This window comes from Oryctolagus cuniculus, chromosome 1 (assembly GCF_051225735.1).
Source record: "Oryctolagus cuniculus isolate XC-2025 breed Fujian yellow rabbit chromosome 1, ASM5122573v1, whole genome shotgun sequence".
NCBI classification, from domain to species: Eukaryota; Metazoa; Chordata; class Mammalia; order Lagomorpha; family Leporidae; genus Oryctolagus; species Oryctolagus cuniculus.
This window is the reverse complement of record NC_142867.1, coordinates 58,734,410-58,984,034: the sequence shown is the minus strand read 5'-3', so window position 1 is coordinate 58,984,034 and position 249,625 is coordinate 58,734,410. Positions and strand designations below refer to the sequence as shown.

The 249,625-nt window shown below is 45.9% G+C and overlaps 3 protein-coding genes across 57 annotated transcripts; 2 read left to right on the top strand and 1 right to left on the bottom strand.

Moving 5' to 3' along the window:
• The first annotated feature begins 6,058 nt into the window (after positions 1-6,058).
• On the top strand, positions 6,059-36,775 carry OLFML1 (olfactomedin like 1). Of its 3 annotated transcripts, XM_089329618.1 has the most exons (4): positions 6,111-6,249; positions 7,920-7,996; positions 11,045-11,333; positions 35,021-36,775. In XM_089329618.1, the coding sequence occupies exons 2-4, from the start codon at positions 7,958-7,960 to the stop codon at positions 35,809-35,811; spliced, it is 1,119 nt and encodes a 372-aa protein (XP_089185744.1). In that variant the 5' UTR covers positions 6,111-6,249; positions 7,920-7,957; the 3' UTR covers positions 35,812-36,775. The 3 variants fall into 3 exon arrangements, with proteins under 3 accessions (XP_089185735.1, XP_089185744.1, XP_051679884.2); XM_089329609.1 differs by lacking the exon at positions 7,920-7,996 and having other exon boundaries at positions 6,059-6,249; XM_051823924.3 differs by lacking the exon at positions 6,111-6,249 and having other exon boundaries at positions 7,357-7,996.
• Positions 36,776-36,915: 140 nt separating this feature from the next.
• On the top strand, positions 36,916-209,744 carry PPFIBP2 (PPFIB scaffold protein 2). 50 transcript variants are annotated; one of them, XM_089329459.1, is made up of 30 exons: positions 39,565-39,808; positions 62,820-62,913; positions 63,627-63,728; positions 80,327-80,426; positions 106,798-107,012; positions 137,529-137,615; positions 142,369-142,482; positions 154,644-154,775; positions 163,385-163,567; positions 166,526-166,618; positions 171,701-171,812; positions 174,272-174,333; positions 175,433-175,508; positions 176,988-177,091; positions 178,899-178,966; positions 180,468-180,525; positions 181,455-181,496; positions 187,472-187,610; positions 188,794-188,826; positions 189,235-189,376; positions 190,005-190,133; positions 200,368-200,518; positions 200,782-200,893; positions 201,157-201,245; positions 201,615-201,737; positions 202,778-202,903; positions 203,577-203,765; positions 204,731-204,907; positions 207,083-207,148; positions 208,280-208,738. In XM_089329459.1, exons 4-30 carry the CDS (start codon positions 80,363-80,365, stop codon positions 208,349-208,351), a joined length of 2,958 nt encoding a protein of 985 aa, XP_089185585.1. In that variant the 5' UTR covers positions 39,565-39,808; positions 62,820-62,913; positions 63,627-63,728; positions 80,327-80,362; the 3' UTR covers positions 208,352-208,738. The 50 variants fall into 50 exon arrangements, 48 of the variants coding, with proteins under 48 accessions (XP_089185539.1, XP_089185550.1, XP_089185546.1 ...); XM_089329458.1 differs by lacking the exon at positions 63,627-63,728 and adding an exon at positions 49,927-50,007; XM_089329510.1 differs by lacking the exon at positions 106,798-107,012 and having other exon boundaries at positions 39,562-39,808; positions 208,280-209,744.
• A 1,515-nt stretch (positions 209,745-211,259) lies between these two features.
• Positions 211,260-221,123, bottom strand: CYB5R2 (cytochrome b5 reductase 2). Of its 4 annotated transcripts, none has more exons than XM_008265625.5 (9): positions 220,952-221,123; positions 219,876-220,019; positions 219,574-219,646; positions 215,546-215,652; positions 215,120-215,249; positions 214,506-214,589; positions 213,793-213,878; positions 212,573-212,672; positions 211,260-211,694 (listed from the first exon to the last, which is right to left on the bottom strand). In XM_008265625.5, the coding sequence occupies exons 1-9, from the start codon at positions 220,970-220,972 to the stop codon at positions 211,522-211,524; spliced, it is 918 nt and encodes a 305-aa protein (XP_008263847.4). In that variant the 5' UTR covers positions 220,973-221,123; the 3' UTR covers positions 211,260-211,521. The 4 variants fall into 4 exon arrangements, with proteins under 4 accessions (XP_008263847.4, XP_002708827.3, XP_089185751.1 ...); XM_002708781.6 differs by lacking the exon at positions 220,952-221,123 and adding an exon at positions 220,587-220,902; XM_089329625.1 differs by having other exon boundaries at positions 211,260-212,672.
• Positions 221,124-249,625: the final 28,502 nt, after the last annotated feature.

Sequence of the window (249,625 nt, the reverse complement as noted above, 5' to 3'; positions counted from 1 at the left end):
ATCTGCTAGTTCACTCCTCAAGAGGCCACAGTGGCTAGAGCTGGGCCAGTCCGAAGCCAGGAGCCAGGAGCTTCTTCTGGGTCTCCCATGTGGGTGGCAGGGGTCCAAGCGCTTTGGCCATCTTCCACTGCTCTTCCTAGGCCATTACCAGGGAGCTGGATCACAGGTGGAGCAGCTGGGACACAAACCAGTACCCAGTGGAATGCTGGCGTTGCAGGTGGTGGCTTTACCAACTTTGCCACATGCCAGCCTCAAAAATAAATTTAAAATTTAGAAAGTGCTGCGTGGGAATGGCAGAGCTAAGACAAGGCTTCATGAATGCACTTTGTCTGCCTGGCACAGGTAGCCTTGTCTCAGAGGCCTCCTGTCTCCTTAGATACCTGCAGCCTTCAGTTACAGCGCCTCTCCCTCCTCGTTTTATACAAGAGTCGTATGGCACCAGCCTCCACAACCCATTCCACAGCGAGAAAAGTGTTCCAAAAGCTTACTTAGCTCCTCCAGAGCCCCAGTATATGAACGCAAGAAAGGATCCATGTTGGAGACTCCCTGTGAAGCATTTCTCAGGCACATCCGTTCTGTTGAGAGGTTCACATGTCATTCACATGCAATGTTTGCAGCTGGAGTTCCTCGCCTGAGCGGTGCTGAGCAAGCACCAATGCATAGCAGAGGGTGGTGCATAGGGCCAGGACCTGGGAGCTCTGCTCCTGCCTCTGATGCTGCGGCTGCCCCTCTGGGTCCCAGTTTCTTCTCACATGAATACGGTTGACCTAATGTGCTCTGTTATTCTTCCTCCTCTGGTGTCTGTGTGTCTTGGGTTCTAGGGAACTGCTTTTGCCTGTCCCTAGGAAAGCAGGGTGTCTGGAATGGGACCAGTCTAGTCTTAGACACAGGCTGCACAGAAACCCAAGTGCAGGCCAGCCCTGGAGGAGGGTTCATGATTTCTGCAGGATATCAGCCATCACCCCATCCCCCCCCATAGTTTCTATGTTCCTTCTTCAGTGGGTTTTCATTTTCATCAAGTGATCTAAAAGGAGTTTGAGAATGTCCTGAAAGTCCTTTTAATAACTAGTGATACTGAGTGTGGATCACAGAACTGGGACTGGCACTTTCCCGGCAGAGGAAATTTCGTTTTGAATTAAATGCCCTAACAGGGCCTCTCAAAACACGCGCAGAGCTCCTTCGAGGCTTTCAAGTAAGCTGGAGGGAGGAAGAGGGCGGCAGCAGAGCACTTCTTGGAAAGCGAGCTTCTTGACAAGCAGTAGGTATTGGGGGAAGGAGAGAGGGAAAGACAGTGTGCGCGGATGGTTCAGAGTCAGGGGCAGGAAACAGGGAGGATGCCGAAAAGCCTCTCTCCCTGACCCACTTCTGGAAGCAGCAGCCCTGGAATCCCCTGCCTTGGGCTGCAGGGGAAGCCTTTATCCCAGGAAGCTCGTGGATTTGTCCACAGCCCACCCCCTCGTCTCTGTGCTCCTCATGACATTAACACAGAAGTGTCACAAGGATCCGAAACGAGTACCTTCCTTTTACAAATTGCACAGCTCACACAAGTCAGCACTGCCCACCTGCCAGGCCCCTGTGTGCACTGGATTGAGATAAGGATTTCTGGGGCCTAGTACAAAGAACAAATCCTTGTACCCTGTACAGGCTGCATTTTTGAAACCACCCAGTCGGTTTGGTCAGGAATATCAACTAAATTGGGAGGTGAGGAGAGGAAATGGAGATTTGTAGGTACTTTTCTAGAGGGAGCTCATTCCCTTTCAAACCTTCAAAGGAAAAGGACTTCTTGGTCATGGTCAGATGACTGCCTGAAAAGCCTCTGCCCTCTAGTGGCTAAAGGTGCCAAAGAATTTTTTTTGTACAAAAATTGACCCAATCTTTAGGCCTGAGTCACTGAACTGAGACCACCCAAGGAGGCATTCTCTGGAAATGGTGGGTAAACCCTCAGTTTTAAGTCCTGGGGCTCTGTTACCAGTGGACTAAATGTTTGTGAAACCCTGGAGAGTTCCCCCAGGAATCTGCCCAGCAGAGACCAGAACCACTCCATGCCAGGAAGACACAGGGACTATGTAAAACCCAGCTTCCCCACCAGTGCCTATGAGCACTGGCCCTGTGGTTTGTAAAGGAAGGAGCCGGTGAAGGCAACCATCAAGCAACAGGAAACCATCTGTGACTACCAAGTCTTGCCCAGCTGCAGCCACACTGCCCACACCTCCAGAAGTCACTAACCCATGTCCCAGCCCCATTAGTGACTCTCACTAATCTGTTCCTTCCTCTGCAGTCTGGTTACCCTCTACCCCCAAGCCCTGGCTTGGAGAGCTGTGAAGTCTTGGTGGAGATTTGATTACCAGACACTAAGGGAACAGGGACACAGAGCAGGCTGCCTGACCTCAACCAGTCATTCCTGCTGGGCCTAGCCTGTGAGTTGTGCCTCCAGGGAGAATCAGTTCATGGGAAACTTCCAAGGAGGATTTCCGAAGTTGAACCAGGAGGATCACAATGAGAGATTTGCAAGTTCTAGGGACTCTGGTGTACACAGTTTTTATTTCAAAGAGCAGAACAAGGATTTTCTACCAAACGCTGGGCAGGCAGAGGTTCCATCCTGGGACTGTGAGAAGGCAGGGCCAGGCTCTCCAAGTCGGCAGAGAACAACAGCACTGCCAACCACTTGAGCAGATGCTGGCCCGACAGGACTTCCCGGTAAGAACTGAGAATACTGTACTCTGGGTAGGTTCAGGCCAAGGGATGGGAGAGGGTAAGAAGAGGCAAAGGGGATGCAGGTAGCATCTTAGGAAATTCTCCTGTCAAATCATGACAGTACTGAAAAATGAGAAGGCTGGTGATACTGACTGAAGCTCTATGTGTCCCCCCGATATGCATATGTTGAAGCCCTAACCTCTGCTGTGATGGTATTTGGAGATGAGACCTTGGGGAGCTAATTAAGTTTAGAAGATGTCGTGAGGATGGAGCCCCAGATGGGATCAATGTTCTTATAAGAAGGAGACCAGAACCCTCTCTCTCCACCATATGAAAACACAGTAAGAAGACAACCATCTGCAAAGTGGAGCAAGGGTCTTTGGAAGACACCTCATCTGCTGGCACCTTGATCTTGGACTTCTCTGCCTTCAGAACTAGGAGAAATACTATTTGTGCTTTAGGTCACCCAGTCCATGGTATTTTGTTACAGTAGGCCAAACAGATGCAGAGAATTGGTGATCCACAGCAAAGGTTATGTGAGGTTGTAAAGTAGGTAACTAAAGGTGTATCTGGCAATAATTGGAGATATCACAAGTATTGACTAATGACTGTCTATTTATCAGTTGTATAGCACCTTCTAGGGGGTTCTTTTCTGACTTCCTATGCTCTCACACAAATATGTAAAGATTTTTAAATGGTTTCCCAAATATTTCATTATCCAGTAGAAAAATATCAACTATCTCAACAAACTCTTATCTTCAAAATATCAATCAGAAAATTCTTAATATCTAACTTAAATCCTTACACAACCTGTCAATTTTTTTATTCCATCCTGAAACAACCTTTAGTTCATAGGAAATTCCACAGGCCACTCCCTCTTCCTTAGCTCCTATCTCCATCTCATCCTAACATAGGAAAAGACAAGAGTAACAGATGAGTAAATAGTCAATACATCTAGGGCAACATCACAGTACTTAAGAAAGGCATCTGTTTCAAGCCCCTGACCCCCTCTCACCCCTGTGCAAACAACCCCAACCCTCACAATGGGATGCTCTCCTACCATTGCCTCTGCTTGTAGATATGTTTGTTCTAGCAAATTGCAAGCTCCTGTGGTCAGAGATATGTCCTATTTTCATAGCACATTGCCTTAAGGTGTCAGTGAAGAAACATAGCCCTAACCTGGCACACTTAAAAACCATCCTTACTAGGCCGGCACCGCAGCTCACTAGGCTAATCCTCCGCCTTGCGGCGCCGGCACACCGGGTTCTAGTCCCGGTCGGGGCACAAGATTCTGTCCCGGTTGCCCCTCTTCCAGGCCAGCCCTCTGCTGTGGCCAGGGAGTGCAGTGGAGGATGGCCCAAGTCCTTGCACCCCATGGGAGACCAGGAGAAGTACCTGGCTCCTGCCATCGGATCAGCGTGGTGCACCAGCCGCAGCGCGCCGGCCGTGGCGGCCATTGGAGGGTGAACCAATGGCAAAAGGAAGACCTTTCTCTCTGTCTCTCTCTCTCACTGTCCACTCTGCCTGTCAAAAAAAATGTTTTGGGCATTTTCCAGGGGACAACAAAACTATGTTTTCTGGAAACTTATTTCTGAAGGTGTTCTCAGAGGCTGCCAGCCCACATCTCTGTAGCAGAGCTTCAGTGTGCAGATTAGCCCTCCCCTCAACTTCCAAGATTGAGACTTCCACATGTTACCAAAACAGATGCGAGAAGAGGTTATTCTGCCTGGGATGAAGGTGAGGAGGTGGTAGGAAGGCTTGAAGCTTGGGTAAGAGTTCGTTAGTCACCAAAGGGAGAAACAGTCTAGGCTACCAGGCCCCCTCAAAGAAAGATAGCAAATTGAATGGGGAGCTGGGGGCTCTTGTGGAGAATGAAGGTGGCAATGGTAAAGCTGAGCAAGAAAGGCTGGCTGAGGTCACGTTGTAAAAGCTTTCATTTTGGCAAAAGATCAGCCGATGCTTTATCTAAAGAGATGAAGATGGGGAATAAAAGGCTGCTACAGTCACTCATGCAGGAAACAAGGCAATTACTGGAGATACACAAGACTGCCAGATGTGAGAATGACATTAAGACAAACAGCTATTAGGTGAGGGGGGAGGCAGGCTTGGCTAATAAAAGATAAAGGAGGAAAGAGAGCTGAAGAGAAAAGAGGTGCCCTGTTCATTTCTAAACGAATTCTGGTATCCAGATGGGTTGCTCTTGAGTTGGGCTCTGCCCTCTCACAGAATCCCAGAGCTGTTAGCACCGCTCAGTAAAGGGGAGCCCCCACCCCCGGGAGTCCAGAAGGCTCTAGAAAATCCAAGGGTCATTTACTACGGAGACACATTAGCAAAGAGAGCCAGCAGTGGTGGAAGTGACCAAGAACTCCAGGAGGAGTGGGAGATCTGGTTAGGTCTGCCTCTGTAGGCTAACCAGGCTGGCCATTTGGGGAAATCGTTCAGCTCAGGACTGGGCTTACAGAACCAGAGCTGGTGACCTGAATCTATCCACAGCAAAGAAGAAACAGTGAATATCAAAGGGCTTACGTTTCCCCTCTGGGGATATTGAGGCAGCCAAGCAGAAGGATCAGACACTTGCAGAGGAGAAAAGAGGGATCTCTGTGCTTAATCACTGTCCCCACTGATGCGAATGTCACAGTGGTGAAGGCCAGAGGTTAAAGGCCAGACATCAGAGCAAAGTAAATGACTTCATCCCAACTGCAGCCTACTGTGCACCAAGCCATCTCTTTCATCCTTACCAGCACAGCGCCCTCCCAGTAGATAAAGACCATAACTCATGGCGGCTGTGCATCCGTGGAAGCTGTGACTATCTCCAAAATGAGTCTGGTTTTTGTCTTTTTTTTTAAGATTTATTTATTTACTTGAAAATCAGAGTTACACAGAGAGGGAGGAGAGGCAGAGAGAGAGAGAGAGGTCTTCCATCCGCTGGTTCACTCCCCAGATGGCCGCAACAGCCAGACCTGTGCAGATCTGAAGCCAGGAGCCAGGAACTTCTTCCAAGTCTCCCATGTGGGTTCAGGGGCCCAAAGACTTGGGCCGTCTTCTACTGCTTTCCCAGGCCATAGCAGAGAGCTGGATCGGAAATGGAGCAGCCAGGACTTGAACTGGCGCCCATATGGAATGTTGGCACTGCAGGCGGCGGCTTTACCCACTACAACACAGCGCCAGCCCCTGGTTTTTGTATTTTTGAAAACTGGTTATAAGAACATGAGGATTTCCACTCTGGCTCTACCCCATAGCTCATTGATTCTAATGGGTTAGGAGTATCAGCTGTGGGATTTGCCGCCTTTACTTGGGATGGCAAAGAATAAAACTCACCAACGAAGACCAGGTGTGGTCAATCAAAGAAAACCTGCCAGACTTTACCTATAAACCTGATGAATGCAGAGCAGGTGCTGTGGGGGTTGGCGATCACTGGTGACCAGAGACAAGGTACCTGTCAGGGCTGGAGAAACTTCCAAGCCCATCCCACAGATGCAGCCGTTGTCCCGGAAGCAGCCCTGCACTGTGACTGAAGCTTCTCGCTGTGTTCTTTCCCTCCCCACCCACACACAGGTAATTCTTTAACTTCATTAATGTAGAATGCATGTGTTATTTAAAAGCCAGAGTTGTGGGAGGTGGGGGGAGAAAGAGAGGTCTTCCATCCACTGGTTCACTCCCCAAATGGCTGCAATGGCCAGATCTGGGCCAATTTGAGCCAGGAGCCTGGAGCTTCTTCTGAGTCTCTCACAGGGGTACAGGGGCCCAAACACTTGGGCCATCTTCCGCTGCTTTCCCAGGCCACAGCAAAGAGCCAGATTGGAAGTAGAACAGGCAAGACTGGAACCTGCACCCATATGGGATGCTGGCACTGCAGGAGGCAGGTTTACCTGCTGTGCCACAGCGCCAGCCCCCAAATGCTTAGACCATATGAAAGAGAGGTGGAGAGAAACATCCACATTCAGAGGGGACAAGTGGGAAATTCTCAGTCTTTAGCACCTCTTTCAGAGACTGAATGCAAACCTGGCTCTTCTGAGTTCTGGTCAGAGCCTTCTCCATAGTCCATAGATGTCCCACAGTTCCCCATTTTGGTAGGTAATTGAGAAAGAACCATGGGGAAACCATTTCTCTGCTGTGCCTTTAAGAGCTGGGAACACTCAGGAAGGGAGAGGTCCGGAGAAGCAGAGAACTGGACAGCAAAGGCAAAAATGGAAGATTCTACCTCTTTGTCCTAGAGATATGATTTATCTCAATTGGCTTAGGGCCTTCCGTAGGGGTTGGACACATTTCTGGCCTGCAATTCTAAGAAAGGAATTCTGACCTTAGTGATTGAGAAAACTCTAGCACTTCCTTACAAAGGACTTTCATTTCCTGATAGCTTTGCTCTGGAAGCATTACTGTCTGAATAATTGTTGTTATTTCTTTTAAGAAAATTCTGAGCTCAACCCTGAGATTTTCAGCTGTCCACCTGGACAGTCAGGCTTGTAGCCCATTGTACCTTTCTGCCCAAGGAGCCATGCTGCCCCATGCAATAGCTTTTCAGAGATAGGGAAAGATCGGTATTCAATTCTTTGCTGTGCCTTTAAGAGCTGCAGGAATGCAAAGGAAATCAGGAAGAGAGGTGGGGTCTCCCTCCCAGTGGAACTTCTGGGAAAAGTATCCTGGGAATTTTTGCCAAAAGTTACAAGAGATTCCAACTCCAAGAAGGAGGGGGTGGTTTGTCTTGGATCAGGCCTGTGATTGGACTGCAGAATCTACTAGGGAGGCTGGAAGCAGAAGTAAAAAGGCAGTAGCTGGGGGAGGGGAATAGGGGCTGGACGACCTCCCCACCTCCACCCCAATGTACACATCCACAGCCTCAGGGCTGAAAGCAGCCCACAGTCACTAGCCTGGGGAGGGTCCCTGCGTGTGTCAAGGGTGAGGGAAATAGATACTGGACCCAGGGAGCTCTCTGCACCAAGTTGGCCTGCAAGGCCTCCAGGGACCAATTTACCAACAGCTGGACTTGATCACCAGCTTGCAAACTGAGATCATGCATGGGGTGGAACAACAAGTGACCGTTGCTCTGCGGCTGTGCAAGAAGTTGTTTTCTGAGGATTTGCCACAGCAGCGGCTACAAAGCTGGAACCACCACCTGGACCCCGAGTCGTCTTCTAGAACCACAACGTAAGGGGTTTCACGCCCGGAAGTCTGTAGGATGATGGTCCTTCAGCGAGTTTCTGCCCTTCTGCTTCTGTTCCTTGCAGCATTTCTGCCTCCACCACAGTGTGCGCAGGACCCTGCCATGGTACATTACATCTACCAGCGCTTTCGAGTCTTGGAGGTAGGTGGCATCTGTGCACGCCTCCCAGAAGCCACTTTGTTTTACCCACACTTCCCTAGCTACTGGGATGCATGTTTCCCGGATAGGAAATGACAACCACGTTGCTAAGATTACGGCTTACAAATGTTCCTGGTCGAGCAGTTGAAGGCACCGGCTCCACAGTCCTGCCTCTTCCACTCCCAGACCTTGAGCTTAGCTTCACTCTAGACTCTCATCTGGCAGTTTTCTTCATCTGTAAAATAGGGATAAAAATGGAATTTGCCTTCTAAGGCTATCCTGAAGATTTAATAAATTAATGCATACTTAGAATTTTTGGGATGGTGGTAAATATCCAAAATGTTGGACATCCGAAATTCAATAGTTCGTTGAGTTAAATGTAAAAACTAAAAATTTGGGTCATTTTTTCTTCATGTTTACTGTATCAAGATAAGAATGAATTTTATCGTTATCTGTTTATGAAAAATCATAAGGTCACTGTAAACAGTCCCAATATCCATGTAACAGGAAGCAAAGTCTTTGCTGCTCTTGCCAATCTGGAGTTGGACTTAGAAATAAGCAGATTCCAGCAATGCTAATAGAGAGAAAGCATGTGGGCTGCCACCTCATTAAAACGTGCAAATTCTAAGATTGCAGCGTGGACAGGCTCCCAAGGAAAAATGTCATGCTCCATGCTAGACTTTGCCACACCCCAGCACTGGCATTAACTATTTCATACTTAATGCCTTGCTTTTGTACAAGTTAACTGATAAATTATGTATCTTCTTTTAAAGAAATTCTTATCTCCAATACTTATTTTCTATATTTTTTTAAAAAATCTTTAAGTCCAAATTATCTGGTTATCTAGTTTTAGAGCCAGGGTAAAATAAATCCATAAAATAGGCTGAAAACATTTCCCACCATTCTCCAGCCATACATACTGAGGATGAGATATATGTTCCCAGGCCAGTGGCCTCTTGCTGATGCTTTCCTTTTTTTAAGATTTATTTTTTTATTTATTTGAAAGGCAGAGTTACAGAGAGAGAGAGAGACAGAGACAGAGAGAGGGAGAGATCTGTGCCAGGCCACAGCCAGGAACCTGAAGCTTCTTCTGGGTCTCCCACATGGTGCAGGGACACAGGCACTTGGGCCATCTGCTGCTGCTTTCCCAGGCATATTAGCAGGGAGCTGGATAGGAAGTAGAGCAGCTGGGACTCAAACTGGCATCCATATGGGATACTGGCATCACAGGTGGCACTTTATCTGCTACACAGCGTCTTCCCTTGCTTACTCTCAGATACCTCCTCCCCAGTCTCACCTGCTTAAACCTGCCAGAATTACATACAACACTTAGCACTGACTTGCCCTGAATACAGCCAGCCAAATCCCTAACAATTGTCCTTCAATGCTAGTCTGCAGAACAGGGTGTAAGGTACAGACTAGGGGCAGGCACTGTGTCACAGCAGTTAAGCCACAGTCTGGGATGCCCACATCCCATATTGGAGTGCCTAGGATCAAAACCCAACCCTTCCTGGTTATAACTTCTTGCTCATGTGCACTCTGGGAGGCAGCACATGATGGCTCAAGTACTTGCATCCCTGCAATCCACTGGAGACTCAGGTTGAGTTTGGGGCTCTTGGCTTTGGCCTGGCCCAGCCCTGATTGCCTGATTGTGGCAGGCGTTTAGGGAGTGAATCAGCAAATGGAAAATCTCTCTCTCTCTCTCTCTCTCTCTCTCTCCTTTTGAAATAGCTTTGACTCTGTTACTCTGCATTTCAAATAAATACACATAAAGAAACAGAATAAATAATGGGATATCGGTTCAATAAAATGCTACATCTCATTAAAGTTATAAGCAGGGCTGGCGCCATGGCTCAATAGGCTAATCCTCCGCCTTGCGGCCCTGGCACACCGGGTTCTAGTCCCGGTCGGGGCACCGGATTCTGTCCCGGTTGCCCCTCTTCCACAGCTCTCTGCGGTGGCCCGGGAGTGCAGTGGAGGATGGCTCAAATCCTTGGGCCCTGCAACCGCATGGGAGACCAGGAGGAAGCACCTGGCTCCTGGCTTCGGATCAGCGCGGTGTGCCGGCTGCAGCAGCCATTGGAGGGTGAACCAACAGAAAAGGAAGACCTTTCTCTGTCTCTCTCTCACTGTTCACTTTGCCTGTAAAAAAAAAAAAAAGTTATAAGCAGATAATGAAAATGTAGTGTATATATATATACACACACACATATGAACAGAATACTGTTGGCCTTATAAAAGAAAACATTGTGTCATTTGTAATACCATAGATGAATCTGAAAGACATTATGCTAATTGAGATAAGCCAGGCAAGAAATATAAATACTGCATAATCTCAGTTATATGAGGAATCTAACAAATTAAACTTATAGAAACAGAATACAATGGTGGTCATGGAAGAGGTGCTAAGAAGTGAGGACGTCAGTGAGATTGGCCTAAGGATACAACATTTCACTTAGAATGAATAAGTTCAAGAGATCGGTTGTACATCATGGTGACTAGAGTTCATTACAATGTATTGTATACCTGAAAATTAAGAGGTTTTAAATGTTCTCACCATAATAAGTATGTGGAATAATGCATATGTTAATTAGCTTGATTTAATCATTCTGCAGTCTACATATATATCATTTTGTATAAACTAAGTAGATAAAATTGTTATCCATCAATTAAAAAAGACACTATCATCACAAGAAAAAAGTGGCTTACATATCTATTAATTGGTAATATAGTCACAATAAATCAGCAAGTTAAAATATGTTATAAAACAGTAAAATAATACTTGAAAAATATGTATCACTTACTATATAGAAAAAACTTTTAAAAATTGATAAATTATCAATAGTACCTTTGAATTTAGAATTTTGAGTTTTTACTTTTCCCCTTTTAATTATTATAAAATACTTTTTATAATTATTCATAAAATACTTTTCTATGACTGATAGCTATTTTAATTATTCATAAAATACTTTCTATGGCTGATAGCTATTTTTATTACTTGAGTAATTTAAATAACCAACAGTAACTGGGAAATGTATATTTTGACTGAAGCAAGGGCTGGAAAAATGCACACAAGCTACAAGGGCATATATTCAAGACTTCCGAGAATTCTCAAAGAACATGACCGTTATGCTGGGCAGATGTCAGACCCACACAAGTGAGTATAAGAGTGCAGTAAATAACCTGGCACTAAGGGTTGAACGTGCCCAACGGGAGATCGACTACCTAGAATACCTCCGAGAAGCTGACGTGTGCGTGGAATCAGAGGACAAGACACTGGCAGAAAAGATACTTCAAGAAGCGGAAGAAGAGAAGAAGATCCGGACTCTGTTGAATGCAAGTAAGAGAACCACATCTTTTATTACCCCTCCTAGGGACCATCTCTCTCAGTAAGACATGGACTTAGTGCAGTGAGGGAGTCTGATGGAGTGAGGGAAGAGCAGGTGTGCCTATGTGCCTTTGGTGCATGTGCTGCGAGAGAAATTTGTGCAGGGAACAGGTGACTCCGAAGGCAGCTTTTCCTTTTCTGGGAGGTTTCTAAAGACCTGGTAGAAGGTCAGAGCTACAATGTCAGAGATCAGCCTGTAGAGGTCACCTTCTCATAGGCTCTGGTTTTGTGGAAGCATGTGGTCCTACATCCTTCCAGAGTGTGGCAGGTTGGCAGATTCTATACCCTGTGCTCTAGGAGTAGGAAACAGCTGCAAGTTTGCCAACTAACAGTCTGAAGTTGGAAATGGGAATTGAAAATTGTCTAACCTTCATGGCTGGGGACTGCAATGAGTTATTACCATGTGTGCTGTGATGGTGGTATCCAGAGGATTTGTCTCCAATCTTGTAATCCATCAGAATCACTTCTAGGCCATTACAAACAATGTTAAGAAGTTCAAATTATAATAAAAAGCATCAAGCAACAGACACATCAATGAGAAGAAAATTTTCCTGTTCATGAGTCCATTTTATTAAGACAGTAAGAGAGACAAATCTTCCACCTCCTTGGAGTCTGTGTTCTGAGACAGTTTCATTGCAAATAGGAAAACTCTATTCATATGCTAATTATGTCTGCCCCAAATTTGAGAAACTCCATCAGGGAAGCAAGACATAAGCTGAGTGTCATCATTGTGCCAAGGGCTTCATACATCTTCTCAATGTAATCCTTATAAGAACTTCAAAGATGGCCGGCGCCGCGGCTCAACAGGCTAATCCTCCACCTAGCGGCGCCGGCACACCGGGTTCTAGTCCCGGTCGGGGCGCCGGATTCTTTCCTTGTTGCCCCTCTTCCAGGCCAGCCCTCTGCTGTGGCCCGGGCGTGCAGTGGAGGATGGCCCAAGTGCTTGGGCCCTGCACCCCATGGGAGACCAGGAGAAGCACCTGGCTCCTGCCTTCGGATCAGCGCGGTGCGCCGGCCGCAGAGCGCCAGCCGTGGTGGCCATTGGAGGGTGAACCAACGGCAAAGGAAGAGCTTTCTCTCTGTCTCTCTCTCTCACTGTCCACTCTGCCTGTCAAAAAAAAAAAAAAACTCCATGGGCCTTTACTAGAAGGCTCTTCCTAAATAAGATGACACTTGATGGGGGATGTGAACAATGAAGTCAGAGAAGAAAGGCAGAGGGTATTTCAAGTGAGGGCACAATGTACAGGGGCATGATATCAAAGGCACAGTGTATCAAGGCCATACACCTTGACATGAGATTTGTAAATATGGCTGAGTGAATGCTATATAGGGCAGATCAGTGTAGGGAAAAGATAGAAGTGTTCAGAAGACCCCCACATAATGAAAGGTCTTACATGCTAAACTATGGGAGTTGAACTTAACTGGAGAAACTATTAAGAACCATGGTGATTTGCTTAGGCAGGGGCATGATATGAAAGAAGAGGACAAGACTAGAGGGAGGAAACTAGTTGAGGACATCCTGCAATAATTTGGGCAACAGGTGACAGTGTCGATATCAAGAGTCATGGAAGACAGAGAGAGCTACTGAGAGTTGGAATCCACATGTTATGGATAATTAAAAGCGAAAGATGGGTCCAGGATACTTCCTGGGTTTTGGAGTTAGGTCACTGAACGGTTGTTGAATGATTGGTAGGAAATACATTGAGACAGAAACCCAAGAGGAGTTGGAGAATACATACTACTCTTATTTTTTTCAGAGCAGCACATATGTGTTAATCTGTTTTCTGTTACTATAACTGAATACCAAGCACTGGATAATTTATCAAGAATAGAGGTTTACTTAGCTCACAGTTCTGGGGATTGTGATGTCCAAGAGCATAGCATTGGCATCTGTTTGACAGGTCGTCTTGCCGCTTCATAACATGGTAGAGGCTTATCACACTATGAGAGAGCAAGTGCACTAGATCAGGTCTCTCTTCCTGTAAAGCAGCTAATGAAGCTCCACCCTCATGACTTCATCTAATCCTGATTCCCTCCCAAAGGCCCTACCTCCATCGACCATTGACATAGGAATTTGGGGACTTAGTTTCCAGCACATGAGATTTTGGGGAACACATTCAAACCATAACAGCTTATAGCTGAAATATCCTATTTAATTTACTTTATAATTTTCTTTAAAGATTTATTTATTTATTTATTTGAAAGGTAGAGTTACAGAGAGGCAGAGGCAGAGAGAGAGAGAGGGAGAGAGAGATCTTCCATCTGCTGGTTCATTCCCCAGATGGTCACAATGGCCAGAGCTGTGCCGATCCAAAGCCAAGAGCCAGGAGTTTCCTCGGGGTCTCCCACATGAGTGCAGGGGCCCAAGGACTTGGGCCATCTTCTGCTGCTCGAACTCTCGAACTGCAGGCAGTAGCTTTACCCACTACACCACAGCTCCAGCCCCTCTATTTCATTTATTTGTTCCCTGCTTATATTCTACCTCCTCATCTATAATGTCAGCTCTGTGCAAGCTTGGATCCTCCATTTCATGTTCAATGCTGTGATTCCAGTGCCTAGAATAGGGTCTGTTTTCAGTAAATAATCTTCAGTGAAAAATAAATAAATAGATGGAAGGATTGTTGGCACAGGCAGAAGGGCTGGTTAGAATGTGGTGAAAAAGAGAGGATCTTCCTCCTGGGTCAGAAGAGAGAAAGGAGGGTGTCTCATGTATAATATGAAGCCATTGATCAAGTGGATGATCTTTTGTCACTCTAACAGCTCTAACATCACAGAGATGAACCCCCTAATAGGCAGGAACTGGAAGTTAGCGTGAGATGAAGAAAAGAAGGGGGAAAGAGCAAGAATGGGTGAGCAGAGGACGAACAAGGGCTGCCCACAAAGCCAGTGGGGAGGACTGGGTGTTAATGGGGCCTGATCTAGAATGCACCTGTCCTTTTATGCAAAGGGGTACAAAGGACCTCAGTCTTGATGAGCAGTACTAGATTGGGTCCCTGAATTGCTCCTGGTCCTGGGACACTCTCAGGCTCTCCAGCCATGAAGTTACCCCTTTCCACTCCAGGGTTCAGCAGAGGCTCTGAGATTGGAGCTGCCATCCTCTTTCACATCCCTCAGACCCTAGAGGCCTACACTATTCCCTCCCCACCCCAGCTCCCTGGTACAGGAAAACCTCTCTCAACCTCTCCGAGCTTGCTGCCTTCGTGCCTGCTGCCTCTGCAGCTGCTGCCTGATCATTTGTCAGCTTATGACTCAGCAGACCCTCCCTAGATGGCCCTGCGCTGCACAGTGGAGACAGGGGGGTCAGTAAGACATGCCTGGATCCTGCAGTCACTTTCTTACTGCTGCTTTGGACTCCTGGAATCTGTCTGCTGTCATGGAGACCTTCCCACAACACAACATGGATCCTATTACTCCTCCATGTAGAATGATTTTGTTTTTGTTCACTACCAATTATCAGTAACAAAAATCCATGTAAATTTCCTTGCCTCTTACATAGGGAAGGCCATTCACAAGGTGGCTTGAGCTAAGCTCCAGTTTCTGCTCTCCCAACTTACTTCCACGCAGCTGCAATTTTAATATGTTCATATGTATCTGAATGGGCACTTAATGTACTCAACCACACATACCTGTGTGTATTGGACTCCTCATCCATGAGGAATTGACATCATCTTTTCTGTATTCACAGAGTCTAGGTCAGGGCCTCCCACATAGAAAGCCATAGGAATTTTTTCTAGAAGAAATACTGAGGGCAGAGTTCCCACAGAGCTTGGTTTGGGAAACACGAACCCTCGAGAACCTGTGAACAATTAAATGACTAGTGTTGTTTTTTTGTTTTTTTGTTTTTTGTTTTTTTTTTTTTTGACCTATTTGTTTACAGAGGTTCTCTATTCAAGGATAGACTTTTGCTTGCCAACTTATTCCCCTACTCTGTGCTGTGTTGTATTTTACCTATTATAGCCCCTGCATATTTTTTTCTTTTGCCATATCTGTAACGAGGCCTGTGCCAGTTTTTCTAATGCTCTACACCAAATTACCACAGACTTTGCAGCTTAAAACCATGTATATTTATGATCTCAGAGCTTCAGTGGGTCAGGAGTCTATGCATGGCTTAGCTGGGTCCTCTGCTGATAGTTGTAGGACCAAGGCTTCTCCTGTTTGTGGGTAGCTCACAGCATGGCTATTGCACCTTCAAGGCAATGGGGAAAGTACATCTTTTTTGGAAGTACTTAGTTCCTCTTTTAAGAGGCCTACCTCTAACACACAACTCTTTGGGGCCCTTATTTATATCTGTGAAATCCATTCACTTTTGCCTTACAATGCAATGCAGGATGCTGGCCTCTCAAATGCACAGATCCTGCCCATGCTCCAGGGGAGTGAATTATATAGGGCTTATACACCATGGTGATCACATCTTGGGGGTCATTTTAGAATTCTGCCTATCACAGTGCCTTAGTCTAACGCTAGCTAGTAATCACTTGTACCAACTTCTCCCTGGAAGGCCCTGGTCTTCCTCTTTTCTAGTCTCGCCATATGGAGACTGTGCAGGTCACAGAACTTTCACAGAATTCCTACAAACTCAAGTCAGAACCCTTGTGTAGGCAAACATCTCAGGACGACTGGCTAGGGAGGGGTTACCAGAGGTCAGATCACAAGGTCTCTTTCATACACACGTACTGTCTTGGAGAGTTGCTTTGGAAAACCTCTAGAGTAGATGATGCAACTTTCTTGGAAAATTGAACTTTGTGTCTCAAGAGACTTCCAGGAAATTCTAATATGGTCATGGGGTACCTAGCAAAGAGAACACTTTCTAAGAAAGGCATTCTCAGGCAGTTTTATCACTGTGCAAACATCATAGAGTTGCACGAACTAAGACCTAAAACAGCTATATCACTAAAAAAATACCATTTTATGCAACCATCATATCATATATGCAGTCTGTCATTGACTAAAACACCATTATGTGTGACAGTAGTAGTCTAACTGATTTTCATTTATTCTTTTTTTTTTATAAAGATTTATTTATTTATTTGAAAGGCAGAGTTACAGAGAGGCAGAGGTAGAGAGAGGTCTTTATCCGCTATTTCACTCCCCAGATGGTCACAAAAGCTGAAGCTGTGCCGATCCGAAGCCAGGATGCCAGGAGATTCTTCCAGGTCTCCCATGCAGGTACAGGGGCCGAAGCACTTGAGCCATCTTTTACTGCTTTCCCAGAACAAAGCAGAGAGCTGGATCGGAAGTGGAGCAGCCAGGACTTGAACCAGCGCCCATATGGGATGCTAGCACTTCAGGCGGCAGCTTTACCCACTACACCACAGTGACAGTCCCTGTTTTCAATTATTTTAAGAATACATCTTGGGCAACTACTAAGGACCAGGTCCTGGGGATAATAAATACTGTAGGGTTGCTCTATAATTAAGTCATTCCTATAAACCCGTTCTCAAATCTTCAGCCTTAATTTAAAAAGGATGCCCAAATAATGTCCACATGAGCATCTCTATTTTAGCAATGTTTGGGGGTTAGATAAAATTTTTAAATGAGACCAACATAATTGCCTCTGGGAGAAAGTAAGTGGGGCCTCAAGTGATGAGACCCATGGCACCCTCCTGGGAGACCCAGATTTGAGTTTCTGGCTCCTGGCTTCAGACTGGCCCATCTCCAGCTATGGCAGGTGTTTGGGAGTGAACCAATGAGTGGGAGAACTCACTGGCTCTCTCTCTCTCCTTCTCCCCCTCCTCTAATCTACCCCCACTTTCCAAAAATTTAAAAAAAAAAAACCTCTTAGAAGAATCTTAATTCTAACTTGTCCTCTTTCTCTTTTCTCTTTCACACACATACACAATTTAGAATGCAAGTGAGTGAAAGTTACTAGAATGAAGTCTAACTCATATTTAAAAATCATTTCAAGTCTGGTGCTAGTACTGTAACTGTTATTATTAAAATAAAATTTTGCATTGCACTTGGAAATTTACAGGAAAGCAAAATTGCCTCAGACACCCAGATAGAAAATAGATTCAGCTAAGTCTTTGGAAGATTCCACAGGCCACATTCTTGGGCAGATAAGAGTATTAACCTCTTTTTAACTTGCAAATCGGTTGTGAAAGAAAATTCTCAAGGCAGTCAAAACAAGCCACGATAGCAGATTTTATTTTGTTTCCTGTTTCAGCACAGCTCCTTTTATTGCAAGTGTGCACACATAACCTCAAGTAACCCTCACCCCGCTGAATTAAATAACTCCTATCTTTTGTTAGATCATGTTTCCAAGAAGAAAGTCTGTTGCTGCATATTTAAATGCCTCTGGGATCCTTTCAGGTAGTGTAAATGTGCATTGAATGCACATTCAAACCAAAACAACTTAAACAAACAAAATCCCACAGGAAACCAAATAAAACATATCTGTGAGGCAACTCCTAAGGTCCGGTAGTTTTTGATGAGTGAAACAAAACAATAAAAGAAAGTCTTACTAATTTGCAACAGATGTATTTACTGCCAAGAGGGGATTGAAGATGTACCTGCAGGTGTATGTACAGGAGAGCATGAGGGGTACTTGTGTGAGTGGGTATATGGGTCCATACACACAGAAGTTGCTGAATGCGTGGAGCCAGTACACTTATCCCGTGATTTCCCTTGGGAAGTCTGTGTCCTTGGGTCCAGAAAGGCCTTTGGACATGGCACTTCTAGTTTATCTTCCTGAAAAGCCTGTGGTCTAGGAAGACACCCTCAGTCACAGCACCATAGATACTAACAGAAGGTCCGGGAGTTGCATTACCTGGTAGCTTTTGGCTCCAAGGGATATGAATATTCATTAAGTTCTCTCTGCAACTCATCTGTTCAACAAACATCTAATTGACTTCTAGATATATGCTGGCATTGGGCCTGGTGTTAGAGATGCAATGTTAGTTAGGATAACATTTGTGCCCCCAAAAAAGCTTACAACCCAATGGAGAAAGAAGCCCAAGGTAAGAGCCCAGAGTGCTGACTGCTCTGGTGCAGAGATACATGGTCTGTCACAGAAGCACAAGGAGCAGGCGTTAAGTGGATAGAGTCAGGGTTACCATGGAGATGGGGAGGGGGGCTGTGGAATCTGGAGAGTAACCCTCAAGCTGAGTTTTCATCTTGGAAAAAGAGCTAATTAAATGGAGAACAGAGTAAAGGGCATTTCAAGCAAATGGAACAGCATGTGTTGGCATAAAGGCATAAATAATCGGGCTCTGAAAGGTAAAAGGGGAAGGAGAATAGATGAAAGAACCAGGCAAGAGCTAGGCTGCTCTGCGCTAAGCTAGTTGACTCTCCCAAGTTACAGGGAGTGAGACTACTGGGAATCAGCAGCTAATACTAAGTACTGACTGTGGACCAGGTAATCTTTAAGCATTTTGTATATCTTATTGGACTATATCCTGTAATGCTCATAACAGCAGTATGAAATAGGCATTATAACTATCCTTTGTCTTTGTTGTTGTTTTCTTTTTTTAAAGACTTATTTATTTGAAAGAGTTATAGGGAGAGAGAGGGAGAGACAGAGAAAGATCTTCCATCCACTGGCTCACTCCCCAGATGGCTGCAACAGCCAGCACTGAGCCAGGTGGAAGCCAGGAGCCAGAAGTTCCACCAGGGTCTCCCATGTGAGGAGCAGGGGCCCAAATATCTGGGCCATTTTCCATTGCTTTCCCAGGTCATTAGCAGGGAGCCAGATTGGAAGTGGAGCAGCAGGGACTCAAACCAGTGCCCATATGGGATGCCAGCCTTGCAGGCAAGGCCTTACTCTCCTGTGCCACGACACAGACCCCTATCCCTTGTTTTATAGATGAGGAGACCAGGATGCTGACAGAATAATAATTTGGCCAAGCCATTATTTGCACACAGCTAATGGATGGCAGGGCTGATGTTCAGGGCTGGTTCTGCACATACTAACCCCTGCCATGGCACTGTTCTGCTGAGGGGGGAAGAGGGAGCAGATGGAGCCATTAGAAAGGCCATTATGGCCCTGGGTACAGAACAGACTAGCAATAGGGAAATGGAGGGGCTACGGGAGGGAGAAACTGCATCTAGGGAGCCCATATCCAGAGCTGTCACAGAGGCACACAGGTAGGAGCCCTTTGTTTGGAGAGTTGGTGCCTGGACCTGAAGTCCACTGCTTCTGATCTCGCTGTGGGTTACAGTATGAAAACCACACCTTCTCATGGTTTGATGAGTCCTGCTCAGATTGGGTGAAGTCATTCTTTAATGCCCTGGCCAAGAAGCCTAAGTTTTCCTTCCCTAGTTCCCACCATAACTCCCCCCACTGCCAGCACAACCTGTTTTCTTTTAAATTCTTTGCCTCTTCCTTATTGACTTTTAAGTAATAAAAGTTTCTACTTTCCCCTCATTGGCTCTGTTAGCATAATCATTTCACACAAACTTTCCTGTGCTGGAAATCTCAGGATCATCCCGTTGGCCCTCATCTGACCAATCACCGTATCTAGTAGCCTTTCTTCTGACTGTCTCTCAGTGTATTCTTTCAATCTGCACCGCTCTCTCATTGTCAATGGTACTGCTTACTAAAAGCCTCTTGACTGACTTCCCTGCCTCCTGTCTTTCCTTGTCTGGGTCCGTCATCCTATATTGCTTCCAGAGTCAATCTTGCTTGAATTCTCGTATCATCGCTTTATTCTCTTCAATGACAACTGCAACCTACAGGGTAAAGCAAATTCTAGAAAATATCAGATAAAGAAAGTCCATAAAGGTTGACCTCACCCAAGCTTTATTTTAAAAATTTATTTTTCTTGATGAAAGTAATACCTGCTAATTAAATAAAACTATGAATGTAAAAATAGTTGGTGGAAAAATGAAATTACTTTGGTGCAAAAAAATTTAAATCTATGCATAATATCTACTTTTTTTCAGAATGCAAGATTTCCAGATTTTGAAGACTCCTTGCATTGTTGCACTATATATATTTTATTTATTTTTATTGTAATAGTAGATAAGCAACCAACAATCGGACACAGCCACTCTTTTTTTTTTAAGCTTTTTATTCAGTGAGAGAAATGCATAGATGAGGGCCCTATCTAAAAGAGAGAAGGAAATCTAGATTCATACCAAGTACCAGGAGCCAACCATGTTGAGGAGCATGTAGGCCAGGAAGCATGGGCAGGTGGCCCGAAGGCCATGCACCCTGGAGGCACAGGGCAGTATGGGCCCGCATTGACAAAAGGCCAAAAAAAGGGCCGGGCCCATGGAACACAGCCACTCTTAACACTTCTCAGCTTCCTCTTGTGCCACTGCTGCTTCTCCCCGTGCAACTGATGCTCTGTGATATCTTTTTGACCTGCTACGCTGAATACATAAAATACATTTATGCATGGTTGCACACTTCATGCTTTGTTCCCCAAGTCTAAAAAGTGCCTGCATTTTCAGACCCTAGATTGTAGTTTAGCAGGAAGAGGAGGCAACTCTTTCCAGGGATTGCTTTAATCTCCTCTATCTGTTAACTTATCCAGTGCCTACAACAAGTCGCTAGGTAGATCATATTACAACTCCTTCTCAGGGGAAGGAAGCCTGGCTCAGAGAGTTTCGCAGAGCCTCATCTTGCCTCCACATTCCTGCTTCGTCCAGGAGTGTGGACCACCACAGACATGCTAGATCCATCTCTGCGTCTATGCCTGCTTACCATCCTCCCACGCCATATCAGTTAGCTGCTGCTACAATAATGCTGCAAAACAAACTATTCCAAAACTTGGTGGGTTAAAACAACAGTCATTTATTATGTCTCAGGGGTCTTCAGAGTGGCTGGGCAGTTCTGTTGATCTGGGCCGGGCTTGGTGCACTGGAGCATCTGCAATCATTGCACATTGCTGAGGGTTGGCTTGTTGAGGAAGGCCAGCTTCTCCACATGGTCTCTGACCCTTCAGGAGGAGATATCTGAGAGAGGGAACAGAAGCACACAAGGGGCTTGGCCTGGTAACTTACCACATTCTTTTGGCTAAAGCAAGTTCCAAGTCTGGCTCTGGAGCCCACTCTTCCACCATAACCCTAAATTGTATCCATGAAGACATTGGCCTTGATGTTTGTAGAAACACTATCAAGATTGGTTTTTAAGTACAGAAATGTCTTATGAAAGCACTCAGTCAGGGGCTGGCATGATGGCATAGCAGGTTAAGCCACCACCTGCGATGATGGCATCCCTTATGGGTGTTGGTTCAAATCTCCCAGCTGCTCCACTTCCAATCCAGCTCCCTGCTAATGTGCCAGGGAAAACAGCAGGGGATGGCCCAAGTGTTTGGGCCTCTGCACCCATGCGGGAGACCTGGAAGAAGTTCCTGGCTCCTGGCTTCAGTTCAGCCCAGTACTGACCATTGTGGCCATTTGGGGAATGAACCAGTACATGGAAGTCATTCTCTCTCTCTCTCTCTCTCTCTCTCTCTCTCTCTCTCTTACTCTCTGCCTCTACTTTTTGGTAGCTCTGACTATCAAATAAATAAATTTTTCAAAAAAAAAGCAAAAAAATAAAGCAGTCAATGTGATTGATAGTCTTGAGATGGTTAAGGCAATGCCGGGTCCTAAGACCATCACACTTTGAGAAAAGATAGAACAGGATGAAGTAAGGTTTATTTCACAGGAAGAATCCATGAGGAAATGTCAAAATTACTCTGTTTTCTAATAAGTCTCATTGGATAAGAGTTCTAACACAGCTAGAAACTAAGAATTTTCTATCTTTTTTAGTTTGTTAAGAATATCACAGAAAAAAAGAAAAAACAACACTATACCAAAAAATGCAAACAACAAAAACCTAGCTAAGTCTTTAAATAAGAAATAAAAACAAGAAATTTATTATATAACCATGAAACACTTATGATGTTGCAATAATATGATAACTGATAAAAAATGGACATTGTGAGCAGAAATTCCCCATTTCCCTGCTTTACTTCTCACAAATGTTGGCTAGTCTGGATGCTAGAAGTTCTGAAACTTTCAGTCTCAGAAACCCTTTATAGTCCTAAAAATTATTCAGGACCCCAAAGAGATTTCACTGGGGTCAGTTATATCTATTGATGTTGACTATATTCATAATAAAAAGAGATAAATTATAACATGTAGCAGTTGCTCTTCTAGGACAGGGCATGTAGCAAGGAATATGACAAAACCCCTGATCTCATGAAGCTAACATTTTATGAAGGGGAGTCAAACAAGAAGCCTATCAACAAGTTTATAAGATATCAGACAGGGAGCCAGCCTTGCGGCATTGCGGCACGATGGGTAGAGCCTGTACGGTTGGTGTCCCAGCTGCTTCATTTCAGATCCAGATCCCTATTAATGGCCTGGGAAAAGCACTGGAGGAATGACCCATGTGGGAGACCCAAATGAAGTTCCTGGCTCCTGGCTTCAGTCTGGCCCAGACCTGGCCATTGCGGCCATCTGGGGAGTAAGCCAGCGGATGGAAGCTCTCTCTCTGTCTCTCTGTAACTCTGACTTTCAAATAAATCAATCAACCTTAAAAATATCAAAATATAAATAAGCTACAAAGAAAAATGAACTAAGATAAGGTAGGGGATTATGGACAGCTGGCCTCTTCCAGAATGAGGCATTGGAGGAAGTTGTGGGGACCCCATCGTGGAAGTAGGTTGAACTTACCTTTGTACCTTACACATTTTCCCAGCCTCCAGACATTCTCCTGAAGATCTCAACTCATTGTTGAGCAACAGACAGCCATGCAAGTAAAGAGCCAGGCATCTAGTTTGTTTTCTTTCTCATAAGCCAGACCTAATGACCCATTAAAGCTGTCAGGGTTTAATACTGGGTGCCATGGAATACTCTGAATTAGTGCTGGGAACTTGGAAAAATCTATGATATGGATTTATTAAAAGTTTCCCTATGACTCGCCAAACCCAACCTATTGACACTTAAACTTTACACCAGACCCTGAGCTTCAATCCTGGATTCACAGTCCTTCTGCAATGCCAAATTGTTCCATGGCTCCATTTCATACGAACCAGCTGTGCAAGCTGTTAAAGAAAAAGCAAACAAATTCAGACTGAATCTCTTCTGCTCTGCTTTCACAACACAGATCATTTTTGACACCAGATGTGCAAGGCGCGGGGTGGGGGGTGGGGGTCCCCACATACTAAACCAATCAGTTCTACCATGGACACCAGCTGGTGTCAGCGGATTCAATTTGCTTCGATTCAATTTGATTCGATTCGATTCAATTCGATTCAATTCTAATGCTACCTACCTGGAGACAGCTTCAGATACCACAGGTGGAGGGCTCAGTCCTCAAGACTGCGGCCCCTTCTCTTCACGTCGATTGCAAGCCCCGGGCTCTGTCACCTGTGCTTCTGGCTGACTGGCTATTAGTGAGGGTTCTTACACCCTCCTCCTTAGGTTGGATTACTTTGCTTGATCACCTCACAGAATTGAAGGAAATGTGTTGCTCATGTTTACTGCGTTATCATAAAGGATATCACAAAGGTGATGAAGGGATGCACGAGGTGAGCTAAGGGAGAAGGCATGCAGAGCATCCATGCCCTTCCCAGGGTGCTGCCCTCCACACCTCCATGTATTTGGCTATCCAGAAGCTCTCTAAGCCCAGTCCTATTGGGTTTTTCTGGGAACCTAATTGGATCAGCATGGTTGACACAGAGCCATCCATGCCAAAATGTAATTGGACAGAAAGGGTAAGATCTAATGCTAATAGGCAACGCGGGAGAACCCAGCAAGGCCCGCCTGCTTCTGGGCCTCTGCAGATTCCTGCCTCCAGGATATAGGGCAGGGGCCCTCTGAAATGAGGGGCATTAAGTGAGCTACTGTCAGTCTAGGGTAGTACAGAGGATTTCTTTCCAAGACAGGCAAGGGAAGATGTGAGTTTCTATGACCTGCCCAGAAAGGAGAAATTCCAGTTTCTAATGTTCTGCTTTATGAAGAGAGTGATGAACCAGAAACTGTGGATGAAAGCAAAAAATATAGGTATCATTCTGGCCTCCCTGTTTTCCTGCTGGCCTGCCACTGAAACACTCAGATTGCAAAATAGCACTTGCTAATCTATCTGACTTGCAAGCACAGTGTGAGTTGGGATAGCACGTACGGACACTGAGAGACTGTGGCATCTGAGTCCAGTTGGTTCTCAAGTTTGGAGCGTAAGCTACTAGTAAGGGTTTGAATGTTGAAAGGCATATGTTTTGTGTCCCAGGCATTGAGAATAAAAAGGCAAATAAGACACAGTCCCTGTCGAACGTGCTTGCGACCTATGAAATAAAGTGAATCAGCAATTCCAATTCATTGTGGTCACTGCCCTGGAAGAGGGCTGCACAGAATGCTCTGGGCACATTGGAAGAACAAGTCACACTCTGCAGGAGTCAGAGAATTTTGTTTTGAAGGCTGAGTTGATGTATCTCAAGTTAGCCAAAGCGGGCTAGGGAAAAGTGTGGGCCAAGTCTAAAACTTGTGAGAGGCCTTGCTTAGTTTAGTGACTTAGTCGCATACCTATTATTTGCTGGGACAGTAATAAGAGAGGAAATCAAGGGCTGGCACTGTGGTGTGGTGGGTAAAGCCACTGCATGCAATGCTGGCATCCCATATGGGTACCAGTTCAAGTCCTGGCTGCTCCACTTTTGATCCAGCTCTCTGCTATGGCCTGGGAAAGCGATAGATGGTATAAGTCCTTGGGCCCCTGCATCTGTGTGGGAGACTTGGAAGAAGCTCCTGGCTCCTGGCTTCAGATCAATCCAGCTCCAGCTGTTGCAGCCATTTGGAGAGTTAACCAGTGGATGGAAGACCTCTCTCTCTCTCTCTGCCTCCCTGTAACTCTGCCTTTCATATAAGTAAATAATTTTTTTGAAGATTTATTTTATTTATTTGAAAGACAGTTACAGAGAGAGGTAGAGTCAGAGAGATAGGTCTTCCATCTGCTGGTTCACTCCCCAGATGGCTGCAACGGTCGGAGCTGCACCAATCCAAAGCCAGGAGCCAGAAGCTGCCTCTGGGTCTCCCACATGGGTTCAGGGGCCCAAAGACCTGGGCCATCTTCCACTGCTCTCCCAGGCCACAGCAGAGAGCTGGATCAGAGGAGAAGCAGCTGGGACCAGAACTGGCGCACATATGGGATGCCAGCGCTTCAGGCCAGGGCCTTAACCCGCTGCACCACAGCACCAGCCCCTAAATAAATAAATCTTTAAAAATAAAAAAAACTTAAAAAGAGAGGAAGTTGGATAGCATTGCATGCTATATGAGATAACTGAAATTTATTCTACAGCAAAAAGCATGAAACAGCCCTCATTTCTAGAATAATTACATCCATACTGACACATTTTATTGTAATAATGTGAAATTTTATAATTGACTAGTAGTCTGCAAGCTGTCATTCTTGTCATCCAGTGCCTAACATCCTACCTAGGACTTGATAGGTGTTGACAAATGCTTAACATGAATACAATTCAGGTGATTGAAAGTTTTATAACAGAATTTCAAGAAGCAGTCAAAATGCTCATGGTTTAGCGGAATTCTTTTCTTTTAAATACATTCATCACTCTTACCAAGAAAACGTATGTTCTCTTCTCTGTTACTGTCAAATACATCCTTTCACCCCATCCTTTTTTTTTTTTTTTTTTTAAGATTCATTTTATTTATTTGAAAGACAGAGTTACAGAGAGAGGAAGCGACAGAGAGAGAGAGGTCTTCCATCCGCTGGTTCACTCCCCAGATGGCCGCAATGGCCGGAGCTGCGCCTATCCGAAGCCAGTAGTCAGGAGCTTCTTCCGGGTCTCCCATGTGGGTGCAGGGCCCCAAGGACTTGGGCCTTACTAAGACCTGACTTCTCTGTAACTGCTCCTAAATACATATTATTGTTTTCATGCCCATTGCTATTTGGATAAGCATAGTATAGTTGGGATAGCAAATGTGGGTAACAGTTCCAAACTCATTACCTGGGTTCCCATGCTCCCACTCCTCTCTGCTCCACAATAAGCCACTCTTTATCAACAGCCAGACCAGTGTTTCTGTATACATAATTCAGATGAAGTTACACCCATAGAGGGACAAGTTTCACCAGGTCTGGAGAGTGTTGCTTTTAAATAAGGGGAAGAGCATTAAAAAGATTCAAATAAGTGAATTGTGTTTATAAATTCATTGTGAAGCCTGAGGCCAAGTTCTATCCTAATTGCTTATCTGCAGTTCTGCCAGAGGGAGAAACACAGACTTTCATGCTCTGGTGTGCAGGTGGAGCCTGGATGCCATTGTCTCAGTTGGATCATTTGCATCTTAGCTGGGCTGAAAGGTTGCAAATTTATTATTTCTGATCCTTCCTCAATCTTCTCTTCTTACTAATCACCTCTTCTCAAGAGAAGCACAGCAGGGAGTTTTAACCTACCTTTTTACTCCAAGTGCGTTCTCCCCAAATTCCAACAGAGAAATTTATAAAATTTATAGACAATCAGCCTTAAAGAACTTATACAGAGCATCCGGACTAAACCTCCTGTTTTACATTGGAAAAAATAAGGCCTGATTGACCAAAGAACTCTTAGGGGAGCACAGAGAGAACCAGGGGTGAAGTTTATAGCCCTTAGATCTCTTGATATCACCATATGCTTATTAATAAGCCCGAGAGGGTTCTTGCCTGATATTTAGAGAAGAATTCTAAATACCGGCATAAATAAATGAGGCAGCATGGTACATTTTAAGCTTTTATTTAGTGAGAAAAATGCATAGGAGAGTGAGAGCTTTATCTAAGAGAAAGAGGGGTAAATCTGGGTTCATACCGAGCACTAGGAACCAGCCACGTGGAGGAGCATCTAGGCCAGGAAGCCTAGGGCAGGTGGCCCGAGGGCCACGAGCCCTGGAGGCGCAGGGCTACAGCCAGTCCCCTCCTGGCTAGAGGCCAGGGTAAAGAAGAAGAGAGAGATAAGTCTGGGTTCATACCCAGCACCAGGAACCAGCCACACGGAAGAGCATCTAGGCCAGGAAGCCTAGGATGGGTGGCCCAAAGGCCCAAAGGCTACCTCCTGGCAAGAAGCCAAGGAAAAGAAGAAGAAGGGGTGGGACACACTGTGTCCCAGGCTTTTAATCCACTTCCAAAGGGGAGTGGTTAATTAACCTGATTGGCTGGTGGGCACCCAGGTGCGGCCAGGTAGGGGCATGAGGTCACATGGGGCGTGGCGAAGGTGTCAGGTGGGGGTGTGAGGTCACACAGGGGCATGGTGAAGGTGTGGTCTTCCAGCTCACAAACCTAATCAATCTTAACCTGTATGCCTGCCTACTTCATTCTGACTCCCAGTGCCAGATTTCATCTGCAAAGGAAGGGAGAGGAGAAGTAGAAGAGGACATGAGGAAAATTTGGTGCCTTTTCCCAGAACTGTGTTTCCTTGATCAAAGCAATATGTCAATAATCTCTTGTTATTTCTCCAAGTGTTCCACATTAAATAGGAGGAATGGGAGGAGAAGGAAGAACATGTACGTTTGTTTCTGCTGTTTCTTAAGCAAATGTTTTCTTGAGTCAGGTTTTGTGTGTGTGTGTGTTTTTTTTTTTTTTTTGACAGAAAGAGTTAAACAGTGAGAGAGAGAGAGAGAGAGAGAAAGAGCTTCCTTCTGTTGGTTCACCCCTCAAATGGCCACTATGGCCTGCTGATCCAAAGCCAGGAGCCAGGTGCTTCTTCCTGGTCTCCCATGGGGTGCAGGGCCAAGCACTTGGGCCATCCTCCACTGCACTCCCGGGCCACAGCAGAGAGCTGGACTGGAAGAGGGGCAACCGGAACAGAATCCAGCGCCCCAACCGGGACTAGAACTGGGGGTGCCGGCACCACAGGTGGAGGATTAGCCTAGTGAGCCGCAGTGCCAGCCAAGGTTCAGATATTAATGTGCCTCCATAGTTGCACTGTGAGTCTGCTGGCTTTCTTCTGATGCAGCAGGGACCGGCAGGCTGGGGCTTTCCTAGGCAAGGCAGATGTCCCCTCACCCTGTGCTATGTCAAGGGAGGCCATTGCCCTCACCCATCTTTCTCTAAGCACATGGGAATCTCCCTCCCATCACACACACACTCCCATCACTATGACTCTGGGGGCTGGCTTAAAAGTGTCCTGGCTGAAACTGCCCCCCAGTTTACACTGAGCTCAGAAAACCCCATCCCTACCACTTTTTGTCTTCCAAGTCACTTATACAAGCCTTAATTTTTTTTTTCACTTGGAAAATAAGAATTAAAATATCTACCAATTAAACTTATCACAGGAATGACATGAGTCAGTATAAATAAAGTGCCTATCACAATATGAATTATATGTATTTGTCACGCGTTTCCTATCTTCTCTAGACCTTGTACTTGTGCCTTCTGGCCTTGTCTAATGGCCAAGGACCCCTCTTCCCCCAAGAGTCCTCTGTGGTCACTTACAGTTGTAATCTCTTGGTGATCCTCTGTGATCAGCATGGAACGTGGGAATGACGCAGAGGCTTCACATGGGACAGATTCAGCTTGAGAAACTGAAATAGGATCTCCTGGGCTCAGGCAGAGATGGGGCCCTTGAAAAGGAAGAAGTTCATTCCTAGGCTTCCTCACCACAGCCACAGTCCCCAGGAGCTCAGTGTGTCTACGGGTCCTTGTGTTAGCTGGGGCTGCAATGCAGAGGATAGCACCTGACTGGCCAAGGCTTCTCCACTTTCCCAGGGCCTTGGCTTCTTAGGGGTCTGGCCAACCAGGATAATGTTGGTCCAGAGGCTACCAGAAAGCAAACCCTCAGGCTGATGCAGCGTGTCAGCAGGGGGACATTGTGGCAACCAATGGCTAAGAGTCACTGCAGCTCCCTCAGTGTGGCCAGGCCATGTGACATGACCACTAAAAGGACTGACCGGGACTCTACTCATCCAAGCTAAGTTTGCTCACCACTCCCACTTTTGCCACAAAAAGTGTGTTTGTGTTCTTTTCATGAGAACCTTAGGTCAGATTTTTTAATGAAATAATGGATTTGAAAGTATCTTAAAAGCTTTACTTCTTCACAAATTATTAGTAAGATGAGCCTGCAATCAGAACTCCGGATGTGCAGCACTATTTAGACCCTTAAAAAATACCTACTTAAATGAAGCCATTTTCTTTGTTCATTCAAAAAACATTTATGGAACTCTCAAGGCACTGGGTTAGGCTTTAGTGTACAATACTGAGCAAGAAGACAAAGACCCCGTTCTTGGGTTTTTATTACAAGTGTGGTAGAGAAAGGATTAGCATGTCAGCCACATAATTTGTGCCTTTAAACAGACCACTTTGATTTGAGGAATACTAACTATAGGTAAGCAAGAATAAATGCAGTGAGACAAATTAGAGACTACTGTAGGCAAAAATGATGATTCATGGAGTGTAAAGGAAGGGGAGGGAGCAGAAAATGAGGTGAATATTTGAATTTAAGTATAACATCATAATTTCAATGTACCTTTTACTATTAGAACTTGCTGATTTAGGAGAATGGAAGGAAAGAAATCAAGAATGACTTCTAGAAAGGAAACTCCACTGAAGTCCTGACCTCAAAAGGGAAAAGTAGGAATAAAGGGATAAGAGTGCTAGTTTGGACAGGTTAAGATTAAAGACATCCAAGTAGGGACGTTGAATAGGCAGTTGGATAAATGAGTCTGGGACTAAATATACATCCAGACAGGGCCTGAAGAAACACATTTGGAAGCCATCATTATTTAGAATTTACCTGGTATTCAGAACCATGAGTTATAATGAGGTGTCTTAGAAAGTGATTGTAGTTAGAGAAACCTAAGGGCAGAATCTTTAAAGGGAGAAAATGAAAAGAAACCAGCAGTGGATTCTAAAGCAAAAAATCCATAACAATAGAAGGAAAACACTAGAGGGATGTCCTAGAAGCAAAAGAAGAAAGAGTGGCAAGGGGAAGTAGTGACCAAATCATCAAATTCTGCTGAAATTGAGAATTGATCCTTGGATCTGGCAACAGGGAGGTTGTTGGTGACCTTGTCAGGACCTGACTCAGTGAAGTGTACAGGGTAATTTAGACCAGTGGAGAGCAGAAGCCTGATCAGAATGGTTCAGGGATAAATGGAGGTGAGGAAACTTCTTTCAAGGAGTTTTATGGTAAAGTGAAACAAAGAAATGCAACCACGATAGCCATTTTTCCAGGACGAATGATCTTAGAGCCTGCGTGTTTACTGATGGATACGACCCAGGTAGAAAAGGAAACGTGTTGAGGTAGGAGAGGGGAGATAATTTCAGACAATTAGTCTTTGAGTAGGTGAGAGGGGATGAGGTACACTGCAAAAGTAAAGGAAGCAGGAAGAAGGCATAGAATATGGGTACAGATGCAGTTGGTTGCTGGATTTGGTGGTTAGAAAATTCATTCATTCATTCAGCAAATACTGAGCTACTCTGCACCAGATTGGAGTTTAAGAAGTAAGACAGACAGCAGTGAATGAGAGATATGACAAAGCTCAAGCTCTCGTGGAGTTTACATTCTGCTGAGGAGGATTTGACTCTTCAAATAAGAAATATGTTAACAGGCAAATAGCTTCCAGTTGGCTTTTAAATGGCCTTTAGAGCCTAAACATTTATTAAGAAGAAAATGACAACCTGCTGGCATAGCCACCTTCTCCTAAGCGTGATATAGACCTCAGAGGGATCTGAAGGAGACCCACAGGGTTCTTCTTGCTCATAGCAAGGTCAGTGCTCCCTCCCCCCGTGACATTTCTCACTCCATAACCGATGGTCTAACAGAGCAGTCTCAACAAGAAGTCCCCAAACACACCCTCTCTGAAATGATAAGGAGAGATGATGTCATCTTGACCCATATCCCTCTTGAATTTGGTGACCATGAGAATTCCAATGTTCTAAGGATGAGGAGAAATGGCTCTCATGCTTGTCCACATCCTGTTGGACAGATCACAGGTCAATGAGTGCAACTTCACTACAAATGAGACTTGTGAAATGTAGTTTTATGTGTAAATAGGAAGAGGAATAGGAAAAGTGGCTTTTGATTATCAGAGCTTTGTGTATACCTTAGAGGAGGAAAAAAAAGAGACCCAGACAGACAGTGGCAACACACAGGTCAGGGAGAAGACTTTTTTTTTAAAGATTTATTTATTTGAAAGAGTTACACAGAGAGAAGAGGCAGAGAGAGGTCTTCCATCCAATGGTTCACTCCCCAGATGGCTGCAACAGGCAGAGCTGTGCCTATCCGAAGCCAGGAGCCAGGAGCTTCTTCCGAGTCTCCCACACGGGTGCAGGGGCCCAAGGATTTGGGCTATCTTCTTACTGCTTTCCCAGGCCATAGCAGAGAGCTGGGTTGGAAGAGGAGCAGCCTGGACTAGAACCGGTTCCCATATAGGATGTCAGCACTTCAGGCCAGGGCGTTAACCCGATGCGCCACAGTGCTGGCCCCAAGGGAGAAGAAATTTTCAAGATGGAACTGATCAGTACTGTCATGGTGCAGAAAGGCCAGATAAGATATGTATCAGGCTTATCTAAGTTTTCAGTTAGTGTCCCTGGTAACATAATGAAGAGTAGTTCCCATGGAATGATAGTAAAGTAAAAGAATGAGAAGTGAGGAAGTTGATACAGAGAGTATAGACTTGTATGTAGGAGAAGCTGACTATAACATTATGAAAATAGTGAAGTAACTGCATAAGAGTGCCAATTGAAGGAGAATTTTTCCCTTAATATAGACAAGACACTTGCAGGCTAAGGTTAAGGAGCTACTACTGAAGGAGAAATAAAGAGGAAGAGGATAAGCTATTGAGGAACTCTAGAAGAAGCCAGGAGGGACCAGCGTTGTGGTACAGCTGGTTAAGCCACAACCTGCGGTGCCAGCATCCTATATAGGCGCTGGTTTGAGTCCCAGCTGCTCCACTTCTGATCCTGCTCTCTGCTAACGCACTTGGGAAAGCAATGGAAAAATGGCCCAAATACCTGGACCCCTGCACCCAAGTGGGAGACCCTGATGAAAGTCCTGGCTCCTGGCTTCAGATTAACCTATCTCCAGTAGCTGTGGCCATTTGAGGAGTGAACCAACAGATGGAAGACTACTCTCTATCTGCCTCTGCCTCTGCCTCTGCCTCTCCCTCTCTGTAACTCTGCCTTTTAAATTAATTAATTAATTAATCCTTTAAAAAAAAAAAAAGAAGCCAGGAAAGAATAATATCAGAGCAAAGGTAAATCTATTAGTCTTGGCCAAGAGCCAAGAGAAGTGGCGTAGCTTTTTCTAAGATGTGTAGGAGGACAGCAGTGGTGAGAAGAACTGAAGAAAAGTTTGTAACAAAAGTGGAGGGAGTTTATATCCAATGGTATTTACTTGTTCAAAGAGTTAGTCTGTTGTTAACGAAAGGACTGGCCAGGGTTTGGGGTAAGCTACTATATGAAAGATGGGGGATTCACTATGGATAGAAGTGTGGTATTGAGGATTCAACAGAGGTTGAAGGCTACTTATGTGTAGTGGCGCCAGTATGCACCATTGTTGGATTTCTTCAACCCTCAACTCTCCAGGACAGAGGCAGATGGATATTTGAACTGACTGAGAACCAAGGGATTTTTTGTGGTGGATATTGTGATTTAACTAGGTGTTGAGGGGATGATGGTGCTGGTGCAAGAGCTGTTGTAGTGGCCTAGGCTAAATAGGAAAGGGAGTAAAGTCAAAAGAGGACTGATGGCCTAGAAGAAAGTCGAGGCCAAGGACTGGAGGCCATGAGGAAGTAGAAGTGCAGAGGAGATGAGAACAAAGGCATGAAATATGGAAGGAAAATATACTGTCGCAGAGGGTAGAATATTGGAATTGTAGATGGAACAGTGCTGGGGCATGGGGGCTTGAGAGCATGGCTTTGGAGGGGGTTGCTGAAGTCCTTTGAATGTAAGTCTCCAAGGAGTTGAAAAGGTGGTATCTTGGAGAAAACCAGTAACTGAGTCTAGGAGGAGGTGGTAGAATGAGTCACAAAGCATAAGCACAACGAAGAAGGAGTTTTTGCTTGAAGGTGGAAGAAAATTGTCTCAAGTCAGCATCTGAAGTCAATGAGGGGCTAGAAAAATGTGAGAATGTAAGCCTCTTCTTTTCACTTCCTCTATCTAGTTTAGAAACCCCCTCCCCTTTTTTTAAGATCTATTTATTTGAAAGTCAGAGTTCAGAGTGAGAGAAGGAAAGACAGTGGGGGGGTGGGGTGGACTTCCATCCTCTGGTTCACTCCCCAGATGGCTGGAGCAGCCAGCACTGGCTAGGCTAAAGTCAGGGGCCAGGAGCCTCATCTAGGTCTCTCATGTGGATGGCATGGGCCCAAACATTTGGGCCATCTTCTGCTGGGATGGAAGTGGAGCAGCTGGGATGCCAATATTGCAGGTGGTGACTTTAAATGCTTTACCACTATGCTGACCCTGTTTAAACCCTTATGAGCCTGTTTGGATTGCAGAAATACATAACTTCCTAATTGGTTTGCCTGTTTTTGGTCTTTATCCCCTTATATACACAGGACTACCAGATTAAACTTGTAGAACAGCTTTGATGGCCTTCATTCCTGCTCAAAAATTTCAGTAGTTCCTTAACTACCTTTAGAATAAAATCCAAATTCTTTAGCCCCACCTTTAAGATTCCAGGCATAGAGATGGCTTCCATCTACTGCTTTGTGGTTTTTGTTTGTTTCTGCTTTGCATCTATTTCAGGCAACATCAAGTATTTAGCTTGTATATGTTTACATTTTAGACTACTTTACCTAAGTCTGCAGAGGTCTCCTGAAAATGGATTTGTTAACTATCTGTGATGCTCTTGCCAGTCCTCTGGAATATTCAACTCCATTTGTTCTTTCAGGGCTAATGCCAATGTTGATTCTTCCCTGCCTCACTTACAAAGTTCCATTTGAAGCACTATATACTAGTTGGTCATGTACCTAATAAGAAAGAGCCATGCCTAATTTAGCATTGCACCCCTGCCCATGACACCCCCTTTTCTTATCCCATGTCTGCTGACTAAATGCATTCAATCTTGAAAGGATGAGTAGAGCTCTTCAATGTTATAGTGTAGTGCTAAGCGCAAGAATCCTGTGCTAGAAGACTGTCTCCTGAAGGTTCAGGGTCAATACTGTATTTTTTATCCTCAATACTCAGCACTGTTCCAGGAACACTGTAAGCTAAGCACACAGAAGAGAATCATATTGAATCTTGGTGAATGGAATTGAATGAGGTGTCTTCACACCTAAGTCATTCTTATTGCGTCAATCCCAAATTCTCTCTAGAATGAATGGGGTCTGTGTCACAGCAAACAGCTGTTTATAACCTGAAGTGAATAAAGTGTTAACTTGTAGAACTGCATTACAACTCTCTTAACAGAGACCCATTCATTCTTTGATTCATTGAATTATATCCCAAACTATGATTTATCCTTGTATAATAAATTTATTCTAGACACTAGGGAAGAAAAGCAATCTGTAAGAATAAGGAAGTGCAAGAATAATTTGGCTTATTGCTGGGATTTAACTGCCCTTTATTTCAAAAAGATGAAATGCATACTTAAGTTCTATTTTCACTCCAGAATTTTCTGAGATAAACTCTTCCTTAAGGACCATCAATTCACAGTAGAATTGAGAATGTTCCCTATCAGTATTAGAGCTGAAAGGAAACAGAATGTACCAGGCATAGTGAGCCTTCCAAAAAGCAGACATTTTTGTTGCTAAAGTAATCTCTCCCTTCCCTCCTGTCTGGCCAGGCTGTGACAACATGCTGATGGGCATCAAGTCTCTGAAAATAGTAAAGAAGACTATGAACACAGATGGCTCTTGGATGAAAGATACTGTCAGTGACTCTCCAAAGGTGTATTTCTTAATTGGATCCAGAAACAACACGGTTTGGGAATTTGCAAACATGCGAGCATTCATGGAGGACAGCACCAAGCCAGCCCCCCGAAAGCTAATCCTAACTCTTCCCTGGCAGGGATCAGGCCAAGTGATCTACAAAGGTTTTCTTTTTTTTCATAACCAAGGGACTGCTAATGAGATCATCAAATATAATCTGCAGAAGAGGACTGTGGAAGATCGAATGCTGCTCCCAGGAGGGGCAGGCAGAGCACCAGCCTACCAGCACTCTCCCTCCATCTACATTGACCTGGCTGTGGATGAGCATGGGCTCTGGGCCATCCACACAGGGCCAGGCACCCAGGGCCATTTGGTTCTCACAAAAATTGATCCTGGGACACTGGGAGTAGAGCACTCCTGGGATACCCCATGCAGAAGCCAGGATGCCGAAGCCTCGTTCCTCTTGTGTGGGGTTCTCTATGTGGTCTACAATTTGGGGGGCCAGGGCCCTCATCGCATCACTTGTGTCTATGATCCACTAGGCACTATTAACGAAGAAGACCTGCCCAAATTGTTCTTCCCTAGGCGGCCAAGAAGTCACTCCATGATCCATTACAACCCCAGAGATAAGCAGCTCTATGCCTGGAATGAAGGAAACCAGATCATTTACAAACTCCAGACAAAGAGAAAGCTGTCTCTGGAGTAATGCATCACAGCCAGTGGGACAGCATGGTTGGTTTGGCAGCTGCTGTCCAGGACATTGAGAACACAGCCTCTTCATTATATAGTATCCCCCTAACCACCACAGGAATATGGTCTGGAAGTGGGAATACATATGTATCCTTGCCCAGATGCCACTGCCGTTGGTGTCTTCTAAGAGTTTAGATAAGATTCTATCAGTTGGAATTTTTCAACAGCTTCCATTACTCATCCAAACCTTTTGCCTTTTAAGGCTTTCCACATTCTGATCCAGTTTCCTTCCAGCCTTTCCTTGCTCTCCTCCACGCCACATTTGGGATTGTTTGCCACTAGCATCTCTCTCCTCTGGCCTTTGCTCAAGCTCTTCTCTAGGTCTCAAATGTCTATTGATATGCTCCCACTTTTACTGCCCAACTAAAGTACTATTTCTTATTGATGATTAATCTCTATTTTCCCTAGCCCTGCCCTTCCTCCAAGCTAGGTGGATGTGATAATGCGATGAAAACATAAACATTTGAATACCACTTTGCAGTTACAAAGTGTTTGCACATCATTTAATTTTCATCTCACACTTGTGAGATATGCACAAAAATCTTTATAATTGTCATTTAAAGATGAGGAGCATTTAGGTGAGTTATTCAAAGTAATACAATTGTAAGATGAAGGAACGAGCCAGAAAATACTACACACTGCATAGTCCTTCGATTGCCCAAGGAAGCATCAAATATGTATGTTTGCTCATCCAGCCTTCTATAATCAATGTGTTCATCAGTTCAGCCTAAAAACAACAGTATGTCCCTTTAGTCAGCTTTCGTGTCTGCGCTTGTCCTGCCTATAGGCCTTTGAAAAGCCACTTCCCCCAGAAAACTTGCCCGAGGCTGAGGACTTCACCTCTAGCCTCATCGTGTCTACTGTCCTCTGCTTCTCTTCTCTTGCTTTAAATAAATACAATAAAAGTGACATTAAGCAAATAACCTCATCAGGTTATATTTGCCTACATACCCTCACTATAAAAGCATTCAGGGAGTGCTGGCTGCCGTTGGGTTTCCTGTGAACAATCCCCAACGCACTGAGGCCCTTGGTAAATATCCTGGAGTCTGCATGGGGGCCGGACCGCAGGCAAGCGACTGTCACGGCGGGCGTGAAGTGTGCCTCCCCAGAGGGCTGCTGCAAAGTGTTTCCCACGTGTGTGTCCGCTTCAGCTGAGCGCAGGTCCCAAGCACAGGCTGTGGTGCCAGCCTGTGTCATGTGCTGAGGCCTCGGTCTTTCCAGGTTGATCACGTGAGAGGATTTGCTTTGTGCGCTTGCAGCTGTTTTCCCTTCTTTGCCAAGCCCAGGCGGAGACATAAGCAGGGAAGAAAGATTTTTTTCTTTTCTTTTTTTTTTTTTTGGTCTCGTCAGATCGGTGGGAGAATGGAATTACTCAGCCTATGGATACAGGTAATTACCCACAGTTCTAATAGAATGGCACAGAAAGCCCAAACCCTTTATGGAACGAGGCACAGTTGAATAAATAACTGTGATGTTACCCACTCCACGGGTTCAGTGACATTACCTACCCATGGATAAAACAACATTACCAACTATACAGCTCTAGGGGATGTGGCCTGTCTCACTGAGGGAGGTAGAGTGGAGTTATCAACAGGAGTGAGTCCTTTCTTTGGAGGCACAGAGGAGAGAATGCCTGAAATGTACTGCCTGGCTTCCGTCTGCAAGGCAGTGTCAGAGAGAGAGAGAGAGAGAGAGAATCTTCCATTCCCTGGTTCACTCTCCAAATGACCTCAATGGCCTGGGCTGGGCCAGGCTGAAGTCAAGAGCCAGGAGCTTCATCTGGCTCTCCCACGTGGGTGCAGGGGCTCAAGCACTTGGGCCATCTTCCGCTGCTTTCCCAGGGGCATTAGCAGGGAGCTCAGAAGTGGAGTCCATACGGGGTTGCCAGCATTGTTGACGGTGGCTTAACCTGCTGTGTCACAATGCTGGTTCCAGTGACAGGCTTTGATTTGACAGTTCTGCAGAGCACACCTGCCCCTAACAACTCACCCTGGTCCCTTACATCCCTGCAGCTAGAATCACTCTTTTAGGTTAAGACATTTCTTCCAGGAAGCCCCTGCAAATGTGCACTTGCTTCTGGAGAGCCAGGGTAGGGCAGCCACCTAGGCCTGGGGACACTTTCTGGGGTCCCTTTCAGGTGAACTTTTCAGCTCTGAGGTCTCTTGTTGCATTTCAGTGAGGATTAACACATTTGCAGCCTACACCAGTGGTTCTTAAAATTGGCTGCAAAATAAGAATCACTTAGGAGCTTTTGCCAGTCTTAATGCTCAGGCAGGCAGTACCCCTAGGTCATTAAATCAGGACTTCCTGCAATGGGACCCAGTGTTACTGTTTTTTTAAGCCTCCCCCCTAAGGTGGTTCTAAAGCACAAATAAGCTTGAGAGCCTGTGACTTACAATAACTCAGAAAGTAACTGTATAGTTTTAAGAAAGGTTAGTGCTCTGAGGGCTGGGGCAATACATGTAGGATTTGGAAACAGCCATGAACTTGTGTGAACTGTGGCAGGCTGGTGGACAAGAGCCTCTGGGCTGCTATTTTAAGGAAGTAAAAGAGGGCTGAAGGGTGTCCTGTTGTAACACGACTCTTGTGGGCCCCAGCCTTCCTCTGCTGGCTCTGCCCTTCGTCCACTGCTGGCCGGGTTCCTGCAGTGGCCACGTGTCTGCCATTTGCCAGGGTGGCTTATGTTGTGTTCACACAGAAAAGTCTTCCGGGCACCGGCAATTTCAGACCACGAAGCTAAGTTTGGTTTGTCAACACTCCAGCCCGTAGAGAACTGGAGGCTAGCGCTGTGGTGACTCTGCCAGAGCTGGGGACTGTGCCAGAGTCCCTGGTGTCGCTGCCACCTGAGGCCCACAGGGATTTTAATCAGCCCTACTCAGCAGCTGGTCCGGGGAGGCCCGGGCAGGGCACCCACCTAGCAGGGCAACCAAAGCGGATTCAGGTCAGGCACTGGGGGTAGGTGCTGGACTAGGGCTCCAGGGCGCAGTCTTCCCAGATTCCAGAATCCATTCCGGTGGTGACACCTACAGCTCCGTTCTCAGGCCTGCCCATACCTTATTTGGCGCAGAGCACAGAGAGGTGATGGTAGTGGTCTCCTGTGTTCACCCGACGGCGCCAACCGCTAGAGGGACCTCCAGCTCCAGGTCGCGGGGTTCTGGCGCGGCAGGACCTAGGGTAACTTCTGACCTCGGGCGGGGGAGGGCCTCAGAGACTAGGAATGGGGCTGCCCTCAGGCCAACTTCGATTTCGAAGGGATTGCACCGGGGCCCGGGAAGTCCCGCAGCCCGGAAGGATTCCTGCTCCGGGGGTGCCTCTAACACGAGTTTCGGATGCTTCTTTCTCCACAATCCTCGACACAAGTTCCCTTCTGCTTCCTCGCTTTCCTGCCCTTAGTCCGCGCCGGGGGCAGTGCCGAAGGGCTGGAGGAGCCCAGCAGATTAGGAGCTCCAGCGCTGAGAACCGCCCCGGGCCTCCCTGCAGCGAAAAGGGAGCGGGCGGAGAAGCGGCCGGAGAAGCGGCCGTGAGGGGGCGGGGCTACGAGGCGGGCGTGGTTTCCGAGGGAGGCGGGGCTTGGGTCCAGACTCGCAGCGCGGCCAGGTTGGAAGGGGCGGGGCTGATGGGACGGGGCCGGAGGAACGGGAACGGTGGCGCACCGGCTCCGGCGGGACCCTGGGAAGCCCGAGAGGCAGGGGGCGTGACCCGGGGCGGTCCCAAGGGAGGGTCCTAGGGCGGGGGAGCGGCGCTCCGGGACGAGCCTCCCGCGGGCGCCCGCCTCCGTCACGTGGGCGCCGGCCCGGCCGCTGCCGGTCGGTCCGCTGGTTGGTCCGGCAGTTGGTCAAGGGGCCAGTGGCCTGCGGCTCGGTTCTCCGCGCTCATGTTCCAAGGTGGGGGGGAACACGCGAGCGGCCCACACACCTGAGGCACCCGGAGAAGAGCCGCAGCCCCGCGCTCAGGTCAGTGGGCTCCCCTCACGGCCCCGGCTCGCCGCACGGTAGGGACAGGGGCGTTACTTGGGGGAACCGGGAGCCCCCAAACCCAAGAGCCATACGGGACGCGAGGAGCAGGGCCTCTTGGGGCCCCGAAGTGTGTCCCAGGCGCGAGGTCGGGGACCTTCCTCCCCTTCTCTGGCGAGAAGAATGGGAGGAGGGTGTAACTCCCGTGTATCTGCGGGGACTCCTACCCCACGCTGCGCGGGATCCGCAGGTGGACCGTGCTCCCACAGGTGCCAGGATGGCCAGGGAGATGCATACGGTGGTTGGTGCCTCAGAGTTCGGTGCGGCTTGTCCCAACCCTGCACGGCCTGGGAGCGGTGGTGAAAACTGGGGAGCCCATGGTGTCGTAGGACTGTTAGCCCAGGCAAATCTCTTTCACAGCGCGTGGGTCAGTTGCAGTGCGTCGTCTGAAGCCAATTCTATACTGTAATCGCAAAACTGTAGCAAGCTTTTCAAAAGCTCCAGCCACGGGGTCCAAGGGACTACAAAATGCCATGGCCCTGTTTAAAAAATTCTTTCAGGACATCCCGACTGCACACCCACGGTGTTTCCTGAGATGATTATATACTCAAATACCAGAACTTCCAAAGTTTGGGTAGGAATGAAGCAGGCATTCTAGCCAGTGTTTAATCCTCTTAAAAAAAAAATCCCATTTTATTTTTAATTTTAGAGCAACTATTTGGTGTAGATTCATCTCCCTTTCTGTGTTTTGGCTTGCTTTCTGTCTTCATCTCTCTCCTTCCTCCACCCTTCTGTAATTGATTATAATACAAATCCAAAGCGTCTCCAAATTTTATAGTGTATTTTGTAAAGTTAGAAGCTCAACTATGGAAAAGTAGTTGCCATATTCATAATTCATCTCCAGCAGGTTCCACTGGCATATGGGAAACACTGAATGCTATCCCATTTAGAAATTATTTCTCTCAGGTTTAAGAGAGAGCCCGCTGCTTAAATTCATATTTAATGATTCTGCTTAAATTCATATTTAAATGAATTTGAAGTGGATGATGAGGGAGACTGGCAAATTTTTCACTTACTGCATTCACCCATGATTTTCTTTACTATATTTTAGTTATTAGTAGTACTACTTTGAGATATAATGATATGCCAGTTATTTATTGTTATTTGGGAGACAAGTTGAGTATCATGGTCTTTTCTCAAATGGAGTAGTTAAGGCAGATGTGCTATGATTTTAAGACTAAATGACATGAGATAAATGACATGAAAGAGGTAGAAACAGCTGTGGGGAACTCCTGGGTTTCGTCTGAACAGGGGAAATCTGGGACGGTTTCAAGAAGGCGGATGTGTTTGCTAGAACTCAAAGGATTGCTCCTGGGTTTCTCCAGGCAGAGGCGGGCAGAGCATGGCCTGACTGAAAGTTGTATAGGCAGGCAAGCTTGGACTGGCCTTGGGAAGTGGCCAGGGGTCTAGTTTGGTTCCTGTGGTGAATGGTGGACATGGAAGCTGGTAACAAGAAGGGACTGTTGTCCTGGCAGGCCCTGGAGGCCAAGTGCAGGAGTCTGGACTTAGAAGGCATAGGAGTCAGTAACTAGTTTTAAGTAGGGAAATTGACTGATGGTCCCGTGATCATCTCAAAGTCAGAGACCTTGGCCCTTGACCCTTCCAGCCTCCAACCTGATACAGAGAAAATCTGGTCAATATTTGTGAAAGGAATGGTAAGACAACACTTTAGATCAGTGCTTCTTAAACTTGATAAACACCTGTGGAAATCTCCTTCAAAGGACCTGCCATTCTGCATTTCTAACAGGTTCCCAGGAGGGTGCTGATCACTTCGCTGTAGCAAGGATTTAGAGCAGTATCTTGCAAATCTGGCTATGCTTCAGAATTGCCTGGGGAGCTTTGTAAACCATTCAGATTAGTTCCATCTGGGATGTTGTTTCACAGTTCCCCCAGGTGACTCTGATGATAGCCAGCTGGGATTTGCTGTGGTGAGCAGTGTCAGTGCTATGGGAAGTAATGACCAAAGAGACACTGGAGAGAGGGGCCAGTTGGAGCCTCGAGGGCCAATTCAGAGTCAAAGTGATGGGCCTGTGAGAAAGGTGAATATGGTACAGGTAGGAGAATCTGGAGGACTGGAGAGAGGGAGATGTCAGGTGTCAGGGTTGATTGGACAGGATGAGAAGGGAGGGGGAGGAACAGTGAGGAATGGTGTGCCCTTTAGGTCATGATGTTTGGGGTAAAACTTGGAAGTTGTTTTTCACGTGGCCCTAGGATTGTTTGTTTTGTTTATTTCAAAAATACAAATATTTCATGATGGTCTCCTGCTTAAAAATCCATTGATGGATCTTCTAATACAAAATATGAGAAGGAAGAGCTAATATAAACACAACTGGGGAGGTATTTAAACACTGACTAAGTGCCACAGACTATGTTCCCCGCTTCAAGCTTGAGAGTCACCACTTCGTATGGGCACAACTAGGTGAAAACTCTTGGCAGTTTTGTTTTGTCCTGAGTCACTGTTTTCCTTCTTCCTCCTTCCTTAGGGGAGTTCTTCCCTTCATCTATGTGTTTCCTAGCATCATTCTTGGTTTCAGTACTTGAAGGCAACTATGTGTCTTTTCACAAAAATCTACACTGTCTAAGAAAAATGGATGGCATCCCTTATAGACTCTTAAAGCCAGGTCTTGTTTGACCTTGTGGATCTTCACATGGTCCACTCTCACCTCACACATCTGGTAAATAATCTTAGAGGAAATGCTGCCCTGGACCAATCTGTTTAGCTTTATGCCCAAATCTCCTCAAGGCCTCTGAAGTTCCAGCTCAGAGCTGCTGACTGTGAGCTCTGTCTTCAGTCTAGTTCTAGTTTCTCTTAGCCTTATGGTCATTGGTTTGGTGCTCCTTGGTAATTCTTACTTTCATTTCCTCTCTCTGTCACATTCATGCAGACACATTTACGTACACCAAGAGCTGCTTTTAATCATCTTATTCAATGGTATATAGTAATCTTGGCCTCTGTAACATGTCTGTAGATGAGAGGCCTAGACAGAGAGGGGGTAGGGTTGCCTCTCTGGTAGGATGAAGTATAATGTCCTTGTGTGGCGTTCAAGGTTCTGTAGGAGCCAGTCCTAATTTACCTATCAGCTGCATTTCCACTGTTTCTCCGAGAGAGGAGCTCAACAATTTCCATTCTTTGGTGCCTCCCCACCTTTGCATACACTTATTTCCTCTTCTGAGAAGGCCCTTTATGTCTCTGCTCTGCAAGATGGATCAATTCGTGTTAGTCTTTCAGATGCAGATCAAACTTTTGAAGTCATTTTTACTCTTCTAATATTGTAGACATATTGCATCAAGTACAGATCTCTGCTACATACTTCATCACTTTATTTGCATGTCTCTGAACTATTTTAGGGCTGCATCCATTTGCCTGTGTGGCCTCACACTTAGCAGATGTCCAGGCAAAGTTTGTGGTAGACAAGGGAATTGAGCTGGTTGACACTGCAATGTTTGTCTCAGTATAAAGGGAAAGAGGAGGGTTATTTAGTGTGGAAGATGAGGGGAGGAATAGAAGCAGAAGCTGAAAGACTGGGGATGGATCGGTCCAACAGGAGTGGGCCCATGAGACGAGAGTCTTGGCTTTGGCAGGAGACACTGGAGAGGACAGATTGGAGCCTCAGGCTAGAGAGAGGTCATGGAAGGTCTTGAAATTTGGAACTAAAAAATTTAAATTTTATTCTGATGACATCTGAAGGTTCTGTTGTCAGGCTTTTGCAGTGAGGTGGGCAGGTTGGAGGGACAGGAAGGAACTGCTGTGAGAACAGGCTGCTGGAGTGATTTATTTAGGTAGTTGAGGACCTAAATCAAGGCAACAGCCATAAGATGGAGAGGAGGAAACAGAGGCCCGTGAGCTTGCCAAGAAATCCAGCAGGATTTGGTGACTGATTGGATTTGAGGGAGAGAGAAAAGAATCAAATTGGACATTGACATTTTGTGCTAGTTTTCTGGGAGAAGAATGAGGCAATTGTTAGTGGCATGAGAGCACGGAGGAGCTTCTTGGAGGGGGGAAAGGACGTGGGGGTGCGTGATTCCTTTTGGAATCAGAAGGGAACTTTGGGTGGTTTTTGCTTGTCCTTTGTATTTTTACTTACGCGAATGATGAAGCCCAGAGAAATCTACCCAGGGTCGCCAAGGTCAGTTCTTGGTGGCAGAATTCAGGCCTCTGAATAGTGGCAGTGAATTTGGCCAGAAGAAAGCTGCCAGAAGGTCCAGATGGAGATTCCATTAGGCAATGAAAAATGGGAATGAAACCATGTTTGGGGTGAATTCGGTCGGCACAACATTCAAGGCGGGAATCTTATAGGTCAAGGACTCAGAGGGGAAGTGTCTGCTGGTAGCCAGTTCCAATGTGGACCTGAAGGCTTAAAGATCTGTTGTTAGGTTCTGTGGCCTAGCTCTGTGTGGGGCTGTGTAGGTGGGGAGGGCTTGTATGGTATCAGCACTTATATTCCTGATGATTATGGTGGGTACATGTGTATTACTTGGATTTTTCTGGGAATGCAACCCGCAATCAATTTATCATCCCTGTGGAAAGTTGTATTCCAAGACTTAAATCCCATTTCCCCCCAAACTTTAGGGATACAGCTAGAACATGTGAAGTTGCCTGTATGGTAATAGATTGGGGGAGGGAAATGGGGTAGGGGAACAGTTAGCTGGGGAAGGCAACCAATTAGCCAGAATGTCCTTTAAGCAGAGACCTGTATGGATCCAAGGTCAGGGGTCCAGATGGTTGGGTGAAGGCCACATATGTCACATGAGCAGAGAGGGCCTCATCTAGAATCTGCATTGCTGCCAAGAGACCCAATGGCTCTGAGACTGGAGTTCCCCTCACCTCCTCACCCCTCCCTTCACACTTCTGCTCAACCAAGCTGTCAGCTTCCAGCTTCCCCAGATGGAGTCTTGCCTTTGTCTTGTACTCTGGCACAGAGGTCCCTTCGATTGGCTAAGGCAGAGCTGGGTGAATACGTGTGAAACATATAGATTACTGTCTGGAGTACTGCCATTCAACTTCAAGGGAAAACTGGTCAAGCCTATGTGGCTCTTTTTGATCTATATAGCTGGGTCTTGCCAATTTCTACTTCCTGTTGTTCTGAAAATTTTTTGTTTTTGTTTTATTTTTTCCTACTGAGACAAAAATGTATGCACCAGCCTGCTTGCTCATGGTGAAGTCTCAGGGACAGCCATGGAGTGCAGACTTGAGATTTGGGTTGTCCATGTCTTAGAAAAGACTTACACAGAGTCAGTCAGGTGGAGAGCCCATGAGTTAATTCCCAGGAAGAGATTAGGTAGCCCAGGTGAGGCTACCTACAGGGAAGCCATCCTGCATGACCTCTTCCCTGGCCTACAGCTGCTGTAGCAGTCACAGGTGGCACTGTGTTAGATCTGTTTCCTCCCGACATGAGAACAGGTGTAGAGAAAGAGGTGATCCTTTCTACCTGTCTGCTTCCTGATCACTGGGAGGGCATGGTCACAGCTTGTGTCCTGATTCTGCAAAGTAGAGATTTAACCCATAGCGATTATGTGCATGGTTGGAATATACCAGTCATGTGTGGCTGAGCCTCTCAGGCTAGACAGGGACTTCTCTGGCCTAGGAGGCCACTCCTGTGATTGCATTGAGTATTCCAAGAGATCTTCTTAGCAAATTTGTCCAGCCTACTTCTGGCAGCAGGGCCTTGAGAACCCTGCCAAAAGGAACTCCTTGGTTGACATCTCTCTCTCTCTCTCTCTCTCTCTCTCTCAGTGTGTGTGTGTGTATGTTTGTTTGAGAGAGGGAGAGAGACAGCATTGGGTAGAAGCCAAAAAGTTTGTTGTAGGGACTAAAGGAAAAGGGCTGAGCCACAGCTTAAAAGCTAGAAGAACCAAAAACGTGTGTCCTGTGTTCCTTGCCTGTGTACATGGCAACTCCTTTCTCTACAGTAGGAATGGTTTCCTTCCTCCAACACAAGGCCCTGTTTCCCCTGAATCCAAGAGATTTTGCATGAATAGCTAGCTCAGTGCTGCTTTATGGAGGCAACAGAGGTATAGACTGGCCCCACGGAAAGCTGCTGCCAGAGGGGAGGATAGAGCAGAACTTCCAGCTTTGGTGGGTTTGACAAAGGACTTGCCTCTTGTGGTAGGAGGTGTGTTATTCCCATTTTGTGGGAGGGAAACAAGTGCCAGAGAAGAGAATTTTTCGAAGTTTGCAGAGCATTATATTTAATTGTCCAAACTGGATGCTTTTGAGAGTGAAAGAAGGTAGATGAAAACTAAACTGCATGGACCGTGGGATAGGACTCTCAGGCACACTTGGGTGTGTGTTATCAAACCAGTGTTCAGACTCCAAATACTGTGAGCAACAGGGCAGTAGAGGGAGGTGGACAGGGGAGAGTGGACTGGCACAGGGAGAGGGGAGTGGTTAGAATGATTTGGGATGGGAATGGAAGATTCATCTAATTCAACATTTTAGCAAACAAAGGAATCGTTCTTGGCATTGACACCTGACTTTGACTGGATGTCATGAAAAAGTGATTACATAAGCCCTTCCTGTGACCAGCCAAGACATCTGGTTCTTTGACGCAGTGCTGCTTACCTGGTAACAGCAACAACAGCCCTGGGTCTGTCTAGGTTTTCACTGCCCTGGCTCACTGGAGCTGCACAATGCCGCAGGCAGGGATTATTGTGTTGCTGGCAATGAGGAAACTGACTCCTGCCCACCCCACCTTCTCAGTCTTTCATGGCAGACAGCAGGTTTTCTCCATCTTGAGGATTTGGCCTCCTTGCCCCTCGAGGACCCTGGTAGCTATGAAGTGTGGCTTTAAATCAGACAGTTCTCTATTTCAATGCCAGTTCTAAACGGATTTGCTGCTGCTAATTGGGGCAAGTCTCTTGACTTCCTTGAGCTTTAAATTCCTCATCTGTGTTTTTCTTTGTTTGGCAGGGAGAGGTGGCAGAGCAATAACAGGCCTGCTTCACTTGGCTGTTGTGAAGACTAAATGAGATGGTAAAATGGTGACTATGGTGCTTGGCACAACTTAGGCGGTCAATAAATAATTTATTATTATTCTCTCCTCAGGAAGCCTGAGAAAAATACTTTGTTAAGAGCAGTGATTGACATCATGCACAGGGCTTGCCCTGAAGTTCATGGGAGAGATAGTATTTTCTGGGTTTCTAGGTGGGATGCAGAAAGGCAGCCCTGATGAAAGTGAGTGGAAAGTCCAGGAGGCAAAAGTGCACAACAGGGGAGGGAACAGCCTGGTTTCAGATGACTGAACCTCAGCATGCAGCATGAGGGTGGTGCACACAAAGCTCAGAGCCCAAACCAGCTCGATGAGACGTGACAGGTAAGTGCAAAGTCCTGCCTTACGCTTCCAAAATCAATTTGTGTGTGTCCTACCTGCCCATGTGGAAAGGCCCACATAAATTGTCATTAATAGAAGTATCATTTTTAGACAGCAGGGGATCTTTTCCTTGCGTTGGCCAAGAATGGCCACACCTGGAGGTGGTGCCCTGTCCCATGCTCCCAACCTCCCACAAACACATTTTGGAGACAGGTAGATGAGGGACTCCAAATACTGCAAGGTTGGGGTCCTTATCCTGCAGAATTTGGAGGATCCTGACTGCTCTTTTTGGGAGGGTTGGGGCAAGGGAACCACTATGTTTTATGTTGCTCAGGATGATTGAGGGTTCAACATAATGATAGTAGAGGGGATTAAAGAAGAGACAGATTTAGTTTTCCATGATATAAGGCATTCCAAATAACTCAAGCTTTTCTCTTGGGCCAAGCAGCTGTCTTAGAGCATGGAGTTATGACTACTTGAAAAGGGTATTGTCAGCTATATTGACTAGAAAGGAAGTTATGAAATAACAGAAGCAGGGTTTGCTCAAAGGCCAAAGGTCTGACTAAAAGAACTGTAGAACTTTGGCACGCAGAAGGCTTTGTGGATCAACCAATTTCTACTGGATCCTGAGGCGTTGGAACCACAGCTGCACCTACTAGGGCAGGTGGGGTTTGTGTATGTGCGTGTGGAATGAGAATGTGAGGGTCCCTAGTTGATAAAACATCATGAGTTAAGGGCATAGAAAGCTGGGTGTAAAAGTGGACTTAAGAACTAATAAGGAAACCAGCTTAAGTAGCTCCTACCATTGTTAAAATTTGAACAAAGAAGCTGGGACAATAAGGGGTAAAAGACTTGAATGCCAACCTAAGAAGTTGGACTTTTTCCTGTTGCTCATAAGGAATAATTAGTGGCTTTTGAGCAAAGATGACTTGTAACATGAGGGTGGGAGGCTGCTGAGGAAGGGCAACCTGAAAGCTGTGTAGAAGCTCCTCTGTCCCAAGTCACAGGCTGGATGTCCCGCTTAGTGATGGAAAGGCTCTTAGCAAATACCTCTGAGGTTACCTCCCCCAAGCAGAGACAGTCATACACTATTCTCTGCTTGGCCTACTCACCTGACTGGGGCACGAGGGCTCTTTCAGATTCCTGGGCCACCCCTTGAAGATTTTGAGAACATGGCATTCTGAGACTGGGAGAACAAGGGTATGTGGTCTGAGGCACACGGCTCACAGCATTCAAGAGGTAGTGGTGGCCAGCGCCGCGGCTCAATGGGCTAATCCTCCACCTAGCGGCACTGGCACACCGGGTTCTAGTCCCTGTCGGGGCGCTGGATTCTGTCCCGGTTGCCCCTCTTCCAGGCCAGCTCTCTGCGGTGGCCCGGGAGTGCAGTGGAGGATGGCCCAAGTCCTTGGGCCCTGCACCCCATGGGAGACCAGGATAAGTACCTGGCTCCTGCCTTCGGATCAGCGCGGTACGCCGTCCGCAGCGGCCATTGGAGGGTGAACCAAAGGCAAAGGAAGACCTTTCTTTCTGTCTCTCTCTCTCACTGTCCACTCTGCCTGTCAAAAAAAAAAAAAAAAAGAGGTAGTGGTGGGTATAGAGGGTACGATCCAGGAGAGCATTGGCCACAGCTCTGGGAAGTCTGACTGTGTGCAACCTGGATCACTGACCACAGTTCCAGCACTAAGAGGAGGTGTGGAATGGCTGTGAGTACCCAGGGCCTCATTTAGTAAGTAGGCTGAGGTTTTGGGTGGGGAGCAGCAGATGGGAGAATGGAGAGTGCTGTGGTTAAGCATTGTGGATGCCCGAAGGGCATGATTTCCTGGTCTGGGTGACAGACAACCTTGCAAGATTGTAGGGAGGCCATGGCAACCCGAAAGTCAGAACCAGTCCGCCAAGTCTGGGGAAACTCCCACCCTTTTTGGAGCAGAGGTAGAATATCATTTTTTAAAATGTTATTTAATTTTTTTTTTTTTTTTTGACAGGCAGAGTTAGTGAGAAAGAGAGAGAAAGGTTTTCCTTCCATTGGTTCACTCCCCTAATGGCCGCCATGGCTGCCGCTGCGCTAATCCAAAGCCAGAAGCCGGGTGCTTCCTCCCAGTCTTCCATGCGGGTGCAGGGCCCAAGCACTTAGGCCATCCTCCACTGCCCTCCCAGGTCACAGCAGAGAGCTGGACTGGAAGAGGAACAACCGGGACTAGAACCCGGGGTGCTGGCGCTGCAGGCGGAGGATTTGCCAAGTGAGCCACGACGCCGGCCAAATATCATTCTTAAGTACTTAGGAATCAGGAGACTCAAGACCTCACTTATTATTTTGGTCACTAAAGAATTTTTGAACCATCTTGTATTGAGAACTGGGTTGGTGGGAACACAAGATTAATAGGACATGTCCCCTGCCTGAATGATACTTAAGGGATGCACCCCTTGCTCAAAACATGCAGCAGTAACCATTGAGAAAATGCAGTGAGTATTCAGAGAAACGAGGTTGGGGTACCTGGCTTGCTGTGAAGGACACATTTGAAGTGTGTCGTGAAGTAATGAAGGGACCGGAGACACCCCTTCCTACTCCTGGCAGAGGGAAGAGCTGTGCACAAAGAAAGGCCCAGGGATTGTAAATTAAAGGGCAACTGTGTGGGAAACAGGTGGTGAGGAATAAATGAGGTTGAACAGGGCATTGGAGGTCGAGGGTTATCCTTTATTAAATTCCCACTATGCATCAGGCATTGAGCATTGATTCTGCATTCCTTTCAGCCTCCCAGCAGCCCTTGGGGCTTTACCTGAGGAGGAAACAGCTCTGAGAGGATGCACAACTTTCCTGAGGCTCCCTGGGTGGTGAGTGACTGAAACAAGGTTCAATCCCGTCTCCCCCCCCGACCCAGACTCATACCCTTCCTTTTTTTTTTTTTTTTTTTTTTTTGACAGGCAGAGTGGACAGTGAGAGAGAGAGACAGAGAGAAAGGTCTTCCTTTGCCGTTGGTTCACCCTCCAATGGCCGCCGTGACTGGCGCGTGGTGGCCAGCGCACCATGCTGATCTGATAGCAGGAGCCAGGTACTTATCCTGGTCTCCCATGGGGTGCAGGGCCCAGGCACTTGGGCCATCCTCCACTGCACTCCCGGGCCACAGCAGAGAGCTGGCCTGGAAGAGGGGCAACCGGGACAGAATCCGGCGCCCCGACCGGGACTAGAACCTGGTGTGCCGGCGCCCCAAGGCGGAGGATTAGCCTATTGAGCCGCGGCGCCGGCCCCACTCTGTTTTGCTACCACATTTAGGGTCCAGATTTTTGTCATGATGAGGTAGGAAGACCTCCATCAGCGTGTGTCAGGCCACTTACACCTTTGACAGGCATGTGTGGGCCTGGCCAGGTAGTCATGGCATACACGCTGGCTTCAGGAAATACATACGCATAGCCACGTGTATTTAGGACAGAAAGCTCTAATACAGCAGGACGTTGCATGACTATTCACAGTATCATAGAAACTGTTAATTCCTGACTGCTATTGGCAATTTCTGAATTCCTGATGGAATTCCTCTATTTTCTCTCCCACTCAAAGTGTATTAGAATGGGGCAAGACAACCCTGATCTCTAATTTATGTGGAAAACCTCTGCTTTTGCGACATTATCGTTAGTAACACATTACTTACCAGCAGCCTCACGTGTTTAGGGCCCCAGGTGAGAACCCTTGAAGGACATCTAGCTAGAGTTGTGCTCCAAGTGGGTTGGAAGGGTGTGGTGAGATGTGGGAGTCAGAGAAAGCCGGGCAGTAGCCCAGCGCTGTGGGGTGGAGAGGAGGGACTGATACAGTTCAGTCAGTGTTTGCTGAGTCCTGTCTGTGCAGGGCTGTGGAGTGGGCTGGGACACCTGCATGAGAAGAGAGCATTGTTTCCATATAGGGCATGTTCAGGTTCTGAGCAGGTGGGTGTTTGTGGGGGCTGCCTGCTCAAATCAGGGTTATTTCTTATCCTGTATTCTATAGAGCTGACCAGGCCTTATAGCTGAGCAGGTCTGCCCTGGACCCAGTCCTCTGTCCAGCTTGGCCATCTTCCTGGAGCCCAGAACCCCAATTGCTTCTGTCTTCAGGTGTACCCAAGTCCTTCAGGCTTTCTAAAGGGAAGTTTTGCCTAATGCCAGAGAGAAGGCCTGAGAAGACCACCCAGGGAGGCAGTCATAACCACTGAGAAAATATGGTACAGATTCAAAGAAAATCTGAACATTTAGGCCCTGATAAAGGTCTTGACAAACCCATCTTCTGAAATAGTGCAGTTTGGGTCATTATATTCTCCAGGTGGGGAGATGCAAGGTGTTGCATATTTACTGGGCACTGAGCTGGGTAGTTTATTCTCTACTCTTTCTTAACCCTTTGACCAGCACTGTGCAGGCAGGTTTTATGTCCATTATACAGTAACCTGAGAGGTTAATGTATATTACCCAAAATAAAAAACTAACCCAGCCCGTAAGTGCTAGTAGAGAGATTTAAACTCAAGCCCACATGACTATGCTATGGCCTCAATGTTTATGTCTTCCACAAATTCATATGCAGGCTCTTCAAAAATTCCATGGAAATGGTGGTTATCTTTTAATTCCGGTTTCCATGAATTTTTAGAAGTGCCTTTATGTGTTGAAGTCCCAACCCCAAGAGTATAGAGTGAGGTGGGCCTTTAGGGAGGTGATTAGGTCATGAAAGTGAAGCTGAGCCGGCGCCGCGGCTCACTAGGCTAATCCTCCACCTTGCGGCGCCAGCACACCGGGTTCTAGTCCCTGTCGGGGTACCGGATTCTGTCCCGGTTGCCCCTCTTCCAGGCCAGCTCTCTGCTGTGGCCAGGAGTGCAGTGGAGGATGGCCCAAGTGCCTGGGCCCTGCACCCCATGGGAGACCAGGAGAAGCACCTGGCTCCTGCCATCGGATCAGCGCGGTATGCCGGCCGCAGCGCGCCGGCCGCGGCGGCCATTGGAGGGTGAACCAACGGCAAAGGAAGACCTTTCTCTCTGTCTCTCTCTCTCACTGTCCACTCTGCCTGTCAAAAAAAAAAAAAAAAGTGAAGCTGTCATCATTAGGATTAGCATTTGCATACAAGAGGCCTGAGAAAGCCAGCTGATCTGCTCCACTGTGTGAAGACACAGGTAGAAGTCATCTATGAAACAGGAATGGAGGCCTTCAGACACTGAAGATACTGAAGCCTTGATGTTGGACATAAGCTTCTGTGGTCTATAAACTATCCAGTTTATGGTAATTTTGTTATAGCAGCCCGAATGGACTAAGTTGAGACTCTTTCTGCGGCACCTGCTCCTCTCCTTCTTCGAAAGAAGAAGCCCTAATTCATTTGGCAAAAAGTGAACCTCAGAAGACTGGGGGGCAGGGACCTGATATCTGTACTCTGAGCCCTTCTGTGGCCCTTTTTGAGTCACAAGGACCACTGCACCTTTCACTTCTTCCTTTGAGTCTGAGAAACTGGGGTATCTTCTATGGGAGAATAAAGGCCTTGTTTTATGTAAAAGAAGAAGTGAGAAAGAACAGAGAGAGACCTCCGGGAGAATTTTAGACACTCCTACTCCCCTGGGGTCCAGCTGACAAACTTCTAGGAACAAGACTGCTTGGGCCCCCAGGGAGAAGACATGAGTGCTGTGTAGTTCCTCTGCAGACCTGTCCTTCTTGGGAAAGTCCCTAAACCACCCTCTGGCCTCAAGGCCAGAGAACGGAAGTGATCTGAGTGGCAAGTGTCTCATGACTGAGGCTAGGGGACCAGTCTGCCTTTTCCTGCCTGCTCACTTCACAGGCTCAAGCTGTTGAATTGTGCTGGAGGAAAGAGGGCTGGGTCCAGGGCTCTTGCCTCCTCCTTGCAGTTGAACCCCTGGCCAGGCGGCTGGGTCTTAGGGTTTCCTCCCAATAGCACCCTAAAATCTGGCCTCACTAAGTGGTCTTGGTCATCAGGCATGATTCACTCTCAGCTGACTGATAATGAATATTAGGAACTGCCCTTACCTGGATGCCATTTAAGGTCTAAGGCTGCCTCTTGGACTGAGAGGGAAGGGGAACACAGGAGTGTCTGGGCAGACACCAGTAGTGCAAGGGCTTGCCCAGTTATGTCCATGATAAGATGAGGGTGTGCACATCCAGGCATCATAGACTGGGTTAAACAACAAAGTGTGTTTTCTCTCTATTATGGAAGCCAGAAGTCCAAGGTCAAGATGTCTGCAAGGTTGGTTTTCTCTGAGGCCTGTCTGCATGGCTTGCAGAAGGTGCTCTTCTCCCTGTTTCTCTCTTCACATGGCCTTCCCTTGCTACCATCTGTATCCTAATCTCAGTCATTTGGGATTAAGGCCCACCCTGATGATTTTGTGTTAACATAATTACCTCTTTTAGAAACCATATTTCAAAATATGAGGCCATTTTGAAGTCCTTGGGCTTAGGACTTCAAGATACGAATTTGGGAGGTAGGGACACCATTCAGCCCATAATGAGATGTTTCCAAAATCCTCAGTGAACAAGGCTCAGGAGTATAGTGAATTTGGAGAGGTACTCACTGCTAGTCCTGCCAAGGTTGGGATCAGGTCAGTAGGGCAGGCCCAGCCCAGCCAGTGGAGGTTTGACCAGCCTGGTCCAAGGGCTCAGCCCAGAAAAGCTCTGGCCAAGCTGTTTATGTGTAGTTTGGCTTTCTGTGCAGTATCTTCATGTGGCTCCCATGTGGCCCTCTGGTGAAGACAGCTGCTAATACCCTCTAGGCCAGGGCCTGCAGGGGAAGCCCCGATTTCCTTGACCCAAGCAGGAATCAAGCAGTTGTTGAAAATGTACACAAGCCAGTATTTAAGGGAATTCTTTGACCTCCTACTAGTTTATTTTTTTAAATGCAAAACGAAATCTATTGTATTGAAACAAAATTGAACTGTGCAACAAGTGCCAAAATGAAGGTTCAAAATACAGAATAAATTTTGATGAATTCAATTTGTATTTACTTAGAGCCTACCAAATTCTTAAAAAAAAAAATTTATTTATTTATTTGAAAATCAGAGTTACACAGAAACAGAAGGAGAGGCAGAGAGAGAGAGAGAGGTCTTCCATCTGCTGGTTCACTCCTCAAGTGGCCTCAGTGGCCAGAGCTGCGCCCATCCGAACCCAGGAGCCAGGAGTTTCTTCTGGGTCTTCTCAAGTGTGTGCATGGGCCCAAGGAGTTGGACCATTTTCTACTGCTTTCCCAGGCCATAGCAGAGAGCTTGAAGGGAAGTGGAGCAGCTGGGACTTGAACCAGCACTCATATAGGATGCCGGTACTGCAGGCGGCAGCTTTACCTGCTATGCCACAGCGCTGGCCCCAAGGCTAGCAAATTCTGGGGCCTGTCCTGATGTAGGAAGCTAGGGAGACTTGTAGGATGTAGCTGACTGTAGGCTAAAGTTATGCATGAAGCCCTGAATACTCTAGATAATAAATGAAAACTTGCCACTTCAGATCTGTTTTTCTTTTTCCTTGTTGCTTAGCAATTTTAAATAAAAGAATGAGGAGAAATGCCTGGTTTTATAATCTGTCAAAGGAAGGATACATCCTCTTCTCTTGTTGTCCTTTGGGAATATAATTGCATCCATCATTTATGCTGATGCCAGGCCCAGGCATGGCTGAGTTTCCATTATGATGGAATTGCCTTTGCCTCTGAATATCAGACTGTAAGAGAAAGGAACTTCAGGTTAGGAGAGAGTTGTCAGGAGAGGCTGTCACAACCCACAACCCTTATTTCAGAAAATCACCAAGGTCACATATCCCTTCTCCCTTTCACTCTCCACTCAGATACCCAAACATTAAACAATCTTTTTTTGTCTGCAAGCATTTACTGAGTGTCCACCTATTTGAGGTTTGTTTTGCTGGGCTCTGAGGCTAGGGAGGTGAATAAAACATATTCCTCTCAGTCAGCTAAATTTAGAACAGGGAGCAGATCAATTGAGAAATACTATAAATTATTATCCTTGTGAATAATGTAGACAGCCCAGGTGATAAGGGTGGTATGACAGGTGCAGAGTGGAGGCATCTTCAGGGACTGGGCCTAGTGCTGTCGGGAAAAACTTCCTGGGCAGAGCGTTTGGATAATGCCTCAGAATGGGTGGGTTTGAAAGTAAGGATGGAGAAAAGCTTTCCAAGTAGAGGAAATAGAGAAAACAGAGACAGGAAAACCTCTATATTTTGGGGCTAGGGAGTGGTCCAGTGTGGTTGGAACTCGGAGCCTTGTGAGGAGTACAGCTGGAAAGGAGACTGTGTCAGAGCATTCTGACCCAGCTACGAATGCAGCGTCTATCCTGCAAACAGTGGGGAGGCATGGAACATTTGGGATCAGAGGAGTAACATCAGGAGCCCTGTGGAGCGCATCCTGCAGGTACTGGGAAAGGTGGCTTGAGGGGGAATTGGCTAGAGTTGGGAAGCTCAGAGGAGGCAGCTTTTGTGATGAAGGTCTAAGCCATGGTGAGATGAGAGGTGGGGAGGGTTTAGTTGGATATTAAAACCTGTTCAGGAGCCGGCGCCATGGCTCAATAGGCTAATCCTCCACCTTGTGGCGCCGGCACACCGGGTTCTAGTCCCGGTTGGGGCGCCGGATTCTGTCCCGGTTGCCCCTCTTCCAGGCCAGCTCTCTGCTATGGCCAGGGAGTGCAGTGGAGGATGGCCCAGGTGCTTGGGCCCTGCACCCCATGGGAGACCAGGAAAAGCACCTGGATCCTGGCTCCTGCCATCGGATCAGTGCGGTGCGCCAGCTGTAGCGGCGGCCATTGGAGGGTGAACCAACGGCAAAGGAAGACCTTTCTCTCTCTCTCTCTCACTGTCCACTCTGCCTGTCAAAAAAAAAAAAAAAAAAAAAACCCTGTTCAGGGAATCTGAATAGCACTGTGGAAAGAACACCATGAGTCATCAAGAATTTAGGTTCGAATCTCAGTCTGTTGGAAATTTCAGTTTCTGCTGAATGGGAAGATAGAATATGTCCTCTCCCAAAAAGTATATGATTATTAAGGATATTATTAAATATCTACATTATTCAAAAGGGGGGTGGTGGTATTTTAAGCTTTTTTTTTTTTTTAAAGATGTATTTATTTATTTGAAAGGCAGAATTAGATAAGGAGAGACAGAGATCTTCCATCTGCTGGTTCACTTTTCAAATGGCCACAATGACCAAAGCTGGGCCCTGCTTAAGCCAGAAGCCAGGAGCTTCTTTTGGGTCTCCCATGTTGGCGCAGGGGCCCAAGCACTTGGGCCAACCTCCACTGCTTACCCAGGTGCATTGAACAGGGAGCTGGATTGGAAATGGAGCAGCTGGGACTTGAACTGGTGCCCATATGGTATGCAGGCACTGCAGGCCATGACTTTAACCCACTGTGCCACACTACCATTCCCTCTTTTAACCTTTTACTAATAAAAAATACACTGAAGTTACAAAAATAATATAATGAATCCTCTAATCCATCACCCAATTTCAACAATAACTTCTTGCTTGTATTTTGAGATGAAGCTTTAGGGAAGCATTCAGTTTTAGGTTGAGTTTGAAATGTTTATCTGAATCTATTGGCGTTAGGTTGAGACAGTAAAATGACTTTATATCCGCTGGTTCTGCCCTGCAGGTAAATGGTGTTTGTGTGTGTGTGTATTCTCTGTTGTGAGAAGGAGAATGGGGTTCGCTTTCTTTGAAGATTGTATTCTATGGCAGGCAGGTGCTGTGGAGCAGGTGAGGTGTGGACAGGGGAGAGGATGGAGGTAATGGCTGCTGGTAGGGCAGTTTGTGGGGTTGGATGCTCCCGTCATCCATTCACTGGAGGGTGCTTTTTTCCCAGGACCTGACTCACACTGGCCAACCTGACAATGCTGATCTATAAACCAGACACCAGTGGACTAATTTACTTTGGCAGGCATTGTCCAGTGGCCATAATGCAAATGTTTGCCCTCCCACACCACCCTCTTGACATTGCCCTATATGGAAAAGTGAATTATGGCATCATCTGCAGGTTGCCCGGGAGCCAAGCTCCTGACAGAGGGCACCATGTAGACTGTGGGTGCGTCACCCAGGTTGTGAGTGGGCCTCCTAGCTAATGAGAGTGCTTGAACCAGTGTGCCACACAGACCAACACTGACCAGTCTTGCTTTAGACCCTCTTGCTTTGTCCTTCACTAGTAGTAGCCTGGCTTGGCGTATAGCAATTGTTCATACCACTCAACTAAATGCCATTTGAGTTTAGCATCAATTGCAAAACAAAACCAAGATTCCTCTGAGACCAAGATATCAGCTTTTTGGTTAATAAAGGTAATTACAGAATGTGGTCCATAGGGTTCCCAGTGTATCCCTTTGCTGAATTCACCTACCTACCTCTACTGCACATGCTCAGTTCTGTTTCTCCTTCCTACCAGTCAGGTACTTAGCTGTCTCCCAGGGGAGGAAGTCATGAAAAGAGAGGATGTCAGTGTCTTCCCCTTAGATATCTCCATGACAACAAGAAACAAACTAAATGAAGGCTTGAGCCTGTGTGGTAGGAAGGCAGAAGTTCATTTGGACAGATCCGGTTGGGCATGGTGTCGTAGAGAATGTAGAACTGGCTGTTGAACTTTTAGTTTTATTGGATTAAGAGTGGGGGAAAGGCTGTTAGGCTGAGGTGACAGCATGAAAAGGGTGCAGTAACATAAACTGCTGTCCTGTGGCTAAAAGTATCCGGGACTCAGAGGAATGTGGAAGTTGGTAACCGTGAGCTGCACAGTGGTTAGGAACACAACCTTAGGGTCAGGCTGCCTGGGTTCAATTCCGTCTTTGCTGCTTTCTGGATATGTGATTTAGCCAACTTATGTAACCTCTCCAGTTTCCTTGTCTGTAAAATCTGGATGAAAAGTTATGGATATTGAGATATGAAATACATATAAGTACTTAGCTCAGTGTGAAGTGAGTGCTTAATAAGTAACTGTCGTTGTTATTGCCAGCACTAGTCCAGGACAGTTTGGGTTAGTTAAGAAATGTGTTGGTGCCAACTCTTGAGTTTGGACCACTGAGGGAGAGGCTAGGTATTGCTCAAGTGAAAGGAGACCCTCAGGTCCCCCAGTTATGAGTACCTGAACCCAGGCTGTGCAGTGGAAGTGGGAAGGATGGGGTAGAGGAGTGTCCTTGCAGAGAGAGATCCAGGGAGGCCTGGACATTGTTTGAAGGTGACAGAGGGGCCAAGGGAAGGGTCACAGGTGAAGGTAGTGTACATGGTTCCATGAGGAACCCAGAGTGCTTTGTGCCAGATGCCAAAGGAGGACGGTATTTCACTGAGTTGCCAAGGAAGATAATCCCAGGTGGTGCTGCCTGATTACTGACCTAAAAGCTTTACCTCATTAACTCATTTAACCTTCACAACTACCCTTTAGCTAGGTGCTTCTATTATTTCAATCTTGTATATGAGGAAACTGAGGTACAGAGGTTGAATGTCTCACCCTAGGGCATATAGTTACGGATTGTCAGAATCAGGCTTCTCACCCAGGTGGGCAACTCCAACTTGCACTTTTAACCCAACCCTAGACTGCCTCTCAAGGAAGTAAGAACTGGGTCTAGCATGAGGTACAGTGGGTTAAGCCACCACCAGCATCCCACATCAGAGCGCTGGTTGTAGTTCCATCTGCTCCACCTCTGATGCTCCACCTCTGATCTAGCTCCCTGCTACTGTGCCTGGGAAAGCAATGGAGGATGGCCCAAGTGCTCCTGGTAGGAGCTCCTGGCTCCTGGTTTCTACCCAGCCCAACCCCAGCTGTTGTAGGCATTTAGGGAGTGAACTAGCAGTTGGAAGATCTCTTTCTCTCTGTCTCTCCCTCTCTGTCACTCTCCCTTTTGAATCAACTTTTTTTTTTTTTAATGGAGTAAGAATGCCAGCAGCTAGATAGAGCACTAGAGCAGCAGCGTGCACGTGTGCATACAGGAGTGCTCACAGCTCTAATATCAGAGCAAATGGGAGGTAAGCCATTGGGCTTTGACGCCAAGGAGAAACATGAAACAGCAACCAGGGAGTGGGACTGTGGGGTCATAGGAAGTGTTTGAGGATAGCAGAGGCTTTAATATGAGAGTACTTCAAAAAGTTCTTGGAAAAATGGAATTGGAAGATAAGTTTATTTTGGTGCAAAATAATTTAAGATCCATGCATATGAGGGACCTTTACAAAGTTCTAAGTGCATCTTACCAAAAACAAGTGCATGGATTTCAAAATTCTTTTGCATCAAAACAGCTCACCTCATAATTTCATGTTCCGCAAACTTTTTGAGGTACCCTAGTACCTGTGTGGGTTGAGAGACAGGAGCAGGAGAGGTGCAGATTCAGCCTAGAGGTGGGTAATCGAGAGGTTGGATCTCTGTGACAATAAATTAGGCATCAAAGGGAGGAGAGGCAGCTCCTCCACGGGTTGGAGGGAAGGTTGTAGTGCAGAGAAAGAGAATCGAGGAGTTCTGTTTATCAAAGAAAGTTGCATGTTGGTTTGCAGAGAAGGAAACATGAAATTAACCATGAATTGGGTGGGGCAGAGGCTGAGGCATTTAGTCTAGGGATTAAGATGGGTTCCACACTAGAGTACGTGGGTTCTATTCCTGGCTCTGACTCCTGACTCCAGTTTCCTACCGGTATGGACCCAGTCGTGGCTCAAGTAACTGGATTCCTGCCACCTACATGGGAGACCCAGATTGAGTTCCGGCTCCTGGCTTCAGCCCAGGCTTAGCTCTGCTACTGAAGACATCTAGGGTCCGGGGAGTGAGCCAGAAGATTAGGAGCTCCCTCTCATCTGTCTCTCTGCCTTGTAAATAAATGAAAGAATATCCTGGGCACACTGGTGTCTAAAATGCAGCATTCTGAGGGCAGAAGGAAGGGGCAACTGACTCTTGGTTCCTAAATAGAGGGAGAGTAAGGGTAGGTTGAGTCCAGGGAGGCAGAGTGCACTAAGGAACAGGTCAGGGTGAGCTGGGAGGTGGCTGGAGAGAGCAGAGGACCCTACACACTGACTGCTGACATGAGGCAGGACAGATGGAGCCAGGGGTATAGAGGTCCCACATTGTCCAAAATAATGGAGTGGTAAAAGGGAAGATGGGGTCAAAGAGAGGTGTGGGGAGGGGACAGGCAGGGAGCTGAGGCAGGCAATTAGAGGGGACGGGCTACCATGCCTGGACATACTTGGAGAGGGATAATCCAGAGAGTTGAGATTGCCTGAGAAGGCTGCTTCCTTAGCTCCTTGCATCCTCCTACAGTTTTTTAAAAAAGATTTAGTTATTTATTTAAAGACAGAGTTACAGAGGCAGGCAGAGAGAGGGGGAAAGAGAGACAGATCTTCCATCCGCTGGTTCACTCCCGAGATGGTCGCAATGGCTGGGGCTGGGCCGATCCGAGGCCAGGAATCAGGAACTTCTTCTGGGTCTTTCACCTGGATGCAGGGGCCCAAAGACCTGGGCCATCTTCCACTGCTTTCCCAAGCCATAGCAGAAAGCTGGATCGGAAGAGGAGCTGCCTAGACTCGAACCAACACCCACATGGGATGCCAGCACTGCAGGAGGCAGCTTTACCTGCTATGCCACAGTGTCTGCCCCCCTCCTACATTTTTGCTGGGGAAAGTGGGTGGCTTTCAGGTAGTTCCCTTGGTGCCTGTTCCCCGAAGGATGCAGGCCAAGTTCCGAGGGTGAGGGTGAGAGGAGGTGAGCCTTCCCAACCTGTTCCAGCTTTTTTTTTTTTTTTTTTTTTTTTGCTATCACTCTCTCCCTGTTCTCTGGCCACAGAGCTACATCTTTGTAAAGTAAAACTGAAGACTATTACACAGTCATCCCCCAGTATCCTTAAGGGATTGGTGCTGTGGCCTCTGCAGATGTGAAAATTCATGGTTGCTCAAGTCCCATATAGGAACTAGTGTAGTATTGGCATATAACTATGCATGGCCTTGCATGAACTTTAAGCCACCTAGATTACTTATACTACTATATAAATGCTATGTGAATAGTTACTGTAGAGTATTATTAAGGGAATACTGACCAGAAAAAAGTTACATATGCTCAGTACACCCGTTTTTTTCTGAATTTTTAAAATATTTATTTGAGAGGTAGAGTTACAGATAGAGGGAGAGACAGAGAGGAAGGTCTCCCTTCCATTGGTTCACTCCCCAAATGGCCACAACGGCTGGAGCTGCGCCGATCCGAAGCCCAGAGACAGGTGCTTCTTCCTGGTCTTCCATGTGGGTGTAGGGGCCCAAACACTTGGGCCATCCTCCACTGCTTTCCCAGGCCACAGCAGAGAGCTGGATTGGAAGTGGAGCAGCTGGGACTAGAACCGGTGGCCATTATGGAATGCTGGTGCTGCAGATGGAGGATTAACCTACTGTGTCACGGCGCTGGCCCCCTGAATATTTTCAAGCCATAGTTGTTGAATGTGCAGCTGTAGAGGGCAGACTATACCCCTCACAGAACTATCACAAATATTATGAGATAATGAGGATGAAGTCTTTGACAGAGGCTGCTCTTCTCTTAGGAGTCAGGAAGCCTGCTGTGAACTTCCAGACCAGACCATTTTTACTGGCATGGAAATTTCCAGGCGCCAAGTAATTTGCCACTGTTTTACAAGATTTATCTACGTATTTATTTGAAAGTCAGAGTGTCAGAGAGAGGGAGAGATAGATCTTCTATCCACTGTTTCAGTTCCCAAATGCCTGCAACAACCAGGGCTGAGCCAGGACTAAGCCCAGAGCCAGGAACTCCATCTGGGACTCCCACGTGGGTGACAGGATCCCAAATACTTGGGCCATGATCTATTGCTTCTCAGGCACATCACCAGGAAATGAATCAGAAGCAGAGGTGGGACTTGATCCCAGGTACTCTCATGAGATGCAGGTGGGGACCTCAAGCAGTGGCTTAGCTGCTGCGCCTCAACATCTGGCTCCTGCCACTGTTTTGATGCATAGTGTCGCTCCCCCTCTTCGTGGAGGAGCAACACAGGACCCTGCCAAGGCTTCATATCCGAGTCACGGCACCATTATGTCGCTCCCCCTCTTCGTGGAGGAACGACACAGGACCCTGCGCTGTTCTTTCGTCTGCTTGGCCCTCCCCGGGTTTCCTGCTGGTTCTTCCCGGGTTGGCTACTATCCCTTCCACCTCCGTGGAAGGGCAGTTCCCCCTGGCCACATTCCCCACTTCCACAGGGGAGCGGCACACCACCGGCCGGCTTTCTCGGGGGCTGCACAGGTGTTCCTTCAGCCAGATGTTCCCCATAGATGTTCCTGGTGCATGCCGTCTCTCTCCTCCTTTATAGTCCTGCTCCGCCAATCCTAACTCGGCTGCCCACACGCCGAGTACGCTGCTCTCCAATCAGGAGCAAGTCCTACAGTTTATTGGTTGAACTGGAGGCAGCTGTGCGGAAGCTGTTTACTTCTCTCCCAGCGCCATATTGTGGGAGAGCAGATGCATAGAATAAGTCTTAATTCCAGTAACTCAGTCTAGTCCGGGTTGCTCCCCACAGGAGAGCAGATGCATAGAATAAGTCTTAATTCCAGTAACTCAGTCCAGTCCGGGCTGCTCCCCACACATAGTAAATAGCCATATGGCTAGGGGCAGACAGCTAGATCTCAGAGTTTGTGAGTTGTTCATTCTGTCCTGGTCCTTCACATCTCAGCCTCAAAGGGTAAACTCTGATTTGCATTTACTTCTCAGATCCACTCTTCCCAAGACTCAGAAGGAAAAGAAAGAACCTTCCATTTTAAATTCTCCAAGGGGCCTTCTGTGAACCCCAGCCCCATGAGAACACGTATGTACTTGTCTTAACAGTATGTAAGGTCAAGCTGATGGGGAACTTGGTGCTCTGCTCCCTGGACAGCATCTGGATCCCTGTCTCACCCTTTCCAAAGGCACAGATTCCTGCATTGCTTTCCTACCCCTCTCCTAGTCCCCCAGAGCATTGCCTTTGTTGGAGCACCTGCATTGCCACTCCTCTGAGGTCTGTCCAAAGCTTTCCTAGGCAGGCCTGGGGGTAAGACCCATGGCCTTGATCACTGGCATTATTATGGCCCCTTTACCACAGCTAGCACTTAAATTGGGGAGAATGACCAACTTGGGGAGGAAAGCAGAATGTCAAGAGCAGAAATGCAAGGTGAGAATGGTCAGAGGGATGTGAAGCAAGTGTTTGCAAATACTTAGCAAGGACACTAAAGGAAACAGCTCCTCAGTGTCCCTGTAGCCAGGTTGACGTGCTGTTTGGGTGTTAGCCATCCAAACATCAAGCTGACACCCATTTCCTGGCCAGACCCTGTGCTCCTCCTTGTGGGCTGGGCTCCACTCACAGTGTCTCTTGCTCATATCTTTGGGGTGGTGTTTCTCTTAAGAAGCTAGCTGTTTCCAGTAGGATGGAGGATGTCACTCCTGTTCCTGAGGCTGTGGGACTCTGAGACTGGTAGGACATCTGGCCTTGTGGCACCTGGAGGTGAGGTCTCAGAGTGTGGTACTGTCCTTTGCATTCTTCAGGGAGGGTGTTGAGCTTTGTGCCCTGCTGTTCCAGAAGCTGTTGGGGATCGTGGAGCTTTGTTTGAAGGTTGTGATTTGGTGCAAAGGGCTTGAGCTTGTTGGGTAAGTGCTTAAGTGGAAGCATCCGGGCTTGGCTGTGCCAAAGGTGGCTGGTGGTGGAGCAGGGACATGTGATGGGAGTTGGGCTGGGTTTTAATTGGAAGAGCCAGAAAGTGAAAGGAATCCTAGAAGGTTCGGTAGAGCTGGGCTCCTGCATAAATGTTCTTTGGGATCTCTTGGAACTCACCCAGCAGGGAGTGGCTGGAAATGCCCAGTGCATTCAGCTCAGTAACCTGGTCCAGCGAGAAAAAGACGCTAAGCAAGAAATATTGCATTAGTCCCCTGCCGCCACCCAGCACTGCCAGCCTGCACCCAGGTTTAGGGCCCTTTCAGCAATGCTGGTGGATCTCAGGTCCCACTGCCTGCTGCTTAGCTGCCTAACTAATCAGAGCAGTCTGACCTGGGATGTTCAGGTGGGAATGAGACGCCTTGTGTGTGAAAAACAGTTTTGACAATGTAAAGCTTTTAAACAAATATTTGCTATTGGGAGTTGCTGACACCATGATTAAATGGGGACAAGTTGAGCGTGCTTGCTCACCTTCGGTGGCATTCTTATTTCTCCTGTTCAGCTTTTCTTAGGCTGCTTAAGTGCTATTCATTGACAGAAGAAACTAAAGCTCCGACCCTTGAATTTTGTTAGGCTCAGATACTTACTAAAGGCATTCAGTGACTCTGATAGCAACACTCAGCATGCTGATCCCTCTGTCCTGCTGTGTAGCCTTGTTTTTTTTTTTTTTTTTTTTAGGATATATTTATATTTGAAAGTCAGATTTACAGAGAGAGAGAGAGATTTTCCATCTGCTGGTTCACTCCCCAGATGGTCACAACTGCCCCACCAGACTAGGCTGAAACGGAGAGCCAGGAGCTTCTTTCAGGTCTCTCACAAGGGTAGCAGGGGCCCAAATACCTGGGCCACATTCCTCTGCTTTTTCCAGGCTGTTAGGAGGGAGCTGGACCAGAAGTGGAGCAGCTGGGACATGAACTGGCACCCATATGGGATGCCAGTGTCACAGAGGCTTTACCTGCTGTGCCACAGCGCTGGCCCCAACTCTTTGTCACAACAGAGTGTCTAGTTGTGTCTGGCTCCTCTGTCCTGATGGAAAGGCAAGGCTGTGGCATTGTCCTTGGATCACGACACAAAGTTACTATCCCTGCCTCTGCTCTGGCTCTGAGGGTGTCTTCTTGGGCCAGCTGTATTGTTGCTCCTCTTCAGCCTCTGGCCTTAGCCTGTGGGGATATGACTTCAAGACCACGTAGGACCTCAGACAGGCCTCAGGGTCCCAGGGACAGCCTGTGGCTCCTGGCAGAAGGTGAAGAGGACACAGGCTACCATTCCAGAGCCTTTCAAGTGTGCCACAGTGATCTCTTGATTCCCATAGTCTCCCTTTTAGAATGTGGATGTCGACCCTACACCTGTTCCATCTTTGTATATTGGAGGCAGATAACTTGTCTCTCAGGTCTACAAGTAGAGAAAAATTTTGCCCCTGCTCAGCCTCCAGCTGCCTCCTAATTTAGGCAGCTGTTTGGTATGTCCTTTCCAACAGCATAGATGAGCTGAGACATGAAAGAGACATAGCCCTGCCCGTGAGGGGCATACCACTGAGATAAAGGAGTGGCCAGTGTCCTAGAGAGGTCTGTGTGCTCCAAGAAAGCTGTGAGAGTGGAGAAGGGACTGAGTGCATATTGGGGACAGAAGAGGACCCCTAAAGAAGATAATGCTGGGATGGAATGTCAGAAGAGGACTGGGAGTTGAGCAGGTGGAATGAGGATCTCGTGCTAACTCATACTGAGGGAGCCCCAAGAGCAAGAGCTGGCAACAGCTTGTAGACAGTATCTTGACTTGCTCAGGGCAAGAGCCAGGTGAGGCTAGGAGAACTCTAACTGCTGCCATTGTGAACTCCCACGCAGTTTTGAATCCCTGCTATCCCACAATGTGTATATTTTCACACAGATTTTCTAAGCAGGGCAAATGACTTTCTGTAATGTTAAGGAACTTGTCAGGGCACAGCTCTTGAAGGAAGAACTTGGATTTGAAAGTGCGTCTGACTACAGAGCCCCACCTTCTTCCCTAGGAAGGCAGTGCATTCATTCTAATTGGAGATGACAGCAGGGCAGGTGCAGATCTGAGAAGGGGTAAAGGAGGAGATTTTACCAGATACTGGATGTGGGTGAGGGAAGCAGAGACCCAGGGATGCCTCCAGGTTTCTGGCTTGGTGACTGTGGTGGCATGACCTTGGTGCCCACCAAGTGTGAGGGTGGGAAGAGGGAGGTGAGTATCAGGTGTGGGAGGAAGTGGAGGCAGGAGTGGGAGTTCACCTGCTGCTACTTCCCTCCAGTACCCACTATCTCAGGCTCTAGCATCCCACAGCCAGTGACCAATTTATATCATCAATAAGTCTGCAAACATTTCTCCAGGGCTTTCTGAATGGGGTATCTGCAAGCACCCCAGACACACAGCAGGGCTGCAGGGGAGGTATCTGTGTGCAACTCTTGTCATCCCTTTCTTACAGGATGCAGGAGATGACACGTAGGTGGGCAGGATGGAGCATGATTTTCTGCAAGAATTGGCTTGATGGGAAGATGAGAGTGTAACTGGGAAAGATGCTGTAAAGAACATAAAAGCTGGAGGCAGCTGAGAGCAGCCAAGTAAAGCAGTTAGGATCAGCCCTTTTATGATAAGGCATTTGGTTGGGATGGGGCAGAGGTCTGCCAAGGGATCTGAGGGATCACTGCAGTCAAGTCTGTTGAGTCTGCATGATAAAAGGCCATGAAGTCTACCCTGTGGCTGGTGCAAGCCCCTGAGACTTTCCAAAGGTAGTAATGCCTGCTGCAGGGCTATGTTTGCATCCATTGCCCAAGCTGTGTGGTATCAGGGTCACACGAGTAGCTCAGTCAACTAAAAAGGCCAGACCTTTTTTTTTTTTTTTTTTTTTACTTACACAAGGCTGGGTCTCAATTCTTGGTGAGCTCTCCAGGTGAGTCTGATAACCAATGGTATTGGAAGGCCTCGGAGGCAGGTGACTCCTGAGTGCCGGTGAGTGGAAAGGACAGTTTGCCAGTGATTGCAGTCCTCTGAGGTGAGGTAATGCCAGGACAAGTGAGGCAACAGGAGTAGATGAGATCACCACCAGAGTCTGCAGAGGTGTTCTCAGGTCTGACTCAGCAGCATTGGGCACACCTGGTTGCATCCTCTATCCTGAAGCCCTTGCTTTGGCTCTGGGCACCACACTCCTCCTGGCTGCTCCTCCTCAGTCTCTTTTGTTTGTTCCTCTTCTCTGGTGGTTGTGTTGGAATGTTCTAGAGAGCCCTGGGAACAGTCTCTCTCTATCTCTCTGTCTCTCTCTCTTCTCTCTCCCTCACCTCTTCTCCCTTTCCCCCTCCTCCCAACCTCCTTCCCTCTATATATTTAAAAAAAAAAAGATTATTATTTATTTATTTGAAAGTCAGAGTTACAGAAAGAAGGAGAGACAGAGAGATCTTCCATCCATTGGTTCATTCCCCAGATGGCCGCAATGGCCAGGGTTGGGCCAGGTTGAAATCAGGAGCCAGGAGCTTCATCCAGGTCTCCCACGTGGGAGGCAAGGGCTCAAACACTTGGGCATTCTTCCACTGCTTTTCCTAGGCTGTTAGCAGGGAGCTGGATCAGAAGTGGAGCAGCTGGGACTCAAACCAGTGCACTTATGAGATACCAGCATCCCAGGCAGCGACTTTACCCACCATACCACAATACTGGCCTCCTTTCCTCTGTGTCTTAAGTCACCTCATGCATTTGTTTTAAATTCATACTTCTATCTGAACATCAAGTTTATATTTCAAAATGACTACTCAGTGTATCTTCCAGGTACACTTAGTCATTGTTAATGGAACATTTCCAAAAGTAGTCCCCTGATGTCACTCCCTCCCCCGCTGTTGCTGGCCTCTCCTTGCTTCCAGGCCTCAGGGAAAAGCTTTGTAGTTGTTCTTGACTCCTTTCTCATGCTCATATCCAATTTACCAGTGAATCTTACTGGCTTTGCCCTCAACATACACCAGGAATTAGAATATTTACTGCTATGGTTTGACTAAGATTTGAGCCCCAAATTAATGGAACTTTAAACTCCAATATCATAAATTAGTGGTACTAAGAAGGTGGGAACTCTAAACTGCAAGGTCATAAATTAGTGATACTGGGGCTGGCACTGTGGCGTAGCGGGTAAAACTGCCTCCTGTGTACTGGTATCCCATATTGGCACCGGTTTGTACACCAGCTGCTCCACTTCTGATCCAGCTCTCTGCTGTAGTGTGGGAAAGCAGTGGGAGGTGGCCCAAGTCCCTGGACCCCTGCACCCATGTGGGAGACCCAGAAGAAGCTCCTGGCTCTTGGCTTCAGATCAGTGCAGCTCCGACCATTGTGGTCATCTGGGGAGTGAACCAGCAAATTGAAGACCTCTCTCTCTTTCAATCTCTTTCTGCCTCTCCCTTTCTGTAGCTCTACCTTTCAAATAAATAAATAGATTTTTAAAAAATAGTCATACTAAGAAGGTGGGAAACTTAGTCCAGTTATGGTGTTTAGGAGATGGGTTTAGTGGGAGGTTCTTAGGTCATTGGTGGTATGCCATGGGAAGGCAGTTCATGCAATAGGATTGGTTACAAAAGCTTGAGAGTTGAACCCATCTACTGTCTCTACTTCCTGGCTCACTATGTGGGCCTTCCTCTACAAGTGCTCCTCCATTGCCTTCTGACCTTATCAGAGGTCAAACCAGGGCCACATGATCTTGGACTACAAATCTCCAGAACCACGAACTAAAATAGACTTCTTTTCTTTATAAGCAGCTTCTCAGATAGTTCATTGTTGTAACAAAAAGCTAATACATCTACCATGTTCATTCTGGGCCAAGCTGCCATCATCTCTTTTTTTCTTGTATTCACGGCTGTGTCCCCTGAAGTCTATTTTCCAATCATCCCAGCATGACCCTTTTAAAGGGTAAGTCAGATCATGTTACTCCTTGCTCCATTTCTCAGGGAAATGGAAGAACAAGAGGAAGAAAGGCATGCTTCCTCAGGCAAGTTTCCTAATCTGTTTGCTAAATAAGAAGTGTAAGTCCTAAATAATGTGTGAGGATTAAGTGAGATAATGTTGGCTAAATCCTTGTAAATAGTTAATGTATACATGCCCAATTTATGAATATGGTAGCTAGAGAGGAAAAATGAGCACACGGTAATAGAATCTTGGCTTTGTGCCAGGCACATAACATTTATAATTTAAAATCATTTTTATTGCATTAATTCTTTAAAATGTATTTTTTTTTTTCATTTTTATTTGAAAGCAAGAGAGACAGACCTTCCATCCATTGGTTCACTCCCCAAATGCCCACAATAGTCAGGGTGGGGGTCAGGCCAAAGCCAGGAGCAAGGAGTTCCATCTGAGTCTCTCATGTGGGTGGCAGGGACACAGGTATTTGAGCCATCATCTCCTGCCTCCTAGGGTGTACATTAGCAGGAAGCTAGATTAGAAGTGGAACTGGGGGCCAGCACTGTGGTATAGCTGGTAAAACCGCAGCTTGCAGTGCCAGCATCCCATATGGGCGCTGGTTCGAGTCTCGGCTGCTCCACTTCCAATTCAGCTCTCTGCTCTACTGGGAAAGCAGTAGAAGATGGCCCAAGTCCTTGGGCCTCTGCATCCGCATGGGAGACCTGGAAGAAGCTCCTGGCTCCTGGCTTCGGATCTGCGCAGCCCCGGCCATTGTGGTCAACTGGGGAGTGGACCAGTGGATGGAAGACCTCTCTCTCTCTGCCTCTCCTTCTCTCTCTGTGTAACTTTGAGTTTCAAATAAATAAAATAAATTAAAAACAAAAAAAGAAGTGGAGGTGAGACTTGATACCAGGCACTCCAGTATGGGTTGAGGGCATCCCAAGCACCAGCTTAACCTGTTGCATGAAACATGTTTGTTTTAATATTTATAATTACTATATATTGATAAATTTAAAGGGCCAAATAATTGCACATGGTTTGCTAAAACGTCCATCTCTGCACCTGTCACCCCATTGTTCTTCCTCAGATGTAGCCACTTAAAATTCTGGTAGTATTATCATCTGTCACCTATATCTTTAAAACAAACAAAAATAATGTTGTGTCATTTGTTTTAATTGCACTATCTAGTGACTTATGAGTGTTTTAGAACCCTATAAGATGAAGATCCAACACTCTTTCCAGTCCTACCCCCCTCACCCACAGCACTTTGCTAACCACTGCATTCTGCCAGTGCAATTTTGGTGAGATCAGTATGTGGCATTTCATTGTAAGGATCATGATTCTACCTACTACTTAGTTTCCGTGGAGTTCTTTTGTCATTTTTTTGTTTGTTTTCTTGTTTCCTTATCATTGAATTAAATAGTTCTACACTGTGTTAAGTTTCTTAAGAGGTTCAGATGTATCAAGTGTTTCTGCTGTTTTATATTAGTAAAAAAGTCTCCCCCAGAGCTTTTGAACAGGCTGCTCTTTCAGGCTTGCTACATAGCTGTCACCCAGGCGCCCTATAGCATTCTCCATTTACTTGTGGGTTTTTGTTTTTCAAAGTAAATTCCTCTATTGTTATTTTAGTGGGTAGCTAAATTAAATGTTTGGATTCAGGCTGCTATATTTACCTGAAGTCTCTCTTGTTTACTTTTGCCCATAGTGAGATTGGTTTTGTATTGATTTTATACTTGACACAATTAAGGCTCAGAGATGTTAAATCAATTGTCTGAAGACTCAGAACCGTTAGGCAGCAGAGCCCAAGTTTTGATTCCCAACTGTCTGGCTACCAAACCTGTGTTCTTTTCCCTTTGTTCTTTAAAAAAGAAAGTTGGAGCAGAGATTAAGACACAGCTTTGTATGCCTGCATCTCATAGTGGAGTTAATGGATTTGAATCCCAGTTCTGCTTTTGTTAATGTGCTCCCAGGGAGGAAGCAGGTGATGGCTCAAGTGATTGGGTCCCTGCCACCCACGTTAGGGACCTGGATTGAGTTCCTGGCTCCTAACTTCATTCTGCCTCATTTCAGCCTGTGGTGGGCATTTGTCTGTCTGCCCATCTCTCCCTTTCACATATAAATCAAATAAATGAAATGAATAATTTTGTAAAAAAAATTGCTTAAATTGGTCACAACATCTTGAACAAAAATAAGAAAGTAGTTATTGGTTGCTATGGGATGTGGTTGAGAATTTAGGCACTGCCATCACTTTCCTTCCCTTCTTTATTCTTCCCATTCTTCTTCCTCCTCCTCCACTTCTTCTTCCTTTTGATATCACGAAACAGCTTCTTGCTATTACTGTCCCAAAGAGATAAGTTTCTTATATCCTTAAAAGGAAGCTGTTTCCCAAGCTTAGGCATAGCAAAAGGTGTTTCTTAAAATAAGCTTTTAAGAGCATCTGTGGTTTATAGGGGTCTTGTACATAATGGGGGAGGACTTCAGTTTCTTGTGATATGGTGACATTTAATTTTTTTTAAGATTTATTTATTTACTTGAAACAGTTACACTGAGAGGAGGAGAGGCAGAGAGAGAGGGAGGTCTTCCATCTGCTGATTCACTCCCCAATTGGCCGCAACAGCTGGAACTGCACCCATCCGAAGCCAGGATCCAGGAGTTTCTTCTGGGTCTCCCACATGGGTGCAGGGGCCCAAGGACTTGAGCCATCTTCTACTGATTTCCCAGGCTATAGCAGAGAACTGGATCAGAAGTGGAGCAGCAGGGACACTAAGCGGCACCCATATGGGATGCTGGCACTGCAGGCAGGGGCTTTATCTACTATGCTGTAGCACCGGCCCCGACATTTCATTATTACATGTTGCCCAGTTGGGGAAGGGAGAAGAGTGAGAAGAATCCACATTCTGTGGTACAAGTGAGGTTCTGGGCTATGACTGCCTTGTCTTCTGCACAGGGATGTTGGCTGCTGTCTGGGTGCAGCTGTTGAGGAGTCAGGACTAGCAGATGCAGGACATAGAGGAAAATGGGCGCAGGAGATAGAGGAGCAGGAGGCAGTGGGGACTCCTAGATCAGTTCCCCATGCATTTGTTCTTCTGGGGCTGTATGAGCCTATCCCAGACAGTATGACAATCCTAACCATTTTTGCTGATAGAAAAGTAGCTTAAAAAATGGGGCTGGTGGGGCCGGCGCTGTGGCATAGCTGGTAAAGCTGCCACTTGCAGTGCTGGCATCCCATATGGGTGCCGGTTCAAGTCCCAGTCAGCTCTCTGCTATGGCCTGGGAAAGCAGTAGAGGGTGGCCCAAGTCCTTGGGCCCCTGCACCCACATGAGAAAACTCTGAGGAAACTCCTGGCTCCTGGCTTTGGATCTGCGCAACCATGGCCATTGTTGCGGCCAACTGGGGAGAGAACCAGCAGATGGAAGACATCTCCCTCTGCCTCCCCATTCTCTCTCTGTGTAACTCTGATTTTCAAGTAAATAAATAAATCAAAAAAAGAAAAATGGAGCTGGCATTGTGGCACAGCGGTTAAGCTGCCTGTGATGCCAGTATCCCGTATGAGTGCAGGTTCGAGTTCCAGCTATTCCACTTCTGATGCAGCTCCCTGATAATGGGCCTGAGGAGGCAGTGGAAGATGGCCCACATGCTTGGATCCCTGCCACTCATGTGGGAGACCACAGATAGAGTTCCAGGCTCCTGGCTTCAGCCTGGCCCCGCCTCAGTCATTGTGACCATTTGGGGAATGAACCAGTGGATGGAAGATCTCTCTCTGTCTCTCCTGCTCTATGTAACTCTGCTTTTTAAAGTAAATTAAATAAATCTTAAAGAGAAAATGAAAACTTACAATGCAGTGGGTAAGGTAAGTCAGGTTTACTTGCCCCAGGCTTATACTGTTTGGTGATTCCTGCCTACTTTTGATTCTCTTTTGCCGAACATGAAAGCAGTTCAAAGAGTATCTAAATCACTGTTTGTTTCAGAGCATGACAGATGATGGGTGGGCAATGGTGGTTCACTTGCTACAGTTCAGAGCACATGCAGATCCCTTACCTAACCATGCTGAGATGCTGGCTGACCAGCCTGCGTGTGGCGCAGCTCAGATGCTGTGACTGACATCTTACCTCACACTGCCATGGTTTCCTCATTTTTTTCTCTGATTGGTAGCAAAGAGTAGAGTAAAGGCCTGTGATAGCTGGGGCCCCAGACACCGTCACATAGGGGAAAAAGACAGCATTCAGAGGCCTGTGAGTGAGGGATGAATGAATGGGCTGCACCTTTTCTTATTTTTTGAAATTTATTTTATTATATATACATTTAAGGATTTATTTATTTGAAAGGTAGAGCCAAGAGAGGCAGAAGCAGAGAGAGAGAGAGAGACCGATCGATCGATCGATTGATCCATCCATCCATCCATCCATCCATCCATCCTCCATCTGCTGGTTCATTCCAAAAATGTCTGCAACAGCCAGGGCTGAGCCAGGCCAATGCCAGAAACCAGGAGCTTCTTCCAGTTCTCCCATAGGGGTGCAGGCGCCCCAGTACTTGGGCTATCATCTGTCTGCTTTCCCAGATGCATTACAGGGAACTGGATTGGAAATGGAGCAGCTGGGATTCAAACTGATGTAGGCAGGTGGTGCCGCGGCTCACTAGGCTAATTCTCCGCCTGCGGCGCCGGCACACCGGGTTCTAGTCCCGGTTGGAGCCCCGAATTCTGTCCCGGTTGCCCCTCTTCCAGGCCAGCTCTCTGCTGTGGCCAGGGAGTGCAGTGGAGGATGGCCCAAGTGCTTGGGCCCTGCACCCCATGGGAGACCAGGAGAAGCACCTGGCTCCTGCCTTCGGATCAGCGCGGTGCGCCGGCCGCGGTGGCCATTGGAGGGTAAACCAACGGCAAAGGAAGACCTTTCTCTCTGTCTCTGTCTCTCTCTCTCACTGTCTACTCTGCCTGTCAAAAAAAAAAAAACAAAAACAAAAACAAAAACAAACAAACAAAAACCCACAAACTGATGTAGGCAGGCAGATAGAATAAAATTGATTAGATTTGTAAGCTGGAAGACCACGCCTTCACCATGGCCCCTGTGTGATCTCATCCCCCTACCTGATCCCACCTGTATGCCCACCTACAAATTAGGCTGTGTGACTTTGGAAGTGGATAAAAGACCTGGAACATAGTGGGCCTGGCCCTTATTTTCCCTCGCTGCCCTGGGTCCCCTTGTTGCCCGGCGCCTTCGGGGTGTGTGGCCTTCGGGCCACCCAGCTCTCTGCCCTTGCTTCGCTGCCCGTGATAAGCTGCTAGTAGCTGCTCATAACCAAACACTTGCTGCACGTGGCTCTTGGCCTGCTTTCTGCTCAGTATGGATTCCAGCCTCATTTCCAGATTCCCCTTTCTCCTTTAGATAGAGCCCTCACTCTCCTATACATTTCTCTCACTGAATAAAAAGCTTAAAAAACGTACCATGTCATCTGATCTATTTGAGCCAGTATTCAAAATTCTTCTCTGAATTCGTGGCAAGAACCCACACAGCTTATTAATTTCAAAAATATTAATAAGCAGATCGGTTTCAGAACTGGCACCCATATGGGATGCCAGCCCTGCAGGCGGTGGCTTTACCTGCTATGCCACAGCACTGGCCCCTGCACCTTTTCTTAAACAATAAACCCTTCCTTATCTCTGTGGCCAGAGAGCCAAGGAGCTCATCAGGGCTCAATCAGGGTCAAATGCAGAGCTGTGTTAAGTGTATAGAGAGGATGAACACTGCTTTTGTGCAACATAACAACTGTCACTGTGTTTAGCATGTTAAGAGCAAAGTCCTTCTCTGCTCCTCAGCTTCCTGGGCTGTCTGGTGCCCCTCCACAGAGTCCCCACAGTTCATTCCTTTGTTTTGTTTACTGTGTTAGGCCCCCTACTGGATGCCTTAGCTCCTCTCTCATTGTTAGTATCTGCTTAGAGGTCACTCTTAACTCTTCCCTTTGGATTTTGACCTGGATCTGGCTCTCTTTGCTGGCTTCTCTGTTGTTGTCTTCTAGATGCTCTCTCTGACTTCTTCACCTTACTTCTCTTCAGAAGGGCTCCAGGTATATTGCTTCCAGGGCTTCCTGCACTTGAGCTCCACCTCCCTGATAAACTCATGCTCCCAAGGAAGGAAGATGTTGGGTCCCTGTGGGGAGGAACAGACATGGAAGACAAAAAAACACACTACATGTGTCAGATAACAGGTCTGCTTTTGGGATTGTGTGTGTGTGTGTGTGTGTAGTCTTTCTCCTAAAACTCTCGGACAGTGGCAGACCATTTTTTTTGATTCATGATATGATAAACCCCCCTTTTTAATTTTTAAAAAAATATTTATTTATTTATTTGAAAGAGTTACAGAGAGAGAGGTCTTCCATCTGATGGTTCACTCTCCAATTGGCTACAATGGCTGGAGCTGTGCCGATCCAAGGCCAGGAGCTTCTTCGGGTCTCCCATGCGGGTGCAGGTGCCCAAGCACTTGGGCCATCTTCTACTGCTTTCCCAGGCCGTAGCAGAGACCTGGATCAGAAGTGGAGCAGCCAGGTCTCGAACCGGCGCCCATATGGGATGCCAGCGCTTCAGGTCAGTTTGATAACGTGCTGAGCCACATGATAAACCCCTTTCAAATCCTATCTGTGTTTATGCTAATGAAGTGACAGCTAGAGGATGGGAGCTGGCTGCCGCAGGAACCAATCCTGGTACTAGAAGGCTAGAATTTTCAGCGCCCTCTGCAATCCTCTACCTCATACCTCTAGGGAGAGTAGAGGGGCTGGAGATAGAGTTTAGTCACCAGTGTTTGAATGACCAATGGTTTCATCAACCATGGCAACATAATGGAACCTTCATTAAAAAAACAAAACAAAAAAACCTAAACCAAGGACCTTGGAAACCTTCTAGGCTGTTGAGCCATGGGAGTGCTGGGAGGATGGTGCCCCCAGAGAGGGCATGGACGCTCCATGCCTCCCCACCTCCATAGCTTACCACTTACCGTGTGTCTCTCTCCCACTTGACTGTTCCTGAGATGTACCCTTTATAATAAACTCGTAAAGAGAAGTGATATGCTCCCTTGGGTTCTGTGAGCCATTCTGGCAAATTACCAAACCTGAGGAAGTGGGTGTGGGAACCTTCAGTAAGAGCCCTCCGCCAGTTAGAAGGGCGGCCTGGACTTGCCATTGGATTCTGAAGCGTGTGGGGAGGGGTGTTGGAGGGGTCTGGGAGACTGAGCCCTCAGCCTGTGAGATCTAACACTCACCCAGGTAAATAGTGTGGGAATTGTAGCACATTCAGCTGGAGTCTGCCAAGAAGCAGAGAATTGCTTCCTATGGGGGGAAAAACCCCACTCATATTTGCTATCAGAAATGTGAGTAGAAGAAACAGTATTATTTTGTTCTGTTTTTTAACAGTAAGATTGTCAAGTCCACTGATGGGGACAGGAGGCCTAATGTATCAAGCTGTCCACACCTGGCACCACCGATGCCTCACAGCCGCCCTGCAGCTGAGCTGGCAGTGATGTGTTCTTACCCAGGTGTCCTGCTGTCACCCTAGATCCAGCAGCTCTAGAACTCTGCCCAGAGCAGCTCCCAGGCTTGAACTCCCAATCTCATTGCTCAGCTCCTGGGTTGTGACTAGGGTACACCTTTGACTCATGTTCTACTTGAGGCCAGGTCCCACGGTTCCACCCAGCTTGCTGTGTGCCAAGTATGAGCTCATCACTGGGCAGCAGGACCATGGTTTTTTAAGGTTCTTCCATTATAGGGGGATGTACGTAGCCTAGGCTGTCCAGGCTTAGCACCATCTAGCTAACTTCCCTCCCACGTTTTGCACTGGGACTAAGACCCCAAAATAAGGGCAAGCACAGCTTGCTGAGATAGGAGATCTTTCTTTTCAAAATCTCTGTAAGGTTTTTCATCTGGGGCCTCGTGTTTTGTTCTGCGCTGATAGCCAGAACCCTGGAGTAGTAGGCGTGATTCCCGAGCTGCTCTCATTAATTGCCCTTTTCCCGCTTATGCGAGTTCCATGGAAGGTTTTGACTCATCTTGAGCAGTCGGATACTCCTGTATAACCTTGCCAGCTAGCTTGACCTTTGCCAACTGCATCCTGCCTTTACATGCTCCCCTGCCTTTCACGTATCTCCGCTTGTGTGTAGAATAGCATTCTCCTCCTTAGTGTCTGAGAAAGCTCCTACTCGCCCTTCAAGACCCAGGGAAATTGCATTCCTGCCCCTATTGGCACACCTCATGCTGTGTCATAATTATTTCTTCATATATCTGTCTTCCCACTAGACCACATGGCCCGTGGGAGTGGAGATTGGGTGTCATTTACCAGGCTCTCCCCTCCCCCCAGTACCCAGCATATCAGGGTTTCAGAAGATGTTGGCTGCATGCATCTATCCATTTATTTGTGGGACTTTAGTCATAAACTTCCTTGTGTCAGGCCCTCCATTAGAAAATGGGAACACAAGAGTGAACAAAGCAGTCAGAGTCCCCACGCCCCATGGAGAAGGTGGTCAGTTGTCAAGGAAACAAATATGCGGATCAGGTACTTTGGAATCGCTGTGCTTTGAAGGAGCTGCTTTAGATGGGGAGTGTGCCCGGAAGGCCTTTCTGAGAAGGTGCTCTGGAGCTGAGGCCTGAAGGATGAGAAGAAACCAGCCATGCAGAGATCTGACATTGAACGCAGGGCACAGGGGTTCGCAGGTGCAAACTTGCAGGAGAAAAAATGGTCTGGGAGTATTTAGGAGCGGACAGGACCAGCACTGCTGAGCTAAGGAGCCGTGGAGAGAGCCATGGGAGAGTGGCCAGCCAGAGCCTGCAGCACCTCTTTTATGCCTCCAGTTTTAAGAGTTTGATTTATTTTTTTTATTTACTCAAGAGCAATGGGAATTTTTTAAGGGGAAGCATTTTAACTTTTAATCTACCTTATGGATGAGCAGGTCAGAATCTGCAGGATTTTGCCTTAGTTCTGCTGCCTCCCTTTTTCTTGCTGCCTCTTTTATCCTGACCCATGCTCACTTCTTTCAGACCCCAAGATTTCCACACCATGGATGTTCTGGAGCAGTCTGGCTGCTCTTCTCACCCTGGAGCTGCTCTGGTCCTGTCGCAGCTTTGCTTTGCTCCTGTTAGGGGCCTCTGATGCCCATGAGGCCTCCAGCACCCCATCCCACTCCCCGTGCTCCCTGTAAGCTGTGCAGTGGCTTTCAGGCTGAATGCCTGTTTCTGAACCTCTCTTGGCCTTCGCAGTGGTGAACTGCACTCTCCACACTTAGTCGCCTGTCGTCCTCTGCCACGCTCACCTCCAGATGGACAAGCCCTCTGCGACTACTGTATTTTGGTTTAAACTCTCATCTGGTGAACTGTCTAGCAAAAACATGTCCTGAGGTTATCTCCTCTTAAAAGCAGAAGAAAAAGAAAAGCTAATATATGTTGCATACTTACTGTAAGGAGATGTACTTAGTCTTCTCTATGAGATATACCCCTCAGTCATAACATCAGTCCTTTGAGTTACTTGCTGTTAGTCCCATTTTACAGATGGCTAAACTGAGGCTCATAGGTCATATAATAAATTGGTCTGAACTCAGGCTATCTTATTTTTTTAAAAGATTTATTTATTTATTTGAAAGAGTTATACAGAGAAAAGAGAGGCAAGGGGGGAGAGAGAGATCTTCCATCCTATGGTTCACTCCCCAGTTGGCCGCAACGGCTGGAGCTGTGCCCATCAGGAGCCAGGAGCTTCTTCCAGGTCTCCAACATGGGTGCAAGGGCCCAAGGACTTGGGCCATCTTCTGCTTTCCCAGGCCACAGCAGAAAGCTGATTGGAAGTGGAGCAGCTGGGACTCGAACTGGCACCCATATGGGATGCCAGCGCTTCAGACCAGGGATAACCCACTGCACCACAGTGCCAGCCCCAGGCTATCTGATTTTAGATCCAGGGAACGTAACCAGTGCTACCTGGTACAGTCCAATATGGTGATTGTGATCCTGAGATCCTTTTTCACACAATCCCCAAAGTCACTCTAAATTGGTGCCCAATTTCTTCTCTTCACTGCAAAGGTCCAGCTTCACAGGGAAAACAAGGAAGAATCCTACAATCATTCATTTCCTGGCTAGGATCATGCTTGGGTATGGGAGCCATGTCTGTGTTTCCCCACAGCACTAGTGCCCATTTGGCTGAGAGCAAGCAAACAAGCCCTGTCCCCAGTTTAGAGACATAAGCTAAGTCTCAGGGTTACGAATACTGGTAAGCTCCTCTCTGCTACCCAGCTGGAGGCTGCAGGAAGACAGTTTAACTTAAAGATTTTTCTGGGGGCTGGCGCTGTGGCGCAGTGGGTTAACGCCCTCACCTGAAGCACTGGCATCCCATGTGGGTGCCGGTTTGGATCCTGGCTGCTCCACTTCCCATCCAGCTCTCTGCTGTGGCCTGGGAAAGCAGTGGAAGATGGCCCAAGTCCTTGGGCCCCTGCACCCATGTGGGAGACCTGGAAGAAGCTCCTGGCTCCTGGCTTCAGACCAGCACAGCTCCAGCCATTGCGGCCAACTAGGGAGTGAACCAGCGGGTGGAAGTCTTTCTCTCTCTCTCTCTCTGCCTCTCCTCTCTCTCTGTAACTCTGACTTTCAAGTAAATAAATAAATCTTTGAAAAAAAAAAAAAAGACTAATAGTCTGAGTTGTCAGAGATGGAAATAGCTGCCCCAGGGCAGAGTGAGCAGTTCCCCATCCCTCATGTGAGACTTAGCATTTGGGGAGTGGATGGACTATGTATGCTTGGAGATATTCTTCATCCCAGAGAGGATGGGACTCTGATCCTTGAATAGTGTTGGGTACAAAGGATATAAGATGGTCAGATATTTGGGGTGGGTATTTGGTGTAACAGTTAAGAGCCTACTTGGGACATTCCTGTCTCACCTCAGAGATCCTGAGTTTGAATCCCTGCTCTGCTTCTGATTCCAGCTTCCTGCTAATGTGTGCCCTGGGAGGCAGCAGATGACTTATATCCCTGCCGCCCATATGCAAGACTGATTGAGTTCTGTGCTCCTACCTTTGGCCTGGCCCAGTCTTGGCTGTTGTTGAGCATTTGAAGGAGTGAACCAGCAGATGGGAGAGCTCTGTTCATCTGTCTGCCTCTGTCTCTCTGATCTTCAAATAAATTTTTACAAATGAGATGGTCAGATACAGTGCTCCTGGGACAGTGTCTTCTCATATCATTGTGCCCGAGACCATCCTAGGTGGAGCACACGGGCCCACTTGGAGCAGCAAAAGTGGCAGTTGAAGCCTCTCAGCTTGGATCTTACCTGTGCAAGGAAAGCATTGCAGATGTGGAGCAATGCAGAGATTAGAACCTTGCCTAGTGGGTGGTTGGAGCTCCTGGAGCCTGGGCCTGCACCTCCCAACAATCACTGTCTGGCTGCTGCAGCGACTCTGGAGGGCTCTGGTGGCTTTTCACTGCAGAAGTGAATGGGCTCATGTGCTGAAGATTCATGAAGAAGAGCACCCATGCCACAAGGGAGAGACCATAGACATATAGGAAACTAAACTCCTGCTCCTAGTAGGATTTTTGTGAAAGCGCATTGTGTGATGGTGGAATTAAAGTGTTTTCTGTCTCGTGTGAATAATGAGAAACTCTCTGTAATTTTCCTTTGTTCTGTTTTTACATTTTCAGTAAGAGAAGGAGCAGACTAAGCAGACAAAAGGAGTCATGGCTTCTGATGCCAGTCATGCGCTGGAAGCTGCCCTGGAGCAGATGGACGGGATCATTGCAGGTGTGCCTAGGGAATCCCATTGGCTAATGTCTCATCTCTCACATTTCAGAAACTTTCTTTCATTTTACCTTCTTATTTTGGAATAGAGAGAAGCTCCTGGTTAGATTTATTTTCAAATAGTTTAGTTGTACATGCTCACACACTCTCCCTGTTTCTGTTTCGTGTTTTTCTTTTTTTATTTAGATGACTTATTAATATAAGGAAAACAGATTTCATGTGGTTCAAGGATACAGTGTAGTTTTTTTAAGAAAGCTTTTATTTAATGAATACAAATTTCATAGGAACAACTTTAGGAATATAGTGATTCTTCCCCCCATACTTGCCCTCCCACCCCCACCCCCGTCCCACCTCCTACTCTCTCCCCCATCCCATTCTTAATTAAGATTCATTTTTAATTAACTTTATATACAGAATACCAACTCTATACTAAAGTAAAGATTTCAACAATTTGTACCCACAGTGACACACAAAGTATAAAGTATTGTTTGAGAATAAGTTTTACAGTTAATTCTCATAGTACAATTCACTAAAGACAGAGGTACTACATGGGAGTAAGTACACAGTGACTCCTGTTGTTAATTTAACAATTAACACTCTTATTTATGATGTCAGTGATCACTCTAGGCTCTTTTTTAAACTTTTATTTAATATAAATTTTGAAAGTACAACTTTTAGATTATAGTGGCCTTTCCCCCCATAACCTCCCTCCCACCTGCAACCATCCCATCATCCACTCCCTCTCCCATCCCATTCTTCATCAAGATTCATTTTCAATTGTCTTTATATACAGAAGATCAACTTAGTATATACTAAGTAAAGATTTCAACAGCTTGCACCCACACAGATACACAAAGTATAAAGTACTGTTTGAGTACTAGCTTTACCATTAATTCACATAGTACAACACATTAAGGATGGAGATCCTACATGGGGAGTAAATGTACAGTGACTTCCGTTGTTGATTTAACAATTGACACTCTTATTTATGACGTCAGTAATCACCCAAGGCTCTTGTCACAAGCTGCCAAGGCTATGGAGGCCTCTTGAGTTCACAAACTTTGACCTTCTTTAGACAAGGTCACAGTCAAAGTAGAAGTTCTCTCCTCCCTTCAGAGAAAGGTACCTCCTTTGATGGCCCATTCTTTCCACTGGTATCTCACTCACCGAGATCTTTCATTTACATCATTTTTTTTTTTTTTTTTTTTTTTTGCCACAGTGTCTTGGCTTTCCATGCCTGAGAAACTCTCCTGGGCTTTTTAGCTGTATCCAAATGCCTTAAGGGCTGATTCTAAGGCCAGAGTGCTGTTTAGGACATCTGCCATTCTATGAGTCTACTGTGTATCCCGCTTCCCATGTTGGATCATTCTCTCCTTTTTAATTCTATCAGTTATTAGCAGACACTAGTCTTGTTTATGTGATCCCTTTGACACTTAATCCTATCATTATGATCAGTTATGAACTTAAACCTATCACTTTGACTAGTAAGATGCCATTGGTACATGCCACCTTGATAGGATTAAATTGGAATCCCCTGGCACGTTTTTAGCTCTACCATTAGGGGTAAATCCAAGTGAGCATGTGCCAAACATCACCTCCCTCTTATTCCCACTCTTATATTTAACAGGGATCACTTTTCAGTTAAATTTAAACACCTAAGAATAATTGTGTGTTAATTAAATAGTTCAACCAATGGTATTAAGTAGAACAAAAAAAATACTCAAAGGAATAAAATAGTAAGTTGTTCCTTGACAGTCAGGACAAGGACTGATCAAGACACTGTTTCTCATAGTGTTCATTTGACTTATATAGGTTTCCTTTTATGTGCTCAGTTAGTTGTCACCAATTAGGGAGAACATATGATATTTGTCCCTTTAGGACTGGCTTATTTCACTCATCATGATGTTTTCCAGATTCCTCCATTTTGTTGCAAATGACCTGATTGCATTTTTTACTGCTGTATAGTATTCTATAGAGTACATATCCCATAATTTCTTTATCCAGTCTTCTCTTGATAGGCATTTAGGTTGATTCCAGGTCTTAGCTATTGTGAATTGAGCTGAAATAAACATTGAGGTGCAGACAGCTCTTTTATTTGCCAATTTAATTTCCTTTGGGTAAATTCCAAGGAGTGGGATGGCTTGGTCATGTGGTAGGGCTATAATCAGGTTTCTGAGGAATTTCTAAACTGTCTTCCATAGTGGCTTTACCAGTTTGCATTCCCACCATCAGTGGACTAGTGTGCCTTTTTCCCCACATCCTTGCCAGCATCTGTTGTTAGCTGATTTCTGTATGTGAGCCATTCTAACTGGGGTGAGGTGAAACCTCATTGTGGTTTTGATTTACATTTCCCTGATGGCTAGTGATTCTGAACATTTATTCATGTATCTATTGGCCATTTGGATTTCCTCTTTTGACAAATGTCTGTTTAAGTGTTTTGCCAATTTCTTGACTGGGTTGTTTGTTTTGTTGTTGTCGAGTTTTTTTGATCACTTTATATATTCTGGTTATTAATCCTTTATCAGTTGCTTGGTTTTCAAATAATTTCTCTGAATCTATCAGTTGCCTCTTCACTTTCCTGACTATTTCTTTTGCAGTACAGAAACTTCTCAATTTAATGTAATTCTAATTGTTAATTTTGGCATTTGTTGCCTGTGCCTCTGGAGTCTTTTCCAGGAACTCTTTGCCTGTGCCAATGTCTTGCAGGGTTTCACCAATGCTCTCCAGTAATTTGATGGTATTGGGTCGTAGGTCTAGGTCTTTTTTTTTTTTTTTTTTTTTGACAGGCGAAGTTAGAGAGAGAGAGAGACAGAGAGAAAGGTCTTGCTTCCGTTGGTTCACCCCCCAAATGGCTGCCACGGCTGGTGCATTGCAATGATCCGAAGCCAGGAGCCATGTACTTCCTCCTCGTCTCCCATGCGGGTGCAGGGCCCAAGCACTTGGGCCATCTTCCACTGCCTTCCCGGGCCACAGCAGAGAGCTGGACTGGAAGAGGAGTAATCAGGACAGAACCGGTGCCCCAACCAGGACTAGAACCTGGGGTGCTGGTGCTGCAGGTGGAGGATTAACCTAGTGAGCCGCAGCGTCAGCAGATCTAGGTCTTTAATACATTTTGAATGGATTTTTTTTTTGTGTAAGGTGTAAGGTAGGGGTCCTGCTTCATACTTCTGCAATGTGGAAATCCAGTTTTCCCAGCACCATTTGTTTTAAGAGACTGTCCTTGCCCCAGGGAATGGTTTTAGCTCCTTGGTCGAATATAAATTGAATGTAGATGCTTGGATTGATTTCTAGTGTTTCTTTTCTGTTCCATTGGTCTATCCATCTATTTTTGTACCAGGTCATTTTGATTTTAACTACCTTGTAGTATGTCTTGGAATCTGGTAATGTGATGCTTCTGGCTTTGTTTTTTGTTGTATAAGATTGATTTAGCTATTGAAGGTCTCCTGTGTTTCCAAATGAATTTCAGCATCATTTTTTCTAGATCTGAGAAGATTGTCTTTGGTATTTTGATTGGTATTGCATTGAATCTATAAATTACTTTTGGAAGAATGGTTTTCTATTTTTGCGTCTTCTATTTCTTTCTTTTATGTTTTATAATTCTTATCATAGAGATCTTTGACATACTTGGTTAAATTTATTCCAAGTATTTGATTTTTTGTAGCTATTGTGAATGGTATTGATCTTAGAAGTTCTTTCTCAGCTGTGGCATTATCTGTGTATACAAAGTCTGTTGATTTTTGAGCGTTGATTTTATGTGCTGCTAATTTACCAAACTCTTCTATAAGTTCCAATAGTCTCTTGATGGAGTCTTTTGTGTCCCCAAAGTATAGAATCATGTCATCTGCAAATAGGGATAGTTTGACTTCATTTTACTGATTTGAATCCCTTTGATTTCTTTTTCTTGCCTAATGGCTCTGGCTAAAACTTCCAGGACTGTATTGAAAAGCAGTAGTGAGAGTGGGCATCCATGTCTGGTTCCAAATCTCAGTGGGAATGCTTCCAGCTTTTCCCCATTCAATAGGACACTGACCATGGGTTTGTCATAAATTTCCTTGATTGTATTGAGGAATGTTCCTTCTAAACCCAATTTGCTTAGAGTTTTCATCATGAAAGGGTGTTGTGGCAGGCGCTGCAGCTTACTAGGCTAATCCTCCACCTGTGGCGCTGGCACCCCAGGTTCTAGTTCCGGTTGGGGCGCTGGATTCTGTCCCAGTTGCTGCTCTTCCATTCCAGCTCTCTGCTGTGGCCCGGGAGTGCAGTGGAGGATGGCCCAGGTTTGGGCCCTGCACCTTCATGGGAGACCAGGAGGAAGCACCTGGCTCCTGGCTTGAGATCGGCGCACTGCGTCAGCTGCCACGCGCCAGCCGTGGCGGCCACTTGGGGTGTGAACCAACGGGAAAAAGAAGACCTGTCTCTCTGTCTCTCTCTCTCACTGTCTAACTCTGCCTGTCAAAAAAAAATTTAAAAAAAGACAGGGTGTTGTATTTTATCAAATGCATTCTCTGCATCCATTGAGATAATCATATAGTTTTTGTTCTTCAGTTTGTTAATATGATGTATCACATTGATTGTTTTGCAAATATTGAACCATCCCTGCATACAAGGGATAAATCCCATTTGGTCTGTATGAATGAGTGTTGTTGGATTCGATTGGTCAGAATTTTGTTGAGGATTTTTGTGTCTATGTTCATCAGGGAAATTGGTCTGTAGTTCTCTTTCGCTGTTTTTCCAGGTGTAGGAATTAAGGTGCTGCTGGCTTCATAGAATTTGGGAGGATTCCTTCCCTTTCAATTGTTTTGAATTACTTGAGAAGAAGTGGAGTTAGTTCTTCTTTAAATGACTGGTGGAATTCAGCAATGAAGCCATCTGGACCTGGGCTTTTCTTTGTTGGGAGGGTATTTATTACTGATTCGATTTCCGTCTTGGTTATGGGTCTGTTTAGGTTTTCTATATCTTCATGGCTCTGTTACATAGGTTGTATATGTGTAGCAATCTATCCATTTCTTCTAGGTTTCCTGATTTGTTGGCATACAGCTCTTTGAGGTAATTTCTGAAGATTCTTTTTTTTTCTGCAGTGTCTGTTGTTACATTTCCTTTTTCATCTCTAATTTTATTGATTTGGGTCTTCTCTCTCCTTTTTTTGGTTAGTTGGTCAATGTTGTATCAGTTTTGTTCATTTTTTCAAAAACCAGCTCTACATTTTGCTGATCTTTTATATTTTTTTTTTGTTTGAATTTTGTTGATTGTTCCTCTAATTTTAATTATTTCTTTTACTAGTTTTGGGTTTGGTTTGCTGTTTTTTTTTTTTTTTTTTTTTTTTTTTTTCTAGATCTTTGAGGTGCATAGATAGTTCTTTTCTTTGGTGCCTTTCCAGTTTCTTGATGTAAGCATGAGTTGCTATAAACTTTTAACACTGCTTTTGCTGTATCCCACAAATTTTGGTATGTTGTATTGTTGTCTTCATTTGTTTCCAGAAATTTTTTAATTTCTCTTTTGATTTTTATCTATGATGCACTGTTCATTCAGGAACATGTTGATCATTCTCCATATGTTTGCATATGATTTAGAGACTCCTGAGTTGTTGATTTCTAGCTTCATTGCATTGTGGTCCGAGAAGATACATGGTATGATTTCAGTTTTTTTGAATTTGCTGAGACTTGCTTTATGGCCTAGCATATGGTCAGTCCTAGAGAAAATTTCATGTACTGGTGAGGAAAATGTGTACTCTGTGGGTGTATGGTGGAAGGCTCTGTAGATAACTGCTAGGTGTATTTGGTCTATAGTGTCAGTTAACTCTGCCTTTTTTTTTTTTTTCTGATTTTCTGTCTTGTTGATCTGTCCATTGTTGAAAGTGGGGTATTGAGGGGCTGGTGTTATGGTGCAATAGGTTAATCTTCCACCTGCAGCGCTGGCATCTGTTATGGGCACTGGTTCTAGTCCTGGCAGCTCCTCTTCCAATCCAGCTCTCTGCTATGGCCTGGGGAAGCAGTAGATGATGGCCCAAGTGCTTGGACCCCTAACCTGCATGGGAGACCTGGAAGAAGCTCCTGGATCCTGGCTTCAGATCGGCGCAGCTCCAGCCATTGCAGCCATTTGGGGAGTGAACCAACGGAAGGAAGACCTTTCTCTCTGTCTCTTCCTCTCACTGTCTGTAACTCTACCTCTCAAATAAATAAATAAAATCTTTAAAAAAAAAAAGTAGGGCATTGAAGTCCCCCATTACTATTGTATTTGAGTCTATATCACCTATCACCCTTTAAATCCCTTAAGATTTTTTTTCCGTAGCCAGGTTCCTTGTAATTAGGGGCATATACATTTATAATAGTCAAAATTTCCTGTTGAATTGATCCTTTAATAGTGTCTTTAATACAAAAACTATTAAAAGAGACAATGAAAGTATATTTTGTCTGATATTAGGATGGCCACACCAGCTCTTTTTTGGTTTCTGTTGGCATAGATTATCTTTTTCCAGCCTTTCCCTTTCAGTCTGCATGCATCTTTATTGGTAAGATGTGTTTCTTGTAGGCAGCAAATAATTTTTTAAAAAATTTTTTTGACAGGCAGAGTTAGACAGTGTGAGAGAGAGACAGAGAGAAAGGTCTTCCTTTTTCCGTTGGTTCACACCCCAAGTGGCCGCCACAGCCGGCGCACTGCGCTGATCCGAAGCCAGGAGCCAGGTGTCTCCTCCTGGTCTCCCATGCGGGTGCAGGGCCCAAGGACCTGGGCCATCCTCCACTGCACTCCCAGGCCACAGCAGAGAGCTGGACCGGAAGAGGAGCAACCGAGAGAGAATCCGGTGCCCCAACCGGGACTAGAACCTGGAGTGCTGGTGCCGCAGGCAGAGGATTAGCCCACTAAGCGACGGTGCCAGCTGTCTGTGTCAGCCAATCTGTGTGTTTTAACTGGGGAGTTGAAACCATTTACATTCAATGCAACTATTGTTAAGTACTGACTTTACCCTGCCATGTTTCTGTAAATAGTCCTGTTTATATATTTTGGATTTCATTTGTACTTTGGGTCATTTTCTGCGTTCATCTACTTTTGTAGTAATGTTCCTATTTCTGTGTTTCTGTGCTTAGGACATCCTTGAGCATCTTTTGTAGGGCTGGGTAAGTAGTTACAAATTCTTTCAGTTTGTTTGTTATAAAAATTCCTTATTTCTCCTTCATTCATAAGTGATAATTTTTCAGGATACAGTGCTTTGGGTTGACAGTTTTTTCACTTAGGACTTGGAGTATGTCTCGCCTTTCTCTCCTTGCCTGTAGGGTTTGTGATGGGAAGTCTGAGTGAGTCTAATTGGGTTTCCTCTGAATGTGATTTGTCTTTTCTCTTGTGTACATTTTAAAATCTTTTCTTTATGTTTTACTTAGGAGAGTTTTGCTACAGTGTGTTGTGGTGAAGATCTTTTCTGGTCATGTCTATTGGGAATTCTGTGTGCTTCCTGTATTTGGATGTCTCTTTCTCCAGATGGGGGAAGTTCTCTGTTATTATTTCATTAAGAAGGCCTTCTAATCCTTTGTCTTTTTCCATGCTTTCCGGAATTCCTAGGATCCATATATTGGGTCATTTGATAGAGTCTGGTAACTCTCCAACCATGTTTTTCAATTTCCTAATTTCTTCTTCTTTTATTTGGTCTGACTGTATTATTTCCATACATTTGTCTTCTAGTTCTGATACTCTTTCTTCTGTCTCATCTATTTTATTGTTAAGGCTTTCCACTGCATTCTTTATTTGATCTATTGAATTCTTCAATTCTAGTATTTCATTCTGACTTCTCTTTAATATCTCAGTTTATTGGGAGCTCTTTTCATCTAGATTGTGAATTTGTTTCTGATTGCTTCTAAGTAATCTGATGATTGATTTTCTGAATTCTATTTCTGGCATTTCCTCGATCTCTTCTTCTTCAGCTTCTATTACTGAAGAGTTGTAGTGTTCCTTTGAGAGGCTCATAGTGTCTTCCTTATCCTTATTCAGGGTTTTTCTTTGTTTTTCGGCATCTCTGGTTGCTTTTCTCTTTAACTTGTATCTTTGTGCTTGTGGTGAGATTTCCCTCTGTTACGAGCAGCTATGTCTGTGCACTGCAAGTGGTAGCATGCCGCCACACCTCCGGGGGTCCTGCTGGCTTCTAGATCGTGATGGGGGTGGGTACGAGAGCTCTTGTGCACTAAGCCCTGCCTACTGGTTCAGGTTCGCTTCTCACTGGTGCATGGAACAAGCTCGAGTTTTCAAAATTTAGGACTTCTCCTTGTTGTAAAGCTTGTGTGGTGAGGAGGAAAGGACTTTGAAATGTTGTGATCCTTGTTCCCGGGTCAGGGGTATTGTGAGGTGGCCCCCCTCAGTTGATGGGCGTGTGTACAGGAGGCAAATGTGATAGTCTCCTGCTTACATTCGAAGATATAAACAGTCAATATGGCTTCTCGCAGCTGGCTGCAGGTCCCGTTGAGGGGAGGGGAGGAAACATAGATGGACAGGGGCATGGCCAACCTTTCCATTTGTTCCCCTACACCTTCTCCCTTCTCTCTCTCTCTCTCTCTCTTTTTTTTTTTTTTTTTTTTTTTTTTTGACAGGCAGAGTGGACAGTGAGAGAGACAGAGAGAAAGGTCTTCCTTTGCTGTTGGTTCACCCTACAATGGCCGCCGCGGCCGGCGCGCTGAGGCCGGCGCACCGCGCTGATCCAAAGGCAGGAGCCACGTGCTTCTCCTGGTCTCCCATGGGGTGCAGGGCCCAAGGACTTGGGCCATCCTCCACTGCACTCCCTGGCCACAGCAGAGAGCTGTCCTGGAAGAGGGGCAACCGGGACAGAATCCGGTGCCCCGACCAGGACTAGAACCTGGTGTGCCTGCGCCACAAGGCAGAGGATTAGCCTAGTGAGCCGCGGCGCTGGCCCTACACCTTCTCTTTCTTCCCGCTTGGAACTTCAAACACAGTTCAGCAGGCTTCCCCGCCTGCTGCTATCTGCAGCTCTGTGGATTCATGATTTCCCGTCTCACCTGGTCCACTGGTGGGGTGGTGCCAGTCTTCCGGTTCAGCTGCTCTGCCACACCACTGCTGTGCCTCCGCCACTTCCCTTTCTTTTTTGCTCCCTCAGCATGGCTGCCCAGTCTCTCTTGCACTCCTGGGCTTCTCTGCATGAATGTCTCATGGCTCTGCCACTGGCTTATATCCCTTCTCCTTAATAACTATCTATTTTACTCTGCATGACTCGGAACATCCTGTTTCTATACCGCCATCTTGGCCCCTCCCCAAAGCAATCTTCGTCTGTTTCACTTTAAAGAATTATAGAGTTGTGCTGTTTGGTGTGATAGTTTGGATAAGTCTCTGTGGAGACAGTGTGGATGTACCACATGCATGGTTGTAACTGTCACAGTTTGGATCCTGGCTGCGAGGCAATTTGTGTGCAGTGAGATTGATTCTGTTGTAAAATTTTCAGAGCACATCTTGGCTAATTACAGCTGAGCTGAAACTAAAAATCTGCCAGACTTTGCCAACTAAGGCAGGTGTCAGCTCACTTCCCCAGCTGATCTCCAGTGTGTTCTAGAGGTGGGAGGTAATTTTGTATTGATTCATCTAATGATTATAATGTTCATTATGCCATTAAAAAAATGCAACTCAAGTATTTGCTTTTAATGTTTGCCTTAGCTAGTAGGGGACTTTGTCTAGCAAAGATCCAGCAACACTGTGGTTATTGGAATGGGCTGCTCAGGCTGATTAATTCCTTGATGGAGGCAGCCAAAGCCCACATTGGTGATAACAATCCTGTTGAAAATCTTCCCAAAAAGTACCAGGCCATCTTCCTGTGCTAACCTGGCACAGTTCAGCAGTCTTATTTAGAGAGGATGTGCTTCTTTGAGACTTTGCTCCTTGTGGTGTGAGCCATGGCTGGAGATGGGGGAGGAAGGTATGGGGCGCGTGTGGAGAACACAGGGAACCTGACACTGTCCCTTTATAGGGGTACATCTGACTCCCAGAGGGTTCTGGGTTTTTGAGCTTGGATGGGGGGTGAGTGAGGTTGTCGCTCTCAAACTTCATCATGCTGTTCCTGCCACTGTAACATGTTCTAGCTTTCATCTATCAAACTTTTAATTTTTCAGGAAGCTTAAGAGCCCCTGAGAGGCCATGATTTTTTTCTGCTTTCTAGAGGCATCATAGATTGGGAAATCCTGTTTAGATTACAGACTCTGATGCATTATGGAGAAGAAAGTCAGGAGGGTGGGTTCCTAGCACTCCTTTAGAGAGGCTGCCATGGAAGCTCCCAGGAGCTCATGTCCAGCACTTCTGAGCCCCCAGCCAGTGAGCTGGGAGGAGACTGAGTGAGCCTCTGGCAGAGCTCTTGGATGGTGTGAAGGCTGAATGGGAAGTTACCTTTCCTGTTACGTTGCCTTTGCTCCTTTGTCAAAAATCACCTGACTGTGTTTATGTGGGTCTATTTCTGGGCTCTCTATTCTCTTCCACTGATTTTTCATCACTTCTTTTACCATATCACACACTATGGATTATTGTAGCTTTATAATTCTTAAAATCAGAACGTGTCATTCGGCTTCCTCCTAATACTACCTTGGAAGCAGCTGGTGATGGCTCAAGTACTTGAGTCCCTGCTACCCAAGTAGGAGACCCAGATGGAGTTCCTGCCTCACAGCTTCAGCCTGTCCCTGCCTTGAAATTGTGGGCAATTGGGGAGTAAACCAGTGAATGGGAGATCTTTGTGTCCCTTATCTCTTTTCCTTTCAGATAAATAAAATAAGTTCTTTATTTTTTTTTTTAAAGAAAATAATCAAACCATGTTAGTTCTCCAACTTTTCTTTCTCCTTCAATATTGTGTTGGCTAGCTTGGGTCTTTTTCTTCTCCAAATAAACTTGAGAGTCAGTTTGTTGATATTCATAAAATAATTTTCAGTGGGATTGCATTGAATCTATAGATCATGTTGAGAAGAACTGACATACTGACAGTATTGAACCTCTGATGATACACTTCTGAAAGAAGACAGCCTTATGTGTAGTCACTGCCTCTTCTTGCCTCCTAATTCTCCACATGGGCATTCCTAAAATGACAGAGCCTCTGCCATGCTCCTTTGTGTCTCTGAAAGATTATGTAGCTGGATCCTCAAGGCCTTGCCTTCACCCAGGATTGGCCATTTAGGATCTGGGATAGGTGTGAAGGAAGAGACCTTAAATATAGGTTAATTGATATATAAAAGACCTATCCTCCTGACCCCTCAACACAAAGTGCTTCTTACTACTTTTGTTTCCTCTTTTAAAAAAGATTTTATTTATTTATTCAAAAAGCAGAGTGACAGAGAGAGAGAAAGAGAGAGAGAGAGATCCATCTTCCATCTGCTGGTTCAGTCTGCAAGTGGCTTCAACGGCCAGATTTGAGCCAGGCTGAAGCCAGAAGTCAGGAACTCCATCCTGATCTCCCATGTGGATGGCAATCTGGATCAGAAATGGAGTTACCGGTACTCAAGCCAGCACTCCGATATGGGATGCCAGCATCGCAAGCCGCAGCTTAGCCAGCTGAACCACAACGAGCGTTTCCTTCCATGTCCTTAGTCCTCCAGCTAGAGGGTTCCATTGGGAAGGGCTTCTTGGGCTTCTCTGTCTAGAATGAATGTGAGAAGAATTCTTTGCAGGTATGTCCTTTGCTGACTGATAGGGAGGAATGCTGTAGCCAGACTTAGTTCAGATCCCCGCTCTATAGCAAGTTACTGGCATGATGTGTGCCTCGGTTTCCTCCTACTTAAATGGGAATAGTAATAGTACCCAGCTCAGAGAGTCACTTGTATTAACTCATGTAAAATACTTAGAGTACTGCTAGGCATTTAGTAAGTGCCAAGAAACATTAGTTTTTAGTAAATCAAAGAGGAGAAAAAAAATCATGTTGAGTCTTCTCTGGGGACACAACAGAGTTCTCATTCATTCAAGTCTTTGTCTCTGAATCCGAGTTTTGTGGTCTTCATTGTATAAGACTTGCATATTCATTAGACTTGCCAGGGTTCTACTAGACTGACACATAGTCTGCTGACTGCCCTCTGTTTCTGTTCTTGCCCCTTACAGACTGCCTTCCACAGAGCGGCAGAGTAAGCCCGGAAATGCTCATTAAATTGTATCACTCTTCTCTTCAAAGCTCTTCAGTGGCTTCCCATCCCAGGATAAAATCCAGAGTCTTCATGTTGGGCAGCCGTGTCATTATGTCATTTGGCCTTTGCTGCCTTTGTGGCTGCAGCTCCTTCCCTCATCTTTCTCACTTTGGCCTTGCGCCCTATCTCAGGTCCTCTCCTGGACTGCTCCCCTCCAGATGCACCCAGGTTTCTGCTCAGCTCTCTGCATATCTGAAGGCTTTCCCTGAGCCTGTCTGACATAGCATCCCTACCTTACTGTGTCCTGTTTTCCAGTTTATATTTCTTTATAGCATTTATCGCCCCCTGGCCTATTACATTCATGCTTATCTGTTTGTCTGCCTCCTACCCCAGAATATAAGTTCCAAGAGGACAGAGGCTCTGCTGCTCTAACTCTAGTGCCTCCACTGGTCTGTGGCACATACAAGGTGTTTAAAAGCTATTTACCACATGTACAAGGGCACTTCAAAAAATTCATAGAAAATGGGATTTAAAGATAGGTTTATTTTGGTACAAAATAACATAGTTATTGGAAAGTTTTTTCATAACATGCATTTTCCATGAGCTTTTTGAAGACTCCTCACGTACTTTATTTACTTTCAGAATAGGATCTCTTTGACATTGGTTAGGAGGCAATTGCTCGTTTCTGTATATATCCTCTATCTGGCTGCACACTGAATTTCATTTATTTTATCTGTAAATTTGTTTGGATGATTCTTTTGGAATGACAGATAAATAACTTAATTTTTATGCTATTCTTGATGAAAAGAATTCTAATCTCTGACTGCCATTGTTCAGGATACTTTTCCTCAAGATTATTAATATCATTCTCATTTTCTTCTTTTTTTTAAAGATTTATTTGTTTAAAAGAGTTACACAGAGAGAGGAGAGGCACAGAGAGAGAGAGAGAGAGAGGTCTTCCATCTGCTGGTTCACTCCCCAGTTGACTGCAACGGCTGAAGCCAGGAGCCAGGAGCTTCTTCTGGGTTTCCTACACAGATGCAGGGGCCCAAGGACTTGGGCCGTCTTCTACTGCTTTCCCAGGCCATAGCCAGGAGCTGGATTGGAAGTGGAGCAGCCAGGTCTCGAACTGGCACCCATATGGGATGCCGGCGCTTCAGGTGAGGGCGTTAACCCACTGCGCCACAGTGCCGGCGCCATCATTCTCATTTTCAAGATGGCTGGGCTACTCTGAGAAAAGGAGGCTGGGAATTTTTTTTTTTTTTTTTTTTAAGATTTATTTATTTATCTGAAAGGCAGTGTTACAGAGAGGCAGAGGCAGAGAGAGAAAGAAGTCTTCCATCCTCTGGTTCACTCCCCAAATGGCCACAATGGCCAGAGCTGGGTCAATCCAAAGCCAGGAGCCAGGACCTTCTTCCGGCTCTCCCTTTTGCAAGGGTCCAGGGACCTAAGGACTTGGGACATCCTCTGCTGCTTTCCCAGGCGATAGCAGAGAGCTGGGTCAGAAGTGGTGCAGCCAGTACTCCAACCAGCGCCCATATGGGATTGCCGACACTAGCTATGCCACAGTGCTGTTGGCCCCACATGCATATATTTTCAAATAACAACATTAAAACTGTTGTGACAAAGTTATTTCCAATCCAGCAATAAAACAACTTTCATGGCTAGCTAACCAAGAAATATCTCATTCCTGAGAACCTTTACCCTGAAATTAGAGAAAAGTAGACACAACAGCCACATGACTCCTGAGGTTTCAGTCCATGTACTACTACACAAAGGTAGATTAGAATGGAGCTGAGGGGGCAGGTGCTGTGGCATAGTAGGTTAAGCCTCCACCTGCTATGCTGGAACTTTTGTAGCTATTAATATGGACTGTGGAGTTAGACTCCTGGGATTTACTACTGGTTCTCAAATTTTGAGACAAATTGCTTAATTATTCTGAGCCTCAATTTTGTTATAGATGAAATAGTTACTTTTTTAAAGATTTATTTGTGTATTTATTTGAAAGGCAGAGTTACAGAAAGAAAGAGGCAGAGAGAGAGAGAGAGATCGAGATCGAGATCTACCACCTGCTGGTTCCCTCCTGCAAATGACTGCAATGGCCAGGGCTGGGCCAGGCCAAAGCCAGGAGCTTCATCTGAATCTTCCATGTGGCTGGCAAGGGCCCAAGCACTTGGACCATCTTCTGCTGCTTTCCCAGGCACATTAGCAGGAAGCTGGATCAGAAGTGGAATAGCTGGGACTCGAAGCAGTGCCCATGTTGGATGCCAGTGCTGTAGGCAGCAGCTTAACCCACGGTTCCAGCTCCAAAATAGTGGTCTTAAAATTACCTATCTGATACTACTGTCACAATTAAGTTAATGCAAATAAGGCACTTAGAATAGTCTGAATAAGTGGTCAGTTGGTACAAGTTATTGTTTGTTCTGTTGATTCTAGTATTAATAATATTATTTTTACCACCCAAAGTCATGTTGCTAATAGATGGCAGAGCTAAGATTTGAATGTAAGACCATAAGAGTCTCTTGCAGGCATTCCTGGGTATGTATGTATATATGTAGTTATCTTAGTAATTTTTATTAATTTGAAAGACAGAGGGGCTGGCGTTGTAGCACAGCAGGTTAAACCACCACCTATGACACCAGCATCCCATATGTGTGCCCATCTGAATTCCGCTGCTCCACTTCTAATCCAGTGCTCGTTAATGAAGAAAATGACTAAAATAACTGGGCCCCTGCCACTTATATGGGAGAACCAGATGGAGTTCCTGGCTCCTGGCTTTGGCTTGGCCCAGTCCCAGCTGTTGAGGCCATTTGGGAAGTGAACCAGCAGACAGATAGATGATAGTTTCTCTCTCTCCTCCCTCCCTCTTTCTCCCTCTCCCTCCTTCTCTCTCTCTCTATCTCTGTAACTGCCTTTCAAATGAGTAAATAAATCTTTTTTTTTAATTTTTTTTTATTTTTTTAAAGAGAGACAGAAACGGATCTTTCTGTCACTGGTTCATTCACTGGTTCATTTCCCAAATGCCCACAGCAACAATGGCTTGGTTAGGCCAAAGCCCAGAGACTGGAACTCAATCTGGGTTTCCCACACAGGCGTCAGGAAGTACTTGAGCCATCATTTGTTGCCTCCTAGGGTGTGTATTAGCAGAAAGCTAGATTGAAAGCAGAGCTGGGACTTGAACTGAGGCACTCCTGTGTTGATTTGATGTTAGGGTGTGGGGCTATCATATAGGAGAAAAGAGCTTACTGGGAGGAGGTAAGAGAATACGGTCCTCTTTTTCACACTCCCTTAGCCCTAAAGGTTTTGGTCCCATTTCTCTTATGCAATGTTCCTTCTAAGCAAGGGTTTCTTTGCTTTTAGGGTAGCACAGTTGAAAGAAAGCTTGAAAACTGTGACTCTACACCATGATGCCACAGATCCTGCAGAAATAACACTTTTTGTGGACATCTGACTCTCCCTCTATTTCCTCTTATTTGAGATTCAACAATGTCAAGGAGTGCCCAATACCAAAACACAGCTGTTTTTGCATCTCTTATAGTATTCAAACATGAACCAAAGGATTGTATTCTCTCATTTTTTGAAAAAATATATTTCAATGAAGGAAATTTTTGTGGACTACCTTCACCAAATAGTAACCAGTTACATAAAAACAACACAGAACCCTACTAAAATGGACACAGTTTCTTCAGTGATTGTTGATAATCAAAACACGACACAACAAGGAATTTTCCTCTTTTATTTCACTCTGTAATATGAATTACTATTCACTTTCCAAAGCTCTTTCCAAAAAAAGGTGCACATCGGGCACATGATATCAATGCTTTTATAGTTAGCTTTTAATGCAAAAAAAGTATGTCTTCCCCAGTCAGTGCAAACAGTGCAGGGGATTGTCACTGCTATAAACAGACCAGAAGTGCGCTGAGAAGACATCCTAATGAATATCCCTCCAGAGACAGCGTGATGGCCTTCATCTCAAGGTAGTCAGCAGCTTGGGAGGTGCGATAGACATTGGTTCTTCTAAATGCAAAAGGAAATGCCTTAGAAGCAGAAGCGGAGCTAGAAACAGAACTCTTCATCAAGTTAGACCCTTGAAATCGGAATGGGTATATTCCAGGTGTATCTGGGTTTGACTAGAACCCCAGAAATGTTGGGTTCCAGAAAAGAGGTGACTGTTAAAGCCTCCACCCAGGACCTGTGTCAATAATGATTTGTTTCTAATACAAAAGACCATTGTTACAGCATCCAATAGGATGTTAACCTTTGATCTAATCTTCCTGCTGATTAGTCCCTGTGATTCTGCCTGCAAATAGCACTCTAATTGAGTTACACTGTCTGCAGTTGAAATTGAACTATATATTGCTTAATTATGTCTATCTGGATGGCCCAGAGCAACTGCCACAAATACTAGTTTTGCATAGGGCTTAATTTGTAGACTAACAGGTTCAGCAGCTCATCTATCAGACCACTTCTGGCAGAGGTCCAGAGAACCACGTAGAACACAGAGAGCCACTTAGGCCTCTGCTGTGACAGGATGTTACTCATGCAATTACCTACAAGCTGTGCTCATTGAGGAGAATAGTTAAGAGGAGTCTATTTTATGACAGTCAATAACAAGGTTGCCCTGTCTGCTGGGTCTTTCTGCCAACTCTGATTACTGTCTGGGTTGGTTAAAAGTGGGGGAAAAAATGGGAGCACAGAAAGTTCTAATCAAGAAGAAGTGATTCACCTTGGCTCACGCATGATGTCAGCTGTGGGGTGGAAGGCTGGGGATGAGTCCATACTCTCAACAGTCCTTAGTTGATCTTGTGCTCTGCTCACTGAGGTGGATAGCACAGAGCAGTCCATCAGTAACAGTAGTAGAGCTGAAACCTGCCTGTTATTCATTCAGGACTTAGGTTGAGAGATTTCCACTAACCATTTTGTTCGGAAGAAAGTTGTAGTAGAGGTCAAAAGTGTCCAGGGACCAGGAATTTCAAAGACCACCCTCTGTATAGCAGTCAGACTGGCCACTGGTATGCTTTCAGTAGCCTTCTTCCTGTTTTTCCCCTTGTTTCAGAGCCCACAGCCCATTTCATTTGGGGAGTGTACTCTCATGTATATTCACTGAGACTTTGGATAAAACTGGAATCATGTTGTTCTTAAATACTTGCTATGGTTGTAGGTATAGGAGCCGAGCTGCAAAGCTGTGTAGACCTAGTGTTTTCTTGTGGAGGAGTTTCTTTCTTTCTTTTTGTTTAGGTTTTAATTTCTTTTTGAGACTTGGCAAGTTATATTTTTCTAGAAATTTGCTTACATGTGCCTTCTCCTTCTTGCCAGAGATTATCTTCTTTATTGTTATTTACAAAGAACTGACTTTAGCTTTGTTGATTAATCTTTATTTTTTGTGTGTATTTGTATTATTATTTTGTAAAGAGATTTATTGAAAGAGTTACAGAGAGAGAGGGAAAGACAGAAAGAGGGAGAGAGAGATATTCCATCCACTGGTTCACTCCCCAGATGGCTACAACAGCCCGGGCTGGGCCAGGCCAGGCCAGAGCCAGGAGCTTCTTCCAGGTCTCCCACATAGGAGGCAGGGTCCCAAACACTTGGACCATTCTCTGCTGCTTTTCCCAGGCCGTTAGCAGGGAGCTGGATCAGAAGCAGAACTGCCAGGACATGAACTGGTGCCCATATGGGATGCCAGCATTGCAAGCAACTGCTTTACCTGCTATGCCACAGTGCCAGCCACATATTCATGATATGTACACACACACACACAGAGACACACGAGAGACAGTTATCCCTCCATATCCATGAGTTCTACATCTGTGGCTTCAACCAACTATAGACTGAAAATATTAAAGAAATAATTGCACCAGTATTGAACGTGTATAAACTTTCTTATCATTATTCCCTATTGTTTAGGGAATAACAGCCACTTGTATAATAGTTACATTGTATTAGGTATTATAATTATTCTGCAGGTGACTTACATGGGAGAGAGTGGACATGGGCCCAGTGGTTCAGATGACCTTATGTCCCATATCGGAGTACCTGGGATTGATGCTCAATTCCAGCTCTTGACTCCAGCCTCCTTTTAATGCAAATCCTGGGGGATAGTGGAAATGGCTCTAGTAATTGGGTTCCCACCACCCACGTGAGAGACCTGGATTGAGTTCTCAGCCCCCAGCTTTGGCTGACGCCCAGTCCTGGCCTTTGCAGGCAGTTGGGCAATAAATCTGGGCATGGAAGCACTCTCTACATCTCAAATAAATTTAAAAATTAAGCACATGGGATATGTATAGATTATATGCAAATATTATAATATTTTATGTAAGGGGCTGAGCATCTGTGGATTTCAGTATCTGTGGTAGATCCTGGAACCAATACCCTGTGGATCCTAAGGGATAACTATATATAAATATGTACATATTATATAGCTATACTTTATATACATATTTCATTTCTATATCCATCATTTTATGTCTATTCTCTTGGATGAATCTATCCTCTATCAAAACCCCAGTTTAAAAACAAACAATAATATATATTTTAAATTGACTTCTAAGTTAAATTATGTTGTGGTTTAAATGGGCTCTGATATTTTTTGAGATTTATTGATACTTGCTTTATAACCTAGACTGAAACACTGCCGTTTTTCAGTAAGATTTCATGTGTGCTTACAAGGCGAGTCCATTTTTCCAGATGTTATGTGAAGTTTTCTCTATTTGCCCATTACATTCAATTAATTAATTAACTTGTTCAAATCTTCTCTGTTCTTTTTTGTTTTCTTGATCTTATTAGTTTCTGAAAAATGGCTATTATGCTACTAAATGGTAAAAGTTTTCTCTAATAATTATGGATATTTTGCCTTATGTATTTTGAAGCTGTACTTTTATCATATGAATGCATCTTTAGAATGATATCTTCTTAGTGAATGGCATCTTTTATCATCATCATTCTTCCAGTCTAGTAATGCTTTTTGCCTTAAGGAATATTATGCCTAATGTTAATCTGACTGTTTCAGCTTTCTTTTGGTTAGTTATTTCCTTGATGTTATAATCATCCTCCCTTTTCCTTTCAATGTACTTTTGTTTTAGGTATATCTTTTGTCAATGGAATGTGGATTAATTTTTAGTTAGTTTTTTTTTTTTTTTTTTTTTTTTTAAGGTTTGCTTACTTGAAAGCCAGAGTTAGAGAGAGATCTTCCATCTGTTGGTTGACTCCCCAGATGGCTGCAAATGGCCAGTGCTGGGCCAGGCCAAAGCCAAGAACCAGAAGCTTCTTCCAGGTCCCCCAAGTGGGTGGCAGGGACCCAGATACGTGGACCATCTTCCACTGCTTTTCCCAGGTCATTATCAGGGAGCTGGGTTGGAAGTGAGCAGCCAGGACTTGAACTGGTGACCATATGGGTATCCCACAATGCTGGCCCAAATTTTAGTTTTTAATCAATTTGCTGTTTTTCTTTTAACTGATCTGTTTAACCTGTCACCTGTATTTTGATTGCTAATTTATCTGAACATTTTCCAACCACTTTATTTTGTTTCTTCTTGAGTCACTCTGTACTTTCCTCTACCTTTCTTGTCTTATTTTAAAGCATTGAATTGTCTGTGGTACATTTTTATTCCAGATCTAAACCCAGATTTCTTTGTTGGGGGTGGCTTTTTTCTTGTTGGTTTGCTGAGACTCTGGTCCTTTTGCATCCTGATTTTGTGCAGAGGTCTCCCCTCCAATCTCTCTCTTTGCTCAATCTTAATCTTCACTTCTTGCCTTAGATTAAGGCATGCCCAGTGTTAATTTTTCTCTTTTACATTGTTCTGTTAATCCCAGGTATTAGGGCACACATTTTCTTATTTGTTGTCTGTTGTTATTTTTGAGAATTTTATGAAGATTATTTATTTGTTTATTTGAAATGCAGAGAGAGAAAGGAGAGTTGAGGAGAGAGATCTTCCATCTGCTGGTTGGCAGCAGCTGGGCCTGGCCAGACAGAAGCCAGAGAGCCAGGAACTCCGTCCGTGTCTTCCATGTGGGTGACAGGAACAAAGGTACATGGGTCGTGATCTGCCTCCCAGACACATTAGCAGGAAGTTGGATTGGAAGCGGAGGAGCTGGGATTCAGCTGGCACGCCAATAGGGGTCTCCCATATGTGGCAGCTTAACCCTCTGCACCACAGCCCGTGGTTTTGTTTGTTGTTTTGATTTGCTTCCCTATGTGGTTGTAGTTTTTTTCATAGGAGCCAATCCTTTGTACAGGGAGTCCATGCAGAGCGTGGAGTTGAGCCTTCAGGAAGATTTTACATTTGTGAGTGCTGGGCCTTGGGTGTTGCAGCATTCTGGACCTGTGTGCGCGTGCATGCATTCATTTTAGCTTTGGGATTTAGTAGTAAGTGCGTGGTGAAAATTTGATACTGCACCTGTGGTATGCAGAGGCCTGTAGTTTTGATTTCTCACAAGGTATATGTACATGCGTGTGTGGTTTTATAAACATACAGGGGGCTTCCTTGTACACTGCACACTTCCCTGCTATAGAGGGAATTTTTTTTCAGACTCTTCTTTATAAAACAGGTGATACTTGTGTCTACTTTGACTACTGTCTTTCCATAGGGGTCTCACTTTGACTTTACTGCTTTGACTGGACTGTTAAAACCCCAAGCTCCAGCCCCAACTCCACATCTTTCTGTACCTCCATTTTTGCCCTAGGCTCCTCCAGAGTCAGCTTGAACTTACTTCACCTTGAGTTTGCTTTTTGTTTCTGGCATACAAGGTTTAAAAAAAAAGGTGGCAGGGGGCAGGGAGGTGGCTGTTCCCCTTTTCAGCTTTTCTATTTGTTTATTGTGGTGAAGGCAAAGCTTGGCAGTTGGATCTGTCCTGTTGCCAGAAGTCTTCCCCTTAATCACTGAACTCTTTTTCTAGCGTATCATGTGGCCTGGTCTGAGGTTTTCTGAAATAATTGCTCTATGAAAATACTATCAGGGTTATTTTCCCCCGTTTACCTGCATAACTGCTGGGTGAAGGAGTTTCTTGAGGGCACAAGGAGAACACAGTGTTGGCTCCCTTAATTCTTGCCCAAGGAAGGACCTGAATCCTCCCAGATGGCTTAGGACCCCTCAGGAGCTTTCAGAGCACAGTAGCACCTCAAGTAGCTGTGCGAATTAAACGCCAAACTTGAATTGCTTACTTTGTTTTCTTGTTCTACAGATTTAGAAGAAAAAAGTTATAAAAGTAATGAAAATTCATCTGTACCAACATTTTGCATTTCTTTATATATGTATATTTCTTTATGTACGTGTTTATATATGTGTTTCTTTATACAAAGACTCCTAGAGGTCTTCATTATACTGTTATTTTTACTGGATAGTGTAAGGCAGGTATTTCCCCATGATACTGAATCTTGGGCATTTGTTTTCTATATCGTGTATTCTATTCTTTGGATGTCCCAGAAGTTATTTTAACATTCACCTTTTGGGGGGCATTTCCCCCTCCTCTACTTTTTCACAATTAAGACACAGCTGATACCATTTTTTTTTAAAAATTTAAAATAGATTTATTTATTTTAAAGTCAGAATCAGAGACAGAGAGGGAGAAAGAGAAAAAGAGAGATCTTCCATCCACTGATTCACTACCCAAATGGCTCCAACAGCCAGGGCTGGGACAGGCTGAAGCCAGGAGCTAGGAGCTTCATCCCAATCTCTGAGGTGGGTATAGGACCCAAGCACTTGAGCCATCTTCCACTACTTTCCCAGGCACATTAGCAGGGAGTTGGATTGGAAGTGGAGCAGCCAGGACTCAAACAGGCACCCATATGGATTGCCAGTGCCGCAGACAGAAGCTTAACCCACTATGCCACAGCACTGGTCCCATGTGATCATTCTTATATATTAATCTTTGACTCCATGTCTGATTTCGTTTCCTTAGATTAGATTTCTAGAAGTGGAATTGCTAGGGCAAAAGGTATGAATATTTTTACTGTGTTTTGCCTAATTGCTTTTCAAAAAGATTGAGTTGGTTTCTATGTCTGTTAACAGCGTAGGAGGTGTCTATCTCCCTGCGCGTTTGCCAACGTTGAATATCATTGCATTTTCAACTTGAAAAACTTCACAGGTGAAAAACTGAGTATCATTTTAAGTGTTCTATTTATTAGTGAGAAAAGATTCTTCCTATATTTTCTACTTTTTTTTCCCCCCGAATGCCCATAAAAAATCTGATTTCTACTTTGTGTGTGGGAAGTGGATTGGAACATTTTTCTTATTGATATATTAAGTCTTTTTTTTTACATGAAGGGTATACTGATCTTTTGTTTTCATTGTTACAAGTAGGTTTTTCTGGCTGTACTTTGTCTTTTTTTGTTTTTAATGTCCAGAAGTTACTTTTATGTCATCATAGTTAATGTTCTTTTATGTGATGCTCAGTTACTTACATCTTTTTAAAAGAGTGTCTCTAGCCCTATTTTTAAAAAAAGATTTATTTATTTATTTGAAAGGCAGTTACAGAGAGGCAGAGGCAGAGAAAGAGAGAGAGAGGTCTTCCGTCTGCTGATTCACTCCCCAGATGGCAGCAAAAGGCTGGAGCTGCATCAATCCCAAGCCAAGAGCCAGGAGTTTCCTCTTGGTCTCCCAAAAAAGTTTCCTCTGGGTCTTTCCTGGCTCCTGGCTTTGGATCGGCTCAGCTCCAACTGTTGCAGCCATCTGGGGAGTGAACCAGCAGATGGAAGATCTCTCTCTCTCTCTCTCTGTAACTCTGACTTTCAAATGAATAAATAAATTTTTTAAAAAAAGAGAGTAAACCAGCAGATGGCAGATCTCTCTGTGTCTGCCTGTGTATCTTTTTTTCTCTCTCTTTTCTCTCTTACTGACTTTTAGCTAAATAAATTTAAAATATATAATGATATTGACTGGAGCTACAGTCACCTGAACGCTCAGCTGGGGCTGGCGGATCTGCTTCCCAGCCAGTTCATTCACATGACTGCTGGTGGAGGGGCTCAGCTCTACGACTGTTGTCAGATATTCATAGTTCTTCACCAAAACAATGATGAGGTATCCCTAAAGCAGGACAGCTGGTTTCCTCTAGAACAAGTGATCTGAGAGAGAACAAGGCAGAAATCACTGTGTCTTTTGTGACCTAGCTTTGGATGTGACATTCCATCACTTCTGCCATACTTACTGGCCACACAAAGCAACCTTGATATTAATAAGGGAGGGGAACTCTCTAAGAAGTATGGACACTAAGAAGCATGTTGGCAGCTAGTTACCACATTCTTATTGTAGGAGAGGAAATTGACAGTCGTTCTATTTCCCCTGGCATAATGCCTCCCTGCACCATATCATTTTATCATTTACAGCCCCAAACCCAAGGATAGTTCTGGAAGCTGCCTCTTTCAGTTTTTTATACTGTGACCATATTTGACTCTTAAATTTAAAGTCAAGTGGACTTTATCATCTGAGGCCTTGTTGTCACTCCATTACAGATAGCTGGGGGAAAGATTATATAATGTTATCTTTTACCTCCCTCATCTAGCATTTATTGGCTATTTTGATAGAGTAATAAAAGGAATATAAGTTGCAAAAATAGAAATGAAAGTATGTTATGCATATACACATATACCTGTAAAGATAAATACAGTTACATGTGCACCCATATACAGGTATACACACCCTTGAAGTAGCAGGGAAGAATCCCAGCACTTTAGAGCAGGGAGGATCACAGGGAAAGGAAAACAGTTTTTCAAGGATACACAGTGATAAAAAGTTAATGAGAGGTGGATGTTTGGCACTGTGGTTAAGATACCTCTAGGGACCTCATATCCCCTATCAGAGTTTCTGGCTGTAGGTTCTGGCTTCACTTCCAATTCCAGCTTCTCACTAATACACCTGTGAGGCAGCAGGTTAAGTACTTGGGTCCCTGCTACCCGAGAGACAGATTGAGTTCCAACCTTGAGTTCCTGGTTTCTGGCTTAAGTAGGCCCAAGCCCCAGCTGTTGTGGGCATTTGAGGAATAAACCAACAGATAAGAGATCTCCTCTGTTTCTCTTTTTCTTTCGTATGATTTATTTATTTATTTGAAAGAGTTACACAGAGGAGAGGCAGAGAGAGAGAGAGAGAGAAGTCTTGCATCCGCTGGTTCACTCCCTAGTTGGCCGCAACGTCTGGAGCTGTGCCAATCCGAAGCCAGGAGCCAGAAGCTTCTTCTGGGTCTCTCATGCAGGTGCAGGGGCCCAAGCACTTGGGCCATCTTCTTCTACTTTCCCAGGCCATGGCAGAGAGCTGGATCGGAAGTGGAGCAGCCAGGACTCAAACTGGCACCCATATAGGATGCTGGCACTGCAGGTGGCGGCTTTACCCACTACACCAGAGAGCTGGCCGCTGTTTCTCTTTTTCTTTTGCTTTCTCTCACTGCCTGTCAAATCTATGTTGTTAAAAAAATTTTTTTTAAAAAATGTAAGAAAACATCAGCGTTTCCCCACACCTTCTAGCCTGACATATTCTACATGTACGAAGTGTATATGTGTTAATTTATTATATATCTGTATGGCTGTTTGAAATTAATGTGTGTCCAGAATGGAGAGAGATTCCTCAGCAAACGTTTGGAGAGTGAAGGTCTTGCTTAGATTTTGTCCATTTTCTTCCCTGAGGTTTGGCTGTGCTTTTCCCAGTCAACTCTAAATTGTGTCTGTAGGAGCCAGAAAGTACTGAGCATACTTCAGAATGTGGGTAAATTGGACAGGTCCCTAGATCCCAGAGCCGCTGCCTTGTTTGTGGATTGTGATCTCTGATTCCCTCCATCATGCATTTTCAGAAAGCTAACTAGTAATCAAATACTGTAGTAATTGTTTCCTTCTGTGTGGATTTCTCTTTCCCAAATTGCCTGGTAAGTGGGAAGTTGGCTTCTAGAAAAATACAGTGACCTGGAATTAGATGTCAGGATCATAGGCTACCACCAGTGTGGTGGCCCTACAGCTCACATTTTCCAGCAGGGTCCTGGTTTCAAATAGTTTATCCTGTTTGCGTTATGAACAATCCAAATGCCCTAGAAATGCCTCCATCAATTTTCTAAAATGTTTCTTACTGATGAAAAAAAAAAAAACACAGAAATCCTTTGTTAGTCCATGTTGCCCCAGTTTGGGTTTGAAAAATATATTACTGTACTTAATGGAAAGAAGACTTGTTGTTGTTAAGTGATGGGGTTTAGAAGGGAACAGTTCTATTTGGGGCATATCAAGTGAGAATGAGTTGACCCAGCATCCCAAATCTCTGAGGAAATCCAAGTGTTCTCTCTCTTTAGCTATCACTCATGTGCAAGCATTCAGTCAGATTCCATATCAACATCTGAGTGGAGGGCATGGTGATGGGAACTCAGCCAAGTAGGACATGAACTTTGTTCTCAGAGACTTCACACCCTCTAAGAGTGAGATGAGGCGTGGATGTAAGTAATAATGAATGCAAGTTTAAAAGCATGAGTATGTCAGGGGATATACAGATCTCCCAACTGGAAATATCCAGAAAGATTCCAATATAGTATAGTGAATATAGTAATTGTTGTCTATGAATTAACCCAAACACAGTGGCTTAGAACAACCATCCCCATTTATTGCTTTAGGATTCTGTGGTTTGGATAGTGCTCATCAGGGATGGCTCCTCCCTGTTCCACATGGCTCCAGCTGAGGCTAGAGGGGCCAGGATGGCTTTATTCACATCTGCCACTGCAACTGGGGTGGCTGGAACAGTTGAGGCTGTCTTTGTAGCAGGATAGCCGCGCTTTGTTACATGGTACTCTAGGTCAAAGAGGAGGGGAAGAATGGGAACTGTCAGGCCTTTGAAGAGCCAGGCCCAGCATGGACACACTCACATTCACTGCTTTCTAGTGATCACAGCAAGTCATTAGACCAGTCTGGGATCAAGATCCATTTCAGCATGCAAGGAGTGTTAAATACACAGGTGGGAGGAATATTTTGGAGGCCATCTGTGCAATCTACCACATTAACTTAAAATAAAACATATGTATTAATCTAAAACCTGAAGAATAGAATCTTATTGTCTTAACCAGCACATTTGTGGTCATTGGCAAGGGCTGGCTCTGTTGCCTAAGTGTTTGTGCTTCATAGGTGAGTCTCAATAGGCATAACCACCTACCTCTGACCAGGCTCAGCCTAGATTAGAAAAAGATGATTTCAGCACGGTTTACATTGTGAGTGATTTTTTGCCAAGGCAGAAGTGGTCTTCCTGGCTTCTTATCTGGTCCTTTCCCTTCTCCTTTTACTACCTTTGTTCTTCATCAGTGGAATCCTCTCTTCTTACTGAGGTTCCCACCTTTCTCTCTTATTTCAGGCACTAAAACAGGTGCAGATATTAGTGATGGTACCTGTGATCCTGGACTGTCTTCCCCAGCCTCCTACATGAACCCCATCCCAGTGCTTCATCTCGTCGAGGACTTGAGGCTGGCCCTGGAGATGTTGGAACTTCCTCAGGAGAGATCAGCCCTCTTGAGCCAGATCCCCGGCCCAACAGTTGCCTACATAAAGGAGTGGTTTGAGGGGAACTTGGTGAGTAGGCCCATGGCCTGACTGGGGGAACCACTGGGGAACACAATCATGAATTACCAGGAATGCCATCCTGGCCAGGCCTGTTGACTCATTTGTCTGGGAATGGATAAGGTGAGGGGTTGGCCCACTGAGGCGGTGATCTGGAATGCAACCAGTTGAAGGCTCAGGGGAAGAAGCTGGGAAGTCAGAGGAAGAAAGTGTGTGATTACCTGAACTGAGTTGTGGATGAAGACTGGGATTCAGTCTGCTAAAGCTAGTGTCCTGCACATCTGATTCAAAACTGGAAAGTTTGAATAGAGGCAGGAGAGCAGGAACAGGAGCATTAAATTGGGAGGGAAAGGCTGATGCTGAAGATCACGTCATAAGGAGGTTTAGACACTCTTGTTCACAGGCCTTGTCACTTGTGATTAGATAGGCTATGTTCCAGATGTTGCAGCCTACATTTCCGTCCTGGGCACTTCTATCAAGACAGTCTCATCTCCATGCCTCCTCTGAACTCTGAACAATTCTCCATCATATCCATTATATGTGTTATTCAATATTTCCATTAGATGGGCTGTCTGCCTGGTGTTCTGTGTAATCTACCTGTACCAGTGTGATATGTCTCCAAAGATGTCTGTTTACTGATCGCCAGAATCTGTGAATATGTTTACATCCTCAGCTGGAAGGTTGCAGATGGGATCAAGTTTGCAAACTAACTGAGCTAATTAGGGAAGCAGCTTGGATTTTGCAGGTGTGCCCAACCTAATCACAAGAGTCCCTGTAAGACCCGTCAGTACTGTTCCCTGGACCCTTTTGTGAAGTTGCAGAACCTGATCTTTTTCTCTGAGGACCTTGTCTGCTCAGGACCGTGGTCAAAAAACCAAGAGATTCATTGAACTGTGTCCTCAAACAAAAGCCCCAACTACTGTAGTGCAGAGAATACATAGTGGCTTTCCCTCACTGAACAGTTTATCATGCCTGTGACTATCCTTACTTGTCTTATGTGGATGTACTTTATGTGTCCATTCCTCTAAATGAACAGTTTTTTTTTTTTTTTTTTTTTTTTTTTGACAGGCAGAATGGACAGAGAGAGAGACAGAGAGAAAGGTCTTCCTTTTTGCTGTTGGTTCACCCTCCAATGGCCGCCATGGCTGGCGCACTGCGGCCGGTGCACCACGCTGATCCGAAGGCAGGAGCCAGGTGCTTCTCCTGGTCTCCCATGGGGTACAGGGCCCAAGCACTTGGGCCATCCTCCACTGCCTTCCCGGGCCACAGCAGAGAGCTGGCCTGGAAGAGGGGCAACCGGGACAGAATTCGGGGCTCCAACCGGGACTAGAACCCGGTGTGCCAGCGCCGCTAGGTAGAGGATTAGCCTATTGAGCTGCGGCGCTGGCCCAGATTTTTTTTTAAAAGAGGTGTTTACTTATTTGAGAAATAGAGTTACAGAGAGAGGGAGAGACAGAGACAAAGGTCTTCCATCTGCTGGTTCACTCCCAAAATGGCTACAATGGCCAGAGCTGAGCTGATCCAAAGCCAGAAGCCAGGAGCTTCTTTCACGTCTTCCAGGCGGGTGCAGGAGCCCAAGCCCTTGGGCCATCTTTTACTGCTTTCCCAGGCCATCAGCAGGGAGCTGGATTGGAAGTGGAGCAGCCAGGACTAGAACCAGCACCCATATGGGATGCTGGCACCACAGACAGAGGCTGAGCCTATTAGGTCACAGCACCAGCCCCCAGATGATTTTTTTTTTTAAGATTTATTTATTTATTTGAGAGGCAGAGAGCGAGAGAGAGAGTGCGAGTGCGCTTTTCCATCTGCTGGTTCACTCCAAGTAGCCACAGCGGCCGGAGCTAGGCCTGTCCAAAGCCGGGAGCCTGGAGATTATTCCAGGTCTCCCACATGAGTGCAGGGGCCCAAGGACTTGGGCCATCTTCTATTGCCTTCCCAGGACATAGCAGAGAGCTGGATGGGTAGTAGAGCATCTGAGACTCGAATCGGTGCCCATATGGGGTGCCAGTACTGTAAGCGGCAGCTTTACCTGCTACGCTACAGCGCCAGCCCCCTGTCCCAGATTGTTTTTAATCTTTCACTAGTATCTGGCATTGCTGCAGTCAAAATCTTTGTCCAGAAATATTTTTCTTTAGATATTTCCTAAAAGTACAGAATTTAGGTTGAATTATCAGATAATAAGATACAAGGTGCCCAGTTGAAGTTGATTATAGATTAATTTTGAATACTTTTTTTAAGGAATTTTTTATTTGGAAATTAGAGCGAGAGAGAGACTCTTCTGTCCACTGGTTCATTCCCCAGATAGCTGCAATGGCCAGCACTGGGCCAGGCCAAAGCCAAGAGCCAGGAGTTTCATCTGGGTCTCCCACTTGGGTGACAGGGGCTCAAATACTTGAGCCATCTTCCACTGCTTATCCAGGCCATTAGCAGGGGGCTGGATTGGAAATGGAGCAGCCAGTACGTGAACCAGCATCCATATGGGATGCTGGCATCATAGGCGGCAGCTGTACCCACTATACCACAATGCCTCCCCAAGTAAATTTTAAAAGCATGCCACATATGCTGTGCTAAGTCTGACAACTCTAATTCAAAAGTATTAATAACTTTAAGGCTTTTGACACATTTTCCACTTTTCAGAAGATTTTATCTGTTTATTTTTGTTGGCAGGGTGTGAGGTAAGTCTATCACGTGCATCCTGATCAACAACAGTCACTGAAATTTAAAAAGCATTGCTAATTTCACAGGGAAACTATTTTCCTCTTGTGTTTTCATTTCTTTGTTTAGTAGGTAAGCTAAATTATTTGTATGTTCTCTAAACTTTTAATCTCATATTTTATATGGAAAGCAGTAATTCCCTGTATTTACATGTTCACATATGCAGTATTTTCCTAATGTAAATTATAAAAAAAATTCCAAGGTGGAAGTCTTTTAAAGGATGGGTTAAAAAATAGTTATAATATCTTCTTCCCACACACCCCAGAGATCACGTTGTCCCCTTGGGTGGGCCTACCTCACTCTAGTCTATTCATATCCTGTGCTCTTTTCTCTGTTAGTGCTTTTCTTATGCATTTGAATGACTTCCATGTCGTATTTTTCTTTTTTGGGGCATAGACTTTTCTCATTTTGCTTTAAAAATGCTGTTTATGGTGCTTTTTGAGGTGTAGAGTTTTAGGAGATTGTTATTAACTCTAAGGGGCTTTCCTGTTTTGGTTTCCTCTTTTCCTGTTAACACTAGACAGGCCAAGCTCGGATCAAGTTACTATTCATCTGTATCTTCCTCCAGTAGGTTTATCATTTAATTTTTTTCTCATAGTTAATGCAGATTCGTCAACAATATTTTTAGTATGTGGTATGAAAAATGGATCAAACTTTTGAAATATTTTTGAAAAATTTTAGCAATAGTTTTTTCAGCCAAAGGAAGCCAATACGCCTTCCAGAAAACATCTTGCATTTAGATTTGCAGAACTGTTTAGATTTGCAGATCTGTTATGGGGGTTATTTGCAATGGTTTAGGGATGCCTTCCTTTTGATAGAAGACTTCCTTGACAATTATCACATTCATAAATCTTTTAGAGTAATCATGGCCATCAGAAACCTGTGAATGGTATACTTTTAGGGGGTCAGAAGTTCATATAAACATTCCAAGATAGGAAGGCTAATGTTAAGGTTTTGACTCTCAACAGAAATGGGCTGTGTTACAGGCCTTGACCTAAAGTCATGTTACTCTCTGGCTGTGTACACATTCCACACGAGGTCTTATCCGTATGGAAACATTGCAGAGCTATGTTTTAAATTGGTACTTTCAATCTGAAACCCTTGCTACTCAAACTTTGGTCTATGTCCCAGTAACTTTGGTATCCACTAGTAGCTTGTGAAACAATGTGGATCCCCACCATATACTTCTGAACCCCTTTAAACCTCAGAGACTCACTTGTATTTTATTTTTTAAAAAGCCACATGTGGGTTAAGATTGGAGTTGGAAGTAGTGAGGCAGCTGGAGGGATTGGGCGGGACTGGCCAGTGCCATCTCATGTGTAATGTCTGTGCATGTCTCGCATGTTTGCTGCATTCTCCTCAGCAGACACACGGGCTTTGTCGTACATCTCAGAGTGAATCCCTTGTTATAACATTGCCTGCGCAGTCCACCTCTTCCCCTCATGTCTCTATCAGTGAGGTACTTTCTCTAGAAAAGTAGTATACATAGTCAGGAGGTTTGTACATCACTACAAGATGTCCAGAGGCTGGGGTGGTCCCAGGATTAAATCAGTGGCTCTGGATGACCTTAAGGGCTCTGGTTCTTCCTATCTTTCGGTCTCATTCTCCTTAGAGGATGTCAGCTTTTCTTTAGAAAGATTCCCGCAGTTGCAAGATGGTTACTGGAGCTCCAGGCAACCCCACACAGATATAACTATACCGCTGTGTCTAGAGGTAGGGAAATTTTCCTCAGAAATTCCCCAGCAAACTTCCACTGGGTCTCAGTGGCCAGGGTTTGTTTGCATGTGCATAGGAGTCTGGGGAAAGAAATGTTGGCACATCCATTTGCCATAGCAGAAGGTGAGCTGTGTCAGAAAAGAGTGGTGATGAAGGTCAGGGAAATGAGGGGCCCGTAGGAAGACAGCTGGAGTAGCTGTCACCGCAGTCTTTCAGTTTTTCATTCTTGTTGGCCATGTTTCCTCCATATGTATTTAAATAAAAACAAAAACAAAATCTCAAATTCCTAAAGGAAAGAACTTACTGGCTTAACTCACAGTTTTTAAACTAAGTCCTGGTCCATGCAAAATAAATCAGAATTAAAGGTTTTTATTTTAACTTTGCACAGCTATGGATTAGCTGTCCGGGGAAGGATCAGGTGACTCTCAAAGGCCCATCAAGGATGGCCAGAGGGGCAGGAGCATGCGGTAGGAAATGTGGTCTTCCACTGTTACTGCTCCTCAGATGTGGGTGAGCCACAAGACAAATGGGCTGCGAGGAGACAGTGGTAGGTATGGTTGGTAGGACAGATAGAACACTAGTCCCAGGCCCTCTCTGTCTTTAGGGGATGGGGCACCCTTGGTCTTAGTGCATCATTGTAGGCAGCTCTGTCTCCCTGGAATGAGGCTAATTCCTTCTCAGCTGGGTCTTGGCAGAGCTGAAACAGGAACCCTGTTGGCCAGGGTTCACTATCTGGAGATGGGTGTAAACAGGCCAGACTCATCCTAAAGACCAAGTAGACGGGCTAGCATTGTGGTCCAGTGGTTTAAGCCACTGCTTGCAATGCCTGCATCCCATATCAGAGTACCAGTTCAAGTCCCGCCTGCTCTGCTTCTGATTCAGCTCCCTGCTAATGAACCTCAGTAGTCAGCAAAGATGGCCCAAATTTTGGGCCTCTGACCCACATGGGAAGCCAGGATGGAGTTCCTGGTTCCTGACTTTGACTTGGCCCTCCCTGGCTATTGTGGCCATTTTGGGAGTGAACCAACTGATGGAAGATTTCTTTGTGTCTCTCCCCACCTCTCTCTGTAACTCTGCCTTTAAAATAAGCAAGTAGATTATTCTTTAATGGCTAAGTAGATTAGATTTACCCAAGATTCAGTGGTACTGGGTTTTCAATGAGTATTCAAAGCTCTGGAGCCTAAGGTGGTGCTCTGCCCCTTGAAAATAAGTACAATCATCCCTTGGTATCTATTTTGAATCACCTCTAAATTACTTACCGTTCCTAATACAGTGGAAATGCTACATAAATAGGTATACTGTAATGTGTAGGGAATGATGACAAAAGTCTGTATCTACTCAGTTCAGGTGCATTTTTTTCCTTAAAAATTTTTAATAAAGATTTATTTACTTATTTGAAGGGCAGAGTTACACAGAGAAAGAAGGAGAGGCAGAGAGAGAAAGGTCTTCCATCTGCTGGTTCACTCCCCAATTGGCCACAATGGCTGGAGCTGCGCTGATCCGAAGCCAGGAGCCAGGAGCTTTTTCCAGGTCTCCCATGCAGGTGCAGAGGCCCAAGCACTTGGGCCATCTTCTACTGCTTTCCCAGGCCATAGCAGAGAGCTGGATCAGAAGTGGAGCAGCTGGGACTTGAACTGGTGCCCATATGGGATGCCGGCACTGCAAGCAGCGACTTTACCCGCTACGCCACAGCGTCGGCCCCCCTGAATATTTTTGATCCATGGGTTGTTGAAGCCACAGATACAGAGGCTAGCTGAATAGTAGGGAGAAGTGGACTCCAGGCCTGGAAAGGCATGTGGGGGCTCTCCAAGCTGAGGGCACCCTCTGAGGTTTTAGGGAGGCAAGGAACAAAGGGTCTGTATTCTCTCGGTCTAGGAGCAGTATCTGTGTCTGGATTGTCCACCTGGAAAGTTGGAGGATAAAGCTCTTTAAAGGGACATTCCTGGAGTCTAAGGGGAGCTGGGGCCTGGCCTGCAGGCAGGTATCAGTGAGGTTGCCCTGCCCTTTGGTGCAGCAGAACAGCATTATTCTCAGGAGGAAGGAAGGTGGTCTTTCATGTTTGGGAGATGGGGCCAAGCTCAGGGTCAGTGCTCACAGAGGATGAAGCTGAGGTCCTGGGTAGATGCCTGAGGAATCTTTGTTGTGATTGGAATGGAACCAAGTTCCAGAAAGGGGCAGCTTCCTTCTCCCTGCACCCCTCATCCACTCCACCCCCAGCATTTGCTGCAGTGAAGTACAGCATGTGATACCCTCAAGAGAGTGTGGTTGTTTCAGGCAAGAAACTCTGAACCTCACCAGATGTTCCTGAAGGCCAGGAAGGAGAGAGGTGCCGTCAACGGCCCTGACATGTCCCATGGGCAAGAAGGAGCTGGTGTCACTACAACCACCGACTGGATTTTGGCTGGGCTGTGAGCGGGGCTTTTCCATGGTCTGGAAGAGGTGTCTCTACCCCTCTACATCTACTTGGCTTGACTGGGTGGAAGTTTTTAGGGGATCCAGGGCTAGCCTGGAGCCCATAAGAGATTAGTGAGCCAGATTCACATGAGCTGTACAGGCTGGAGACAACCACCAATCTGGAGGGAGTAGACCCAGCCTAGTGCAAAGTGTCGATAGTGGCTCAGGTCTTTGGGTGATGCTCAAAAGATACCAGAGCCTAATGAGTGCCCAGAAGGAGTGGCTATGAATGCTTTTCCAACAGTCTGGTACATACTCCCCAGCCGCCCATCTGTCTGGCTGCTTTAATATGTTGGATATGGGCCAATAGGATCCTTGGTGAAGGTCCAAGGTGAAGTCCAAGAAAGGACAGGCAAATCTAGCAACAGCAGCTGAGTAAGAGCAAGTCAATGCAGCACTCAGATACTGGGGTGGGGGCAGCGCTTGGCAGGAGAACCTATAGAGATGCTGTGCTTGGGGTTCCTCTTTGGAGCTAGGGAACCTGGAGGAGGCTGGGCCACCCAGCAGGAACCCAGGCTTTGCCTTGCAAGGTTGCAGGTGTCCTGATCAGAGTGCTAGGATAGGTGTGAGCAAACTGAACCACGGCAAGGCAGCATAGAAGGCAAGGGTGTGTTAAAAGGCCAGGGCTGTACCCTGCCTTGTCCACTAACTTGTATGTGGCTTTGGGTGGACTTCTGCCCTCTGGGACTCAGTGTCTATTGGAACTGGCAGCTGAGTTTGACAAAGTCTGCAAGATCTGACATTCCAAATCTGCAGTTTCTTCTAGGGGCTGTGCACAGAGGCCTCTTTGTAACTACCAGTCTTTGCTTCTCTCAGTCCAGGCCTCTTGGTTTCCAAAGTGGAGGCAGGTTAGGAAGCCTCTGTAAGTGCCGCTGCCCCACATCAGGGCTCAGCTGAGGCTCCTACCTCAAGAGCAGTGAAAAGGCCTGTCCTGAATGGGTAGCTTCCCTCGGGCCCTGCCAGGCTGGAGAAGAGGCCCCACCGAGGGTGTGTACTCACCTCTCACATCCCACCACTCAGCTCAGGTCCCTTCTGTTACCTTTTTAGCTAGTGTTTTAAGGGACAAAGAATGAGAGGAGGGACTGTGGCCACCCCACTCCTCAGCTGCAAACCACCCTGTCACAGATGGTGGCTTCTTCAGCTCCAAGCTTCTCAAACAAAGCACATGCGTTCCTGCCAGTCAGTCGCACTCTTTCATTCTTGCCAAAGAGACAAATCTGTTTACCATATTGAAAAGCCAGAGGAGCTGGGAAAAAACAGGTGGGGAGCTAAAGCTGTTTTATGAATTATAAAATGTGAGCTTGAATTTTCCTTGTCTTGTGATTAATTTCTGTATCTCCATTCTTCACCTAGGGTGGGGAACAAAAAGAAAGAAATATATATATATAACATTTTAATCCCCGAAAACTACAGACAGGAGTTGTGTAAGAAGACCTTTCCTCTGGATCTTAAACAAGATAAGAGGAAATTGGTGCCTATTTTTTGAGAAAAGAACAAAAGTAGAGCTCGAGTTTGCAAATGTCTAGCATGTTTCCTACCTGTCCCTATGACAGGTGTTAAAACTGAGGGCTTTCTTTCCCAGGCAAGGCAGAAGCCGGGGCACTTTGTCCCTGTGCAGTACTGAGAGAAGCCACTAGATGGGAGTCACGGACAAATGCTGGGAAGTTAAATCCCAAGCAATAAGGTAGAGGCTTTATATAAGAAAGTAGCTTTTTCCCTCTTGCCTCTCTTTTTTAGATTAGAAAGATGACATAAGCACCTCTCATTGGTGCAGCTGGGTCATCTGGGAAAGAGCTCTTTCCATTCTTGGAAAGCAGTGGACAAAGCACAGGCAGGGGGAGGCCTCCACTGTTTGGAGTTGGGAGAAGAGACAGGGAGGGCTGAGTGCTGGTCCTGGGAGCACAGACCTGACTTTCCATTGTCCACGGCAAGAAAACCTCTCCAAACTCCTGAGTGCAGTGCCTTTGGGTGCCAGTGGGCAGTCTGTCCCCCTTCCAGGAGGTTATTTCCTGGCCCAAGTATCTGCCAGGCTCTGCCCTACAGAAGCTTCCTGTGCCTTGGAGGATTTTCCATTCATTTTCTTTTTTTTTCTTTTTTTCTTTTTCATATATAGCAGCCCAGATTTGGGGCCTTTGGCCACTACAAGTTTAGTAATTTTAATTTTCCTGGATTTTTATTTTTTTTCCTCCCAAATTGTGACCTATTAAATTCTAGTGACCTGGGTTCTTTCAGACCTGACCTAAGGAGACTACTTCAGTCTGTTAAGAACCAGTGTTTATAAATGACCGCGAATGTGCAAACATTTGTGAAAGAGCAAATAAATCCTTCCCCACTAAATTTCCTGCTTCAGGCCCAGGAGACATGGTGGGCAGTGTTGCCAGGTTAGCATAACTTGAGGTCTGAGCATGTAGACATCCACTCACCACACCACCGAAAGCCTCTGCCCTTTCAAGCACTCCTGTTAAGTGGCAGGCAGGTGGGCTCTGGGGAAGTCATGCTTTTTGGCACTTATTCAGTTCTGACCCAACAATCCAAGGCCCACCTGAGAGCAGTTGCCTACCCTCTTACTACTCCAGCAATGGGAGCGATACCTGGGAGCTTGGTAGCAGTGCACAATGCCAAGTCCCATCCCCAACCTACCGGGTCAGAATCTGCTTCTATACTAGAAACCCCTCCAGCCCAGACAGTTCATTATAGGTGGGAAAGCTTTGTCCTGACCCAGGAGTTAGCAGACTATAGCCTGCATTTGCTTAGCTGCCTGTGTCTTGCATCCCAGCTGTTAATAATGATTTTTACATTTTGAAGAAAAGTCACAAGATGATCTTGTGATGTGAAAATGCTGTAATACTCAAATTCCAATGTTGATAAATAAAGGTTTGCCGGAACACTGTCACACCTGTCCATGTAGATGTTGGCTGTGGCAGCTTTTGCACTGTAAATAGCAGACTTGGCTATGACAGAGATTGCATGAACCCCTGAGCCTGAAATATTTAACATCTGGCCCTCTATGGGAAAAGTCCGCCGACCCTTGTCCTAACACATTTTGGAGGTTGGGTCTCCAAGTTTGGGCACTGTGGTGACCAGGATATGACTTCTTGGTCAGGGCTTCATGCACTGGGCTCTTGCCTCCCCCCTCCCTCTTCTCACTAGTGCAAGGCCCATGGGGCAGCACATCTGCCCAAGGACACAGGCCTGTGTTGAACCTGCAGGGAGGTGTCCCGGGAGCTATCGCTGTGGCCCAAAGGCCAAGGCTCAGGGCTGAGTGGAGACTAGGGTGTGGGTGATAGGTCAGCAGAATGGCACGTGACCCACAAGACTTCTCTCAGTCCACAGTCCTGCCTGCTGACACGCAGCAGGAATAAACCTCAGGGACTCTTCCTCAACCAGTGCCAGCAGCACCTGGAGTTCCACTCAGGTAGGTGACACGCCTGGGGCTCTGTTCCAGACCCAGGATGGGGGAGGGGCAGGTCACCATGAGTCCCTCTGTCCAAACCTGACCGTGGCCTCTTGGTTGTGCTGTTTCTCCCAGGACACGGTCTCAGCTTCTGCCCTTTGCCCTCAGCCGGCTGCCTCATGCTCTAGACGGTGCTCAGTGGAGTCTGGGTGCAGATGAGTGGATCTCAGGGTCACTGTGACTGTACCCTGTTTAGGTTTCTGAGGATTCCTCTTCAGAGATGGCTTTCCGAGATGCCCCCTCACAGGAGCAGGGTGACGGAAGCCTGAAGCCCTCCGTCCCTCCTCCCCCACAGGAGGGGCAGCGCTAATCTTTCAGAGAAGCTGCTTAGGCAAGATAAAACCCAGGCTTTTCAGTTCCTGGGAATCAGGGGTCATCTTGAGAATCTGATGAAAACTCTGTTTTCACAGAAATAGAGATTTGTACAGACAAATAGTACTTTGTGTCTGTTTTGTCAACATCTTCAGCAACCTACCCCTAAAGCCCATCTGTGGACCACCAGGAGGAGCCCCTGGCCAGGACGGCCTTGCAGGAGAGCGTGGCACAGCTGTGAGGTGGCCTCTCAGCGTGACGGGCGAGTAGAACCGGGTCCGGGTGCTGAGGTGCCTTTAGCTCCTGAGTTCATTGCATCTCCTTCTCCCCACCCTTCTCCCTCCTGCCAGCTGCACAGATGGATGGTGCTGCTTTGCTCCTAGAGCTTTAGAGTGTTATGTTGTGGATTGCTGAGTTAAATTATAATATAAATGTACTTTGGTGTTTAAAAAAAAAAAAGGCTGAAGTAAGAATTTCTACTTGAGGATACCCTCAAAATATGTGAAGAATTCAGCTCGCCCTGATTGCCTCCCTCGCTGCTCCTTTCCCTTTCCCTCCCTCCATGCCTCCGCCCTTTGCTCCTCACACAGGAGTTGAGCTAGGAGATGCAGCTGGCCCCCTCTTTCCTCTTGGAGTGAAGCATCTTTTCCCTGGGGAAGCAGACCTGCAAGTCTCTGTTTTCTCCAAGTAAAATCTGTTTCCACTTGGCCAGTCATACCATTTGAACCTCATTCTTTCATTCAGAGAATATTTAAGCTCCTACTGTGTACCAAGAAACTGTGCTAGGCATGGAAATTAGAGAAGTGAGTCAGAAATTAGACGCACTTGGCAGCAGTCAGATGTGACAGCCGTCGGCCATGCTTCAGTGTCAGGGCAAGAGGTGGAGCGAAGAGGAGAGTGGATGCCTAGGAGAGGGTAGGGGGGGATCACTTGGGAAAGCTTCCTGCAGGAGCTGTACCTGAGTCACTTCTGCAGGGCTGGGGCAGGCAGCAGGCTTGTGGTGGGCAGTCATGTGGCCACCTCCACACCCCTTCCTCCTCTCTTGTGCCAGAACCTAAAGAAGGGCCCTGAGCTCCTCCAAGGCTTTCTCCTACCCTCCAGGGACAGAGACTCCGCCCTCCTCGCCCAGCCCAGCCCCCACATCAGCTCCGAGCCTCCTTCCCTGGAGCCCAGGTATACCTTCATCACATCCTGTGTGGTCATTCTTTATTTACCCAGGGCAGGAAGTCGCTTTCATTTGCCTTGAATGCTAGGCACATGTGTGTTGACTGAATGCGTTACTTCATTTGACTTTCCCAGGCTTCTAGACAGAGAAGAGAAATAATAACAAAACATACCTCCCCCTGCACCCTGAAAGATGTTCTCACTGGCACATGATGTCGTGGCCTGGGGGCAGGGAGCCCCACTGGGTGAGTCCTGGTGGTGCCCTGGAAGTGGGCCAAAGGGAAGGAAGAGGTTCTGGAGCTCAGAGCCAGGGCAGCCCAGCCTGCTCTTCCCTCCCCTTCTGGCCTCTGAGCTGGGTGTGCCTGCAGGAATTTACTCCTCCCCTCATGCCAGCTGCTGGCCAGAGCTCCCCTCCCTGTGCCTCTGTGATCTCAGGGGCAGGGCCAGCCTGCCTGGACTGTGCTGCTGGGCATTGGGCCCTGCTTCTGAGCCATGCCGAGGGGCACAGTGGCACCTAGTAGCCTCCTCTTCAGGCTGGGTCTTCCAGGAAATGCCCTGGTCAGCCACGAGGCCCATGGCAGTCACAAGATGTGTGTCTGCAAGCCATTTAGGAGAGCAGAGCACAGGGCCCTTGCATGTAACCACAGCTGCCGCTGCACCCACATCAAAGCTCACTTTCGTAATCAGCCATTGCCAAGGGCCGCACACTAAGGGCCAGGCAAAGGAAAAAAGCAGTTTTTAGGGGAGCTCTCAAAGGAGAAGGGAGGGTGGAGGAGTGGGTGGTATCTGGGGATTGCTGGCAGTGGGGCACCCTGGAAAGCCAGCCTGTGACCTGCCCCCGCCAGCCGTTCTACAGCTCCTTCCTCCCCCAGAGCTGCTCCCCAAGTCTCGTGGAAACACACGTGCTGTCCACCTCCTTCCCGTGTAGAGCAGGTTTTCCAGGCTGAGAACAGCCAGAAGCAGTACCCCCTCTGGGTGCAGGGAGCCCTGCGGTGGCAGCTGCTGGCAGCCCTGCCGGTGGCGAAGGTCTCCGAGCTGCAGCAGTTGGCCTCTGGAGGACAGCGCCAGCAGTGCCAGGGAGAGCAAACCCCTGCCTGGGACCTGGCATACCACAGGGCCAGGAACCCGGACTTGGAGTTCCTTCTGAGTCTTCCTTTTTGGAAAGGACAGCTTTCCTCGGGGCACAGCCTGTTGCTGCCTGGAAGAGGGGTAGGCGCCGCTTCGGGCGGGGGGTCAGGCTGTGTGTGGGAACCAGCAAGCTCCTGCAAGAGCAGCACTTATTTTTAGTCTTCTCCCCAGTCCCAAATAAACTGAGAGCAGCTGGGAGCCCGTGGGTAAACGCAGAGTGAAGCAGAGACAGGAAATCGGGGGCTCTCGGTAATGAGTTCCAGCCACTCCAGCAGGGGGAAGCCAGACGAGGAATTTTCTTCAGGACTCTTTCCCTCTGGCAGGCTCTGGTATTATGGAGGGGAACGTTGTGTTTGTGTGTGTGTGTGTGTGTGTGTGTGTGTGTGCAACTTCTACCCAAGTCGTTCCCCCTACCTTCTTGTTCTGATTGCTCCTCGGGGCGCTGAACCCCAGTCCTAGGGTGTGTGTGTGTGTGCGCGCGCGCACGTGCCTGTGGGGGCGGTGGGGGAGGACAGGCGAGCGGCTCTGTCTGCCTGAGTCGTTGTGTATCTGAAACTGTTTAGGGAAAGGCTGAAGGACACAGGCCAGGGAAGTGGGGAAACTTGAACACAGCCTGGCGTTCCTGCGGGGGGAGGGGGCAGCGACAAGGAAGAGGAGAGAACTTGGTCTCCAGCCAGAACAAGGGCCTTTTCCACCGGCATCTAACTGCTGACATGGGTGCCCAGCATGGATGGGGACATTGATGTTTACAAGCATTTCTCCTGGCTGAAGAGGGTAAGTGACTGGCGGCTTTGTGTGGGTCTCCGTGGAGATGAGCGAGGGGAGAGACACTCTGGGCTGTGGGGTGTGTGTGTGTGTGTGTGTGTGTGGTAGGGGGAGCTATTTGTCCGGACTCATGAGAATCTAATTATAGGCACTAGGGCGAGAAAACAGGCAGCTGTCTTTGTTTCTCCACTGACAGTCTGGTGAATGAGCCTCTGTGCAGAAAGGCAAGAATGAAGTGAGGAAAGTTTAGTTATTTTCATGCTGCCGGTTAAGTAGTCGGAGACTCCAGACGACACTGTGACCGGGGGAAAAAGGTGTCCACTGCTTTTTGGTGTAGGGACCCAGAGAGGAAGCTGCAGCCTTTTACTACATGCAGAATTCGGAAGTTGTTGAACTCATTCTCAGCTCCGGTGTTACCCGGTGTGGTGGGGACGTCTGTGTTACCAGAGGAAGGCTCTAGGCCAGTTCTCTTCAGTGTTTTGAAGCCTAGGGTTTGGGCTGCAAGCTGCTGGTGTTTCTTTCGGGGGTGAATGTGAGTGTGTGGTCGGAGCGAGGAATGACCGACTGAATGAATGAATGAGTGCTGGGAGCTTGCTCACAGGACTCAGACTCTCCTTTTTTTTCTGGCTGCTGTTAAATTGGCTAAGACAGATTTGCATTTATTTTCACGCTGAGGAATTTTAGGCTGTTTTTCAGAGGCAGGAAAGGGCAAAGCAGCAGACAGCATTAGAGATTTGACCTTGTAACTGCGGCAGGACAGGAGGAAGGCCAGGGAGGATCGGGCTCAGGCAGGGGGTGCAGGTCCCCAGACCCCAGCTCCCAAACACTGGGCAGGATGGTATTTGTGTGTGCCCTCTGCAGAGCTTCCTCAGGAAATACTGAGTTCTGGGCACTGGGTATACAGTGGCGGGCAAAGTAGAAGCATTCAGGAGATGGAGGTTAAACAGTCCCAGGAAGTAAACCTCAGGTTACAAACCGGTAAGTGCAAAGAGCAACAGAAGGCTCCGGACCGCTATTGATTGAGAAGGCAGGTCAGAGAGGGAGTCTCACAGAAATAGCAGTTCACGGAAACCCGAGAGAACAGGAGGAATGCATCAGGTGAAAAGCAGGGTGAAGAACCTTCCATGCAGAGGAGATGTTATGTACAGAGGTCCTAAGGCAAGAGGGAATCTAGCAGGTTTCAGGACGGGAAGAAAGCCGGTGTGGCTCAGCTCAGCAACAGTGGGGAGAGGTGGGCGGTGCCAGGCCATGCAGGACAGTGATGGCTGCAGCAAGGCTTGTGGGTGATGTGGCATGTATGATGGGGGACTTGTAGCAGGAAAGTGACTTGGGACACACTGGAGGGTCCGATTTTTGTGTTAAGAAAATTATCTTAGCTGTGATGTGGTATATGGTTAGCTATGTTAGGAAAAGTAAGGCAGCTAAACACAATTAGAGAGCTGGAGGACTTGAAGGGACCAACTAGTGCAAACCCCTCATTTAACAAAGCCCAAGAGAGGCTACGAACCTTGTTGTTATTAGTGTCATAGCTGTTAGTGGTGCAGCCTGGTCTTGAACTCTTTTGCCTGTCTCTCAGTCCAGTTTTCTTTCTTCACGTCCTCTGCCAAATATGTAGCAAATTATTGGTTCAGAACCCAGCAGCAACCCTGTGCATGCACTCCGCCCCCGCTTAGTTAGGGATGGGGACATCAAACCAGCAGGGAGCACGCTGAGATCACCAACATTTTGGCCAAGGTTTGCAAAATCTTAAGCTTTTAAAAGAGCCCAATGAGAGAGATACTAGGGAGAAGTATGTGAGAAATGTGCCTCCCACTATTTAGTCTTCCTCTCTCTCATCTAAAAATAAATAAATAAAAAAGAAGAAAAGAAGCAGCTATTAACTAACAGGTCCATTCAGCCACGGTATGCTTGCCAGATTTGGAGCCCTGGTTTCTATGGACAGTAAGAAGCTTGGGAGAGAAATTCTAAGCAAGGAGACTTTAGAATCCTCCAGGATGACTAATAGTAAACAGATATTTGTCTTCTACTTTTATAAATTTAAAAAGAAATTATTTGAGAGGCACAGAGAGAGGGGGAGAGAGAGCACACCCCAATTTGGTTTACTCCTCAAATGTCCACAACAGCCCCAGCCAGACTGGGGGGCTGAAGCCAGGAGTCTGGAATGCAGTCTGGGTGCCACGTGGGGCAGAAACCCAACTGTTTGAGTGATTACTGCCATACCCCAGGGCATAGTAGGAAACTGGAGTCAGGAGTGGAGCCCGGTCTTGAACACAGGTGATCAAAAATGGGAGGAGAGCCTCTTAACTGGCATCTTAACAAGCCAAACCTTTGGGAATTTTAAAGAGAATTAGTAGAAAGCAGAATAAAATATTGGACCTTGTTGTAAGCAGTGTGCTCTGGGTGTTTTTTTTTTTTCTTTTATTTAACCTCACTCTTTACACTACTGCCAGACTTAAATCTTCCTTAAAAAATAAAAAATTTCCCCTTTCATCCTGTAACCCTGATCATGAACCCCTAGGACTCACCCTTAGTCTGAAAGAGAAAACACAGGCTGCTCAGCTTGCTTAGCCTTTGAGAGCCTTTGTAACCCAGGCTCCACTGAACTTTTTCATTTTATCTTTCATACTTACTTGCTCGAGGTCCCGAGCATGCTCCCTCCCATTTGGGGGCTTGTAACCCAGAAGCCCTCCATCCTCCTAATTCCCATCTTAATCTGACCCCTTCAGTCTCGTCTCCTACTTTGCCATGAATCTCTTATTGGCTTCATCCCTCAGGGGGCTCCTCCAGCCCAGGTCTGCAGCATTTCCCATCTGTCTGACTCCCCCACCCCTTCTCACATGATTCCTTAGGGAGAGCAGGTTTCTCTGGACCCACATTTTTCAAGTGAAAACACTGTCTTCTTCATTCACCCTTACAGAGGGAAGTGAGTTCTAGGAGAAGAGATGCCTAGATGAGGTGTGACCTGGTGCACAGGGCCCCTTTGGTCCACAAAGACCCCCAGGCTGTGCCACCAGGATCCTTACTGGACTAGTTGAAGGGCAAGGGCAGGACCAAGGGGGAGGCACCTATATTTCCTATGTTTAGGGAGGCACAGAGCTTGAGGAGAAATATTTGCTCAGGAGAAAACCCAAGCACCAAAAAACACCTTCTGAGGCTTATGAGGGACAGGATAGTGTGTACTGTTACGGGTAAGAACACGCACTGTGGAGTGAGGCCAAATGAGAATCCTGGCTTTTCCACGTTTTCCAGCTACGTGATCTCAGGTAGATTACTTCAAAAGCCTGCATTCCTCTGTCTGTGAAATAGGGAGGATAATAGTGTCTGCCACGTACAGATTTTGTGAGAATTAAGGTAAAGCATGTAAAATGCTGAGTGTAGTATCATGCGGGTAGGAAACATCTGCTATTCAATGCTGTCGGTTGTTTCCAGGAAGAGGGGGAAGGATTGAAAGACCAAGAGGCAGGACAGGTTGGTTCTCTCCTAGCAGTGCATGTTAGCCTTTTCAGTCCCTTCCCATGTTCCAACTCGATGTCCCAAACCCAGCATATAGAAGAGGCAGCTGTAACCTGACCCCCGATGGGTGGGTAGAGGCCCCATTGGCTCTGGACAGCTTGGCTGTGGTTGCTGGATGAAGCCTGGCTCCAGCCCATCCTTCATTTTATTCTCCTAGCAGATAAAGCCTTGGAACCAGGTAATTCCTGCCACATGTACCCCAAGGTCTTGGCTCTCTTGCCTGTTTGGTTCCTGAGTCAAACAGCTCCCACCTGTCCTGCATTGAATTCAGTGGATCCAACCCACACAACCTTGAGAGAGTTTCTAAAAATAGCTCCCAGCAGGGTCTCTGGGGCCCACGCACTGCCCTCTGAGCAGGAGCTCATTTTCCCAGGAAAAGAAACCACAGCACTGTCTGCATCTTCACATTGCTCCCTGGCTTCCACCTCTGTGTATGTGTGTGTGTGTGTGTTTAAGCCAAATTCAAAACCTGATTCATGAAGAAAATGGATTTTCCATGGGTCCACCTTGTAATTGGCTCAGGTTCTGCAGTAGAATGTGGAATGAACTCAGGCTAATAATGTGGGATTTTTTTTCTTTGTCATCTGGTGCTGGTCGCTCAGGTGGGAAGACAAATAGCAGCACAAGCATCCTCACTCCAGATGTCACCTTGCGTTCATATTGAACTGCAGTGGATGCTGGAGAAGTAGGCAGTAGCTTCTGTGAAAGCTCATGGTTAAGAATACAGATCATAGATCCAGACTCCTTGAGTCCATTTCTTAGCTTTGTGTGACCTTGAACAACTTATTTAACCATCCTGAGATTCCGTTTCCTTGACTATCAGCTATGGATAAGTAATCCAATAAATGCAAAATGATTAAAAAGCACTTTGTAATTATGTTATGGGGCTGAGGACATCAGTCATGACTGACAACCCCTGTTACACCAGAGCCGTGCACACAACCTTGATTCTGAGTAGAAAGGTTTTTCAAGACTATACAGAGAGCAACAATGGGAATGGTTACTCAAGAGCTTTCTCTAGCTGTCCAGTTTCCTATGGGCATCTCCTATTTCTAGCCAATACACATCATGTGCCTACCCATCAGATTCCCCAATATAATCTAGAAGCTGTGAGTCTACCATTTCTGAGCCCTAGCACCTGTGAATCCTATCTGCAAGCTCCTTGAAGAGAGGTCCTTGGGCCTCTTTTACTTAGTGGCATTTAATTACATGACATCATGTAAAGGTCATTTGCTGAATAGCTGGTTGAGTACCCAGGGCAACACAGCCTTGGCAGTTGTGTGAGCTGGCAACAGGATCCTTTGCCTCAACCCCACATTCCTCTCTCTCATACTCTAGCACTTTTTCATGGTTTACCATTTGTTTCCAACCTTGTATTCCCTTCTCCATCTATGTGACTACCTATTTCACTGGAGAAAAAAAAATAACCAAATTAAGATGACTCTCCTATCTTCCCTCCCTTCACCCCAAAGTGTAGCTTTATTTACAGTATCATTTTTAAACTTCCTCTGTTCCACCAGCAAAGAGTCCCTTCTGTTAGTGAATATCCCAACATCCTGTTCTCTTGACCTAATTTTGTTCAGTTCCTCCTATCCACTGATTGTTTCTTCTCATGTTTTCTCTTTTTTTTTTTTTTTTTTTTTATCTTTTATTTAATGAATATAAATTTCCAAAGTACGACTCATGGGTTACAATGGCTTTCCCCCCCATACCGTCCCTCCCACCCACAACCCTCCCCTTTCCCACTCCCTCTCCCCTTCCATTCACATCAAGATTCATTTTCGATTATCTTAATATACAGAAGATCAGCTTAGTATACCTTAAGTAAGGATTTCAAGTTTGTTCCCACACAGAAACATAAAGTGAAAAATAATAGATAATTTTTTTTAAATGATGATGAAATCAGATCAGACCTATTGTCATGTTTAATCCCAGTGAGAGTCAAGTTGGGAATTGATAATTTCTTTCTTTTTTTTTTTTTTTTTACAGAAGATCAGTTTAGTGTACATTAAGTAAAGATAACTTTTTTGTGCCTAGTTGCCTCTTGACCTTGGAAATAAAGGCTTCTCCTTGATTTCTTAGGAGAGAAAGAAAAGCAACAACAAATCAAAACTGTCTATGACTTTGTGCTTTCCTCTTTTTTTTTCTTTTTTTCTTTCTTTTTTTTTATTTATTTATTTTTTTGATAGGCAGAGTGGACAGTGAGAGAGAGAGACAGAGAGAGAAAGGTCTTCCCTTGCCGTTGGTTCACCCTCCAATGGCCGCCGCTGCAGCCGGCGCACCGCGCTGATCCGATGGCAGGAGCCAGGATCCAGGTGCTTTTTCCTGGTCTCCCATGGGGTGCAGGGCCCAAGCACCTGGGCCATCCTCCACTGCACTCCCTGGCCATAGCAGAGAGCTGGCCTGGAAGAGGGGCAACCGGGACAGAATCTGGCGCCCCGACCGGGACTAGAACCCGGTGTGCCGGCGCCGCAAGGTGGAGGATTAGCCTAGTGAGCCACGGCGCCGGCTCGTGCTTTCCTCTTCAAGCTGCATCATAACATCTCCCTTTCACCATTAGTGTTCCTGGAAAAGCAGTCTAAAATTCACCATGTGTACTCCTTTCTGCTCACTTCTAAACCCACGGCACTCTGTGCTTGTCCCCACAGTCAGCTTTAAAATTCCTTCTACACTGTTTTTACTGTGTCTACTTCCCAGGCAATCCTTCCCATCAATTTTCCCTTGAATTCATCCCCATTTGGGAATCTTGTCAGGTTGCTGGCATTCTTGTGTCCAAAGGAGTAGCTCCTCACTTTGACCCTGGCCTAGTTCTGTGTTCTCCAGTATTGGGTCTTTCTTGCCTGTTTGATTGTTGACTCCTCACATGGGAGATATAGGCAGTCTAAGAGGCACCAGACAATTAGCTCAAATGCCTCCAGGTGAGCTGCAATAGTCACCGTGCCCACGCCACCCCCAGTTCTAGCACTAGATGCTGCCACTCTGTCTCTGCAAATATCTTCAGTAATAATGAGTCAGTGTGTCTCTTGGAGTTGGCAAGGTGAGAAAACTCTTTAAAGAGTCTCCTCTTTATGCTCCCCTCCTAGCTTTAATATTTCCCATCATAGGATAGCAGCACACATAGCGTCCCTACAGCCTGGTGCTCTAAGCTCCTTATATATTCAACTGCCTGATAAAGAGAGTTTAGCTGTGATGAAACTTAGCCAACGATATAAGTTTGAGAAAAAAAATCTTGGTAAATCAAATGTATTTCTTCAGGTCTAGCTCTTGGAGAAGATAGCTACAAGCCTCACGGCAGCCATTGGTTGCAGAGCTTCTGTCTTCAAGGTATTCTGTTGGTTCTGGCAGACCCGCCTATCTGAAGGGTAGTGATGGTCATGGCTTTTCAGATAGCCTGTCTTTATTGGGCAGAGGATTTCCAAAGGTGCTCTTCTCCCATTCTCCTGGGAGAATTTCTCTGTAGCTTTTAGACTCAAGTCATTCAAGTGGTACTTCCTCTATAAAGTCTCTCCTTTCTTTTAAAGGTAAAATTTAGTTGTCCCTCCCCTGTGCCCCTGCTGGTGGTGTACATACAAATATGTATGATAGACTCATTACATCCTACTTTAAAGGTTGATTTATTTTGCATTTTTGTTCTTCTTCCCTCAAGACTACAGAGCTTTTTGAGAGTCAGGACCAAACCATTGCTTAGTACAGAGAATGGAACTTGGTAGGCAATTGGGAATGTTCAAGTCATTGAATAAATACATGAATAAAGTATGGCAGCATGCATCAAAAAGCTGTTTAATTCACTGCTTATGAACTCCTCTTTGTTCTTCTCTAAAAGTGGACAGATAGATTTTGGGTAATGATAACCCCATCAGCAACACTTACTCCATCTTTATACATAATTGAAACCAAGAATAGGAGGGCAGCATGGGATCTCTCTTATTGGATTCCTACTACTGGTTGCATTTTATTCACGCTGGGTTTAGAAGAAACTTCTTTAACTCTGGACCAAAGAGAGTAGATTGACTTGACCATCTCTCACCTAGAAAAAGTAGAACTTCTGTTGGGAATGATTAGGTTTATAATAACTGCCAGAAAGCCCTAAAACTCCTTAACTAAAGAATCTAGACAGAGTTTGCCTATTTACAAGCACCTGCTTATGCTCACACTGCTTATTTCTTTGGTGATGAGTAACCTGAGCCATATAATATGAATTGACTAGCCTCTGTGATCCACTTATTTTTACTTTTTTATTTTGGCCATCTTATTTTAAGATACATATTTTCAGAGTATCTAAAAAGCTAGTATGTGAGTGGTGCTTCTGAACTTGAGCTACAGCCTTAGTGACTTGGACATCTGCCCTGAAGCCCTATGGCTAGAAGCCATGGTTCACTTGAAGTTGGTTTTCTGGATTTGGTAAGATTGCCTTCACAACGCAGCCTAGAAATACTATACATTTTGTTATTCAGCTAAAAGCACATGTCATCTAAGTGGCTAACAGAGGAAGAACCATTCCAAGGTGTATCCAGGATTACAATGCTCACCCAGTACGTATGTCCAAAATCTCAGCCTATTTACAGGCAAAGAGCTGCCATAGTATTTTAGCATGCTCTGACCAGATGAGACAGAGTGTGTACTGTGGCAAAGATAGTGAAGGACCTGGAATCCATAGCTTATTGAAAATACTAAAGGGAGGGCCGGTGCTGTGGCTCACTTGGTTCATTTCTGCCTGCGGCACCGGCATCCCATTTGGGCACTATGTTCTAGTCCCTGTTGCTCCTCTACCAGTCTAGCTCTCTGCTGTGGCCTGGGAGGGCAGTGGAGGATGGCCCAAGTGCTTGGGCCCCTGCACCTGCATGGGAGACCAGCAGGAGGCTCCTGGCTTCGGATCGATGCAGCGCTGGCTGTAGCAGCCATTGGGGAGTGAACCAATGGAAGGAAGACCTTTTTCTCTTTCTCTCTTACTGTCTGTAACTCTACTTGTCAAATAAAAAAAATACTGAAGGACAGTCTACTTTTTTACCTGGCCATAATGAACTTGGTATCAAAAAAGGAGGGCAGATATATTTTGAGAACCCCAAGGCAGGAACTCTGAGAAGCAAGTCTTGGCTCAGAAAACCAACATGATCACTAGAGCTCTCATACCAGTGATCTGGCTATTTTGGGATTTTCTCACACTCCTTGCTTGCATGCCAGATGATACTCCCATTGTGACCTCTCCCTTGCTCTGTTTGATTGCTCTGGAACCCATCCTTTCCCCAAGTTCAGGGAAGAACAGAACTTACAGGAGGTCTCCTGGGACATACTAGTCAGAAAATGCAGCAGAACTGCCCTCATCCAGCATCCCTGCGAGTGTACCAGAACATATGGGAGGATGTGTTCTCCTCGCAGGTGCCAGCCAGGCTGTAAGAGATTCTGCGTGGCCCTCCATGATAGCATCAAGCATTCTGGAGAGCCTAACTTGCCTATCCCATGGCCAAGCTTTATAATGGAGAGATGAGGCCAGGAGTGACCAGGCAACATGAAACTTGACCAACCACTACAGTCAGGGGCAATGATTTTGCAGAAGCTGTCAGCAGATTTGTCTCAGAAGTTCATGTTTAACCTAAATTTGACCTAACCACTAGATTGGAAGAAATAAAAGTCCAAGATTTTGTGATTTGTCATTACCAGCTATTAAAATTCTCAATGCACTCATTATGAACATGCATGCACAGTACTTGCAGCATGTAGTAAAACACTTATGAGGAAGAAAAAAAATGTGGCTATGAAGATATGACTCAAAATGTGGGCATCTTTTCAGGGACAATGGAAAAGTGAACACATCTTTAGCTGTGTGTGCCCAGGGCATGATTATAGGGCTGTTGGCTAATACTGGGTTGTGTGTTGCCACACAGGCTTTCTCTTCTTCTTCTTCTTTTTTTTTTTTCTTTACAGTCTGAAAATAGTTCGGCTATTGTTCCCTTAGGTAGTCTGTACAGACTTTTATAGATAATTCTTAGGTGTCCTGACCAGAAATATTGCCTCTTTTGTTCTCTTGACAAAAAGAATGAGTAAATTAAAACTTTCAGGAGCTGACATTATAATGCAGCAGGTTAAGCTGCCAACCGCAATGCCAGCATCCCATATCGGAGTGCCAGTTCAAGTCCCGGCTGCTCTGTTTTTGATCTGGCTACCTGCTAATGTGTCTGGGAAGCAGCAAAAGATGTTCTAAGTACTTGGGGGTCTGCCTCACCCAGGGGGAGACCAGGATGGAATTTCTGGTTCATAGCTATTGTGGCCATTTGGGGAGTGACCCAACAGATGGAAGATCTCTCCCTCTCTCTCTCATCATCTCTCTCCCTGTCTCTCTCATTCTGCCCTTTCAAATCAATTAAATAAATCTTTAAAAGAAAAGAGATAGAATTTGAAAAAACTTTTAGTAGAAAGATTGAACTGGTTTTAGTCAAACTTTGGTCTTTTAGCTTAAACGAAGCCATTTCTATGATTTCTGCATTCCTGTGATCCTTCAAAAACTGTTTATATTACCAGAGGAATTATTAGAGCACCCTGATAGAGCATTCTGTACTTTGTCATGTTTGTTGACCTAACCGGTCCTCTCTGAGGCACTGTGAGATCTAACTTTTCTCTACTGGGAGGATGGAAAATCTGAAGTGAGGTAAGCTACTGGAAATCTCATACGGGGTTGAGTTCAGCCCCAGACTCCTAATCATTCTCTCTCTGCTGTAGGGAGGAGATTCTGCAGGAATTCTGTAAATGATAACAAAAGCTCCCCGACACAGTCTCCATGGATCCTCTCTACATTGAAGCCCAGCTAGGCAAAGAGTAGGGAGCAGGAAACCTGGGGCACTAAGCCTCCCAGCACTCAGAGCTGCCATGTAAACCGTCGTGTATGATACGTAACTCTTAAAACAGCTGTTAAGATGTTTGTGCTGTAATTTACCCCTCACTTATTTGTCTCCCTTTCCCCCTTATGTCTTTTAGACTTACTTGTTTTGAAAGATCTTTTATTAATTTAGTTGAGAGTCACAGTTACAGAGGGATCTTCCATCCGCTGGTTCACTCCCCAAATGGCTACAAAAGCTGGAGCTGGGCAGATCCGAAGCCAGAAGGCAGGAGCTTCTCTGAGTCTCTCACATGTGTGCAGGGATCCAAGCATTTGGGCCACCTTCCAGTGTTTTCCCAGGCCGTAGCAGAGAGCTGGACCAGAAGAGCTGTAGGTACAAGAACCAGTGCCCATGTGGGATGCTGGCACTGCAGGTGGGAGGCTTAGCCCACTACACCACAGCACCAGCCCCTGTCTTTTAGACTTTGACTACTATTTATTTCTTGTTTTAACTTAATTTTCCTTATCCTACATCCTCCCCTCTCTGTCCCATCACCTTGGTTGCACCCATGGGCCTGTCACATGTTGTATTCATTCCCTTAGATTTCTTGCTTTCTGTGGGAAATAAGAATAGAGAAACAGCTGATGGGTAGAAAGCCATCTGTTCCACACACACAGGAGCCTGGGTGTCCTGTTTGTCCCAGTACTTCCCGCATAGACACATCCTGTGCCACAAAGTAGATCCTCATTAGCCCTTGATGATAATCCTGATTTCAGCTATAGTTGCCTTAGAATTAATGGTTCAAGCAGTCAAACAATGGTAGGTAGAATTCCTTTGTAATTTGATACTGTATCCAAATAGGAATGCTTTGCTTTACATTTATTTCCAAAGTAGTAAGTTTTAGACAATTGATCCCCTTTTGAAACAAATGAATTAGCCAATGAACAAACAACTTTTGGTGGCAAATAACAGTAACTGAATTTAACCTAGTACAAGTTTATAGGGGACCAATAGGGAGGACCAGGATATTTCTCTGCCTTTAGACAGCATGAACCAGGTTTGAAAATGTCATTGATCTTCATCCTTGAATTCTTTGTTTTTTTGTTTGCATTTCCATGCATGTTGTCTTCATAACTGACATCTGCTGCAAACCAGCTTCTTCCACATAGAGTACTTGGCCACAACAACATCAGAATCTTCTAGCACCACAGTTCCCAAACTTGGGTTCCCAAGTTCGAAAATTCAGATGAAAGATTCCAACCAGCTAAGCTTGGGCCATATGGCTAGGAGATGAGTCTGTCTATAAGAGGATGGAGCCCTCATTTGTACCATATGGTTACAGTTAAGGTGATGACCCTAACCTACTCTGGACAAACAATGGATTCCATTAAAGTACAGGTCAGATCTTGATGTGAATGGAATGGGAGAGGGAGCGGGAGATGGCAGGGTTGCGGTTGGGAGGGAAGTTATGGGGGGGGGTGGGGACCAATGTAATCCAAAAGCTGTACTTTGGAAATTTATATTTGTTAAATAAAAATTAAAAAAAAATAAAGTACAGGTCAGAAGGGTGTCCCACCAGGACTGGTACTATTCTCCATTCCTTTGCCTTAGCAAGAGAATAAGGGGAAATTGACTAGTCTGGGGTTCTCCACAGTTGATAAAGTTTCTTCTTTGGGGCTTAAATAATCTCATCCCTCAGTAAAATATGGTGTTACCCAAGATCTGAAAATCTGCTGTGTTACTTGAATCTGCCAATATCCAGCTCTCTGTGTCTGAGGAATTTATCAAGAGTGAACTCATTGACCCAGGAGAGAAGTGGGATAGGACTCTGTTTAAATTAGGTTCATGTCTGTGTATAGCCTAAACGGTCTTGTATATAGAGGCTGCCCCTGCTGAAATCTTGCTAGTCAGTCCTGTCCCTCCCAGCTGCACAGTCCTGTCTCCTCTCTTTGCTCTCCTGATTGCTGAAGATGATTAACTGGTGTGATCATCTTCAAGATCCCCAACAACAGGCATAGAACACCCTACACAGCTGCTTCATTTTCTTAAAGCTTCTCTCACTTAGGGGTGGCTTAGAAAATAGCCCCACTTTAGGCTGTTCGTTGCCCAATTTTTGCAGTAGGTCTGCCCAGCTGTGGTAGTCATAGCAATTTATCTCTCTCTCTCTCTCTCTCTGTGTGTGTGTGTGTACACACAATTCTGAAATGATCTGTAAGAGTCAGGGAGCTATGTTGTTACCGCTCCTGAGGGCACTTGAACATCACTTTCAAGACCTAGGAATGACCTTGATTGTACAATTCTGGTCTGTCTGTATTTTATATTTGCCTTCAAGAATCTGGATTTTAGAGTATGGGTTCCTGGTATCCCAGACTTTTCCTAGTCTCTGTAGAGCCAAGCTTGATAGAGACAAAAGTGGTGTAGCTTCAATAATAATTGCTAAATTTTCTGAGTTCTTGGTAGTATACATTCAAGAAGAACTCCTTGTCCTGGTTCAGTTCTTCAAACAAGAGAGGTATTTTACTCTGTTATTCTTCAACCAAAATGCCAGAGGATATGGAAATGTTAGTTTGTAATCAACATTTTACTTCCGTAGGTACACAAGTCACATGGCTTCCATAATATTTTTAAGTAAATAGACTGAATTTTAGTATGAAGAACAATTCTAATCCTGGAATGTTTAAAAGAGAACATTGATTCTTCCCCTCTGTCACCTTTGTAGCAATAACTGCCAAACAGAAGAGGAAAGTATTTGATTTAATCAGTAATAAAGTTTACAAAATCAGTCCACTGGATGGTTCTAGCTGAGGACTTACATCCTTCAGTGAGAAAAAAAAAAAAAAAACAACTCTCATTTATATTTGTTTGTGCAACAAGCATCCTTAACAAGGTCAAATTCACCTTTACATTCACTGTCCATTCCATTGCGGGCAGAAATAGAAAGTTAGCATTAGCAACCTTCAGAGTTGGATTTGACTTTCTTCTGCTCAATGGAATTCTGGCATGATTTTGTAAATCTGAAGGCATGCTGGACAACTGCTCTTTCAAGTGATTTACCTCATAGAGAATGTAGACAAGACTTGCCAGAGACTCACCAAACCTGATTACTCAGGAACCCAGATGTATAAACTCAGTAGTGATCCAAGATTTCTATTGTAATTCCACAATTTGAATTAAGAAAGCATGCATACCCTCTGGCAAAACAACCTCTTTGTATTGTTTTTAATTTTTTTAAATTTTATTTGAGAGGTAGAGAAATCTTCCATCTGGTGGTTCACTCTCCAGATGCCTGCAACAGCTCCAGACCAAAGACAGGAGTCCAGACTCATTCTGGGTCTCCCATGTAGGTAGCAGAGACCCAAGTACATGAGCCATCATCTGCTGCCTCCCAGGGTGCACATTAAGCAGAAAGCTTGAATCTGGAGCAGAACCAGGACTCACATTCAGGCACTCTGTTATGGACTGTGGGCATCCCAAATAGCTTCTTAACCACTGTTCCAAATGTCCACCCAGCATTTAAATTAGATCAAAACATTGGTGTCCTAACTCTTTGTAAAATATTTACTTATTACTTATTTACTTATTAGAGAAGAGTAGAGAAAAGAGAAGAGAAACAGATGAACAGAGAGAGAAATCCCATCCACTGGTTTACTCCCGAAATATCCACAATTACTGGGGCTGGACCAGAACAAAGCTGGGAGCTGGGAGTTCCATTCAGGTCATTTGCCTGGCTGTCAAAAATCCAATTACTTGAACCAATACAGCTGCCACCCAAGGTTTGCATTCGCAGGAAACTGGAAGATTCAACTGGGAATTGAACCCAGATACTCCAGTGGGACACACAGGCATCCTAACCAATGTCTTAAATGTGTGGTCTTTGTGCTGCAAAGGTGTCCTCATGGATATTGTTGTCCCATTACACAAAGTGGTTGAAAACAGAAGTTTCTTCCTTGCTGAGGAATAGTTATGCTTCTTCTAAGCAGTCAGTTTGATTTTCTGTATTGATCTTTCCATCTTTTAACTGATCATGCTTCTCTTTTCCCATTGGCTGCTAGAGTAGATCCAGATTTTTTTTATGGGCTCTATGGCATACATTTTGTGTACTAACTGAACTTAGGATTCCTGCTTACTTTCTTATCCTTATTTTTTGTCAACTAGTAAAAACAGTTGCCACTTTAGGTATGGGTAGACCTTTGATTACAGTGAGAAGCTTTTTGCACCTCATGAATAAGGTACGGTGGATGGAGTAGCTCTCTCGAGTCTTGAGGAAGGATCTTCTCTTTGGTCTTTGCTCCTTCACTTCCTGCTGGAGAAATGGCACTGCCAGTGGTGGGCAGTCTCATGCACACGTTGACTCTGGCCCTGGGATCTGACATGTAGAGCTTAGCTTCGATGCCTGGGTTATTTTCTATTCTCGCTACCAACTAAAAATCACCATCTTTAGCAGAGAAGAATCTGCTATTAAGAATTATTTTCGGCCGGCGCCATGGCTCACTTGGCTAATCCTCCACCTGCGGTGCCAGCACCCTGAAAGTCCCAGTTGCCCCTCTTCCAGTCCTGCTCTCTGCTGTGGCCCGGGAGGGCAGTGGAGGATGGCCCAAGTGTTTGGGTCCCTGCACCCGCATGGGAGACCAGGAGGAAGTAACCCGCTCCTGGCTTCGGATCAGCACAGCGCCGGCTGTAGCGGCCATTAGGGGAGTGAACCAACGGAAGGAAGACCTTTTTCTCTGTCTCTCTCTCACTGTCTATAACTCTTTCTCTGTCTCTCTCTCTCACTGTCTATAACTCTTTCTCTGTCTCTCTCTCTCACTGTCTAACTCTGCCTGGCAAAAAAAAAAAAAAAAAAAATTATTATTTTCTTTCTCGCATGCTAGTCAGAGAATTTGACTATGTGAGCACTAGAATATTCATTGCTGTAACAACAATAAACTATCATCAGCAAAGAAGTGGCTTGTGATCTTTAAGTAGGCCCTTTGTCTGTGGTATGAAATAGTGCCCACAATAATGAACAGGACAATGCCTTGTGAGAGGCTGGAGTACCAGACAGTGGCATAGCTGTGGGACCCGGTGCTGTCCAGACTACCTGGCATAGCTGCTTTGGGACTTGGTCTCTGGACTTGCCCTCTCACCGTGTCTTCAAAAGATAACGAGTTCTTCTCTCACAGTGAAATCCCAAAGCTTGGAAGCAGGAAGTTTAGTTCCCATTTCTATTCTAGAGCTGGGTACAGCTCTGTCACCTGCCCTCATCTAGGGTGGCATATTAGGAAGGGATAGAACATAGGAAGAGTCATCCTTTCTATCATGGCAGGAGGTTGAAGCGCCCATGATCAAAGCTGAAACAAGAAAAATGGGCTCAAGACAAGGGTGGGTCATCTCTGGGCTTCTCTGACTTGTTCTTTTGTACATTCATGACTTTATTCTGGGCTGGTAGACACCTGCCTCATGAATATTGTAGCATTGGTTTCGCTGGACCAGCCCACATTATCATGATAATTGATTTCACATTTAGCAATAAGATCTACTTACTTTTTCAGTCTGCCCATTCTCTGGATGGCCTACGGTGGGCCTCTGGTCTCAACCTTCCACGCAGCCTGGAGGAATGGAGCACTGATATTGCTGGGGCCAGCTATCAGCTTCTTCCTTCATCATGGCCTGCAGTGAGGTCAGCCATGCCTAGAAAGTGATGGCTCCCATCTCTAGTTCAGGGCATTCTCTCCTCTGTCATCTCACACCCTCTCCCTTTCCTGTTTTCTATACTTTCTGGCTACTTCCCATTTCCTGTGTTTGCCATCTGCTTACATTTTGAGATTCCTCTGGCTGTTATTTTGGTTCTTCTCAAGGTGTTTATCTTAGCTTGCTTCTCTCAGGTCTCATTCCATAACAATATAGTCTTCCAGCCTGGCTGCCCAAGCCCTGTCTGGGATAGGATTGGGGTAGGAAGGGATCTGTGAGCAGATGAAGGGGCTTGTACTTAGTATCATGCCTTCTCCATGTTCACGGTGATGCTCATAATGGGCATTCATGTTACAAAATGTGCCTGACTCTGGAGAACAGAGAGCTCTGGTATGAGAGTTTGGAGTTGCTCCCTTGGGGTTCCTTGGTGAATGGTACCAGCTCTTTGGTCTTCTCAAAAAGGAGATTCCGCCCCCCCCCCCCCCCCCCATTGTTACTGCATCTCTAGCTAAACCAGACCTGGCAAGTCCAGTCAAGTCAAACACTGCTGGGTCTGAAGCTCCATCAAGACCCTCCCGGCCAAGGATGAGGTCATCTGAAAGGTGGCTGTGCCAATTTCCAGGACACACCTTTCAATGGCATGTGGTCTGGTCTTCCTTATAGTAGTTTTGAAATCTTGTGGTTTCCTGTTATGGTGGATGGTTTTGCACATATAATCAGTGAAACTGTCCTCACAAATTGCATACATTGCATACTCCATTTGGAAGTTGGTAAGAGAGAGCCAACTTCTTAAGTATCATCTTTCCTCCCTCCCTTTATTCCCAGGTAAATCACCACAGTGCTGCTAGTAATGAAACCTACCAGGAACGCTTGGCACGTCTAGAAGGAGATAAAGAGTCCCTCATATTACAGGTAAGTCATTTTTGGTGAGAATCATTTTATTCTCTTTTTAATATCTATTCAAAGATTTATTTATTTATTTATTTATTTGAAGTCAGAGTTAAGGGGGAGTGGAGGTCTTCCATATGCTGGTTCACTCTCCAGATGATCACAATGGTCAGAACTGGTCCAGGCTGAAGCCAGGAGCTAGGAGCTTTTTCCTGGTCTCTCATGGGTGGCTGGCATCCAAAGACTTGGGCTGTTTTCAGTTGCTTTTCCCAGGTCATTAGCAGGGAGCTGGATTGGAAGTGCAACAGCCAGGACATGAACCAGCATCTGTATAGGATGCCAGTATCACAGGCAGTGCCTTTAGCCACTATACCACAACACTAGCCCCCATTTTATTCTCTTATTTCCAACTCTATTGCTTTCCCTAAGAGGGAGCGAAGTACAGGATTTTTGTTTGTTTGTTTTTCCTCAATTTTCCTGTTCCCAAAGTATGTGTTTTCAAAGCAGACTTTTCCTAAAACAAAGAAGAAAGTAACTGGGGGCACTTTTTAACACTGGATTGGCTTTGGGAATCACGACTTTATTTATTTGTCATGCATTACCATGCACCTGCCTCTACACACTGGAAGTCCTGTGGCCAGGCTGATTGCTGTCTGCTAGGAATGAACAATGTCCTCCTCCAGGAGCCCAGGAGCCTTGTAAGGGAGATTAGATACATCCTCATGTCACCAATAGAAAAGGGCTGTGATATGGGCCTAAGGGTTCCCTTGGGGACTTGCCAATGAAGTCAAGTCCAAATCCTCTGAAGCCTATCTAGACTGATCACTGGAATGCCAGATCCCCTGGAGCTAACTAAGCCCTGATGGCTTTCTTGCTTGAAGGAGAGAAACTCCACAGCTTCCACGGAGAAGGACCGGCAAAGGAACCTTTCTACCTCTGAAAGCGGTGTTCCTCCATAGAACAGAAAGTTAGGCATCCTCACAGGAAGTACTGAGGCAGGAGCTCTTTGCTGTGTTAGCTCTCAAATGCGTAAGTCAGTTGAGGAAGCATTTACTCAGGTCTCGTGCACCATCAGATGTTAATGAGCTATATGGGTAATATAAATATTAATATCCTAATTCCAACTCCTTAAAGAGCTTAAAGGGCAGTGAATAAGACTGGCGAAATGGAGGTGAGGCTGACACCTTCCCCAGGCTGTAGACTTGGAACACCAGAATTGTGAGGTAGCTAGCAATGTGTTTGTTTCATTTTATTTATTTATTTTTCATTTTATGTTAAAAACATGAGAGTGATAAATTATTTTAGAAACTTTGGAAATACTAAGAGAATTTAAAGAAACAAGTTATCATGTTGGCCATTTGTCCAGTATTTTTTTTTTTTTCAGGCAGAGTGGACAGTGAGAGAGAGAGACAGAGAGAAAGGTCTTCCTTTGCCGTTGGTTCACCCTCCATTGGCTGCCGCGGCCGGTGCGCTACAGCCGCTGCACCACACTGATCCGATGGCAGGAGCCAGGTGCTTCTCTTGGTCTCCCAAGCACTTGGGGCCATCCTCCACTGCACTCCCTGGCCACAGCAGAGAGCTGGCCTGGAAGAGGGGCAACCGGGACAGAATCCGGCACCCCGACCGGGACTAGAACCCGGTGTGCCGGCGCTGCAAGGCGGAGGATTAGCCTAGTGAGCCACGGCGCCGGCTTTGTCCAGTATTTTTTTTCTATCCTCCTTCTGTTTTAAATAATTGAGTTCATACCAAATATACAATTTTGCATCCTAGTTTTTTTTCCCACTTCATTGATTTGCTCATTATAAAGTAATTGAATGTCCATGACTTGTCAGGTGCTGGTTTTAGATGCTGGTGATGTCACAATGAATACAACAGTCCCTGTGCTTGTAGAACTTCCATTCTAGTGTGTGTGTGTGTGTGTGTGTGTGTGTGTATGAGAATATTGAACAAACCAGTATGTATAGTACTTCAGGCAGTGGTAAATATGGTGGAGAAAAATCAAGCTTTGTAAAAATTGTGTAGTTAGGGAAGACCTCCCTGCCAGGAAGAGGAAGCCAGGGCAGGAGCCACACAAGGTAGTTGGAGAAGTGCATTCCAGGCAGAGGAGGTGGTCAGTCCTGCCCTCACTCTGAGGCAGGAGGGTGTTTGGTGTGTGGGAAGAATAGCAAGGGGCCATTGTGACAGGGAGCCTATGGAGAGATATGGCAGGAGCTGCCTTCAGAGAGGTAGCAGGGCACAGATTTTAGGGCACATTATATCTCTTTTTTCGGGGGGGAGCACATTATATCCCAAGGTGTTTTGAAGGATGTGTGATCTGAAACTTGATCCTGAAGACATTGTTAATGAAAGGGTTTCCAAGTTAGGATTTTGCAGCAAACAGTATGAAATTGCCAACTTTCAAGTCAGGATCGTATTTGGAGAGGATCACAATTTAATAAAGAAGCCGCATGTCATAAAACTCTCTTTGATTGTCATGGTTTTGTGAAATACTGAATTCTGTAAAATTCTGAATGAACCCTACTTAAATAATTCTAACACAATCCTGGCAATAAATCCAGAGGTTGTCTCCAGTGGTTTCTGCCCCTCCAGGAGCCTGCGCACAGACTCTCAAGGCTGCTCCTCTGTGATCACTGCCATCCCAGAATGGCCGGCCACCAGGAGCAGGGCAAACTCTTGCTCAATTCTCTCAGCCTCTCTCCCAAGCTGAGTTAATTGGAGCTCTTGGCCCAGAGTGTTTCCCTGGGTCTACTTGGGAAAGAACAAGGCAAATCACACATAATAAAATACTTGGTTTCCAATATTAGTTAAAAATGGAAGCAAAGTCTTTTATGACTCCTCAAGGCAAGAAATTTCATATCCCCCTCTTTTTTTTTTCTCTTGTCTGTTTCTCCCAGTGCCTGAAATTATGCTTAGCAGTAGAGGCTCAAAAAATGATTTTTTATAGACTGAAGGTTACATTCTTGCATCTGTGTACATTTTGTCTCAATTTTCTACTCCCTCCATTCATAACACAGAGATCAGTGTTGAGGTTCTCAAGGCCCCTCTGGCCCGTGAACTGGGAACTATAGAATGCTGGAGACCATATACTGCTGTTCCCTGTCTGCCACCAGCTCATGTCCCCAACGTGTAGTGCAGACCTTGTAAGTGCTGGTCCTTATGAAACATTCTTCCCAGACAGAAAGTCTGGATCCCAAGGAGCAGGGCCTACCTTATAGGATCCTGCCCTAATGAAAGTGGAATTAATAGTTGAAAATGCCAGGACCACTGATAGTGTTGGATGACAAGGATTACAAAAACAAATACGAAAAACTCACGGAAGTTATGTTTAAGTGACAAGTTGACAGAAGGAGCCCATTTTATTTTTTTAATTTAAAATTGAAGAGTTAGCACATAGTGCATCAACTACAGGAATATGCTTCAATAATTCATTTGTGATTTGGGAACATAAAAATGAAAAACTTAAGGTTCCAATGTTAATTTAGTTCCTTTTTTAACACGAGCTTTAAAATTTATGAAGTTGATTCAAACACTCATAAATGAATTCACACTGAATCTTTTCTGCTTCATCTATCACTCCATTATAGACTCAGAAATAATTTAGGGTGGTCCATATGTGAACAGCAGTGACTCTGACCAAAAAGGTTTGAGGGATCTCAGTTTACCAACCATTGTTTTATTTACTTTTTGGAGACCACTCATTCTCCTTCATTTTTCTGTTTTAAGCTCTCTCTTTTTAAATCAATTGTCTTTTAATTTCTTTTAAAAAAAAGTTTGTTTCTATATACTTGAAAGGCAGAGTGACACAGAGAGATACAGAGAGCTAGACAGACAGATCCATTTGCTGGTTCATTCCCCAAATGCCCACAACACGCAGGGCTAGGCCATGCCAGAGCCGGGAGCCTGGAACTCCATCTGGGTCTTAAGCACTTGGGCTGTCATGCATTGCTTTCTCAGGCACATCAGCGGGAAGCTAGATCAGAAGTGAAGATGCTGGGACATGAACTAGTGCTACAGTATGGGATGTGGTCATCCCAAGCAGTGGCTTAACCTGCTGTGACACAAGGCCCACCCCTGACTTTTCTCTTAAAAAGGACAAAAGAATCCTGGGGGAAGTATAACTTTGAAACTTTTGTCTTTTAAATGTTTCAGTACAGATCCTCAGGGTTCTTCAGAAAGAGAACTTCTTTCTGCCACTGTATGTGCAATGTGGCCTCTGTGTATTTATGACTTAGAGTCATGTTTTGGCCTGTGAAGCACAAAAGCCTCTCAGGAGCCAAGTTTTGACAGTGCTATTACATGCCCTTTACGTCCCACATTCCTTAATTGCTTCAAAACACTTGCCTGATAGGTGAGCAGTCCTCATACTCTTATGAAACAGGTAAGGTCATTGGATTGCATTGCCACGTGAGGTGGCAGAAGCCCTGGCAAGCCAACTGAGATATGCCTTGAGGTCTGGCTGCCCTATAAGAGGAATAAGGAGCAGGAGTCCAGCCCAGAGGCAGCTCTTGTGGCTGTTGGCTGTCTTTCTCTTGAGTCTGTCAAGAGCAGGACATGTGATCTCATCATTCAGTGGCTGGAACTCCTTGGTAAGGTAAGAATCTAGCTGGAGTTGCCTTCGCCCAGACCGCTTCCCTCACCTGCTGCTCACTGGAAAGCAAAGCTGTTCCTGGCATGTGCAAGTCACTGCTGTGGTTTCACCGCTCACGTGAAGGAGGGAGGCTTTCCTGCCCCATGCAGAGTCCCTGCTCCTCCACCATTGCTCTGTTTCCTGGAACAGGTGAGTGTCCTCACAGATCAAGTGGAAGCCCAAGGAGAGAAGATTCGGGACCTGGAAGTGTGTCTGGAAGGACATCAGGTGAAACTCAATGCTGCTGAAGAAATGCTTCAACAGGTAAGGGCAGGTGGGGCTGAAGGCTGTTGAGTTTGAAGCAGCTCATGTGTTAAAGTTCCTTTCTGTACCCAGGCTACAGCTCGCGCTGCCTGCTTTCTCATCCTGGCTAGAGGTGAGACTGGTGGCTCAGTGTGCAGTGTTTATACAGCAGGTGAAACCAGGTCTGAACATTGAGTGCAGAGCGGGTAGGGCAGGGAAGGGCTGGCGCGAGACAAATAACCTGTTGAGCTGGTTAGGCAGTTCCCAGGCAGCACTTTCTCCAGGCTTGGTGTGGAGAGAGGCTCGGTTGGGCTGGCACCCTGGTGTTATCACAGGAACCACGCTTTGACAGCTGGTGGCATGTGCAGTTTACGGTCAGTTCGTCAGCTTATTTGGTGCCCACATTCCCAGTCTCCTTCTGCCTCTTTCCACTCTGTAGTCTTCTTTGATAAAGATTATTATATACATGTTATTTTAACATAATCTAGTAGCTAGCAATATGAAAAAATACTTAGCCGCTTCTCTACCACTCTACTTGTTTCATTTTGCTAGTTGTTATGTGTACGTAGAATTTACAAAGTTGTAGTCACACCAGAAGTGCAGTTTAGTTCTCATATCTTGTATCTTTGATATGATAGAATTACTTTTTTTTTTCCAGATTCAAGTTTTGCTGCATAGTTCTTTTTTTCTTTTTCTTTCAGTTTTCTTTTTTCTTATTTATTTATGTGTTGAGAGAGGGCTCCTGTCAATTTGTTCACTCCCCCAAAATCCCTCAGGCTTGACCCAGGGCAGAAACCTGGAGCTGAGAACTCAATTCAGGTGTCCCCCGTGGGTGGCAGGAATCCACTTACTTGAGCCTTCACCACTGCCTCCCGGGAAGCTGGAGCCAGGAGCCAGAGTCAGGTATTGAACCTAGGTAGTCTATAAGGGACGTCAATATGTTAACTGCTAAACACTTACCCCTGTACAGTTATCTTTACTACCATGTATAATAGGGGCTTTTTTGCTTTGTCTTTTTTTAAAGTGACAGTATCATAATTGAAGTAACTATTCTTGTATTGTAAATAACGAGTTGCACTTTTTAGGGGTATTGCATTTTTATCTAAAGTCTTTTCAAAATCTGTTGAGAAGCTAAGTAGATTTTTAAATAAAATCTATTAATATGGCATTTAGAACTAATAGATTTCCCTAACTTAAATCAGTCTTGCATTTGCTCTCTTATTTTGAAAATCAAACCATGATTGGAGTGTATACTTCATAGCCCCTGATATAATACCTGGCATAGAAGATGCTCATCAGTTATTTAAAGAACAAAAGTCAACCTCTGAAAATGAGTAGATTCAGTTAAAGGATTGCTTATAATCTGTCTCTCCAAAGCAGTGTTTTTTTTTTTCTTTATTGTGATCAACATAAGACTAAAATTCTCTCTTGGCAGCAATTTAGTGAGCTTTGCATTTTATAGTTGGTCGTAGGGTAAATATCTTAATTCTGGTATTTGTTAGTTTTGACTGAGTGCGTTTGAACAACTCAAAAAAAAAAAAAAAAGGCAGGTCAGTCTTGTTATGTGTGTATGTCTTCATCAAAACTAGATCCAACAGCTGAGAAGCTGTTTGCTATCATTTCATCGTTAATTAGTAAGTTACCAAATGCTTGGCTCCATTTGATTTTCTATTTAGATTGCATTCCATTTCCCTTGCTCATGATAAACCCAAAAATCTGAGTAACAAAAGGGCTTGAATTTTTCTTTTTCTAAATCGAATTTCTTGAATGCCCAGAAAAGAAAATAGCCCACTGGGAACAATCTCAAAGGACGCAAAATCATTTTCACTAAGAACACGTAAAATAACTCACCACATTGTGTTTCCATGTCTGTACTAGGTGTGGTTTTGCAGTAGGAAGGGTAAGGGAAGAAGATCATGGAGTATTGTAAGTAATCCAGAAAAAGGCTAAGAAAAATTGAATGTAGACCAGAAGATATGAGGAAAATGTCAGGGGGCTGATGTTTCAGGCAGGGGGAACCTGGAGAGCGGCCACGTAAGGAAATGAGAGGAGGACAGAGAATAGTTGCGTTGTGTTTCCTTGGGTTACCTGTCTGCCCATCCCGGCTTCTCTTCCGGAGTGCTGCACAATCTCTCCCTGGCAGTGTTTCTGCTCCATTGTCAAGAACGTCTGTGACAAGGAGTCCAATGCTGGTGCCCAGCACCACCTAAGAGGCTATCTTGTCCCTTCAGGGGTTTTCCATGGATGGTATTTTAGACTTTCTGTAGAAAGTTTAAAGTCCAATTACTTTTTATATCTTGTTTTTTTTCTCAGTTCTCTTTCCTTTTCTCAATTTTTTATTTTTAACTGATGCATAAAAATTATACATGTTTATGGAGTACCATATGTTGTTTTGCCATGTTGCATTAATATATAATGTTCAAATCAGTTCATTATTATTTCATTATGGTGAAAATATTCAAAGTCATTTCTTCCAGCTTTTTTTTTTTAAAAAAAAGATTTATTTTTTATTTATTTGAAAGGCAGAGTTACAGAGAGAGGAGGAGAGACAGAAAAGGATCTTCTATCTGCTGATTCACTGTCCAAATGGCTGCAACAGCTAAGACTGGGCCAGCCCAAAGCCAGGAAGAGCCAGGAGCTGCTTCTGGGTTTCCCACATAAATGCAGAGGCCCAAGGAATTGGGCCATCTTTCTCTGCTTTCCCAGGTGCATTAGCAGGTGCATTAGGGAGCTGGGTTGGACGTAGAGCAGCCAGGTCTCAAACTGGCACCCATGTGGGATGCCCGTGTTGCAGGCAGGTGGAGACTTAACCTGCTATGCCACAACACTGGCCCCTCTTTTAGCTTTCTAAAAAGGAAGTATATGATATATTATAATTATCTATATTCATCCTACTGTGCAATAGAACCTCAGAACTTCTCTCTCCTATATAATTAAAGCTTAGCACTCACAATTAATGTTTCCTAAATCCTCTTGTTTGTGTTCTGTGGATGAGGTATCAAACATATAGTTTGCAAGTGTCATGTGCCAAAGAGATGGATGTTTTGACCTGGTATACTTTGGAGTATGGTAGCTCTTTGTTTGCCATATCTGGGTTTTAAAGATCTTCCTGAACTTGACCAAGGTATTCTTATGTTCCTAAGCTTTTACCATATCCTCTCAATATTTCAAGGATAAAAAGATGTGTATGTGGAATGTAAATTATGAGTTCAGGTCCTGGGATGCATTTGAGCCTCAGCTTTCCCTCATGCATTTGCTAGGCTTGTTGTTGCCAGAGCTTGAGATCACTGAGTTCCCAGTTCTAAATCCCAAGCTGAGTGTTCAGCTCTGCATGCTACTGCTTTCCTGAAACTTGCTTGATGTTGTTTGTAAGATGATCTTGCATCTCAGTGCTGATGCAGTGTCATCTATAGCTTGGAGTATATAGAGTCCTCTGCAGGAAGGGCAGGCAGAGACTTGTCTGGTTTGACTGAGATATCCTGGGCTGCAGGGCTTTTGGCCACTGGTGGTAGGAGCAGGAGTGACTCATGGCCTACAGACAGAGAATGGAGGCAAACAATTGCCTCTTTCTGTCAGCCTCAGAGTCCATTCCTGCCCAAAGCCAAGCCAAGCCTAAGTGCTCAAAGGCCTAAGGAACTTAGAATGAGATCCTTTCCCTGGCTCAGCCTGGGACCTTCCCTGTGTGCTGCTCATGGTAACACTGCACATTGAATGCATCCTATCTAAAGGTGGCAGCTACTATTCCACTCCAGTTGGCTGTCCTCAAATGCTAGATATTCCTGTTTTTTAAAAGATACGGCTAATCCAGATTTAAAGATGTCTTTCCATTTAAAAAAAGTATTGGCAATGAATTAAAAAAGAAACGCTGCATGGATCACATAATATGCATCTGTAAGTCATGCCTGGCCTGCAGACTTTCAGTTTGCAACCTCTGCTCTAGAATTTTGCAGCCTCCACCCAGTGACTGAATAGCATTAGGGGGACTTAAGGAAACTCAAGTCCAACGAGCATGGCCTAAACTCTGTGCTTGGCTGGGCTCTACCAAACTCACTGAGTTCTCTCCTTTGCTGTCCTCTTGACCGATGTTAACCTCCCTCCAGTAGCCTAAACTGAGAGAGTTAATCCCCACCCAACTCATGAGCCATGCACTTCTCAGCATGGCTGAGCCTGGCCCAGCTCCTGCTCAGTGCTGATCTTGCTCGCAAATATTTTCATCTACACATGAACTCATCCAGCCTCCAGAAGGAGAGAAGAGACCTCTCTTCTCTGGAGACCTCTCTGGATTAGACAGGCAAGGCTGGAACAGAGAATCAGTGCAGGTCCACATGAGCAGCACATAGATTGTGACCACATTTGTGGGCAAGCTCATGTTTCTTGTCTGCAGCTCTCTGCAGGATATGGAGTGAGGAAGGGCAGCTACGAGCTTCTTGCAGGTCTTCCTTTGGAAGCACCTACACAGACATGCTCTCAGATTTATTGGGCATGTCTTGATTTCCAAAAAACTTTCTCCATTAAAAGCATTCCTCAGAAAATTTAAAAATGGATCTTTAAGGGGGTACAGGCGGAGTCAGTTGTTACGGGTCTAGGTAGTCTGAGCCTGGGTTCCTGAGCTCACATTGCTGGATTGTGCCTCTCTGGCTCTTAAGCAGGTCAAGACATTGCCCATCTGTTCACTGAGGCCATCAGAGCTCAGGACACAGAATCACACCGTAGGAGTACAGATATGGACCAGTGACCTCCTTGTGACTGGCTCGGACCAGCATCGTGGAGAGAGCCCTCCTTGGTCTGTTGGGGTATTTGAATGGACTCTCTGGGGTCCAGAGGTTGATGATCTCAGGAAAGAATCTGACACTACTCAGTAGATATAAGGTTTTACACAGCTGGTAGTCAAATGGAGCATTTCCCAGACACTAGCTGGAGCAGAAACGTGGACTAGCATTGTGGCATAGCGGGTTAAGCTGTCCCCTCTGATGCTGGCATCCCATATGGGGACTGCTGTGAGTTCTGGATGCTCTACTCTGATCTGGGTCCCTGCTAATATAGCTAGGAAAGTAGCAGAAGATGGTCTGGGACCCTGCTATCCATGTGGGAGACCCTGAAGGAGTTCCAAACTCTTGGCTTCAGTCTGTAGCAGTCATTAGGAGAGTAAACCAATGGTTGGAAGATTCTCTCTCTCTCTCTCTCTCTCTCTCTCTCTCTCTCTCTCTCTCCCTCTCTCTCTCTGTCTCTCTGTCTCTGTGTGTGTGTGTGTGTGTATGTGCATGTGCATGTGTGCCTGTTCCTGTCTCTATTATTCTGCCTTTAAAATAGATAAATAAACCTTCAAAAAAGAACAGAAATGATGTTATTGTCAGGATAAAGGAGCACAGTGGGGAGGAAGAAAAGATGCAGATGTCCTTGTGATGAGGACACCAGCCTGTATTTCAGTCTTCCCCCAACCCAGAGCTTCGGGCTGTAGGCAGCTTCACTGCTTTGACTGCCTTTGAGATGAATGTGGGGGAATGGGCTTCTGCAGACAGACCACATGCTATTGGTCTGGGAAAGTCAATGAACCTGTTTTCTTGCTTGACAAGAAGTGAACTATCACACAAATGGCCAGTGTGAGTCAGACACCGAGCAGGGATCACAGGGCTTAAGCACAGGCCTGGTCCCCAGCTAAGAAATTTCTCAGAACCTTTAAGGTGTTATTTCCTCAAAGAGAATATTAAACAGCTATGGACATGACCTCATGGAAGCACAAATCTGTTTGAGGAGTTAAGGCACTGAATCACGAGTGAAGAAAACATGAATTTTCCAAGTCATACCTCAAACTCCCTCTGGAAGATTTCTGAGACTGGAATAGCCAGTTTCTTCAAGTTTATCTCATTTGATGTTGGATTTATGGATCACGGTGTGGAGCAGATGCTTTAACCCCTTTTTACAGATAAGGCTGATGTTCAGAGATGATTTAGTTCACTGGGGCTGAGTCTGGACTCCAACTTAAGTTGACTACAAGCCCTGCTTGTCTGCAGGGTATTTTGCATGAAAAGGGCTTTCCGGCAAGGCCTGGGCCTTTTGCTTCAAAGGGCAAAGGGACATATTTTCCCTTTCATGTCTTTCCATGGCCCCTTCTTTCATTCTGGTTTCAGATTGCCTGTCTGGCTACAGTCTTCTGTCATTGGTCAGTAATTCCCTGGGTCATATTCCACACTTGAAGATGGAGGTAATTGCTTCAAGATGTGGCCCTTTAAAGAGAGAGTAAGTTAAAAGGCAAATTATTTTTATCAGCTCCAGTCAGAATCTGAGCTTTGGAAAAAGGAAATGGCGGTTTTTTCTGAGATGTAAACTTTCTTTCATCTCCGAGAAAGGAGAGGTATTTGGCCTTCTGGAAGTGGTTAGTGGTGGTGATGAAGTGAGAAGGGTGAGTGATAATTTTGTCCTTTGGTTTTTCATAAAGTTTTATTACCCAGTTTCATGAGACTTCGCAGTGAGTAAAACAAACCACCCTCCTTGTCCATCTCTTATTTATATGAGGGGTCTTCAAAAAGTTCACGGAAAGTGCATATAATGAAAAAAGCTATATGTAGATTTCAAATTTTTTTTTCACCCAAATAAACTTACCTTGTAATGTCATTTTTCCACGAGCCTTTTCAAGTACCATCAAACAAGCAACTTTGAAACAACTGTGAACCCAAGCAGAAAGCTGCTTATGAAACCTTAGCCCCTTCCCCTGAGCCTCCCTCACCTTCCTTCCCCAGGCTGCCTGACTCTGAGAGATCCCAGCAGGATCCTATGCTGCCTTGCCTGCCAAGGGTACTTACTTATAGGTTGGATCCAGAACTGACATGGGTCTTGGGGATGAAATCTAGGAACCAAAGAGTGTTCTTAAAAGATAGACAGAGTAAAAGCAGCTAGCAAAAGAGATGGAGGAGAAGAAAGATAGATCAGGAATATATGGAACAAGCAAGATAGAATGACAAGAAGTAGCTCGTGTGGAGTGGATGGAGTATGAGTCAGTTAAGAACTGAGGAGTAGAAGTTGCATCTGAGAGTCTGGACATCCATCTCCACAACCAAAACTGTTTCTGTGTCCTACTTGCTGAAGGCATAAGCCAGCTGTGGGCAGACAAATATCTGCTGAAAAGTGGTAGGAAGATGAGGCAGCAGGGGTAGATTATTCTTTTAAGAGCTTAACTTGAAGGGGCTGTCTTTGTGGCATAGTAGGCTAATCCTTTGCCTGTAGTGCCTGCATCCCATACTGGGTATGTCCCAGCTGCTCCTCTTGGATCCAGCTCTCTGCTATGAACTGGGAAAGCAATAGAAGATGGCCCAAGTCTTTAGGTCCCTGCACCTGTGTGGGAAACCTGAAAAAAGCTCCTGGCTCCTGTTATTGGATAGGCCCAGCTCCAGCCATTGTGGCCATTTGTGGAGTTAACCAACAGTTAAAAGACCTTTCTCTCTGTCTTTCCTCTTCCTTTCTGTAACTCTGCCTCTCAAGTAAACAAATAAAATATCTATTTTTAAGAGCTTAACTTGAAGAGGAAAAGGAAGGTACAGAAAGCAGAGAGAGACAGCACTTACACATCAGAGTGTACAGAAGGCAAAGCACACATACACACCATAGGACATGGGTGTTAAGGGGAAGACAAGGTCAAGAGGGACTTTTCTTTAGAATGTCAGAAATTTGATCATGTGTATAGCCTGAGGAATGGAAGCTGATGGTAAGGGAGAGATTAATGCCTGTCAGAGAGCATGACTGATGGTCCCACCCTAGAGTAGCAGAGCTTGGTGGGAACTTCCTGAGATGGTCCAGAGGTGAGGGAGAGTCATCTGGAGACCAGCCAGAGGAAGAAATGGGACTGGAGCATTGGAAAACAAAGCCGAAGGCTACTACTCAGCTACGGCTCATCGTTTTGTATGAAGACATATGAAGAACCCAGAGACTGGGAACTGTCCATAAACAGGAAGGTCAGTCACAAGGGGCAACCAGGAACAAATTCTGGAGGCATTGTGTCCTTTCATGTATACTTTTTATGTGTGACCTGGAAGCTTACTGGGCTAGGAAACACCTCTGAAAGGCGAGAGAACCTGACAGTAAAGATGGAAACGTGTGATTTTGGAGATTTGCCTTAGAAAGGAGCTGTGTGCTCGCTTTCTGTAAGACAGAGATTTAAGAGAAATGAATAAGAGGATTCTGGGAAACTTTGAAATGGAACTTAAATGCAGTGAATAACAAGATAATTTTTATCTTTTCAGTAAATAGGAGGAGAGGTTATTTGAGGAGAATAGAAAGGGGTAGGCTGGGGTTTAGGACTTGAGGAGAATAGAAAAGATTTGGAACAATCTGTGAAGGGAATCATCCAGAGATAAATACAACTTTTACTAGGAAAAATTGGAAGATAAGCTGTAATTAGATAGCATAAATTTGTATTGAAACTAATTGGCATCATTCATTGACTTTCACCAGCTATTCTCAGGCCATGCAGAGTGAAAACATGGACAAAAAGACTATGAGATTTGGCTGAACTGGGCTCTGGTAAACAAACATACATTTGCCTGGGGACAGGGATGAGCTGGGCGAATATTTTTCCAGTATAGACTTGAGTACAACTGAAATGACTAACTTTAAGGTATAGAGTGGATAAGGAAACAAATATAGCTTAAAGGAAGTTGATAAACCAGGAAAATGGGAAGTTATTAAGTAACCAGTGGCCACACAAGGAGAAATTTAAGATTGGATAAGCAAGTGGGACAGTTGAAAGGTTAGTAGATTGTATCTAGAGGAGAGAATTTTATAGCTGAAATTTTAGAAGCAGAGAAAACATTCTGGGTAAAGATGACGGCCACATTGCTGCTGAAAGGCTGAGAGGAAGCAGAAGCAAAGCTTATTGGCGCTGGGATCCATGTGAAGCCACAGTGGATACTGAGGGGAAGCGACATTAACAAGGATGTTGAAGTTGCTGAGGAGACAGAATGCGCCTACAGTAGGTAGAGAAGCTGTTCATCAAAAGAAAAGAGCCTCAAGAAACGTAAGACTGTATTGGTGCTGGGTATTTGGGGATAACAGGTTGACTGGCTAGGGCTACCTTGGAAGGGCAGGGTAGATGTGGAGCATTGGTGGGGACGAAGAGTGGTCTAGAAGCAGTCGTGACAGAGAGAGAGAGTTGTTCTGTAAATTGGGTTGGTGGAAGCAGAGAGCTGTCCACTTGAAATGACTGGGAAGAACGCATCATAACGCACAGAAGGCAAGATCCAGTTTATGTTGGAGGTAGGAGTAATTGAGGATGTAGGGTAAATTCCCACTGAGGCACACACTTAGAGATTGTTATACATAACTGGCTAGGGGCCTTGCTGGGATGAAGGAAGGGAAGTCAAGCTGGGTTGGAATAAATCTGTTGAGGCTGCTTTTGAGTGCAGGAACTAGAACAGTAATTACTAATGACAAAAACCAAGGGGAGATGATTATAAAAGGTAAAAGCACATGCTAATAGATATAAGCTAGGAGACATTAAGTGTACATTTTATTATTAATTAACTATATGAAATTAAGCCACCTCCGGTTTCTAAATAAAACTGTGGTGTCTTCAACTGGATTGCCACTTGGAATGTTGGTGTGACCAATTGAAATGGCTATTGGAATCAATTAAAATATTATCTTCATCAGCTAGAACATTGGCATGACCAATTAAAACCCAGTAGCTAAAATAGTTGGAGAGACTTCAGCAATAATGGAAATAGAACAGACTTAGCTTTTGGGAGAAATACATTCTGAGGGCTTTTTGAATCTATCAAAGCAAAAGGCTGAATACTGATCAGTAGGCAGAACTGCACGAATGTTATCTTAATATATAGCAGAATTCAACAGGGCTGTGTTTATTAATTGTTATGTCCCTAGATGTTGGTTTGTAGGAGGTATTTAAAAACATATTTGTTAAATAAATGAATGAAATGTAATAAAGTTTTTTGTTGTTTAGATCTCAGTACTCCAAAGTAATGGTTATTATCTTATGGACTTTAATTTGTGTAGTTTTTCCTTTTCTTTGCATTAGCAGCTGAGAATCCCAAATATGCATTATAGTCCATTTCTAACTGTTTATAGAACTTTACGGTGTGGTTTTCTACTTACTGTAACTCTGGCTTCAACTTCTTTTCCTAGCTGCTTTAATTTTTATGATTTTTCTTTTAACTTGAAATATGTGTTTTGCAAACTGTCTTAAATCGTGTTTAGAACCAAGCAGGTAGATATAAGTTTGAGACTGATAGAGAATGAAGTGGTAGAGGAAGATAAGAAAGTTAGGAAGGAAGGTTGGGAAAGAGTAGGTTCTGTGGGGGAGAATTACATCTTAAGGTGTTTGGGTATTCAAGACCCAGAGAACTCACCATGTCTGTGTGCCCATAGCCAGGGAGGAATGGCTTACATAACCTTAGCACAAGACCCTTGTAGATACCTTGTACTCAATGAAATCTTGTCAGTTTGAGTGGATGTTTTTTGGGCTCAGTGAAAATTTTGTTGATTGCCTTTTCTCCCTGTATTTTTAAAAAATATATATTTAAATTCCCTTTCTCTATTTGGTAAACAACATGATACATTAGGCAGAAATGAATTCTGGAGTCAAACAATACTTGGTTTGAAAACGAACTCTGCTGCTGATCGGTATGTGACCTCTGGCAAAATATTTATTTACCCTTTCTGCACTTATCCCTTCCTCTGTAGAATCAGAATAATAATAATATTTACTGCCAAATCCTTGGGAGGGTTTATGCAGGCAATGTATGTTAAAGCAGTGTCTGGCACAGAGGAGACACTCGATACTTCCAAGTACCCCATTGCATTGGGCATGCTCATCTGCCTGGCTCCATGTGGCCAAGTAGCCCACAATTCTGGCACCGCAGTGCTGCTGCCTCTGCCTTGTGAGCCAGTTTCAAGTCTGGCAGGCCCAGTGCTCAGAGAACTCCTTGTGCTCTGCTATTGTACTTTTAGATATCTGCCCCTCAGATTAGCAGATGGAAAGTTTGTAGACTAGCTATTCCAAGTCCTGAGGGCCTTTGACTTGGGGAATCATGTATTTCAAGTTTAAAAAAACAACAGATCTCTGTCTTGTGTGATTTATGATCTGAGGAAAGTTCCAAATTTGCAAAGTCAGAGCTATTGGGTCAGAATGTTGAGAGCACCATTCCTGTACTGGAGTTGGGTTGCAAGATGATACAAAATGTTCAGACATGGCAAGATATTGTGTCTTTTCCACGTATTCACTTGACCTAGTTCCTATATACTCTTTTTGGTTGGCACCTGTGTAGCCAGTGTCCACCATGTGCTGGGATGTTGGACTTTACAGAACATTGGCTTTGTTAATGAGAAAATACATGGTTCTGGACTTTGGGAAATTCTCCTGGTTTTTGAAGCCCTTTATAATTATTTAGTTTAAGCAAATGTCTTGCCTATCACCTTTGTTTTTTCCCTTGTTTATGCTTACTAAGTATATGACAAGTGTGTATCTTGCCACTATTCTAGTGATGACAGGACTAGTAATAATCTCCCTTGTTTCTTCCCACATTTGGGAAAGAACTATCTTCTTGTTTACTTCCCAAAGTGGCCAAATTTTAAATTTGGTACAGTCTAGGGAAGATCAAGTTCATATAATAAAATTTCCAAATGGTCACCCACTGAATACTCATTGAATACATGCTTTATGCTTTAACTTCTGTCTAGGTTCATAGCAGTAAGATCTGATATTGACATGTGTCAAGGACTGGGCTGAATGTTTATTGAGCTCAGAAGAAGATCTAGAAATTTTGGTTTTGAAAATATATTGTCAACATGAGTTTATTTGTTTTATCAGAAAACACCTACTACTTTTTCTGAAAAATAGAGGTGGAGAAATTTGTTCTTTGACAGTATTCATCCATTTCTCTCTACTTGGAAATAATGAATAATGGTTTCTGTGGACAAATATGTCTTTCGAGACATGTAACTCACCTTGTCTTCCAAAACACAGTGGGTAATGTCAGAGGCTATGCTATATCTGAGTGACCCAGTGTCATTGCAGGCCCATCCATAATAGGCCCGTAGCCAGTCCGCAGAGGTTTCAATTCTGTATTGTCCAACATATGACTTGCCTGTTGCTTTATGTGTGATGAATAGAGCTAGAGCTGTCTTTGTTGACGTGGTGGTTGGTGATCTGATGTTCAGTTTTTTGCTTGCAGGAGCTGCTAAGTCGCACATCTCTCGAGACTCAGAAGCTTGACTTGATGACTGAAGTGTCTGAGCTGAAACTCAAGTTGGTTGGCATGGAGAAAGAGCAGAGGGAGCAAGAGGAGAAGCAAAAAAAAGCAGAGGTGGGTGTGACGTGCCAAATTCTGGAGAGTGTTTGTTCTGTCCTAAACTTAGACCTGGGGAGGCTATCCTAATGTGGAGTAGGCCATCTGATCAACCCCAAGCCTGGCAGCCCTTGAGTGCCATGAGTATCTATGCACTAGAGGAAGAATGTTTGGTTAATACCAAGTTATCAGGTTTTGCTATGTCTGCAACTTTTTCAGCAATACCCAAACCACTAAGTTTTGGCTTTCAGGCTTTATCCTCCCTCAAACTGCTGACAAGGATGGATAGGGAAGCAGTAGTAAGGAAAGGATCAGGCAAAACATTGAGGACACAGGACATCTTCTGTGAGAACCAAGGTAATGATGATTTCCGGGAACCTGGTTGGCTGCCCAGTAGGCCACTGTCACCATATCCAAGGACTCTGGCAACACTTTTTTTTATGAACCTTTCACTGACCCAGATGGAAGTCCCAGGGGATGAGTTTCTTTTCTCATGGTGGATGGTAAGGGGTAAGCCCATACACAGACCTTCTCATAGAGAATGTTTCCTGGGTCTGCTTTCTGGATTTCAGGCTCCATATACCATTGGCTAGAGCATGCCCAACCCCTTTCTGAATAAATATTTAGAGAGTTTTAGCCTCCTTTGTTTGGGAGAAGGCAGCCTGTTTTAACTCTAGATAACTCTCTTCCTGTGTCTCTACCTTCAGATCCTTATATTCATTCCTGGTAATATGAGATATGACAGGAGATAAGTTTTAGGCTTGGAGCCCCATGACTCATTTACTCCATGGCGTAACTATTTCATAGCTCTATGAACCTCAACAAGTTAGCTACTTAATCTCTTTGAACTTCAACTTCTTTGTCTGTAAAATGAATTGCTCTGTGGTCAGTCCAAATAAAATCACAAAAATTAAGTACCTGGCGTATTTGACATTTCATAGGTGCTTGGTCATCTCCTTCCTCCATTTAAGGGTCTTCAAAATTTAAAGATGGATAATGTTCTTTTCTGATAAGTGCCAACATTATTGTTCACTGACACCTGCCATATTTCTTTGTTGACTGGGGAAACGCTGGTGATTAGGGCACTTCTAATGTGTGAGGCACACTCCTTATGTTGCTTTTGAGAACATGATCATTAGTAAATTGTGTGGTTGCCAAAAGCAGATAATCTCCAGTGAGCTGAAGATAATAGCCTCTCATGATAAAAATGCAGGCTAATGAATCTCCATCTTCAATCCAACTCAGCTGCTCATTAGCTTTGTGATCTTGAACAAGTTATTTAACCTCCCAACCCTATTTCTTCTTCTGTTAAGATGTAGATAGTAGTATTTCCCTTTGCTTTGGTTGTTCTGTAGAGTATATACAATCCTTAGCATAGTGCTGGACATGTGGCAATAGCCAGCTTTTATTGATCACTTACTGGTCGTGTTGTTAAGTGTGGTAGAAATGGAAATGTAGACTTAGATTCATAGTTTATACACTCCAAGATCACATGGATTAAAGCTGATTTGTGTGAAATGTTGAATGGACTGTTGCTAAGACATTCAGAGAGATTTAAGTGACTTTTCTCCTGGTTTGGAGTAATTTTGCCAGTGTTGCAAGATATTTGATTACATGTTTATATGCATTAGGGCTTTGGGGGGCAGAATTCAATAAACTATGTGAGAAGGCAAAGACAACTCAAAAACACATTTAAAAAGAGAGGGGAGTTGCTAGATCACACGACTTGGAAGTGCAGTGTTTAAAATATCCAGTATGAGTCCAGGTAATCGCACAGTGACCAGAGTAAGTCTTGCTGTGTTACTTGGTTCTGTTTTAGCCTTACTCTCAGGAAGGCTCTCCCCATATGGTGACAAAGACGGCCATCAGTAGCTTCTGGGGCTAAGCAGTCATTTTACTGTGTGCTTTCCTTCTCTTTTCTGAAAGGTTGTTTTTGAAGCTGAATTTTTTGTTTTCTATCTGGCTGTTCTTATGTGAGACAACATAGATCCTGGGCCTCTGGCCTCCACCCTACCAGATAACAGCCCTTCCCAGTTGCTAGTACAAATATTAGGTTTCCATGTGCAGGAATTTTGCAGGCTGTTCAAACCTGTGATAATCAGTGAGCAGCCACATGACCTGAAACAAATTCCTCATTCTTGTAGTTAAGCGTAGTCTTCGCTGGTAGGCCCAGAACCTCTGCCTCTGTTTGTGACTGTCAGGAGCACCAGGAGCTTACCACCATGTGGTGCTGCTTAAACCACACCACTGTCGCATACATGGAGATGTTTCTCCTAAGGTCACTAGGGGTTGCAGTTGCATGAATGTTGCCTCCCATCTTATGTTGCTGCTGTTTTTTTTTTTTTTTTGTTTCCTGGAGAATGTATTTAGCCTAAGGGCTAAAAAAGCAAGACTCCCCCCCCCCCCCCCCCCCTTGGAAGTAGCCAGATCCAAAGTAAACTTACTCAGTGTAGCTTAGGCTTTATCCTCAAATTCCATTTCATGTTACAATGAAAAAAGAGGATGCTGTAAACAAGAGCTTTGCAGACTGCTCTTTCTGCTATGGTTATGATCACACCCTAAGCCAGCTGGGTTGTAAAAATGGTTGGTCGTGGTATGGTCATTCAAGCACCTGAGAACTTGGAGGCACAGATTTCTTTTTCTTTTTCTTTTTCTTTTTCTTTTTCTTTTTCTTTTTCTTTTTCTTTTTCTTTTTCTTTTTCTTTTTCTTTATTTATTTGAGAGGTAGAGTTACAGACAGAGAGAGGGAGAGACAGAAAGGTCTTCCATCTGCTGGTTTACTCACCAAATGGCTGCAACAGCCAGAGCTGGGCCGATTCGAAGCCAGGAGCTTCTTCTGGGTCTCCCACATGAGTGCAGGGGCACCAGGCACTTGGACTGTCTTCCATTGCTTTCCAGGCCATTAGCAGACAGCTTGATTGGAAGAGGAGCAGCCAGGATATGAACCAGCCCGTATGGGATGCTGGCACCAAAGGCTGAGGCTTAGCCTGCTATGCAACAGCGCCAGCCCCAGCCTCAGCCCCAGCCCCAAGTCACAGATTTCTTGATGTCCAGTCTTGCACAGGAGTTAGTTAATAGTGACTCACATGAGATATAGGTAAATAGTGGATTTCCTGTTTACTTGTCTTGTCAGCTGCAATGGTTCTGGGCCATAAGGTACTCAAACTGGAATTAGTTGTATTTACTCTTGAAAAGCAAGATTGCAGAATAGTGATTGACATAGAAAATGAATACCAGAATTAGGATGATAGAACTTGAAAGAAAGATGCAGAAGCGAAGGAAAACTTCTGTGTGGCACACCAGATCAAAGGCACACAGAGCAGAAGGCTGTCCTCAGGGGAGGGGGTCTGGGGTTCCTGCACAGTGGGAGTATGGGGTGGGGGCTTGCAGCTGGATCCCATAGTGGGACCCCGGGGTTCTCAGAGCAGGAATCCAGGATTTGCTGGGAAGAATAGTTTTCCCAGTTGATCAGGATATACATTAGCAGGAAGAGACCTAGAAAGACTATTTATTTAGTACTTCCTGGCAGAAAATGGAATTTAGTTCAACCCAAGTGGTGGTGCCGTCATCCCTTCTTTCTTCCTGTGGTGAAGACCTTGGGAGGAAGGGATTCTAATTTCTGAACTAAGGCAACCAGAGGATGGGTGTGTAGTGCAGAGCAAGGACTGAAAAGACTGTGTTTGTTCAGAGAGGTTGGCTTGACAGGGAGTGTTTGTTCAGAGAGGTTGACTTGACCGGGAGTTTTATTATTCTTGTTTTTATTTTATTTGTTTACTTATTTTCATTAGTATAGGAAATACTCTCCTGCAGTTAAAAAATGAGGAGTTCAGGGGAGAGCATTGTGGTGCAGTGGGTTAAGCTGCTGCTTGGGATGCCCACGTCTTATGTTGGAGTGCCGGCTTGAATCCTGCATCCTGCTAATGTGCCCAGGGTTGCAGCAGGTGATTGCCAAAGTGCTTGGTCTCTGCCTCCCATATGAGAGACCTAGATGGAGTTCCTGGCTGCTGACTTTGGCCTGGCCCATCCTGGCTGTTGTGGGCATTCGGGATGTGAACCAGTGGATGGGAGATATCTTCTCTGTCTATCTCTGTCTCTTTTTCTCTGTTACTCTGCTTTTTAAGCAAATGAAAATAATAAATAAATGAACTTTTTTTTAAATGAAGAATTCAAAAGTATACATAGCAAAAATCTCCTTCTACATCTGTTCTCTGGTCAACAGTCAGGGACCAGTGCTATCAATATGCTTGTATCCCCCCAGAGTTATTTTAGGAATAGACAAGCAAACACATGTGGATATATATTCTGTGTGTGTGTGTGGGTGTGTGTGTGTGACACACCCACATTCTTCCCCTTATTTTTGTGCAAGTACACACTATTCTAGACCTTTCTTTCTAAAGTTAGCAGTGGTCTTGGAGTTCTTTTCATACCATGAACAGTAAAAAAGAAACCCCTTCATTCTTTTATGTCTGCATAATATTCTACTGTGACTGTGCCCTAATTAACTTGACTTGTTTTCCTTCAGTGGCTGCTTAGGTTGTTTCCAAGTTTTTAGTACTACAATAATGTTCAGAGTATGTGTTTGGTAGCAGTTAAGCTCCTGGTTTGGATGCTCACGTCCTATATCAGAGTACCTGGGTTTAATCCACGCCTCCGGCTCCCAATTCCATCTTGTTGCTAATATTGACTGTAAAAGACAGCAGTGATGACTCAAATGGTTGGGTTACTGCCAGACACATGGGAGACCTGATTGCAATTCCAACTTCAACATTGTGGCCATTTCTAGAGTGAATCAGTGGATGGGAACACTTGCTCTTGTTCTCTCTGTCTATTTCTTTCTCTGTCTACCAGTGTTGCTCTCTCAAATGAACAAATTAAAAAATTAAAAAATGATGCTGTAGTGAAAGAACTGTGTAAAATTATGAGCAAGTGTATGAAATAGGAAAGGGTAAAAACCACTTAAGATGATGGGAGGTGGTCGGCACCGCGGCTCAATAGGCTAATCCTCCGCCTGCGGCGCCGGCACACCGGGTTCTAGTCCTGGTTGGGGCGCCGGATTCTGTCCCGGTTGCCCCTCTTCCAGGCCAGCTCTCTGCTGTGGCCTGGGAGTGCAGTGGAGGATGGCCTAGGTGCTTGGGCCCTGCACCCCATGGGAGACCAGGAGAAGCACCTGGCTCCTGGCTTCGGATCAGCGAGGTGTGCCGGCCACAGCATGCCAGCCGCAGCGCGCCAGCAGCAGCAGCCATTGGAGGGTGAACCAACGGTAAAGGAAGACCTTTCTCTCTGTCTGTCTCTCTCTCACTGTCCACTTTGCCTGTCAAAAAAATAAAAAATAGGCCAGCGCCACAGCTCACTAGGCTAATCCTCCACTGGCGGCACTGGCACACCAGGTTCTGGTCCCGGTCGGGGCGCTGGATTCTGTCCCGGTTGCCCCTCTTCCAGGCCAGCTCTCTGCTGTGGCCCAGGAGTGCAGTGGAGGATAGCCCAAGTCCTTGGGCCCTGCACCCCATGGGAGACCAGGAGAAGCACCTGGCTCCTGCCTTCGGATCGGCGCAATATGTCGGCCGCAGCGCGCCGGCCGTGGTGGCCATTGGAGGGTGAACCAATGGAAAAGCAAGACCTTTCTCTTTCTCTCTTTCTCTCTTTCTCTCTCTCTCTCTCTCTCTCTCTCTCTCCACTCTGCCTGTCAAAAATAAAAAAATAAAATAAAAAAATAAATAAAAAGATGATGGGAGGTGCCTAGGAGTTACACATAGAGAAAAATCCTTAATGATTGACAAAGGAGCACTATTAAACAAAGTAAGGTGAGATTACAACACAGAGCAACAATTATAACCTCAAATATATATCCCATGGACTTCATGATGTGGGACCCAAAAATGGAATGGAGCTACAAAGGGGCCTACCTTACCGGAAGTGGTTAGCCCTGGAGATCAGAATTACACAGTCAGGTGAAATACCAAGCCTGACTCGTGCTGGGAAACAGCAGTTATGTTGTTTATGGAGAATTAAGGAAAAGTGGCCCAGGAGTTTTGGAGTTGCACCATGTAGTTGCACTGAACAGACGAGGAAACTGGATGCATATCTGATAGAGATCCCAGACTGATGAAGACCAGGGGTGGTAATGGAAGGAGAGAAGCAGCAACTACTTGGATGGACCCTAAAATCTGCAGATAAAGACTGACAAATGTGAAAGTTTGTTTTTCTCACTTGCTTTTTTTTTTTAAGATTTATTTATTTATTTATTTATTTGAAAGTCAGAGTTAAATAGAGAGAGATGGAGAGGCAGAGAGAGAGAGAGATCTTCCATCCACTGGTTCTCTCCCCAATTGGCCACAATGGCCAGTGCTGTGCTGATCCAAAGGCAGAAGCCAGGAGCTTCTTCCGGGTCTCCCACGTGGGTGCAGGAGCACAAGGATTTGGACCATCTTCTACTGCTTTCCCAGGCAACAGCAGAGAGCTGGATCAGAAGTGGAGCAGCCGGGACTCAAACTGGCGCCCATTTGGGATGCCAGCACTGAAGACCGCAGCTTTACCCACTTCACCACAGCACCGGCCCCAATCACTTGCTTCTTGTTTACTCAGAAGGCAGAAAACAAATTTGGGAAAACTGCTATTTTAACTCCAATATTGAAGCAGGAGCTGGTATTATGGCACAGTGGGTTAAGCTGTCACATGTGACACTGGCAAATAATAGGCTGCTGGTTTGAATCCTGACTGCTTCACTTCTGATCCATTTCCCTGCTAATGTGCCTGAGAATACAACGAAAGATAGCCCTAGTACTTGGGCTCCTACGACTCATGGGGGAGACCTGGATGGAGTTCCAGGTTCCTAGCTTCGATCTGGCTCAGACCTGGCCATTGTGTCCATTTAGGGAGTGAACCAATGAATGGAAGAGCCTTCTCTCTCTCTCCCTCTCTCTACATCTGCCTTTAAAATAAAGACATAAATCTTTAAATCTTTAAAAAAAATATTGAAGCAAAGGGAGAAAGTAGCTCATGAAATAAAATGATAGGTATGTTGAGACAAAGTTGTCAATGTATTTGAAGGCTCATGAAATTAAACAAAGTGAAAACTAGGCATAGACGGACACATGCTGTAGGTTTTGTAAATCATAATGTTGGTACAGTAAATTCAAGAATATTGAACTGCTTTAAGATGATAAATTCTGACTGTGACATCTCACAAATAATACTAGTAAAAAGGAAAAGCTTAGAAGTACCTTGAGAAAAACTAATTTTCAAAGGAGCTTGTTGACAGGATAGAAAGGATGTGTAATAAGGACACATGAAAATGCACCTGCATGGCCAGTATCAGGAAGGGCAAACCCCAAACAAGAGTATGATGCTAGGTACAACAGAAAGCCATTTTTTTTTTTAAAAAATTTATTTATTTATTTGGGAGGCAGAGTTAAAGACAGAGAAAGAGGTCTTCAATTTGCTGGTTCACTCCCCATATGGCCACAACAGCTGGAGCTGTGCCAATCTGAAGCCAGGAGCCAGGAGCTTCTTCCAGGTCTCCCACACAGGTGCAGGGGCCCAATAACTTGGGCCATTAGCAGAGAGTTGGATTGGAAGTTTAGTAGCCAGGACTTGAACTGGTGCCCATATTGGATGCCGACACCACTGGCGGGGACTTAACCTACTGCACCACGCTACTGGCCCCCATAAAGCCATTTTTAAAGCTCTTAATAAGAAGATTAAAAAAAGAATAGACTTGATTCCACTGATGCCTGTGACTGGTGCAAAGACTTTACAACAACAGTCCCTAGAATGCTTGCTGTAATTAAATTTTAAGGAATCAGGAAAACCAAATGAGTTGCTAAAAACTGGAAATGAGCCATCTTTTCCTTATCTTCAAAATGACAGAACAAGTTAGTTCTATAGAATGTAAGTCTGTTAAGTTTGAGGTTAACTCTATGGTGGTTTGCCCGAACGTAATGGACAAAGTAGGAATCCATGCCCACCACCAGTGAGTTGCCTCTGACTGACCTCCTTGATTTGGCCAGGAATGGAAATCCACACTGTATAGCAGTAGACCTGGTAAATTCATACTTCAGGGAGGTGGTCCAGTAACACTGCTTAGTGTAGTCTTTTGGACACGATGGAAAAACACAGGATGAATGCTAAAATAGGCATGTTGTTACTGAATGATTTTAGAGTTGGGGATGTGTTATGTACAAATGTGGTGTATGCCATATGTGTCACCTCATACATCATTCATTGATGTATTGAGTGGAGGAGGTAGCATGTATGTATAGACGTGTGTGGAGGAGATATGTCAGTATGTGCATGTTGTGCACCCGTATCTGCTATTGTTTCTGCTTAGATAGTTTCTTCTACTCCCTGTGCCTCTGATGTCAACCTGCAAGGCTGGCCATCGAGTATGGCACAAGGGATCTGTTGTATGTTTGTCCAAGCTATGGGGCTGCCTCAGGGAGAATGCCATGCTTTTGGATCCTGTGAAGAAAGTGGCTGGCCACGGGAGGTGACTGTTATGGGCCGCCAGGCACCAGCTGCCCAGCCTCTGCGCGCTTCCTTCCTTCCTTCTGTGCTTTCTCTTAAGCTTGGTGTGTCTGAAAATTGACTGAGCTTCAGTGCTTTTCTCTCCTCTCTTTTCCTTCCTACAGTCGGTTCTGAATGTGATCAGTGAGCTGCAGGAGCAGATGTGTAGGCTGCAGCTGGACATCCACAGGCAGATTCAAGAGCGCCTGTTACTCAGTAGGGACAACCCTGAGGAGGCAGCGGCTGGTGACGGTGCAGCCGAGCCCCAGCCATGCAGCCAGGACTGTGCCCCTTGGGAGGGGTCACCTGTAGGAACCACACTTAAGTATATCAGAGCATGCGTGTGTGGGGCATTTCCCTGATGGAGGGGCTGGGGTTCCTACTAACCTGAACCGAGTGCTGTGGTTTAGCATGGATCTGTTGTTACCTACAGGCAGAGCTGGGACTCACTCATTCCTCTTGGGATGGGAGGTGAGCTCTGGATGCTTACTGACCAGGGTCTGACCAGGTGAAGCCAACCGCTGTTCAGGTTGCAGCACTCATCTCCCTCAGGACTGGGGATGAGGTGTGTTAGATGCTAAGACTGATAGGGCATTTATGCAAAAGAAACCCCAGTATGAGATTTTTTTTCTCCTGGATGGTTAGATTAAATGCACTTTCATTTTCACATGATCCTTTATTTTACATAAGAAAGCATCATGATATAAAATGCCTGAAATCAGTTCCCTTTATATAAATAAATAAATGTTAAAAATACAAATTGAATTGCCAAAAAAAACTGACATAACATTTCACAAGAATATGTACTAATCAAATAAAATTATGTGCCACAAAAAAGGATCATGAAAAAGAGTCCTTTCAAGTTCATGTTTAAAGAGATTTATGCCCTGTGAGAAAAATAGAACAAAAGTTTACGTTTGATGTGAACAGTTAAGTCATCATCTGAATTTCAAGGAAAAATTCCCCCATGTTATCAGATGAGGGTGATTTCACAACCACTGAGCCATGCACCAGACAAGGCATAAGAACTGGGAGGGCATAATCTGTGTGTCCCCACAATGACAGTCTTCAGGCAATGGTATCCCATACACTTACAACTCTGCCATCAATAGGCCACGTTCAGTCTCAGGACTGAGTAAGGATACAAGCATGGACAGAGGAGCCGCTAACTTCTAGGTGTTGGAGCCCCTCAGGCAGAACTACCTAAGTTCCTAGAAAATGATCCTTAATCAGCTGATAGCCAAAATAGGTGACCAAGGCCTTGAAGTCCAGTGACACAGATCATGGATGTATATTAACCTTAACTTAGAAAAAATTTTTTTAACAAACAGGCATTAGAGATGCTCACCTCAACTCTAAGGCAATATTAATAATTTATCACCACATTCAGGTGTAAGCACTGTCACTTCATGGTGTGTTGGTTCAGAATTCAGAGTCCCAGGCAAGATAAATAATGACTTGAGTTTTGGGTGATCATTCATTGATGTATGACACATACCTGCTGTGTCAGGCACTGCTGATGATCGGAGGAGCTTACAGAAAGAGGAGGAGAATTAACCATAAGTAATCCTATACATAAAGGTTTGAGTGCAAGTTAGGTACAAGATACACAGATTACAAAAAAGAAGGCCTTGCAGAGGGACTTGATATAATGTGGAGGTCGGGTAGCTTTGCTCAGGGAGACCTGAAGGATAGACAGGAGGTAGCCTGGTGGATAGTTCTAGATGGAAGATGCAAATTGGAACGAGAACTGAAAACTTTGCAGTCTGTCTGAAATGTAACTGGCAAGAAAGGATGATAAAGAAGCAAACAGGGACCTGGAACAGGCCAGGCAGTAATGGTCATGGGTTGAAGTTTAGCATGCCAGAATCAGATATTTTTTTAAATCATATTGTTCCCCTGGTGTCCTAAGAGTCAATGGATTTGAAGGGGGCAGGGCAGAGGAGCAACCAATGAAGGGATTGCCTAGGCTACCGACACTCATTGTTAGAGCAGAATAGTGGTGGTAGAATGAGAAGGAAATGAGACATTTGGGTTATATTCTTGGAGATACCAATTGATAAAGCTTGGGGTTGAATTATATATAGGGGAAGAGGGAGAGAGGCCACAGATGCATTTCAGGTTTCTGGCCCAGGCGATTAGATGACTTAAATATGCCAGTTAGTGAAACGGGTGATTTGGGAATTGAGAGTCCCACTTGGGACCTGACATTCCAGAGATGGCTGGGTGACATCCATGTAGAGATGTTGAACAGGAAGTCAACAGTGTGAGTTTGGAGTTCAGAAAGCCTGTGGAAATAATTACCCCAGGCCAATTCTGGTAGGAACTGGTCAGGAGAAGCAGTTATTAGTTAAGGGAATCCTGATTCACGGCCACTGTACTTGGTGGCATCTTCTTTATTGAAAGGGGAGTTTAAAAAGCAGGGGCTCGGGAGTCAGATGATACGGACTTGAATTCCGGTTCCTCCATTTACTAGCAGCACGGACATGCTCACATTGTTTTAGTAACACTTCCCCCACTCAGCAACCTTCCCTGGCTCCCTGTTGTCCAGTGAACAGCATCAGAATCCATATTCTCATATAAAAGCCTTTGCACAGAGCCCCCAGCGTAGCCTCCCCACCCCATCTTCCACTTTGTGCTGACCTCATCCTCCAGTCCTCTCCTGTGCTGTCTCCTACTCTTACCCTCCCTGTGTGCCCTCGCCTTCCCTCTTTTATCAACCTGCTCCTCTGAACTGGAACACCTATTTTGATGTCCACCTATGGCACCTAGCATTTGTTCTCTTACTGATTCATTTCTGTGCTTCTGGCTGTGATTTCCTCTGGGAAGCCTTCTACAATCATGTACCTCCTCCTCCAAGTTCCTCTACCCCTAGCACAGAGAGAGGACTCCGTCCGCATCACGGGAGAAGAAGCTGCTTCCTTTCAGTACGACTTCTTGTCTTTCCATTTCCAATCCTTACCTCTCTGGCCCCCAGCACACCTGTGCATGATGTAGACATACACGGATGTCAGAGGAAGGGGCAGGCAGAATAGTTTTTTTTTTTTTTTTTTTTTTTTTTTTTTAAAGAAACATTTTCTCTTATGTCTGGAACTCCCTAACGTTTGTCAGTGCTTCTGAAACACAGACCAGATTTCAAGATTAAGGCTGAAGTGTAGAGCTTGACATGGCTGCTGCCCCGGCATCCCGTGTGCATGAGCTCACCAGGCTTGTAGACCTAGCACATGCCTTTAACCATAAGGACTTTGTCTCCCTGATCCTTCTAGGAGTTACTGCAAGAGCTCAGACACCTCAAAATCAAAGTGGAAGAGTTGGAGAATGAACGGAATCAGTATGAGTGGAAGCTGAAGGCCACTAAGGTAAAGGGTGGGGCTGATGTTCATGGGGACAGCACAGAGGCCCTGTGGGGGAGGGTCTAAGGTCAGACTCAGAGTTTCCAGGAGCCTAAATTTGAAAAACACAAACTAGGCTGGTAGTGTGGTGCAGTGGGTCAAGCTGCTGTCTGTGACACCAACATCCCATATCACAGTGCTGATTCAAGTCCTGGTCACTCTGCTTCCAATCCAGTGCCCCACAAACACACCCGGCAAAGCAACAGAAAATGGCCCAACTTCTTGGGCCCTTGACACCCATGTGGGAGATCCAGATGGAGTTCCAGGCTCGTGGCTTTGGCTTGGCCCAGTCCTGGTTGTTGTGTCCATTTGGGGAGCAAACCAGCAGATGGAAGATCTCTTTCTCTCTGTGTCTCTCCTTCCCTTTGCAGCTCTGTCTTTCAAATAAACAAATCTTCAAAAGGAAGGGAGGAAGGGAGGAAGGGAAGAAGAGTGCAAGCCAGTCCTACTATGTGGACATGCAGTGGTGCTCAGACAGTGCAGCACCAAGGCTTGATCCACGAACACTCCTCCTGGGGAAAGCCTGTGAGATTCTGAGCTGCTAAAGTGCAGTAACTGAGTCTCCTTCCCCTTGCCGAGTCCCACAGCTCCTGACTGAAGGTGGACCGGGGGGGCTGAGTGATCAAGCGAATGAGCCGGTAGGCACACTGTTAGGCAGTGAGCTGGGGAGTGCAGAGGTGATGAGTCCTGGACAGATGAATTTCAGCGTTATGTTGGGTTCATCTTGCTAGGTGTAACAGTCCCTTTTATAACTAGTTTTTCCAAAGATAGGCATACTTGATTTTAGACAATTGATGTATTCCTAAAAATGATTTAAATCATTTTTTTCCCCATTCAAATTCACCTGGGAAGCTTTCTGTTTAAAGGACACAAAGAATAAATTCTTTGGTTGGGTGGAGTTGAGAGACGAAGCTCTCACAGCCTAATACTCATAGTAGAAAAATTTCAGACCATAAAAGAAAAATTAAAGGAATAAATCACCTAAGAGCGGTCATTATTACTTTTTCCTCCCATGTATTTTTCTCTGTCTTTGTGGTCTTTCTGTCTCCTAATTTCTTTCTTAATTTCTGGTATTGACCAGTTATATGCAGTTTTACACCATGCTTTTTTCATTTAAGTTTTTTTGATTTCCATTTTATTAAAATGCTAAACATGATGTTAATATGCACTTAAAATTCCAGAAAATAAATGTAAAATAATTTGCTTAACCATTTTACAGATGATAAAACTGAGATACAAACTTTCTCGAGAACTGATAGCTAGATAGTACCAACCAGCTCCATCTATCTTCTATTTTTGTCTGAATATAGCCTTGTATGAAGATAATCCAAAAGATTTGTAGAAAATTGAATTAAAATGTTTATGTATATAGACATAAAATACGTATATATGTAAAAATGTTTATTTTAGTATAAAATATTTGAATTTCATGCAGTTTTTATCATAATATTCATTTTCCATGAAATTTTTGAAGACCTTGTCTATATATGATCTCAGTTTTTCTGTACAAACAAATTTATCTTTAATTCCAGTTTTCCTAGAACCTTTTGAAACACTCTTGTGTGTGCTATACTTCACACTCACTAATTCTGGATGCATTGCTTTGCTCATTGGCTCTGAACTTTCTTCCATTATGGTGCTTCAGTCAACCAAGTCCTGTCTTGGTGAAACCTTTGAAGTGTACATACCTCTGTTAGAAGACCAAATAACTCTTTTCTTTTTACGTTACATAAACTCTTTGCCTTAGCATGTAGAAATTTGAAAAGATAAGTGTTATTTAATAATTACCAGGTGTGAAGCACTTCCTACATGCCAGGATACACCAAGTCCTTTGCATGCATTTTATCATTTAATCCATAAAATATCTCAGTAAGTATACTTTATTATTTTCATTTGTACCTGTAGGGAAACAGGCTCAGAGTGGTCAAGGCGAGGTTCAGATCCAGTCTATGCTGCTCCCCTGTTCTCATCCTCTTTTCTGTATCATTCTGATTTACTGCAGTAAAAACCTACACTGTTTCTGAAAGTTCTTCAGTTTTTGCTGAAGGCTTCTCAGTCCCTAAAGGTGAACCATCTTCCAGTACAGTGTCTATAGGCCATGGTCCATGAGTTGTTTTTTGTTTTTTGTTTTTTGGACAGGTAGAGTTAGACAGTGAGAGAGAGAGAGACAGAGAAAGGTCTTCCTTCTGTTGGTTCACCCCCCAAATGGTCACTGTGGCTGGAGCTACACTGATCTGAAGCCAGGAGCCAGGTGCTTCCTCCTGGTCTCCCACGCGGGTACAGGGCCCAAGCACTTGGGCCATCCTCCACTGCCTTCCCAGGCCACAACAGAGAGCTAGACTGGAAGAGGAACAACTGGGACTAGAACCCAGCACCCATATGGGATGCCACGGTGCCGGCCCCGGTCCATGAGTTTAATGAGGCCCAGCACTGGTGGGGACCCAGAGCACGCATCTGTACCTGCCTGCCTGCCAGTCTGTGTGGCTGTCTCGAGCCTCTTGCCACACAGCTCTAGCCTCAGTGACTGTGGCATTGATGGCAGCAGCACTACTTTGTCCTCATGTTCAGATGAGAGCTTCTGGGCTTTTGTTGGCCATCCTAGCAGTGGGGGCAGCTAACCTCTAACAGAACATCTGGTAGTTTCTGGCCTATTCTGTGGGCATCGGTACAAGGGAAGTTGGGTCCAGTCACTTAGTCTGTAGATCCACAGTACATACAAAGGTAACTCCATCGGGAGGCAGGGCTCAGAAGCAGCCTCCTAGTACCAGGTGCTAGGCTGCCTCAACAGGCCCACTTACTAAAGTCTTACCTTGGGACCTGCAGCAAGCATCAGACGTGTAGATTCCTAACAGAGACCAGCATCCATCCAGCCTGCAAAGAAAGGGAGAAACAGGCATAGAGAGACACAAGGAAGGTTAAGGTAATATCTTCCAAAAAGAGTCTCTCATGGAAATAGGTGTTTGGATTGAGAGCCTCTAGGCTAGGGTTTTCAGAAGCCACTGTCACTGTTAATTGTAAACCTGTGGGCCCCAAGGCCCTGAGTGAGCTATGAAAGACTACTCCAAGGCTGCATTTCTTAGCAAGCAGTTTAGCACAGAGAGACCTGGCTGTCTGTCTCTGTAAAGACCAGGTCAGGGGCCGGCGCCATGGTGTAGTGCCAGTTTGAGTCCCGGCTGCTCTACTTCCTATCCAGCTCTTTGCTGTGACCTGGGAAAGCAGTAGAAGATGGCCCAGGCCCTTGGGCCCCTGCACCCAAGTGGGAGACCCAGAGGAAGCTCCTGGCTCCTGGCTTCAAATCAGTGCAGATCCGGCTATTACGGCCAACTGGGGAGTAAACCAGTAGATAGAAATATCTCTCTCTCTCTCTCTCTCTCTCTCTCTGCCTCTCTGCCTCTCTGCCTCTCTCTGTGTAACTCTGACTTTCAAGTAAATAAATAAATCTTTAAAAAATAAAATAGAAAGAGCAGGGTGGGGCAAGGCTCTACAGTGAATAGGGGAGTAAGCAAACATACCCCTCAGCTCTTTTTTCCTTTATTTGCTGTCTCTGTCCCATTTGGGGGAAGATTAGAGACAGTGGCCTCAGGGACCCCAAGCCTTATAAGAGTGGCCCTCATCTGTCCCATTACATCTGGGGTTGGTGGAGCCCTTGCTGGGCAGGCAGGCCGGCCTGACTTACATCCTGGCCTGGTCACTGAGTAGTTCTTTCACTTTGACACTGAATGTTGCACAAATTCTGTATTCTTCCCAGTGGCTTGAAGGGCTGTTGCTTCCCTCCGTACTTTCTTGTGAGGATTGATCTAAGAAAGAGCACAGAGGCTGAGGCGGAGGTGCTAAACCAAACACAATGCCCCTTGTGCAGAAGGAACCACCGACAGGACCAGTGCTCATTTGGTACTTTGAAGTTATTCAGCATTTAACATGGGCCTCTGTGGGAAAGGACAGTCCATATAAAACCCTTGACAACTGGTTTGTTAGCACACAGGGAGATATGGCCAGAGTAGGATCCTTTGTATTGTATTCCATTGGCTTTGAGAACAATAGTAATAGCATTTATTGAGCACTTGATAGACAGATTGTATTAGACTAACTTGCTCATTACTATTGTATTAATTCTCACTGCAGTCTTAGGAAGTAGCTGTTCTTTTCCCCTGTTTTACAAACGAGCTGTGACTCAGAAAGGTTATCTTACTTGCCCACAGTTACCTAACTAGAAAATTAGAGAATCTAGGTTTGCTTAATGCCAAAGTCAAAGTGCCTCTCTACACAGTCCTGATCTTTAATGAGTATGGGAAAGCATGGACAACCAAACCTACTGTTGTGTGTGAAACTTAATCTGCTCTATTTAATGGAGACGTGAACATCATGTAATGTAGCTCCCCGTGTGCATGGATGCATAGAGGAAGATGTGTGCACCCTTGTGTGCTACACGTGCATACTTGTTTTGGGAAAGTATATATGCTAAGCACACTTGAATTCTTGTGTGTACTTAAATATGGGTGAGGATGCAGAAGCAGTGACTGCACAAAAGGTGGGGGAGCATTGAGGGAGGGAGAATTCCACCACCAGGAGCGATTTGATTTCTGTTGCATTTCCTGTGTGGGGTGGAAAGATGAAAGATGCACTTGTTAGAGTAGTGTATCTAAATGCTATTGCGTGACTGTTTTGGAGAAAGAAAACCATATTTAGAAATAACCTCTACACTAAGGACAGCACTCCTAAGGCATTCAGCCTCAGCCCTCTGGTCTCACTGATATCTGAGTCTTACAAGGCAGGACAGAAAAAAGTCTGGTCAAGTAGCAGGTTGCACTGGAAGGTTCAGATTGATGGCTAGATCCGTAGACAGGGCCAGAAGAACTGAGAAGGATAATTCACTCAGCAGAGTTCCACCCTTTGGGGAGGGGCAGTGTGCCCCTCTGACTCTCCCCCTCTGCTCTCAATCTTTGATGTGTCCTGGGGTATGTAGATAAATAGTCTTGGGTTCTGACGCAAGCCACTTCATCATGGTTGGCCACCCCATCTGACCTGATAGGGATCCTCTTGCTCTTCCAGGCCGAGGTAGCCCAGCTGCAAGAGCAGGTGGCCCTGAAAGATGCAGAAATTGAGCGTCTGCACAGCCAGCTCTCCCGGACTGCAGCTCTCCACGGTGAACACGCAGAGAGAGGTGACTGGCTTGACTGACTAAATGCAGTTGTCCTGGACCCTCTCTTAAAAGTGGGCATGTGTGTCTATTAATGAGTGTGTGTACAGTTGTGTGAGTAGGTATGCTTTTACATATGTCCATGTATGTATGTGTGCAGGCACTGTGAATTAATGGATACGTGTGTATGTGTGCATGCTTATGTATGTGAGCTTACAAAACATAGCTCTATTGTAGAGTCATGGCTACGGACCCCCTCCCTTACCCAAGAGACAACTACTAAGACTTTTCTTAAGTGCACAGTGTTCCCTGGAGCTCTGTTAATTGTGCAACCATCTCTGGAGCTTTTACTGAGAATGGAGGAAATACACAACTTTCATTTAATTGAAAACCCTTGCTTCCATGTTATCACCAAAGGACGCGCTTTAGCAGTTCAGTCATTTCATGGATACCTGCCTGATACTTAAACAAGGCCCTGAGGTTGCAAAAACAAATCAGTTCTTTTTCATGTTTTCGATCTCAACTCAAATGTTATCTCTCAGAGAGACCCTTTTTGGCCATTCTACTTCCAGAAGGTGCCCCTTGTCCTGTTCTCTTATGTCAGCATCCTCCTATTTTTTTTTTCTCTTCATAGCACTTAATTTAACTTTTCAGTACTCGGTTTTGGGAGATCTTACAGTATAGACTGTCATTACCACTCTGAGGCAGGGAGTGTCTCTCATATCTGCAGAGTCCAGCACAATATTTAACCAATGATAGGCACCTAAGAAATACTTATTGGATAAGTGAAAGGATGATGAGTGGCCTCTGAGATGTCCAAGTCTTGCTGACTAGCAAATGTTTTATATTTATGGTTATTTGCTGTGTGTACAGAAATTTCATACATCTTTCAACTTTTTCTCTTTCCAAGAGACTACAAAGCAATGCTGGAGGGGATCATATAGTCCCATGAATTGGTGCCACAACACAGTCTCTTCTTGGCCTTAGTGCTGCTAAGCTTGGATCCCTACCTGGGGTGTGGGAGCCATACAACGATTGCTTAGGCTAGAGAGGGAAATTAGTGAACACCATGCTCATCCCTCTCCCAGCCTTTCTTAGTGTCTTCCCAAACCACTGGGTGTGTCACCTACCTACCTGTGGAGGTTGAGTCCCACAGAGATATCCTGCACCATCTGAAATGCCAGATCTGGCCAGAGAGCTCCCCGTGATGTGACTTTTAGGTCAGGCAGCCTTCTCAGTCTACTCCATGCTCCCTGACATTCCAAGCCATCTGGGCTCTACCGTACTCCATCATTGGGTACCTCCTGGAATTGGTCCTTTGGTCATTTGCTGCTTAGGTTGGGTTCTGACCAATTAATTGAGATTTGTCCATCTACCTGGAGCTTATCACTCTGCCCCCCATAAACTGGACTACAGAGTTGATATCAGCTGCCAGAAACCTAAGATAATGAGCAAGTACTCTCCATTTCACTCTGAAAAAGACTGCTTACAACTATGTACACAAAGTCCATAGATCTCTTGTTTTCCTTGTTTGATGTAACAAACATTCCAAAAGAAAACTGGTGCCTATACTTTAGTTCCTTGTCTCTGTACTTTGCTTACACTCGCATAGACAACCATATTCCTTTTGCAATACTCATTTTAAGGGTAAGTGTAGGTCCTTCTTTGAAAAAAGCTGTATGCCAATTTCTAGACTCTAAGTATATGGCAGATGACCTCTTGCTCATTTAGGCATTGGCCTTTGACATGGTTCTCTGGACCAGTCTGGGAAGAAGTCAGTGAGCCCCTGTCGGGTCCAAAGTGAGAGAAAACAAATGAGTTTTTCACCACAGACTGACAGATTCTTCAGACCACAGGGAAGTTCTGTGAGTTTATGATAAAATTATTTTCCCTTAACCATAGTATTTGTTTTAACATATTTATTGACACATCTAAACATTGGTTAGTCAATTCTGACTATACAAACTGCCTATATTAAGCCAACTGCCAAACTATTTTAAATAATTTTTCCCAGTCTTTATTCAGTTGTAGAATTTTCTTTTTTATTTGAAATTTTCTGCTTATAATTCTGTTGGCCTATATGATTTTCTCCAAAATCAGTCCGGGTATGTGGCTACTCAAGTTATAAAGGCTAAGAACTGCTTCTTCTATATTAGACATTATATTATCTGTGTTCTTGGGAGATGTTGGTTGTGAATGATTTTTGAGTTCTTCTGTGTCAACTTGAGTAAATGGCATTTTGATTTTGCTGTTAAATGTCTATGAACAGTAGGTAGAATATTAGGTTCTTTCATTTAATAGTCCGAAAAAGCATGTAATGAGACTGACCCTATGCCAGATAGTATTTTAAGCACTTTAGAGAAATAATGAAGCCCATATTCAGATGGAAGATTTTCAAGTTTGAATTTAAGTAATGTTTTAGCATGTGTGGTCAATGGAGTGTGTTTATGTCAGTGGTTCTTTCTATACTTCAATTTTTATAGACCAAGAAATTCAACGCCTGAAAATGGGGATGGAAACTTTGCTTGTTGCCAATGAAGATAAGGTAAGATGGTCATTGAGCAGCTTTGTCCTTTCCCTGTGCTGACAGCTTTGGCTCTGTATAGTCCCCACTGGTCTCCAGTACTCTGAATAGTGCCATGCCCATCAAACCATTGATTCAAGGATCAGGAGAATGGTTTCTACATCCTGGGGACTTGGCCTCACCCACCTGTTTGTGACTTTGCTGCCTGGGAACTTTGCCTAAATGGAATCTTCCAAAAACAGATTAGATCCCTGCCTATTCCTGCTAGTCTGGGGAAAAGTTACTCCTGTGGTTATTGCCAGTATCATAGCTCCTGTTGAGACTACTAGCAAAACTCAGGAATAGGCCACCAACCTCCAATATATATAATCTGGTGTAGAACCATCATAGAGACACTTGGAAGCGTGCAGTACCCTACCACATTGTATTCTTCCCATCGAATTCCTTCATAATCATAAAATATTCATCTCTAAATATAGAGCTCCTATCTGACGTAAACATCATCTCTAAGGATCATAATCCTGTATTTTATAAATGAAGAAACAGACTCAAAGTGCTTAAGTAATTTTGCCCAAAGCATGGACGTTAGTAGATAGCAGAGCCAGGGATCATACCCACATTTGTCTAATGCCAGGATACATGTGGCCTCTCAACTTCCTAGGTCTCTGCTTTGAAAGAAAGAATTTCCTCTGGGAATTTCCTTTGTTGTATAAGGTCTCTCAGACTCCTGAGGAATAGGTGGGTGTATTAAGATAAAGAAGACAACCTTATTGTAGTCTTTGTGTGTGTTTGGTTGGGGGGAAGTTCAGAGGGTAACCCAGGACTAGGAGGCTAATTTCAATGACTGTTTCAGAAAGGTAAGGAGACAGTGAGTTTCATGCTTCTGGGAATGTTAAGCCCCACCAAGCACATCTTAAACAGTGACTGTTGACTCATAATCTTCAGTTAATCATGAGTGCCGACAGCTGCCTCTGAGGCAGTCCACTGGGACTTCAGTTCATTGGGTGGTCCTGGACATTCTCTGAGGTACTCTTTAGATCCACATGGGGTATCTGCTGAGCATAGCCTGGGCTCCAGCATCTAAGTTAGTGTGTTTAAATCTGCCCTCACACCATGATAGGACCGTCGGATAGAAGAGCTCACTGGGCTGTTAAACCAGTACCGGAGGGTGAAGGAGATTGTGATGGCAACTCAAGGTAAGACAAAAGGCAGTCCTACCATTCTCTCCCAAACATAGTCTATCTACTGTGTTACTGTGTTAAATCTAAGGGCAGTCCTGTGAGAAAGTTCTTTACCTCCATTGGCAGAAGATCCCCTACTCGAGATTGTTTGCACTATCCATGGATGGTGGGAAATTGGCCACTGTTGATTTCCAGAAGTTTTGTCAAGTGGTAGTGAGCTCAGAACTTCCAGGGACTATCTGTATCACCCTGAAAATAGAACTTTCAATTTCATCCCCTTGTGGTGGTCACAATTTCATCCCCTTGGGGGAGGGGGAGTCTCTATTGTAACTTCCAGGATATCCCTTACAGACAGCAAGTAAAATCAAAAATCTACTCAGATCAAAAATCTACTCAGAACTCTCAGTGGGGGGATAGAGTTTGTTCTCTCAGAGAACCTTTTTTTTTTTTTTTTTTTTTAGAATTTCAATGATCTTAAAAAAAGATTTATTTATTTACTGAAAAGTGGAGTTAGAGAGTAAGAATGGTAGAGGCAAAGAAAGAGAAGCCTGCCTTCTGCTGGTTCACCAACAGCCAAGGCTGGGCCAGACCGGAGCCAGGAGCCAGGAGCCAGGAGCTTCTTCAGGGTCTCCCACATGGCTGTAGGGGCCTAAGCACTTACGTGATCTTCCACTGCTTTCCCAGGCCATTAGCCGGGAGCTGGATTGGAAGTGAAGCAGTCAGGATTCACACTGGCATCCATGTGGGATGTCGGCTTAACCCTCTACAGCACCGCACTGACCCCTCCTAGAAAATCTAAATCTTCAGCAGCTCAGATGACATTCTGGGACCCCTGCTTGAGTCTCTGTGTATCTGGGTTCCCACAGAATGTCATAAGACATGGATAGCTGTTGTGCTTTGTATGTTCTGCCTCGACTAAATGCGATATGTAGGCACCATCTGTGTTCTTGTGATACCATGGTATGTACACCAGGCTGTGCACCTTGGTGTTCAAGCTTTTGACCTGGGATCCCATTGCAGATCCTGCAGAAGCAGCTATTTCACAGAAGAGGGCTGCTTTGTTAGTTAGGGATTCTTCAGGAACTTTTGATTCTGGCTGAGCTTTTGCCTCTTCATGGGAAGAAACCAAGCCTCTGCAGGGTTGTGGTTGACTAGTCTGTGCCCAGGACCTCTGCCCACTGCCACATACACATCCCAGCCCTCTTTTCTCTAATCCTTTGGGATCTTGGGTCAAGTCACTATTAGGACCTAATTGCCTGTGGCCAGAGGCCTTGCCTTAGTTTCATAGGTGAGTGTTGACCTTGAAGTGACTCTCATAACAGGCCTTGCTCAGCTGCCCTCAAGCATTTAATGAATTAAACTCTTGATGTCCCTCTGTGTATTTCTTGGTCTTTCTTAATGAAGGAGAAACAATGTTGGGATTTTGTTGGACAACTATGGTTTCTGAATCTTTCACACAATAATGATCCACCTCATCTGCATTAATGCTTCCAGGACCCTCAGAGAGAACTCTCTCCATCAATGAAGAAGATCTGGAGGGAAGCTTCAGAAAATGGAACACCTCAAATAAAGACCCTGAAGAATTATTTAAACAAGAGGTACCTGTTTCCATCCATAATGTAGGGTTTCAGCAGCCGTCAGAGCTTGTCTTGAGGTGAGGGGAAGATCTAGTCAGACATCTGTCAGGGACACATCTTGACCAGTGAATAATTAAGTCAAGGGAGTGGTTCCAAGCCCTGGGGAGAAAAATGAGGGGAGGGACCAGGACTCAGGCCTGTACTCTAGCTTGGAGCAGCATGATAGATGGTGGAATGGTCAAGCATTGTAATTTTCCTTTCGAATCAGGTTGTTTATTTTTGTCTCTTTTCTATGGAATGTAAATCTAGACCAATGGTAGCATTTGTTTTGTTTACCACCATTTCTTTATGGTTTGCATTAATGCCTCCTCCTCTGTAGGATGTAACACATATTTGTTGACTTAACCACGCATCTTGCTCATATAGAGAGATAATTAACTCCTAAAGTGAGACATCTCTACTTTACACATATCCTCTTGCAGTCTTGATAACCAACATAGAACTTTTCTTTCTTTTGTTTGTTTATGTAAAATCGACTCTTATTGTATGAATCTCACAATAGGCAAACAAGCTAATAGATCCAGATCTCAGGTAGAGGAAGGGCTTCAGCTTATGGTCAGCTTGTAAAAAGATTTGTAAATATGCCGAATGGTCAAACAGAAAAAGAATTTAGCTATAGCTCAAAGCATTTTAATTAAGAGAGGAGCAAATATGTCATCCAGTGACCTAATTACAAATCAGAACAAGTACCCCAGGTTGCTGGCGATTACAAAATAGCAGGAACCAAACGTTGCTTACTACTTTTGTGTGGTCACTGCAGTGAGCACTCTATGTGGCTCACCTCTTATTCTCCTAATGACACCCCACTTGGGTCCTTGTGAGGTTCAGAGAGGTATATAATTTACCCAAGACCATACAGTAAGTAGATGGCAGAACTTGGACTTGGACCTAGGGCTATCTGACCACAAAGCCCAGGCTTTTAATAACTATGTTATATTGCCAGTGTTCTTTCTATAGTATATTAACAAGATCCTGGGCTGTGAGGAAGCAGTCATTGTGGTCAGCAGAACACTGAAGACATAGCCCTGTGTGCTTTGAATAACTGCTGTTCATGCTGGCTCCACTAGGGCTGCGCTTTTCTTTCTTGCCTTCTTGGTGAGGCCATTCTCATTTCTCAAAATTCATCTCAAGTCTTCTCTCTTCTAATGGCCTCCACAACCTTCCCATGAGTGAGGAGAGGGAGGAAGCCCCTTCCCTCTATTCCTATATTATGTTTAAGTGTTAGTGCCATTAAGGACATGTTGCATTATTTGTTTTATCCTGTTTGCTTATCTAACTTCCAGCAGTGGGGAGTGCTTGTTCCACACCTAGTGTAGGGCCTGGCAGGCAGTTGATGTTGCTCTTGTTTGTTGAGTGACTTTTATCAGTAAGGATTCTCTGAATGCAAACAATAGACATTGACTGTGTAACCTAAGCCAAAAGGGAATGTTTTGGGGAGGGTATTCAGGGACTCATGGAATAAAAGGAAAAACAAAAGAACTATGTTTAGAAAGGGCAGGAGCAGCAAAAGCCCAGGAACCTCGGTCTCAGGACTGTATTGCTAGGATATGAACCTTGTCTAAGGTTTGGGGCCCAGGAAGAAGCGGAATTAGCTGGAATGATATGCCTACCCCTTGGCATCTTGAAAGATCCAAGTGCCAATATTGATGTATCCACCCTGGGACAGAATGTGGCTCCCCAAAGGAATTTTCCAAAGAAGGGGAAAGGGTGATAGATACTTCCCAAACAGTAACTTTACTCCATGGTGACATTTCTGTTTCTGGTGCAGATACCTCCAAGATGTAGCTCCCCTGCAGTGGGGCCTCCTCCGCTTCCACAGAAATCACTGGAAACCAGGTAGGAGGTCTGGGCATTTCTCTGGAGCCTCTGTGTTCTTAGGCTCCTTCTGGGGACTCCTGAAGTAGATATTGGCCACGCAGGATTAGCACAGGCACCCTGTCCCCGCCTGCCCTTTCATAGTCACCAACCAGGTCTCTCTCCTGGCTGCACAGGTACTTCCCTTCCCACAGGATGAAGGTCTGGAGCATTGTCACTGAGAAAAAACTGGCCAGGGAAAGGGGTTGGAGCCTCAAAGGACTGGAGGCTTGCAAACTCATTCATGCCTCCCCGCAACCCGCCCCTGAGTGGCTCTCTGGAGCTGAGAGCATCCTGTGATATGTGTCTGTATTTTCCATCAGTCCCTTGGCACTGTCCTTCCCACTCCCAGAGTAAATCTAGACATTTGACCACCCAGGCTTTCTAGGGAGGATCAAGTCTCCTCCCAGAGAAGTGAGTCCAGTTGCTTTGGGGATGCTGCACAAAGCACTGAACTTAATGGACGGGCTTATGGGATCACTTCACTGCAACCTATCTGGTTCCCTCTAACTGAACCCATTTCCAGTTAGTATGTCACCTCCTTGAAATGTGTTTCCAAGTTGTGACCTATGTCAGGAAGCTATGGAGATTTCACCACCACCAATAGGCTCTCTCAGCCAAGGTGTCTGGGGAAGATGGCCACAGGCATGACAGAAGTCTCATCAAAATGGTGCTGACTCGTAGAGCCCGTTTCCCTGAGAGTGGTTGTTCCTCAGAGAACAATGGCAATGGCAGAGGGTGACTGGCCAGTCATTAGTTTTGCACAATAAGAAATTTGGTTTATGAGTTCACTCAGGGGAAGTCAACACTGAGGGACTCACGCTGACCCGACCCATGAGACTGATTTATGAACAGAAGTTCACATAAACTGAGAACTATGATGGCCAAGGAGACTTGTTACAAGGTGACCCTTGCCCCTTCTCTGCACACCCCCCCCGCCCCAATTTGGCATCCTTCTCTGCAAAATGACGCCCATGTAAGCAGAATTCCCGTGGGCGTGCAGAGCCAGAGCAGAGGGTTGGAGGATCCTAGCAAGTGCTGCTTTGGAGCTATGGTTGACTTATATGCTCATCTCCATTCTAAGCTCCATTTTCCCTGGATAGTTCTTAGACACACACAAGCCAGTATCATTGCTTTTCCTTTTTTTTTTTTTTAAAAAAACTCTGAAGAGATAGTCTTTTTTATAACTATTTAATAGTCACCACCCATTATGCAACAGAATTAAGTATACTTAGCTTTCTGAGCAATGCCAAGGACATGTTATTGATATTTAAGTGATGTCCACATGGCCTCACCAATACATTGTCAGAGTGGTCTCATCTTACACAGAATGGCTGTTGTGAGAGGGTGATGTTTTTCCTGACCTTGTCCCTAAACCTAAGAAAAACTATTGGTTAAGCATTTGAAATGTCATCAATGTGAATGATCCCATGTACCTCCTTCTCTAGTAACTATTTCTTTATTTTCTTTTGGGTTTCTCCAGGGCTCAGAGAAAACTGTCCTGTAGCCTAGAAGACTTGAGAAGTGAATCTGTGGATAAGGTCAGCTCATATATCTATCTGTTAGGATGACTGACTGACTTCTTTAGGCCCAGCACAATGTTGATGCAGATAAGATTTTGGTCCCTACTTTGTGAGGCTTGTATAAGGTTTCTGGGGAGACAGCACTCACATGAACATTTTTGAAAAAACCAGGCAGCTCTGGCTCAAGACGTTGTAGAGGCATGGCTGCCTGGAGTTCATGAGAGAAGTTAAGATAGGCCAAGGCATGGGGAAGTGCAGGGATACAGGCAGGTTTTAGGAAATGGTGGGGATCAGGAGACAAAGAGCCATGCATCAGATCACACCCAAAGAGATCTTAAATACTTATCCTACTTCTCCAGGGCCCTTGGAGGCATTGCAGAGGTTTGGAATGAGGAAGTAATGTGGGTAAAGGAAATGACCCCAGGATTAAGGTCTGGATTAGTTTATAATATTGGACTGGGAGTTGTTTTAAGAGTCTGGAGAGACAGAAGGGCTCTGTGGCTTCTTATATGAGGGTAGCCCTTGATCATGTGGGTGGACTCCATGCAGAAAGGAAGGGTCAAAGGCTGTTGAGCTTAGTCATGAGACACTACGGAATCCTGCCCTGATAGAAATCCTTCAGTGATCCCATGCTGCCTACCCTCCCCTGGTCTCCAGCAGCATGCCAGCCAGAACTACATAAGCTCGAGTCAGGAGCCACAGACTCATTCAGTGTCTTTGTTCCCATGATCATGTGCCTCTTGCTCCCCCTGGTCACGTTGCTGGCAACTGCCCAGGACATCTGTCCCTGGGATTGGAAAAGGACTTGTGTTTCTTCCCATGAATGGGGATTTTCTGACATGAAGATGAGGTTTGAAGCAGGCTGGTGGTCCTGGGTAGTGTTGTTTGTGACTAACACAGGTTTCTTTATCTCCACATCACTGAAACCATTTCTTATCACTCCATAGAGTGTCGATGGGAACCAACTCTCCCTGGTGGCAGGATCCAAGGTACATTAAATTCATGTCCCCATCACTTATTTATGGTTGTATTGTTTTCTAGAGTGTTTTAATTTAGCAAGATGCAACTTTTGTAACTTTAGAATATGTTAATCACAAGTACTAAGAAGGCAAGAGGAAACATACAACCTTATTCCTCATTTTATTTTTATGTCACCCAGCTGTATAATGTGCTTTTATCACCATTATATGTAGGATAGGATTTATTATTATCACCTCCATTTTGTAAGTGCAGAAAAATTAATCTTTAACAAAGCAGTCTACATTTAATTACTGGAAAGGAGGATGTTATGACCTCAACACAAAATTAGAGGGTTGTGACAGCGCTCGTCCTTTTTGCACTGATGTGTCATGCTTACAAAACACAGAGTACACTCAGTCTCCCTCTAATGAACAAGTCATGTTGTAAAAAATTCCATTAGAGGCCGGCGCCATGGCTCACTTGGCTAATCCTCGGCCTGCGGCGCCAATACCCCGGCTTCTAGTCCCGGTTGCTCCTCTTCCACTCCAGCTCTCTGCTGTGGCCCGGGAAGGCAGTGGAGGATGCCCAAGTGCTTGGACCCTGCACCCACATGGGAGACCAGGAGGAAGCACCTGGCTCCTGGCTTTGGGTTGGCGCAGTGCGCCGGCTGTAGCAACCATTTGGGGGGTGAACCAATGGAAGGAAGACCTTTCTCTCTGTCTCTCTCTCTGTCTAACTCTGCCAGTCCAAAAAAAAAAAAAAAAAAAATTCCATTAGAACTGATTTTCTCCCAGGAAGCCTGTTGTGGAAGTGGACTAAGTTTCCAGGTTCTTGTACAAATGTCGAGCTCATGATGAACTGTCTTATATAATTAGCAGAATTTCAGTCACACCCAAACACAATTGGTAGCATTTTACGGGAAATGTATTATGAGGCCAATGACATGTCCCTTCTGTGTCCTCTGCCACCCATGTGAGACATAGGGTCTCACAGCAGTTGGACATTTGCCCGAGAGTCTTTTTTTTTTTTTTTTTTTTTTTTGACAGGCAGAGTTAGAGAGAGACCGAGAGAAAGGTCTTCCTTCCATTGGTTCACCCCCCAAATGGCTGCTATGGCCGGCGCGCTGTGCTGATCCGAAGCCAGGAGCCAGGTGCTTCCTCCTGGTCTCCCATGTGGGTGCAGGGCCGAAGCACTTGGGCCATCCTCTGCTGCCTTCCCGGGCCACATCAGAGCTGGACTGGAGGAGGAGCAACCAAGATAGAATCCAGTGCCCCAACCAGGACTAGAACCCGGGGTTCCGGTGCCGCAGGTGGAGGATTAGCCAAATGAGCCACAGCGCTGGCCTTGCCCAAGGGCCATTTTTTGATTTCATATTAATATGATAGAATGGAGCATCTCTGCCTGTGCAACTCTGTTTAAGAGGAAAGTCTTTCTTGTACTCCACACCTATAGAAGAGGCTTCTCTGCACTTCCATATTCATGGTAGTCGGTGTTTCATTGGAGCAGCTATTCATTAAGCTATCTGGATTATAGAGCAAAAGTCCTCTGTCTGCCTTCCTGTCCAGGTGCTCTGAACACACATTCCCTTGAGCCTGAAGTTAAACTGAAAGGTCCCCTGGTGAACTGAAAGTTCAGCTTCCTGTGGAGGCTGCTCTGTTCCATCCTTCACCCAGCAGTCCCCCCACCCTGTCCGATGCATATTGTTTCTAAAGTTCATCTGTAAGTGACTCCTGCTTCTTTGCAAGCACAGCCAGCTCACAGGCTCGAGCTTAAGATGTTGATTTGATTACCAAAGAATACAGTGATGTGGTTCTGTGTATGAAGAAAAAAACTTCAGGTTAAAAGACTGATTTTTTTTATGGCTTTGACTATAATCACAATCTCGTGCAACCTCAACTCCTTGAATGTGGCCACTCCTCTACTCACATGCACATATACCACCGTGCTCCCCAGAACTGTCCCACAGATACAAGAATCTATCTGCCGCATCCCCTCACCTTGAGGTCTGACCTTTGCCTTCTGTGACCCAGAGCCTGTAGGACACCCTTGGATTCTTTTCCAGTTCTATTAGACATGTCCCCTGTGCTCCCTAGAGTGTGTATCCACTGATCCTGGCTCTCTCTGTGGAGCCTTTGGAGTCAGTCTGTCTCCCCTAGTCCTGACTGCTCTGCACTTTAATTCCCTTGAGCTCCCTTTGAGTGCTCTGTTCTCTGGTCTGCACATCCCCTTATGTGTATGGGTCACAGTCTTCAGAGCGCTGATTTGGTCAGCTCAGGATCAGCACCAGCTTCTCAGTGCATTCTTTAGGTTGTACTCTGGGCCAGACTTGAGTGTGATCGTCAAGATGTAGTCTAACTTGTACTTTCCTTGATCTAGGCACTGCTCCTCCATATTGCTGTAACTCTAGGACCCAAGACTGATATTTTCTGTGATTCTGTTCACACACAGCCCACTATGCATCAGGCTCTGTGAATAGGTTATTTCATGGCAGTCCTGGGGCAGAGATTGTTGTTCCCTGTTCAGAAATGATAAAGCAGAGGTTCTGAGAGCCTACAGAGCCTTACCCATGTCTGACTCTAAGCCTGGTCTTGTTCCACTCTGGCAGGCTGCTCTCTTCTAGTTTACAGCAGCTGGATAATCAGGTGTGCGCTGCTCCCATGGCTGCCATATCTGTTCCCCATAGCCAGAGTTACAGGAGAGACAAGACTGTGTTTGAGCACTCTGGTTTCCTCCATGTCATGCTTGACAATATACTACTTTCTCCAGCAGTGAGTGAGTTCTTCCCAGCTTTTTTTTTCCCCCTCTTGGCCTAAACGGAGCTCAGAGAGGCCTTTCGGATACCCTTGTTTCCTTTCACTGAGCAGGTCTGAACCCCATCCCGTGTTAGGTGCGTATTCTCTTTGCATCTCAGCTCCCGTGGGAGCTCCCCAGGTGGCCTACACCAGGTTTTTTGACTGTCTTGCTCTGTGTTGGGAGAGCTGTGTGATGACACAACCAGAAATGTGTTCATGAGAACCCTTCTCCCTCCTGCATCTCCTGTGTAATACAGAACTTGGAGAACTTTCATTCTCTAAACTTTTTGAACAAGATCTTCCCATGGCCAGTGTTTCCAACATCTGCCTGTATGTCATAATAACCTAGGATGCTTGTTAAAAATACAGATTCCTGTAGATGCGCATTGTGGCACAGTAGGTTTAAGCCACCGCTTAGGGTTCTACGTCCCAAATCACAGAGTGCTGATTGCAGTTCTGGCTTCCCACTTTTCATCCAGCTTCCTTCCAATGTCCCTGGAAAGGCAGCAGATGATGGCTCAAGTACTTGGATCCTCACCACCCACATGGTAAACTCAGATGGAGTTCTGGGCTCCTGGCTTGGGCCTGGCCCAGCCCTGGCTGTTATGGGCCTTTGGGGAGTGAACCAGCAAATATAAGTTATTTCATTCCTATCGTTCTCTCTCTCTCTGACTTTCAAATGAATGATTGAATAAATCATACAACTGAAAAAAAAAAAATCAGACTTCAGACTTCTGGGCTGTGCATCCAGAGAGACTGATCGTGGGACTGGGGAGGAAACTGAAATTGATGTTGGTTCTGCAAGTGCCCCAGGTAAATATGAGCATCCAGTGCAGGGCTTAGCATCTGGAAATATTGGTTTTGACCATATGTTTTTGTTTTTGTTTTTGACAGGCAGAGTTAGACAGTGAGAAAGAGAGAGACAGAGAGAAAGGTCTTCCTTTTTCTGTTGGTTCACCCCCAAATGGCTGCTACGGCCAGCGCACTGCGCCGGCCCGAAGCCAGGAGCCAGGTGCTTCCTCCTGGTCTCCCATGTGGGTGCAGGGCCCAAGCACTTGGGCCATCTTCCACTGCTTTCCCGGGCTACAGCAGAGAGCTGGACTGGAAGAGGAGCAACCGGAACAGAACTGGAGCCCCAGCTGGGACTAGAACCCGGAGTACCAGCGCCGCCAGTGGAGGATTAGCCTAGTGAGCCGCGGCGCCGGCCAATTGACCATATGTTTGATCATGTCCAAAATCTACCTCTTGGGTCATCATGAACTTGAAAATCTCAGAGTCTTCATCCTTTAAAATTCTAATTACTTCTATGTCACTGGTCAGTTCTTTTGGAATTATTTAGTAATTTCATCTCTCCTCATATCTCTCCTTTATGAAATTATTTGTATGGGGTTATGTTTAATATTCAATGAATGAACTGAATTTTGGTTTCTAAGACTTTCATTTATAAGCTAAGCTGAATTCAGAAGTGTTTTAGACATTTAATCCTTAGCTAAGTGAAATTTCAAAACCTGTCTCAGTCATGGCAAGTCTTCCATTCATGTTCTGACTTGCCAGTTTCGAAATATGTCTTCTTACTGCTTTTCTGGTGAAACTGCTTCAAATTCTCTTTTCTTTTATTCTCATTCTCACAATGTTTTCCCCTCAGGTTTGCAAATTTAGGGACCATTATATGCTTCTTGACCGATTAAATGCTGCTTTTACCAATCAGCTTGTTCATTTAGGACCCTTTTCATGGCCAAGGTCCAAGTAAAGGGTCTATAGCATTAAAACTGTATCTCATGCAGATGATTATCCTAAGTTCCTTAGGGAATTCTCATTAGAAAGTAGCTTTTTTTTTTTTTTTAATAAGATTTATTTATTTAGGGGCCAGTGCTGTAGCACGCCAGCATCCTACATTTCTGCCACTTCTAGTCCTGGCTGCTCTTCTTCCAATCCATCTCTCTGCTATGGCCTGGGAAACCAGTAGAAGATGGCCCAAGTGCTTGGGCCCTTGTACCTGCGTAGGAGACCCGGAAGAAGCTCCATGCTCCTGGTTTTGGATCGGCCTACCTCCATCCATTGTGGCCATTTGGAGAGCAAACCGGCAGATGAAAACCTTTCTCTCTGTCTCCCTCTGTCTGACTGTAACTCTACCTCTCAAATAAATAAATAAAATCTTTTTAAAAAAAGATTTATTTGTTCATTTGAAAGGCAGAGTTAGAGAGAGACAGGGAGGGAGAGACACAGAGGTTCACCATCTACTGGTTCATTCCCCAAATGGCCACAATGGCTGGAACTGGGCCAGTCCAAAGCCGGGAGCTTCTTCTAGGTCTCCCATGTGGGTGCAGAGGCCCAAGTGCTTGGGCTATCTTCTGCTGCTTTCCCAAGCACATTAACAGGGAGCTGGATCAGAAGTAGAACAGCCAGAACTGGAATCCATATCCATATGAGATGCTGGTGCTGCAGACGGTGGCTTTACCTGTTATACCACAGCACTGGCCCTGGCATGCAGCTCTGTAACCCACTTCCTGTTGTTATCTCTCCCAAGTACGTGCTTTCTTGGTTTGCTTTAACATTATGTTTTCTAGAAAAACTGTTAACACAATACAGACATTGTCTCTGCTGCTTCAAATGTACACTCTAATCCTTGTGATGTAGCGTAGCCTTTGTTTAGATGAGGGCCATACAATTTATGCCTTTGGCCAACCCCTGCAGAAAGCTGCCCTGGCCTGAAATACCAGTCTGGAGAGCAGGGAAACTCAGACCAGACTGACCTAGTCTTCTCTGATGGTATTGTGCATGTGTGTATATACACATATAGGTAAGGGTGCTTCAAAAAAGTTTGTGGAAAATGGAATTAAGGTGTGTTTATTTGGTGCAAACATTTTTGTTTAAAACTCATCCATGGCTTTTTTAATAATATACATTTTCTGTGAACTTTTTCTTGTACCGCTTTGCAAGACACCTCTACTTCCTGCTTAGAGGCAAGTGTAGTCAGCCCTGGATTTGGGCTTAACTCTGTCCCTGTCTCAGTCTGTGGCCTTGGGGCAACTCTCTTCATTTCTCAGAACTCTGGTCCCCTCGCCTGCCCTAAATGATCTTTGAAAGATCTGTGAATCAACCTAAGTGCAAATGGCTCGTGTATCCAAAGATTTCCTAACTGGGTTTCAGTCTGAGACTGAGGATTAATGCAGCCAACTCTCACTCTCTCTCTGTCTCTCCTCTCCCACCAGGACAGCCCACTTCAGGCAGACCACAAATACCCAACGTTACCTGGGAAGCTTTCAGGAGCCACACCCAATGGAGACGCTACCAAATCTATTTCCACCGCTTCCCAGCCTGACGCTGCAGGGAGCAGCCTGCCGCGGCTGAGTGAGTGTCCAGCCCCTGGGCCGGTGGCCTCTGGAGCAGCAGCCTTGATATTTCCAATCATTGTGTGAAATCCTAGTACCTACTGCCACGGCCCACAGCTGGAGAACAAAGAGGGTGGGAGCTGGGACAAGTTAGACTTCAGGGTGGTCCTACTTCTAGAGGCTGTGTATCTGGGAAAGCTATTTTCTAAGGTAAACACTTCAGCGTCCCAGAAAACCAAGCTGTGACCGTATCCTGTTTCCAGCTGCGGTTACTCCACTCTAATTCCCATCTTCTGTTCTACCTCTCTTGAACCCCTGCCTGCCTTTCCCAGGGTTCCTCTTTTCCCTCCCTCTTAGAACACCCCTTTCCGCCCTTCCCGTGTCTCCTCCTCCCTCTGTTGTTCTGATCTCTCTCTTCTGTCTCTGTCTTCTCTACAGCCTCCCTATTCCCAGTAGGATGATAGTATGCGCTCTTCCAAGTGAGAGCATTTCCTTAGGCAAAAGGCGTCAGTGGCCAGTGAGCAAGGATGTAAGGCCACAGGTATCCTTTTGGTGATGGGGACCTGAAACCACAGAGGTCTTTACAGCTTTTCATCGTTTTCAGAATAGATTGTCTTTCCCCCAACAGCAGCAGCAGCAGCAGCAAATTCAGCAGGGCTCAAAAGAGAATGTTCTGGTCTGAGAAGAGTTCTCCTTCCCCTGACTCCTCAGCCTAAGCTGTTCCCTGGGCCAGCCCAGGAACTTCATAAAGGCCAAGTCTGCCTTTGGCTACAAAAGCTCCAGATAAACTATTGAATGAGTGTGACCAGTGACACTTGGACTGGACTCACAGCTTTGTCTCATTCTAGTCTGAGCTGAGTGAACCCTGGCACCCACATAAGAAGTGCGTATAGCCAAGTGGGTTCATCTTTTTCCTCTCTCTCTCCCTGTATGTGGACACCTCAGCCTGCCACAAAGTAACACCAAGAGCTTTTGGTCCCCTCACATGAGGCCTCCTCTCAGTACACTTGACCCTTTGGGCCAAGCTCAGTGACCACTTACGCATCCTTCTTCGTGGGATTATTTTCCTTTCTGTTTGAGTTGTTCTCTCTTGCTCGATGATTCTCTTTTGTTTATTTCTTTGCTTCCCCCATAACTGTTGGGCTGGACTTTGGCCTCTCTTGTTCCTTCATGTGGCTTCTCTGCTTCTTGGTTGGCTGGAGATCGTGGCAGGAGTGCCAGTGCCCCCGTATTAGGTACTGTACCTGTACCAGGTGAGGTGGAGAGTGAGAATGCCTTTGTTTCCCTACCCTAACACTTGGTCCCCTCCCGCCTGCATTCCTGCATCTCTCTCTGAGAAAAGAAAGTGAGCTCCTTGTTGGAATCATCCACAAGTACTTGGATTCCAAGCCCTTAGAATTTGAAGACATCAGCTGACCCAGTTTTGAAATATTGAGCTCACTAACTCCTCAGAGAGAAAACCTGAAGTGTGCCTGAGTCCCTGGTGGTCTGTGGGATCTTGGTGTGAAATTGTGCCCTGAAGGCAGAACTGGGCAGATTCTTCTGGACTCCCACTGAAGGATGGCCCAGGCCTGGGGGAGAAGGGTCCCTAAGGCCATGTCCATTACTCTCATTCACATATCATTGCATCCTTTCAACCTCAGGAGACACAGAAAGTGGTTGGGATGACACTGCCATGGCCAATGACCTCTCATCCACATCATCGGGCACTGAGTCAGGACCCCAGTCTCCCCTGACACCAGATGGCAAACGGAGCCCCAAAGGCATCAAGAAATTCTGGGGAAAGTAAGTTGGTGGTGATGATCTTAATTATATGTCTGGAATTAATTTTCTTGACTGGGTAAAGAGTCTTTGTAAGCCCCTAGTCCACCAGACATAGAAACAACAGTAAAAACAGAGCAGTCATGTTTAAAGAGAATATTTTGAGTTATTGTTCAGGGTCAACAAGTATGAAAGATACCCACTAAATATAACCAGTTGTCTTACATATTATTTATTATAGGAATGAACTCATCCCACATACTCTAAGCACATTCTTGCTTACCTTACATGGACTTGAGGATGAGTCTGGATTCTTCCTTCTTAAGGGTCAATCTGTGATTAAGAAATCTTTGAATACAGAAAACTGACTACTTGCTGGACCAACCGATCTAGTCTGTGAAATGAGGCAGAAAGTAGGGCCTCTTACCAGGTACAGACTTTGATTTTGGCCCTCATGGGAGTGCCTACCTGTCAGAGGCAGGATTAGAATTGAGGCTTGAGTCTGATGGAAGAACTGTTAGAGGTTGTGATCCTTGACCTCTAGGGAGGCAGTGGGCACCTGGGGCCCAAAGTCTGGCCCTCAAAGCCCTTCGCAGGAAGGGGTGCCCTGCATCCATTCCCTCACAGTCTCTGTGGATTTCTCTCCACTCAGAATCCGAAGAACTCAGTCAGGAAATTTCAACACTGATGCACCAGGGATGGCAGAGTTTCGGCGAGGTGGACTCCGGGCAACTGCAGGGCCAAGGCTCTCTAGGACCAGAGACTCCAAGGGACAGAAAAGGTAAGGCCCCCTCCAGTCCATCTACAAGGAGATGTTATGAAATCCTGGCCAAAGTGGAGTAAGGAAGGAGGTCTGGATGTCTATCTCCAGAGATGGAAGGCAGAAGCCCTTAGTGCAGAACTGCTCAACTTGCCCACTTGACACATGTAGGCATTGCTCATGCTCATGATACACAGAGGTGAAGGCAAGAGGCATCATACAGTTGGAGATTTCTGAGCCCTTGGGCCTCCCTGAGCACCTCAATACCTGTAGGCACAGAGCAGACTTCCCCTGCACCCTCTGAAGGTTCGCTGGAATAAACTGACAATGATCAAATAGGAGAAAAGGCATACAACTTTATTAATATGCTCTGGGGAAAATTGCAGGAGTGTAGGTAGCCACTGGGTTAGGCTCATTATCCAGATGTTTGTGTACCACTTTCTCTGTAGGCACGGGAGAACAGAGAATGTCATGGGGGCAGGAAATGGTTTTGAAGGGTTTGGAGAACATACAATGGCCCACAGAATAGACAGTGTTTGTAAATTATAGGATGAAAGTAGAGAACAATAATGTGTGGGGAAGGTATTGCCAGGTGTGTTGACAGACTTCGGTGATACGTTTAGTTGATGAAAAGCTCAGGCAAGGGACCAGAGGGAATTGTTTTCTTCCTTTTGGGCTCAGACTTCAGACAGATAAGGAATTTCACAGAAAGCCTCTCCCTGTGCTGGGAGGAAGGTAAACAAGGGAAGGTCAGAGAAATCTTGATTCTGAGGTTGGTTCTGAAGCCTGTCATTGGGTCACAGTGCCAGTCTTTTCAGGTATCGTTTTCTGAACGCCAGCAGTAGCTCTGCACACCCGTAACTCATCCTCAGCAGTGCCTTTGCACACTGGATTCAGAAGTTCTGGTGCAGCTGTTAAAAATTCACTTTCTTAGCCGGCGCTCACTAGGCTAATCCTCCGCCTTGCGGCGCCGGCACACCGGTTCTAGTCCTGGTTGGGGCACGGGATTCTGTCCTGGTTGCCCCTCTTCCAGTCCAGCTCTCTGCTGTGGCCCGGGAGTACAGTGGAGGATGGCCCAAGTGCTTGGGCCCTGCACCCACATGGGAGACCAGGAGAAGCACCTGACTCCTGGCTTTGGATCGGCGTGGTGTGCCAGCCACAGCACGCTGGCTGTAGCGGCCATTGCGGGGTGAACCAACAGAAGGAAGACCTTTCTCTCTGTCTCTCTCTCTCACTGTCTAACTCTGCCTTTCAAAAAAAAAAAAAAAAAAGATTAAAAAAAAATACGCTTTCTGGGCTGGTTGTTTAGCCCAGCGGTTAAGACATTGGTTAAGTACCCACATCCCACATGGACTACATTGGTTGCATTCTAAGTTCTGGCTCCTGCTCATGCAAACCCTGGGAGGCAGTTTCAGCTAAGTAATTGAGTTTCTGGCAAAAACATGGACAATCTGGACTGAATTCCTGGCTTTGGCCTTGCCCGGCCCCAGCCACTTCAGGCATCTGGAGAGAGAACCAGTGGATAGGAACTCACGTTCTCTCTCTGTCTCTGCCTCTGAAATTAAAATTGATAAATTTGGGGCCTTCAGGCCAGCGCCTTCCTTCCACACAGACTCCTACAAAGGGCCCTCGTGCCTCATCACCCAACTGTGCCTGACTTTACTGAAGGGTGTTACCTAAAAGGGACTGCGAAAGGATGCGTGGTTCTGGAATCAAAATGGTTTAAGTTCCACACAACTGTTCCCATCATGCACTGACAAAAAAAACATTTAGCTTGTCCAGAGGTGTCCCCGGTGAATACTTTCAACTTACTGCCCTGACCTCTCTTTCTTTCCCTCCCTGCTTGGAGAAAGAGTGTTTCTGGGAAACTGTTTTACATATCCTCTCCTCCCAGCTGGCAGACCCTATTAACCATCATCTGCAGCAGAGTAGTTTCTAGCCTTTGAGTGGCTCAGCTAGGACCAGTTCTTCAGAGGGCCTTCTGCGGATTGGATTGTGGCATTTTAAATATAACCGAAAGGTGAAAAATAGGGTTTAATTCTTAAGTTAGTCCCTTGAAGATTGCCATCCACCAGTACACAGTACAGATAAGGTACACACACCTGAAATATTAGTTTTCAGAAACAGTGCAATCTAGGTTCCAGCAAAAGGAAAGGAATATTTCTGGGAAGGAAAATACTGGAAAGGAGCCTCGGCTTATTTCGCACGTGGGTGTGATACTTGACAACCCTGGCTCGCCATCTTCAGGTTTCCACGCTCTACCAGGTCCTCCCATTGTATGAGACCTACGACCTTACCAGATCCAATGATGATGTGCTGGGTATTCCTAGACCTGTCATACTCCGGGTGCCTTGAAAAGAAAGGTGAGAATAAATTCCCCTTCTGCACAGGCTTCACCAGCCTCAAGGATGGCAGTGGTTATGTCTGTAATTGTCGCTCCCCCACTCGCGGAGGAATGACACCGGACGCTGTTTTCTTTCCCCGGTCCTTCCCGGATTTGCTGCCGCTCCCCCCGCTTTCGCAGAGGAGCGGCACCAATGAGCTCTCCGACCGACTCTCTCAGGGGGCCCCGCATGTTGTCTCTCTCCCCCTTTTATAGTCCTCTCCCACCAATCCGTGCTCTGCTACCCGCGTGCTGAGCACGCTGTTCTCCTCCAATCAGAGGTTGGATCAGGAATCAGCTAATTGACGCAGCAGCTGTGTAAGATTTGTTTACTCCCTCTCAGCGCCATATAGTGGGAGATCAGATGCTTAGAGTTAGTTTCAGTCCACAGTCTCAGTACTTATTTGTCTCCCGGGCGCCCCGCCATGTTGCGGGAGACGGACCCTGCTCCCCACATGTAATCACATATGGAAATGCACAGCGGATGTGTCAGAGCCCAGAGAATGTAGGACATTGTCTGAGAAGTCAGAGACCCATTCAGAGCCAATAGAAAGTGAACCATAAATAGGCTTGGCGGAAGACATGTTTTTCTTAACTGTCTCCTTTGAACACTTTTTTTGTGGTTCAAGCACTGTTTTGTGTGTTGGGACAAAACAGTTGTTAATAAACGTTACAAGCAAGCATTGGGGAAAAAAAAAAGTAAACTATAGAAAGCTTATATATTTTCCACAATTTTATATGCATATATATATTCCATAATCAGATGTTTTAATTTGTAATTTTTAAATTTAGATATCAGTGTTTGATTTTTCTGAGTTGGAAGAAAATAAGTTCCAGGGCCGGCGCCGTGGCTCACTAGGCTAATCTTCTGCCTGCAGCGCCGGCACCCCGGGTTCTAGTCCTGGTTGGGGCGCTGGTTTCTTTCCCAGTTGCTCCTCTTCCAGTGCAGCTCTCTGCTGTGGCCCGGGAGTGCAGTGGAGGATGGCCCAAGTGCTTGGGCACTGCACCCCATGGGAGACCAGGAGAAGCACCTGGCTCCTGGCTTTGGATCGGCGAAGCGTGCCAGCTGTAGCAGCCATATGGGGGGTGAATCAACGGAAAGGAAGACCTTTCTCTCTGTCTTTCTCTCTCTAACTCTGCCTGTCAAAAAAAAAAAGAAAAAAAAAGAAAAAAGAAATTAAGTTCCAGGAAGCTTGAATGATTTGTCTTTGTTTTACTTCTGGCTATTTCTTTACATACTGATTCCAGAAGGGAATCCTGGGTCTGGGTAGAAGAATTTTCCTAGCCCCCTTGGGCCTTTGTCCTAGGGTTAACTATGTGGATAGGGAGTCCATTTGCACTCTGGGATTGGGGTAACCAATGTCAGGAGCTTTCTCTTACCAAAAGGAAAAACTGCGGTTCCAGCCACAGGGCTGCTTTGTTTGCATGTCTTTGTGCTTTGTTAACCATAACAACAGATGATAAAGAGAATGCCAATGAAGAAGTCTTAATGAGATTGTTGTATTTCTCTTAAGTGTGCTTGTGCTAACAAAAATGAGTTTGCTGGTGGAAAAGAAAGGCCTTATTACTTGTAAGAGAAATTTGATGGAATTATGTGTTTACTATCTAGGTATATAACCTTCTGAAAATGTCACTAATATTCTTTAGAAAAGTCCTTTGTCACTGAAAGCCTCCAGCTGCAATTCTTTTTTTTTTCAATGAAGCAATTTTGAAAAAATAGGAAATATTTGATAATAACATTTTATAGGGATTCCTTCAGATTATGGAAGGAAAATTTTATTGTCTTTTGCCACAGGTAAAGTTTTACTGATTTCCATTCCAGTCAGTCTAGAGTACCTGAGCAACCACATCCTTGTCAGCATTTAGTATTTAAACTCTTCTTTATTCACGTTTCTCAACTTCTACAGACCTCTACAAAATTACACTTATATTGCTAATTTAGTTTTCATGTTTGTCATTTGAGTTCTTCTTTTGTGAGTTATCTATATATTTTGCTCATTTTATTTAATTATTAATATCTTTCTCATAAATAGCTCTTCTCTACAGACCAAGACATTAAGTCATAGTTGATCAGTTTTTTTTAAAAAAAGATTTATTTATTTACTTGAAAGGCAGAGTCACAGAGAGGCAGAGGCAGAGAGAGAGAGAGATCTTCCATCTTTTGGTTCACTCCCTAGATGGCCGCAGTGGCCCGAGCTGCACCAATCTGAAGCCAGGAGCCAGGAGCTTATTCCGGGTCTCCTATGCTGGTGCAGAGGCCCAAGCACTTGGGCCATCTTCTACTGCTTTCCCAGGCCATAGCAGAGAGCTGGATCGCAAGTGGAACAGCCGGGACTTGAACCAGTGCCCTGCTGCACCACAGTGCCGGCCCCTAGTTCATCAGTTTTGACATAATATTTTTAAGTTTATGGCAGAGTTTTACTTCTGTTTGAGTTACTTTGATATATGGACTTTTTGTGTTCATGTATAATGAGAGTCATCAACTTTTCCTTTGTGATTTCTTTGATCATTTTCAACTTTTTCCATGTTTTGTAAAAACTGTGCTTAATCTATTTGGGGACAGATTTTATTATGTGAGTGTAATACAGGCGTTCTTTTTTTTTTTTTTAATTTCTTTTTTCAAGGAAAATTCAGTGGAGTGTAATATTGAAGCCAGCAGGTTCTAGAGCCACATGGCTAGATCTCACCTCTGTCTGGAAGGGTTTTCTGAGCTGTTCGGAGTGGATTGCCCTTCCTGACAGGTCTCTAGTCAGACGCCTCCTCTCCTCAGGCCTGTTTTTATTGCCTTTTCCTCACATTCATGGGCAGAATAGCTTCGTAGGACTATAAGGAAGGTTAAGCTTCCAGGACCTTACTTGTATGAGGTCCAGAGAAAGTCCAGTCTGTATACTGACAGGGCCAGGTGTTTTGAAAATTTCACATAAATAAGATACTTTAAACAAACCTGTTTTAAAGACTGCTGGCTCTTTTTACTTCAACTTTCTCTTGATCTGTAATTTTCCTTCTGTTAGATGATGTTGGAGTAGACATGGGGGTTTTGGGGAACTGCCCGAGGGAAAGTTAGGTGGGGATCCATTTAGTTTGGGTTCAGTGTGATGTGTATATGTGGTTTGCAATCATGGCATGTTTATTTTATTAGGCTTAGTCAACTAGCTGTCCTAGCATACAAAGCATTTCCAGGATTATTCCTATTTCCCATTGTTCTGATTTCCCAGCACTGATGTACCACCAGAGGTCATGTCCCAGTATGAATGTGTCTTCCAGCACTACATACCAGTAGCAGGAAGAAAAGAAAAAAAAAATATATATATATATATGTGGAATGTAGAAATCCAGACGCTAGTGTGTGGAAATTCTTTCCAGTCATGAGATCTACAAAATTTTAAGCAGGGGATTTGGTTTGAAGTTCTCTCCTGCCAGGATTGGCTAATGAAGTAAATACAGTTATAATTGTGCCATGTGCTCTTCCCTTACCAATGGAATGGCGTATCTGCTAAATCTCAGGTAATTTTAGTTGCAGTTTGGAACATGTCAATAAAACACGGGTTTGACTATATGTGAAAGATACCTTCCCTGTCATCACTAAATGATTTTTTAGCATGTTTAACCATGACTGTGGCTGATGGTATGGGAGACCCTGGTGTTGAGAGAAACTGAGGAGGTACAGAAGCTGGATCTGATACTCTGGGAACAACATCAGGCTTAGGAGGAGAAGGAGGGGTGCACCAAACAGGAAATGTGAGAACTACTGAAGATGAGGACCAGGACTGCACAAGACAGAGGTTTTCAAATTAAAATCTCAAAAACACTTATTTCACCTTAGAACTGAAATGCCCCTCTTATATATGTATGTTTGGTGTTTTCTCAACTTCCAGGAACAAGAAAATAAATGAAATAAAAACCCAATAGAATGTGAAACAAAAATAATAAGGTGAACATTGAAATTGAGAAATTATTTTCCTATTATGAAAGAAATTATAGAGGGCTGGCACTGTGGGGTAGCAGGTAAAGCTTCTGTCTGCAGCACTGGCATCCCATATGGGCACCAGTTCAAGTCCCAGCTGCTCCACTTCCAATGCCACTCTCTGCTATGTCCTGGGAAAGCAGTGGAGGATGGCCCAGGTCCTCAGGTCTCTTTACCCACGTGGGAGACCTGGAAGAAGCTCCTGGCTTGAGATCAACATAGCTCCGGCTGTTGCAGCCATCTGGGGAGTGAACTAGCAGATGGAAGATCTCTCTCTCTCTCTCTCTCTCTCTCTCTCTCTCTCTCTCTCTCTCTCCCCCCTCCCCCCTCTCCCCTCTCCCCTCTCCCCTCTCCTCCTCTCCTCCTCTCCTCCTCTCCTCCTCTCCTCCTCTCCTCCTCTCCTCCTCTCCCCCTCTCCCCCTCTCCCCCTCTCCCCCTCCCTCCCTCTGCCTCTGCCTCTCTGTGACTCTGCCTTTCAAATAAATAAATAAATCTTTTAAAAAAAGAAATTATAAGCAGAAATATTCCAAATCATGCCAACAGCAGTGAGAACAAGAGATAAATTTCAATCAGAAGTAATTAATACATTCCCAGAGTGTTATTCGTACAAAGTGAATCATGTGAACACATTGGACAAAGGCTGAAATTTCTTGATTGAAATTTTTATTCATTTGCAGCACCCAAAAGAACTTAAAGTTCATGCTAAATTCAAAGAATGTTTAAGATTAGCCACAGCACTAGAAAACCTGAATACTGTGGAGTTTTTTTTTTTTTTTAATTAAAGATTTATTTATTTATTTGAAAGGCAGAGTCACAGAGAGTCAGAGTCAGAGAGAGAGAGAGAGAGAGAGAGATCTTCCATTCGCTGGTTCACTCCCCAGATGGCTGCAACAGCCGGAGCTGTGCTGATCTGAAGTCAGGAGCCAGGAGATTTTCTGGATTTCCCACACGGGTGCAGGGGCCCAGGCACTTGGGCCATCTTCCACTGCTTTCCCAGGCCATAGCAGAGAGCTGGATCGGAAGTGCAGCAGCCAGGACTCGGTCCTGCACCCATGTGGGATGCTGGCACTGCAGGCGGCGGCCTTACCTGCTACGCCACAGTGTTGGCCCCTACTATGTAGTTTTACCACTTACATAGAAAAGAGGTTTTCCTAAATTTAAGTGATTCTAAAAATGCACTTTACAATACCAATCATAAGTTGTGAAAATGAAACATTTTTTAGGCTACCATAATAAAAATATTGACCAGTCATGCTAGAAGAAAAACCAAATCAACCTTTTCTCATAGAGAATAGTATAGAATTGTGGACATAGAATTGTGAAGAAGTGATCAAAGATTATGTACTCAAAATATGAAGGTAAAATAGTTCTGTAGGGGCATGTCTAGGGATTAATTAATAAACGTACTTTTTCTGGATTCTGTGGTATTTTTCTGTTTGGTTAAATTTGTGATTTTTTTACGATTAGTTTTCTCATTCTAAATGAATATTCTGTTTGGTTCCTAATTTTATACGAAAGTTTTATGCTTTTTTTTTTTTTTAAGTGAATACTCCACATTCGGTAAGTTCCAGATCTCATAAAACCTGGGTCACTACCTATTTATTACCCATGAATGCCTGGGCTCTGGGCTATGCATGATTAGCACCTGCCCGAGGGTGTACATCATCTTTAGCATTTGTTATAGACTGGTGCCTTCTTGTTATCCTTGTTTTTTAACGAATGCCCTCACTTTACGAATAGCTCAGTCAGGCCTTAAGTTTTTTTTTTTTTTTAATCCAGCTTAATAAACCAAAGTATCTGTGGGTTCTGCATGTACAGATTCAACCAGTCATACATCAAAATATAGCTAGGCTTACAGTGGTGGTGGTTGTCTATACTGAACACTTTAAGACTTTCTATCAACATTCCCTAAATATTACATCATAACAGCAGTTTCCCTGGAAGTTGTATTAGATATTACAGGTAACCGCGAGGTGATTTAAAGTGTACGGGAAAATGTGTAGGTTACATATAGATGCTACACCATCTTATATATGGGACTTGAACACCTGTGAGTTTTGGTATCTGGTGGGATAGAGTCAAGTGTCCTGGAACCCGTCCTTTGTGCTTTCTGGAAGGGATGTTTCTGAATATCTAGTCTTCTGTAAATCCCCATTTACTCTGTAAATCCCCATTTACTTAAAAAATATAAAGTTTTGTCGATCCCCCCTCCCTTAGAAAAGACTGTAGGGATTTTGAGTGTTCCATTATAGTCACACTTTAGATGAAAAATTGATGTATTTAAGAATGGCTGGCTTTCAATACCAAGTCATCGTGTCTGGAACATGATCTGCTCTTCATTTATTCATGTGTTGTTTTTTTTTTTCTTCTGTTTCTCAGTTGAGTTTGGTAGTTGGCACATCACCCTACTCCTGTCACACCCCTGCCCCAGACCCCACACACAGTCACACAAGGCCCACACATTCCTTGTTAAGGGAATTCTTAGACATCTTGTAATTTTCATTGCCAAAAGTGTTTAACAAGAGTAACTGTACATTGATGGTATGTAGGAAATCCTAAATTTTTGTATGATATAATGCTATGCACATGTCTGTGTTTGTGTTTTATTACTAGCTACCTTGTTGAGCTCTATTAGGTTTTCTAGGTAGGCAATCCTATCAGAAGAAAAATTGTCTTATTTTTACCTTTGTAAGAGCTCTATATATTATTTTTATTTTACTTCCTTTTCTAGCTTCAACAGTCCAGTGTTATTAGTACTTATTTTTCAAAAAAGATTTATTTATTTATTTGAAACTCAGAGTTACAGAGAGAGAGAAGGAGAGGCAGAGATAGTGAGAAAGGTCTTCGAGCCACTGGTTCACTCCCCAGTTGGCTGCAACGGCCGGAGCTGCGCCCATCTGAAGCCAGGAGCCAGGAGCTTCTTTTGGGTCTCCCACGTGGGTGCAGGGGACGAAGGACTTGGGCCGTCTTCCACTGCTTTCCCAGGCCACAGCAGAGAGCTGGATCAGAAGAGAAGCAGCCGTATCTCAAACCGGTGCCTAGAACTCATTTTTAATAATGAGTTACTGACTTTAATGTTACTGACTTTACTGTGGATACCCCTAGTGTCTCATGGATAAATTAGGTGTTAGCTAATTGTTGATGGAGTGAGTTTAGGCTTTGATTTTGTTTTTCTAAGATTTATTTTATTTGAAAGGCAAAGTGACTAGGGGGTGGGGAGAGAATATCTTCCATTCACTGGTTCACACCCCCAAAAGGCCACAATGGCCCAGGCTGGGCCAGGCTGGAGCCAGAAAACTAAAACTCCATATGGGTCTCCCACGTGGAAGCCAAGGCCTGATCATCTACTGCTTTCCCAGCACATTAGCAGGAAGCTGGATCACAAGTGGAGCTGGGACTCAAACCAGTGCTCCCATGGACTGCTAGCATCACAGGCAGTGACTTAACCTGCTACACCACCATGCTGGCCCCTGGATTTTTTTTTTTTCATTGTTGTTTTGTTTTTTAATATTAGAGAACTGATCCTCTTCCTAGTTTTCTGTGAGTTTTCCTAAAAATAGTGTTGGTCCTTGTTGAAGGAATATTATTTTGTGGGTCTTCCTCCTATAGGCCCACACTCTGAGTCTGTGATGTGTGTGGCATACGTGGACCTGTAGCACGGAAATACAGACTCCTGAGGATCGTCTAGGCTCTCCATGCTCCAGGGAGCTGGAGATGTGAAATTCAGACCGTGTGTTAGCAAGGAAATTTTACAGCCTATGTAGTTCATCTGGGTGAGTTGTAATAAAATGTTGTTCAGCTCAGTCCCACAGTTCATTAAAAAACAGTCCCTCTCTCATGAGACTTTGTTATGTTCAGAAGCTCAGGCTTGCCTGCTGAAGGTAGCTTGCTGTCTTCTTGCTTCCCAGTGACGCCAATGCCCCCTTTGCCCAGTGGAGCACAGAGCGAGTATGTGCGTGGCTGGAGGACTTCGGCCTGGCTCAGTATGTGATCTTTGCCAGGCAGTGGGTGACTTCTGGCCATACACTACTGACAGCCACGCCTCAGGATATGGAAAAGGTAAGGGCTGAGCTTGGGTGAGAAGGTCCCCATTCTCCCCAGACCAGTGCATGGGGAGGTGAGGGTCCCTCTCCACCACATACAAGGGCTTGGACAGAGGGAGAGGAGACTGAGAGAGCCCCAGAACTGAAGGTTGACCTCCTGGGACTTTGTGCAGAGGTGCACTGTCACCCTGTCCCAGCATCTCCACTGAGCCACAGCATCTGCTCAGGGCCAACTTACCTGCCAAAGTTCTACCTGTGGTCTTCTTGCTCTAATTTCAGGAGCTAGGAATTAAGCACCCACTTCACAGAAAGAAACTGGTTTTGGCAGTGAAAGCCATCAACACCAAGCAGGAGGAGAAGTCTGCGCTGCTAGACCACATCTGGGTGACACGTAAGGACAGGCATATGTGTATTAAGTAGGTTCTGGCAGTTCCCAATGTAAAGTCTTTCACTGTTGAATGTATTCAAGCCAGGTTTTTTGTTATGAAAGTCAGCTGATTACTAAACCTTTTGGGGAACAGAAGTAAACTTCAAAATGATGCTTGGCTAGGTTTTTTGTTTTTTTTTTTTTTTTGTGGTTTTTCTGGTGATGGAGTCAGGATGGGAGCACAAGGCATCTGCATTCTGCTATTCTTATGAGTCCTGATTTTGCAGGGTGGCTTGATGACATAGGCTTACCCCAGTACAAGGACCAGTTTCATGAATCCAGAGTTGATGGACGAATGCTGCAATATCTAACTGTGGTGAGGATTTTTTCTGTAAATATTTCCATTGTTCCTGTGAGAACTCAGTTCAGTTGTAACTGTGGTGGTGCTTCAAACTCAACTCAACCTCCTCCCTCATATTCTTACAGCCTTGAATTTATATCATTTGTCATGTAAGAGGTCCCCAGCAACAGAATAGAAATCTTTGTGATGAGAAAGTGTTTGGTGTGTCCATGTGCACTTTCCTGAATGAGTAACTATATGCCCTCATTTGTTCAACCTAAAGTTAACCAGAAAATGAGGGAGTCAACGCGATAACATGATTCTGCATTCAGACTTGCTGTGTTTGGTTTGGGAAAGACCTTCCCACTGGCAACTTTGCTTCACCAGCCAAACTTTCTCTTCCAGAATGATCTACTCTTCTTAAAAGTCACCAGCCAGCTACATCATCTCAGCATCAAGTGTGCCATTCACGTGCTGCATGTCAACAAGTTCAACCCGCACTGCCTGCACCGGCGACCAGCGGATGAGGTGAGGGCTGGCTGGCCTTTATCCAGGTAGCCCTGAGCCAGGACACCTACAGTATGCTGTGTGAGGCAGCAAGGGTAGCGTCCTCACAAAATGGCTTCACGTTGGACCTCAGCACGTGGGATTCTTTCCTGTGCTAGACTCCCTTGGATGCATGTCCTTTGTGTCTCCTAGCAGCTCCTAGACTTCCTGGCTGCCACCCTCTCTTGGGGAGACACATACTGTGGGCTGGCTAGCAGACAGTAGCAACAGGTCTGTCAAAGTCATCACAATGATTAAAGAAGTTGGGGGAATGGTGCCAAGGAGAGGGAAACGCAAAGTCAGTGGAAAGTTGAGTGTCGAGGTGGACGTAGGAGGGGAGAGCCAGAAGAGAGTGAGGGGAGAGGGGTCAGTAAGGAGCCAGGCACTTCACAGTAGGTTTCCTTATCTGTAGGTACAAGAGTAACTGACCTACAGGCCAGGTACACAGGCCCTTTGTAACACTGCCTTTCAAAAAAATAAATCTTTTTAAAAAAAAAAAAAGATGAACTCAGCTTCCTAAGGGATTAAAAATGCCTGCCTCTGCCCACCATCTCCTGTTTCTCCCTGTTCATCAAATCTGTGTTGAATGTCGTGTGTGTGTCCGGCACAGTGCTGAGCGTGTTGATCTTAATGTGTGCTCCCTCACACATTTGGCCACACCAGGGAGATCTTTTACAAATGTGCAAACAACTCAGTTCATAATTAACCATCATCTTTAGAGTTCTGTTGTCTCATTGAATGACTGAGTTGTTTGCCTTCCTTTATTTGTCTCAAAGTTAACCAGAAATTGAGAGAGAAATAAGATTCTGGATTCAGAAATCTCAGTAAGGAAGATCCCACAGGATTCAGTGAGAACTCTCTCCCTTGGGCCCAGGGAAGGCTCTCAGGCTGGTGATCTGGCTGCCCTGGGTCACTGGGCATAGGGGTCTTTTATTCTGGTGAGACATCCGGGGGTGACTCCACAGGAGACCATTGGTGAGACCTTGTGAAGCCTAACTTTCTTCTCCTTATCCCTCTCACAGAGTAACCTTTCTCCTTCAGAAGTGGTGCAGTGGTCCAACCACAGGGTGATGGAGTGGTTGCGATCAGTGGACCTGGCGGAGTATGCCCCCAACCTTCGAGGGAGTGGCGTCCATGGAGGTCTCATTGTGAGTGGCTCTTTGGGCATGCCCATCTGCCCTGGTGTTCGTGGGAGTCTTCGGAAACTCAGTTCTAAAGGACCAGATAGAAATTCCATGCGGGTTATCTGAAACCCTTGTATATTTCAGAGTCTCAGAGTGTTTGATAATTTGTGGTTGAGAATTAATACACCTTGTGGAAACAAGATGGCTTGTGGAGGGATTTCCAAAGCAAGAGACCTAGAGGATTCCACCACAGTGGGGTTGCAGGAGGATTAACCCTTAACCAAGGCAGCTCCACTTGGTCCCAGAGGCACACGGGGGCTGGGGATGTAAGGGACAGGCCATCAAAATAGAACTTCCTGCTTGCCCTGAGATGGTCTCTTATTACCACTCAGGTCTGTCAAGTGGCAGAGCCAGGGGGAAATGAGGGAGGGTGGCTTGGGTGTCATGCAGAGAAGACTCTGGGAGGTAGCATTTATCCGAGAGAGCCCCATTCTCTGCCGGCCCGGGAACACAAGTTGGCCAGTCAACAAATGGACTGATGCCTGCTCAGAGCCAGCCTTGGTGCCTGATAGACAGAGGGAATGGGGCAGAGAGGAGGTGGAGGAGCTGTAGCCCTGCTCCCGATTGCCCAGTGTCACCCACTAGTGCTGTCCACAAACGGTCGCCACGGCCAAGTTTCTCTCATGTTTCTTTTTAGATCCTGGAGCCACGTTTCACAGGGGACACTCTGGCTATGCTTCTGAATATCCCTCCACAAAAGACGCTTCTCAGGCGCCACCTGACCACCAAATTCAATGCCCTGATCAGTCCCGAAGCTGAACAGGAAAAGCGTGAGAAAATAGCCTCCCCGGCTTACACACCGCTGACCACCACAGCCAAAGTCCGGGTGAGTTGTGAGACCCTTTCTGGGAAGCCCTGGCAGCCTGCCTTCTGGTCTTCATGTTGGACAGCTGCTGGCCTGACATCGGGAGCCACACCAGCAGGCGCGGCCTGGACTAGGGGCAGCCTCAGCTTCTGCTGCAGGTCCCCCTATCTTTGAGTCCAAGGAAGACAGTGCTGGTTTCTTTGCACAGAAACCACGTGAAGGCAGCATCGGCTCATAGGTGGCTGGGAGCTCATCCGTCACATCAGTGTTGCTGGGGTTTATCTTGCAAAGTCCGGGTGCCCTTCAGTGCCTCCTGTCAGCGTGCTCCAATGCTGTGGGCTCTTGGTCTCGCTTGTCTTGTTCTGTGAGCTGGTCAACATGCAGCTGTGCAGAGGTCTCCAGGTCATCCAAGTGCCCCTGCCTAGCCTACCTTGTTCTAATGCCATGTCCTTTTCTGACCACAGGCCTACACACACAGTCTCTGGAGGCCAGGCTGGGCCTGCCCCTGGTAGCATGTTGGCACTGCAGGGCCAGCTATGTCTCATAACCAGACATCCTTCCTAGGAGAACAGGACAGCAAGTGACTGAGGAGTGAAACCAGACAGTGCTGGGCAAACTTAGGAAAGGCGAAAAGCCAAGCTGGGGCCATCCAGCGCGGCTCTCGAGGGCACAGGTGCATGGAGGGGAAGCAAGTGCTCCCCTGTGTGGTGAGGCAAGTGCTCTTGCTCAGCACGAGTACCGACCGTGACACTCTGCAGGGACTCCTCGTCCATCTGTTGGGCAGCAGGGCATGAGTATCAGGCACAGGGGCTTGGAGGAGCCTTTCCCCAGCACAGAGGCTGCCTATAGGAGTTCTGTTCTGTTCTTCTAGAAGCAGCTTGGCTTATTCCTTTCTTCTGGGCCCACTTTTAAATAACACCATCGGTCATCTCTGCACACTGCCTTGGTAATCTGCTTCTCAAAATCTTGCATTTGTTCTGTTTCAGCCAAAGAAACTAGGATTTTCACATTTTGGAAACATAAGAAAAAAGAAGTTTGATGAATCAACAGACTACATTTGCCCAATGGAGCCCAGTGTTGGCGTTGGTGACAGTCACAGAGTCTACGGTGGCTACCGGGGCCTCAGTCCCCTTGATTCCCCTGAACTGGATGGGCTGGACCAGGTGGGACAGATTAGTTGATGCCCTTGTCACCTGCCCGTGTGCACCCTGAGAGCTCACAGTAACACTGCGTGTGTCACATGTAACTGCACCTCACCCCCTGCACACGTGCATGACTTGCAGAGAACATTCCAGCAATCGCATCCCCCCGGATAAGACTCTCTTCCGGCCCCGAGGTGGCCAGACTCTGGAGTTACACCTCTGCAAAGGAGCCAGGCTCCTTTGGGGACTGCCACCAAAGGTGGATCAGGAGGAAAGGCTCCTAAAGATGCTTTTACAGACGTTTTTAGTAATTCTTAATGCCCGTCTCCAGCACCAGTGGAAACACGTGAACTCGGACCCAGGTTCAGAGACCATGGACAACCCCAAGGGGCTCAACCCTCAGGCTCCTCCCCTGTGCTTTTGTTGAGGGAAAAGTTCAAGTGCCTTAGGCCTGTGGGTCACAGAGTCTTGGCCAAGGTCGAAGGAACAAGCAGCAGGGATTTCTGCCGCAGTGACAGTGTAATTGTGTTGTGCCTTATGACAGAGGTGGTCGCTTCCTTCTGGTAATAAAAACAATATTTATGTAGAAAGTAAACAGTGCCACATACCCTTAATCTGGTTGGGGGAAGAAAGCTGGGTGTGTCTGCAGAAGGATTCTTACTGATCACACAGCTTGAGAGCCAATGGCATCAAACATAGTCCTTGGCCAGGGGCATACTCAGAATTTTCCGGAGGTGGGGGCATGGATAGAGTGAAGAGCCCCCCCAACACACCTTGCATCCTTCAGAGTTCTGGGGCCCAATGCCTCAGGCACTCCCTCCCTCCCTGAAGCAGAGGGGAGCCTCGAGTCTGACACAAGCCTGACTGCAGGGCGCCTCTGTCCTGTGTCAGCCATGTGGGTGATGGGTGGTGGGGAAGAGAGGGCGGCTGTGCCGGGCTCTGGTCTTTGCTGGGCTTTGCCAGCTTTCCGTAACTCTGCAGCCGCTGATCCGTCGCTGCTGGGTCCGGTCTGTCCTCTTAATTTAGAGGCTGCCTTGCTGATAATGGGTCCTCCAGATGGGCCCTGTCTGGCTAGGGACTGACGGAGAGATACACCGTGCCAGTCTGGGCTTCTGCACTTTGGATTCCAGTTTGCCCCAGGGAGGCTTTTGGCTTCCCCAGTTCCTCTGGGCCTCATCTGTGAAAGAATAACGGCGTCATAATTGTCTAGATGGCGAGACAGGGCCTGGTGACCTCACCGTGGCACTCCGATTCTATCCCAGAAGGATCTGTGCTGAGATTTCATTCTTGAGCTATCAGCAGCCTGGGGCCTGACCTGGTCCTACAGGCTGCCACCTCCCCTGAAGTCCAGCTGCTGAGAGATGTGGACACAGGCTCAGCAGCTGGCATCTCTGCTGTCTGATCCTGGTACCCAGGGCCAATGAGCAACGTGCTCCTCAGGGCTGGTCCCTGGCCTGGCCACGGTAGTCGGAGAGCCAGCCGGGATGGGCTTTGTCCCTTCTTTCCATGTCCTGGTGAGAGAGTCTGTGCATGTGCCTGTTTGCAAACCCTGCATGGAATTGTTTGGCCACGAGTTCTCTGCGCTGCCCTGAGCACGTCGTGTTTCTGTGGACCTCAATTTTCCCACCTCTAAAACAAGGGGTTATAGTTGGTCCTCGAAATCTACAGGGGATGCTTCCAAATCTCCAGTGTCTAAGTGCGTTTGGGGAAGAAGGAGCAGGCATACAGGAGGCGAGAGGCGCCCCCATGAGCAGCTTCCTGAGAATGCCCACCCATGCCAGTGTCTGGGCACCGGTGTCTGGAATCCTGTTGGTACCCAGGAACTGACAGCCTGTTCAGCATCCTGAAAGCCTTCGTCCCCACTGCTCTCTGCTCCTGGAAATAGCTGGGACCCTGAATATTAGCAGAAGAGCTGTTTTTGACAGGCCTGGGCCCTGCCTCTCTGTATCAAGTGCTGGCGACAAGTGGAGCCCAAGGAGAGAGAGTGCATGCAGGATGCTGGGTGCCTTTCCCCAGGGACAGAAGCAGCATGTGCCCCACCCACCCATTACTCGTCGGGGCCTGGCACCCTTCTTGCCCGTTCCTGTAGGGAAGCATGCCTTGGAGAAGCCAGGCCCCGGCAGGACTGGACTTGCATGCTATCTCTGAATCGCAAGCTGGCTCGATGGCGCTGACCAGCCTGTGCCCATTTTACAGATGGCACCTTCGGAAGGCACTGTGACGCAGATAGGGCTCCTCTCCCAAGACATTCACCGCCTTACGGTAGGACCGTCACCCTCTCCCTGCAATAGGACTAGGGCGCACGGCTGTGGGCAGTGAGGTTGGTGTGGCGGTGCCACGGCGTGGGGAGAGCACAGGATGGTGCTGGGCGCTGGGATCAGAGCCTGCGCCTGAGCCGGTCATGAGGCAGAAAGCAGCCCAGTGGCCCTCTGTGCTGGCCTGGTACTGGGCTGGAGAAGAAGCCGGCTAAGCGTGCCGCGTCTCGGGTCCTCGCCACAGTCTCAGAGCTTTGAGGAAACCCAGGTGCTCGGAAGCTCTGGATCACTGGCCAGTCAGCCCAAAGCCAGGCCTGCACTCTGGCCTAGCGGTTACTGCCCAGCCCCCTTCCCATGAGATGCGCCTTTCCTCTCACGTCACTGGCTTCATGGAGATCACAGGCATGTGGGTGCATCCTGGTGTGGTCGAGAGTGCAGACCATGCCAAGGGCGCAGCTTGGGCTCGGAGGAAGAGCAGTAGGTTAGAGGGAAGCAGACCTGGTTCAAGCCCCTGCTCTGATTTTCAGTAGCTCTGGGACCTTGCCTGTGTGTGTCTCGCTCCCTCTTTCTGAGCCGTGGCATAGTTTCCCATAAAGCAGGCAAATAATATCCTCCTGGTAATGCTTATAGGCAGACCCAGGCTGGCAGTGATGTGTGTTTGAGGCCCCCTAACTTCCCAGGGCCCTTTTATCCCTGGAGGTCCCATCACTGAGCCCATCGGCTGCATCATCTGGTCTGTACATATGGAAGCCCCATCTCCACTCTTTGCTGGCTGCTGTGCTAAGGAACATTGAGCCTATATCAAAGCCAGCACAGGAGTGGCCCTGAACCCAAGCAAGATCATTTGTATTCAATTTATTTCTGACTCACACACTGAAATGAATCTGTCTACCTTGTGCCCTTAGAGTCTTTAACAGGTTTTTGGTGACCTTGAAATAGCAACTTTACCTCTAAGACAAGCTGTTTATCTTGATAGTAGTATCTATTCTGACCTAATACCAGGGTCCCTGAGACGCCATGACCTGACAGTTACCACTGTCAGAGACCACACCCAGTGCCCTCTGCTTCCCAATGGCTGCCCCCTGAACAGCCGTGACCAAAACCCTGTTAAACTGCGCCTTTGGCTGTGTCCTTTCAGACCCTGCTGAGCCAGGACCAGCTGCTGAACGACTCTCGCCTGGCTGCTCCGGACTCTGATGAGTGGAGATGACGTTCCTCGTGGCCGAGAGCCCAGAGAGGCACGTGCAGGGCCCCGCGTCTTGGCTTCAGTGGGAGCTGGCGCGCGGCCACCCGTAGAGCCTCGAAGTTGCAGGCTGGGCCTCTCAGACGGGGTGTCCACAGGAGCGAAGCAGAGCTGTGGACAGGTGTCCAGGAGGTGCCCCCGTGCCCCTGTGTGTTTTCAGTTGTGCTGTGCCCCTCACTGCAGCTTTTATACCTTTTGTACTTTTCTATGTGGACCACAGCGCACTTCTGAAGGGAGAGCAGTGAGCTGTCAACACAGACTCAATGGCTTCTTCTGTTCCCAGGGACAGCCGGGAGGCCCTCACACCAAAGGGGAGGAAGTGTGAGTTCATAAAGCCTCTGCCGGAAACAGGCATTCTGATGTCCTGCAGTGACTGCTGGGTGAAATAACGGGGACCTTCGGGGCTGCTTCCCACGGGGGTATGTTTGCACACAGAGCTCTGGCCATGTCGGGGTATTCAGGGTGAGAGCAGGCCAAGAGCACTGTGATTCCTTTCCTGCCGCCCTGGCTGCTCTCCAGCTACCCGCATCTGCAGTGTGTGTGTGTGCATCCCCAATGCACACGTGCACACAGCTGGCACACACAGCACACCCAGTTTCCCAGGCCTTCCCTCAGCAGCTGCAGGTGTAATGTCTGGTTAAACAGCTCCCCCTAGTGGGAGGCCCTTGGTGATCCTAAATGCAACACATTTCCATAGCAATTCAGCATCTTCCCAAACAAGCCTGTTGCTTCTCCAGAGTCCCCAGAGAGTTCCCTCCCCTGCCTCTCCCCCCACCCTCTAGGTCCGGTGTCCTCTTTCACTGGATCACTGCAGCTGGTCTCCGTGCCCCCAGCCCCACATTGGTCAGCGCTGTTCTCACCAGGGGGCCTCCCCACAGCACTGCTGGATGCCGGTTGTCTTTCTGCTCAGAACTCCTCAGTTGCAGAATCACCAGAGATAGAGGCCAGGCCCTGTATAGCTTCTCTTTCGGGAGGCCTGCATGCATGTTCTAGTTGAAGGTCGACTGTGTGACAGTGCTGCGTCTGCCCTTGAGCCTGTGCACATCACAGGTCACCTTGAAGTGAGGCATGGTCATTCCATGTCCACCCTCAGCACCAACTCGCTGAGTCCCCGCTGTGGGCTGGCCCAGTCCTAGTCCTCAACCTGCTCAGGAGGTCCACGCTCCTAGGGCCCCACCCACTCCTTCCCAGGTGTGCTAAGTACCTTCCACTCCTGGAAAGGCTGGGGAGGGGCCGGAGATACAGGCATGAATGCCACAGTCCCTGCCTCGGGTGCTTCCAGGGGCGCACAGGCCTCAGGTGCTTCCAGGGTGTGTGCTGAATGTGACAGATGCTCTAATAGATGTCTCTGCGGCCCAAAGGAGCAAGTTGTCATGTTTAAGGGGGTCTGGGGTAGGAGTCTGAGAGGCTCTACGGAAGAGTGACACTTGGATTGTGCATGCTAAGCATGCTTCCCCAGGTATGCCAGAGGGGCAGGGCCTCCAGGCAGATGGACTTGCCCCCCGCACCCAGCAACTGTCAGCAGTTGGTGAGACTAGAGCAGGGTTCCTCAGCCTCTGCGCGCCCGTCATTTGGGCTGCGTAACTCAGTGAAGGAGGCGGTATAGCCTTGGTCCTCACCTTCTAGATGCTAGCAGCAACCCTCTTCTAGCTGTGACAGCCCAAGTGTCTCCAGTTTTTGTCAGATGTTCCCTGGAGAGACAAAACTCCCCCCATTTGAGAACCACTTCGCTAGAGAAAGGGATGAGAATGGGGGGCTCAGGGAAGAGGAGAATCTGCTGAGGTGAGCAGGAGCCAGATCCAGAAAGGCCACATAAGCCAGGCCCCTGGGCCGTGTCCTGGAGATGGATCAGAGTGAACGCAGCGAGAGTTTAAGCAAATGGCAAGCGTGCTCAGATTTGCATTTCAGAAAACATCTGAGGGCAGGATCTGCCCTGAGGAGGCACCGAACAGGTGGGGAGGTGAAAGCTGGCTGCCCCTGCCCTCCCACAGGCTGTGTGTGAGACCATCCCTGTGTTTGGCTACCGTGGGCAAGACACGCTCTCCTGCAGAGAGCTTCCTACAGCTCTGCCTACAGACAGACAGACAGACACACACACATACACACACACAGTAAAATAAAGCCAGTGACACCAAGTTCACATTGCTGCTGTTAGGCCAGTTTTTGTGAACAGGCCAATGACCTGGAATGAAGCAGACTCAGGCTTAAGCCAGCTCTGCCACCTGCTGGCTGAATGAGCAAATTCCCCACAGATTCTGGCTTGTCAGGATTCTGAACTCACAGGTGGAGGGCAGCCGTGTCCTCTGGCCAAGAACAGCAGATAGCAATAGCGGTCACCTCTATCATTTGGGCTTAGCTATTAGGAAGGATTTATGGCACATGTTTTTGGAGCTAACTGTAAATTGAGAAGCTTCCATATTAACCACTCCCATCTCTACCCTGGCCTTCCAGGACACAGCCTTCACTTTGAGGATGTTAAAAAAATGCACTCTTTGCATCCATCATCCCTGCAACGTGTAGGGAGTCTGGAATGGATCCTGAAGCCCACCTACCCTGTGCATTCGCTGCCCTGATGTGTGTTTCAAACCCATCCCCATCCCAAGGGTCTCCCACAACCAAAGGAAGTGTGTCCATGGAGGGTGTCCGAGTCCTCTACTACGTATGACAATAAAAGCAGAGTACCTTGGAGCCAGGAAGTTCGAGAGAGGTGATTAGGAGTTGATGGAGCCCCACTTGGATTCTTCTGGAATTCTGCTGTAACACTGGTGCCAGTTCTGACCCCCTCCTTGGCCTGTAGGAGCCAATTCCCAGGCAGAGCAGGCCAAGGCCTCCTGATGGCCTAGCAGGTCCTCCACAGAGCCAGTGCCTCGTGGACTACCTGCTATGTGCTTAAGTTTATTTCACTAAACCATGGAGAAAGATACAGAAACAGAGCTCCTCCCAGCCTCCACACAAGGAGGCCTCAGATGACGCTTTGCTTCCAGCCCTTTGAACCTATCTTGAGGAGAGCCGGCGTGTGTGCCCAAGGGGGAATGCCAAGGCATTTCTGAAAACGTCTCAGATTAACGTGGTGAAGCCAGCCTCGCTGCGAAGCGGATGAAAGGGGCCCGACAAGTGTGGGAAGGGCGCAGGGAGCATTAGTAGGTAAAGATCATGTCCTTGGTATAACCCAGCTTCTCCAGGTTGGGATGAGCGGCTGTCTGGATCAGAGGTGGCGGGCCACACACCAGGATGAGCGTGTACTTCCCAGGAGCGGGGAGGTGCTCCTTGATCATGTCAGCAGTAACATAGCCCGAGCTGTACTTCCAGCCTGAAAGGAAGCAGGAAAAGGCTGTGGGTGCCCGGTCAAGTCCCTGACTGCGACTTCCTGCCGCCCACCCCCTGCCCCCCAACTTTGCTTCCTTGCTCAACCAGGCAGGAGGCACTGTTGATTTACAAAGTTTTAGAAGTAGTGGCATTGCTGTTTCTCAGTCCAAGAAGTAGAGGATGTGAGGCATGAGGGTCTCAGCCCTACCTGCAGCATTTACCCAACACCAGGCTCCCTGCTGGCACCAAGCCCCTGCTGGTGTCTGCCTGTTGTAAGTACTGCCAAGGCTGGTGAACTCAGTACCCCCAGTATCCATGGGGTGGAGGCACTCAGGGTAGTTTGTGGTGCTGCGGAACTGCCCGGTCAGGCACAGCCCTCTTCTGGGCAGTGAGCTGGATGACGAGCCAGTGTGCGAGGGGAAGGGTGCACCTTGCACACGGGTATGGTGGTTGCTGGATGCTGGTGAGGGGCTGCAGCAGCTGTCCAGAGCTCAGCATGGGGGACTGCTGGCCACTGAGGTGCCTCATGAGGGGTGTGGTGGCATGAATGGTGGCGTGAGTGAAGGGTCCAGTGGTCCTATTGCATGCAGTGTGTGATGGCTGTGAGGGGTGGGTGTTCAGGGCAGCCCAGTGGCTCACTGTCTCTGCTGATGTTCAGTGCAATGGGTAGAATGCTGCTGATAGCAGATACCTCCCCTGACTGCCCTTATAAGCAGGTCATCCCAAATCCTCCCATCTCCCATGGGAAGCCAGAGCCCAGAGTTGCACACCACCACCCCCGCCCTGTCCTCAAAAACAAACAAAACAACAGAAGCCAGTCCTTGAAGTTGCTCAAGGGCCAGAGCTGAGCCCTGAAGGTGACGGCAGTGGGAATCCCAGTACCAAGAGGCGGCCTGTCCAGGGTGTACCACAGGTTGAACTGGTCTAGATGAGTCCTGGAAATGTCTTCAAGCTCCTTTCTCACCAAGATATCCTCCTCTGTCTAGGAAAAAAAAGGAACACTAGTCAAGCTCCTCCAGGGGCAGCCTGTTTTGCTTCCCAGGCTGAGCGCACGACACAAGATGCCACCTCCTACCCACGCTGTCACCACTTTAGCCTGAGTGCTGGTTGCAGACTCCTGGGAAACCAGGGTTCAGGCAGCTGCTCTGCAGATCAAACCCTCTCTTGAGGATGGAGTTGTAGAGCTGTGGGCTGGCTTTGCCCAGAGGGCCCGATTCCCCCCTCAAACATCCACACCGAGCTGCAGACGTGGCAAACCCAATGGGAACAGTTGCAGGCCTGGGGCCCTCCAGCAGACATGAACGGGGGTAGGGAAGCCACATGGTAGGACACCAGAGATCTGAAGGAGGCGGAAGACTTGTGGAGCTCAACTTGGAGAAAAGAGGACCAAAGCTAAAGTCACTCATCACAGGCTCAGAGCTAGTACACAGAGGACCTGGACCGCGCACCGCTTCAGGATTCCAGGCCCAATAATTCCACTCCTGGGGTTCTGTTTAAGAAAATCTAGCAGTAATCAAGACTAGGCACAAGTACTCATCACTACAATTTATATCTGTGAGAACTGAAAGTAACCAGAATGTAGGAGCTTTGGTCACTTAGAATGCATTGTGATAGAGACTATTAAGAAAATATTTACAAAGTGTTTTTTAAAAAAATTGCCTGTGTAGTAATGTTGAGTAAAATCAAAATCATCTATCAACAGTATAGATGAATATATATATGTATACATGCAAATACATTACATTTACAGAAAGAAGACAAGTAAGATATTTATGTTCTTCTGTATTCCCCAACATTTCCATGGAGGGCGTTTATGATTTTATACTGAGAGGAACATAGAAGTGCAGGTTAGGAAGGCGAGCTCAGTGCTCAGGGCTGGCCAGGGAGATGGAAGAGTTAAATAAAAACAAGCAGAAAAAATGAGCTTGCACTCAGCTTCCTCGGCTGCCAGTGGCTCGAGCTGAGCCCACAGAGGCCTCCCACAGCCGCAGGCACCCAAGCAGCGTGCGCTCAATCAATGGGAGAGGACTGAATGCAGAGCCCAGCTCAGCGAACATTCCATGCTCCCACTGCAAGCTCAGGGCTGACTCGGCAGAACTGACCTGGTTGGCAAAGATGAGGGACATCTTGGTCCTGTCCTTGGGGTTCTTGGTGATGTGGCGAATGAGCTGCAGCATGGGCGTGATGCCTGCAACACAGTGAACGGGCAGGCCAGCTTTCTCCCTGCTCTGATGCCACTGCCTGGCCTGTGTGCAGCGGCTTCACCATCTGCCATGGTCCCAATGACACTTTCTCACTTCCGTCCCTGACACAGCCCCTCATTTTGGTTTTCCTGCCTGACGTGACCCTAAGTCAGAAACACTTTCTCATTTTCACATGATGGAAAGAGCATTTTGAGCTCTCTGTTGTCCTCATTTGTAAAACAGAATAAAGGGCTGGTAAGTGTGACTGTTTTACCAGTGCCTGTGACGGTGTCTGGCACATTACATGTCTCCTGAAAGGCTCAGTTCTCTTCTGAGAGGTCTTCCTTCCCAGAGATGGGAGAGTCAGGCTGGAATTGGAGCCATGAGCTCTTGGGAGGCTACAGGAGGGCCTGTGCCCACTCCCAGCATGATTTGAGAGACCCCCCCTGGCTCCTGGGCAGTCATCTTGTTGGTTAAGCAGAGCAAGGCATACAGGCAATTTTAAGACCTGTCACTGATTCCACATTCCCACCACAACCGTTAGGGGAGGAGCCTCTCACGCTGTCCCTCCCAGCATCAAATGATTCCAACGTCAGCTCACCCTCTGGATGAAACCCCCAGGTGCCTCTTACCTGTACCCCCAGCAATCATTCCCAGGTGATGGACCAGTTTCTTTTCAGGCTCGCTTGTTTTGTATTGTTTGATTCCAAGATTCCCTGGAAACATAGAGGATGCTTTTGACCTCTGCAGCTCTTGCCTGAGAGCCTGCAAAAGGTCACTGACTTTCCTTGGGACCCCCAGGAGGCGTGTCCCCCTAGGGGATTGGATGCACAATTTGCAGCCATAGAAGCAGGCCACTGTGATCTCCCTGGACAGCCCAGTGCACCCCTGCACAAGTGGAGCAGCAAACCGAGGTCAATATGGAACCTCAGAGAACATTCCTCACCCGCAGCAGGGGATGAATAAGTGATGACTCTCTGACAAAATGGATGAGTGTGAACGCCTCCCATGCATCTGTTGTTCACTTTAGCTGGCGCCCTTCACATGCTCGGCACTGTGCTTAGAATCTCATGAAATGGGTGTGTGAATGATAGGTGTGGTTGTAAATGAATTTATGTGTGATTGTATGAAGACTTTAAGGACAAGCCTATGTGACTCAGATCTGAGGAATGTTCTAGAATAATGGAACCACTACAGGAGTCCCCCCCCCCCATCCCGCCCCACTGGCTACTGGCAGTCCCAGTACCTGGCCCATTGTAGAACAGGCGCCCATTTGGCCCTCGAAAAAGAATGGTGTCCCCAATTTTCATATTCTCCAAATACTGAGTCATCTTTCCTCCTTCAGGATAACGGGGGTGAACATTTTTGAAGTAGATCTGAAAAACAAGACAGTGAAGTTTTCACACCCTACAGCACCGTCTGCACAAGACCCACACACTGAGAAATGCCTTTGCCATGCGAAGCCCTGTGGAGCAGCTGCTCTGCTCCCAGCTGGTGTAAGCAATCCCCAAAGGCACCACCAAGTTAACTGTAGCTTCACTGTAAGGTAACACTGCTGGAAAGCCAGGGACAGGGTATTCGTCCTCCCAGGGAAAAAGCACTGCCCTTCCACCCTGCCACCCTCCACAGGCTTATGAGCATGAGGCAGCTGGACGTGGTGGGCACAGTGTACCTTTATAATTAAGTCCACAAAGCCATGGTCATCATCGCTGGAGACAGGCGTGTAAGCCCTCACCACCAACTCATCATCAATTTTGGCCAAGAGGTGGACATAGTTACCTACAGAAAAGGCATCAAGTGTTAGGTGTGGGCATGGCCGGCTTACAGAACCCTCCGGGATCCCATAAAGGACTGGGCTTTGGTGAGGGGCACAGAGTGGAGTGGATGAGAGGGAAGGAGCCCCAAATCAGGAGGCCTGGATCCTCAACACTCCATGTGCTACCCTAGGCAAGTCAGTTCATCTCTCTGGGTTTTGATCTCTTCCTTTGTAAAACGGGGATGATGCATCTATCCAAACATGATCATGGTGTAATTTGTGGATAAAGAAGAGCTAATTAAAGTTGGAGGGTATTGGGCCGGCACCATGGCTCACTAGGCTAATCGTCCGCCTGCGGTGCTGGCACCCTGGGTTCTAGTCCCGGTTGCTCCTCTTCCAGTCCAGTTCTCTGCTGTGGCCTGGGAAGACAGTGGAGGATGGCCCAAGTCCTTGGGCCCTGCACCCGCATGGGAGACCAGGAGGAGGCTCCTGGCTCCTGGCTTCGCATCCACGCAGCGCGCCGGCCGTAGTGGCCATTTTGGGGGTGAACCAATGGAAGGAAGACCTTTCTCTCTGTCTCTCTCTCTCACAGTCTAACTCTGCCTGTCAAAAAAAAAAAAAAAAAAAAAGTTGGAGAGTATTAAAAACAACCAAAAGGAGTATTTCCCTTAAAACACATTTGCCTTGACAAACCCATTTCTTCCTAAGCTGGGTGTCTCGCTGGGGTCTGCAAATACATCACAGCTACCTCATCCGAATCCTGGTACAGAGCAGGTCTAAGCTCACAGATCCTGCAAGAGACCAAGGCTATGACACAGCATGCTATCGTGTCTTCCTGGCCCAGGGCTCCTCTGGGGGGCAGCAGTGAAGTCTGAACCATGACATTCTGCACCTCCAGCCTAGGTGTGGCCAGAGACCTGCGGGTTGTGATTGCAGCCCGGGGCCAGGTGACGGGCTGAGCTCTCACACTTCTGCGACATCTGAGCTGGAGACCTCAGTGACGAGGGCAGTTAGCGACAAGGACTGGCGCTGCAATCGAGATGCTAAGGGCTAGAAGCCAGAGGAGACTCTGCCAGTTTCTGAGGGAGTAAGGCAGCAGGCACAGGAAGTTGGTCAACAGACAAGGAAGATGGAACAGACAGCAGACAGAAACAGACCTAGGAGCCCGAGACCAAGGGAGAAGAGGAGGGAGGGAGGGAGGGAGGGAGGAAAGAAGGAAGGAAGGAAGGAAAGCAGGTAAGGTGGAGCACTGAGGGGGGTCCCTGAATTTGCCTCAGGAGCACAGCCACGGCCTTTGAGGTGGCCCAAAGCCTGAGGTCCAGACACTGGCTCCACCACTGGCCAGGGTGTGGCCAGCACCAGGGACTCAGGAACAAGTGCCCGAGGCGAGCCTTCCTAGGACAGTTATCCTAAAGCCGGCCGCCTGGAAAGCTCTTTCAGATGCAGCCAACCTGGGCCTGGCCTGGAGGTGCCCCCAGGGAAAGTGGGGCTATCGGCAGGTCCCTTGGACCCCACATCTAACTGGTGTCACTGCAGCCAAGCTGGCAAGCATGGGCAATCTCTGAGTCCTCACATCAGACTCCCAGAAGCCTCAAAATTACCTCGTTTGCACTGCCTGCACCAGGGCTGAGGAGCAAGCAGGTCAAGGCAATTTCTAAGACACCTTATTTCTCAAGGTTTTTCATGCTTTAAAAATTTTTTTAAAAATATTTATTTTATTTGAAAGGCAGACGGAGATTTTCCATCTGCTGGTATACTCCCCAAATGCCTGCAACAGCTGAGCTGGGCCAGGCCAAAGTCAGGAGGCAGGAACTCAGTCTGGGTCTCCCACATGGGTGACAGGGACCACTGTGCTGGAATGATCATCTGCTGCCTCCCAGGGTGCACATTAGCAGGGAGCTGGAACTGAGACTGTGGCCAGGACTCAAACCCAGGTTCTCCAATACAGGAATGCAAGTACTCCAAGCTAGGTCTTAATCACTGTGCTAAATGCCCAACCCAGGGTTTTCATTTTTTAAAAATATTTATTTATTTGAGAGAGAGAGAGAATATGTCTTCCTTCCACTGGTTCACTCCCCAAATGGCTGCAATGGCTGGAGCTGGGCGGATCTGAAGCCAGGAGCCAGGAGCTTCCTCCAGGTTTCCCACATGGGTGTGGCAGCCCAAGCACTTGGGCCAATTCTGCTGCCTTCCCTGGCCATTAGCAGGGAGCTGGATTGGAAGTAGAGCAACCAGGACTTGAACCAGAGCCCATGCAGGAGGCCAGCATTGCAGGTGGCAGTTTTACCTGCTCTGCCACAGCACCGGCCCCCCGTCTTTCAGGCTTCCTGGCTGCAGGACTGGCCTGGGAGGCCAGGCAGAGGGCTGGAAGGCAGCATGACACTGAGCGCTCACACTTGGAAAGGGAGTGAGAAAGAGCTGCAAGGAGGCTAGGGGCTGGCTGGCTGCTTGGTGTAATGTCAACAGAGCTGTGGTCAAGATTTTTTCCTGTGTATATGAGGGCACTTCAAAAAGTTTGTGGAAAATAGAATTAAAAGATAAGTCTATGGGGTCCACATCCCATACTGTAGTGTCATTTCTGATCTAGTTTCCTGCTGAGACATCCTGGCAGGCAGTAGATGATGGCTCAAGTGCTTGGAGCCCTGCCACCTACGTGGGAGGCCCAGACGGAATTCTGTGCTCCTGGCTTTGCCCTGGTCCAAACCTGTCTGTTAGAGGCGTTTGAAGAGTGAATCAGTGGATCGATCTCAATTTCTCTGTCTCTCACTCTGCCTTTCAAGTAGATGAATAAATTGATAAACATTGAAAACAGGGAAGTTGGGGCTAATTAGTAATTCAGGAATCAAGCCTCAGCCTGCAATGCCAACATCCCATATGGGCGCCGATTCAAGTCTCAGCTGCTCCTCTTCTGACCCTGCTAACGTGCCTGGGGAGACACTGGAAGATGGCTCAAATGTTTAGGCCCCTGCCACCCATGTGGGAGACTAGGATGGAGTTTCAGGCTCCTGGCTTCAGCCTGGCCCAGCCCTGGCTATTGCAGCCATTTGGAGAGTGAACCAGCAGATGCAGGACTTTTTCATTTCTTTTTGTTTTCTTTTCTTCCTACTATCTTCCTCCCTTTCTTCCCTCTTCCTTTCAAATAAATATTTTATAAACAAGTTTATGTTGGTGCAAAAAAATTGTGAAACCCATGCATAGTTTTTTCATCATACACATTTTCCATGAACTTTTCAGGGCCCCTGTCTAAGGCAGGCATGCTGTGGATTCGGAGGCAGCAGTAGCATTGTACAAAGCTGCTCTGGACACCTACCCCACCCTGGGTCTCGCAGAGCTTTTCTGCCTCACTAAGACTGACTCAGCCGTCTAGCGGCATTACAGGTCAGAGATGGGATAATCGGAGCTCTCACCCTGCTAGGGCCGGAATCCACGGTGGGCCCCTCCTCGTGTGGGTCTGAAGCCAGTGCAGAGAATCCGTGTGGTAGCAGTGGTTGGGCACCCGACTCCCTCCTGCACCCCCACCCATTCTGGGCCTTTCCCCTGACTTGTAGACAATAGCAGTTCTCCATCTCCGAATGTTCACATCTGTCAATCACATGACCCTCACTATAACCCAAGTGATACAGGCTTGCAGGTCTGGGCAATCCCATGTTATAGACCAAGGCTCAGAGAGGTTGAGGGACTTGCCTAAGGTTACCCAGCAAGGGACCTCTGATGAGATCTTTAGACCTTCTGACTTTAGGCTCACTTCTTCTCAATGTCCATTGAAATACCACTTTTGTGTCAGCCCAAAAGGGCCAGTACCACCCCCTAGGCCAACCTCCTTGATTCACACCGCAACCTCCATACCTCAGGAAATTGGAACGCTGCAGCTTTCCAGCTGACAGCACCAGAGCACCTAGCTCCCAAAGGCCCCAGTCCCAGGGGTGACCCCAAACCCGGCTCACCTACAGGAAGCCCTAAGATATGCTCCGGCGAGGGCAGTCCGAAGCGGAACCTCCGGGTGTTGTGGTTGATGTGCTAATGAAAGGAAACAGAGGCTGACTCTCTGAGCCTTCCAGGAGCCAGCCCTGATGGGCAGCTGGGATCCCTGGGAGAGGAGTTCCACCTGCAGCCTTCCCAGAGCACACAAAAAGGGCAGTGGGAGGCAACTTGAGGCCATGACACCTCTGACTGCCCGCCCCGCCTCCAAGGCTGCATTCCTCCTCTCTCCCTCCCCAGCCAGGGCAGGGGGCAGGCTGACCGTTACCTCTTTCTCAATCAAGGGCAGCGGGTACTTGGCATCGGGGTCCTGTAAGGTGATAAGCTCTTTCTTTCTGGAACCCATGGTCTTCAAAGCCACCAGCAGCACCGTGACCCCAATAACAGTGATGGCGAGGAGCAGGCTCGGGTCCTGCAGACAGGGTAAGCAAAGGACTTCAGGGCTTGCCTGCTGTGGGCAGGGGAGGGGTCAGGCCAGATGCACAGAAGCTGGGCTGTGCGGGATAGAAATAGGCAGAGCGACAGGTACTGCCGCATTAGACAAGCAGAGCGCGAGGGAACGGTCAGCTGCAGGTCACACAGACCAGATGTTTCTGGCTCCCTGGTCCAGGGCGGACACACGGCCCAGGAGTGGCAACGTCACCAGGCCCCTCCTGCCCAAATCCCTTCATCTGGGTAACAGCCGAGAGGACAAATGCTAGGAGTCCCTTCCTTGAGGTGGAGAGGTGAATTACATGACTTCCAGTCTGGAATGAGGACGCCATGTGGGTGCTGTGCCCTCCCAGGGTACTTGTGGCCCACAGCAGCGCTGGGGACAGGACTCATCCTCTCCCAACCTCCCAATCCAGTTCCGGTCAGGCTAGGGAGGGGTCGGGAAAGATGGGCAGCCCTGACCACGGGGTGCTCCAGGATCTTAAGGCCCTGGGGCTCACCTACATTCTTCCGGCAGGCCAGGCGAGGAAGCCGCCTGAGCACTCACCTGCCAGGGGCTCTGCCAGCCTCCCTGCATCCGACCCCAGCTACGCCACCGCGCCCCGCAAGGCCTGCCAGTTCATTCCCGGACCCAAGTCAGATCAGACCGATGTGGGCAATGCCGGCGGGAGCGAGCGCCCGTGGCCCGGACCACGCCTCCTCGGAATCCGCCGCCCGCCCAGCCCAGCCCAGCGCCCGCGCCCGCTCCCGCTCCCGCCCGCGGCCAACGCCGGCCTGCGCCTCACTGCCCCCAACCCCGTTCCGGCTGCCGGGGGTCCCGTCGGACATTTGCCGGGCCCCTGCCGGTCTCCGCGCCCCCGGCCTCTTCCCGCCCGGCCCGCCCGGCCCCGGCGCCGCCCTCGCCGGACACACCCGGAGGGAGATGCCCAACATGTCGTCGAACCGGGGCGGGCCGGGGAGTCCTGGGCGCGGGCAGCGCCGCCTGGAGGACGGCGAGCGGCGCTGAAGCCGGGAGACGCGCGCCCAGCGCCGGCGGAGGCGGGTGGCAGCGGCGGCGGCTGGACCTCGGCGGCTGACTCCTCGCAGAGGGGCCGGGTCGGAAGGTTCTTTCTGGCGCGTGGTGCCGGCTCCCGTCCAGCCCTGCCCCCAGGGCCGCGCGCAGTACCGGGCCAGACCGCAGCGCGGTGAGTCGCGGGCCTCCTGGTCGCCGTGCCACCTTCCTATCAGTTGGCCCCCGCCGTGGAAGCTGGGTCCTGGCCTGATGAAGCTGTGGCAAGGCTGGAGGAGGGAGTGCTAGCTAAGGGCCCGGAGCACTCCACCCGTTCATTCAACCCGCCTCGCAGGTGTTTGCCAGGTGGGGCCCCGGTGGAAGGTGTGATGAATTGCAGATTTCAGTCCTTCCTACACCTCCTAGTTGTGGACGGTGGCCAGTAACCAGGAGGCATGGGTGGGTACCGGGCTCTTGGCAGTGAGTTTCCGTTGGTAAAGGTAAATCCTCGCCTCTGGGGCTTGGGTGAGACAGAAGCAAAGACACGGCCCCCACCTACTTTGGCCGTAACACACGACTGCACTCCGGGTGGTTTAAACAGGCCTCTATTGCCTCAAGGCACGAGGGGTATGCTATGATTTACAAACGGTTAGTCCCCACCAAAATTCATCCTGAGACTCACTTCCTCCATGCGGCAGTGTTAGGAGGCAGGGCCTGGTGGGAGGTGTTGGGGTGAAACACTCAGAGTGAAGATGGCCATTCCCACAGGAATGCATTCTTACACAGGACTGGAGTAGTTGCAGCCAGAGCCGGTTGGAAGGCTCCTGGTTGGTCTTTTGCACACGGCCCTCTTGCCCTCAGCTTCCTACCTCGCATGAAGCAGCACAAGCAGACCAGGTGCCAGGCCATTCTCTTAGACTTCCTAGAAGGGTGACCCAAAAGCTAACTTCTTTTTTTTTTTTTTTAAAGATTTATTTGAAAGGCAGAGATGCAGAAAGAGAGACAGATTGAGATTCCATTCATTGGTTCACTCCCCAAATGGCTACAATGTTCAGGGCTGGGCCAGGCCAAAGCCAGGAGACAAGAGCATCATCTGGGTCTCCCATGTGGGTGCAGAGGCCCAAGGACTTAGACCATCTTTCCCAGGCACAGTAACAGGGAGCTAGATTGGAAGTAGAGCAGCCAGATTTGAACCTGTGCCCATATGGGATGCCAGCACTGGTTCCCTCCCCAAATAGCTGCAATGATTGGGGCTGGGCAGGCCTAAGACAGGAGCCAGGAGCCTCCTCCAGGTCTCCCACATGGGTGCATGGGCCCAGGGACGTGTGCCATCCTCCACTGCTTTCCCAGGCACATTAGCAGAGAGCTGTATTGGAGATGGAACAGCTGGGACTTGAACAGTCACCCATATAGGATGCTGGCGCTGCAGGCTAAGGCTTAACCTGCTGTGCCACAGCACCGGCCCCCCAACTTCTTTCCTTTGTAAACTGGTCAGTGTCAGATATTTTGTTAAAGCAATAGAAAATGATGAGAGAGAGGTCTCCCATCCTCTGGTTCACTCCCCAAATGGCTGCAATGGCTGGAGCTGCACCAAACCAAAGCCAGGAGCCAGGAGCTTCTTCCTGTCTACCATGTGGGTGCAGGGGCCCAAGGACTTGGGCCATCTTCGACTGCTTTCCCAGGCCATAGCAGAGAGCTGGATTGGAAGTGGAGAGCTGGGACTCAAACCTGCGTCCATAGGGGATACTGGCACTGCAGGCTGCAGCTTTACCTGCTGCACCACAGTGCCAGCCCCCTGTCTTAGGTTTTGTGGATGGTGTATTCTCTTTCACATAGTCTTCCCCCATGTATGTTCCTTTGTTAAAATTTCCCCTTTTATATAGATGTTAGTCATACTGAATTAGGATCCACATTGATCTCTTTAACTTGACTGCCTCTGTGAAGACCCTAGCTCCAAATAAGGTCACGTTCAGTGGCATTGAAGGTTAGAACTTCAACACAGGAATTTAGTGGGAAAAAACCCCATAACACACTAACCCACACTCACAAGACACACCAGCACAGACACATGTGGTGGATGCCTCCCCTAACATCTACAGGTGCCAGAATATTATTGTCAGATATCTTAATTTTTTTAAAATCTTTATTCTCATTTTCATTTGAAACCAAAGGGGTAGAAGTAGACATATACAGAAAGATCTTCCATTTATTAGTTCACTCCCCAAATGCCCACAACAGTTGAAACTGAGCCAGGCTGAAGCCAGGAACTCAGAACTCAATGCAGGTCGCCCATGTGGGTGGCAGGAACCCAACTACTCTAGCCATCATCTGCTGCCTCTTACAGGGTACATAAGTAGGTAGCTGGAATTGGAAGCAGCAGAGCTGAGACTCTAACTCAGGCACTCTGATATGGGGTAAGGGTGTGTCACATGGAATCTAACCCTTGTGCCAAATGCTTGACTCTGATATCTTAATTCTGACAACCTAATAAGTGTCAAATGATGTTTCATGAGCCTAATTTGTTTTACCTAATAATTGCTAATGAGATGGAACTTATTTCTTGTGTTTATTACTAGTGGTTTTTTCTTTTCAGAAAAAAAGTCTGCTAATGATTTTGCCTATTTTCTATTGAATTACCTTTTTCTAACTGATTTTTTAGGAATGTTTTATATGTATTTAGATATCACTCCTTTGCTAGTCATGTGAATTAACAAATATTTTCTCCCAATTTTTTTTTCTTTTTCTTTCTTTCTTTTTCTTTTCTTTTTTTTTTTTTTTGACAGGCAGAGTGGATAGTGAGAGAGAGAGAGACAGAGAGAAAGGTCTTCCTTTGCCATTGGTTCACCCTCCAATGGCCGCCACAGCCAGCGCGCTGCGGCCAGTGCACCGGGCTGATCCGAAGCCAGGAGCCAGGTACTTCTCCTGGTCTCCCATGGGGTGCAGGGCCCAAGCACTTGGGCCATCCTCCACTGCACTCCTGGGCCACAGCAGAGAGCTGGCCTAGAAGAGGGGCAACCAGGACAGAATCCGGTGCCCCGACCGGGACTAGAACCTGGTGTGCTGGTGCCGCTAGGTGGAGGATTAGCCTATTGAGCTGCGGCGCTGGCCTTTTCTCCCAATTTATAACTTAATCTCTTTTTCTTTTTTTCTTCCCCATCCCCTCTCTCTTTTGTAGAAATCTGTAGTTGCAATGTAGTCAAAGACATGAATATTCAAGTTTTTGCTTTTGTGATTAGTGTTTTTGGTCACTTGATTATTCCTGCTTCAGTTCATAAACATAGTGTTTATTTTCGTGGATCAATTCAAGCTGAGAAACTGTAAAAGAACTTTATTTGGGGACCTTAAGAATTGCACTTTGGGAGAAACAAATCCAGTTAGCTGTGAATGAGTATTTTGTAGGAGAAAGAGAAAATGGAAGCTTATGTGGCAAGCTGTGCTGATTTATTGCAAGGCAATAAAATTTCTTCTGTTGGAAACTTCTGTTTGAATTGAGAAAGAACAGGGGCTGTGTGAAAGGGGCTATGTGACCAGTAAAAGACAAGGTACACAGTATACAAATTCACATAGAGATGCCCATAAAATATGAGTCAAATAACCTTTTGACATGTTTCTGGAGTTTCTAGACACAGTGTGATGATGTGGTTGTTCCACATACCAGCAGTCAAAGGGTGAAGGTGACCAAAAGTTCACCTTTGAGGCAGCAGCTTGAGACATGTGAAAGTCCTATTCCCTTAATGGTTGCCCTGAGTCTGTTTTCTAAAGCTGTCTCTCAATATTGCTTTCAGCATGATTCTCCTTTTATTTTCACATTTTCTTGGGCAAGATTTAAAGCTTTTACTTTCACACTTAAGGTTCTCAGCACTGGGAATTGATTTCTGATTATGATATGAGGCAGTGATTCACTTTAATTTTTCCATATGGCTAATGTGTTGTCTCAGTGACATTAATGGATTTGCTCATACCTGGCCAATGATTAACAGTGCTACCTGTGCGAGTATATGTGGTTCTGGCCTTTCTCTTTTATACGTTGGTCTGGTTGCCCAATGCTGTGGCAGTACCACACTGTTCTAGTAACAATAGTTCCTAGCAAGTATTTTATATCTTTTTTTCTTATACATTATTCAGATCTCAGCTCACGTATTACTTCCATAGAGATGCCTGCATGTATACATAGATTCTAGTCATAGCCTTTGCTTCAGTTTCTAATTATACACCTTGCATAGAACATTTTTAAATGACTGACTCTCTCTAGTCCGGAAATTCCATTATGGCAGAGGCCTTATTTCCCCAGGGCTCAGCACGGTGCCTGTCAGTTAAATGACAATCAATATTTAATGAATGAATGAATGAATTCCTCTTGGCCTGCAGCATTTAGCAAACAGGTAGATGCTCCATGAGTGCTTCTTCACCCAAGGGAAAGGAACTCTACCCTCCTTCCTGGCTTAATTTGTCTCCATGAGGTCTAGCACCAGATGCCAGCCTGCATATTTTCCTATTTGTTTACAAGGACCATGAACTCTGTGAGGACGGGAAGTGCTTTGTCCATTTTAACTCCTGTGCCAAAGGCCTGGAACAGTGCCTGGTGATTGATACCTGCTCAATAAGTATTTATCACATGCATGAGTAAGTGAGCAAACTTTCATTTTCTCCCTTCCGCGAAGTCAAAAGTTTTTGTTTTTGGTGTTAGAGTCCAAAGGCACCTCAACCTCACTGTGGCTTTCTTAGTAGTTTACCTCTATCCTCCGTTCTCCTCTCTCGTTTTCCCTGAGTGTCACCCGGTGTTACCAGAGAGGTGGATAGCACATCCTCCTTTCTTAATTCATGGAGCAAGATAAAACACAGCCATTTGTCCGGGCTCCCAGGTATTTTGACAAGGTAATGATTCTTCTTTCTTCTCAGTATTCTTATATACTTTTAATTAGGCCATACATCCTCCATGCCATGCCTGAAGTTTGGTTTATCATTTGCTAATCTTCTGAAATAGACAGTGAGCACATGTCTCAGGTCTCTAAATCTCCATCTTAGTAATAATCCTGGTAAGAGTAGACTTTTAGCAATATTTCCTGGAAAAAATACACACCTCAGTTGTCATTGTTTGAACATATGTGAAGCGCAGCTCCACAGGACTCAGCTCTTCCTGTATAGGGACCAAGCCTCTTTGCATGTGAGCTAGTGAGGAAGAGCTGAGATATTGCCAACAGCATCTGTGCTGGAGCCCTGCACTGCACAAACTCCACCCCTTTCCATGCCAATCCAACATGGCTGCAGGCTCAACAGACCCATTCCCCATCATGCAGCTGAGCCTCACCTCCCTTCACACACAAGATGCCATCATGAGCACCTGTGTGCTGCAATCCCACATGGAGATGATACCTCTGAAAAAAAAAACAGGGGTGTGGAGGCGAGTGGTACTCAAGCCTCACCCAAGCTCCAACTCATTTGCATGTTCAATTGGGGCACCATCCCTTACCCTGTAAAGGACTGACCCTAACTTTGGTGGGAGCAGCTGCCCTTTCTTCCTCATCAGGAGAGGTTGCCTGTACTCGTGATTGAGTGTGTATCATCCCTTTAAATACATCATTCTTTCCTGCACACTTATATGTCTCCTCCTCAAATACTTACGTGGGTGGAAGCAACAACCTGTAAGAAGCCTGGCAGGGAGCCCTGTTGCCCACAACGCTTTCACTGCCCAGTTTCCTCTGGGGGATCCAGTGCTCTGCTCAAGTCATTACTCAATGCATGTTTGTTCTCAACACAATGTGCAGGCTGTTAGGCTGTTGTGTACTTTTGTGTACTTTTCATTAGAGGTCTTTAAAATTATTTATTTCCATATTATCCCCTAAACAAGTCACTACTTCTTAGGTCTTAGCTATTAAGCCTAAATTGTGGTAGCCTTGATATTGGCCACTCAAACATACCCATAATCTAATCACCAGAGTCTGTTAATACTACCTCACATGGTCAAAGAGTTTGTGTTGCTGTGTGTAAAGTTGTGAATCATTTATTTGGTTTCCATCCCATTTCCTGGTATATAACTCCAGAGATGTGTCTTTTTGTATGATAATGCATCCTCTGAAGACTGGGGTCTCCTGGATAACCTCAGGATGTGGGCTGTTGCTGGGGGAACCAAGCACTTGATTAGAGATTTGGACCTTTCAGTTCTAATTCTCAACCTTCCTGGAAGGGAGAGGGCTGAAGGTTGAGTTGGTCACCAGTGGCTGTTATAGAGCACCCCCAAAACTGGTTGGAAGAATTGTTGTATGTCTGCTTGTTTGATGCACAGCAAGCCAGTTACTGATGCAGATGGTGGAAGAAAGTATTTATTGCAAAGCACAGAACAAGGACTATGGCAAGTGTTGCTTGATTTTGTAGTTCCCATTATTAAGGAATTAGGGAAAGAGGTTCTCATAGATTGAGGTTGGGGCTGAGAGGTGCCTGTGCAGCTCTTGACTAAGTCCCCTGGTAATCTGCAGTGCTCATGACCCTCCTTCAACTGGTGAACAACATTATAAACTTTAGGGAATTTTGATGACAACAAAGTAGGGTCCAAGTCAGTCTGGGGGCTATAGGCTGGTGGTAGTTACTTTTTGTTCTGGGTCTGGGGTTCCTGAAAAGAAACCTTTGAAGACTAGATGTTATCTGTAGGGGAGATAAATGAGATTATATGACCTCATGGGTCTGTGTTCAGGGACCCTGTAGGGCTGGCTGTACCACTTTTTCAATTCAGTGATACAATTTTAGTAAGAGGTTGATTTGCAACCATAGAAGCATGGAAAGGAAATTTGAAAGGGAGGCTGGGAGACCATGGGAGACTGCTGAGATCTAGCATCTCTTTCCAAGGCAGGGCATAGGGGCTCTGTTTCAGCAACCAGCCAGTTACTGACATTGATTGTGTATGTGTGTGTGTGTGTGTGTGTGTGTGTTTATGGTGGACAATGGAATAAAGTAGAAGTTTATTTGCAGTGCACAGAGTAAGGAGTCACGAAGATATTACTCAATTCCTGAACTCCACAAGGAAATTAGGATAGTGATTTGTATCCATTGAAGTGGGGGTTGAACAGTGCATGGTGAGCTTGCTCAGGAATGGGCCTCTGGTTGGTCTGTAGTGCTCTTGACCTTCCTTTGATTGATCAGTGATCATAGGAGTCAGCTCCTATGATAGTAAAGGTGGGCTCTGTTCTTTTGGAGGTCTATAGGTTCATTCGGTTTTAAATTAGGTCCTGTGAAACTCTCAGAATAGATGCTAGTATTGAGATAGTAACTTTAGGGGTGATCTGTCTTTGTGATTCAGGGTCTTGGCTGTGGTCTTACCATTGTGCCACTTCTCTAATTTAACGTGTTTATCTTTTTTAAAAGATTATTTATTTGAAAGTCAGAGTTACACAGAGAGAGAAGGAGAGGCAGAGAGAGAGAGAGAGAGAGAGAGAGAGATCTTCCATCTGCTGGTTCACTCTGCAATTGGCCACAATGGCTGGAGCTGCACCGATCTGAAGCCAGGAGCCGGGAGCTTCTTCCAGGTCTCCCACATGGGTGCAGGGGCCCAAGGATTTGGGCCATCTTCCACTGATTTCCCAGGCCATAGCAGAGAGTAGAGCAGCTGGGACTCGAACCAGCGCCCATATGGGATGCCGGCACTGCAGGTGGCGGCTTAACCCATTACATACACCACAGCGCTGGCCCCTAATGTGTCTATCTTTTTTTAATTATTATTTGACAGGTAGAGTTATAGACCGTGAGAGAGAGAGAGAGACAGAGAGAAAGGTCTTCCTTCCATTGATTCACTCCCCAAATGGCCGCTATGGCCAGCGCTGCGCCAATCCGAAGCCAGGAGCCAGGTGCCTCTTTCTGGTCTCCCACATGGGAGCAGGGGCCCAAGCACTTGGGCCATCCTCCACTGCCCTCCCAGGCCACAGCAGAGAGCTGGACTGGAAGAGGAGCAACCGGGACTAGAACCCAGCGCCCATATGGGATGCCAGCACCGCAGGCGGAGGATTAACCAAGTGAGCCACGGCGCCGGCCCCCTAATGTGTTTATCTTAACATAGGAACTGTGTGCTGAGGGAGAGTCTGGGATCTGATAAAATTTATATTCATCACCAATAAGTTAATCAAATTGATTGTTAAACTAAAACTTAAGCCTGAGAGATCTTGGAAATAAGAGTTTGTTAAGCCATTCTAGGTGGGCAGGAGAAAGGAACTGGTTTTAGGACAAGTTCTTGCAGCTTCCAGTAGCAAGGCAGTTGAAGAAATGTCCACCAGATCTTAAAAGCCAGAATATTTTACAATGAAAGTTTGAGGAAAGAAGGTGTGAGTTACTTTCATGGAACCTACTCTGGCTATAGAGGAGAGGGTCAGAATTACACTGATAGTGGAGGAAGCTTTGGGATAGGAGGGCAGTCCATAAGGAGAATCAGTTGGTGTTTCTTTAACTCATTGAGGTTGTAAGCAGGATACCCTGGCATCTAAAGGATCATGATGATATTTAAGTGAGTTAGTTTTAATATACATGGTTTTTTGCCTTTTTGTCCTTTTCTCTCATTTCTCCTCCCTTCTAGCCTCTGGCCTTACATTACATAATGAAACTTACATTAAAAATAAAAAAAGGGAGTAAGTGTTATGCTGTGCTGGATTGCGTCACTGCTTGGGCTGCCCCACATCCCATATTGGAATGCCTAGTTTGAGCTTTGGCTATTCCACTTCAGATTTGCCTTCCTGCCTGGGAGGCAACAAATAATGGCTCAAGTGCTTGAGTCCCTGCCACCCATGTAGGAGACCTGGGTGTAGTTCTTGGCTCCTGGTTTTGGCCTGGCCCAGCCCTGACTATTTCAGGCATTTGAGGCATGAACCAGAGGATGGAAGATGTCTCTGTCTCTCCCTCTCTCCTGTCACCCTGCCTTTCAAGTAAATAAATAAACAAAAAAATTCTTAAAGGGCTAAGGTTCAAGAACTCTGGATAGTGAGTATATGGAGTTTCCTGGAGGGTAGCGCAATGGAAAAAGGCATTGAAGGTTCACACCTGTCCCCTATTCCTCACCCTACTCCATCTATTCATGCATACCCTTTGTAATATCCTTTATAATAAACCAGTTAATGTCGGTAACATATCCCCCTGTCCTATGAGCTGCTGCGGCAAATTACCTGAAGGATGAGGTCGTGGAAACACCATTTTATAGGTGGTCAGTATGGAGTTGTAGAAGCCTGAATTTGTGGCTGGCATCTGAAGTGAGGGCTGTCTCAGGAACTGAGTCCTCAACCTTGGCATCTGACACTGTCTTCAGCTAGACAGAACTGAACTGAATTAGAGGACACCAACTGGGGTTGACTGGAGAATTGCTTGCTTTGTGTGTGGGAAGAAATCTCCACACATCTGGAGGTTCCAGGAGAGTTGATTGTGGACTGAGAGAACAGGAAAACCACTTGTTTTTTTTCTGTGTCTCAGATTGTGATCAGGTTAATGATCTTGAGACACAGAGACTCTCCTGGATCTCTGAGTGGACCTGACCTGACCACAGTGATCTTTCTAAGAGAGACTCGGGAAGGACAGTGAGAGGAGACTGGGGAGCAGTGACAGAAGCAGAGACTGGAAAGATGAACTGAGAAGGAGGAGGAAGGGACCACAAACTAAGGAATACAGGCAGCCACTATAGGCTGAAAAAGGCAAACAAATGGGTTTTCCCTCAGAGCCTTTGGAAGGAACCAACCCAGTTGACACGTTAACCTTGTTTTTTATTTAAAAGGTTCTTTTATTCATTTTTATTTATTTGAAAGGCAGAGTGACAGAGACTAAGGGCAATGTGTTTCTTTCTGGAATGTCTTCAGCTTTGACTTGTACAACAGAAACGTGGCTGTAGAAAGCCTTGCACATCACTACTGGCAATGGGGAGTGGACTTGGGTCTGATAAACTGAGACCGCCTAAAGGCAAGAGACTCGAGTCGCCCGTGGTGATCAGAGTTTGCTGAAATGGTCTGATTGTGAGGAGCCAAAGAACAGCTTGCAGAATCCTATTCCTGTCATCCCTCCCACAGCCAGGGGAATCCTGCCTGAGCAGCTGTGTCTGCAGAGCTACAAGTGTGCTTGTCAGATTTTCCACCAATATTTACAACAGTTGCTTCAGCTTCTTCCAAACAGCATCTGTTGTGATAGGGGCTGAGCTGGAGCCTCCAGAAGGCACCAATTGTGAGTTCACAGCCTGAGCTGTGGAGACGACAGGGAGTAAAGGAGGAAGCAAGTGCAGTGTCCCGGGGAGAGCTCCACTGGTTGGACGGAGTGGCTGCCAGCCTCAGACCTTCAACAGGAGAAGGGTCAAACATCCAAAAGAGCAGAAGTGAGGGAAAGAATCTCCGGTTCCTGCTGAAACACGACTGTGACTCTGGCTGTTCATCAACTTGCCCCAGCTTTTGTTTCTGGAACCCTTACAGGGGATTTTCAAAAAGGAACTTTGTTTGTGGGGACAAAGAAAAAAATTTTTCAAAGAAAGAACAGGTGAAAATAGAGCAAACTAAAAGAAAGTTTCCATTTTGATGTAGTTATAAAATCTTCATTTTCAGAGAGCTGTGGAAGATGCAAAGCATTCCCACAATGAAACATACCTCTCTGAACTTCTTATAATCTTTTTACAATCACTTTAGTTTGGAGAAAGAATCTCAGAGGGATTCTTTGCCTTCTTCCAGATCACAAAGCTTGAAAAATAGCAGACAGGACCAGGACGATGCAAGCCCATGCTTCTGAATCAGCCTAACGTCCTTTCCCTGCACCACTGCAACCCACAGGGCAGTGAATGCATGAAGAACATTCTGGAATTCAGGTTTCAGATTGAAAGAAGCTCCCCATTTTTCACCTGACAAAGCCAAAGCCCAGAAATGTTGAATGATACTTTTGGAGGAAGGGGTCCATTTGTACTGAGGTGGTCAGCCTTGCACAGTATGGAGTCTGAGTGAGAAAAAGTGTAAGCTTCTTCCATGGTGGAAGAGAATTCAGAAAGTACAGAAATATGGGAAACACCTTTCTTCTCTGCGTTCCCCCATCACTGTGTGCCACCTGTATGACCTTCTAACCAAATGCCCCATCTGGATGCTACTTGTTTCCTTATTGTCTGCTCAAGAACATCACTTCAGCAGTTCTCTTCTCCTTGCCCTTCATTATCACTTCCTTCTTTCTACCTGAGAAATCATATCATCATACCTAGTGCTGAAACTTCTGCCATGTTTCAAACAACAAAACACCTTCTCTCAACTTCTGTACCCCCTTTGATGTGCTAATCCATTTCCGTTAGAATGGATTAGCTGTCTTCAGTTCTTCCTATCACACTCTTACATCTACTCAGTAGGTTTTGGCGCCTGTTAACATGATTTCTCTGAGGTTGGCTGTTGATCCTCATTGTATGGCCTAATCATTCTGACTCTCAGATTCATCGTTTGTATACATTTTTTAATTTACTTATTGAAAGTCAGAGTATCAAGAGGGGGGAGGGATCTCTTCCATCTGCTGGTTCAATCCTCAAAAGGCCAACTCCCAAAACAGCTGCATCAGCCAGGGCTTGGCTAGGCTGAAGCCAGGAGCCAGCAACTCCAACCTGGTCTCTCATATGGGTGATAGGGACTCAAGCAATTGGGCCATCTTCTGCTGCTTTCCCAGGAGCATTAGCAGGAAACTGGATCAGAAGTGGAGCAGCAGAGATTCAAACCGAGATCACAAGCAGAGGCTTAATCTACTGCACCACAGTGCCAGCCCTGGCTCTGTCATTTGCATATTGGAGACATATATGTAGCAAGTATTCCTCCTGGCAGACAGCATGGCTCTGGGCCAGACTCAGATAGAAGCCTACCAGTGCTTTAGTCCCTGCTCCACCAGCTTACAAATGATCTGACTGGGGACTATGACTTCACATCTCCATGACTTGATTTCTTTGTCTTTAAAATGGGGATGATGATCATTCTTACCTCATAGGGTTACATGATCAGGATGATTATATGATTACTTAATGTAAGTTATTTAGAATGGAGCCTAATATATAAAATTATATTTTGGTGTTTTTGATGAGAAACTGAATGTTAAATACTCAGAATGGTAATGATCACCTAGGTATGTTGGTGTCCATCTGCTCATGATGAATAAGCAAATACTAATTTACATTTTTAAAAATTATTAAAACAGCACCGAAAAAGAAGCACTTTCATTCTCACAGGTGAATTTGTCTTTGCTGACTATGAGTCCAGTCTGGAAGGTATTGGATATCTTTATGAACATGAGACATGAATTCCTCCTTTCCTCAAACAGAAGTCTTCAAGGCTTACTTTAGGACCTGCGTGGAGGTGGCCTGTGCTGCCTGGTGGAGAACATCTGAAGAAGTTTCATCAACTCTGAGAACACACTTTTCTGAAGGCTCATTGTCATGAGGATGCAGACTAAGCCAGTCAGCAAAAGCACTGATGCTCGTGGGTACACCTGGCTGATAATCAGTCGCTGGCCCAGGCCCCAGCTGAGTATCCCAAAGGTGATGTAGTGCCCACAGTCTCCCAGGGTTTGGACCTAAGAACCCCTGAGGCCACTCTAAAATGTTGAGGTAGATTCATTCTGAGAGGAGGAGTGTGGTGGGGGCAAGAGGCACAGAGTCACCACACAGACCCCGGGAGTCGGGTGAAAGTAGGCCGGAGGCGAGCAGCCCACAGATTCATTTATTTCAGTTGGTACAGCAGCTTATATAGCCAAGGCAGCCAATCTGGTCAAGGAGTGGTCTATGCCCTAACCAATCACAGCCTGTTGCCAAGCAGTTTCCAAAGCCATCCAATCACAACCTGTTGCCAGGCAGGCTCCGTTGTCAGTGGCCATCTTGGCATGGCCTTCTCATTCCACCACACTAGAAGACAGAGAGTCTGTGTCAAGTGCAGTACCAGGAGCTTACCGTGATGAAATGCACAAGCTCTCCTTAGAAGTCCAGGTTCTTCCACAAGGGGTCGAGGGAGAAAAATAGGACCGTGTGGTGACAGATTTAAAAAGGAGTAAGGAAAGGGTGCTGAGAAGGGCAGGAGGACATTTCTGTGGCCTCTAGCAGGGCTGGGCACTTGAAATGCAGTATTGTGCGGAACCCTCTCCCTGCAAACTCTTATAGAGTCAGGGATTTGAGGACCTTCTGTCTTGCTGTATGTTTTGTCTTCTAATTTTTCTTTAACTTGTGTTAGTAATATCTGTGGTGAGGATTGAGGAGAACTAAAGAATGTGGGATTTATTGACTACAGCCCATTTCCACAAAAGGGATGAGACAGATCTTCAGAAGCCATGGAGCTTCCTGCCCTACCCCATGCCACAACTAACAGTGATTCAATTCTGGGAACAGGAAAGAAAGGAAACCAACATCCTGAGAATATAAAGATATGTTATGGGCTCAATAGGCTAATTCTCCACCTAGCGGCGCTGGCACACCGGGTTCTAGGCCCAGTCGGGGCGCCAGATTCTATCCCAGTTGCCCCTCTTCCAGGCCAGCTCTCTGCTGTGGCCTGGGAAGGCAGTGGAGGATGGCCCAAGTGCTTGGGCCCTGCACCCGCATGGGAGACCAGGAGAAGCACCTGGCTCCTGCCTTCGGATCAGCGCGGTGCGCCAGCCACAGCATGCCAGCTGTGGCGGCCATTGGAGGGTGAACCAACGGCAAAGGAAGACCTTTCTCTCTGTCTCTCTCTCTCACTATCCACTCTGCCTGTCAAAAAAAAAAAAAAAGAAAAAAAAGATATATTATGGGGGTCGATGCTGTGCCGTAGCAGGTAAAGCTGCTGCCTGCAGTGCCGGCATCCCATATGGCCCCTGCACCCGCATGGGAGACTCGGAAGAAGCTACTGGCTCCTGGCTTTGGATGGGCACAACTCTGGCTATTGTGGCCAACTGGGGAGTGAACCAGCAGATAAAAGGCCTCTTTCTCTTTCTCTGCCTCTTCTCTCTCTGTGTAACTCTCACTTTCAAAGAAATAAAGAAGCCTTTTAAAACAAAAGATTAAAAAAAAGATATGTTTCTGTGCAAGTTGTCAAAATATATTTCCCCAAACATTTATAAGATTTATTTATTTTCTTTGAAAGGCATGGAGGCAGGGGAGAAAGAAGGGAGGGAGAGAGAGAGAGGGAGAGACTGATCTTGCATCTGCTGGTTCACTCCCCAAATTGCCACAATAGCCAGGGCTGGTCCAGACTGAAGCCAGGAACCAGGAGCTTCATCTGAATCTCCCATGTGGATGGCAGGGGCTCAGGCACTTGGATCATCTTCTGCTGCTTTCCCAGGTGCGTTAGTAGAGAGCTGGATCAGAAGTGGAGCAGCTGGAACTCAAACAGGCACCCACATCAAATGCTGGTGTCCCCAGTGGCAGCTTTACTTGCTACACCACACACTGGCCCCGTGAATTTAGGGGAGACAAAAACATTCAGTCCCAATGAAATCTAAACTCTCTCCTGCTATACATGTTCCTTTCAGATACTTTATTTAGGCTGTCCTCTTTCCTTTTTCCTTTTCTTCTCTTTGGAAGCACAGGAGCTCACCCTTACCCACTACCATCGAAATCACCACATCCCACGCCTGGTTCTCAGTTCCTGAACATCTGCAGCTAATGTCCACAGGAACCTCAAAAATTAACAGATGCAAACAATTTAACAATTTATTTAGCCTTCTTTCATGCCCCCTGCATTTGCTACTGCTTTTTTTTTTTTTTTTTTTTTTTTTTTTTTTTTTTTTTTGTTAGCAGTAGAAATAGAAACAATGTAGTAGTGTAGTAGTTAGTGACACCAGTTTGCTAGGGTCTCAGAAAATCCTGAGTTTGAATCCCAGTTAGACTACTTATTTGCATGTGACAGGCAAAGGATTTGATTGTTGAGATTCAGTTTCTGTATCTGTAAAATTAAGGTTAATAATAGTTTGTAGTTACTCCTTCTCCAGGGTTTCTCTTTCTGAAGTTTCAGTTACCTATGGTCAACTGTAGTCCAAAATATTCAGTGGAAAATTTCAGAAATGTGCAATTCTTAAGTTTTAAGTTATGTACTGTTCTGAGGGTATCAAAATTCTGTAATAGTTAATCTTATAACCCAGGCCACTACTGAGTGACCAACAGGCAGATCCAGGTCACTCATGCAACGTGGATATGCAGGACCATGGGATGACCCATGTTTGTGTGCTGCACAGGATGGAGCCCTGTGGGGCAAGATTTCTTCACACTTTTCGGGAAAGCTTCCCAGAGATCATTGGAGAAGGTCAGTAGTAGCCTAACACTATATCACAATGCTGATGTCATTCATCTCATTTCATCTCATTACATAGGCGTTATGTCATCCCATAGCATCAAAGGAGGGTGAGTACAATAACAATAAGATATTTAGTGAGATAGACTACATTTATATAATTTTTATTATGGCATTTTTTTTTCCTGACAGGCAGAGTTAGTGAGAGAGAGAGAGAGAGAGAGAGAGAGAGAGAGAAAGGTCTTCCTTCCATTGGCTTACCCCCCAAATGGCCGCTACGGCCGGCATTGCACCAATCTGAAGTCAGGAGCCAGGTGCTTCCTCCTGGTCTCCTGTGCGGGTGCAGGGCCCAAGGACTTGGGCCATCCTCCACTGCCTTCCTGGGCCACAGCAGAGAGCTGGACTGGAAGAGGAGCAACTGGGACAGAATCCGGCGCCCCGACTGGGACTAGAACCCAGGGTGCTGGCACCGCAGGTGGAGGATTAGCCAAGTGAACCACGGCGCCAGCTGGCATATTGTTATAATTTGTTTCATTCATTATCACTGTCAATCTCATACTGTACATAACTTATAAATTAAACTTTGTTATATATAGGTATGTATAAGAAGAACAGTGTTACAGGGTTGGTACTATCCATGGTTTCAGGCATCCACTAAGGGTTTTTTTTTTTTTAAAGATTATTTATTTGAAATGCAGAGTTACCAAGAGAGACAAGAAGAGGCAGAGGGGGAGAGAGGGAGGGATCTTCCATTCAACCAGTTCACTTCACAAATGGCTACAGTGGCCAGGACTTGGCCAGGCTGAAGCAAGGAGCCAGAAGCTTTACCCAGGTCTCCCACATAGGTGCAGGGGGCCAAGCTTTCCCAGGCACATTAGCCTTTTTTTAAAAAATTTATTCCCACTAAGGGTATTGGACTGTATCCCTGCACTGTGTATATCTCTCAGGTTTACTAAGAAGAGTATATGAGAGAATATATGCAAGTGACCTGGCCTAGAATAAATAATAAATGCTAACTATTGGCTTTTTTCTATACAATCACTTGATTTAGATACCTGGGCGTCATTTCTTGGTGTTTTCTTTCCTGCATTTTCAAATACAATTGGTCCCCAAGTCTTGTTGACACTGAAAGAAATGTTTCTTGAACCTGCTTCTTCATTGTCACTCATGGGGTCTCCACGGTATTTTGTTTGGACTCTCTTATCTGTCCATCTGTTTCCTGCCTGCATTCTCTCCCTTGTACCCATTCTCACTCTGCTGCTGCCTGATTAGTCTTCTTCAGTATAGGTCTGATTTTTTTCCTCCTCTACACTCAAACTGTAGTATTTCCTATCACCTGACTACAAGGTAAAGTCCAACCTTCTAAATACCAAAATAAGTTCTTTTACAACTGAGCCCCAGCTCTTATTTAAAATAATTTTTTCCAAGATCCCCTGTCAAAGTACCAGCCACACAGAACAACTTCCTCTGGCCTGAATGCCCCTCTGCTCAGCTTTTTTGATCCTTAGCTCAGGCCAGTTCCTCTGTGTGAAATACCCTTCCTCTCTGCTCACCTGAGAGCAATTTCTGGTTCTTTTAAGATTCACATGTGCCTATTCTTTGTGAGGCCTTTCCTGACACTCTTAGGGAATTTACTTCCTCCTGATTTTAAGGACCCAGAGACAAGTCAACACAAAAAAGTCAGTGTTGTAGAGATGTAAGGTACTAAGGACACTTGTGGATGGCTGATCACAGACCTGGAGGACAGCCCCCACCCTGTGATAGTGCACCCCCTGGAAGCAGGGATTGCTTGGCCTCTCAGGCAGATGGCTGGACAAGCATGCTGATTGAACTGAAATGGATCAGCCAGCAGCAGTGGTGCCAAGTCATTGGATGGTTGTTATGTGCTGATGAATCTTTTCTGATAAGACAACAGGAAAACTGAATATTCCCATGAAGCGGGGAAGTGTGTGAAGCTCATGGGGCTTGCATTCTCCCAGCACAGGAAACAATGTGAAGTGCCTGTACCTGGTGCTGGCATATGTTTCTTCCTTTTGTTTTAGGAGTCTTGCATTGTGGCCAGCGCTCAATAGGTTAATTCTCTGCCTGCAGTGCCGGCACACCGGGTTCTAGTCCCGGTCGGGGCGCCGGATTCTGTCCCGGTTGCCCCTCTTCCAGGCCAGCTCTCTGCTATGGCCCAGGAGTGCAGTGGAGGATGGCCCAAGTGCTTGGGCCCTGCACCCGCAAGGGAGACCAGGAGAGGCACCTGGCTCCTGGCTTCGGATCAGTGCGGTATGTCGGCCGCAGTGGCCATTGGAGGGTGAACCAACGGAAAAGGATGACCTTTCTCTCTGTCTCTCTCTCTCTCACTGTCTACTCTGCCTGTCAAAAAAAAAAAAAAAAAAAAAAAGAGTCTTGCGTTGTGCAGCAGCAGGTAGAGGGTGGGTCTCAGCGAGGGCTTCCTAAATGATAGCTCTTTGGTCTTGTTGGGACTAGAAACAAGGAAAGGCATGCCTGTTGGTAAATCTTCAGTGACAGGCTTATAGAAGAAAAGCTTGCCTGTGTAAAGCACAGACAACTGACAAACCTGGAATTGACTCTTGAATTCCCTTCTATTTCTGTACCTATGTAAAAGGGTAGGAAATTCAGCCTAAATTCTGTACTCCACACCAGAAACACCTGTGACCCAACGCTGGTCAACAGTGGAATTGCAAGAACTAAAGGGACTGTGCAGTCACTGGGAGATGCTGGTGGCCCGGCTGGCTGGTTGGGAGGCCCTGAGGCCTCTTATCTAAGGGTAGCCCTTAGCCAAATCATGGTGCCTGGATTCACATCCAGATGGCTGCATGCTGTTCCCTAGAAAGTGAGAGGAAACGGAATTTCAGATAGAGCCTCCTTAAAATAGGCAAGGCAGGGGCTGACTGTCTAAGAAGTCCTGGAGTCAGAGGAGAAGTGAGCTGCCCTCTTGACCATTACTGTGAAAGCAGCAGCCCAGAAAGGCTAAACAGTCTTCTGTCGTCTTTTATGTGTAAAGTTGGAAAGACTCAGAAACATGAAGCAATCTATCTGCATCACACAAAGCATAAATAACCCAAATGGGAGCACAATCAAGTCTTGAAGATTCCTTCCGATATTAGTAAAGATTACAGCTGTGCCTGTCAGTCGTCTGTAGGAAATATCTGAGCCCCATTTAGCCTACCTACCCAGGTCAACCGAATTACTCAGCAGGACACAATCAGAGGGAATAGGTACATTAAAAAATTTAACTGTTTTCTAAAAGAAAGTTGTAAAATAACAAAACACTAGTTTGATTTCTTTTGATTTTTTATTTATTTATTTGACAGGTAGAGTTACAGACAGTGAGAGAGAGAGAGACAGAGACAAAGGTCTTCCTTCCATTGGTTAACTCCCCAAATGGCCGCCACGGCTGGAGCTACGCCGATCCGAGGCCAGGATCCAGGAGCTTCTTCCTGGTCTCCCATGTGGGTGCAGGGGCCCAAGCACCTGGGCCATCTTCCATTGCCCTCCCGGGAAGCATAGAGCAGAATTGCAAGAGGAGCAGCCAGGACTAGAACCGGCACCCATGTGGGATGCCGGTACCGCAGGCGAAGGATTAATCTAGTGTGCCATGGCGCTGGCCCCACTAGTTTGATTTTTAAAAAAAGATTTAAAAATATACAAAATTAGAAACTTAAAGTGGAAAACAATCCTTAAACAGTGGTATTATTTATCAGGGAATATTTTGTAAAACTTGGGGCAATGAGTAGGACAGTCAGGTTATAGCTACTACCAATTTTATAAATTGCTTTGATTGACCAACAGAGATTTTTAAACCTAAAAGCTAATAACAATGAAGGAAATTGAGAAAGGTACTGTCAAACCTTCAAAGAATAGATGTTTAGTATATATAATTACATGAAGTCATTATTATTTACACATTATATTTTCTCATATATGTCAGTAATATATTAGTCACTAGTTTCATGCTATAAATTATATGCAAAGCATAGAGAAATCTCAATTCGTTTCATGAAGAACACTTGCAGAAAAATATGTCAAAGCCTAAGATAAAAAGAAAACTATAGGGGCTGGTGCCATGGCTCACTTGGTTAATCCTCTGCCTGCGGTGCCGGCATCCCATATGGGTGCCAGGTTCTAGTCCCAGTTACTCCTCTTCCAGTCCAGCTCTGCTGTGGCCCAGGAGGGCAATGGAGGATGGCCCAGGTGCTTGGGCTCCTGCACCCACATGGGAGACCAGGAGAAGCACCTGGCTCCTGGCTTCGGATTGGCATAGCTCCAGCCGCAGGGGCCATTTGAGGATGAACCTACAGAAAGAAGACCTTTCTCTCTCTCTCTCTCACTATCTATATCTCTACCTGTCAAATAAATAAATAAATAAAAAGAAAACTATAGACCAACAGTTCTCAAATCTTTTTGTCTCAGGATTCTTTCGCATTCAAAAAAAATCATTGAGAGTCCTGGAGAGCTTTTATTTCTTTTGTTTTTGTTTAATTTTTTTCGTTTTAAAATTTTGACATTTTTGTTGAAAATTTTTATTAATATTATGAGAGGATGTTTTGTGTATTTTACAGTTCCAAGAGATAACCACATTTCCCTCCTTCCCCCTCTCTTTTCATCAATTTGCCTCCCTCCTTCCTTTCCCCCCCTAATTTTTGCAGAGACATAATTTTAATCTACTCTATAATGACAGACTTAATTCACCACTAACCATAATATTCAAAAAGTAAAAAGTAGGGAGACCACAGTTCCACAGGAGTATAAACAAGGGCTAAAAATGACAATCATATCATAAGATGCCCATTTCATTCCTAAAGATGTTGTGTGTGTGTGTGTGTGTGTGTGTACACACTATTTTTCTTGAAAACAAGGATATTCATAAGGATATTAATATCACAGAGGGCAGGATTGTTGACAGTGATAACATGGAAAGGGAAAGGTTTATTGTTCTGTACATGGCATGTCAGTGGAGTAATGTTTATAAGTGTATGCTGAATGACATTTACACATATATTCTCTATATAATCTCTGTATGTTCTCTCTATATTAATATATTCTATATATGTTAATTTCCACGGATAAGAGAAAACATGTAATATTTGTCTAATATGAATTGTATTTATCACTGCTTACCATATTAGAAATGAAAGCACAAATTTTTAAAATCCATTTGCTTATTTATGATAAATATAATAAACTTTAGCTACTAAACATAAATAACATGTTTATGCAAATATTTTCTAAAACAATTTTTTTTGACAGGCAGTGGACAGTGAGAGAGAGAGAGACAGAGAGAAAGGTCTTCCTTTGCCATTGGTTCACCCTCCAATGGACACCGCGGCTGGCGTGCTGTGGCCGGCGCACCGTGCTGATCCGATGGCAGGAGCCAGGAGCCAGGTGCTTTTCCTGGTCTCCCATGGGGTGCAGGGCCCAAGCACTTGGGCCATCCTCCACTGCACTCCCTGGCCACAGCAGAGAGCTGGCCTGGAAGAGGGGCAACCGGGACAGAATCCGGCGCCCTGACCAGGACTAGAACCCGGTGTGCTGGCGCCGCAAGGTGGAGGATTAGCCTAGTGAGCTGCGGCGCTGGCCTCTAAAACAATTTTAATAAGGGTGGCACTGTTTCACATTTTTATAAAATTCTTTGCTGTCTAGATAAATATAAGACAGGTGGATTTTCATATCTGCTATTTACATTCAGTCTCTTGAGATATCGCATTTTATGTAGCCTCTGGAAAACACTATATTGTTGAAAGAATCAGATTAAAAGGGAAACTAATGCCTTATTGACCCTGCAAAAAGAGACCTTGGAGATCCCCAAGGGATTTCAGACCATTTAGTACCTCTGCTGTAAGTCTATTTGAAACACAAATGATGTGCCAGTGCTGTGGTGAAGTGGGTAAAACCACTGCCTGCAGCACCAACATTCCATATGGATGTCCTGCTTGAACCAAGGAGCTGGTTCTATACAGCTCCTTGCTATGCATGTGGGGAGGCAGTGGAGGATGGCCCAAGTGCCTGGGCCCCTGTACCTTTATAGAAAACCCAGAAGAAGCTTCTGACTCCTGCCTTTGGCCTATCTCAGCCCTGGCCTTTGCAGCCATTTAGGAAGGGAACCAGTGGATGGAAGATTGATATCTGTCTGACTCTCTCTCTCTCTCTGCCTCTCTGTAACTCTGCCTTTCAAATAAATAAATCTTTAAAAAATGACTTATAATGCAGAAACCTAAGTGAAATGCCAGTAAACAGAACTCAGCAGTACATGCAAAGATAAATGTTCCATGTCCATCCAGAAGGGATGCATTTCAGGAACTTGGAATTATTAGGAAACCTGTTTAGTATTGTTCTAATATATTCGTAAGTCAAGAAAAAGCATTTTGTCCTTTCAATAGATGCTAAAAGTATTTCACAAAATTCAGTATTTCTGACTTTAAAAATCCTAGATAGGAAGATGTGATAAATATATCTCTGTCCAGCAGTCAGCTGATGCTTAATTAGAATATGCTAAAAGCACTGTGTGACAGAGCAGAAATTTCTTAGGCATTTAGGGAACTCATCCTTACCCAGGGTGGTGATGAATGGGGGAGACCCTTGTGGATATCAGCGGTGATAAGTGAAAGATTAACAGTCAACCAACTTAAGCCAGCAGCTCCCACCACATCCCATTTTCCAGGTTTATAGTAGGTCCCCCTTTATCCAAGGGAAATATGTTCTGAGACCCACAGTGGATGCCTGCAACCATGGATAGTATGCAACTATATAAGCTGTGCTTTTTCTTGTGCAAATCAGGGAGCTGTAAAAAGCTCATGCCAAAATGACATTAAAAGATAATGAACATTAGGCCGGCGCTGCGGCTCACTAGGCTAATCCTCCGCCTAGCGGCGCCGGCACACCGGGTTCTAGTCCCGGTCGGGGCGCCGGATTCTGTCCCGGTTGCCCCTCTTCCAGGCCAGCCCTCTGCTGTGGCCAGGGAGTGCAGTGGAGGATGGCCCAGGTGCTTGGGCCCTGCACCCCATGGGAGACCAGGAAAAGCACCTGGCTCCTGGCTCCTGCCATCGGATCAGCGCGGTGCGCCGGCCGCAGCGCGCCGGCCGCGGCAGCCATTGGAGGATGAACCAACGGCAAAGGAAGACCTTTCTCTCTGTCTCTCTCTCTCACTGTCCCCTCTGCCTGTAAAAAAAAAAAAAAAAAAAAAAAAAAAGATAATGAACATTTTTCATAAACTTTTTGAGGCCCCTTGTACATACATATGATAAAGTTTTAATTTAAAAATTAGTCACAGGAGGTACCTTTCTCTGAAGGGAGGAGAGAACCTCCACTTTGACTATGACCTTGTCTAAACAAGATAAGAATCGGAGAACTCAGAGGGCTTCCATAGCCTTGGAAACTCATGACCGGAGCATAGGGAGACTACTGATGCCATAGACAGGAGTGTCAATTGGTAAAGTCAACAACGGGAGTCACTGTGCACTTACTCCTCATGTAGGATCTCTGTCCTTAATGTGCTGTGTATTGAGATTTAATGCTATAACGAGTACTCAAACAATATATTTCACTTTGTGTTATTATGGGGGTGCAAACTGTTGAAATCTTTACTTAATGCACACTAAACTGATCCTCTGTAAAAAAAAAAAAAAAAAGAAAGAAATTATCAACTCCCAACTTGACTCTCACTGGGATTAAACATGACAATAGGTCTGATCTGATTTCATCATCATTTAAAAAAAATCATCTATTATTTCTCACTTTATGTTTCTGTGTGAGAGCAAACTGTGGAAATCCTTACTTAATGTATACTAAGCTGATCTTCTGTATATTAAGATAATCGAAAATGAATCTTGATGTGAATGGAGGGGGAGAGGGAGTGGGAGGGGGGAGGGTGGTGGGTGGGAGGGACGGTATGTGGGGGAAGCCATTGTAATCCATAAATCGTACTTTGGAAATTTATATTCATTAAATAAAAGTAAAAAAAAAATTAGTCACAGTAAGAGATTATAAACAACTAATAACAAAATAGGACAATTTTAACAATTTAATATTTATGTGAATATTTTTCTCCAAATATTGTAAAGTATTGTGTACTTAACGTTCTGTGATGATTTGAGATGATACAATGCCTAAATGATTAGATGGAGTGAGGTGAATGATGTAGGCGTTGTGACATGGCATTAGGCTGCCAAGTAAGGGTTACTTGAACACAAGCACTGTGGTACCACAACAGTTGACCTGATAACCAAGATGGCTACTAAGTGTCGAGGCAGGTGGCTGAACAAAGGGACGCTTCAAATGCTGGGTGAGTCAGGATGAGAAAGTGCAAGATTTTGTCACCTCAAAACGGTGAACAATTTAAACCTTATGACTTGTTCATTTCTGGCATTTTGCATGTAATATTTCTGGACCACGGTTGGCATGAGTAACTGAAACTTTAGGAAGTAAAACGTTTGACAAAGGGGAATCCTGCTCTACTGGTGAAGCAGCGAGCAGCAGTGACTACTTAGGTCCTCAGGATGATAATTTCTTTCCTTTTTTTTTTTTTAAAATAAAAGGGAACCAGCACTTTTGGATTTGGAATGTTTACAGAGGACACTGAAATGAGGAAATTGACAGTGGAAAATCATGCCCCGGAGAGGCGATCAAGGCGTGATGATGTTGATGTTGTTGAAGGGCTTCAATGTGTGACTCATGGATCCACTCAGCCATCTCAGCAGAGAGGTCCTCAACCATGAAATACCTGTGATGGAGCCTCTCTGTCGAATCACATGGATGCTGTGAAGTCTAGGGGAGATCCGCAAGGTTTTTGAGAGTGTTGCATCAGCAGAAACTCTGCCAGCTTGGCCTTCTTCATGTGTATTCCATGGGGTCTCTCCCAACACAGTCTCTCCACAAGGGTCACCAGACATCCTCTGCTGCTGCTGAACCAAGATAATTTTTTCATAGAGATACTCAGTGACAGTTGGCAGGCTGCCCTATCATGACCAAGAACTGGCTATGGGCCCTTTTACTTTTCTGTCTACAGCAAGAAACTGGACTGGAAAAGAGGAGGAGAAGGAAGTAGCTCTGCAGAGGCTACCTAGGCAGGGGACAAGGAGATGCATCTTTATTATCTGTGGATCCTTGTCACCATCAGGTGCAGATGATAATCTCAATCTAGCTCCCTTGTACAGGGCCCTCTAATAAATACCTGGGAATAATGAGAAAGAGTGTTGTTATATTCTAGACAGATTAAAAATGTACACACTGGGGCCAGTGTTGTGGCACAGTGGGTTAAGCCACCACTTGGGATGTCTGTATGCTATATCACAGGGCAGATTCAAGTCTGCTGCTGAACTTTTGATCTGAGTTCCTGGCAGTGTGCCTGAGAGGCAGCAGATGATGGTCCTGCCACCCTCATGGGAGATCCAGATGGATTTCCTGACTCTTGGCTTCAGCCTGACCCAGCCCTGGCTGTTGGGGAAATTGGGGACTGAACCAGTGGAGGAAAGATTCCTCTCCTCTCCTCTCCTCTCCTCTCCTCTCCTCTCCTCTCCTCTCCTCTCCTCTCCTCTCCCCTCCCCTCCCCTCCCCTTCCCTCCCCTCCCCTCCCTGGTTTTTGAAAAAAATAAGCAAAATTGATACACCATTATTCCAACTAATCAAAAAAAAAAAAAAAAAAAAAAGAGGGAGAAGACCCAAATCAATAGAATCAGACGAAAAAGGAAATGTAGCAACTGATACCACAGAAATAAAAGGAATCATCAGGAATTACTACAAAGAGCTGTATGCCAACAAGTTGGAAAATCTAGAAGAAATGGATAGATTCCTGGATACATACAATCTACCATATTTGAGTCATGAAGACATTGAAAACCTAAATAGACCAATAACCAAGATGGAGATTGCATCAGTAATAAAGACCCTCCCAACAAAGAAAAGCCCAGGACTGGATGGCTTCACTGCTGAATTCTACCAGGCTTTTAAAGAAGAATTAATTTCGATTCTTCTCAAGCTAATCAAAACAATTGAAAGGGAGGTAATCCTCCCAAACTTCTTCTGTGAAGCCAGCATCACGCTAATTCCTAAACTGGAAAAGAAACAACAGAGAGAACTATAGACCAATATCCTTGATGAACATAGATGCAAAAAAATAATCAGCAAAATACTAGCTAGTCGAATTCAACTACACATCAGAAAGATCATTCACCTGGACCAAGAGGGAATTATCTCTGGTATGCAAGGGTGGTTCAACATTCACAAATCAGTCTATGTGATACATTGCGTTAACAAACTGAAGAACAAGAACCATGTGTTTATTTCAATAGAGCATTTGATAAAATACAACACCCTTTCATGATGAAAACCTTAAGCAACTTGGGTAGAGAAGGAGCATTCCTCAACACAATCAAGGCAATATAGACCTGCAGCCAGCATCTTACTGAATGGGGAAAAGTTGGAAGCATTCCCACTAAGATCCAGAACCAGATAAGAATGTGAACTTTCAACATTGGTATTCAGTATAGTCCTGGAAGTTTTAGTCAGAATCCTTAGGCTAGAAAAATAAATCAAAATGGTACCCATTGGGAAAGAGGAAGTCAAACTATCCCTATTTGCAGATGACATGCTTATATATAGGAAACCAAAGACTCCACTAAGAGACTACTTGAACTCACAAAAGAGTTTGATAAAGTAGCAGGATATAAAATTAATGCACAAAAATTTATATACACAGGTAATGCCGTGGCTGAGAATGTACTTCTACAATCAATCCCGTTCACAATAGCTAAAAAAACTATCTTGGAATAAATTTAACCAAGGAAGTGAAAGATCTCTATGATGAAAATTAAAAAACATTAACAAAAGGAGTAGAAGACAAAACAGAACAATCTTCCATGTTCATGAATTAGAGGAATTAACATCATCAAAATTCCATAATACCTAAAGTAATTTATAGATTCAATGCAGTCCCAATCAAAATAACAATGGCATTCTTCTCAGATATAGAAAATAAAAATGCTAAAATTCATATGGAGGGCCAGCACTGTGGCATAGCTGGTAAAGTTGCCGCCTGCAGTGCTGGCATCCCATTTGGGCACTGGTTCAAGTCCCAGCTGCTCCACTTCCAATCCAGCTCTCTGTTATGGCCTGGGAAAAGAGTAGAAGATGGCCCAGGTCCTTGGGGCCCTCCACCCATGTGGGAGACCTGGAAGAATCTCCTGGCTCCTGACTTCATATTTGTACATTTCCAGCCATTTCAGCCATTTGGGGAGTGAACCAGTCTATTGAAGACCTTTCTGTCTATCTCTGCCTCTGTCTCTCTCTAACTCTGCCTTTCAAATAAATAAATCTTGAAAAAATAAAATGCATATGGAAACACAACAGACCCCAAATAGCTAGAGCAATCTCATACAGCAAAAACAAAACTGGAGGTATACAATACCATATTTCAAGATCTACTACAGGACAGTTATAATCAAAGTAGCCTGGTACTGGCAGAAAAACCAGACATATAGACCAATGGAACAGAATAGAAATTCTAGAAATAAATGCACACATACACAACTCACTAATCTTTGACAAGGAACTATAATCAATCCCTGGAGCAAGGACAGTCTCTTCAACAAATAGTGCTGGAAAAACTGGATCTTTGTGTGCAAAAGTATGAAAAAAGACCCTTACCTTACATAAAAATCCACTCAATGGATCAAGGACCTATGTCTGTGACCCAATACCTTCAGTTTACTAGATAACATTGAGGAAACTCTGCAAGACATTGGCATGAACAAAAACTTGGAAAGGCCCCCAGAAGCACAAGCAATCAACGCCAAAATTGACAAATGGGATTATATTAAGGTGAGAAGCTCCTGCACTGAAAAGAAACTCAGCAAAGTTAAAAGGCAACCAATAGAATGGGAGAAAATATTTGCAAACTATGATACTGATAAATGATTAATATCCAGAATCTATAAAGAGCTCAAGAAACTCAGCCACACACACAAAAAAATTCTGGTTAAGAAATGGGCAAAGGACTTCAGCAGGCATTTTTCAAGAGAGGAAATTCAAATGCCCACAGATACTTGAAAAAATGCTCAGGATAACTAGCCATCAGGGAAATGCAAATTGAAACCACAGTGAGTTTTTCCTCCCCCTAGTTAAAAAGGCTCTCATACAAAAATCAATAAACAACAAGTGCTGGCAAGGATGTGGAAAAAAATGTACCCTAATCCACTGTTGGAAGGGATGTAAACTGGTGTAGCCATTATGGAAGACAGTATGGAGATACTTCAGAAATCTGAAAATAGATCTAACGTATGACCCAGTCAACCCACTCCTGGGAAGTACTGAAACAGAATGAAATCAGTGTATGAAAGAGTTATCTATATCCCCATGTTCATTGCATCTCAATTTACAATAGCTAAGATATAGAATCAACCCAGATGTCCATCAACTGATGACTGGATAAACAAAGAAATTATGGTATGTATACAGTATGGAGTACTACTCAGCCATAAAAAATAATTGAATCCTATCTTTCACAATAAAATGAATGCAACTGGAAACCATTATATTTAGTGAAATAAGCCAGTCCCAAAAATACAGATATTGTATGTTTTCTCTGATCTATTTTAACTAATATAGTATATAAGATGTAATGTATTGGACTGGAATGGTCAATTTAAGATTTGATGATTGTTTATAGCCCTTGTCTCTACTGTTGAGGAACAGTTCTTTTTTCTTAATACTATTTTTTGAACTCTTTAATTAGTGTAGAGTTAATCTTATAAGTTTAGAGTAAACTGAAAATAGAGCTTTGTAAAAATTAGGAGTAGGAGAGGGAGCAGGAATAAGAGTTGGAGCATGAGTGAGATGAAGGGTAGGCTGGAAAGTATCACTGTGTTCCTAAATCTGTATATATGGCTGGTGCTACGGCTCACTAGGCTAATCCTCTGCCTGGTTGGAGTTCCGGATTCTGTCCCGGTTGCTCCTCTTCCAGTCCTGCTCTCTGCTGTGGCCCGGGAAGGCAGTGGAGGATGGCCCAGGTCCTTGGGCCCTGCACCCGCATGGGAGACCAGGAGGAAGCACCTGGCTCCTGGCTTCGAATTGGCACAGTGCGCTGGCTACAGTGGCCATTTGGGGAGTGAACCAATGGAAGGAAGACCTTTCTGTCTCTCTCACTGTCTTTAACTCTACCTATCAAATAAATAATATAAAAAAAGAAAAAGATTGTTGCTTGATCATGTCATCCCCTGATCAAAACCATGCAAGGGCTCCATGTATAGAATAACATTGACATCCTACTTATCCTCGTGGACCCAAATCAAATGTTAGTTTCCTAATGATCTTAACTAGAACATATTTCAGTTGTTTTTGTACTATAGTTTTCTGTATACTTTTTTCTCTTGTTTGAATTTTATTGAA

Excerpts from the sequence above, each read along its gene's own strand:
- OLFML1 (XM_089329609.1), top strand. The coding sequence starts at position 6,076 with ATGCAGAGCAGGTGCTGTGGGGGTTGGCGATCACTGGTGACCAGAGAC. Across the intron at positions 6,250-11,044 it reads CCCTCCCCACCCACACACAG|CAAGGGCTGGAAAAATGCAC; the intron begins GTAATTCTTTAA and ends TTTTGACTGAAG. Across the intron at positions 11,334-35,020 it reads CCGGACTCTGTTGAATGCAA|GCTGTGACAACATGCTGATG; the intron begins GTAAGAGAACCA and ends CTGTCTGGCCAG.
- PPFIBP2 (XM_089329413.1), top strand. The coding sequence starts at position 39,073 with ATGGGGCTGCCCTCAGGCCAACTTCGATTTCGAAGGGATTGCACCGGG. Across the intron at positions 154,776-163,384 it reads AGAAGCAAAAAAAAGCAGAG|TCGGTTCTGAATGTGATCAG; the intron begins GTGGGTGTGACG and ends TCCTTCCTACAG. Across the intron at positions 189,377-190,004 it reads ATCAAGAAATTCTGGGGAAA|AATCCGAAGAACTCAGTCAG; the intron begins GTAAGTTGGTGG and ends CTCTCCACTCAG.
- CYB5R2 (XM_089329624.1), bottom strand. The coding sequence starts at position 220,616 with ATGCAGGGAGGCTGGCAGAGCCCCTGGCAG. Across the intron at positions 219,647-219,875 it reads TGCCCTTGATTGAGAAAGAG|CACATCAACCACAACACCCG; the intron begins GTAACGGTCAGC and ends TCCTTTCATTAG. Across the intron at positions 212,673-213,792 it reads CCCTCATCTTTGCCAACCAG|ACAGAGGAGGATATCTTGGT; the intron begins GTCAGTTCTGCC and ends TTTTTTTCCTAG.